The sequence below is a fragment of the Tripterygium wilfordii genome, chromosome 13 (genome assembly GCF_013401445.1).
Source record: "Tripterygium wilfordii isolate XIE 37 chromosome 13, ASM1340144v1, whole genome shotgun sequence".
NCBI classification, from domain to species: domain Eukaryota; kingdom Viridiplantae; phylum Streptophyta; class Magnoliopsida; order Celastrales; family Celastraceae; genus Tripterygium; species Tripterygium wilfordii.
In genome coordinates this window covers 15,750,503-16,026,447 of record NC_052244.1, presented here as the reverse complement: position 1 = coordinate 16,026,447, position 275,945 = coordinate 15,750,503, and the positions used below count along the sequence as shown (strand labels likewise).

General features: G+C 38.0%; 46 protein-coding genes, 1 long non-coding RNA gene, 2 other non-coding genes and 4 pseudogenes across 71 annotated transcripts in view; 22 read left to right on the top strand and 31 right to left on the bottom strand.

Annotated features, from left to right (window-relative positions):
• LOC120013495 (uncharacterized N-acetyltransferase p20-like) overlaps positions 1 to 1,205 on the top strand; it is a 5,266-nt gene extending 4,061 nt beyond the window's left edge. The window contains exon 2 of the mRNA XM_038865328.1: positions 865 to 1,205. Within this exon, the coding sequence (XP_038721256.1) occupies positions 865 to 950 (86 nt within the window). The 3' untranslated portion in view covers positions 951 to 1,205. The remainder of the gene's footprint in view (positions 1 to 864) is intronic.
• A 3,526-nt stretch (positions 1,206 to 4,731) lies between these two features.
• LOC120013611 (FCS-Like Zinc finger 8-like) lies at positions 4,732 to 7,554 on the top strand. 2 transcript variants are annotated; one of them, XM_038865484.1, is made up of 3 exons: positions 4,732 to 5,780; positions 5,861 to 6,704; positions 6,869 to 7,554. In XM_038865484.1, exons 2-3 carry the CDS (start codon positions 5,911 to 5,913, stop codon positions 6,972 to 6,974), a joined length of 900 nt encoding a protein of 299 aa, XP_038721412.1. In that variant the 5' UTR covers positions 4,732 to 5,780; positions 5,861 to 5,910; the 3' UTR covers positions 6,975 to 7,554. The 2 variants fall into 2 exon arrangements, with proteins under 2 accessions (XP_038721412.1, XP_038721411.1); XM_038865483.1 differs by having other exon boundaries at positions 4,734 to 5,783; positions 5,868 to 6,704.
• A 2,224-nt stretch (positions 7,555 to 9,778) lies between these two features.
• On the top strand, positions 9,779 to 10,399 carry LOC120011749. Its single transcript, XM_038862859.1, has one exon. The coding sequence runs from the start codon at positions 9,864 to 9,866 to the stop codon at positions 10,236 to 10,238; it is 375 nt and encodes a 124-aa protein (XP_038718787.1). The 5' UTR covers positions 9,779 to 9,863; the 3' UTR covers positions 10,239 to 10,399.
• A 2,108-nt stretch (positions 10,400 to 12,507) lies between these two features.
• Positions 12,508 to 14,326, top strand: LOC120013023. The gene is made up of 3 exons (XM_038864629.1): positions 12,508 to 13,235; positions 13,322 to 13,471; positions 13,828 to 14,326. Exons 1-3 carry the CDS (start codon positions 12,600 to 12,602, stop codon positions 14,119 to 14,121), a joined length of 1,080 nt encoding a protein of 359 aa, XP_038720557.1. The 5' UTR covers positions 12,508 to 12,599; the 3' UTR covers positions 14,122 to 14,326.
• A 59-nt stretch (positions 14,327 to 14,385) lies between these two features.
• On the bottom strand, positions 14,386 to 19,302 carry LOC120013022 (protein OBERON 1-like). Of its 2 annotated transcripts, none has more exons than XM_038864627.1 (6): positions 19,075 to 19,302; positions 18,929 to 18,993; positions 17,946 to 18,370; positions 16,701 to 17,263; positions 16,515 to 16,581; positions 14,386 to 16,022 (listed from the first exon to the last, which is right to left on the bottom strand). In XM_038864627.1, the coding sequence occupies exons 3-6, from the start codon at positions 18,298 to 18,300 to the stop codon at positions 15,580 to 15,582; spliced, it is 1,428 nt and encodes a 475-aa protein (XP_038720555.1). In that variant the 5' UTR covers positions 18,301 to 18,370; positions 18,929 to 18,993; positions 19,075 to 19,302; the 3' UTR covers positions 14,386 to 15,579. The 2 variants fall into 2 exon arrangements, with proteins under 2 accessions (XP_038720555.1, XP_038720556.1); XM_038864628.1 differs by having other exon boundaries at positions 19,136 to 19,301.
• A 415-nt stretch (positions 19,303 to 19,717) lies between these two features.
• Positions 19,718 to 20,749, top strand: LOC120012070 (preprotein translocase subunit SECE1). 2 transcript variants are annotated; one of them, XR_005471209.1, is made up of 2 exons: positions 19,718 to 20,536; positions 20,617 to 20,749. XR_005471209.1 is itself a non-coding variant. In XM_038863316.1 (1 exon), the coding sequence occupies exon 1, from the start codon at positions 19,986 to 19,988 to the stop codon at positions 20,481 to 20,483; it is 498 nt and encodes a 165-aa protein (XP_038719244.1). In that variant the 5' UTR covers positions 19,719 to 19,985; the 3' UTR covers positions 20,484 to 20,601. The 2 variants fall into 2 exon arrangements, 1 of the variants encoding a protein (XP_038719244.1); XM_038863316.1 differs by lacking the exon at positions 20,617 to 20,749 and having other exon boundaries at positions 19,719 to 20,601.
• LOC120012071 (probable prefoldin subunit 2) lies at positions 20,747 to 22,850 on the bottom strand. Its single transcript, XM_038863318.1, has 2 exons — positions 22,718 to 22,850; positions 20,747 to 21,406 (listed from the first exon to the last, which is right to left on the bottom strand). Exon 2 carries the CDS (start codon positions 21,399 to 21,401, stop codon positions 20,958 to 20,960), a length of 444 nt encoding a protein of 147 aa, XP_038719246.1. The 5' UTR covers positions 21,402 to 21,406; positions 22,718 to 22,850; the 3' UTR covers positions 20,747 to 20,957.
• Positions 22,851 to 23,328: 478 nt separating this feature from the next.
• Positions 23,329 to 27,763, bottom strand: LOC120012069 (cysteine synthase-like). Of its 3 annotated transcripts, none has more exons than XM_038863313.1 (11): positions 27,588 to 27,763; positions 26,955 to 27,008; positions 26,742 to 26,851; positions 26,500 to 26,557; positions 26,000 to 26,263; positions 25,777 to 25,914; positions 25,557 to 25,608; positions 24,863 to 24,942; positions 24,662 to 24,721; positions 24,426 to 24,506; positions 23,329 to 23,716 (listed from the first exon to the last, which is right to left on the bottom strand). In XM_038863313.1, exons 2-11 carry the CDS (start codon positions 26,994 to 26,996, stop codon positions 23,624 to 23,626), a joined length of 978 nt encoding a protein of 325 aa, XP_038719241.1. In that variant the 5' UTR covers positions 26,997 to 27,008; positions 27,588 to 27,763; the 3' UTR covers positions 23,329 to 23,623. The 3 variants fall into 3 exon arrangements, with proteins under 3 accessions (XP_038719241.1, XP_038719242.1, XP_038719243.1); XM_038863314.1 differs by having other exon boundaries at positions 27,557 to 27,747; XM_038863315.1 differs by having other exon boundaries at positions 27,580 to 27,747.
• A 160-nt stretch (positions 27,764 to 27,923) lies between these two features.
• LOC120012072 lies at positions 27,924 to 28,773 on the top strand (annotated as a pseudogene).
• Positions 28,774 to 28,860: 87 nt separating this feature from the next.
• On the bottom strand, positions 28,861 to 30,803 carry LOC120012067. Its single transcript, XM_038863312.1, has one exon. It carries the CDS (start codon positions 30,374 to 30,376, stop codon positions 29,288 to 29,290), a length of 1,089 nt encoding a protein of 362 aa, XP_038719240.1. The 5' UTR covers positions 30,377 to 30,803; the 3' UTR covers positions 28,861 to 29,287.
• A 1,493-nt stretch (positions 30,804 to 32,296) lies between these two features.
• On the bottom strand, positions 32,297 to 35,527 carry LOC120013177 (FRIGIDA-like protein 4a). Its single transcript, XM_038864906.1, has 3 exons — positions 34,502 to 35,527; positions 33,739 to 33,914; positions 32,297 to 33,080 (listed from the first exon to the last, which is right to left on the bottom strand). Exons 1-3 carry the CDS (start codon positions 35,406 to 35,408, stop codon positions 32,601 to 32,603), a joined length of 1,563 nt encoding a protein of 520 aa, XP_038720834.1. The 5' UTR covers positions 35,409 to 35,527; the 3' UTR covers positions 32,297 to 32,600.
• A 9,412-nt stretch (positions 35,528 to 44,939) lies between these two features.
• On the bottom strand, positions 44,940 to 52,964 carry LOC120011897. Of its 2 annotated transcripts, XM_038863063.1 has the most exons (10): positions 52,823 to 52,964; positions 50,081 to 52,605; positions 49,445 to 49,577; positions 49,237 to 49,322; positions 48,814 to 49,046; positions 47,567 to 47,653; positions 46,929 to 47,028; positions 46,568 to 46,769; positions 45,476 to 46,450; positions 44,940 to 45,354 (listed from the first exon to the last, which is right to left on the bottom strand). In XM_038863063.1, exons 2-10 carry the CDS (start codon positions 52,592 to 52,594, stop codon positions 45,314 to 45,316), a joined length of 4,371 nt encoding a protein of 1,456 aa, XP_038718991.1. In that variant the 5' UTR covers positions 52,595 to 52,605; positions 52,823 to 52,964; the 3' UTR covers positions 44,940 to 45,313. The 2 variants fall into 2 exon arrangements, with proteins under 2 accessions (XP_038718991.1, XP_038718990.1); XM_038863062.1 differs by having other exon boundaries at positions 50,081 to 52,964.
• A 3,029-nt stretch (positions 52,965 to 55,993) lies between these two features.
• LOC120013613 (thermospermine synthase ACAULIS5-like) lies at positions 55,994 to 58,498 on the top strand. Its single transcript, XM_038865486.1, has 10 exons — positions 55,994 to 56,319; positions 56,821 to 56,887; positions 56,979 to 57,073; positions 57,163 to 57,265; positions 57,364 to 57,452; positions 57,544 to 57,700; positions 57,784 to 57,859; positions 57,948 to 58,006; positions 58,096 to 58,232; positions 58,372 to 58,498. The coding sequence occupies exons 1-10, from the start codon at positions 56,171 to 56,173 to the stop codon at positions 58,463 to 58,465; spliced, it is 1,026 nt and encodes a 341-aa protein (XP_038721414.1). The 5' UTR covers positions 55,994 to 56,170; the 3' UTR covers positions 58,466 to 58,498.
• An 814-nt stretch (positions 58,499 to 59,312) lies between these two features.
• Positions 59,313 to 60,179, bottom strand: LOC120013469 (photosystem I reaction center subunit II, chloroplastic-like). The gene has a single exon (XM_038865294.1). It carries the CDS (start codon positions 60,060 to 60,062, stop codon positions 59,421 to 59,423), a length of 642 nt encoding a protein of 213 aa, XP_038721222.1. The 5' UTR covers positions 60,063 to 60,179; the 3' UTR covers positions 59,313 to 59,420.
• Positions 60,180 to 60,517: 338 nt separating this feature from the next.
• Positions 60,518 to 64,651, bottom strand: LOC120013468 (probable linoleate 9S-lipoxygenase 5). Of its 3 annotated transcripts, none has more exons than XM_038865292.1 (10): positions 64,543 to 64,651; positions 64,129 to 64,350; positions 63,576 to 63,865; positions 63,134 to 63,374; positions 62,615 to 62,953; positions 62,433 to 62,518; positions 62,246 to 62,353; positions 61,844 to 62,148; positions 61,502 to 61,765; positions 60,518 to 61,418 (listed from the first exon to the last, which is right to left on the bottom strand). In XM_038865292.1, the coding sequence occupies exons 2-10, from the start codon at positions 64,346 to 64,348 to the stop codon at positions 60,650 to 60,652; spliced, it is 2,622 nt and encodes an 873-aa protein (XP_038721220.1). In that variant the 5' UTR covers positions 64,349 to 64,350; positions 64,543 to 64,651; the 3' UTR covers positions 60,518 to 60,649. The 3 variants fall into 3 exon arrangements, with proteins under 3 accessions (XP_038721220.1, XP_038721221.1, XP_038721219.1); XM_038865293.1 differs by lacking the exon at positions 64,543 to 64,651 and adding an exon at positions 64,450 to 64,524; XM_038865291.1 differs by lacking the exon at positions 64,543 to 64,651 and having other exon boundaries at positions 64,129 to 64,536.
• Positions 64,652 to 68,829: 4,178 nt separating this feature from the next.
• On the top strand, positions 68,830 to 74,159 carry LOC120013916 (vacuole membrane protein KMS1-like). Of its 2 annotated transcripts, none has more exons than XM_038865899.1 (8): positions 68,830 to 69,276; positions 70,332 to 70,543; positions 70,968 to 71,046; positions 71,770 to 72,069; positions 72,607 to 72,764; positions 73,086 to 73,202; positions 73,348 to 73,527; positions 73,687 to 74,159. In XM_038865899.1, exons 1-8 carry the CDS (start codon positions 69,222 to 69,224, stop codon positions 73,870 to 73,872), a joined length of 1,287 nt encoding a protein of 428 aa, XP_038721827.1. In that variant the 5' UTR covers positions 68,830 to 69,221; the 3' UTR covers positions 73,873 to 74,159. The 2 variants fall into 2 exon arrangements, with proteins under 2 accessions (XP_038721827.1, XP_038721825.1); XM_038865897.1 differs by having other exon boundaries at positions 68,853 to 69,276; positions 73,690 to 74,159.
• A 4,043-nt stretch (positions 74,160 to 78,202) lies between these two features.
• LOC120013719 (protein TIME FOR COFFEE-like) lies at positions 78,203 to 84,938 on the bottom strand. Of its 3 annotated transcripts, none has more exons than XM_038865622.1 (12): positions 84,545 to 84,641; positions 83,983 to 84,453; positions 83,687 to 83,862; positions 83,266 to 83,575; positions 82,736 to 83,156; positions 82,579 to 82,636; positions 82,383 to 82,469; positions 82,005 to 82,272; positions 81,841 to 81,907; positions 81,670 to 81,736; positions 81,216 to 81,584; positions 78,203 to 81,117 (listed from the first exon to the last, which is right to left on the bottom strand). In XM_038865622.1, exons 1-12 carry the CDS (start codon positions 84,639 to 84,641, stop codon positions 78,697 to 78,699), a joined length of 4,812 nt encoding a protein of 1,603 aa, XP_038721550.1. In that variant the 3' UTR covers positions 78,203 to 78,696. The 3 variants fall into 3 exon arrangements, with proteins under 3 accessions (XP_038721550.1, XP_038721551.1, XP_038721552.1); XM_038865623.1 differs by having other exon boundaries at positions 78,697 to 81,117; positions 83,266 to 83,572; positions 84,545 to 84,938; XM_038865624.1 differs by lacking the exon at positions 84,545 to 84,641 and having other exon boundaries at positions 78,697 to 81,117; positions 83,975 to 84,115.
• A 13,650-nt stretch (positions 84,939 to 98,588) lies between these two features.
• On the top strand, positions 98,589 to 102,499 carry LOC120013905 (sugar transport protein 13-like). Its single transcript, XM_038865880.1, has 5 exons — positions 98,589 to 98,845; positions 99,596 to 99,918; positions 100,799 to 100,923; positions 101,207 to 101,498; positions 101,626 to 102,499. Exons 1-5 carry the CDS (start codon positions 98,710 to 98,712, stop codon positions 102,337 to 102,339), a joined length of 1,590 nt encoding a protein of 529 aa, XP_038721808.1. The 5' UTR covers positions 98,589 to 98,709; the 3' UTR covers positions 102,340 to 102,499.
• A 4,311-nt stretch (positions 102,500 to 106,810) lies between these two features.
• Positions 106,811 to 124,446, bottom strand: LOC120013903. The gene is made up of 13 exons (XM_038865878.1): positions 124,067 to 124,446; positions 122,530 to 122,592; positions 122,362 to 122,429; positions 109,549 to 109,708; positions 109,168 to 109,441; positions 108,980 to 109,076; positions 108,727 to 108,857; positions 108,562 to 108,643; positions 108,336 to 108,456; positions 108,095 to 108,252; positions 107,543 to 108,004; positions 107,386 to 107,460; positions 106,811 to 107,203 (listed from the first exon to the last, which is right to left on the bottom strand). The coding sequence occupies exons 4-13, from the start codon at positions 109,699 to 109,701 to the stop codon at positions 107,149 to 107,151; spliced, it is 1,608 nt and encodes a 535-aa protein (XP_038721806.1). The 5' UTR covers positions 109,702 to 109,708; positions 122,362 to 122,429; positions 122,530 to 122,592; positions 124,067 to 124,446; the 3' UTR covers positions 106,811 to 107,148.
• Positions 109,724 to 114,242, bottom strand: LOC120012664. The gene has a single exon (XM_038864101.1). It carries the CDS (start codon positions 114,240 to 114,242, stop codon positions 109,800 to 109,802), a length of 4,443 nt encoding a protein of 1,480 aa, XP_038720029.1. The 3' UTR covers positions 109,724 to 109,799.
• Positions 116,721 to 116,827, bottom strand: LOC120013977. The gene has a single exon (XR_005471515.1). It is a non-coding gene; the product is annotated as a small nucleolar RNA R71 (small nucleolar RNA).
• Positions 124,447 to 124,985: 539 nt separating the features above from the next.
• Positions 124,986 to 126,902, top strand: LOC120013904 (probable E3 ubiquitin-protein ligase ARI7). Its single transcript, XM_038865879.1, has one exon. The coding sequence runs from the start codon at positions 125,134 to 125,136 to the stop codon at positions 126,733 to 126,735; it is 1,602 nt and encodes a 533-aa protein (XP_038721807.1). The 5' UTR covers positions 124,986 to 125,133; the 3' UTR covers positions 126,736 to 126,902.
• Positions 126,903 to 127,429: 527 nt separating this feature from the next.
• Positions 127,430 to 138,042, bottom strand: LOC120013190 (long chain acyl-CoA synthetase 6, peroxisomal-like). The gene is made up of 23 exons (XM_038864922.1): positions 137,708 to 138,042; positions 135,703 to 135,763; positions 135,547 to 135,624; positions 135,319 to 135,390; positions 135,156 to 135,237; positions 134,884 to 134,989; positions 134,712 to 134,788; positions 133,046 to 133,090; positions 132,804 to 132,890; positions 131,760 to 131,849; positions 131,568 to 131,647; positions 131,364 to 131,457; positions 130,958 to 131,046; positions 130,778 to 130,866; positions 129,957 to 130,086; positions 129,744 to 129,862; positions 129,521 to 129,644; positions 129,354 to 129,440; positions 128,742 to 128,845; positions 128,572 to 128,657; positions 128,049 to 128,135; positions 127,874 to 127,960; positions 127,430 to 127,797 (listed from the first exon to the last, which is right to left on the bottom strand). The coding sequence occupies exons 1-23, from the start codon at positions 137,856 to 137,858 to the stop codon at positions 127,699 to 127,701; spliced, it is 2,124 nt and encodes a 707-aa protein (XP_038720850.1). The 5' UTR covers positions 137,859 to 138,042; the 3' UTR covers positions 127,430 to 127,698.
• Positions 138,043 to 138,928: 886 nt separating this feature from the next.
• On the bottom strand, positions 138,929 to 145,354 carry LOC120013926 (cyclin-T1-5-like). 4 transcript variants are annotated; one of them, XR_005471498.1, is made up of 8 exons: positions 145,138 to 145,354; positions 143,934 to 144,499; positions 143,645 to 143,726; positions 143,012 to 143,146; positions 142,716 to 142,891; positions 140,020 to 142,198; positions 139,594 to 139,927; positions 138,929 to 139,218 (listed from the first exon to the last, which is right to left on the bottom strand). XR_005471498.1 is itself a non-coding variant. In XM_038865911.1 (7 exons), the coding sequence occupies exons 2-7, from the start codon at positions 144,491 to 144,493 to the stop codon at positions 139,187 to 139,189; spliced, it is 1,131 nt and encodes a 376-aa protein (XP_038721839.1). In that variant the 5' UTR covers positions 144,494 to 144,499; positions 145,138 to 145,353; the 3' UTR covers positions 138,929 to 139,186. The 4 variants fall into 4 exon arrangements, 1 of the variants encoding a protein (XP_038721839.1); XR_005471499.1 differs by having other exon boundaries at positions 139,594 to 139,916; XR_005471497.1 differs by having other exon boundaries at positions 139,594 to 142,198.
• A 2,644-nt stretch (positions 145,355 to 147,998) lies between these two features.
• On the top strand, positions 147,999 to 149,559 carry LOC120012095 (probable membrane-associated kinase regulator 1). The gene has a single exon (XM_038863355.1). The coding sequence runs from the start codon at positions 148,401 to 148,403 to the stop codon at positions 149,403 to 149,405; it is 1,005 nt and encodes a 334-aa protein (XP_038719283.1). The 5' UTR covers positions 147,999 to 148,400; the 3' UTR covers positions 149,406 to 149,559.
• A 3,630-nt stretch (positions 149,560 to 153,189) lies between these two features.
• On the bottom strand, positions 153,190 to 162,834 carry LOC120013620 (probable LRR receptor-like serine/threonine-protein kinase At4g29180). The gene is made up of 10 exons (XM_038865496.1): positions 162,552 to 162,834; positions 161,937 to 162,483; positions 160,504 to 160,967; positions 160,107 to 160,242; positions 159,933 to 160,004; positions 159,782 to 159,850; positions 159,347 to 159,418; positions 157,772 to 157,843; positions 157,582 to 157,662; positions 153,190 to 153,449 (listed from the first exon to the last, which is right to left on the bottom strand). Exons 1-9 carry the CDS (start codon positions 162,625 to 162,627, stop codon positions 157,620 to 157,622), a joined length of 1,551 nt encoding a protein of 516 aa, XP_038721424.1. The 5' UTR covers positions 162,628 to 162,834; the 3' UTR covers positions 153,190 to 153,449; positions 157,582 to 157,619.
• Positions 155,436 to 157,619, top strand: LOC120013621. The gene has a single exon (XM_038865497.1). The coding sequence runs from the start codon at positions 155,850 to 155,852 to the stop codon at positions 156,594 to 156,596; it is 747 nt and encodes a 248-aa protein (XP_038721425.1). The 5' UTR covers positions 155,436 to 155,849; the 3' UTR covers positions 156,597 to 157,619.
• Positions 162,835 to 164,607: 1,773 nt separating the features above from the next.
• Positions 164,608 to 165,882, top strand: LOC120013441 (2-hydroxyisoflavanone dehydratase-like). Its single transcript, XM_038865246.1, has one exon. It carries the CDS (start codon positions 164,768 to 164,770, stop codon positions 165,746 to 165,748), a length of 981 nt encoding a protein of 326 aa, XP_038721174.1. The 5' UTR covers positions 164,608 to 164,767; the 3' UTR covers positions 165,749 to 165,882.
• Positions 165,883 to 165,976: 94 nt separating this feature from the next.
• On the top strand, positions 165,977 to 169,367 carry LOC120013442 (annotated as a pseudogene).
• A 1,668-nt stretch (positions 169,368 to 171,035) lies between these two features.
• LOC120012306 (2-hydroxyisoflavanone dehydratase-like) lies at positions 171,036 to 172,497 on the bottom strand. The gene has a single exon (XM_038863664.1). It carries the CDS (start codon positions 172,231 to 172,233, stop codon positions 171,202 to 171,204), a length of 1,032 nt encoding a protein of 343 aa, XP_038719592.1. The 5' UTR covers positions 172,234 to 172,497; the 3' UTR covers positions 171,036 to 171,201.
• Positions 172,498 to 175,604: 3,107 nt separating this feature from the next.
• On the top strand, positions 175,605 to 176,504 carry LOC120012663. Its single transcript, XM_038864100.1, has one exon. It carries the CDS (start codon positions 175,605 to 175,607, stop codon positions 176,502 to 176,504), a length of 900 nt encoding a protein of 299 aa, XP_038720028.1.
• Positions 176,505 to 177,060: 556 nt separating this feature from the next.
• On the bottom strand, positions 177,061 to 179,278 carry LOC120012350 (2-hydroxyisoflavanone dehydratase-like). The gene has a single exon (XM_038863738.1). The coding sequence runs from the start codon at positions 178,431 to 178,433 to the stop codon at positions 177,402 to 177,404; it is 1,032 nt and encodes a 343-aa protein (XP_038719666.1). The 5' UTR covers positions 178,434 to 179,278; the 3' UTR covers positions 177,061 to 177,401.
• A 670-nt stretch (positions 179,279 to 179,948) lies between these two features.
• On the bottom strand, positions 179,949 to 181,519 carry LOC120012349 (2-hydroxyisoflavanone dehydratase-like). Its single transcript, XM_038863737.1, has one exon. The coding sequence runs from the start codon at positions 181,142 to 181,144 to the stop codon at positions 180,113 to 180,115; it is 1,032 nt and encodes a 343-aa protein (XP_038719665.1). The 5' UTR covers positions 181,145 to 181,519; the 3' UTR covers positions 179,949 to 180,112.
• Positions 181,520 to 183,555: 2,036 nt separating this feature from the next.
• Positions 183,556 to 183,688, bottom strand: LOC120014007. Its single transcript, XR_005471538.1, has one exon. It is a non-coding gene; the product is annotated as a small nucleolar RNA snoR77 (small nucleolar RNA).
• A 539-nt stretch (positions 183,689 to 184,227) lies between these two features.
• LOC120012351 (40S ribosomal protein S16) lies at positions 184,228 to 184,947 on the top strand. Its single transcript, XM_038863739.1, has one exon. The coding sequence runs from the start codon at positions 184,294 to 184,296 to the stop codon at positions 184,726 to 184,728; it is 435 nt and encodes a 144-aa protein (XP_038719667.1). The 5' UTR covers positions 184,228 to 184,293; the 3' UTR covers positions 184,729 to 184,947.
• A 2,329-nt stretch (positions 184,948 to 187,276) lies between these two features.
• LOC120012886 (RAN GTPase-activating protein 2-like) lies at positions 187,277 to 190,704 on the top strand. Its single transcript, XM_038864436.1, has 2 exons — positions 187,277 to 187,477; positions 188,767 to 190,704. The coding sequence occupies exon 2, from the start codon at positions 188,778 to 188,780 to the stop codon at positions 190,392 to 190,394; it is 1,617 nt and encodes a 538-aa protein (XP_038720364.1). The 5' UTR covers positions 187,277 to 187,477; positions 188,767 to 188,777; the 3' UTR covers positions 190,395 to 190,704.
• A 314-nt stretch (positions 190,705 to 191,018) lies between these two features.
• Positions 191,019 to 192,935, bottom strand: LOC120012887 (uncharacterized GPI-anchored protein At3g06035-like). Its single transcript, XM_038864437.1, has 2 exons — positions 192,781 to 192,935; positions 191,019 to 191,648 (listed from the first exon to the last, which is right to left on the bottom strand). Exons 1-2 carry the CDS (start codon positions 192,860 to 192,862, stop codon positions 191,143 to 191,145), a joined length of 588 nt encoding a protein of 195 aa, XP_038720365.1. The 5' UTR covers positions 192,863 to 192,935; the 3' UTR covers positions 191,019 to 191,142.
• Positions 192,936 to 193,549: 614 nt separating this feature from the next.
• Positions 193,550 to 198,129, bottom strand: LOC120012239 (DEAD-box ATP-dependent RNA helicase 58, chloroplastic). Of its 2 annotated transcripts, none has more exons than XM_038863565.1 (10): positions 197,811 to 198,129; positions 197,509 to 197,602; positions 197,187 to 197,300; positions 196,936 to 197,058; positions 195,940 to 196,044; positions 195,517 to 195,675; positions 195,351 to 195,419; positions 195,019 to 195,108; positions 194,299 to 194,439; positions 193,550 to 193,842 (listed from the first exon to the last, which is right to left on the bottom strand). In XM_038863565.1, exons 1-10 carry the CDS (start codon positions 198,080 to 198,082, stop codon positions 193,573 to 193,575), a joined length of 1,437 nt encoding a protein of 478 aa, XP_038719493.1. In that variant the 5' UTR covers positions 198,083 to 198,129; the 3' UTR covers positions 193,550 to 193,572. The 2 variants fall into 2 exon arrangements, with proteins under 2 accessions (XP_038719493.1, XP_038719495.1); XM_038863567.1 differs by having other exon boundaries at positions 197,187 to 197,296; positions 197,811 to 197,852.
• Positions 198,130 to 204,152: 6,023 nt separating this feature from the next.
• LOC120012661 (E3 ubiquitin-protein ligase RHF1A-like) lies at positions 204,153 to 206,261 on the top strand. The gene is made up of 7 exons (XM_038864099.1): positions 204,153 to 204,187; positions 204,284 to 204,374; positions 204,888 to 204,934; positions 205,046 to 205,108; positions 205,256 to 205,367; positions 205,471 to 205,811; positions 206,091 to 206,261. The coding sequence occupies exons 1-7, from the start codon at positions 204,153 to 204,155 to the stop codon at positions 206,179 to 206,181; spliced, it is 780 nt and encodes a 259-aa protein (XP_038720027.1). The 3' UTR covers positions 206,182 to 206,261.
• A 16-nt stretch (positions 206,262 to 206,277) lies between these two features.
• On the top strand, positions 206,278 to 207,226 carry LOC120012936. The gene is made up of 2 exons (XR_005471312.1): positions 206,278 to 206,630; positions 206,811 to 207,226. It is a non-coding gene; the product is annotated as an uncharacterized LOC120012936 (long non-coding RNA).
• On the bottom strand, positions 207,036 to 209,385 carry LOC120012935 (peroxiredoxin-2F, mitochondrial). The gene is made up of 5 exons (XM_038864502.1): positions 209,034 to 209,385; positions 208,870 to 208,899; positions 208,262 to 208,420; positions 207,641 to 207,735; positions 207,036 to 207,386 (listed from the first exon to the last, which is right to left on the bottom strand). Exons 1-5 carry the CDS (start codon positions 209,247 to 209,249, stop codon positions 207,281 to 207,283), a joined length of 606 nt encoding a protein of 201 aa, XP_038720430.1. The 5' UTR covers positions 209,250 to 209,385; the 3' UTR covers positions 207,036 to 207,280.
• A 660-nt stretch (positions 209,386 to 210,045) lies between these two features.
• On the top strand, positions 210,046 to 212,059 carry LOC120012933 (F-box protein CPR1-like). The gene has a single exon (XM_038864500.1). It carries the CDS (start codon positions 210,266 to 210,268, stop codon positions 211,616 to 211,618), a length of 1,353 nt encoding a protein of 450 aa, XP_038720428.1. The 5' UTR covers positions 210,046 to 210,265; the 3' UTR covers positions 211,619 to 212,059.
• LOC120012934 (3-dehydrosphinganine reductase TSC10A-like) lies at positions 211,902 to 215,488 on the bottom strand. The gene is made up of 4 exons (XM_038864501.1): positions 214,805 to 215,488; positions 214,478 to 214,625; positions 213,260 to 213,554; positions 211,902 to 212,329 (listed from the first exon to the last, which is right to left on the bottom strand). Coding segments are annotated over exons 1-4 (981 nt in total). The 5' UTR covers positions 215,342 to 215,488; the 3' UTR covers positions 211,902 to 212,328.
• Positions 215,489 to 216,882: 1,394 nt separating this feature from the next.
• On the bottom strand, positions 216,883 to 219,636 carry LOC120013702 (stem-specific protein TSJT1-like). The gene is made up of 5 exons (XM_038865594.1): positions 219,314 to 219,636; positions 217,960 to 218,200; positions 217,746 to 217,866; positions 217,421 to 217,530; positions 216,883 to 217,245 (listed from the first exon to the last, which is right to left on the bottom strand). Exons 1-5 carry the CDS (start codon positions 219,514 to 219,516, stop codon positions 217,204 to 217,206), a joined length of 717 nt encoding a protein of 238 aa, XP_038721522.1. The 5' UTR covers positions 219,517 to 219,636; the 3' UTR covers positions 216,883 to 217,203.
• A 3,664-nt stretch (positions 219,637 to 223,300) lies between these two features.
• Positions 223,301 to 224,922, bottom strand: LOC120012269 (annotated as a pseudogene).
• A 1,202-nt stretch (positions 224,923 to 226,124) lies between these two features.
• Positions 226,125 to 227,780, top strand: LOC120012660 (transcription factor MUTE). Its single transcript, XM_038864098.1, has 3 exons — positions 226,125 to 226,223; positions 226,753 to 227,169; positions 227,703 to 227,780. Exons 1-3 carry the CDS (start codon positions 226,128 to 226,130, stop codon positions 227,778 to 227,780), a joined length of 591 nt encoding a protein of 196 aa, XP_038720026.1. The 5' UTR covers positions 226,125 to 226,127.
• Positions 227,781 to 235,454: 7,674 nt separating this feature from the next.
• On the bottom strand, positions 235,455 to 238,017 carry LOC120011835 (heavy metal-associated isoprenylated plant protein 32-like). The gene is given in 4 exon segments (XM_038862964.1): positions 235,455 to 236,283; positions 236,286 to 237,233; positions 237,315 to 237,390; positions 237,631 to 238,017. Coding segments are annotated over 4 exon segments (1,437 nt in total). The 5' UTR covers positions 237,661 to 238,017; the 3' UTR covers positions 235,455 to 235,900.
• A 4,001-nt stretch (positions 238,018 to 242,018) lies between these two features.
• On the bottom strand, positions 242,019 to 242,919 carry LOC120012659 (annotated as a pseudogene).
• An 844-nt stretch (positions 242,920 to 243,763) lies between these two features.
• LOC120012417 (TVP38/TMEM64 family membrane protein slr0305-like) lies at positions 243,764 to 249,070 on the bottom strand. The gene is made up of 9 exons (XM_038863842.1): positions 248,625 to 249,070; positions 247,933 to 247,994; positions 247,577 to 247,631; positions 247,244 to 247,342; positions 246,937 to 247,023; positions 246,321 to 246,437; positions 245,773 to 245,865; positions 244,806 to 244,836; positions 243,764 to 244,183 (listed from the first exon to the last, which is right to left on the bottom strand). Exons 1-9 carry the CDS (start codon positions 248,718 to 248,720, stop codon positions 243,990 to 243,992), a joined length of 834 nt encoding a protein of 277 aa, XP_038719770.1. The 5' UTR covers positions 248,721 to 249,070; the 3' UTR covers positions 243,764 to 243,989.
• Positions 249,071 to 249,863: 793 nt separating this feature from the next.
• Positions 249,864 to 255,566, bottom strand: LOC120012415 (UPF0613 protein PB24D3.06c-like). 2 transcript variants are annotated; one of them, XM_038863840.1, is made up of 9 exons: positions 254,407 to 255,563; positions 253,763 to 253,839; positions 253,423 to 253,528; positions 252,242 to 252,334; positions 252,069 to 252,134; positions 251,365 to 251,510; positions 250,832 to 250,940; positions 250,487 to 250,551; positions 249,864 to 250,270 (listed from the first exon to the last, which is right to left on the bottom strand). In XM_038863840.1, the coding sequence occupies exons 1-9, from the start codon at positions 254,623 to 254,625 to the stop codon at positions 250,123 to 250,125; spliced, it is 1,029 nt and encodes a 342-aa protein (XP_038719768.1). In that variant the 5' UTR covers positions 254,626 to 255,563; the 3' UTR covers positions 249,864 to 250,122. The 2 variants fall into 2 exon arrangements, with proteins under 2 accessions (XP_038719768.1, XP_038719769.1); XM_038863841.1 differs by lacking the exon at positions 250,487 to 250,551 and having other exon boundaries at positions 254,407 to 255,566.
• Positions 255,567 to 261,640: 6,074 nt separating this feature from the next.
• On the bottom strand, positions 261,641 to 266,015 carry LOC120011772. Of its 7 annotated transcripts, none has more exons than XR_005471120.1 (5): positions 265,874 to 266,015; positions 265,561 to 265,771; positions 265,257 to 265,446; positions 264,978 to 265,138; positions 261,641 to 264,892 (listed from the first exon to the last, which is right to left on the bottom strand). XR_005471120.1 is itself a non-coding variant. In XM_038862886.1 (2 exons), exons 1-2 carry the CDS (start codon positions 265,010 to 265,012, stop codon positions 261,740 to 261,742), a joined length of 330 nt encoding a protein of 109 aa, XP_038718814.1. In that variant the 5' UTR covers positions 265,013 to 265,096; the 3' UTR covers positions 261,641 to 261,739. The 7 variants fall into 7 exon arrangements, 1 of the variants encoding a protein (XP_038718814.1); XR_005471116.1 differs by having other exon boundaries at positions 261,641 to 262,047; XR_005471121.1 differs by having other exon boundaries at positions 264,978 to 265,070.
• On the top strand, positions 265,003 to 266,534 carry LOC120011771 (adenylate isopentenyltransferase 5, chloroplastic-like). The gene is made up of 2 exons (XM_038862885.1): positions 265,003 to 265,135; positions 265,286 to 266,534. Exon 2 carries the CDS (start codon positions 265,294 to 265,296, stop codon positions 266,266 to 266,268), a length of 975 nt encoding a protein of 324 aa, XP_038718813.1. The 5' UTR covers positions 265,003 to 265,135; positions 265,286 to 265,293; the 3' UTR covers positions 266,269 to 266,534.
• A 5,262-nt stretch (positions 266,535 to 271,796) lies between these two features.
• On the bottom strand, positions 271,797 to 273,086 carry LOC120013751. Its single transcript, XM_038865681.1, has 2 exons — positions 272,177 to 273,086; positions 271,797 to 271,868 (listed from the first exon to the last, which is right to left on the bottom strand). The coding sequence occupies exons 1-2, from the start codon at positions 272,919 to 272,921 to the stop codon at positions 271,825 to 271,827; spliced, it is 789 nt and encodes a 262-aa protein (XP_038721609.1). The 5' UTR covers positions 272,922 to 273,086; the 3' UTR covers positions 271,797 to 271,824.
• Positions 273,087 to 275,945: the final 2,859 nt, after the last annotated feature.

Below are 275,945 nucleotides of genomic sequence, written 5' to 3'. Positions count from 1 at the left end.
TCATTTGCATATCATTCACTTCAAATTTGCATTGCTTCCTCGTGGATCGATACCGGACTCACCGGTTTATTACTTGACGATACCCTACACTTGGGGTAAGTACACACACACACTTTGGTGTCGGTCAATTGCGCTTTGATCAACTCGATAATTCGACGGAGTCGAATTTTTGTGAGTCGGCGGGAATTGGTGCGAGTGATAGATCTGGTCTGGCATTGTTAGAAGGGTCATGGGCCTGCACAAAGAATAAAGAAGAAAGGGAGACAATAATTCAGCATGGAATGAGGAAGGGTGGAGATCATGGTTTAACTGCAGCACAATCAAAGGGAAAGAACATTGGTAATTATGAGGAGGGATCACTGCATGATTAAGGGAGAAATTGAAGGAGGCGGACAAGTACCATGATTAGCGGACATAATGGAAAGTAGTTGCCAAAGAAAGACAGTTTCAATTCTATTTATAGCTAAGTCCTTTATTGAGATAATCAGCATATTTTGTAATGAGAAAATTCGGTTATTCAATGGAGTGATTCCTTGTGAGAGTGATTCTCATCTTTGTATTCAGAGAGTGATTCTCTATCCTTGTGTTTATCTTACCATTATTCCTAGCAAATTAATCCAGTTGTGATAGCGGGGTTCCATTTGCATCAACTTGGAATGATGCAGTGATCTGGAGCTTTCCCTTATCCCACATCGGAAGAGTGGGAGCGAGCTTTGCGCCATATATGCGCGAGGCTTGCCTTAACCCATCAGCCAAGGTTTTCGGGCCAGCCTAGAGATTGGGCTTGGTTGTGGGCCTAGGTTACAGCCGGCCCATGCATATATGGGTGCGGGTTGGGCCTTGGATGCTGGTTTGCAAAGGAAGGCTTGTTGAGGAGTTATGGGTATTGCAAAGGCAAAATCAGAGACGTGTTTATCTACAGTCTCTTGGCAACTGATCAGGTTAATTAACTTGTTGTGCAACTGATGATTAGTTGAATCAATGTCATGGTGTTTTATTCCCTAATTAAATTATAATTATTGATATTAATCCCGTTGTGAAAATCCACCTCTGTGTTGTCTCTTGGTGGTCCTTCTTCTTCTGTGAACTGTATTGAAACTTCTGTTTTGGTGCAAAAGGTTGAAGAAGTATCGTAGATTCGTGTAGAAAGTGGAAGACGTTGTCTCAGTCTTTAGTCAACTTAAATAAAATGCATTGTTTATATATATTAAAAACTAGTAGAGCCTGAACAGGCCCCTCAAGTCTATTGCCATATTGCTAAGCCCTTTATTGGGCCCATATTGGTGTGGGTATCAGAAATTGGGCCTTGAAAAATGAGTCAGTGAGTATCATGGGCCCATGATTCGAGGCCCATAATGTTTATCATATTCTTTTGAGGGTCCTATATTTTTTTTCCCTGTGTAGTACCCATCACATAAGAGGGTCCTTTAGTTAATGGATGCATATAAGTAATGCGTATGTGGTCCCTTTGTACTCAATTGCACCAAATAAAAAAATGGAGAAACACTAGTACATGGAGGCCTGTGTCAAATGTAGCTAAAGGAGTGTTTTGTGATGATCTATGTGTGTGTACTACCTCTGACAACAATCTCTGAATTCCATTTAATTGCACACAAACACTTAGATCTGCCAAAAAAGAGAGGATAGTTTGTGATTATTGAAAAAGGTCGGACCACTCAAAAACTATGGAACATAAACATCTATATAATATTTTTTTTTAATCGATAATAATATCATATAATTTTACCATTTCAATTTTCGATATAAACTTAAACTCGGATTATTTAGATATGTGCGTATAAAAATTTCTCATTTGATGATAAAGTAAGTTAGATCAAAATACAGTGTATGAACACAAAGATATTACTCAAAATGGGAATTAAATTCAGAACCTCTCAAATCCATATAATTTGAACCCAGAAAAATTCATCAACTATACTATCTCACACTTGTCACTAGTGCTACCTCATTTTTTGGGTTTCAGACTAAGACTATGGATTTTTTTTATTTGTATAATTCAGTGGGGGGGAGAGGGACTGAAATTAGGGATTTTGTTGCATAAAACCCAATCTTACTTTCTACCGAATACGTTGTATTATTCATGGAAAGGAAGAAAAAAAAATGCCGACAAATGTGACTTGGTGGCAAATGGCATATTTGGGTTTCAATTTCTCACCCTTTTGAGTTTCGTCAAAGGCCTATCATTGTATGGGCCAAACTCGTCCTCACCCAAATGTCTACTTAACAGTCCCACGAGAGCCTCTGTCAAGCTCAATAAGTCCACGACCTAGACTATCTACTTAACAAGCGCACAAGAGCCTCGCGATAAATTTACGACCCACATGCCATGGCCTGAGAATCTCCCTTTTACAATCCCAAATACGACGGGTCTAGTGTTTGCCAGCTCATAGGTCATGTGATCATCAAGCCTATAAATATTGGAGGTCCCTGTCACATTTGGGGGATCTATTTTTACTTCTCTCACTACAAATCCAATCACTATCAACTAATTTCACAGTTGGAGTTTTCCTGACCAACACCACATTGGTGTAAGCTTCAAGATTGACCTAGTGTTAATTTTAGAAGATTGCCAAATGTGTCAATTGACATCTACTACTTCATTGTGAATTTTTGGGTCTATAATCATCGAATTATTTCATCGTCATCAAATGTTGATATGGACCCAATCCAAACAAGGACGAGACCAAGTCAATATGGGTCCCACATTGCAATTTTATTTTGGCAAACAACACACACATTGCGAATCTTGTCTCTTTGAGGTTTAGAGGACATCAATGCATCTTAGAAATTTCACTATGTTATTATAATTAATTATTAATGAGGGTATAGTTCTCGTTTTAAAATATTCCTTCATATGGGTTTGGATATTGTATCAACATACCTCATAAAATTAAAATTGGCCTTTCTTTACATTCTTAAGATGAAGGGTTTTTGAGTTTAATCGTACATCATTATGCTTAATTATTGCAAACACTTTTGTATAGAGAAATTTAATATGTAAATTAAACGAAGATTATCTTTCACAAAAACCTAGTGAATTAATTTGCTTAATATGATAATTATTCACTCAATGTATATATATTTCTTACATGTATTGTGTGAGAGCTTCTTTTTTTTTTTTTTTAAACTAAAGAACTACCCAATCCAACATATCTTTTGACAATTAGGTGGACGTAAATTTTGAATTATCAAAACAACTGTACCACACTAGTGAATAACATTGGGTAGAAGCACATGGGGTTAGAGCCTATAAGTGGGATAAATCCACAGAACTAAGATTTCACAAGAAAATATATTGATTGGTTGATTCGAACTTTTGATTCCGGATATCATACGCTCTAAGTTAAAAGAATAACCAACTAAATTATCGTCAAGTGATTTGAGAGTATTTTTTTGTCAAATATCATACGCTTTTAATCCATAACTTTACAAGTACATTAAGAATCAATGCTTATAAAATAGGATAATATTTGAGACTCTCAAAAGACCTTATTTAATGTGGAGTATTGAATGTGAAATGAACTCTACATATTTGTTTTTAATTAATGATTATTTAAATATCAAATAGATTTGAGAGATTTTTGAATTCATATTTGTATGGTATCTACCATTGTCGTATAAAACAAACCCAAATTGGAATTATTGTTATGGCCATGATGAGGCCATGGTCAGAGGTGACAGCCTGACGTGGCGGTTCTGGGTGTAGCAACGGTGACCTGACCCATCATAGCTTGTAGGATGGGCCCCCACTGTTCCCTGAACAGTGGGCCCTGTGCGAACCAGGAATCCAGTATCTTAAACTGTGAGTAAAGTGGGACCCAATTGAGGTTTCTAATTTCTATGCAGCCCAGGATCCCGGTGTTTTGGTGACGATGATGACGACTGCTCAATCCAACGGTGTCAACATGCTCAAAAATAGCTTAATGTGTGCCCTCTTTTGTGGGACTATTTAATTGTTGTTTGATTTGGCATGTGTAGAAGGGATAGAGGCTACAATTCTTGATCGAATTTTTAACTCAAATTATCTATTAAAATCATATTAAATCATGAATTAAAATGTGTGATTAAGTATTTTGATATTCATAATATTATAATATAATAAATTTTTTTAAAAAAATTCTAAGAACTAAATTTCAAACTATAAATCTTAAATCATATACTCTAAACCCAAAAAATTTAAAAATTAAGCTCTAAACCCTAAACATTAATTGCTAACTCTTAAACTCTAATATGTCATTTTCAAAAAGAAAATTCATGATCTAGACATGAGTTTTGGGAGGGAATTGGAGTTAAGAATTGGAGCCCCCTCCCATCCCTTGTTAGAAAATCAATTCAAACACTAACACTTAATTATCCTATTTGGGTCAAATATCTGTATGACTTTCTTCTTCATAAATTGTTGCTGACGAAACGGACATTCATATATTGGCTTATATATTACTCGATTGAGTTATGATAATCCGATGCAAATTTGCTTACATGATCTCTACACTTGTGAGTTGAGTTTTGTCAGACCCAACAAAGTAGACGTAGAGATCATGTCTAAATGGATCAAGTATTTACTCTTAATATTCTTTCATATAGTTTTGTTTTTCTTGGACAGTCGTTATTAGTTATTAGGCCTAGAAGATGTGTTAGATTGCTTGAGAAGGACTTATCATTTGTTTATATATCTAGAACCAAACAGTGGGCTTAATAATCAAAACAAAACAAGCAAGAGCTGTTAATTAGGCAAGTGAAGAAAGCTGAGCCAGGTACAGGTGGTGGTGGCCTGGTGGGGTCTCGTCAGCCTTCAAGTTTGTGCTTTTATAATCGCATCTGAGTGGAAGCAGAGAAACGCTCAGGCTCCCATCAAAATCTCTACAGAGAAGTCATAAAACCATCTGCAGAGAAGAGTTGGAGAGAGAGAGAGAGAGAGAGAGAGAGAGAGAGAGAGATTGATGAAGTGTTTAGAATAGAAGATGGCAGTTCTTGGCAAAAAAACGACGTGAATAAACTGCCAATTCTGGCCACCGAATAGTCGTTTTTGTCAACAAACCCACTGATTCTCATGCACACAGCTGCACACTCACCCACCCAACAACCCCCCTCAATCTCACGTCCTCTCCCTTACTTTCTGTGTGAAAACCATCACAGTGGGTTTTAGCTTTTAATTTAATTTAAAAAGCTCAGCAGAGCAAAAAATAAGCTAAAACCCACTACATATATAGTAGAGGGTAGAGAAGAAAAACTGTTGATTGATTCATTCACGATTTGTTTGTTTCATCTTGGTCTTTAAATTTCTTCGGGAGTAGGTTTGCTTTGTTTCTTTTAATTGGGTTTGTGTTAAAGCCTTTTGTCTGCTTGTAAGGCTTGAATCACAAAAAAAAATAATAATGATAGAGGCCTGTGTCTGCTTGTTTTGTTTGAAAAAACCAGTAAAAGACGGAGAAAAGTAAAGGCCTTTTTTTTCCTTCCCTTTTGTTACTTGTGCCTAGTGCATGCACGTCTCTGGTCATTTTATAGTGACTGTTAAGAGTCCTCTTTGGATGTCTGTTTTGAGCATAGAGTGATTCTTTCTGAGAGTTTGAGCGAGAAAATTATTGGGGAAAAAGTTATTCCTTTTCTTGGTTTTGGCTTCGTGCTTGGAAATGGAGGTAGTAGAGTTGTAGTTGAGAGTGATTCCATGAATAATTCTTGGCTTCCTTATTTGTTAAAGAATGATGGGTTTTGAGTATATTGGCTGTACTATCAGTACAATCCGTGGCAATTTTTTTTTTGAGGTAAATCTCAACGCCTCTCCTTCAGTCTCTCATTGAATGAACTCAATTTTTCAGTTTTCTGACCTGCTATGTTTTCGTTTGCAGTAAGTAGAGATTCAGAGCAGTATCGACGAAAAACCAGACATTAATGGCAGACCAAGGTTCAATTCCTTCTCCTACAGGAAAAAACAGAAAACCCACTTCATTTCCTAAGCTATTCACTGCTTTAGCCTTCAAGAACCTCTGTGAAACTGATGCTGTCATGAGCCCAACTTCCATTCTTGATACCAAATCCTTCTCTGGATTGAAAAACCATCCATGGCGGCCTGAACAAGTCAGTACACCTAAAACACCCGAGCCACGACACAAGCTTGACCCAAAAGGGGTTGGACTTGCCATAGTAGAAGCTCTCAAGGATGAAGACCCTAGTGACCCAAAATTGTCAAAATCCGAATCAAGAATGGTTCTTTTCGGATCACTGTTGAAGATCCAAATACCTCCTCTGTTTCCCTCTGTTTCTTCATTGACAGAATCTCCAAAATCCCCTACCGACTTCGGTATAAAAACAAAGAATTCCCAAATGGGTTCCTTCTCCTCCGGGTTATCTCAATCTCCACAAAAGAAAATCCAATTCGGGTCGGAGGGTTCTGGTATGAACACTCCCGTTTCTTCCCGGGTCTTCACTGGGTCTCTTTGTGCAAGCGAGATGGAGCTCTCTGAGGACTACACTTGCGTGATAGCGCACGGGCCTGTCCCAAGAACCACCCATATTTTCGACGATTGCGTAGTTGAGAGCTCTTATGGTGTCGTTGGCTTCCCTGCTTCCAGGAAAGAAAATGGGTTTTTGGGTGATCCATCAAGTTATCCATTTCAGAATTTCTTGAGCTCCTGCTATGCTTGCAAGAAGAATCTTGGCCTGGGAAAAGACATTTACATGTACAGGTTAGTCAAGTTTCAATCTTTTGACATGGGTTTGCGTTCATTTGGCATGATTTAGGAGAAATTGTGAACCCACTTATTTTGTGTAAATTGTTTGTCAATTGAAGTATATTTGAATTTGCTTAGCTGTTGTGGATTGAATGTAATTGTTCAATTTTCTGTTGCAGAGGTGAGAAAGCCTTCTGCAGCCTCGAATGCCGGTACCAGGAGATGATGTTAGAGGAGGGACTTGATAAATTAGCAGATGATGATGGCTATGAGACTTGTTCATGATAGCTTTCTTCTTGTTAATTAAGTATTCGCTTCCTTTTCTTTCTTTTTTTTTTACTGATCACAAGCTCTTACAAATCAAAAAACATTGCATGAGTATCATGAGAAGCCTTTTGTGATAGTCTGGTTGTTTATCGCTCTCTACTTAAAGAGTCTACACTCTACGGTGTCCGACATCTAGAGTTTGAACCAATATATATTTCTTTGTGAAACCCTCGTTGTTTTCTCTCAACAACTCACTTCGGCCATCTACCCGCATGCATTTCGACCGAGTAATATATATTGTCAAGCGTGGTGCAGAATGTTCTGGTGGGAGAAGGTTTATACCTTGTAGAGATGTTTTCTCCTTGCTCCTTTGGCTGGAATGTTTGTAGAGTAGTTCTTCAATAAATGAATTATTAGGTGATTACTAATGTATTATGTGTCTTCATTTTCTGGCACCAATCAAAGGGTTGGTGTGTAATGATGTTGATGTAAGACATTGTTTTAATTATTGCTTTATCTTTAGCATTTAATATATACTAGTAATCCACTCATGATTAAGCACACAAATGACAGAACCAATGACATCAATTGAAAATGATTCCTTTCTTTTCTTTTCTTATTTATGTTTTGTCGTCTTCTTCCTTTTCTTCACCATACTTGATTTGTGAAGACTTCTTTGGCATATAATAAAGGAAACTTGATATTTTCAATGCTATATGGTGTGAGCCATGATTATTGTTAAGGAACATTGCTAAATATGATACTCAAATGAAGATTGTACGTGCATTGTTTATTTGATTATGATAAGGCAACTACTACACTATTTAATTTTAAAAGGAATCTAGTTCTCTATACACAAGCCTATGAACAAACAAGTAGGCTTGAATAACGGATAAAAATGGTAAATTTTATCGCAAACGCGGGAGATTTGTTTCTATTATCATAATTCAAACGTCTTTTAAAAGGCAATTCTTTTCTTTGTTAAATGACTATTTTTGCTCTTTTTTTTTTAGCTTATTTTCGGAGGGTATATCACTTCTCTATCCAGTGATTTTTTTAAACATTATCTTTTATTAATGGAGATTTGCCTTTTAAAAAAGGTTTGAATTGTTTTTGAGTGTGTTTGGTTGGTCTCATTTGATATCTAACGTCGTCATAGTGGGATGGTGAAAAGGTGTCTGAGAATATATATATGTGTTAAAAGTGAGCCTCCACATTGAACAAAAAGGCAGGGAATGGGGGTCCTAGCCAAACGAGTCATGATGCCTTGGACCAGTGACTTAGGTGAAGCTCCTTTAGCCAATGATGGTGTGGCCTAATGACAAGAAGTCTTGTGTTACCGGGGTTCAAATCCCATCTGAGGCATGAATCCACGCATAGATTTTTCATGTCATTGTTTGATTTGCCTGGTTTGTGGGTTAGTGCGTAAGCCAGATATAAAGAAAGAAAAAGTGGAGGTCCTTTAAATAGAATTGTGAAGGGTGTCTATGATGTCGACTTAAGACCATAATTTACTTTACCTTTTCTCACCAATATAAAGTAAAAGACAGACCCTTATCTTTAGATTGTACGCACCAAGTCCTTAATATGGGGATCGCTATGCCCTTTTACATTCTTCTTTGGAATTACTCTAACGCTCCTTTTTTTTTTTTTTTTTTTTATGACATTATACAAATTTACTGCTCTACCATTGGATAAAGCAGCAACTAATGACAAGGATCTCAAGCTCTTAGCAATTGGTATTTTAGTTGTTGAGTAGTGCGTATAAGATTTTTTATGTATCATGTGAAACATGTGGAGCGCATAAATTCACTCAGATCCTATATGTCCAACTTAACAACTGGGATAACTGTGATCCAAATTATTGAGATTTTTATTGTTTTTGGTCATGTAATATGGAACTATAATTCAAATTCTCTATGGGTAAGCCTATCAAAGAGAAGTCGGTTTGTGGCATAATTTGAAGTCAGAATTGTCAAATTCTACAATAGGGAGGCGCAAAGTACGGAAAAGGGGGCCCGGCCCCTGGCTGATGTTTAGGCCCGCTAGGGGAGGGACCATGCATGGGCTTGGGCATTTGTGATCCTACTACTTTCAGTGGGCCTTTGACCCAATATCTTTTCAGTTGGGTCTTAACTGTGTTTCCCAACTATAAAGATATAGATGAGTCGTGGAAGCTGGGGGAGGAACGTGGTGGGATTGAAGCGATAATCAAAGACCATAAAGGAACGTGTTCTGGTGGCTGGTATGATGCAGTTATATTCTGTTGGCGGTCCAGCAACGGTGGAGGCTGTGGCATTCAGGTTTGGGATCACGTTAGCACAAGATTTTGAATTCAGAAATCCTGGAAGGAGATGCTCTAGAGACAGTCCAAGCTGTTAACGACAATAGAACCTCTCTATCACCATATATGACTTTATAATAGACGAGATTCGTTTCCAACTGTCGAGTACACTACACACCAAGAAATGACAATAAATTGGCCGATACTTTAGCCTCTCTTGGTGTAAATTATGAGTAAGTATATGTCATTTTGGAGGAGGTTTCGTCATCCATCCACTCCCTTCATTTGACTGAATGTACCCTTATTAAATCAATGAAGTTCTCTTTCAAAAAATTAACAGTATGAAAATGAATTAACCATATACATCAACAATTCACAGCCGTCGGATGATGATTCAATGGCTGTTGAGCCACCACAAGGGCAATTGATGGTGATGTCGACCACCCTATATATTTTGTATAGTATTTGATTCATCACTATATCAAAGTCAATAAGCACAGAACACAAATCCATAGAATCAGAATAACAAAGACAAAACACAAATCAAGCCCATGCCCCCTCAAGCTCCAGCCACTTGAGAGTCTTTTTATGGTCAAGAAAGACTCTCTGTGATTTGAGGAAAAATGGAGATTGAGTCAGTTCAATGTGAGTGTTGTGGGTTGAAAGAGGATTGCACCCAAGAGTATATTAGCCAAGTGAAGGACAATTTTGATGGGAAATGGCTTTGTGGGTTGTGTTCAGAGGCTGTGAGGGATGAAGTCAGTAGAGGCAAAAATAATAAGACATTTGGGATGGAAGAAGCAGTGAAGGCTCACATGTCATTTTGTGGGAAATTCAAATCAAATCCTGCAGTGAGAGTCGCTGATGGTATGAGGCAGATGCTCAGGAGGAGATCAGCTGATTTGGCTGCTTCTTCTCCTTCTTCTTCTTCTTCTTCTTCTTCTTCTTCTTCTTCTTCTAAGAAATACAGCAGATCAGCCAGAACTAAGCTGTACTGATCATCATCATCTTCAATGGAAGAACAAAGAAAAAAAACAGAGATGAAGAAACAGAGAGAGGGCTTGTTTGTATTAATAAGACTGTCAAACTTTGCCTTGTATAGAGAGGATGCTAATTACTTCGTTAGTCTTTCACTTGATATGGGTATTGCTTTTACTCTTCCTTTTTCTTGCCAAACGAGACAAATTTTCCAGGAAAATAAAATTCTTAACCATATGTGCATTATGCAAGAACAAAAGGTTTCCTTTTCCTTTTTCTTTCTTTCTGCAAAACAGAGACATTTCAACTAGAACCAGTTTTAACAGGCATTTTTGATTGATTCTGTGCTTGTTTTCTATTCTTCTCTATCAACCATTTTCTTCTAATTGTTTATATTCATAATGTTCTTGTTTCAGCTAAGGGTCAACCCAGGAAAACCTAATGCATGAAATCGCGAATTATTTGAGTTTTATATCGTATATTTTATATTTTATTTCGTACTTCACACTTTCTTGGTAGAAATGGTGAGTGTTTTTTAGTAACTAAGAATTCTCCGATCCAACATGCTATCCAGTTATAAACTCGAGCCACTAGTCCAGTTTAGTCCACACTGGTGACATTTAAGAGTAAGCTGAAACTCTCGTGAAATAACGTCAAAACTGTTAGGTGTGAGAGTTGAACAGATAGTGAATTTGTTATTTGATCAAACATGTTAATGCCATTTTATTGTAAATTGTAGAAGACTCAAATTCAGGTCCAATAAAATGTCACTCACAGGAACCACATTACAAGGGCATTGAATCTCTGGACAGCCAGGATCGGCTACATCTGATTTTCTGGTCCACCAAATATCCTCTGCTGCCTAACTAAACTATTAGTTCATGGATCAAAAGACTACATCTTTAATTAATGACACCAGACCAGAAAAACAGAGCAATTAAGAAGAGTGATATGGGTAGGTCCCCCACACCAAATTCTGTACAACCCATATAGACTAAATGTCACTCCAACGATCCAAAATTGTTAGCGAAAGTCTAACAATTCTAAAAACATGTTTTCGTTGTCCATTTGACCATATTTTACCTGGCTCTCCAAGAGTCCAAGGTGTTCCTTCTGTCGGCAGAGACAAGGAATAAGGTTACTCAACATACACGACTCAGGTAATAATAAAAAGGACGGACAGAAACGCTGCCAAGGGTCCTTCTTGCTAATTGCTATAATGAAAATACCTATGAGACTTAAACTAATTTACCTCCCGCTTAAACTAAGAGATATAATAATTAAATTCACCATCTCAATCAATAATCCGTTTTTATATTCCCAACCCACTAATGCAAGTATAGAAATAGACCATTTGCTTCATTAATTATGTGGGACTAATCGAAGATCCATCTTGGACTCTATGGGTGGGAGATATTAACATATGCAAGTCCCATTCTTTGAACAGCATATATTGTCAAATCTTTGTGACAAGTTTTTGACTTGGATGACAATGTTTTTAATGACAAAAACAATCCACTTCACACGTGGGAACTTATTCTTCACTCTTATAAATGACAACCACCACTTAAATGCAATGCACCCCACATATGTTTTGTTTGGTCATGTGTGTATTAATTAAGGGAAATAGTATATAGATCCAAAATGAATCAAATCTTATAGTAATAAAATAAAATAAATGAATCACATCTAATTAATATTGATTTTGGCCATTATAATAAGATTTGACGTTGTAAAAAACACTTGGCATCAGTGTATATGTAAATTGATGCAAGTAGCTAAAATAAATATCTATAACATCAAATTTTGTGAAATAATATTCCACATCAGAATTTACTATGGATATGAAATATAAATAATTTGTCAAGATAATCTCTACTACAATATATTCCTTATCCAATTCTAAACATATAATATAATATAATTTTAGAATATAATTTCTCTTATCAGTTATCTCTGAGAAATGATGGAGATGGACAAGTAATTTTAAATTTTTTTATGAATAATATGTTAATGTTGTAGACGTTTATGATGGAGATATTGATGTGGAGAAATATATTTCTCATTGAAATAGAATTTTAGACACACATATACCTAATTCAATCGATTATCAACTGAATTACCTCTCGTTGGTGTTAAAAAGAGACTCTTTGTGAGTTGTCTAACTTGAAAAAATAATAATAACTAATGATAAATAACGTAAAAGAAAACAGGGGCACTCCTGTCTTTTCACGTCCATTATTAACACCTGTTCTGACACAAGATGACCGTTAGTTATTCAAATTTCAAAATCCGGTCTCGCAACGGATATCATCCGGTGCTCGCACACGCTCAAAAGATTCGAAAGACAACGGAGTTTGAGAAGAAAGAAAGAAGAAGCCATGAAATCGCACTTCACAGCATCGTCATCTTCATCAGGCACCACAAGTACAACCACTACCGCCATGGAAGAGAGAGACAGCTGCTATTTCCCTGGTTGCAGAAAAGATGCCAATTGCGACTGCGACATTTGTTTGGCGAGCATCAATGCCACTCTCGACCTTATGCCAATCAGTATCAAAAAATCTTCCCTCACCAAGTTCTCCGGGCCTGGCTCCTGTGTAGAGCGAACTCCGATTTCGTTTGATCCCTCAATTATGTCCACACCCAGATCGAATACTACCCAGAATTTGGAGCCCCCTGCTCTCAAATCGACTGCCAGAGTGAGATTCAATGAGAAATCGGAGAACAGAGGGAGCAACAACTTGGGTTTCAGAGCTGGAACTAGAAGTTTCTTAAGGAGATTAATTTTGTGTTTCAGCTTGATTTTGGTCGTGGAAATTGGATTTTCTTGGATGGTTTCGGGGATTTTCAGGCCTGTGTTGTCACCAGAGGTAGTGACGTCTATCGGTCACAAATCTTCCGTTACACGAGATTTGAATGGCAGGTTAAGATTTTTACAGAATGAGTTGAAGATTCTTGTTGATGGAAAGGTTTCGAATTGCAGCTATGCGAATTCAGCATGGAAAATCCATCAGGTTATTTACAGTTAATTGAATCTTAGCTTAAATACTTCCATTTTCATCAATTAATGACAATTCTTTTCTAAAACATCGAATTGCAGAACAATTTGTTCTTGAATTCTCGCTGCACACTCTACAAATCAGCAATAGAGGAAGTCAGCGTTTGGGGATGGCCTTTGCAGACCTCAGGATTGGTTCCAACTGGATTTTCTAGCCGTTCGTTCACTACCTTATCAGGCAGAGTGACAGAGGTATCATAAAAGCTGTATTTTACTTAGTTTCAAGTACTAGTGGTGGAACTAATCGAGGTAATACAATTTTTAATCATTGAAAGAGTTGACCAAGTTCAACTTGGTCACCGAATATTCAAACCTTTCAACTTGAGCATGCAAAGTAGAAAATTGTTCCAATATGCACACTCGGTCGGATTTTCGACTATTCGGGCATATTGAAATCAACTTTGGGTTCCCAAGTTGAAACTTGCGAATATTCGGTGATTGAGTTGGAAATTGACAACTTTTCGGCGACCAAAATTGCATAACCCCAAAACTAATGTCTCTATTTATCATTTGAGTTGATGACACTCCTGTTTTTGTTGATATAAAAGTGGCCGGAAGGGAATGCTCATTTCCTACTTCATAAGGCAAACACTTCATGGGTGCAGAAGAAATGGAGTACTTCTGTGGTGCAATTAGATCCTAATACATGGGTTCTTGACTATCAACTGAGTTCGGTCATGAATCATAACTCAAGATTGGTCTCAGCAGCAATGGAGTTGTTGAAATATAAGATCTCAAGCATAGTTGAAAAGATGAAGCAAGAGCTCTGGCTACTCTCCACCGCATTTGAAAATCAGTACATTCAATTCACTGCAAAAGAACAAGTGAAGATCCCAACATGAAAGAATCCTTAGATATCAGATGTTGCATACCTGATTAGACACTCCTCATATCTAGTCAGAAACTTTTGCTTGTGTTTGTTTCTTAGTCTTTTGTTCTATATTCTGGCACCGTAGCTTCCTTTGAATATAATCATTTTGCCCAACATGCTATGGTGCATTCATCACAGGGAAATTCAAGAGAAAGTAGCCATACTGAATTCTCATTGTTGCACTTTGTAACAGTGTGTGACAAACATTAGAAGGATAAACGAGGGAATATATACATGCATAAGCATCAGCATGTTTCTTTCCAATTATCAAAGCAGCATCATTAGAAAAGTTTCCATACTACTGGTTTTTAGTGTTGGTAAATACAAAATTGCAGAGGAAAGTTCAAACAAGAAGATCTACTACATGTAACCAGCATCCCGCTGAGACATTTTATCGAACACCAACCGCGCGTCCATTATTCTTCCACAAGCGCAATACATCCCCATCAAACCCGTCTTCACAAACGCGTCCAAGTCAAAACCCATTTTCTCTGCCAACCGATATATCTCCTTCTCCTCATTTAGCATCGACACCTTCCCTGCCGCCTTCAGCAGCAGCGGAAACCTAAACCTGTCCACACCCAACCCTTATCCTCTTATTTCCGCATAAGAAAAAAAAGAGAGGGTAATCTTGAGATTTGGCGCTACGAGACGAGCGCGCAAGAATTTGTTGGAGAGAGGAGGCGAGGGAGTGGGGAAATGAGAGAAGACGGAGAGAGCATAGTTGAGGCTGGACAGAGAGCAGGAGGTGAGGAGGAGGTTAAGAAGGAGTGAGTGGGAATGTGAGAGGTTGTAGCGGAGAATTAGGGCATGGACTTGCTTGAGGTGGGAGAGGGAGGTGGAGGAGGAGAGGGCGGTGAGGAGGGTCGTGTGTTTGGTGGTGGCAACTGCTGACATTTCAGTCTTGGGTTGGTGGTTTGGAACGAGTAGTGGAGGGAATGGCAGGTATGGAACGATGGAAGGTGTTTGGGCCTTTGGGCTTCTTAGAATGCCCCCAACCCAAGTTACGAAAAGAACCAGGCCCAAGTTACAAATGGATAAAGCCGAAAATGGATTCTTATTGGGTCAAGGCCCGGTACTCAGCCCAGTGATCCCAGATGACCCAACAAAACAAAAACAGTTGAACTGCCTTGGATTTTCAGACCCACAACTCCATTGCTCTTATCTAACTGATCCATTCGGATTATGGCAGCTTCAAGGCAATTATACTACTGAACTTGCATCCTGCATATTTTGCAGGGAACAAAAATTCATCCTGAGCACAAGAAGTCCTTCCTATGACATTCGCCAGGGATGTAACTTCATCACACACGACGCGGAAATAGACTAAAAAATTCACAGGTGATGATCACAGTTCGAAGAATGAAAACAGCTCCACGGGAAGATTTGATGAACATGACTGCAAACCCATCACTGGCAGGAATAAACTTCATTTCTCAATTTCCATACCAAAGTGTTCCCTCAAAATACGGTTAGGGGTCTTTCCAAATCCTTCAGCCACCTCTTCCATCTCCTTGAGTTTCACGATTTCTCTGTTTACCTGATCCAATCTGTTTGAGATGGCAGCATGTAAGCTACCAGGTTCAATGCGTGATGTTCGATGTGCTAGTGCTGACCTCTCTTTATCCAATTGCTGATATAGATTACGAAGATAATTCTTCTGAGCATGGAGCTGCTCCTCTGCAATTTTATACTCTAATTCCTGGGACTTACGCAGAGCTTGAAGAACCTCATCAATCTTATTTTCAAGCTTCAGAGACTCGTTCAGATAATCAGATGATTCTGTTACAACTTGCAGCGAGGTGGTTCTATCATCCACACAATCTTCGTCGTTTGTAGCTTCCAATGCGGCATTTCCTGTATCTAGTACGCCTGTACATGAACAGATGAAAAAATAAATACAAGTACCAGAGGCTGACACATCACACATGATTAACACCATTCAACAATAGGTCTGGGGATCCACCCTGATTTGCTATCAAGATAGAAAGTGCTTACAAGGGCAGCCACGGACTACGGTGTAATTACACTTACTGGTTACCATTTAACTACCAGGCCCAAAGAGCTTCATCCCACATAGGTTTCCCTAATTCTGAAACATTTTCTAGCACTGTGTGTACTAGATAACATGCAGCAAAGCTCAGTAACTTCCCAAAACCCGATAGATGTAAGCTGTTATACAATAAATAAGTATAAACCCATTTCAATAGAACAAAACAAAAGACAGTAGTCCCAAAACAAAAAGTGAGAGAGAGAGAGAGAGAGAGAGAGAACAAGTATTTCCCTTAGTGCACTGATGAAACTATATTTTCATGGGCAATGATTGATTTGACTGGAGGGAAAACTAGGCAGAGAAAAAATTACCTGTGGAAATAACTTGGGCACCATCTTCATCTTTAAAGATATCTTCAAGTGAAGAACCACATTTAAGCTGGCATAAATACAATCCAGTCATACTAATAAATTTTAGCACTCAAAAAGGAGAAGAAAAGGGCTTTTCGTAAAAACAAGGAAGTAATTATTCCTCTACCCAGAATGCATCAGCTTTACCTTAGCCATGGCCAATTCAATGCGGTTCAGTAACTCTCTTGTCCCAATTTTCTGAGATCCACGTAAAATGCACAAGCCAATGTTCAGAATTTTGTCAAGGTCATCCCGGGAATTGATGTCTTCCCAATTTTGCAAAACACCTTTTACATACGGAACTAGATCTGTCCTTGCATCACATCGCCGGCAATAGTATTCTGCATCCAAACCAATGCTTCCACCAACTGTTCCCGCCAAGTAAGATCGAAGAGCGCAATTAATGTGAGCAACATGTCCACATAAGTATCCCTCACCCACTATTGCTTGACATTTGACATAGCTGTAGTCCCTAAAATCTAAAGTTACAGTCTTGGAACAAAGAATACAACAACATTCACGGCAGAACCGAGGCTCAGCACAGCAAATATCACAAGGCATGACAGCCGAAGGTGATCCTTCTGCTGTTTCCATGAAACTGCTACACGTCTTATTCCCAGCCTTGCAACCTATGGTATCAGACTGGCAAACAGATTCAGAGTGTTCTGTGTCTGGAGGCAAAGGAACCAAACTACGCAACACTGACTTACCTATCAGAGATCGAGAACACTGAACAATGAAAATATGAAGGTAAACAGAAGATTCATGAAGTTATGAGAGGGGCGGGGAGTTTTGAGTTTTAAAACAGTAAACGGTGACATTGTTTATGCCATTATCAACGGTACTAATGCTTGTTGGGAGCATATAACAAACATATGGGCCAGTAATTTATACTTTTCCAAAACTAGAAATTTACTCATAGAAGTTGGGCGTTCGAAAATGATTTTGGAAAAAGAAACTGATTTAAAGGTAATTTCTTAGCTACAACACCAATATAGAGCATCCCACTTAGTTATTTCTACCTTCTACTTTTGGTATAATTAAAATAAAAAATTATCAACAAAAAATATAAGAAACAAGGAATCCAATGCATCCAAAAGAATAGTTTCATTTAATCTTTCTCCACTGCCCGAAACAAGTGTGGTCATCTATTCCTTCACTACCTTTCCAAATATCCAGCGAATGAGTAAAGAAATTCATTACAAAGGAAATCCTAGGACAATTTATAGATACAAGTAAGTTTGCATTTTGTTTAGGAAAATGTTTACTGCTTTCATTTTTTGATTTAGGGAATGGAAAAGAGTTCTTAGCAACCACCAAAGAGATCTTAATATGCAAGGCAGTGTTAAATAGATTGAGAGACTATAAGCAAACAATATTGTTATGACAAACCATTTGTTGATTGATTCTTTGAAGGGATCTTCCAGCTGAATGAAGCGAAAAATGCATCAATATCTGCATTAGGGAACGTTGCCTGGATGTAATGTTCAACCGAAAGCTTGCTTTTAAAACTTCGCTTCTTAGAATCTCTCGAACATAGACGACTTGGAAGATACAGATACCTATCCAAAAAGTGGCCTTGCAAGGCAACTCTTTTTCCCACTTTCCAACCCCAAATATCTCCCCGATTAGGCCAATCTACAGGAGCATATGGCAATCCTTCACCATAATCCTCAGGATCAACTGGCCTTAAAAAAAATTTATTTTCCTTCATCTCGCTCATATTGCTTTCATTGTCAGTCTCCATGGATTGGATTCTACTTCAGATTTAAAAAACCTCTGATGATGATGTGCTACACCCATTGTTGTTTGGACATCTTTTAAGTAATTAAGAATACAACAAAATACATAAATTAGAGGAATTTTTGAAAGCATTTTGAGGAATCATAAACCAATTGAATTATAAAGAGACAATTTACTGGAGATAAAATTTAAAGCATATAACAGTGCATAATTATTCAGAATATATGGCATGCAACTGGAATCATTAAAAATGAAATTCCTCTGAAAACAAAAGAGCACCAACAACGTGACAAAGGAGCCGGACAAGTTGATATTCTGTCCCCTCAGTCTTATATCCTTCAATTTAACAAAGATCAAGCCCCCCGTGAAACCATGGAGGAATCTTGTCTTGCAACTCTATAGTCTATAGTCTATACTGGAGAAAGAAAAAAAGAAAAAGAAAAAGAAAAACTTCAAATGCCTAAATAAGGTAGAAAAATAAATTAACCTTCCCGTTGAAAAAATAGAAAGTGAACACAAATCGTTTTCCAGATACAAGGAGATCGTCGAATGCAAGTTCTTCAATTTAAAATTAGCTAACATCAGTGTTTTTTCAGGTTCGAAATCATTTATTTGAACAGAATATGAATCACCTTAAAGAAGCAGACGGTGTTTTTCAAACTCACAAGCTCCGAGAAATCTTGACACACAGATTAGCCTGCAAAGAAGTCAACTTATGAGGAATCGACGATGCTGGAAACACAGAGAGAGCACCAGAAGAGAAGAATCAACAATTAACTGGCAACAGAGACAGAAGCCCTAGGCCCTGGCAAGAGAGAGAGGAGCTCCGAGCAACGTACAGTCGTTCACTGAATTATAAACAACTAGAACCACCGAGGTAGTGGAAATGACGATTATAACCCCAGAATCTTATTGCGGCGTTCTTGCCCGCCCCGGCCACCTGTAGCTTCCATGGACATATTTTAAACAGGTTTCTTACAATTGTTCACGCGCCAGGGATTCTCCGACAGTCCGACTGCGTGAAACTTGACACCCCAACCCAATTATTTTTTTAATAATAATTCCATCCTACTAATTTTATTTTTTTGAGAATTATTTTAAATTTTAGTAAATAAAATAAAATGCAAAAAAAATTATAAGTCCACCAAAGTTTAATTTCTTATTTCGAAAATTATAACTTTATTGATTATTTTGATTAGACCAACCGTTAATCAAGGGATATAGATTAGGGTATCTTCTCATAATTTTTGAGATTAGATTCATTAGCATCTAGACGAATGCCCTGCAATAAAAGTTATTGTAGTGGTCATCACAAATATCCAATCTGTTTATCAAATTCAAAAATTTATTTGGATATCTTATCATTAAATAAAATGGACGTATATGATTAAAATGAGAGAGAAATTGCAATGATTTCTAATGAAGGTTGAAGGGGGCTTAACCCCATTAATATCATACCACTGAGTCACTGACTGTAGCCTCGTGAAAAGCCCATCACAGTTCACAGATGACAGATCAAACCAAGAGTTGGGCTTTGTTTTTTACAGTACTGTAATAAAACTAGCCCAAAAAAGGTGGGCCCACAGTTTGCCAAGAATAATGGGCTCGGCCCGGAATAATGCGTATAAACGAATGGTATCAACGTCACTGTAAGCATCGACCCCAATCCACAATCACACACGAACACAAATGGCAATGGCGGTCCCAATATCTCTGAAACTCCCGGGGTTCGCTTCTTCCCCTACACGTTCAAAGACAATCACTGCATTTTCTTCTGTAAAATTCAAATCTCAATCTGTCAGTACCTTCTGTTTAGAACGAAAACACAGAGTTCTCGTCTGCAAGGCCGTTGAGGAGAGCCAAGAAGAGAGCGCGAGGCCAGAGGTCTTGACCGGAAAGAAGTCGCCGAAGAGTCAACCCGTTGAGTCGAGCGAGTTGGGAGAGGAGATCAAGAAGGCAATGAAAGAGAGGAAAGAGAAGGAAGGGGAAGGGGATTTGTGGAGCGGAGTAGCTGAGGAGATTAGGGAGATCGAGTGGCCGGCGTTTGGGAAGGTTATGGGGACCACGGGGGTTGTGTTGGGGATTATTGCGGGATCGAGTGTGGTCTTGCTCACTGTAAATGCTGTCTTGGCCGAGCTCTCCGATAGGGTTTTCGCTGGTAAGGGCGTTCAGGACTTCTTTGGCTAATGGATGCACCAAGCTTATCATCAAAGCAATGTCAGATTGTCATTTTCTTGTATCGTCAATGGCAGTTGAGAATTTCAATTAGCAAATACAGTGTTAGAATATCTATTATTTTCAGAAATCCAAGCTTACTCACATCAACGATATTGTCCGCTTTGAGTTCCAAGAACACTTTGAATTTACCGATTCCCGTAACAATATTGTCTCCGTAAATAGATTAGATCCACACAACTTTGTTCTTCCTGCGTCTTGCCACTTGATGGTACTTAGAGCTGAGGAGAAAGCCTCATTTAGTAGTAGGGCAAACCCACATTCCAGTTGGTACAAGAAAGAGTAAACATAAAATCACATCTAGCAATTTTAGCTTATAATCTGCTTCTGCTGCTAAACCAAACATCCAATTACAAGCCATACCATACGCAGAGCAGAATAGCAGATGGGAATTTAATCCAAGAGGCAAAAGAAATAAAGAACTCATCATTCAATTGAAGCTGCTGGACCTACAAGGACTCCTTGCGCGGAACCTTCTTTCCGGGCACCCTCACCTTTCACCTCATCATCGGACCTTGTAATCCTAATCTTGTATTTGGCCTCAAAATCAGTAATTTCCTTTTTCTTCCTCTGTAAGGCCTCATTGAGCCTGGTAATCACCTCCTCGATCCCCTCTTTGTTGCGCTGGACAGCAGGAAGCACTTCTTTGATGGTTCTCTCAACCAGGACTCCCCCAATCATCCGGTAGCACCGTCTGGAAGGATCAAGCGGCTGGATAGCATTGATGACCAATGAGTGCTCACTCACTTCCATCTCCAGTTCAGTGATCTTTGAGTATATTTGATTCATTTCAGATCTCATTGTGGTGTACATGTTTGCAACTACTTGCTCATTTATAGGCGCCTTGCCACCTTCAGCTCCGCTAGCCATGATTTCTGCAAATCACAACAAATGATTACAGATTCCTTTCCTCAATGGAAAAGATTACCCCAAGTAGTTCATCATGGCTGATAATCAACATATACAACCATAACTAATACAAGTCACTTAAACCAGGAAAATTTTTGTTACCAATTTAGAGGACATATTGCTAAGCAAACAAACTAACATTGTCCAAAAAAGAAAAGAGAGGGGGGATGGGGGGGGGGATAACATTGTCCAGAAGACAATTCAGAATATTTAGGCGTGGAGGCCACTACATTTTTTGAGCCCCTGAATTTATGTTTAATCAGAATGATTCACCACAACTCATACACCAGCTACTTGATCATCTATGTTGTACTACCAATCAGACAAACTATGGTGGATTTGTGACTATACACACTCGAGAAGTTTTTCACGATAAAATAATCTTATTGATGGTATTCTATAACATTGCAATAACTCACACACATATCAATCTCAATGTAGCTCAGCACCATCAAAGTTAATGATGACAAATAAAAATTGGTTTGAAGGAGGAAATACAGATATCAACCCTAAACTATATGGAAGATCTTGAGAAACAATTTTATTATTAAAACAGCATTTCACAATGCTAAATCAAATACACAATGCTTTTTTTAATTCACCTTAGAACGGGCATCACAAACACTTTACCACACAGCTGCAAGTGATCACTTTTAGCAGTCTCATGACTCCCATGAAGCAAATCAACATATTTCAAAAATCATATTAGTCACTGCATTGGCACCCACGATCGGTAAGATGCAGCTGTTTATGGCTACAAATCAAATACCTTCTAAATGTAAAAACACATGGCACATCTGCAGAAAATATATTTGTGCTAGAAACAAGGTCCATAGCCTTTGAAGGAAAGCGTCTCCTACGTTATAACTTAGCATCCTTCGAAAAAAGGTTCCGCGACTAAGTAAATTTAAACCACAAGTAATAACAGTATAAGCTAGAGCAAATAACAATCCATCATGATCAAAACAAAAAGACGTGCATCAGCATCTAAAAGCTACAGAAGATAATCAAACATAAATCAAAATAGCAACAAATCAGGCCAATCAAACAAGAAACTCAAAAAAATAGTACAATCCATAGAAGTATTGAACGCCAAAATCAATCATAAAAAGAAAGAACAGACGCCCGATCCCAAACCCGAAACTAGGCCTTCCATCTAACTGAACTCCAAATCAAGGACCGAATCCGAAAGAACCAAAGGAGTAATCTAAGTCCGCAAGCTACCGAGAGAGGATCAAATTGACTCGGAAAATAAGCAAGCAGAGTCTCTTCTTTACCTTCGAAGCCACAAGAAAGGCTCAATTTTGCTGTCTAGATTTGTTATCTTGCGTGTTATCAATCGAACCCTAGCAAGCAGATGTGAGACTTCGGTCCTGTGAGAGCTCGAGATTTCAATTTGGCAGAATTTTTTTTATTTTTTTTAATTGTATATAAAAGGACTAGATTTCGGTTTAAAACAAGAGCCCAGCCCATAATACAGGGCTGATTAAGCTGGCCGAGCGTGATGGCTTACAGCAAGCCCAACCCATTGACGATTCAAATTACTAGGAGGATACACCGGGCCAATTTCTGGGTTATCGGACTGGGTTTAATCCGACACAATGATTTTTTAAGAGGAGAGGAACCCGATCCAATAACCCTGTTAAGAATCATTGGATTACTGGGTAAACATTCATTAAGACATCCAAATGCCTGTTAACGCTGGACAGCAGTCGTGTACTAATCCTCCGACCAATTTGAACCCATGAAAAACGTTTATTATTAATTTCGAAATTTAACTTATTATATTCACACTACAGAGGTTTAGTCCCACCCACTCGAGCTGGGTGTTATAACACAACCCATCAATTCTGGACAATAAAGAAAAGTACCAGCAAACAACATAAAATCAACCAAGGTGAGAAATTGCTTCTTTTCTTTTAAGATAAAAATCCACATTCGTTGAAGGAAAAAGCTTCTACAGCAGTAGAGGAAGCAAACATGCAAAGCAAACTCAAGCACAGTAGCTGACAGAAAGATGAAATCCACAACAATGCCATACATATTGAATCAGCAGTCGAATTATAAAAGACTGCTGTTATTTGAATAACTCCCAACTTCAAGAAACCAAAACGACTTTCCAGCCATGTCCACTTGATTCAAACAAACTTTTGCAACCAAAACTCATTAAAACCATGACGGATTCAGGTCTCGAATGTCATGCTTTCTGCCTCCTTCCTCACCGACTCAAACAGCACAGATGAGAGATACCTCTCACCAAAGCTTGGAAAAATCACCTGCACAAGAGTCCATACATAAAAAAAGTAATCAATGAAAGAAGCCAGCTGTTAATGCAATTGGAAAGCATGAAACCTATCCACAATGGAATTGACAAGACACGGAATCGAGATCCATCTGAACTAAAGCCTTAATCCCAAATCGATTTAGCTAGAGTGTTTTTAACTCTTGGACACAGACAGAAGATGTAATATTGGCTTCGCCAGTAAAAGGGTGAAGCCAAACTCATGAAACAGCCTCATTCTCGTCCTTTTTCTACCGAGCAAAGAATGGATAATTTTAAACTGTCACTTGCTGCGGTGGGGTTGGTTGGGGGGAAAGGGAGGGGAACAATTTTGAGAGAGACGACTGCTTCCAGTTGTTCCTGGTGAAAGCAGGACCAAAGTGGGAGTGGAGCTCTCAACACCTTTGAAGCTCTCACTTCTAAGATATCCTTTACAAGTGTTCACTCCCATAGACACATAAACGTGGAATCTGGAAACATCGCATTCCAGGTTAATAAATATGGAATCCCAAACCAGAGGGATTCAGCCTATGATGATAATTAACCAGTTCTCCCCAATAAGATTAGTACCTAAGACTTCAGGAATCCTGTACTGAGGAAGTTAAATTGTAGAGCTTGAGATAAGTCAAAAAACATTACGAATCACTAATATGCTTTGCAGAATGCAAAAGAAAACTACAATCTGTAGATGATGATGAACTTACAACAATGAGTTTTCCAGCATTCTCCGGTCTCTTTGCAATCTCGATTGCTGCTGCTGTTGCAGCTCCAGATGATATTCCAACCTGCAGCAAAGATTCCCACAAATCTGAAGGTTAACGACAATGCATAGTGGATGCAGAACTATTCATTTGCATAGGATTTGATGTAGATTCTTTGAGATATCTAAAAAGACATCATAAATCGCAAGATGAAAGTTTCTGAAAGTTTGAGAAGCTACAAGCAATCCTTCTTTCAGTGCGAGAAGCTTTGCAGTTTCAATTGCTTCCTCACTTGATACCTGCAGCAGAATTGTAAGTCTGTCATTTTTCGACTGACAACATAAAATTCTGAAAAATCTACTAATATAACAAGGAGTAATGTCAAATAAAATTGTGAAAAATCTACTAATATGATAAAAAGCAATCTCAATCAATCTTACTTGAACAACTTCATCAATTATGGGGACTTCTAGAACACCTGGGATAAAACCAGCTCCAATTCCTTGGATCTTATGAGGGCCTAACATTCATAATTGCATAGATCATCAAGTTGGAGAAATTATCCATGAAATTCCTCTTGCATGATAATACAGTATCAAGTAAACAGATAAGCACATGCAATCTTGCTCCAAGCAGGCTAACAGAGTTAAGCATTTTCCATCGATTTTACAGGTTTGACCAACTCAGTAACTCACACATTATTATTATGGATTTTGAGTCCCATGTGCTTGAAGCATAGAAAGGCAAACACAAGTCTAATTATCCATGTTCCATGCTATTATCTAACAAACTCAACATAAAACTTAAGGGAAATACTCAAAAACTGAAGCTAGAATTATGATTTTAATTTCATGTCCCTTTCTCCATATGATATTACAGCTATATCTTAAAGCCAAGATTAAATTTTATTTTGTAAAGGGAATCAGAACAACCATATCCACTGAAAAAACCCAAAGGAAGTTCACTTAAGGTAGGCTTGTTGTGAAAATTCTACAGCCTTACTAGATAAGAATTAGATCTTCCAGTAATACATAACTTTTTGTTCCAATTACTGGTTCTGCAGGAACATGTATTCAGTATGCTGCAGCACCAGAAAATGAAAGGAGAAAATAATCACCAATGAGGAAAATTTACCAGGTTTTCCTCCAGATAGAACAGCACTTTCAACTGGTTCAACACCATAAAGCTGCAAAAAAAAAAAAGACGAACAATAGTAACAAAGGAAGAGAACTATCAAGGGAAAGAGGAAAGACACAAATTGTTAATATCAAGATAAGCTAAACTAAAATTTATCAAAAAAGAGTTCTAAGTAAATTGGGCTTCAGATTAATTTATGTTTGTAAAATAAAGTTACCTTTATGTTGGGGTTTTGTTCTTTAAGAAATCTACCAGCCCCTGTTATGGTCCCACCAGTCCCAATCCCAGAAACAAGGGCATCTATTTTCCCTCCTGAGCCTTTCCATATTTCAGGTCCAGTAGTTTCATAATGTATCTGCACCAACATGAGATACAAGTATACAACACGTTTACTTTTTCAACTACATATTCCACAAGTTAAGGCAAGACTGAGTTAGTACCTTCGGGTTGGCAGGGTTTTCAAACTGCTGTAGTATGTAAGCATTGGGAGTCTTTGCCAATATCTCCTCTGCCTTCTGAACTGCACCTTTCATGCCCTTAGTAGGATCCGTCAGAACCAACTCAGCTCCAAAGGCGAGGAGAATGATTCTTCTCTCAAGACTCATTGATGCAGGCATTGTAATGATAAGCCTGTAGCGTTTAGCTGCTGCCATGAATGCTAAACCTATGCCAGTATTTCCACTCGTAGGCTCAATAAGTACACTCTTCAATCACCATTTAAGAAATGTAGTCAGAACGAGCAAAATTCAAATGCTTATGGTACTGCAAAATACCATAGTATTATATTCTCTTTTACGTGATGCTAAATTCAAAACCTTCAATTATCCAGAACAAAATGTCAAACAAAGAGATGATATTTGTTACATACAGATATCAATACCATATAACTTGGTGCCTAACATCATTGTGTTAGCGTTTTAATAAAATAAAAGTAACTAACCTGGCCTGGAGTGATAAGGCCTTTAGCCTCTGCATCAGCAATCATACTATAACCAATCCTGCATGTTAGGATGCAACAGTTAAGACCCAATACAAGTTTGACTTCAAACAATAGTTCAAGCAAAATACTCAGCATTTCCCAGAATATTGATAGCTCCAACTCCCCAGCAACAATGGGCCTAATCGCAACATATTTTTAAGATAGTAATCACATAAATGCATCAAGAGAATATAAAGCAATACCTGTCCTTGACACTAGAGCAAGGCTCCATCATCTCAAGCTTAGCAGCAATACGGGCAACACAACCATCAACAATATTGTTGAGATATACTAACGGAGTATTTCCAATTAACTGTATCCAAATTCCAAAGAAATGAATAGAGGATATAGTAAGCAAACAACATTATCAGTAGCAAGAAAGAATTTATCAATCACCAACCAATAGTGCACTTTACCTCCGTAACATCTTTGGCAATTTCACACTTCTCAAATGCCATTTTTTCAGATTACTGCAATGCAAACAAAATCATAATCACTTTACCAAATTATCTGAGACAGAAAATTTTGAACTTTCAACAACTGGGATTAATGGAATAGACCAAATGAATATCTCAAACAATGACATTATAAACCTGCCTATCTGGAAGAAAAAAAAAGGAGTAGGTTTTAAGCTTTCAGAAATGAACGGAAGAACAATAAGATGAAAAACGCTTCACTCCATCCACTTGATAGGAATACTATGCAGAAATAGCACACAAAAGGTACCAGTTTTTACTACAGTTATCGACAACCAAGACAATATACGTGGCCTATGAAATCTGGATTCACGAAGCTTATGTCACTGAATTTTCTTGGCAACCAAACAGAGATCATAATCTCACAGCTTCAGAAAACCCATACGAGCACAAATCTTTTCAACAAATTCGAGAAACCCGTTACAGATGCACAATAACGAAATCACAGATTCAGAAAACCCACACAAGCACAAATCTTTTCGACAAATTTGACAAACCCACAACAGATGCACAATAACAAAATCACAAGGAGCAAGACTGACCCTTGGAAATGTTAAGGAATGACCTCCTTACCTCCTTGACGCTGACGGCCTTTGTTGAAAACCCCCAGTACTATACTCAATTGAGGATTAAATGGGGAGTCCTTTGTGAATATAACCTGATTCGAGGCAAAATTAACGATAGAGTCAACGGGGTTGCGTTGATGTGTTTCCAACGTTTTATGTCCTTTACTATACTGATGTTTCCGCCACAGAACAAGAACAAGAAATAGAAATATTTTTGCCTTTTGTGAATAAGGATAAGAATGGTAGGGTTTTTTTTTTTTAATAAAATGACCAAAAAATTAATTTATGATAAAAATCCTTTTTTGGTAACGGAGAACAAGAAGTTTACTCTTTAAATAGCTTATCATAATTCAAAATCATCTCTATATGTATGTATCAATTTTAGTACCCTTTTAACGCAAGAATGCCATAGGCTCTCCCAATAATTTGATTAAATTATATTTTCTTGCCCACCCTAATCCCAACAATACCATAATCTCTACAAACAAATTTCAAATTCCCCAACAAGAAAGAAATCTTATCCTGTCAGAACCCCACAAATATTCTCCACAGACTCCTCCCATTCCCTTATCCCAAAAGGGCAAAAACATGGCAACCCTTCACCTCACTCGATGTCCTTCATTCACTCTCAGTCTCACCAAACAAAAACGCCCCAGCAAGCTCCTTGCCTTGCAACTCAACCCTCGTAGATTCTTGTCAACAATGGTGAGGTCATACAAAGTTGTGATTAAACATGAAGGTCAAACCACAGAGCTGGAAGTTGAGCCTGATCCCTGATGAGAACATACTAGCCAAGGCATTCGACAGTGGTTTGTCTGTGCCCCATGACTGCAAGCTTGGTGTGTGCATGACTTGTCCTGCAAAGCTAGTGAGTGGCACGGTTGACCAGAGTGAAGGTATGCTCAGTGATATGCTGTAGAGAGTGGCTATGCACTGCTTTGTGTTTCTTATCCGCGGTCTGATTGCCACATCAAGACCATTCCTGAGGAGGAGCTGCTGTCTCTACAACTGGCAACTGCCAATGACTGAACCATGGGTTTGCTTGTTTTGGTTTTTGGGTATTTTTTTACATGCTTGTATTGTCACTGGAATGTTCACAATGCAGCAGATATGATGCTTATAGTACGCGGTGAGGTATAAAAGGCAATATAATCTTGGCTTGGAGATGAAACCCAGAGGATGCAAAATTATGTCAGGAGTGATATAAATGACAGAATGGACAAAGAAAATAACATAAATAGCGGTATCGTAGATCTTCCAGTGAATAATACCATAAAGAGTTGCACAAAGGGGTTTTATTGCATTAATACACTACAGAGGTTTTCTGCAATAAACATTTAAGACAGAAACTGTTCTACCCAACATACAATAAGAACCAAACATGTCTAGTGAAAACTGTGAACCAAGTTATTTCTCTCATTCACATAGAAATTGTCCACAATATGGGAGAGAACGCACAAAGACTGATTCTAAAAGACCAGAGGAAGAAGAGATCATATTTGTATAGCACCTATGCGTATCAATTCTTCGATTTGGACATAAGACAAATTCCTGTCGATTGTAGTAGCTATCTCGGTAAAAGATGAATCTGCAGCTTTGATTTCCAGGCAAGTGATGCATCAGAAGACCTTCAGCTCTTCAAACTGATGCATGGATTTCCTAAAAACAGCTGAACCCTGCTTGATGATTGTTGATCAAACAGCCATATTAGCAACAATACTGCTTAGCAACAGAAGGAAGACTGGTCTTCTTAAATTTTCTCTGCTTTAGCTTCACTTTCAAATTAATTCCACCATCAATAATTGCCTGGAGCACAATCTGAAGCTTGCCCTCAAGTTTCTCTCCTTTTCTTGGTGTGTAAACCACGTCATGAATATCATCCTCCAATGCTCTTTGAGCTAGAATCCCTCCCACAGCAGCACAAGCACTTGCATTCCTAGTAGAATCCAGGTCAAATTTCATATCCTTTGATATTGAATGTGCCACAGCAACAACTTTACTAGTAACCCGATGAATAATGCAGGCACGCACAGAGGCTTTTGATATGTAAATGTCCAAGCAAAATGGCTCATGGTAAGGACCCGTAAGCTGATTGAATGTGGGCGTCCTGACTCTCTTTTTCTCAGCACATGAACTATCAATTTCACCAATCAAAGAATAAACACTTTTGTCCTTTGCAACTTCAGGAAGCCTTTCAACTTTTAAGGGAGAATCACGAATTGGCTTATCCTTCTGATCATCTTTTCTCTTTGACATCTCTTTGTTTTCACTTGCCTTAGGAGCATCCTTATTCCAAGATTTCCTCCTGTGGAAATCAAAACTATACTCTTCAAACTCTTTGGAGCCTCTGTCAAGTTTATAAAAAAGATTACCTCGAATTCTCATGTTATCAATTTCATCTAAATCTGTGTCACCCTCAAAAGATGTCAAGTTAGCGTCAACCCTTCCATCCTCCCCTTCTTCCATAACAGTTTTCATTTGCATTTCTTCACCCAATCCTCGCCATGCGTGCGCCAAGCCTGAGGAAATCTGCCAAGCAGCTTGGTCTACGAGCTCGATATTATAGCCACCCGAACTAGGCATTTGATCAGACAATAAAGGAGAAAGATGGAATCTACTAGAGTAACTTGGCTGTGTACTTGCTATGTTATCCACCGGCACGGGTTGAATATTTAAATCTTCCTTATCAAGAGCATTCGAGGAGGGCCTCGAACACAAACCGCGTATCTTTGAGAGGACACCACGGTTTGCAAAAGATGCAAGTTTTGTGGATCTCTTCAGCAACATTAAGGCCATTTGATCAGTGTTTTTGCAGGAAGTTTGTTTCGTCAAAGAGCTACAAAGGGATGAATTTCACAAGGAATGTAGAAGAAAAACGAAAGACGATGTTGGATTCAATTGAAACTGGCATTCTGCAGAGAGGTTTCATTGGGGCAAATCATCAAACAACTCGTAGGCCACAAGTTCAAATTGTTTCCAGCGGACCAAATCTGACCCAGGAAATAAAAAATAGTTGCAAACATTAGCAAATCACTCCATTGTAGACTACTTGAGTGCTTTTGTCTCTACTATTTGTTCCAAATCCGATAGACGCAACTGCGTCACCGTTGATTCTTCATAAGATGGCTCGTCCGTGGAACATGAACATGACCACCGGACTAATTAGATGTAGTTTGACGTCGAAGGCAGGCATGGGCCGGGTCCCGTTCCTTGCCATCCCATTCGTAGTGGGCCGACGTTGGGTTTATAGACGCAAAAAAAAACCTTCAAACTTTTTCTCAATTTTTATTGGGACTTTTGGAGGCCGGTACACCAGATTATACTTAATTGTAAAAAAGTACAGTCACTAAAACATCCTTTTAAAAAAGTACACTGGGATCATCTTTTACCAAAATAACCTCAAATTTGATTTTCTCTCTCCACGAATTGTGATACAATAGTGATACTTTTAAATAGAAGATCAAATTTAGTGTTCAATTTATATCTTTTGCTTATAAAATGATGATATAAATGTTAGAATGTAAATTTGATTGCATTACATGTCTTTCTAGTTCAATTATGTCATTTTAGTGGATTTTTGGTGTTGGTGATACTATAGTGATACATCTCTGCAGCTGTAAATGTTTTTCCAAAACGAGCAAGAGATGTACAAACCAAGAAAAGAAAACCAAGAAAGGAAAAGTGATTAGGAAGAAGAAGTATGCATATTGGTTCAATTACATCATTTTAATGAATTTTTGGTGTTGGTGATACTATAGTGATACATCTCTGCACTTGTAAATGTTTTTCCAAAACGAATAAGAGAGGTAACCAAGAAAAGAAAATCAAGAAAGGAAAAGTAATTAGGAAGATAAAGTATGCATACTAGTTTCATTGTATCATTTTAGTGATTTTTTGGTGTTGGTGATACTATGGTGATACTATAGTGATACATCTCTGCAAAAAACGAACCAGAGTTCAGATCTGCAAAAAAACAAAGCACAACCCAGATTGAACAACGAAGCATCGTCCAGATCTGTCAAAAACAAGGCAGAGCAACTCGACGCAGTCCAGATTGAGCAACGACGAAGAAGGCGATGAAGAGATGAGAAACTCGACCAAAAACGGAGAAGAAGGCAACGAAGAACAAATTCAGATCGAGAACAAGAAGAAGAAGAAGAAGAAGAAGAAGAAGAGAAAGAAGGAGATAACTTTTAGTAGAGAAGAAGGAGAGAAATAGAGGAAGTTGGATAGTTGGAGGGAGAAGAAGAAGAAGAAGGAGGAGGAGGGTATTGTAGGTATAAACTAAAAAATATCTTAAGTCAGATGACCAAATTACCCTTAAATTGTACTTTTTTACAATTTTAAAAATGTTCATGACCTTTTTACAATTAAGTTGTCTAAAGTGCTTTTATTGCCAATTGTCCGATTTTTATTTCCTGGAGTTAATATGCTATATTTACTGATTTTCCATTTGAATTTCAAAATTGATAGGTGATAGCAAAATATTTTTTTAGGTAACTTTGATTTTCATTATAACGGATGTTGCCTATATAATAACTCGCCCACCTCCTCGCCCTTATGCCTCACCTCCGCTCAGGATTAAAGGGGTGGGATGAGATGGGATAGGATTTGGAACGGATGTGGTGGAACAGTCCCGCGTACACATCCTGAAATGCAGTCCATCTTGTGACCCTCGTCAGGTGATTGGTGAAACTTATAAAATAGAATTGCATCAAAAGAACAAACAGCAAGAAAGTCTTTACTAAAACTAATTCCACAACAAGGGATGATACTTCTTAACATTGTTACAGTTCCATCATATGATCACTTTCCACAGTCACCTACAACTAAAGTTTCATCAACATTAGAAAAGCAACTTCTTACCATGGCAAAGCAAGAAGTAGGACAGTAGTGATAAGTCACACACACAAGTTGCTACCATTAAAACAATTAGTGATTACAATCAAAGCACGTAGAAAGCAAACGAGACTGGGGGGTCATCATATCAGTAGTTACCATCTTGGAAAAGTAGTCAAGTCTACCGGTAGTAAGCTTGCTGATAAGCTGGTGCCAAACCATTTCCATAGCCCCCGTATGCAGGGTAACCAATGGGAGCAGCAGCATATGGTGGAGGTACTGCTTCCGGTGAGTAAGCATAAGGATTGGATGGAGGGCTTCTGTTGCCATAAATGGCAGGTGGGGAAGGATATGTTGGGATCCCAACATGGTATTGAGTGTGGGAGGGAGACCTGACAAAAGCTGGAGGAGCTGGAAATGATGAAACATATGCATTTGTCAAACGACCAGCCTTAGCTGGAGGCATTGGGCCACCATTGCTGGCTCGTGTTCGTTTGTTGGCAGGCACTGCAGCAGGCCTTTTCTTCTCAGTCTTGGTCTTCTCTAGCTGTTCAAGTCGTTTCTTGAGATTTTCTACAGGGAACTCAGCTTCAAGTTTGTATTCCTCAATGCACTTGATGACTGTCTGGAGTGCTGACTGCTCTTTGCGTGCAGCAAGGTGCTGAAAAAAAATGATAAACCAAAGTAACAATCAATCAAAACTAAAGAAATAGTCACCGAGGATACGACAGAAATTAGAAGTACCCATGGACAGTGTCTTCATCTTCCAGTTAGTTACTCAACAAGAGCTAGATGCAATGGAAACTGCAGTTACCTCAATGGAATTCTATTTGATGTTAATAATATGCATTATGCAGTGATGAACATTATATGTGCAGTAAACTACAGCTAACTTTGATTAAGATTGAGGCTGTAAAAAGAACAAATGGCTTTTATGTTTCTTCTCTCCACTGAACCACTGAATGTGCAAATGCACATAAATATTACCTCCGCACCAGAGCCCACGCACAATTGCACAGACGACAACTCATCTTGATTTGTTTTTCCATTTTTCTGGGAATTATAACGAATAGACATGTAATATAGCCCTAGCAAAAAAAACCTACGGTTGAACTTCTGAATAGAATAGCTCAATGATCTTAGCAACACCAAGCAGATACGATTCAGACAAAGCAAGATAATACTGCAACTATAATGAATACATCCATGGGATATATAAATCTAGTCAAGAGAGAGGTCCAGCTCCATAACACATACTGTAACTAAGGAGTTAAACAGCATTAATAAAAAATTCTGCCAAAACAAATTGAGTAATGTACCGCAGCTCGGTTGGTGTTGTTGGGGTCCTCAATAATAGAGGCAGCAGCTTTCTTCGCATCTCTCAAATAGGCTTTCAGTAGGGGAACAGGGGGGAACTTATCCACAAGGCCAAATTCATGAGTGAAATGCACTGCATCTAGCTGCTGTCCCCTGCTGATTAATTCTTGAATCATTTCTGCAATTAAGAGTGGCTCAAAAGTGTTAAATAGCTCAAAGTCTTTGGTTACATATTTAACAATTTAAAACAAAATATTCATCAACTCTACGAGAAACAATTTGCCCTCACTCCTGATGGTAATACTAACTATACCACCTCTCTTCCCTCTGCTGCTCAATATTTGACGGCTATTTGCTACAATGCTACAGCTTTACAGAAAATATCTTTCTAATAACCAACTCTCTTCCCTCTGCAGCTTAATCTTTGTTGCCTACTTGCTACTATGCTACAGCTTTACAAACTCACGATGCTACAGCTTTACAGAAACATCCTTCTAATAACCAACTCTCTTCACCATGCTGCTTAATATTTGTTGCCTTCTTGCTACTATGCTACAGCTTTACAAGCTCAGGGGACTAGGCACCCCACATTAAAGGTGTTAAATGAGATCATTCAACTCCTACGCTAAAGGTTTTTAAAGATATTTACGTCCATCTAATAGAGTAAAGTATACTTTAAAAAATAGGCAATTTCCGGGGCCAATTAGCAATCTTGAAAGAACTGCATATAAAATTAGCTCAATGAGAGTGGTTCAGTAAATATACCAGGCATCTTGTCACCCAAACCGAGGGAGATTGCAAGCCTGGGCATCTGCTTGCGCCAGGCAGACCCAACCACAAGCTTTCTGTACAAATCCAGATCCTCACTCTTCACAATACCAAAAGTAACCAAATGTTGCAAGAAAGTATGCACATCAGGCGTCTTCACGTTCTCTATTCCGCCACGCTCCTCCAAGCTGGCCTTCCATGCATCAGCAATCTTCTTGGCCCTTTCCTTGACACTGGGAGTCACCAGCAACCTAGACTTCCCAATCAAAGGGTCCACCATCACCGGAATCAGGCTCTCCAGCACAACCACACACGCCCACCCCAAGTCGTTTCCATTGTCGCTGCTCTTCTTCGCCCTCCTATCCACTGGAAACACCTCAGACATGGCTTCCAGAACAAACCTAGGAGGATCCACACACTCTGCTAATGCAACCGGAACTTGGCTTCTCAGCGTGTCGAGCTCTTTCTTTTTAGTGATCAGAAACTTCCAGAATCCTTTCGAGTCCATTTTCAAGCAGAAATCTTTCAGCACCATCATCATGCCGTCCCCATCATCAACCTCACCATCCGGATTAAACGAATCTTGATCAGTTCCTAGGGATTTGAGGGCATCCTCTTTGTGCTCATCAACACGGTCGAGTACAATTTCGACACTGCCATCAATGGTGACCTCGCGCTTCTTGAGATAGTCAAGAGATGCCTTTGTCTCGCAATCAAGAGTTCGAATTTTACGCCTCAAGGCTTCCGACTTCTTCTGCAGATTCTGTTCCAAGGAGGTGAAGTGATCCGAGAGCTCCTTCCAAAGAAGAGTACAGCTAGTCATGAGCGAAGTCTGCCTCTGAAATTCGTCAAAGCTCGGCCGAGTCAACTCAGTTAACTCCCCAGGATCGGGGATCGACCCCATCGTCGGTGATTTGCAGCAGTCGTACGATGATTCAGTGGCAAATATCGACAAGCAAAGAATTGTAGAAACAAAGAAGAAAGAGTAGTGAAATGGAAACCCTAGAACCGGAAAGAGAGGAGTAGATAAAAAGCGAGGACAAGACAGAACAGACGATGCTGATGTGGACGACCATTAAAGCGCCACGTGCTGTGGCGACTATGAAAAGTAGAGAAGGAGAATTCTACGATGCGCCGGGGGTGCCAACAAGAACGTTGAACCGGAAAAACTAACATCGAAGCGCGACATACCGGAATTATACCGCTCAAGTTAAAAACAGTGGTTTTAATATCGTACCGGAATTATACGGATCGAGAGATTGGAATGCGATATTAAAATATTGCAGATAATAGAAGTAACAAAAATTATGTTTTTGTATAGTTAAAACATACGATTTTCCTACTTAAGTATCTAAGTTCAATTCTCAATAATTTTTTAGTTCATAAAACAAATTTCACGGATAGAAAGATTGAAAGAATTTTATAATCATGATTATTATAAATAAAATATTAGATTCTTATGAAAATCATTATTAAAAAATAAAAATATTTTTGAAAACTCCTATTGGACATTTGGGATATTAGTTAAGTTTTTAATTTATTTATCTATAAATTAAAAGGTTCACTTTATTTTAAAAAAAACTTATAATTTTGTTTAAAAAAATACGTGTAAAATAGTTTTAACACCGATTCAATACCAATAAAATCGATTAGTTCAATCGGTTTTTGACATGCACGAAACAATATGATATTTAAGATTGATTCATACGGTATTTAAAACATTGGTAAAATGTCGTGTGGGTGACGTAAGACAATGGCTCATGGGGGAATATTTGGAGTGGGGTACTTTCCCGGAAACCGAAGGCAGATTAATGAAAAAGCAGAGGAGGGAAGGGAGAGGTGAAAGAAATGAAGAGGGCGAATGGGGTTGGGTGTGGATGTGGGGCAGCCTCACTGACCACCACATGGGTGGATTCTGATAAAGTAAAGACAATGTTTCGACTAAAACAAAAGAGATAACACCAACTCTGTTCAAATCTACAGTATATGAGTGTAGTGCGTGGACAGTGTGTGTCAGCATGTTGAAATCCAAGGCACAGAATGAATCAGGCATGCGCATCACTATTTCTTCTCTCTTCTCACAGTATTTGTAATTTAAAGCTATGAATATGGGAATGAATGGGAGCTGGCTCCTAACTGGCCGTCTATCATCAGCATTCAAGTGCATTCTCCATGTAAAGAATCTAACCCAAGGTTGAGAGTTCGATACTACTGTAATTATTTTCAAGTGATTTACGTTAAATATCGACCCCCGATCAAGTAAACCCGCATACCTAGTCCGGCCAAATTTAGGCTTAGTGGGCGGTCTAAAAAGAGGGGACTAGGGAAGTAAGTGTTGCCAGAATTTCCTTCTCGTTAAATGGGGTTAAGACTTAAGACCACCTATATCAAGGCGATAAGCAGATTAACATGGCCCATAATGAAACTACATCGGATGAATTATCTACAAAGGCATAAATTAATCATCAAGAGCACAAAAGAGTAAAAGCAAGAACCCTGCTTTCTTCAGCCTCATCCATCAGCCTTCATATTAAAACACTTCAAACAAGATCCTGAGGGTTACCAACAGCACAGACAGTAAGTAGATAACAAAATCTATACGCCAATGTTCTTGAGAACCATCAAGTAGCCATTGGTTGCTCCAACAAAAATAAGCAGTCAGACTACACTGTGAAAAGCAACTTCATGCATTGTTTATGTCACGGCGCGCAAAGGAAATGACAGGTATAATTACAAAAAAGAAGCTGCTAAAAATGCATTAATGATGAAACATGTCAATGCGATGAGCATGCATGTATTATACGTAGAGCAAATTGTTACGAGAAAAGAAGTTATTTGTTAGGTGTAAAATACACCTAGTTTTATGGGCTTAAAAGTATTATTTTTCTATGTTGATTAGTGCAAAATACTGCCCATATTGGTATTTTTATGAACAGGTACTGCTGGAGAATAAATTCATTACTGGATAGAATTTGTAACATGTTCGCAACCTGTGCGGCCGCAGATCGCGGGAATCAGACTTGTGTGATTGAGTTGCTGACGTGGCAAGAATAGATGGGCCAGTTTAGGGCTTGCTAAAGACTATATAAAGAGTGTTAAGCTGAGACAAAGAGGGGACTTTACTTTGCGCAGCCGAAGACCAAATATTGAAGAGAGGGTGTCGGCAGGAAGGAGGAGAAGCAACATCAAAGCTGGGCATATCAATTCTTCAGCAAATCTCTACTCTTCCATTGATTTGAACATTGTTGATGAGTATCTTTATGATTTTTATTATGATTATGTGTAGCTAAACTCTTTTCTAGCTAGGGTTTGGTGATTCTTCTACCATAAACCTTGTGCACAGATTTGATTGACAATCAGACTAAGTTTAATTCTTTGTTCTCTGGATTGATTGCTTATTTCCTATTTTTATGCGTGCCTGATCAACATCATAATTTTAGGAATTGTTAGTTAAACATATTCGGCTGACCATGACCCGGTGTTTGACGAAGTAACAAGAACTTGCGTAAGATCCAAGTTTTGGGAACATAGGACATAATTGATTGGGTAATAGACCATTATCCTAGATTGTGCAACTGTCGATTTCCTAGTGCTTATGCTTGTCTTAGGAAACTCTTAGGATAGACCAACCAAAACTCCTTTGATAAGAAAAGATCTTGCAACTGGACCAAAGTCAGGATCGTTGTTTAGGGAAATCTAATTGACTGCAGCTGGACCAAGGCCTTTCAATTGACATTGTTAAACTTTTAAATTGTGTGATTGCGTATTAATCTGTGTGCACAGGTGGAGGTAGTTGGCAAACCAAACCCAAGCTAGTTTTTCATCCATTGATATTTAGCTTAATTTTATTGCTAGATTAATATTAGAAGCGTCTGAATTTAATTTACACTATTGTTGGTAGTTATAGCTGGTAATTAATACAGTCCTCGTGGATTCGACCCCTTTCACTATTATACTGTCAGTTGGCACGTACACTTGCGATTGGGATAAACCCGTCGGTATTGAGTTGCAAGTATTTCTTGCAATAAAAAGTATCGAACAAGTTTTTGGCGCCGTTGCCGGGGACTGTTAAGTTTATTATCGGTTGTTTCTTAAGGCAATAGTGTGTATTTATTTATTTCTTTAGTTTCTTTTTACTACTGAAACTTACCTCAAAAAAAAAAAAAAAAAAAAAATTCGTGTGCAGATACAAAATTGTCTCTTAAGAGAAGCATGGCTGAAGATCCACTTAATCGGGCAATTCAAATTGCTAATTGTGCTGGGAATGTTGAGGGTAATGTGCGTATACCCATGATGAACAGATATATCCCGCAGAACATTGCCCAGCCATCATGTATTACATATCAACCTACAGGAGCAGCTAATATCAGCTTATCACCTCAATTGCTGAACTCTGTACCACATTATGAGGGGCGATTTGATGAAGATCCACATCAACATCTGAAGGATTTTACCGATCTTTGTCGAACTCAACACATGACAGGGATGTCTACTGATAATCTGAAACTGGTACTCTTCCCCTTCACTCTTAGAGGAGGAGCCAAGATGTGGTACAACTCTATTGCAGCAGGTACTATTGGCACATGGGAGCAGATGGCAACTAAGTTCTTAAGGGAATTTTTTCCAGCTCATAGAACCAAGCAGCTGGTGCGAGAAATTCAAAATTTTCAGCAAAAAGATGGTGATTTATTCTATGAGGCTTGGAAAGATTTCAAGAGCCGCCTAACTCGTTGCCCAACTCATAATCTACATAAGGATGATGTTGTGTTGCACTTCTATGAAGGGTTGAATGAAATTAATAGGATGAAGGTTGATTCAGCTTGTAACGGAGTGTTGATGCGGAAAAGTAGTGAGGAAGCGATGGAGCTATTCGAAGAATTGAGTGAAGACTCGCAACAATTTTCTACACGGTGTAGAAGCTCAATAAGGAAGCAAGGCATGTACGAAGTAAGTGCTGACACTATAGTACAAGCTGAGATGGGAAACATCAATCGAAAAATTGACATGATAGTTGAAGCCATGAAGGGAATGAACGTGAAAGCTTCGATGCCAACAAAGCCAGTTATTGTATGTGCTATTTGTTCAAATAATGACCATGTGACTGAAGCCTGTCCATTGATTTCTATGACGGACCAAGAACAAGCCAATTACTTGGGGCAAGGAAATTTTAACATGAGGAATCAAGCTTACCCATGGCGTAATCACCCAAATTTCTCATGGAGGAATGAACAAAATTTGACTGAACCAGCAGCTCCTGCACAGCAACCAGCAAAGAGGAGTGACTTGGAGACCACAATGATGCAATTCATGCAGCAAACAACTCAAGCCATTCAAAAGTTGGAGACCCAAGTGGGACAAATGGCTAAGGAGATGAGTGAAAGAAAGAAGGGAGAGTTACCTTCACAGCCCTTGAATAACCCAGCTGGGCAACTAGAACAATTGAAAGCTGTCACTACTCTCAGAAGTGGCAAGCAAATCAACAAGACAGAGCAACTGCAAACAGAGTCTACAAACTGCAGTAAAGCTACAGACAGGGTACAAACGGGCCGCAAAACTGCACCAGTGGCGATACAAGAATGGGAAAGAGATCCTCCACCTTTCCCGCAAAGGTTTGCCAAAAAGAAAACTGATTCTAAGGCAATAGATATTTTTGAGAATTTGCGTAAGGTTGAAATTAATATTCCATTGCTTGATGCTATTAAACAAATTCCATCTTATGCTAAATTTCTTAAAGAATGTTGTACTCAAAAGAGAAAATTTGCTGCACATGAAAAAATTGCTTTGAAAGAAGAAGTTAGTGTTGTGCTGTTAAATAAACTCCCACCAAAGCTTAAAGATCCTGGTAATTTTACCATACCATGTAAAGTGGGAAATCAATTTTTTGAAAAGGCATTGCTGGACCTAGGGGCCAGCATTAATTTGTTACCTTACTCTGTTTATGAAAAACTTGGGTTAGGAGAGCTTCAAGAGACTTCTATAACACTGCAACTAGCTGACCGTAGTGTCAAAATACCCAAGGGGATTTTAGAGGATGTCTTGGTAACTGTGAATGACTTGATCTTGCCTGCTGATTTTGTTGTGTTGGATATGGAGGATAGTCCTAGATCCTCATCTTTACCTATTATTCTTGGACGACCTTTTATGGTTACCGCTGACATGAATATTAGTGTGAGAAAGGGGACTGTAACTATGCAGGTGAATGACAAAGAATTGGAATTTCGTGTGTTTGATGCTCTCAAATCTCATGATGATCATAGTGATTGTTTAATAGTGATACTATACATGATCTTGAGAGTGAGGTGTTTCAGGTTACTAGTATTGATCCAGTTGAAGCAGTGGTGGCGTCTGGTTTGAATGAGAAAACAATTTCTGAAGGAATTTTGGAGAATGATGACCATATAGAGGAGGCCTTCCAAGCATTCCAGTTGGACCGACCTTATGGTGGTAAGACTACTCCTCCTTTTGAGCAACTGACGCTTACTAATACATCTTTTGTTCCCTCAACAGTTAAAGCTCTTGATTTGGAGCTGAAGGAGTTGTCTAGTCACTTGAAATACATCTATTTGGGTGAGAACAACACTGTACCGGTGATAGTAGCTGCGAATCTAAGTTTGGGGGAGGAAGAAAAGTTGATCCAAATTTTGAGGAAGCATAAGACAGTTCTTGGGTGGACCATCGCTGACATAAAGGGGATTAACACATCTAGGTGTATGCACCCGATTTTATTGGAGAATGATGCAAAGCCCACTGGAGGAGCACAAAGGCGATCGAATCTGCATCTGAAAGATGTTATCAAAGCTGGAGATAAGCGTCGCTTGCAACTAAACGAGCTTGAAGAATTGCAGCATGAAGCCTATGAGAATGCAAAGTTATATAAGGAGAGAGCCAAGAGGCACTCTGACAAGAAGCTTGTGCGGAAAAAATTTTCTGTTGGGCAGAAGGTGCTGGTGTACAACTCTCAGTTGAAACTTTTTCCGGGAAAGCCCAAATCAAAATGGCATGGCCCGTATGTGATACAAGCTGTGTTCCCTCGTGGTGCATTAGAGTTAAAACATCAAGATTCTGATCACACATTCAAGGTTAATGACCATCGAGTGAAGCCTTATTGGGAAAATGTACAAAGTATCGTGGATGAAGTGGTATATCTCCACTCAACTGATCTCTGACAGCGTTCAAGACTATGTCCGGCTGAAGACAATAAATTTAGCACTTCATGGGAGGTAACCCATGTGGAAGGGAAGCATAATTTTGACAACTTGAATCAGCTAAGTCTCTCTTCCTTTTCCTTCACTTAATTGTGTTAGTTGGTTTCGTCATTGTAAATTTTCTTTTTGTTCTTTCTTTTTAAACATTGAGGACAATGTCAAATCTGAGTTTGGGGGAGAGGGAATTTGCTTTTGCCGAAAATTTTTGAAAAAAAAAAAATTTTGAAATTGTTTTGAGAAGAGAATTGGCATACTTGTGCTTAATTGTTATGAAGTGCTTTTGAGACTGATGGTGTGATTATTTGCATGACCTTTTGCAATGAATGTCTGCTGAGTTTACATATTATTTGCAACACCACTTAGCTTGTGAGGAGCCTGCAGAAATTTTGTGTGCTATGAATTTGATGATTGTGTATAGCTAGAACTTGCATTAGACCATCTGAAGTACATACTATGTTTTTGTTCTTTGGAAGTGATGGAGGCATTCTTTGTAAATTTTGGCCTACCTTGAACCTTACTTTTACTCCCAGTCCTTTGATTGCATATTCTTCTCTTGTGATAAACTTTCCCATCTTTTTGATGTATTATGTCTGTGTCATATAAGTCACGAAAATAGAATTCCATCATGAGGCTATGGTTGAGGTGTTTTGAAGGTTATTGACAAGATGATGAGGAGTTTAAGTGTGGTGTTTGAAAGAAGCAGTTCTGAATATTAAAAGATGCGTATAATTGAGTTCTGGGGAATTTGCAACCTATTTGCGACCTAAGTGCTACCTGAAGCTCACACAAAAATTGGCGACTCAAATCTGAAGCAGCCAGTTAAAAAAAAAAAAAAAAAAAAAGGAGAGAGAGAGAGAGAAAAAGAGAGAGAAGCTGAAGTCTCTCAAGAAAACAAAATTCTAATAAGGTTTGCACGTGACTCAAGATCTATCTATGGATACTAGAAGTTGAAAGAGGAACAAGGAGGCAAAGCAGAGATTTGAGGCTCAACAGAGGGAGATGTTTGATTTGATTTGTGACGGGACCTTGCCCTGATTTTATTTGGTTGATATGATGATAATCTAACTAGTTTTGGTGATACTTTGACTTGTTAGTTTGGAGGAGTGGAAGCTCTTGTTATTCTATTATGTGGGTTGGGTAGATGGAGTTAGGATTAGTCTTATGATGGATGCCTATTTTTGAGACTTTGTGATATATGGCATGATCATCACATGTTTTGTTTGTTTGAACCATACCTTTATCTAGCCTATGCCATTCCTTGAAGCTTATCCTTGTTGCATTAAACTTAATTGTGATTGGATTATGATGACTTTAGTTTGAATCCAATTTATATTGATTTTGTGCATTTTTGAGCCTTCCTTAGCCAAGTTTCGTGCTCCCAATAAAGTCCTTCTGATTCAATGAATGAGAATTTTAGTGTGAAGTAAGGTTGGTGGACATGCAAACATATGGCTACAGGGTATGAATTCATAAGAGAGTAAACACCACCCTTATACACTAGAGTGAAAATTTTCTTCTACATATTATGTGTGTACCTTGGTGAGGGTGTGTGAGAATAATTGTGTAAACTAAAGTGGTTGTGAGCAGAGTTAGGGCTGCGCAGTTTTCTACTAGATGTCAATATTGCATTGCAATAATGAGAGAGTACTTGTAGTGTCAATTCTTGATTGAAGTTTTTCAACTGATGCTTAAATGATTTAAACTTTCTCGTGATTGATTGCTTGCTTGAGGACAAGCAAAGTTGAAGTTTGGGGGATTTTGTTAGGTGTAAAATACACCTAGTTTTATGGGCTTAAAAGTATTATTTTTCTATGTTGATTAGTGCAAAATACTACCCATATTGGTATTTTTATGAACAGGTACTGCTGGAGAATAAATTCATTACTGGATAGAATTTGTAACCTGTTCGCAACCTGTGCGGCCGCAGATCGCGGGAATCAGACTTGTGTGATTGAGTTGCTGACGTGGCAAGAATAGATGGGCCAGTTTAGGGCTTGCTAAAGACTATATAAAGAGTGTTAAGCTGAGACAAAGAGGGGATTTTACTTTGCGCAGCCGAAGACCAAATATTGAAGAGAGGGTGTCGGCAGGAAGGAGGAGAAGCAACATCAAAGCTGGGCATATCAATTCTTCAGCAAATCTCTACTCTTCCATTGATTTGAACATTGTTGATGAGTATCTTTATGATTTTTATTATGATTATGTGTAGCTAAACTCTTTTCTAGCTAGGGTTTGGTGATTCTTCTACCATAAACCTTGTGCACAGATTTGATTGACAATCAGACTAAGTTTAATTCTTTGTTCTCTGGATTGATTGCTTATTTCCTATTTTTATGCATGCCTGATCAACATCATAATTTTAGGAATTGTTAGTTAAACATATTCGGCTGACCATGACCCGGTGTTTGACGAAGTAACAAGAACTTGCGTAAGATCCAAGTTTTGGGAACATAGGACATAATTGATTGGGTAATAGACCATTATCCTAGATTGTGCAACTGTCGATTTCCTAGTGCTTATGCTTGTCTTAGGAAACTCTTAGGATAGACCAACCAAGACTCCTTTGATAAGAAAAGATCTTGCAACTGGACCAAAGTCAGGATCGTTGTTTAGGGAAATCTAATTGACTGCAGCTGGACCAAGACCTTTCAATTGACATTGTTAAACTTTTAAATTGTGTGATTGCGTATTAATCTGTGTGCACAGGTGGAGGTAGTTGGCAAACCAAACCCAAGTTAATTTTTCATCCATTGATATTTAGCTTAATTTTATTGCTAGATTAATATTAGAAGCGTCTGAATTTAATTTACACTATTGTTGATAGTTATAGCTGGTAATTAATACAGTACTCGTGGATTCGACCCCTTTCACTATTATACTGTCAGTTGGCACGTACACTTGCGATTGGGATAAACCCGTCGGTATTGAGTTGCAAGTATTTCTTGCAATAAAAAGTATCGAACATTATATACAGGACAATGCGATGAATTCCAATTTTGTACATTCGTCGGAGGCAGCTATTTACACTGATTGGAGTACCAAGTAGCTTACCTGGCAGCATAAAAAGATCCGCCCAACGTCTGGGCAATGTGATTGAAAACATAAGCTTTACTTTCATAACTTACAATGATAACCTTATTTGAAGCTTCCATGAGAAAAATTGATTTCACCATGAAAAGGGGTAAGAAACATCCGCAAATCAGAGTTATGAGCAGATCCATTTTCCAGGGTATTGCAGCAGATTACTTTCGAATCAAGAGTCAAGACAATAAATCAGCACCGGAGCCTGAAAAAAGTCATTTACCAGCCAGACACACTCATATTTGCCAACACAAACACCAGTTCTGAAGCTATCATCAGGTGTATGAAGCCATATGTAACTTGCTCCCTTTCTCACAGTTAATCTGCATGGACATATCTTCCGCCACACTTAGAGTAGAAACAGATACATGAAGAATTCCATCATTCTGCAAATTGGTGCTCTCTGCAACCATCTCGTCCATAGAAGAAGCTGGTTTAAGATTTTCCAACTTAAAATTTAATGAATTGGCATTGACAACAACACCGTTATTACAAGGCCGAGTTTCATTCTCAACAGAAGAATTTAAAGTTGACGAATTTCCAGTCTCTGCTGTGCTGTGAATCCTGTTAGAGAAAATATGGCCATTCTTGTCAGAAGCAAATCTGTTCCCCAGTTGAGAATCAGCAGGCAAAATACACTCAACTAATACTCAGATTCTAAGTTCCTGAGGAGTAGCAACATTACCATTTAATTCAGGTTCATCATCCATGTTGCCTTCATTACAATCCTGAGCATCATCTTCGACAGAAGAATTCAATGCTGGCTCGTTTTTCATCTCCAGAGCATGGGGACTCATATCTGAGAAAGTTTTATCTTCCGTGCTGGATGCATATATAGATGATTTGTCTCCTGATTTGGAATCAGCACATAAAGTCTCGTCAAGCAAAACTGGTATTGTTAGTTCATGAGATTTGGCAACATTAGCATGCAGTGCATGGCCATCCTCCGCATTATCTTTTTCACACGACTGAGCATTCTCTCCGTTGTGAGGAAGCAATACTTGCTGCCCTTTTATCTCTAGTGCACCAGGCCTGGGACTTGCATCAGAGATGACACCTTCCTTGTTGGAAGCAGATTCCGCCAACTTGTCTCCTGATTCAGAATCAGCACTTACAGCACCCTCTAGTGAAACTGGAATTCCACCTTCATAGGAAGCATCCATTGAACTACTTACCAAAGGAGTATCACTCAAGGAAACACTTTGACACTGCGAATCAGAGACCATAACAGTTGCACCACTCTCTTTAGAGGAGGGAGTACCAAATTTAATAGAAGAATTCAATATGGATTTATTTTCCATCTCTTCCATGTTGTAACTCATAACAGATATTGGGTGGCATTTCCCATCCAAAACAGATTCGGCTACCTTATCTCCTGATTCAGAATCAGTAAATGTCCCTTCAAGTGAAACTGGAATTTTAGGTTCATGAGAAGCATCCAGGGAATTACTCTTCTCAGAAGCATTGCTTAAGGAAACACCTGGGCCTTGAGAATCAGAATATGCAGCAGTCACTCTATCATTGATCACTTTGGCATCTCGCAAGTGACCATCGTCGCACTCAAGACTATCATGCCCAACAGAGGCATCCACATCAGATTTATTGTCAACAACAAACGGAATAAAATGCTTGCCTATGATCTCCATTTGCTTTGCACTTACTGAAAAAAGAATAGTGTCAAAAAACAGCTGATAAACATCTCTGAAAAAAAAAAGAGGAATTTGGGGGGGGGGGGGGGTTGGGGGTGAGGCGTGGGGTGCATATAATAAACCCGTACTTGAAACATCCTCTTCACTATTCTCTCGCTGGAGGAGCTTCTGCAACATGTCTATACCAGGGAAAACCAGCACATTCATGGACCTCAATTCTTGCTTAAGTGAGTCCTCAAGAGGAGTAAAACCAAAAACTCCCGTCCATGTATGTGTAAGCTCCGAAATTGCAGGGATAATCATTTTCTCAACTTTGAGAGAACGGAGAGCCTTGAAGTGGGAAGGACACAACAGAAACCCAAGGCCACATACAGTAAAAAAAAAAGGTCAATCAGAATTGACAGAAAAAATAGACACAAAACCCAACCTCGTAACTAGTTTCCCAATGACAATTCAAACAACTAAAAGACAAACGTTCTCAAATCTTACCGCTTCAATGGCGCAAAATAGGCGACGGCACATCCCTTGACGCCTATATATATGGCGTGTTCCAATAAATGGCATCTCCGTCAACTGAGTGCCGTGGAACCTAAACGAATAGTCAGAGGAAATTGTAAGAAGAATGTAATCAATGGCCAGGCTCAATCCACAAATGTGTGGACACAAACTCCGATATTAACCTCTCTCTAAAAGGAACTCCATGTTGGAACCTAAACAGTATTGAACATCATAAAACAAGAAATTTTGCTTGACCAACAGCATTCTGCTTCCATCAATTACAAACACAATTTTCAAGACACAAGGAAGTAATTGAACAAACTAAAGACTAAAGCAGCAAAAGGATAATCAAGGAATAAACAAAGAAAAATAGCTACTTATAACAATTAACAAGTACAATGTATAGCGGTACAGAGCTATCCCACCTTATGCAGGAAACATAATGTATCCACATTAAAAGCATATTTCCACACTCTGAAATACTTCACTTCTTACACCATTTCATGCTGATTGATAACCTTACGTGTTTTATTTGTTCCTTTTCTTCATACTTCAATTCCCTCCTTCAGAAACTCCATTCTAAACCATTTCAATGTGTAAATATATGACTGAAATTATTAGCATTATACCTGATAGTTGCAGCAGATATAATTTCATCACCCCTCTCCAGAATTGCAGTGTAGAATCCACCATAGTTCAGCCGGTTGAAATTCGACCTGTAAACAACAGAAAAAGCTGTCCAAATTACCAAAAAACGCAAGATTCTGGCACATAAAAAGTATAAAAATAATAGGGTTTCCACATTCATAATCAGAAGAGGAAACAGATAATTGCCGAAAAAGCAATAACATCTCTCTCCCAGACGCACACAATTGGAGAAGAACAAGTACATTTTACACATATCAATACTATTACAAGAGATTAATGTAGATCAATCCACACATATAAAAAAAAAACAGACCGCAAAATTCTCAAAAATTCAAGTACACCTACCTGTTAAATTAATTACATGTAGGAGAGCAGCGAGTGATAAGCTACTTGCAATGAGCAAGCCAAAACCTTGTCTTTGTTTCCAGCAATGATAACAAGGAACAAATATTTGATGTTTAATCTTAAAAGTAATTTTAGTTACCATTTTAAACTATTGAAATTTAGAACTAATGTTTAAACTATTAAATTTTTGAAACTTATTTTTACACTACTAAAATTTTGAAACTTAATAGTAATTGTAACTAAAATTTTGAAACTTATTAGTAATTGAATCATAGTTTACTTCATAAACTAACTATATTTAGTAATAACTAGTTGTACAAAAATCAAAACTATCAATTATCAGTTAACCACCAAGGCAGGGCCAGAAAGACACCCGCATGGTGTCCTCCATCTGAATAGCTGCGTGAGCCCTAGCAACTTTAAAGTATATGAGAACTAAATCGCAACTTTACTTTGCCCAACTTCCACTTGTGCCATAAATTATGAGAAATAATGACAAGCGTCAGATCAATGCATGTTAAGCGTAGGATTAAACAAAATAAATTTCTGATATAGACCAAGACAAAAAGATTATCACTTCATCACTCTGACAAAAGTGTAAGCTTCCTCCACCTAAGCTCAAGCCCCAGTAAATGCATGTTATATGCAAAACGCTACAGGAAAAGAAAAACATAAATAATGGGGAAAATTTTCATCAACGTATTAGTATGGGACTCACATAACCAATTCAAGCATGATATTCCCTTAGCTTCATGCATCTAAGGAACAGAACCAATTAACAAGGCTGGTCTTAAGACCACAGCCCATAATTGACAACCATGCAGTTAAAAATAATACCCCAAAATTTCCATACTGTTTCAACCACACACAAAAAAATCCTTACCCGCAGTTATAAAGAACATTATGCAGTAAATTGATTCCACTTCTCCGGTCAATAATGGGCAAAAAACATTCTTCCATAACTGTCAGTGCAACAGCTAGCTTGGAATTGCATTCCACTCTTTGAGGAAGCTCACGGGATGATGCATCTGAACCTGTATCCATTCTATGAATGAGTGACCATGAATATCCTTCTTCCAGTTCAACCCCAAGATACTTCTGGATCTGCTCAGAGAGCTGTAGAAGTGACAAGAATAGCAGTAATCACATTTCAGTATCACCACATGAAAGTTAGCTGGGAGAAAAAGGGGCGGGGAGTGAAAGTCTCAACAGATTGCAATCATCTGACAAGGCTGCACACAACCATAAAGCAGTCAAAAGAAGGAAAAAAATGAAATCTATTGAGATCCTTGGAAACAGTAAATACCTCTATGCATTTCTGCCCGCAAAAATAAGTAAACGAACTATTGGAATCGACAGAAAGAGGGATATCCAGTGTGCATGATTGGTGATCTACAAAAGACAAATCGTTTGATTTCAAACAAAATTCATCACAAGATTACAAGATATAAGAGAATGATAGTGTAAGAGCACATATAGCAAAATATAAATCTCAGGAAGAAAAAGAACAATACACTTCTTCTCGCAAAGAGTGCAGCTGAGAAGTGCATGAACACTTGAATCATTTTCTTGACCAATATCATCACTGCCTTTCCCACAAAATTTGCATGCACAATATGGACAGTACCAATCACCTGGGGGAAGCATCTGCAATGAGAATAAACAAACTAAACTGCGTGAACAAATTCTACATATGCATGGAGGTACTAAGAACCATTCAAAAGATTAAAACGGTCACCAATAAATCACATCATGACATTTTTTCTATTAATGGAATGAATGAAATATGAGGCACATTGAAAATGAGGGTCATAAATGATGATGGTCTATTAAATAGCAACAGACCAACCATTTTAGTATGCAAATCCATACATCAAATACAATGAATAGCCTTATTCACGAAAATCATTTGTACAAGGACCAAGTCAGTAAAAAGTCTTGTAAGGAGATTTGTATCAGTTGCGCTATCAAAGATTGTGTTAAGCATCTCCAACTTCTAAACAGTGTGATATTTAGCTAAGTTCAATGAACAATTTTCAATGTCTAACCATTGGTGTTTGAGGCACAAAGTTGACAAAACTTATAAGTTCAACTGGTCTGAATACATGCAAGGAGCAAAATTTCATGAGGCTATAATAATGTAAACTTACCTGAATATCTAAGCAGATCTGGTGAAATGTTGAAGGGCAGCCATCACAACAGATCAGATCCCCACCATCTCCGCAGAGGCCACAAGTATCATCATTTGGGTCATCACCATCAATGTCTACAGGGTTGAACCCAATCCGCTCAGACTTCTCTTGCTTAACCCATGCATCAATCTGACACTGCAGTAAGGACATTCCTGAGTCCAAGTATATGTTCTGAAATGGCTGGCGTAATTTGCTTCCAGCATGTATCTCAAACTTTGATACTGTGAGGATCTTACTACAACAACCACAATGGATACCATCTCTCGTAATCCACCCCTCCAGCATCACTTTTGTCCTTCTGCGGTTCTTATACTGTACCTTCTGGCTCAACTGCACACTTCCAATATCAATCAGCCAGGAAAGTAGTGTACGTTTTCCACTATATGGAATAAAACCATCAGTTTCTGAATTAAGCCCCTTGTTAGAATTTCTAATTCGCAAAGTGCATCTGCCAAGTTTTCTACTTTTTTGTCCTTGCAACTGATGAGAACTGGACTCAATGAATGGTATTTCAGCACCATCACAGAAGTGATGGCTTGAGGTTCGACCATTTTCACTCACTCTACTCTTTGAAGACTTACCACCGTGCTTTATAAAGGAGTTTAGTTTCTCTTCTTGGCTACCACTGTCCATGCTTTCCCCCTTGTGCCTGGCGCTTGCAGACTTTTTCACACAAACATCCTCTGCATTCTCGCTCTCGCTGCTTTCTTGTTGCTTCTTTTTCATTTCTTTCTCAATCTTCTTTCGAGTCTTCCTTGTCAATTGGCTGAGCACCTCTTCTGACAATGGGGTGAAAGAGGAACCATCACCAGTAGGTTTGGCCTCTTCGTCATCTTCGTTTAATTGATTTTGAAGTGCATCGTAAGCCTTGATAATGGACCAGTAAGCAGTTCCACTGGGATTAATATAAACTGCATCTAGGTAGTCTCTGTTCCTTCTAGGTCGATAATCTATCGTCCATCCAGCATTCAGAAGCATCGCCCTTATCTGTTCACGCAATTTTTGCTTTTCTGTCCCACTTCCACGCCTAACCTTTCCTGCTTCAACTTTTGAAGGAACGAGCTTACTGCATGGTGTTTTTTCACCTCCAGAAGTCAACCTCCTTGTAGAATAATGAGCTTCAACGCTTTTTGGTCCCATCTTCGGAGATGTATCACTGTCCTCCGAATCTGTGTCAGCACCCTTGTTGTATTTAGTCATTGCCGATTTCTTCATATTACAATATTCCACCTTCTTCGATCCCACCTTCAGGGACATATTGCTGGCTTCTGATTCTAAATGGGCACCTCTATCATTTTTAGTTGATAGTCTCCTTTTATAATTACGAGATTCAACATTCTTTGATACCAGCATTGGTGTCATATCATCATCCTTTAAATCCTGATGAATGACCCCATTCTTTGCTGCTAAAAATCTCTTCGTAGAATTACGAGCCTGCACATTCTTTGAGCTGGGCTTCAACGAGGTATCACTGTCCTCTGAACTTGAGTCATGTTCCTCAGTCTTTCTAGTTGAAAATGATTTTCGTGAATTTAACTGATTTTCTTGAGTCCTAATGAATGAACCAGGTTTCTCACGACTTCTCGATTCACTAGAATATGAGGGATGCGTCATAACATTCCTGTTTACGGTATCATTCGTCTTCGAACCCCTCCAGTTTCCCTCAGCTTCAAGTTGATCATAATTGCTCAGGGACCTACCAACCTTCTTGTTCTTGTTTACCATCACCTTCAAAACACCATTTTTTCCCTGGACCCTGATGGGTTCATCTGAATCACCCAAGTACTTATCATGTAATAAGGATGTAGGTCGCCGAGCTTCTTCCCTATCCATGGACAACCTAATCCTATCAACACGATCTCCTTGACTAAAGCCACTTGTCCTCTCATAATAACAATTTTTCCTCTTCTCAGAATATTGCCCGCTGGAACCTGTCATATATTCCCTCTGAATGCCACTTCGACCTATAGGCATTGACTCCAAAAACTTTCTGCCCCCAACTTCTGCTCCAACATCATTGAAACACTTCCTCCTCACACTCTCCACATCAATCCCATCATATTCATCAAACTCAAATACATCTAACCTATCATTCTTCCTTTCACTCTGCCCCTCACCATTCGTACCAATCTCGTTAAGCCTAGAATACTCCTCCCTGTCCCTCTTTCTACCAATTTGACTCTCCTCCAAAATACCTTTCTCAGAAACACTCAAACCATTACAGACCCGAATTGTTTCAGGGGCAACCCTTCTACGAGGAGGCACTAAAAGCTCATCACTAGACCCAGAACCGCTCAAAACCAACCTAGGCCTCTTCTTCTCCTTCTTCAACTGTAAACTCCTCCTGGAACCCGAGGCAACAGCACCGCCCACTCCATCACTACCCTTCTTTCTCACGATCAAACAACCGGAGGAGTTCCTATTCTTAACCACAATTCCCGGAGGATCGCCAGATCTCATACGCTCGTCCATGTACGCCAACACTACAACAAAAACCCCCAAATTTCCGAAATTCCTTTCAAATACATCACAAATTCACCAATAGAATCAAAAAGGAAGAAACAGAGTTTGAAAACTCAAAATCTCTCCCTCCCGACCTATCTAACCAAAAATTACCAGATCTCGTGCCACAGCTATTAAAAAAAAACCTCGACAGATACCAAAAGGTGTCGTATCGGTAAAATCCAGTAAAGAATATACCTGGCCGGGTAGCCCGTGACTTCTTGAAAGGCAATTCACCGGTTGTACAAATCACCGACCGACGCCGCAATTTCCCGGCGAAGAAACCAACAGACAGCGGCGATTATGGTATTGGACTGTATATAAACAAGAAAACCATTGTGCTCTGTTTTTATTATTTCCTTTAATTAATATTACCCTTTTTTTTTATTTTTTCTTCCTCCGTTAGTCCGTTTTACGTTTCTTTCCGTTAATTGGTTTTTTCCCCTCCAAATCGCAGTCCCGCGGTGGATTGGAAGAACGGTGGTAATGAAGCCATTTGGACTGGGTCCCAAGAGTCCATTGAACATGCTTGACGTGGCAAGATCAGACATGCAGGAAGCAGATTGGTCGCTTCTGTTATGGTTTTTACTGGGATATTGAGTTTCTAGGCCCAGTCCAAGAAGATAGCCCATGAAACATGGTCAAACACTCAAAACTTTTGCACTCCCAAAGCTCTTTGCCCAAATGAAATTTGAATGTCGGATATGCCAACATTGGATAGGCCCAATACAGCAAATTAGGAGCCCAAATACAGTGGTAACATTATTTAATTTATTTTAATAGCAACTGGTATAATGGGCCCAATCCATGAAGATAGCCCATCATTTGTACGCTGGCTCGAAAGGCCCAATTATCCATTGTCTTGCAGGTGCATCATTCGACATTTGTTCTGTGTCTAGATAGAATAGAATTGTTCTCTTTCTCGACTCGCTCTTAGACCTGCATTCTTTCTGATGAGGGCTCACAATTTAACATTGATTTTAGTTGAGGGCTTGAGCAAATTGATATGCAAAGTAAAAGGATTTATTCTGTCCGAAATATGATACATGGACTTGTTTGACACTTACTTTAAATAAATGGGTTTCTCAGACCTTATATATATCATGCCAATTGCCAAGTAAATATCACGTCATATATTTTTCCGTCACATGAACAATGATTTTAACGAAAACCTAATATAAGGGCTTACCATAACTCGATGAGTAACATAGAGAGACTTGTTTATATAGCTCGAAATATATATATATAGTACAAGTGTTTATTTGACGTTTTATTCGAAGTATAGAGGTTTTTTTAATTCTTATCTCATGTCACGTAATACCACACGTCCTTCTCATTTTATTAAAACGGAAGTCATGTCATAGATTCTTCGCCACATTAGCACGGATTTAACGAAAATTTGATATAAGTATATATGTAAATAATCAATACGCAAAGTAGACGAGTTTGTTTAGCGCAATATGTAATAGAGGGACTTGTTTTTTTTTTTTAAAAAAAACTATACCAACTTTTTCTGATCTTATCAGGACGTAATGAAGCAATATAAAAACGAGTACCCCAAATAGAGACTAGATGAACAGAATCAAGAAATTGGGGTTTGGACATATTGGGACCATCATCATTAACTTCCCAAGAACAAGGGGATGGGTGAAAATCCATCATCAACCCCCCCCCCCCCCCCAACAAGCACTTCGGACACTCACATTGTGTCTTCATAGCAACTCTTGCATGAGCAACAACACAATCTTTCCATTGTGACCCCAATGTCCCCCAATATTGAAAAACCACTATCACCTCACAAATATTCCACTAGACGAATGAATCCAAGCCTTTTGGATAATCTCCAAATTTGCTCAACACAAGGCTCACACCCTTTGGGAATCTCACAAGAAATCACACCCTTGTTCACTCAAGAATGATTTCACCAAACTCTCCTCACTATGTTTTTCGTCTCTCTAAAATCCTAAAAAGAAGCCCCAAACAAGTGTTTAGAATTAATAGAAAATCTGTTCCGATAACAACTTTAAGGGTATAACTCGGCCTACTGTCCGGACAGATGTTAGAAGATGTCCGGATGAATTCTCGACGAAGGCTGAGCTGTCCGGACAGATATGAAATCCTGTCGGGACAGCTTGTTGCAGACAGCTGTTTATCAGCACTCAGCATTTCCAAAACTACAGTTGGGTCCCACTGCCCACTGAATCCCCACCAAGATGTCCAAGATGGCATCAGAATTTGACACGTGGCAAAAGAAGCCAAAAACAGACATTAATGGCAGATAAAAGGAAGTCTTATTGCTACACCCTTGTTGTGGTTTTTATTATGGTGGGGTTGAAAGCACGTAATTTTTTAAATTTGTTTTTGTTGTTGGGAGAAGAGAGAGTGCATGTTGTGTGGGATATGCTGTGATAGGTGATTATTATGATGAGTGCGCCTGAGGCATATATATTGCACGCCCTCCATCTTTAACAAGCAAAAGAGACAATATATATACATATATATATATATATATGTATATGTATATATATATAGACACATATATATATATATCATATATATGTGTGTGTTTGTGTGTATATGATGATGATGGTTCCCACTGCACGCCTCTCCAACCCAGATTTGGTACTCGAAAACAATAAACCACAATTTTCGGCATCTGTCGATCACCCTCACAATATATGAAATAATCTGTTTTTTTTATAACCGATGAACCATTTAGTCCAGCATGATCTTCATGTGCATGCACGTCACATGACCCAAAACATATCTGCCATGCGTAAAATACAAATGTCAACTTTAATTTCAATTATTTAGTCATATCCAAGAACTTAACAAGAAGAGATACTTATATCAGGTGTAGTTTGTGAGAGATTCCGAATTGAAGTATCTCAAAGATTAGCAGGCATCAAAACGCTTGGGCGGATGGTCTCGCCAAATGGGCTGCGGCTAAGAATCTTTTCGACAGCATTCCCAGTCATTTTCTTCCGAGGTTGTAGTTATGGTTAAATACCAAAAATGACCCTCCTAACCATTGTTTTGGTCTATTTTCTTCTTTTGGTTAGTTATGTTTGTGTCTGACAAAAAAAGAGAGATATTTATATAAACTCAATAAAAATATTAGGACCTATATATATACACTATTTATATTCTTCGGCATGCACATGGAAAAGATTGTCACGTATGTGCATGGACATATACGATATATATATATATATATATTTTAAAAGAACTTATAGAAGACGACACACCGCTAAAACTACGCAACCTTTTTCCTTTTTTATTGAGTTGGGAAAATCGATGAGGATATTTGAGCTCTCATTTTCATATATAGCACACCCACTGCACATCGATAGATTTCCTCCAAACCTCCTTCCATACCTAAACCAAATCATAGTCCTTTTCGGTTCCTCTGCCACCCACTATATATATATATAGATAGATAGATAGATATTGGTGCAGTCACTACAATCTCTCCACATCTCTCTGCATTTGTGTACTTTTTCCCCCCTCTCTATAGCTCTATTGGGTTTGAAGTGTTTAGGAGAAATGGGTGAGATTTCTTGCACTAATGGGGTCAACAATTGGAGTGAAGCAAATGGCAAGGGCCATAGTAGTACACTAAATGGTTACAGGAAGAGTTGCTGGTATGAGGAAGAGATTGAAGAGAACTTGAGATGGTCTTTTGCTCTCAATAGGTATATATAATTCAATCTCACATGCCTCTATATTATATGATCTTTAATTTGTCCAAAATTAAATTGTGTTTTATTATTCTTTTAGACTAATAAGTGAAAAATACTTAGTAGTACTCCATTTTCTTTCTTTCCTTTATACATATATACTTTCCATATATTAAGTATATATGTATATGAATAGCCAAATAGGACAAATCTTGATGTACAAACTAGATATTACAGGATCAATCTGCAGAAACATTTCATACATAAAAAAAATAACAAAGTAATGTAGTTAGAGATCTAGGACGACGACCCGGTGTCGGACACTGTTAGGACGTATGCGGACACGGACCGACACGTGTCGAATTATTAAACAGGAAATCTTGGTCATAGAAAAGGTAGACAAGGTTTAATAAAATATCTTGCAGGTTCTAAGTATTTTATTACCAGAGGTCCAGAAGTTCAGCAACTTCATCATTTGATATAGTTTTGAGTCCACTTTTATGTCTTGGGTTGCAGTATATTGCATACAGGAGCTACAAGGTATCAGGACATTGCACTGTTGGATACAAAGCCCTTTGGAAAGGTATCTAATATTTAAAAATTTTGGGCATATTCAATTATATTTTGGAGTCCAAAAAAAAAAATTTGTAAGCATGTCAATGTCTTTCTGATAGGCTCTAGTCATTGATGGGAAGCTTCAAAGTGCTGAGTTTGATGAGTTTATCTACCATGAATCTCTGGTTCATCCAGCACTTCTTCATCATTCAAAGTACATTTCAGTTCACTATATATAATTCCCTTGTTATTTATCATTACCATGCCTGTCTTCGACTAACTTAGTTTTTTCATTTCTTTTAGTCCAAAAACCATATTTATAATGGGAGGAGGAGAAGGTTCCACTGCAAGAGAAATACTCAGACATAAGACAGTAGACAAGGTTGTCATGTGTGACATAGATGAGGTAGATTAATCTATATATATATATTCTTCTTCATTCAAAATAATTATAAAAAGAAGAAGGGAGGAACTCTAATAGTGAACAAATGTTTATATGAGCAGGAGGTGGTGGACTTCTGCAGGTCATACTTGGTTGTGAACAGAGAAGCTTTCTTTGACCCAAGACTACAACTTGTCATCAATGATGCCAGGTTCAATAAGATATCAATCCACAATCCTTACTATTATATAAATCGTCGTTGTTGTTGTTTTCATGATGGTGGTGGTTGAATTTGTCTGCAGGGCTGAACTAGAAAACAGAGAAGAATACTATGATGTGATAATAGGTGATCTTGCAGACCCAATAGAGGGAGGTCCATGCTACAAACTCTACACCAAATCATTCTATGAGTCCACCGTTAAGCCTAGACTCAGCCCAGGTGGCATCTTTGTTACACAGGTATCTCTCTCTGCTTGTACAGTCTTAATTTGTAGCACCCGACTCGAGAATTCATCAATTAATGTTATTTTCCAAATTTATAGGCAGGACCAGCTGGGATTTTCAGCCATACTGAGGTGTTTTCTTGCATCAACAATACTCTTAGGCAGGTTTTCAAATGTAAGTAAAGCTCTTTAGTTTGCTTTTATCAACTTCTTTGTCTTGGTGGGTTCTGGTTTTTCCTCTCATTCACTATGTTTTGGTGCAGATGTTGTGCCTTACTCAGCTCATATTCCTTCCTTTGCTGATACTTGGGGATGGGTCATGGTATATACATACAATATGACCATATCACAACTTCTTTTGGAGTTTATTTAGATATTGGTTTGCATGTAATGTTGTGTAAAAAATGACAGGCCTCAGACACCCCATTCACATCCAGTGCTGATGAATTAGACCTCAGAATGAAGAGAAGAGTCATGGGTGAGAACAAGTACTTTGATGGGAAGACTTTTACATCAGCCTCTACCTTGAGCAAAGCCGTTCGGAGCTCGTAAGGACAACCCCAATCAGTTCTCTAACTTTTTTTTTTTAGTAACCGAGAACAACTCAACAAACGTGTCCTTTGGATAGCCTACTAAGCCTATACTCGGGCTACTTCTCTAACTCATTAACTATTGGTGTCTTTGCAGATTGGAGAATGAGACTCATGTGTACACAGAGGGGACAGCTAAGTTCATATATGGATATGGGCATGCCAGTGCTTACAAACACAATCAAGCTTGATGCTGGAAAATAAGAAAGGAAAGCCCCTACCTCCAAAAAGGAAAAAAGGACCTCCTATGAAAGAAAATGAAACAGAATCTTGAAAAATTTTCTTCTGTTTTTTCAATGACCTTTTATGTATCAGATAGGCTTTTGTATTCAGTATTCTCTTCTCTCTTTGCTTGTGTAGTTTCCTGAGTGGTACAATATAATGCAAAATGTATTGGCCTGGGCCTTGGTTATGGTTTTACCAACTTTTACGTCTTAACACAAGAAAACTTTCATTACTGTAAATCTGTCATGACTGTATTTTGGACACTATCTAAGGCTCTAAGCATGGGTCCTTGGATCCGCCACGGCCCATTGTGCAATCGCGTAGCAAATGGACCATTTGCATGATAATGGGCTTTCTTAGCAGTACAATTTGTTAAACTACTCTGGCCCACTCGAAAAGGCCCATAAGAAGGCAGTGATTCGACCATTGCTATAGATCGCAATGATAAAATGAAGGGTAATCCAATTTTTGGTTAACGAAAAAGTTTATCAGATCTAACTCGATCATCGAATGTTCAAATATTTTAATTTGAAAATCTAAAGTTGAATATTGTTTTAACATATACACTCGGACAAAAGTTGAAATTGAATATTGTTTTAATATGTATACTCGGAAAATTGTCGAGATTCGGGAAAATCATTATAAGAAATGTGCTTGAACAATGAGAAATATGTCCGCCTATACATATTAGAATAATTTTCAACTTTTAATTCTCAAATTAGAATGTGTGATCATTCGATGACTGAGTTGGAAATTAAAAACTATTTCTCCGACTAAAAATTACATTAGCCGAGATAATGATAGGCACGGCCATATAAACAGAGTTTTTAACAATTTCTGATATAGCTTGTTTGAAAAAGAATTGAAAAGTACGACATAAACTTCAATAAATACTGACATACAAATTATATAAAGCATCACTCACAAGTCATAGACTTGTTTGCCAGTGAATTTAACCTCAATTGGGTTAATATTCTTTCCAATGGACCTCAAATTCAGACCCACACCTTCACGTCCAGGGTTCACCTTCTCTGGGTACACCCCATCTTTTGGGTGCAAGTACTGAACCTCTCCATTAGGGAAAACCCTATAAAACTGGTAATTAATCTTGTACTTAGACCTAAGCCTAGTACCCAAAGCCAAGCACTGCTCTTTCCTAGCCAATTTCAGCAGGTTCGGACCCTCCCTCATGATGGCTGCACCCCCGGTTGGCATTTCAAAGATCTGTTCTTTTGGTGACTCCCATGTGATCACATAAAACTCCTCCACTTGGGCTTTTCTCAAAAGCCCACCAGTGCTGCCAGCAAATATTGGGGATGGGGTGGTCGGGTCGAGTTCGGGTGGGGTGAACCCGACTGGAGCCTCTGCGGTTGGTGAATCGGTTTTCCCACCTGCTGCTGCTGCCCTGATTGTTGCGCGTTGTGGTGCGGCGAGCTTGAGAGTTTTGGGAGTAAAGGGTGTTGAAATTGAGGGTTGTTTCCATGGAAAGACTGATGGGGTGTTGTGGTTTGGGGTGGTGAAGGTTGTGGAGGTGAAGAGAGTGGCTTGGGTTGCCATGGCCATGGCTGCTTGATTGAGTTTGTGTGATCTGATGAGAATGTGTAATAGAGAAAGATGGTTCGGTTGGGAGTATGTGGTTTTGGAGGGGTGTGGTTGTGGATAAGGTGATATGGGTTGGACCAATTAGAATGTGTGACTTTGATACACATGCAAGACACATCAATCATAAATATACACAAATATACTCACTGCAGGATTCGAATCCCGCACATAAAAATCCATGAATAATTAGCTAGCTGAGTTGAACACCAGGTTTCACCCCTCTAAACCTTGACCACACGAGAACCCTTGATGCCAACAGAGACCCCTGAATTATTTTCTATGATGCTTGCTTCCACTCTTCCACCATGAAACCATTTTTAAACCCCAAGAAAAGTAATCTGTGAGTATATGAATTTCAAGTGTCAACATGCTTGGAATGGATGCAATGCTGTGATGTAAAATGTGGAAATCATAACTAGAAACACTAACATATATATATATATAGAGAGAGAGAGACTAGAAGAAAGTTGACAATCTGCACTGCATTTGCCTCAACATTTTAAGAGATGGAGAAAGAAAACTCTGGAATACTAGGATCTAAAACATTTTTAGATCGAGACACTATTAGGAATCCCCTTGCCAGTCAGTCCACCCTCTCCAGAGAAATCTGAAGTGTTAGGATAGAGCAAGGTGTAAGGCAACTTCACCGGTCCAACTCGGTTCTTCCATCTCTCTTCATTGTTCTTATCTGTAATTTTCTTCTCAATTTCTATCAGCTTCTCTCCAAATCTCTCAAATGCTGCTAATGGCTCACTGTCACAAGTCCACTCAGGAGTATCTCTCTGCCCAAGATACACTTCATCAGTCGAATGCCGGGACAAAACCTCAATCAAGGATACACCAATCAGGGTCTGGAGCTGGGCTGTTATTGTTTTCAGGTACGCCAAATCAGGATTCGTCTCGAGCTCTGCATACTCAGGAGTGCCTGGCTCAGGCATGAATCGCCTGCTAACGGTGGGGCGGTTAGGGAGGTAGCCAGCATAAGAGTATTGTCCAAAGTTGACAGCTGCATGGAGAGCAGAAGCCACCCATATGATAATGGTGCAAGTGTGTACCAACTCAGCTTGTGTTTGCATCTCAGGCCACCATGGCTCATCCTTCTTATCGCCATGGCCTGCATAGCGGAGTTCTGTCCACCATGCCTGGAGTTCATCATCACTTCGAACCATGTCATCAGTGGGGTAATAAAATGTACAATATTCTTCAACCCAAGTTTCAATTGCTGACCAGATTTCTAGGCCATCAACAGCATATGGATAATCCTCTATCAGAAGTCTGAGGCCATGAGGGCAGCTTGAGTCTGGGACAGCCATGCCCCTGGAATGCAGCAGAAGTTTGTCGGCGTTTGTCTTGATAAGAGTTCTATAAAACCATTTCAAGTTTGAGATCACAAGGCTTACCTCTTGAGAAGATCAGCCGGGAGAGCGTGCTCAGTGAAAATCCAGTTCTTGTAAATAGCAGAAGACATTTCCATGGCATATTTGGCAGGGAACACGGTATGCTCAAGTACTCCGCCAGCGTTGATGAGGATTTGGCGAGCCAAGGCATTAATATTCATTGTATCACGGAAATGAGGATGCAAAAGTTTATAGATCGGATGAAGAATGCTTAACTGCCTGTTTGTTGCAATTACAAATGGTTCAATCACAGCATGGGTGTTCAACCTGCAGAAATAATCCAAAACATATAGGTTAAACCCACAATCAAGAATACAAAGCCCACATTTGCATTCAACATCTCACCAGTGGCTAATGAGTTGATGGTATCCAGAATCATTTACAGCAGCATAAGCTTTCCCCAATTGCCAAATTGAACCCTCAACCCCATCTTCAGCTGGAGTAAGAACCTTACTAACAGCACCATGATGGTCCCCCTGTGGATGTGGTAAGCTTAACTCAATTGCCAACGGCTTCAGTGTTCCATCATCTTGCAGTAACAGGAGTGTCCTCGTGGCATAAGTCTTTGTGTTGGTAGAGTTTATTCGCCTCAGGTATGGCATCAGTGCATCATGATGGTCTAATATAAACAGTTTGTTTTCTTTGATTGCCTGTGCAAATCCCAGTAAAGTAGATCTAGGGAAAACAATCACTAATGCAGAAAGAGATATAATCAGCATATTTGATATTGGGTTAGTTTGCATGTACCTCATGCACACTGAGGCCATTCATGTACTTTTCTATGTGCTCTTCTGTTATGAAGCTGTTTTGATTCCCATAGATCTTTGGGTCTAGGTTGCTCATCGGGGGAAACTCCTGCAGGCACATTATCAATAATTGCATGAAGATACTATTAAATGCAAACATACAGCTTATATTACGGAAGCTAGGTTACTTCGAGGCGGCTGATGATAACGGGATTGATTCCAGCAATCATTTCTCTTGCAAATTCGTCATCTGTCCTCCAAGCAGTCTTATCCGCTACAATGCAAACAGCATAGTTATATGCAAAGAGCTTGTTTTTAAGATAATAGTTGGTTCAGACCAAGTTAGCCATTGAAAGGGTTTAACATATACCTTTGATCACATCAGGCATTGGAAACTTGAGGAATCGCTCACCATCATTACGAACAAGTTCCTTGAGCATCTCCAATGGGATACGATTTCTAATTTTGCTCAAGGTGGATCCTTTAGGTAATTTAATCCCCCCTTCATAGAGATTCAGGACATCTTCAAAGGAGTCAAATTCATTAATAGTTTTGTCGCATAGAGATCTGATCTCTGGGAGCAATACCTGCACCAGCGATTTCAAAGCATAGGCTAGAAAATCTGAAAACTTCAAATGACCAAACCGTTCATCTCTAGGAACATAAATGTCTAGGCTCAGAAGGGGCAATCTGCTCTCAGAATTTGGATCTGTTGCAAAAGGCAGATTGATTAAAGATAGGTCTGTCAATGATCTTAACATACTTGATTGAACTAAATCACCAAGCGACAGATTCACATGCCATACTTTGTTATCAATCATTAACCGCTCATGTAGACTTTACAGAAATTTATATGTAATTAACAAATTGATTCAGTTTAAGTTCTGACCATTCTTTGTTGGTTTTCGTCCTGTTCTTCCTCTTCGGGGATATGGATACTTCTGCGTTCCGCCAAGAACCGGGCGTGCATGTTCTTCACCTTTGTCGGGACTTCCCAGATCATTGTAATAAGCATAGTCATAAACTCTGTCCCACTCCTTGAGCTTGCCTTTCCCTCTTCCTTGGAGATTAACAAGTTCCACTTCTCTATATTTGCGCAATGGCTCAGGTGTTTGGCAAGGAAGGTAAGTCTAAGACACAATAAGATTGTTATCAGAGAATTTACAATAAAAGAATTAGAAATCAGGTCCAAGATATCGGTCAATATATTTCTTTTGATTAGTACATTGCAATCTTTTATTGAACAGTAACGAAGCATCACCCCTGGCTCTTGATGATCTACAAAATTAGACAGTGGAGGATTACTGCTATGTGAAACTTAATCAAAATACCTTGTTTGAAAAGAATACGCGGTTGTACTTGTAGCGATGCATTGGATATACCCAGGAATTGCAAACAAAATGTATTCGACCGTGCCCCGGAACATCTTCTAAAGTGACAGTCTTGAGGAAGAACTGGCTGTGGTGATTATTTCTGACAATGATAGCCCCAGGTTCACCAATAGACTCATCCCATTCAAATGTAACAGAGAAGACAGTTTCTCCAGCTGTTAACGGAGTAATTGTTGTAATCCATTTCTCTAGGTATGCCACTTTTCCTAGTTTGCCTCGCATAGGATTCCCTTCAAAAGAAACAAAAATCCGGACACAAGTTTTAGCATAATTGATATTGATAGCCATCCTTGTATTATCTTGATCAATTGAATTGTATTGGACATAGCCCCATAAAATTTAAAACATAATGCAGGACAGTTGATTGACATAATGTCTGACTCAAAAGAATTCATCTTTATCTTTTCAAGAACCAATATAGAAAACCCAATTGCAGTTACTTCTCTGCAATATCATACCAATCCAGGAAACAAGAAGAGAAAGAAAAGTTCACCTGGGTCAACTTGGTTTGCACTGATGAGCTGCATAGACACGCCTTTACCCAACAACTCATGAACGCGATCAAACAGTGAGGCTTTAACGTCGTTGAAATCCAGAACATTCTTCTTCATCAACACCACTGTCCCTCTGATCTTCTTCTTGGTCTCGTTCACCTCGCCTTTCACCATGGTTTTCGGGTTTGCACAAAACGTTTTCAGTACCTTCGGAATCATCTCTGTAACAGGACAAAACCCCATTTGAGAAATCAACTCTGTGAAATCGATAAGAAAAGAAAATTTCTAGGGAGTAAGTAATTAATGAAGGCAGTGAATACGGTGATGAAAACAACAAAGAATAACAAAAGACTGTAGAGATGTGTAGGCAATTTAGAGCGAGAAATGGGCACAAGAGAGTCCTCAAGACTCACTCTGTTACTTGCTGTGTGGGTTTTGCTTTGTTCTTGGGTTTCTTGACTTCGTTTTTTTTAATCTTTTTCAAGATCCCTCGCTTGTTGACTTGTTGAAGACTGATAGATAGGTCCCTCTCTCTTCTGGCCTTTTATTTATGGAAAATGATAATGGATGTTGGTAGTGCACTAGATAAGGATGAAAAAGATGCGTGCATTTTACATAGGACACAGTGTGATATAATTGCTCTGACATTCGTTATCAATACCGTTTTATATATCTTTTATTATTCAATAATGATAAGAATTTCAGTATTTGGTATCCCAGTTCAGTATTTAATATCTCAATTATTCCAACGCTATTTTTTTTTTTTTTTTTTGAGTACAAGTACAAATACAATATACGACACACCACCAGATCAAGCCTATGAAAGTACAGGTGTCAACAGGCCCCACGCAGGAGGCACAAATCAAGCCCACGCAGGGGCAGACTAAGCTCACACACCTCCTTATAAATATTCGGAGGAGGTGAGACTAGAACCCATGACCTCAGTCAGGGACATGCAAAGTCATTGTCACTCAACCAATAGCTCATTTGCAATTATTCCAACGCTATTGAATTGTACGTATAAAATTTCGCGCATATCATATAAGATATGGTCATGTCCGGCCCGGCTTTGTTGGTTCTTGATGCCAACTACTGCACTGAACAGACTAAGGAAGCCTCAACAGAGGCCGCCAAGGCCAGCTATTTATAGACGATTTTTTAAGCATAAATAAAGGGAGGTTCTGGTCTGAGGGACAAGGATATATGATTGACCCATCATCCTAAGCTCAACTCTCAAATTCAGTTAGATACCGTGTTTACGACTATCAATTAGAATAATTGATATTACAACTACTCGGATCCTATCATTTTCGTTTATTACTAGCTGTCTGCCTGCCCATGGCAAGTTATCTTGGTGAGGGGCCGGTGACGAATTTTATTCTTCATCTCTTTGTCTAGTGTTATGATCAAAGTATCATATTCTATCATTTTCTCTGCACCTTCCTTGCACTTCCAATTAAAAAAAACAGAAAAAACAAAAGTATCCCTGTCACATGTTTTTGTGTAAATTAATGCTAAGTATGGGTTTATGTGTATATTAATTATACTTAATCAGTGTCTGTCACATGTTTTTGTGTAAATTAGTGCTAAGTATGGGTTTATGTGTATATTAATTATACTTAATCAGTGTTCACACTGTTATAGATCTGATTTAATTAACATTTGATTCTTTCATGGCAGCCTTGTTTGGTGACCTTTATTAATATAATACCCACTTTGATCGCCCGTTGATTTCATGATTAACTTAATTGTTTCACTAATCGTTGGATCGGTCCGACAATTATATTACGAGGTTTTAATCTTCAAGAGATTATAATATTAATTATTGTTAATCAGTTTTTTATATGATGTGAGCATGGAGAAAGCAGGTAAAGAAGAAGAAATAAGCTTTATCAAGTTGCACTCTGAGTTTGACTAATTTTTATACCAAATTTTTTTTTTTAAATATTAAATACTATTGAAAAAAAAATTTTCATTAGAATCGAACATCAGATACACATGTCTAACACAACCAATTTTTAACCGAGTCATCTCTCAATGAAAGTAGGAGGATTTCTTTATGGATGATAAATAAAATTATTATCGGAATCATTGGCTTGCTAGTTGCTTCTTTGAGTTTATATACTCGATACCCCACTTTCCTTGTTTGCTATGCAAAGAATCAAAGCAAAGAATGCCCTTAACACTAATTAAAATCAATTTTACAGAATAAATTCACTACATTTTCCCCATATAAAAGTTTTATCCCCACGACCGAAAGAGAAAAGATGGTACAAATTGCATCTAATTCTCTTTTTCTATTAATTTTTAGTAACCGATAACGATATCATATAAGTTTAACTTTAAACATTCGATGTAAACTTAAACTTAGGTTGTCAGGTCTTCAAGCTCATGACATTATGAATACATACGGTTTGGTCTTAGAGAAATTCACCATTAGAACATCACTCAAGTGACTAATAAACTCCGGATCACATGGACAACTGACTGATAAACTCAGGGTGGCATTAGTGCAGGCTTAGCTGAGTAATGGCTCATATCATAAATTGTGATAATGGAAACAACCATGAAACTTAATCTCACAATCTCTCACGTGTACTAAAAATTATCGATAAAGTTCGCCATCTCAGTCAACCACCTTGTCAAATAATAAAGTTAACTAAATTAAGATCGAATGGATTGAGAGATGTTCCATTGAACATATAATAACATGATTGGTGGATGAAAGAAAAGAAAATAATTTTGTCCCCCCATTATGCGTTGTGAGATTATGTTTAATTGTTCATTTATGTAATTATGTTAACCCTTCATGCATGAATCAGGCTTTCCAACTAAAACTAGGCCCCAACCTTGCCAGACCAGCATGATTTGAGTGTTAACACTGTCGTATAGAAGGAGTTAGGTAAGCCCATGGGCCACAGTAACGTAATGGGCCTAACAATCAGGGTCATTGACTGGTCTCTGTTGGGTTTATTCAAAGTTGAAAGTTGGGCTACCCAATCAAAAGTCAAAGCCCATGTTTTGGCGATCATGTTCTTTTCCAGCCTCGCGCTGTCAACTTCTTTCTCTTACATATATCAAACAAGCGACAAGCTGCAATATATTCCACTGACTTATCCGCATATTCCTACGTACCTGCTATTTATTTTTTATAATTTTCATTTATCTCTAGCTATAGATACCTCGTCCCTTACAAATTATAATTATATAATTCTCCAATAAATAAGTTTTTATTGATATTTATATAAAGGACGTCTAATTTTAAGCTTCTAGATCTTATTAAATTATGAGATTAATTGATTTATAATTTAGGGTTACAATTTAGGGTTTAATGATTTGCAGTTTAGATTTTAAGATTTGGGGTTTAGAGTTTTAGATTTAGGGTTTGGTTTAATATTGTTTGATCAACTTTAATCTCGAATATTATAGGGTTTGGGAACTTAAAAGTTAAAAGTAGATATACATATATATAATATATTCCAATAAAAAAAGGTTCTTTCTGGGAAAACTGTATATATACATGTATAATTTGTATATAAGATAGTTTTCTGATTGGCTTAAATATTGGTCAGTTCATGACAGATTTTGGTTTGCCAAGAAACGTAGGTTTGATGTGATGCTTTACTTATTTATTGCTGTACCAATATTTTAAAGGTATCATATAATGATTAAGTGGTGTGTTTTGGTGCAAGATGCAGCATGATTTCCGGCACATGCACCTTCATTACAACTGCTGCAACCGATTTGGGAAGAACACCAACTAATATTAATACATAAATATGTTTTTCTTCAACTGAATATTATGGTTGTGTTATAATTTGAATAATTTGAGATGAATGAGAAGAAGGTGGGAGAGGTATGATCCTATCCAATTGAAGTATATTGTCCACGCTATAAGTTAGAGGTTTACGTGGTTTTGTCTTTCGAAAGACGTCTCAAGTGTTTAGAGTTTAACTCCAATTTCTAAATCACGCTGTTCACTTATACTAATTCGACGTGGGACTTTTTATAAGTTTAACAGGCCTTCAATCGGGTTTTAATGATAGTATGGCATGCATCTAAAAGATACTTGATTTCGTGCTAGACTAAACAACTGATGTGCTTGTATTGCACGCGCGGTTTGCATGTTATGATATGTGTAATAGCCTGACCATATTCCTTTTGGTTACATGAGACATGAGATTTAGTTCCATCCACTCGATAACTCAGGTGATGTGGGACAAGTTTGACGTGGATGAAAGACCATTCAAGGCGGGTGTATTTTACCAACTACACATGAATGATGAAAGGCCATGGATGCGATTTCTCTGTCATAGGAAAAAAAACAACCAATGGCGATGGAGTTGATGGATTTGAAAAGCTGTCATGTCCTTAAGTCTTAACGACTTAAACTTGCACGCTGAGCTAACATTAATTTGGACTTTGTAGTTTCCCATGTTTTGGGGCTTCCTTCATGTGCTTCGATTATTTTTATGTTTTTTTTAATATATTAAATAAAAGCTGTAAATTATTTATTATTATTTAGATTATGATTTATTCGTCGACTTGTTCTAGGATTTCAACATTTAAGGAGCCATAATATTTATCTGTAAAATTACCAAAATGCATATTCAAAGGTAGGGGGAAGAACTTAGTTAAAAGGTCGCCTAAGGGCACTAACGTAATTTAAAGTTTCAATCTTTTTTCATGTCCGAATTAATTCGCAATACATATCCTTATCGCAGAATCACAGAATGTCAGGAAGAAAACTTTAAAAATTAAGAAGGAGAAGAAATCTAATTTGGGTCGTATTGGGTTGCGAGAAAGGATCAGACGACTTGCGAGAGCCCAAAGAAAGAGATCGACGGGAGTTCCACTTGGAGATATTAGCGCAAGCTCGTTGATTCTTCTCGCCAGTTTCGTTTCGTTTCTTTTTTCTGTAGATCTGAATCGCCTAAATCGAGGCGAAAAGTTGTTGGTTCAATTTCGAAGAATCGATTCCTGTCGATCTCCTCATTCGCTTCTGCCCATTATCGCTGAAGACATAATTATACAAAGTTTAAGCTTTTATTCAGAAAAGAGAGAGACTTTGGCCGTAGTATGTTTTGAGGTAATGGGTTTAGGGAGCGAAGAAACTTCTTCTCAACAAATGGACTTGTCAATCGCAGGCAAGTGATTTCAATTTGAGAAGATGTACTATCGTAATTTCAGTATGAATTATTGTTATTGTTTTATTGTTTATTTAATGCTTGTGAATCCGAAGCTCCTTTGGTGTTTATGCTCTTGCTGTTTAGTTTTTTTTTAATGGGATTCCGTTGAATCGGTTTATAATCATGGTCGGGAAAATTTATTGTTCCGGTATTCAGATCTGTTGAAAGAGCAGTCTCTCTCCTTTTCTTTTCCTTTTTCCGTAGTTCGTTAGTTTACAGGTTGGGGGTTGGTGATAAACTGATAACTAATTTTGGATGTTTGTTCTTTGTTTATTGTGGTACTGAAGTGGAATTAATGGTTCTTTGATCCTATTAATTGGAGAATCTTGAATTGGGTGGGGTTGGTTAGTTGTTCCTCAATTGCAATACTGTTGAAGGAGGTCTCCTGTGTATTTGGGCTCTCTCTGAGCAACTTTGCGTTGGATGCTGCGAAAAAGAAGGGACTTGAAATTTAAAACTTGCTTTGAACTTTGAGTTATTTCCATGTCGAGATTATTTGTGATGACCATAATATGTCAGAGTTGATACATCTACTTTCCTATGCCCTCAGACATTTTTTTCAAGTATATCAGCAGATGTCTTATTGCATTTTAGTTTATTGATTTTCTAGGGTAAGAGATAGAAAGAAGGCAATATAAAAATTTCCAGTTATATGGTCGATCCCAGTGCATGCCACCAGGAATTATTGGATATATCCAGCTTGTGTGCTTCGGAATAATTTTGATGTCGATGACTAATTCATCAAAGGCCAAGCATATTTCCTTTTTTTTCTTTCTTTTTTGTCATTTCTGCAAGGCTGCATTATGAAGAACTCAAAGTGTGCCCTCTGGGTAGACTTTACTGCTTACTTTTTGCAGGTGCCTTAAGGATGCGTATGCAGTAATACATAATACACGTACGCATTCATAGACATGTATATCTGTATTGGTTCGTGTGGTTATTTGTCAAGAGAGGAAGTGATGTTCTGGTATTTCCCCGATTGTGGAACCTTATACTATTGTTTACTGCTGCAGGTCTACATGAGAAGCATCGTCATGAATTGGATAATTTATCTCTAATGACGCAGCCCTTCAAAACATTCAAGTTTTTTGTTCTGGCTGTTGCTCAATATCTGAAGCGCTCAATATTATATCTTTTGGGAAAGGGTGGCTGGCTTCTGCTTTTAGGTACTGTGGCAGTGGCCCTTGGAGTTCTGCTTATAACCGTTGATGGTCCTCATGAGAAGGTAAGGGGCTTAGTATATTATCTTAGTAGCGTGGCATTTTGTTCACTAATGTTCTTGTGGATGGATAAGTTGTCCCTCATTATCGGGGTTAGATGCTTAGATTTTTTCCTATCCATGCTTACCACTAGGCTGTGGCGTACAGTACCTCTTTCTAGGAAGTAGATACATTTATAGTGCATGTCATAAGATATGTTTATACCTCATTACTAGTCTTCAGGTTCAGTTTGAGGTAAGTTTTGCAATGACATTTAACTGTGTTATCATCCATTTTGAACCAACTTGTGGTTTGAAGGCTGCACTTATTGTATGGTGTTAAGTTTTACAGAATTAGCACCCTAATTTCATTTTTAACTTGGTATTCATTTTGTATTGACAAATTCCTTTTTTGAATAATAAATGATTTTTGCCTTCCTGTTCCTTGCAGCATGTTGAGGAACTTTCTCATTACTTACGTTTTGGACTTTGGTGGGTTGCCCTTGGCGTTGCATCTTCAATTGGTCTTGGTAAGAAAAAGTTTTGTACGTGAGGATACGCACTTTATTGCCTGGACGAGTTCCGTTGGTTATGAAAAGTCTAGTAATTACGCATATGGCTTTTGGCTATGAATTCACCTATAATCTGCTGAAAGACTGAATGTATAGTTTCATGGAAAGTATGATATGTTTGTTCCATCAAAACATTGATGTACTTTCTGAACCTCTTTTGATGATGTTGATTTTTAATCTAAATAATCACTGCATTAACTATTGATCTACCAAGCTTAAACATAGTTTGATATTTTTTCCAGATGAATACTATATTTTGTACCTTTTAATCTTCAATATAAGGTGTTTTTTTTTTCAATTTACAATGCACTTTAGTTGAAGTGTAAGCATGGAACTTACAAAATGTACCTCTGTGTCATCTGTGCTGTGAGCTTTAAATTATGCTGAACAATTTTGTCAAGACAACAAAATTCTTATGGTGATACCTGAATTGCAAGTTCATTTCTGTTCAATTTCTTCAAAATGTGAAGTTTATCTCTAGTTCGATGCATGACTATTTTAGCTATTGTGTTTAGCTTCAGTGCCAAAAAACTTTTGCCTTTTGTAATAAATTATTGTTTCTAAAGGCACTATATTGATGTTTAATTTACAATATGTTTAAACTGACCTCTAAGTCGATAGTTTTGTTAGGTTTTCACTTGATATCTTTTTCTTCCTTTTTTTTTTCCTTCTCCATCCCAGGATCTGGTTTGCACACTTTCGTCCTGTATCTCGGTCCTCATATTGCCCTGTTTACTATAAAAGCAATGCAATGTGGTCGAGTTGATCTAAAAAGTGCTCCATACGACACAATACAGTTGAAGAGGGGTCCATCATGGCTTGATAAAGATTGTGATGCGTTTGGGCCCCCATTGTTTACATCATCACACGGGACACAGGTTCCTCTCAGTAGCATATTGCCTCAGATTCAGATTGAGGCTATCCTTTGGGGTCTTGGGACTGCTCTTGGGGAACTTCCTCCTTATTTTATCTCAAGGGCAGGTACACACCTGGTTTTAAGTTTATTGTTTGTATTGTGGGTAGGATTTGACACCAACATTATCTTTTATAAAGGTCACAAAACTTGCTATTGCTTAGTGGAATACAATAAACAAAGAAGAAAAACCGTTAGTTCTCTAAATGTTATAGTCATGGATTGTGATGTGGTGCATGTAGGGAGAGACTTAGTTCATTGTATTCATGTAAATTGTGCATGTACGCTACTTAGCCTCTAACTTTGGTTTTCTACAATAGGATGCTGTAGTCTTGCAGTCTTTTGAAACCTAAACAGTGGTGATTTTTTATTTTTTACCATCCATATGTAGTATAATTATCAGCTTGTGTAGGCTTTTGGATTGTCCATGCTAATGATTGTTCATGCTGTCCCCCCCTCCCCTCCTCTTCCTCTTTCATAATAGCTCGCCCCTTTCTGTTTCAACTATTTGCAAGATACACTTCATCATTATTAGTTCTCACTTTTGAGGTTCTTGCTAAAGCGTTTTAAATTTGATTTGTATGTGAATTATTTACTTTATGCAGCACGGCTCTCTGGTAGCAAAGTGGATGCCATGGAAGAACTGGATGATCCCTCAAGTGAAGATAATGGAGTCATAGCCACTCACCTAAAACAAATTAAGCGGTGGCTCCTATCACACTCACAACATATGAACTTCTTCACAATCTTAGTACTTGCTTCGGTTAGTATGGATTTAAACCTACGTGAACTTTTCACAGCTATTTTTTTTACTTCAACTCAGTTTTGTGATGTCAAATTATTTTCTTGTGTGGAGATATAAAAAAAATATAACATTAATTATCCTTGATCCCACGGCATGTGGTTAATAAGAATTGACTTTTTCGTTGTGAAAATATAACATGGAAAGCTTTCACTGGTGTTTGAAATTCAAAGTTCAACCTTTGACTGTCATAGAGGTTCATGAAGGTTGGACATGGTTTATAAGGTTGTTGTAAGTTCATTCTTTATTTACTGTGTTGATTAACTTAAGTAATGTTCTTAGGTGCCAAATCCTCTGTTTGATCTTGCTGGCATCATGTGTGGACAATTCGGGATTCCCTTTTGGAAGTTTTTCCTTGCGACATCTATCGGAAAGGCGATTATCAAAACTCACATACAGGTTAGTGATAAAGTGGGCTGAACAAAAGTGGATTCAAGGTCCTAAAGTTTATGACTTTTGGATTGTGTTTTTGTCCTTCCTTTAAAGCATTGATACCTTAACAAGATTGGCTTCTGATTACTCTTTGTTTGGTTCCTTTCTGCAGACGGTTTTCATCATCTCTGTTTGTAATAATCAACTTCTTGACTTGATAGAGAATGAGTTGATCTGGGTCCTAGGGTTTATACCTGGTTTTTCTACTGTATTGCCTGACCTCACAGTTAAACTCCATGCAGTCAGAGATAAGTATTTAACTACAACAGCTCCTGTGGCCTCAAATATCAAGGTACTCAATCTAGATCGGGGTTCCTACCATTTTTTGTGATTGCAGTGATCCCCATTTTTGATCTTGCATCTAAGATATCTACCTAGTATTAATTATTACTAGATTTGGTTATAGTTCGTAGTTTCACTGATTTTCACTTTATTTTGTTTTTGTCCTTAGAAGGTGAAGAAGTGGGATTTCTCATTTTCTGCAATCTGGAACACTGTAGTATGGCTCATGCTTATGAACTTCTTTGTAAAGATTGTTAATGACACTGCTCAGAGGTATCTGAAAAAGCAGCAGGAGAGCGAGCTAGCTGCTGCACTAACAACAAGCCAGTCGTCGGCTTCAACACATTCAGATTAGGATTCTGACTAATAAATAGGTGTTTTTATATCCCTTACATTTCTTGTTATAAGTAAACGCAAGTGAAATTGGCACCTCTATCCTAAGATGATACCGACGAATCCTCAGCATAAAAGTCCCTCATAGAATTCTGTATAGAAATAGGAACACCATGGGTAAACAGCAATTCTGGGAGCATTTTTTTTGGGTGGTTTTATGCCCTATGGTTAAGCATTGTTTAAATTATTAGGGAACTGGAACCTTTGACTATTCTTTTGCAAATGCAATGCAAGGATTACGTTTATCTATACCGTATTATCTTTTGGTAAAGCAAAATTCAATGTGGAATGAGTATATGGAAAGTGATTTTGTGCATGGACAACCTTTCATATACTGGGTTGGATTACTGACTTCACTAGTCTCTGACCCTGTTGTCCCCTTGAGAGACTAATTTAGCTTCCCTTATGAAAGATACAAGGTGGTTCTGAAAGTCTTGTGAAGCCACGTCTACTATATAAATTGTGTATTGGCCTCAAGTTTAGTTGGTTATCTCTATTGGCTTAGTCCGTGTGGTGCAACAGGTCGGGAGTTCGAACCCACTAGTTAGTCAAGACATTTATTCATAGAATCTTGATTCTGAGAGAGCCAAAGATTACATGACACATTTACTTGTTTGTTCCCAGAGCTTTGAGTGGCCATTTTAATACTCATAAGATAAGGAGCTCAAAAAAAAGTTTAATGAAGAACAGCATTATTACCACTAAATTGTGATTCTGATCGTGAGCAGATATGGAACTGAATGATATATATGAGGATGAGGATGGAACTATGTGACTACCCAGTCATGAAGCATTACATGTATTTATTATGCGACAGATCCGAGGTTTGTGCCCCTAGACAAATTAATTATTAGCCAAACCTCTTTTTTTTTAACAATCGAGAAACTGGGACTCAAGAGCACATAAATTTCATATTTAACGATATGATAAATTGAATTAAAACCCAACACATGTTTACAATAATATTATTTTTAGTGAGAATCGAATTTAGTATTTTCTGAACCCATACGATTTGATCAACAAAAATTCACTACTAGTACTAGATGAACTCGGTATCTTCGATAATCAACTTTGACCGAAATTTGTGAAATGTTGACTGATTAACAATTCAGTTGCTTTGACCGATATTAATCAACATTATCCATGCTTTAAAATATAGCTCTTAAGGGAATCTTTCACTAAAATATGAAAACCTCAATAAATTAAATATGTTAGGGTTCCTAAAACAAACAAAATAAAATGCCTTGAAGTGTGTGATTTTATCCATACAAAATATCGTATTTGATTTTCATGTTCTTTCAAAATAATATTAATTGAAACTTGAACAATCATATTATATGTAAACATATTTAAAATCTTAGATTCAAAAGGTTTAAAAGAAAAAGAGTGAGTGGATGGACTCAAAGTTGTCCTATGACTTGATAAGAAAACAAACTAACTTTAATACTCTTTTTTTTTAGGTAAGTCGGAGTGAGTGGCTCAAATTGGGAACATCCAATTAGTCAATTCGAATATATGTTTTAACCGTCCACAAAAGTGATTTCTTACAACGAATTTCAGCACTACTTCTAAGCTATATTGTCACATCATTATAAACATATAAAACAAAATTGAAAAATGCTTAAGACTATTATTTTACCCCTAATTGGAGGATCGAAAGTTTAAATGCACTCTAGATGTGTATTTATAAAATAATAATTATTATACATGCTACATATAATTGAGGATAAAATGAAGTCATAAATTGAGTCTCATTCTCAACAAAAATTTGTTGTTAAAAAATTGAGATAAAAAAATAAAATTTTATGTTTGCGTTGCAACTCAACAATTGATAAAAAAAACCATATTTAATTATGAAAAATATTTCATAAACAAATTCTTTTAGTTCTTTTTTAAAAAAAAATAGAATAAAGCATTTAATTGCAATCGCAATGCAAGCGTGGGAACAAAACTTGGAATTGCGAATTGCGGGGTCCACCACTGAAACCGGCTCCAGTATTTGTGACCCACCCACCGTTGAATGGGGGATATGGAGCGATAGATTGGGCCCACACGGTTTGCACTTTCTCCTTGATTGGACACCGGATATCAGCATTGGGCTCTGGGCCCTCGACCTCAAGGCGACAGTTTTTTTTTTTTTTTTTTTATTACTAAAATGCTATTATAATTAAAATAAAATACCTGACTTTATCACTCAAAAATAATTAGTTATTGTAATTCGATTTTAAACCGGTATTTAATTTTAAATAAAATATTATTTTTGTCAAAAAACTCTTTCAGCCTCGATAGTGGACACACTACTCTTCATTTTCTTTGTATTTTTTCTTATTCACCCCGATTAAGCAATTGAGCTTTAAGCCCTATTAGTGTGTTACGATAAAATTCTCACATCGAAAAATTAAGGGAAAGAAAAATATTTTATAAGTTCTTTTCAATTATAGAAGACCCGTTTAATGATAAAATTATGGGACTTTGAGGCATAAAACGAACAATATCAATACAAGTTGTTTGGATTGGACTTTCTAACTCGGGGAGTGTTTTGGTGACAGTTTATGTTGGTAGATATTGTTTTCACTATAAGACGATAACTACACACATGATTTTCTCCCTTCAACTGCATAAGCTTAATTCATCAATTGCACAGAAGAAATTGTGAATTAGTCTAATCAAAGCTAGATAGAAGGAGGAGGAGCCTGATTTGGTGAGAATCAACGAACAGTGTGAGTGGATTACACCCAACAAACAAACAGATGAGGACAGGAAGAGAGGGAAATCAAGTTGATGACAAACTGAGGAGATCAGGTTGTCCAAGAGAGAGTGAATTGGCAAAAACAAGTTACAAAATTTTGAAGAGAAAAGAATTACAAACCTTAATCAAGTGATCATCACTTCCCAGATTGAGAGCCACAACAGACATCACAGATATATATATATATATATATATGATATGACTAGAGGAGGAGGATCTACATACATACATATATGTATATATTCTAGAAGAATAAGAGGCTGGTGAAGAAGAGCATAATGAATATATATATATAAGCGCATATCACTTTCACACAATTGGCCCATCATAGCTGGCAAGAGCTTTATCCTTTGCTTTGTTTTTTCTTATCCAATTGAGATCAATGATGATCCCTTCCCTCCCCCCACCACTATAGAGAATTGCCCTCCAATCATGCAATGTGGTGGGTCTCACAAACTGTTGAATGGGAATGGGTGTCCCCTTCATTTAGGTCACCTACTTTTATGATGCTTCCTCTATATATATATATATATATATATAATTTTTGAAATTTTCACTCACTCAACACAAAATCTTTAATTTATTTCATTTGATTTTTAGCTAATTTATTTCCTTATTTATTTCATTTGTTTTCTAGACCATGATTTGACCATACACAATTGCTTCCAAGTTCCATCTGTCTATTTAGAGTGAGTTGGATTTTCTACACTTTTTAATAGTTTATTCGTTGACAGCTAAAAAGTTATCTTATCCTAAGATTGTCTTGCATTTGCAGAATATATTATCAAATATTCTGGTACATGTATTTGCTTTTCTTTTTAAAAAAATAAATTCATATTTTCTCACCTCATTTACTTTTTCTCTTCCAGCTTTAATGCTTTATGCATGAATGAATGAATCCTGTTTTCCTTTTTCTTTCTCTTTCTGGGAAAAATCTAACCTGGATTTTTAGTTACAAAAATTCTCAGTCTCTGTCTTACAGTTACACCCCACAAAAGGACTAAAGCGAGTGAATTTATTGTCTTATTTTGCAATAAAAATCATATACACTTTTAGGTGGAACCGTGGGACAAAGCAAAACATCGAGGGCCCACTTAAGCAACTTCTTCCATAAAATCAAAAGAGACAGTCAGACACTGTAATGGAGGTGGGAACACGTGTGTGTAGTTCAGAATAAATATCATACTTGTGGGGCCAGGTAGAGAGGGTAAATTTGGTAAGAACCTCACCATCATTAGCAATTGTTTATTTAAGAAAAAGAATCCAAGATTAAAGCTACGATACCTTCAAAAATAGACTGAATGACATAACATACCCTCTACAACAACCCAGCCTTTTTTTTTAATTAAACGGTTTGACAAAGAATTTTGTACTCTAATATAGAAAGATATAAATACATACATTATTTATATAAGTGGACAAGCACTGACCCCACACCACACCTCACCTCAGCACTCATAAAAAACAAACAATTGGAGCTTTCCCCACACTTCATATATCCATCACCATAGGACAAGACGAGAGAAGGGAGGCCCCAAAGATTAAATAGAAAAATTAGGAGGGTTGCTATTATATATATATATGCCAGACATATACATTTACACCCTCCAATTCATGTTATATATTGAAGAAAGATTTCACTGCCGATTCTAGGATCTAATCTTAACAAGGAAGAGAACAACAAATATGGAAGAAGAAAAAAAAAACCTCATTGCAGAACCAAAAGGGAAGGTTGTTATCTCACCTTCACCCTCCTATTCAGCCACTTTCCCAGCACTACCCAGTGCCCATCCTTGCCATAAAACCAATTGAATTTAAGTTAGAACCTCCACCATCTAACCCTCTCAGATTATAAACACAGAGTACATTGATGAATACACATTGCCAACCCCATTTCCACAGCTAAGAAAAAATACTCCCAACTACTCCTGCTTCCTTCCCATTCCCAAAATTGTGGGTGCTAATGGTGTGCCTGCTTTGGTGCTTATCCTTCCTCAGGATGCATGCTTGGCATGTAGCCCACGGAGGGGCACTACTCTACTCACCGGCTGGTTGTTTCTGCTCTGTCGGTTTCACCTGAACTGGGGGGGAAACAGGATGTACATATGAGAAGCCGGTAGGGACAAGTTGATGGGGCTTAGCAGAAGACTGTGTTGCCACAAATGGAGCATGCATAAGACCCTGGGAAGTTAGAATGCCACCTTTCATGTTGCTAGCAGCAGTAGCAATTGCCTTTGTGGGATCAGAAGTGCTGGTGTTAGATGTGACAGGAGGGCACAACGACAACATCCCAGAGGAGGACGTTGCTGAAGAGCTGCTTTGCAACTGCTGTTGTTGCTCATTGCGGTGTCTTTGGAGATAGTACCCACTTGAAGCTGATGTGGCATTTGTTGTACTTGCTGCATGCTGACCTTGAACTTGCATATAAGCATTAGAGAACAACATTTGGGCTTGCTGCACTGCATGCTTTTGCAACTGCTGCTGTTGCTGTTGCTGCTGCTGTGGCAGTTGAGACTTGGTTCCCGTGCTTGAAGATGAAATGTGGGGATTGCCAAGAATGGATGGAACACTCCTCCCACTCACAGGGGATGATTTACGGGCAGGCAATGATGGTGAGCTCTTGGCTGGCTGAGATGATAAGGCAGAAGCTTGTCCACCTTTGTTGCCTGTGGAGGTTGAAGCGGTTGTCCTGGGGCTTCCACCAGCACTCTTGGAAATGGATGTTGTGGGCGAGCCAACCACCATCGGCGGAGATGGAGATTGGCTGCTAACAGACGGTATATGCACCTGTCCTGCCATCGACGTTTTTGGGTTAGATGCAAATGATATATGTGTTTGGCATTGCTGCGATCTGCCTTGCTGTTGGGGTAGAGTTTTAAGGGAGGGAGAAGTTGATGAAGCCATAGTTGGAGAAGGAACTTGGGATGCCGCCCTCACAGAATTTTTCCACTGTGGAGACTGCCCAGGACTACTGCTGCTCTGGACAAGACTTTGCGGAAATGCAGACATATTAGGAAACTTGCCAGTGATAGAGGATGAAGTGACTTGGTCAGGGTAAATGCTTCCATTACTTGTTGCTGATGTTTTGCTTCGACCTGCAACAGCAGCTGCTTGTGGTTGCTGCTGGATCCTGTGAACCATCATCAATTGCTGATGCTGAAACCTTTGATAATGTAACTGTTGTTGAGCACTGGAAGAATCAACAGTGTTGACAGCAGTTGCTGTTGTAGAATTTGAAGCAAGTCCAGAAGCTGAACCAAGGTTAATTGCTCGTGCAGAATTATCACTTCCCGGTATTGTTGAGACCGAATTACCTGTTGCATCCGACCTAAAGAAAGCAATAGACTGCCCAACTGTCGCAGGAACCTTTCCAGCCATGGCTTTTCTTTCTTCATCCACGTTCAAGGCACCACCACCACCAGTCTTTCCTTCTTCAGACGCATGATAATTCTTCTTATGGTAGGGTGCTTGAGCAGCGGTCGTAACATGATAGCCATGCCTTGTAGACTCAGGGAGGCTCTGGCGAAGCGCATGATTCTGAGCCAATGATGAAATATCAAGGCTTGATGCAGTTGCAGCACCATTCATTGATGCAAATGACATCGCAAAAGCTGGAGATGGAAGAGATTCAACCCCAGCCTTCGAGCCCAGCTGTTGGTGTTGCTGTTTCTTCTCAACGTGGTTGCCATTTGCATCAGTGGCAGTACTCACAGCTGCAGGAGTCATCAAAGCAAAATTTGGGGGTGGGAATGGCATTGTAAAGCTTTGTCCATAAATATTCATATTCGCGCGAGAAACCCTACTGTCTCCAGTTGAAGGGCTATCTTCACTACCTGCCTCACTCTCAAGTTGGCGAACTTGATGAGAAACAATTTGATTCTGTGGTTGGTGCCTCTGCTGAAGCTGTAAAGACTGAGAGGTCTGGTTCTTTTGACCAGCAAAGCCTAACAAATTTCCATTGCCACCACTGACGCCACTGCTGGGAGGCATCTGCTGATGATTTTGCAAATGCTTCTGGGATGATGACGAACCACTGGAAATGCTTGGATTTTGGTGACCATGTTGTTGTTGACCCAGATGTGACTGAGTGGCTGGGATTTGCTGCTGCTGAAGTTGTGAAGACTGATGAAGCATTTGAGAAGAATAGAATGACCCGTTAAAGAAAGGCATTGCCTGAGCATGGGCTCCTCTGTAAGCTGGAGGTGCTCCAACATGTGCAGGAATCGGAATTGGATAGGCACCGTTTTGCAAAAATGCCAAGTATTGGGTTTCATTGCCAGGAATAGTTGGGTAGCTGAAGCTCATTGCTGAGGCAGCAGCCGCTGTTGCAGTACTAGACGTACTAGATGAAGCTCCATGGCCAGTAGCAGCAGGAGAAGACTTTACAGAACCAGGTCGGACAGAAGCAGCAGCCGCTGCCTGTTGCTGGTTTAAAGGGAATATAAAAGCAGGGCCATGCTGAATAACACAAGAAATAACAAGTAACTTTAAAAGACCAATCCTTTAAAACTTAGGAGGAATAAGCAAAAGATCAAATTGGATGACAAGAATCATACCAAGAGATTACTACTTGGTGCTCCGGCGGGTAATGCTTGCTGAAGTAAAATTTGCTTTCTCTGGGCACCATCCACCATGTTGACAGCTGGGGAGGAGCCTTTGTCTTTCCCAGTATTACCGGGAAATATTGCCAGCCCCTGCCCCTTATCTTGTGCAGCTCCCCTACCAGGAATATTTCCAAGCAATTCTGTAGAGGGCATAACACCAACATTGCAGGGCTTAGCCCCATACGATAAAGCAGATCCAGCGGCAGCAGGCCAGAATGGGTTCATCCTTGAAAACTGCTGGTGGTAATGTATATTCAGAGCAATGTAACAATGGGTAGCACACCTCTTTGGCCGGGGATGACTAAAAACCAAATGTGGAGGCTACACAAAAAACAAAATTTTATTTCAGTAGAAAGGATTATAGCAAAAAACCAATTGTAGTGGTTAATGTAAATCATAGACCTACCTGCATTGCTGCAGACGACACAGAGCTCCCATCCACGGATACAACGCCTTGTAGAGGTGGCATGCATCTGATGATCAAAGTGTGTCAAATTCCACGAAGAACAGCATGGAAAGCACTGATTGATAGTGCCAAATACCAGAGGATAAACACAACAAATCAAGCAAACCATACCCCATGGGAGGAAGCCCACCAGGCCAGCTAGCCATAGACATTGGCAGAGGTAAAGAATTTGATTGAGCTGAAAATAATGAATAGAAATGTCATTAACTTGAATAAGCCAAACCAAAACTTATGAGAACCTGCCACAGAGAGAGATAAAAAGGGTGAGAACTAACCATTTTTTTCTGCGCTGTGTAATTGCTGTTGCTTTTGGCCATTCTGGTGAGGTTTGCTACCACTCACGCTAGCGGCGCGGCTCTCTCTCTCACACCTTTCCAAATCTAGCTGGAGATCAATATTTCTTTCTTTGCTAACGACCCGCTTCTGAGATTCAACCTCTGCCGCCACTTTCACTTTCGCCTTGTTCTCCTCAACTTCTGCATTCACATCTCCGTTACTACTTTTCAATGTCCTAACATCTTCCTTTCCATTTGCTTTCGGTTCCTGAACGTAAAAAACCAAAAAAAGAAAAAGTAAATCAAATCTTCACAGCATAAGGACCAAACAGAGAGCAGAGAATAATAAATAAAGATTGAGATGGGTGGCCCACTCACCGTTTCTACATCCGTGACCATAGCTTTAGCATCCACCAAATCAATCTCACCGTCCCTTTCCGGGGATGATCTAAGTGGAGGAGGAGCCTGTACCCAAAGAAAAATTAATTAATTAATTAATATTATTAATAAATCACATCTTTCCACAGTTGAACTCTTTGAAAAACTGGTCTTCTTTGTAGAATAAGACCCTCACCATCAGATCTATCTGGAACTTCTCCCGCTGGCTCTCAGTCTGAGAAACTGTCGAATTCCTGAATAATCGATCAAGAAAGATCAAAATTTTAAAAGTATGCCCTTCCACGAAAGTAACAAAAAAAAAAAGGAAAAAATAATCGAAGTTAGATGCTCACGCTTTTGTCGCTTTCAGATTTTCACGATCAACATCTAACCCTAACGTAGAAGGAGATTCCTTCGTTAGGGACTCAGGCTCCTTTTTGGTCTCACCCAGATCTCTAATCTCCGATTCTCCAGTTGAAGGCTTAGAATCGGATATCAAGTTAGCATCTGATTTCCCCGACGCCTCCGATTGCAGCTCTGCCTGAGCCGATGCTCCCCGACCAGCCATCAAATCATACGAAATTCCGCCATTCTCAGCAGAAGAACCAAAGCCCTTTTCTAAATTTTGAGAGAAAGTTTCGGCCTTTGCTGGCTGTTCGAACGGCTCAATCTCAACCTTGGTTGCAGTCGTAATCGGACCACCACTTCTAACTGTGAAAGCCGATGGATTCTCATCCTCATAGTTCACCGGTCGAGGACGTTTCCTCTTTGGTGCTGCAATTTCCGTTCAAACAAAACATAGAACGCATCAGCTGAGTGGAAAACATGTAGAAACGAAAATTGAGAGTCTTCTACTGAATCTTTACAGCTGCAGTAAACTCACCGACTGCGGACATGTGAGGCGGTGCTGAGCTAGGATTTCTATGCAGAATTAGAGATGACTGCAGTGCAGTGGGTGGAGAGTTGGAGATGGGAGAGGATACCCTTGATTTGGCATCCCCGGAAGACTTATTACTAACTTCTCTGGTATCGAACTTGACAGAATCATTTCCGATGGCTTCTTGTTTTGAGGGTACCTGTGGCTGCCTCATTCCGTACAACACTTCTGCAATCTCGATCTCAATCTCGTCCTGAGCTGACGAGGACTTGGAACTCGACTTCGGTGGCCGTTGTTGCTTAGATCCATTAGGCTTCTACGGCACAGAAAAAACTTGTTATTCATTGAACCAATCACCACTTGTCAAAGGGACGAATGGTCAAAGACCAAGAAACAACAACACAGAAAACTGAAACTACGGACTGACCATCTTCTTTTTCAGAGAAGCGTTAGAAGAAGATGGTGAGACCGGGGCTGTAGATGAAAGCATGGCCGGGACATTTGGTCCATTGGATCTTGCCGGAGATGTCGATGCCTGCCGGTGAATTTGGTCTCCACCGACTCCGCAACTTGAGACCCAATCGTGAGACCTCTTAGTGCAGACTGCACAAAAAACAAACATTCGATTAAGAACACTCCAAATCCCAAATGCCCTGATCCAAAAAAAAAAACGATAGAAAAATCAAGAAATCAAGTGACATCGTATCACTTCCACCTCGCTACCTGACCGAGCTTTTCTAGGCACCGTCACTCCAATCATCTCATCGGTGGGTCTCCACGGTGAGGTCGTCGCAGTCTTGAAAATTTTGGACGGTGGCGGAAAGCTCTTTCGATGAAGATGATTTGCCATCGATAGAGAAGATAAAGAAGAAGGATTTGGCGGAAGCGGTCTCATGGATGTTCCAACTCTTTCCGTCGCTCCTCCACCACCACCACCATCGTCATCGTCTTCTTCCTCTTCTTCATCCACACTTTCCTCGGTGCTCTCATCATCGCCGTTTTCCCTGTTGTTCCCGTGCATCAGCCTCTCAGCTCTCCTTCTCTTGCTCCTGTTCAACCTATCTCTGTCACGGTCTCGGTCATGCTCTCGCTCGCGGTCACGTTCTCTATCCCGTTCACGATCTCGATCTTTCTTAACGCCGCCTCGATCTCGTAACCTCGCAGTTTCCAGCAATTCCACCGGGCCATCCTCCTCTGCCAACAAAAAACCAAAAAAACCTTCAAATTTCTGAAACCAAATCAATTATCTAAAAACAGAAACAGATCCGAAGGAGAAAAATGAAACCTGGTGAATCTCTGAGGCTGCTAGTTCTGTGTCTTCTTCTCGACAAACCATTCGATGCCGCCATATTAACTCGTCTTCCTTCTCTGTTTCTGTCCATTCGTTTTGTGATCTTCGCTTGACGAATCTGATATCATGCAAAAGCAGTAAATCCAGCGCCTCATCACCGGAAAACTGCCATGAATCGCCTTAACCGGAATCTAAGCCACCGTAGCTCGACGATTCAAAGCTATTTGGAGTAAAAATTAACTATTCAATCCAAGATCTTCAGGATTGAAATCTCTCAGTGTTGAAAGATCTTCGCTTTCGCTTATCTTCTCTGTATCTCTTCTAAATGCTCCCCCACTCCTTTCCCTTCTCTCTCTTTATCTTTCTCTCTCCACTCGTTTCTGGTCAAATCTCATCATCCCCTCGCTATTTTACTCACACTTAAACCCACTGCAAGGCGCCGTGGACGGATAGGATTAATAGCTGACATACACTATCAGATCCAAGCCGTTGGTCCATCCATCTATCTGACGACTGTGGTAGGCCTAAACCAACATGGCAAAATCTGGACCATACAATCTTTTCTGCACAAGTACTGCCACGTGTCAGCTACTTCCTTCCCCTTCAAGTTTCCATGTTTACTCATCGCCGATTTGGTAATAAATTCCAACAAATAATAATAAATTCAATGTTTTTAAATTTTTTAAAAAATACTAAAGTTGTATTGATGCCCACGAATCACGATCGAATGACCTTGAACTTCCCAAAGTGATGTCGTGACCGGCTATAACCGGTTACTGCTGTGACCTAGATAGAAGCAACATGACGATTACAAGGAATCTAACTGACCGCAGAAAATATCGTCCTAACCGGTCAAATTCATAATTTCGGTCCCACGTTTCTTATTTAAGATTATTTAATACTTTAATAATTATGGGATGATAAAAAATTTATTTTATTTCCATAATAGACACGTAGGCCCCATGCTGAAGACAACGCATTATTGATTCAACGCACTCGATGCCCCACGAACATTAAAAGAAATTTTACCCGCCGTTCGATCTTTTCTGACGTGGCTTTTTTCCTATCGAAACAAATCATGAACCGAGATTCCTATTAAAGAACAAATCCGATCTGGCACCGAACCAAGAGGCTCGTGTGTGTCGAGCAGAGCGTCAGATCTGGACCCTCCGTTATCTTTGATCCAACGGTATATGTCCAAATGGAAGCTTGGCGGTAACTGAAGTCACGGTCGCTGAAGTTGAGAGAGGTATGGGCCCTACAAATTAGGTGCCGATCTATAAATTATTTCCTCGCGTTGCCCTATTGTCACGTTCGCGAGATGGGGCTGCTTCTGCTGACGTGTTCATGGTCCCACCCAGTAAAAGGCGAACCCTACTCGCTCGGTCAAATTTTCACCGCAGTTAAAAGAATCGTGGCCCAAAAAGCCGTCCGATTTTCTGGTTTTACATCCACGCGCTTATGGCGCACTTCCCTATTTGAGTTACACCAGATACGTAACAAAAGCAATCCAGCGTGGCAGCGTCTTTTTCCTAATGTGGCATCCCACAGTACGAACACATGTTTATAATCTCTGTCTATTGGTTGGTATTGACTGCTCTCCCACCTTCCGTGCCCCCACAAAATACGGTGCCCTCTTCTGCTTGGCAATGTTATTACTTTCCTTCTTTGCACCGAATACTTGGGTCATTTCTAAATTTCGGCCGAATCCAGTCTATTCTACATTGATGATACCTAAGATCAGGTCGAAATTCATATGGGGAGAATGAGACATAAATCCAAATGGAGAGTTAACGTTGAAACTACTTATCGCAATAACTAAACCTGCGACCTCTCGTATTTGTAAGAAATTATCAAAATCAATTTTATCGCAACTATTTTTCATGAGAATTATTTTTTTTTTTGTTTGTTAATGAATTACAACAGACCTTACAATTTTGTTTTAATTATGAATGCGTTTTAAATAGATTTATGAATCTTAATGATATTTTTTGTCTTAATAAAAATCAATTTCATCGCATTATAATAATAGAATAATTCGAATTTGCATTTAACGATCCAAAAGTTTAATCTTCATTTCATATTTAATTTAATTTTTACTTAATATATTTATACATAAATTCATAAAACTAATTTTTTTAAAAAATTATAGCGGCTCTAAAGCCATTAAGCCACTAAGCAATAGGCCCCAGCCACTCCACAAAATACCAGTAAAATATCTCAACTAGACAACTACGAAGAGGAAAGATAACGTTACACGATGGTCGCATTGGCAAAACGTAAGAGCAATCACAATGGTGCCAACAAAATGTATTGGGAGATGTGGTTGGCTATTTTGATAATGTGGCTAGACCAACGAAATGTATTGGTACTATAATGTAAATTTACTTGCTTTGTTTTTGATGTAATAGAGGTGGGACCTATGATAGATTTGTGCGTGGTTGTGAGTGTGATAGTTGATGTGGGCCCCAAATGAAGCCAATAGTGGGCAACCAAAGGTCATGCCCTTATACTTGACCCAATAAAATTAAGGGTCCATTTGATAAACAATTTTGACAGTAACATATATATGGTAGCATATATTACAAATAATAAATAGTGATAACAAATGATAGTATATATGGTTCCTAAAATACTAGTACGTGTTTGATTATACTTTTACTGATAATATATATGATGTTAAAATTGTTGGACAAATTATGTGTAGGGGTATCATGCATTAAAGTTGTTATTTATGCAAATAAATAGTAAAATAAATAAGAAACAATTTCTTAAATATTAATAATTATTTAAAGCATTTTAATGGACAAAATAATTACAAATGTCTTAAATGAATTATTTATAATTAAAAAAAAGTAAAGAGTTTTGCAGAGAGGAGGACGAGTCCTGAAGCATCTCATCAAGTTCACAATCGAGTATTGCTAGAAGGACTCAAGTTCACAATCAAGTTCGCGCGGCTCGAGTCCATTGGAGGAGGAAGACTCGAGAAATTGATCTGCGACGATGGAGTTATCGTTGAGGATTGGAGTTTCTTGGTTACCGTAGAGGAGGATGGGAGGGGGTCAATGGAGGAGATGAGTGGTGAGGATGAGATAGGCGTTTCTAGATTATCGTAGAGGAGGATGGGAGGGGGTTAATGGATGAGATGAGTTATGAGGATGAGAGAGATGAGAGAGGCGCATAAACAAATGAGAGAGGTGAAGAAGATGGGGGCATGATCGTCAATATAGTTAAAATCAATGATATAATTGAAAAATGATGTCTAAAGTGTTTTAAAATTATTGAAAATGAGAAAATTTAAAAAGGAGCAATATATGGTGTTCAAAGTATCTCGCTTTTTATGTTCAAAAATTATCGTTATCTCGTTTTTTATGTTCAAAAATTATCGTTTGATTGTGTTTTATAATATATTATCAAACTATCATATATGGTGTACCAAACGCAACCTAAGTCATCGTATTGGCATTGTTGTGTAGCCACCTTTACACTCGTGACCCAGCAAAATTTTATAAAGTACGAAATTTCTATTGGTCAAGTGGTGATACTAGTAAAACCCCGTGAGAAAAGAATTAATTTAAGAGACCGATGTGGCCATGTCACACTGGACCCACTCAGGATTGGTTGGCCCACCAAATGATCTCTTTCTCTACCTTTTGTCGCTTTGGTGAGAGTATTTTTTTTTTCAGTTTCTGCGAAGTCCCAAACAATGCCACGTGTACAATCACGTGCTACGTTATGACGCCTCCGTGGCAGTATTTGAAACCGTACATATAAACCAAACTATCATCAACAGTACTAACACATTAATTATTTTGATAATTCCGTATTTAAGCACATAAATCTAGTCACTCTAGTGTATAAGATTACTTTGCTGGTATAAATACAAAATTTGTCATTTTTTGGGGGCTGTAATTTGCCTTGCATGCTCTATTTTTCTTAATTTAACACACAACTCTATCAAATACTTTTTTATCCATATCGATATGTTTGACCAGTACTAACACACCGTCAAACGTATTAATTCTGAATACTTTTTTTTATATATAAAATAATACCCGAGTCCATTCACTTGTCACTTTTATTTGATTTATATGACGATGTGGTTTATAGAAAAATAAGGTGGTCATGAACCATTAGGAACAATTGGTTGTGATCCTTTTTTATATTTTATTAATTAATTATTGATGCCGCCCATTATTTAATTAAGAAACTAGAAAATATTGGAAGCACCCAAAACACATCGCAAGTGGTGTAAAAAGCCACTGTATGAAACTACAAGCTCTGTCCCACTTTGTGGACTTCTCGTGGTCTCCTCGATATTTAAAAAAAAAAAAACCATATGACAAGAGTCTAACGATAAGGATGATGTGCATTATTATGATAATTAGGGTTCGAATCATATTTCACTATTTTATTTTTGTAATAATACTGATTTACCTAAGAAAAAAAAACAAATGACAAATATCAAAATTTTGTTTTATCTAAGATCTTCGTCTTGTTGGACTCTTGTAGTTAAGAATGGTTTTAAAACAAACCAAAACTTTGTCCAAATCGATCTAATTTTATCTTCGTGGATTTTATTTGTTTATCTTATAATAATTTTTTTGTAAATTGGGTTCTTACTACGCAACATTCGAAATGTCAAGTTTACTAATAAAGGATAAATAATTACACTATAATTACCCTATACTTTATTAAAATTTTAGAGGAGTGAACTAATTATATTTTTTTACAATGATAAACCCTAATGGTTAATTTTATTTGACGCAACCAAAATAAAAAATTCTCGCCGTAGCATTTATATTGAAATTGGGCTTGAGAATGAAGCCACACATAACTTTACACGTTAATAAGTAAGAGATTGTCCGCTTTGCCCGACCCAAACCAACATAGGCTAGCTCACATGCATGTAACTGCAAGTTCAAACACGACAAGTTGGGTTGCTCACACAAAATTCAAGTCCACACATGATTTGTAGGCTTGACGGCTTTCAAATGCCTCTTATTTAATAATGTTACTCTTTTTACATATACTGCCTATTACTTTGGGTTATTCGAGCAATGTGAGATTTTTTGCCTTAATATATAACCATACAAAAACTAATTATATATACCTTTTTATAACGGATGTTGAATAAACTGGATTTGCAAGAATCACGAGTAACTCATATGACACTCGATCATGTGTAGGGTATTTCAAGAGGTCTCGAATTTAAGCCTCTCCATCCCCTTCCCCTGTATTAAAAAATAATAATAAACTGAATTTGCTTCGTCAGTATCAATGAAAGCAAACAAAGAACAGAATACTTGGGCTATACTTTGTTATTATGCTGAGACTAATTAAGGTCCACGTAGCTTAGCTTGCCAACTTGCCATTTCTTGGTTTTTTATGTGAGTAAAAATCCTAAAATTATGCGGTATTATAATAATGTCTTACATGGCTTTTTTTAAAAAATTTATACATAAGCTAGATTAAGGATGATTATATATAATAATGTTGATTAGCTGTTAACAAATATCCCTATAAAGAAACAATTGTTCTTTTTAATAAAATATATATAATTTTTTAATATAATATTGTGATCTTATCTTATGCACCAAAGCTTGTAATGTAGCCCTAGTAAAAGATGTCATACCACAATTTTAAATAATATTCAAAAAATTATAAAACTACTTGTTAGGTTTTCTTTATTTTATTTTAGTAATTGGATTGTTTTGACTTAACCTAGCCATTAATATTTCATATGTATTTATATAAAATATTCATTAGTTATGTTAATGGCACACGTCATGTTCTCTAATTTGCCCCTAAAATAGGGAAAAGAAAAAACAAAAAATATAATATTTGTTCATAATATTCAAATCACAAGATCCAAGTTCTTGCTATGGACAAAAACATCAAATGTTTTTTCAAGTGCGATGTGCCACGTGTCATGATCAATAAATCTGAAGATGGTGAAATTAGGGTTAGTTATATTATTGTAGTGGTCATATAGCATAGTGGTGAATCTATTTGGGGCTAAACTATATAGACTCGAAAGGTTATGAGTTTAATACTTTTATGGTCACGTGTTGGGGTTTAGCCCAATTTACTCTATTATCATATGAAAAATTTATGTGCGTCAAAATCTGATGACTTGAGTTTAGACCTATATCGAATGTTGAAATGGTAGATTTATATTTTGTCATTATCTGTTATAAAAAAAAAAAAGATTGTAGAGATCCATGGTATCTCTTGATTGCTATTTACTTTATTAGAATATTGTGAAGTTTTTATCCTATTATTAATTGTTGGTGAATAGAATAAACAATGAGTGTGTGTGCCCAAGGAAGGGCAGTTTAGAGGCTAAGAAACTCCATTAGCTTGTAAAATACAATAATGGCATCGTCGTAGCGACCAACTATAATTAAATAAATCAAAACATTAAAAAAATATGAATATAAAATCAATTAACTTGTTAGTGAATCATCTCAATTCTCAACACATATTATTAATTAATAATTTAATACCCATAGTTTTTTTCAAAAAATAAATTAAAGGAAAAGGTGAAGACGTGGAAATAGATGCTAGTGGGCTGGACAGATTTATGGGCCCCCATTAAAAGTGGCAAGCAAGTCTAAATGTGCTCATGCAAGCCCATCTCCCACTTAGCACAGTCCAAGGTGTCCATCTGAAAGTGAACAACTTAATTAATTTGTTGTCCCCAAAAACAATCACAGTGTAATAATTATATGTTGAATCGAGTGAATATTTGTAGAGTATTCTTTAGAATATTGTTTATTCTTTGAGTCAAAGATTTACCCAAGATTTACTTTCCTTGATATATGTAATTGAGGGAAGTAAAGTCATCCTTGATATATGTAATTGAGGGAAGTAAAGTCAAAGATTGAGGGAAGAAAAATAATCTTTTTCTTGTTTTAAGAGATATGTACATATTATATATACCTCCGATTGAGAGAAGAATAATATTGCTATATTCATTCTCCTAAAATTAAGTTGGTATCGGAGCAGGTTCTCTTAACATACAACCTCACCATCACCGTAGCTACTAGGGGCCGACTGCTCCAGCCAGGTCTGACTATCCGACAGAAGCCGATTGCTTCTTCCATAACAGGTGCCGATTGCACCATTGAACCAGAATCTCATCCAGAAATTACAAACAACTTATGGCTGAATCCGGTGCTCTTATAGTTCCACCTGTGGTGACGCCAACTCAAGAACCAACCTCTATTCCTTATGGGATCAAACTGAATGGTTCAAATTTCACTCTTTGGTCTCAGGTGGTTACTATGTTCGTTGCTGGACGGGGAAAGATGGAATATCTCAAAGGTACGACCTCGAAACCTACTGTTAGTGACTCTACATATAACAAGTGGATGATGGAGGATGCTACTGTAAAAGGCTGGCTTATTGGCTCTATGGAAGCCGATATAATGAATCTTTTTATTCGTTTACCCACTGCGAATGATGTTTGGGATGCTGTGTCTCAAACATATTTTGAGGGTGCTGATAAATCTATTTTGTATGATCTGTCTCGAAAAGCTATGGCAACTAAGCAGGCAGGGCGACCTGTGACTGCATACTATTTCGATCTTAAGGTTATTTGGCAGGAGCTTGATCATCGTCGTCCAATTACCTTTACTCAGCCAGATGTGATTAAGACTCGAATGGCTGAAATTGATGAAGATCGAGTCTATTCTTTTTTGGCTGGGCTTGATGATATATATGATTCTGTTCGAGGAGATATTCTTCGTACTAATCCTCTACCTGGACCTGATAATGCTTTCTCAACTGTGAGACGTGAAGAACTTCGTCGGAATACAATGATGTCTTCAGAAGTTCCTCAGATGGCTATGGCAGTTCGAAAATATGGAACTCCAACAAGTTCTTTGTCACTTTCAGTACCTACTAGCTGTAAATGTACTCATTGCGGCAGCACCAAACATACTGTAGATACTTGCTTCAAAAAACATGGATATCCCGAGTGGTGGCAGGCTCACAAAGAGCGATTACAGGCTCAAAAAGGCGGTAAAGTTGCGCTATGCACCTCACTGTCTCCCATAACTATTTCATCCTTATCTACAGTCCCAGTGGCACCGACTCCTTCTTCAATGGATACCATGGCTTCCACTACCCCAGTTGATATCACTCACTCTGTGGTAGATCCTACTCTTCTCCAACAGTCAGGTAGTGTTGGTCTAGCCCTTCTTGCAACAAATTCTGAAAAAGATCCCGGTTGGATTCTTGACTCTGGTGCGACTAATCATATGACCTTTGATGCGTCCTTATTACATGATACTTGTTTACCAAATTGCTCTACTGTCACCAATGCCAATGGTGTCTCATATCCGGTTACGGGCGCTGGAAGGGTTAACTTAACTCCTTCATTATCCTTGGAGCACACTTTATTGATTCCTGCTCTTTCCAATAATCTTTTATCTGTGCCACAAGTTATTACACAACTAAATTGTTTAGTATTAATATATCATACTTTTTGTTTCCTTCAGGATCTCTGCAGCGGGGAGATAATTGGGCGTGGTACTAAGAGAGAGGGATTATCTTATGTCGAAGATGTTAGTATGGGACGATCTCTATCAGCAAAAGGGTCATCTCGGGCATCAGAAGATCAGATTCGGTTATGGCATCATCGTTTGGGTCATGTCTCCTTTGGTTACTTGAAATATTTATTTCCTACTTTATTTTCTACATGTGAACCTTCCAATTTTCAGTGTGATACATGTGTTTTGGCCAAGAGTCATCGTGCTACTTATTCTGATAGTTCTAATAAAAGGGTTGTGCCTTTTGCGTTGGTTCATTCGGATGTTTGGGGACCTGCCCCTGTTACTACTTCTACTGGCTTTAGATGGTTTGTATTATTTATTGATGATTGCACTCGTATGACTTGGCTTTACCTTATGCGTCATAAGAGTGATGTGGCTGCTTGCTTCCGCACGTTTCATACCATGATCAAAACACAATTCTCTGCTAATTTACAAGTCCTTCGATCTGATAATGATGGTGAATTTGTAAATCAGGAGTTACAAGCTTATTTTCAGACTCATGGAATTTTGCATGAAACCACTTGTCCTTATACACCACAACAGAATGGTGTTGCTGAGTGCCGAAACAGACAAATTTTGGAGATCACACCTGCTGCCCTTATTGGAGCCCACATGGCACCACATTTTTGGGAAGAAGCTGTTACAACAGCTGTATATCTTTTGAATAGGGTACCGACTCGTGTTCTACAATTTCAGACACCACTTGATAAATTGACATCCTATGTAACACTGCCATCGCACCTCACACTTCCTCCCCGGGTGTTTGGTTGTGTTGTGTTTGTACATTTACAGAAACATCTCCGCACGAAACTTGATCCTTGTGCCCTCAAGTGTGTATTTGTCGGTTATCATCCTTCACAAAAGGGTTACCGGTGTTTTCATCCTCCTACAAGTAAGTTCTATGTTACTATGGATGTCACATTTTCTGAAAATGAAATGTTTTTCTCTTCACCCAATTCCACGCTTCCGGGCCAGAGTGGTGATACTGTTGCTGAAGCTTCGAATTGGATGGAGTTGTTTCCCGATCCACTGTGTGTTGAAGTTCCTAATTCTGAAATTCCTCAGTCCGCCAAAATTAGTGATGTTGCCGAAGCTCCCTCTCTCTCATCTTCGCTAGTACCCACTCCCGATACTCCTCGTACAGATCCTCCTGAGGTAAGCATTGAGTCTGATGTGTTAACCAAGGCAGTGTCAAATTCAGTGTTTGCCGATTCACTTGTCAAGCTGGGCATGTACGATGTCTATGCACCACCTTGAGGGGGAGTGTTGAATCGAGTGAATATTTGTAGAGTATTCTTTAGAATATTGTTTATTCTTTGAGTCAAAGATTTACCCAAGATTTACTTTCCTTGATATATGTAATTGAGGGAAGTAAAATCATCCTTGATATATGTAATTGAGGGAAGTAAAGTCAAAGATTGAGGGAAGAAAAATAATCTTTTTCTTGTTTTAAGAGATATGTACATATTATATATACCTCCGATTGAGAGAAGAATAATATTGCTATATTCATTCTCCTAAAATTAAGTTTATATACATACATACATATGTATATGTATATATTTCGTACAATAATAATTGAAAGTGTTTCGATAATTAAGAGCGAATCTGGCTCTGATTTTGGCAAATCCCACCGTTTCCAACAAGACCTTAACTTTAGTATGATACATGGAACCCATGTCATGCTGAATAGTGTCAAAAAAAATTTTTTTTAAAAAAATTAAACAAATAGTGTGAATAATAAAAGCTATTGAAATTTGAAATAGAAAATACTTAAGACAAATAAGTCAAGTGTATAATCATCTAATCAAATGCCCTGCTACTTGAGCGGAATTTGTTCAATGCGCATAGGGATGTCAACGGGTAGGCGGGATAGGTTTGGGTAGGGTACCCTCACCCTTTCCTACCCTTATGGATACAAAAATTTTCTAAAGTATCATCGCCCTATGGATAATGGTTATACCCGCATTTTTATCTCCAATTTGTCATATTCCACTCGTCATATTTGTCCTTATTGTACTAAAACATATCCATAAAATTGTAAGTCAATTGTGGGTAACAACCTAACGAGGTTATCCGTTTATTAACTTCAATCATAATTCTGAAAGTTAGTATTAACATTTTCAATGAATTTTAAGGAAAAGAAAAATCAGATTGAGAAAATCATCCTGCATGCAAAATTACGGATAGGGTTTGCGGATACCCTCCAGTTGAGAAGAGAATTGTCATCCTTAGATGTGTACCACCTAACACACAGTGTTTTATATTTAATTTGTCTTATAAGGGAAATTCTTTAACGTCCATATGCATACCTAATTTAGATTAGTCCATCCTTATCCTATTTGTACCTAATTTTTGTAGTCTCTTTTTCTTTAAGTGGACTACTAGCTAGCTAACGCATGCGCCATTAGGGCTGATATGGCAACATAGCTCTCATACATACATACATGTATATAGATGCTTCTAGAAGCCTCAAACAGGGTAAACATTTCGGTTATATCCTGCCTCAAATCGGGGCCCAACCCAGTCCAAAATCAATGTTGACACTTCACACTTGACACCGGATCCTCTGACTGCATTTTGGGCTTTAATGGGCCAACCTATGATGATACTACAAGTGGTCACTCTTTGGGCCACACCTTCCCATGATCAGACACAATCGGGCCCAGAATTATAAGATATTCCGAGAAGATGAGAGAATCCACAAAAAGGAGGCAAAAGTTTCCAAGTTGGCATGTTTGATTGGCACTAAGATTATATGTATACATAGATAGATCAAAGTTGATCCACTATCGAACATTCCTTCATTTTTGGAAGTCACTTTTTTAACTCCCATTAACTATCCGATGAGACAACGTACAAAGACATCATTAAGAAGAAGAAAAAGAAGAAGTTCCAAGTTGGAAAATCACTAAACTCTTAATGATTATGTTCACATCTTGAAATTATATAGCATGATTAAAGTTAGGTGTGTTGAGAGTTCACAAGTGATGGGTTGGAGTCCCACATCAAATAAGTATAAGAAAATTAAGTGATTAATATACTTGGGTGGGCCCAAAACCTAGTAAAGGTGTATCGGAACCTATGGTGATCATGAGCGCAAAAATTCATTTGGGTGAACTTAAAAAGGAGCAAGTATATACCAACTCTTGATGAAATGTGTAGCTAGCTAGGCGATATGTTAAATGCGGAAATCACATGTGAGAGAAGATTGTTGAGAATTCACAAGTGATTGGAGTCCCACATGAGATAATTATAAGAAAGTTAATGATTAATACACATGTATCAATCAACCCAAAATCTAATAGCTTAAGCTTTTGGGTCTATATGAATTCTATGTATGGTCATCTGTAAACAGACATGGTTGCGTATGGACACTTCTCTGTACGTAAACTCTATATTTTCTCCCAACAAGTTGTGCATTTCTGAATAGGATAACTCAGAATCTTTTTGTTTGTGGTTGAATTATTAATCCATTTGTTCAATCACAATTACTTTTCCAGCCAAATTTGAGTGATAGTTTCGTAATATTCGGATAGTGTTAGATTAAAAAAGATTAAATTGCTTTCTCGTGAGTACGTACCAATAGATATTTTCAATCTTTATCCAGGTTCGGGGCTTCTTTCAGACTTCCTGGAAAATTGGTCAAATTTGACGCCTCTCGTATGATTGCGTGCTTTTCTCTCTTTTTCTTTACATGATACGTCAACATTGTTTTTGTTTTTTATTTAAATTTAAATTTATTGAAGCACTCTTTGTCAAGAGGGAATCTAATCTTGAGTTTTAAATATTAGAATTATAATTCAAAAAATAAAAAATCTTCTGATGATGTATTCTATAATCATTTTAATTACTATTCAATCACGAGAGGTGTACACCAAGCCAAGTTCGGGTTATCGGACCGGGTCGGACGGCCGGGCTTATATAATGTTGTAATGTATGTTGTTGAACAAGTAGTTGGTGATCAATCATGGTACCCGACTATACATCATGTGGTGCTACATTTGATGATAATTATTCGCATAAAAAACTATAAGGAAATAATTCAGATCGCAATTGATTTGATGACTACTTCTATTGAATTATTTTGGGAACAATATTTGGTTGCTTTTTAGAAAAGCTGGCATAAAGTTGGTTTTTATTACAAGCTATAGAGTTCAAGTGGATCATTGCCTCTCCATTTATTGGAAGACTCATGTTATGGGTTCCACTTACTTCCAAGTTGTCGTGTTCTCAAGCTGCTTATTCGAGCCAAGTCGTCATGGAGCATCAAGATTTATAATCACACATCAGATTGATACATGAATGGTGTATAAGTAAAGGTCCAGTTTCTCGCACACATGTGATGCATTTTCTCGGTCTATGTACATACTTTGAAGACGACCCATGAGAACAAAATCCATGTAGACTTCTGATTTAGAGCGGACAATATCATTTAAATTTGTTTGGGTTAAATGCATCTCTCACAATCACGACAAGAATGGAATAGTAAGTCCAAACTATATATGCACAACAAAAAAAATCGCTCACGACTTGTACATGTCAAAGATACTATTGATAGTCAAGTTATTGGCATTCATAACATATATGGTATTACGTAAATAGTGTGCTTGAATCCATCATGTCAAAGGACCATAAATAATTAAGCTACTTCCGCCACTTTTATCTCATGAAAATTGAATCCTTTAATCATAATTAGTTCTAAATATTAAAAATACAAAATATCCGATATCGAGATGAGAGTCAACGGTGTCGTTTATAAATTTGATCTCAAATCCTTTTAAAGACAAAACCTCGAGGATCATAAGTGGAATTGGGCCAAAACTCTCACTTATCTTCTTACTTGCTTCTTCTCATCTCTATCAAATAATTCAAATTATAACGCTAAATAAATTAAAATTAGATGGATAATGTGTATCATTATATATATATATACAAATTGGCCAATGTTTTTGACTCTCAAGTTGTAGTCAAATAAGAAATTCAAAATCCCAAGATATTACTATGGATGTCGATCCGCACGTTTATTGAGCACACAATAGTCTCTATTTTTTTTTAAAAAATAAGATCAAGTTGACGAAACCTAATACGTGGCAGCATCTCACTGCCTCCCATTTACATCACCATCGGTTCATCACGCATAGTAAGCCACTCCGTCTCAAGCTTCTTCGTTTCACACTCGTAGAAGCTAGTTTTAGCTTCAAGCCTGCCTTCAACAGCTAATAGAGCCGTTCATTGACTAGCCAGCCGCCAGTTGTCGAAGAGGAAAGAGTAGAAAAAAGTTACAGTAAGTCATTAGCGTGAACCCATTTTACAATCGACACGTGGTTGGATATTGCGGTGGTTCCCACTCGCAGACATCATCCATGATCCCAAATAGAAATAATAGGTATCCCAATAAAATATATCCCAGTAGTTTCGTAATCTCTCCTCCCTCCTCTGCTCGCCTATATATATACTTCTACACTTGTTCGTAATCCATTTCATTTTTATTTCATTCCACAACACTCCTCATTTTTTCTGTTAATTCAACAGATAAGAGAAGATATTGAGAGAGAGAAAGGTTGATTAGGTGATACTTGATCTTGATCAACAACCATGCCTGCTGGGGGTTTCGCGTCCGTGCGACCGGCCGGAGTGGAGTTTGAGGCGAAGATCACTCCGATAGTCATAATTTCCTGCATAATGGCGGCCACAGGCGGCCTCATGTTTGGCTACGATGTCGGTATCTCAGGTAGAGCTTTTGGATCTGTTTTGAGTGCTTAGTTGCTTGTTTGTTTTGAATTTTGAATGACGAATCTTGGATATCAGTTTCTTAGCATGCATTTGCGGTGAGTTTTGGATCAAAATTAGTCAGTCTTCTTTTTGCTGTTAGAAGCAATAACAATCGTTCTTCTATGTGCTTTGATGTGTGAATAACTGTGAAAACATGTTATATGGCTTTCTCTGAAACTCAAATTCTCGAATGAGTCCCAATATTCTTGAGAATTCTTGGCAAAATTTTTCATGTTTTCTTAATTTGTTAAGAATCCGAGAATTTCTGAATAAGTTTTTCGGTTCTTAATTTAGAGAGAAGAAAACAGTGGGAAAGTTTTGCTTTCTCCCGCCAAAGTGGGCCCTTAAAGGAGAACTGAGATTTCTGCAGTTGGGCGAGGGTAGTTTTGGAAATTAAGATTCTGTTGCCTCTCAAGTCTCATCACATGGTTGACCGGTGTTTGTTACGTTTGTGAGTGGGGCTAGGTTGTTGATTTGGCCATTCAGAATCTTCATGAAATAAAATCTTGCTAACCACCATGATCATGTGCTTAGTTTTCTGTATTGTTTGTACAGTTACTTTTTTTCCAGGCCCATATAATCTCTGTTATAATTCTTGAATATAAAATTTTATATAACCAAGTTCTGTTGTTGCTATTAATTTCCTGTATTTTTGTTCAGATTTTACCATAGCAATAAAATTTTAATTTATTGGTTAATGACGATGCAGGTGGAGTTACATCCATGCCCGATTTCTTGAAAAAGTTCTTCCCAGTTGTTTATGAGAAAACCAATGATCCAACAATTAATAGCAACTATTGCAAATATGATAATCAAGGACTACAACTGTTCACATCGTCACTGTACCTTGCTGGACTAATAGCTACTTTCTTTGCCTCATACACCACTAGAAACTTTGGCCGGAGGCCAACCATGCTTATTGCTGGGGTTTTCTTCATTGTGGGTGTCGTGCTTAATGCCGCTGCTGAAAACCTTGCCATGCTCATCATTGGCAGGATTTTATTGGGTTGCGGTGTTGGCTTTGCTAATCAGGTTTGTTATACAGATACACATATTCCTGAATTTTCATTTTGTGCCGTGTTTAATTTGTTGTTGTCTCCTGTTATGGTTGCGTGATTCAACATCATAGCCTTTCTAAGATAGTTAATTAGTTAATCCCCGTGTTCGTTAATTGTAAGTTAAAGAATCTGCTTCGATGATCAGATGATGATATCAGCTAGCACCTTAGCTTGCTTGCCATATGTAACAATCTGATGAATCTAGTTTCTCAGAAGGAATATTTAATTCTGATGCTTACGTCTACTTGCACTAATGAGTTTCTGTGGTCTCTGTTTTGGTTCCATGTTTTCTTCCTTTAAATTAAAAATAATGCACAATCTCATTAAGATATTATGCTTGGATTTTCCGGAAAAAGTGGACATACCGAGTTGCATTGTATCTTCCTTTGTAATCATATTTGCTTTTGAAAAGTCAGTCTTACCTTTTTGTGTTTTAAAGTCACCGACGTTTCTTTTCTTGTGGGTCATATTTTCGGATTATTTATGTCATCCTTTAGTCATTACAAGGACCTTAAATTCAACCACCAACCCAACCCTGTGAGCAAACACAGTTCCTCATGATGTAATAAAAAGGAACACATAATTGGGGAAAAAATAGAAATATAATTTATTTTTATAGGTGTTTGATGTAGAAGTACCTTGTTTATAGTTCTAAACGTCCATTTCCAAATGCAAAGTTGCAGCCTACATTAAGAAACTCAAAATGTAGATTTAGTTATATTTGAAAAGATGTTGGCATATTTGGTCACATCACATAATTAGTTTGCGTAGTCAACTTGAATGCAATAATTTTAAAGAGATTTTATTTGTTAATTTGTTTATTTAACTCAATCACAATTTTGAATGTGCAACAGGCTGTGCCTCTTTTCTTGTCCGAGATAGCACCCACAAGAATCCGTGGTGGACTTAACATCCTGTTCCAGCTTAATGTCACCATTGGCATACTTCTTGCTAACCTAATCAACTATGGCACCGCTAAGTAAGCTTTTTTTCCTCGCTACACTTGCAGTCATGCTTTCTTTTGAAGAAAAAACTTGATTTAAAAAATGGAAGAAGAGAGCATAGGAATACTGGCCTCGATTTCGACCAATTGATAATTATATATTTATATGAAAGATTAAGTATTTTGGAATCCTATTTAATTGTTCATGAATATGTCAATTTGAAAGTAGTGATTCTAATAACCAATTCTAGCTTTGCTGTTAAAAATTCTGAAGATCTTGCTGATGATCATTGATATTATTTATGCCTTGCAACAACAGAATCAAAGCAGGATGGGGTTGGAGGCTATCATTAGGATTGGCTGGCATTCCCGCTGGTCTCCTTACTCTTGGGGCGCTCCTGGTGGTGGAAACACCTAACAGCCTCATTGAGCGAGGTCTCTTGGAAGAAGGAAAAGCTGTGCTCAGAAAGATTCGAGGCACCGACAAGATCGAACCTGAGTTCCTAGAACTTGCCGAGGCAAGTCGAATTGCAAAAGAAGTAAAGCACCCTTTCAGAAATCTTCTCAAGAGGAGGAATCGACCTCAACTGGTCATTGCAGTTGCCTTGCAGGTTAGAATTATTTCCCATTTAGAACTATGATCACAATCCAAAAATTCTAAGTCACTTTGCTAGTAACTTTGGACGTAGAATTCTAATTGTAGTTGTGTGCTCTTCCTTTTGTTTTTGTTTCAAACAGATATTCCAGCAATTCACAGGCATCAATGCAATCATGTTTTATGCTCCAGTGCTATTTGATACTGTTGGATTTGGCAGTGATGCTTCCCTCTACTCAGCTGTCATTACTGGTGCTGTCAACGTGATCTCCACTCTTGTGTCTGTATACTCTGTCGACAAATTGGGTCGTCGAAAGCTCCTGCTCGAGGCTGGTGTCCAAATGTTCATCTCTCAAGTGGTAGTGGCAATTGTTCTAGGTATCAAGGTTAAAGACCACTCTGAAGACCTTCAAAAAGGTTTCGCAATCCTTGTGGTTGTCATGGTATGTGTTTTCGTTTCTGGGTTTGCTTGGTCTTGGGGGCCTCTTGGTTGGCTAATCCCCAGTGAGATCTTCCCATTAGAAACCCGCTCGGCTGGGCAGAGTGTGACCGTTTGTGTCAACTTGCTCTTCACTTTTGTAATAGCACAAGCTTTCCTCTCCATGCTTTGCCATTTCAAGTGGGGGATTTTCTTGTTCTTCTCTGGCTGGGTTTTGATCATGTCAATCTTTGTGCTATTTCTGGTTCCGGAGACCAAAAACATACCTATTGAAGAGATGACTGAGAGAGTATGGAAGAAACATTGGTTTTGGAAGAGATTTATTGATGACAATGAAGATGAAGAAGTAGGCACCAATGGAAAAGACTCGAAGAAGAGTGGCCATTCTAATGGATTTGATCCTGCTTCCCAGTTGTAAATTGGAGGGCTTTTACGAAACATTGTTACACATCCATATATACACACACATATATATGGATTGAATATGCACGAGATAGTGAATAGCACAAAATCTTTTTTTATAGTATATTCTTAGTTTTATGAGAGAGGGAGGGAATCCCACTTTACACTTTGTGCAATATGACTTTTACTAGCTGACAGCCCGCGCTTTGCTGCGGGTAAATTATGGTTTGTTGGGCGTGGATTGAGGCTGAATAATCATATTGTTTATCCAAATTTTCAAAGAAATTTTGTTATTGACACATAATATTGATGGATGAAGAGAGAATGGTATCCAGGTAATCATAGAATGTAGGGAGGAAATTGTGCAAAAAAGATAAACAAAGATATATAACACCTAATGAACACTGACAGTCAGGAAATTGAAAATATAGAAAATACAAAATGCTGTGCATAGAGACGTTGGTGCACGAACAGTAAGATCAAACAACCACTCTGGTATACAAAATGCAAAATAAACCAAGGAACATTTAAAAAGTAAGAGTTTTTATTTTGTTGTATTGTGTTCTTCATGGCTTGGTGGCATGACTTGAATCTTTATCTTTAATTCTTCTTCATGTTTGACTTCCCAAAAACGCATCATCATCCATGACTTTAACCTTTGTCTACCATATGAAAGCAGAAGTGATTTGCAGAAGTCTTCTCATTTTTCTCCTTAGGCTGTGCAATGTGTCCATTAATTGCACAATATCTGATTTGATGCTCCTATTTTCAGCTCTTACTTCCTCTGCCTCATTTATTGCATCCTCCTTCTCTAAGTTAATGACCTCGATGTTATAGTTGAGTTGTTGTATTTTGTCAGCGTCTTGCTTCTTTTCTTCTCTCATGGCATTCATGAGGTTGATGAGTTCAGTAATTTTCTCCTCTTGGTTGTTCGATCTCAATTCACATGTGTTGAGAGTGTCTTGATAATACATAATCTGATTGAAGTTGAGATCGTCTATCTGAAGACCAAGTCTGTTTTTCATGAGCCCAAACATTAATTCTGAGGCCAATTCTTCTGCCTTGTCTATGCCATCTGTTATGATGGCCTCTGTTTTGTACTGGTTTCCTGTGGCAAAGTCATAAACATCAAGGGTGAGGACAACTCTGCCACCCTCATTCGCTCCTTGAATAACCATATATGTTGGATTAGGGAAATGGAATGTTTCTGTCATTTGTTGAAGCAGCTGCTTTCTTGATGGACGGAAGATGACCATTTTTTTGTTGAGAGTGGAGATTGTGTTGGAGGTCAAGAAGAGGAGCAATTTGCGTTATATAGAGAGTTTTTTAATATTAAATAATATATCATTCATGGTATCATGTATGGGAATGGGTTTGGTTTGCGTGTGTTTGTGGTTTTGTGGATAGCTTCTTCCCAAAGCTTTTACAGGATTCTTCCTCTTTGTGCGTTTGTTCTCTTGTGTCATAGTTGGTGAAAGTGGCAGGAATGATTATATTTTGATCTTGTTTAGTTGTGCACGAAATTGTTTTGTGGCTCAATTGTTATTTCAATTACATTGACCTTTCTCTGATTGTTGCACAATGTTTCTGTGCAGTGCAGTGCACTGTTGGGTGTAAGATGAGTTGTAATTTTTCCTGCGTTGTCAGTGTTTTAGGACATCCATAGACAGTAATGAGGGTACACGCAAGATTTTTTATAAATGGGTTTTACTCCCCCAAAAAAACGTGTTCGAATGTTTGGAATGTGATTTTGTGTTGTCTATTTGCCATCAATGTGTTTTTAACCGTGGTTGATCAAACAATTATCTTGGCACACATGCATAAAAATTTGTTTCCAGAACAGGTAATTTTAAAGGAAAAAGACCGAAGAGGATAAATTAATTGAAAATTGTTGATGAAAATGAAGGAGGGTTGTTGCCAAGGGAGATTGGCAGTTTTTGATAATGCATGCATTCAAGGGATTTTGATATCTTTTTAGGAACGTAGGAATGAAGAGGTGCAAAGATGGAAGACAAAAGAGACGATGGTGTTATGTAATTATTTTTCGAGGAGTGAAATGAAACTTGTCATTGCAATACTTTCATCTCTTGCATTTTAAAGATAACAAAAAGATATATGTACATTACAGTGTCTCAATGATTCAGCAAACATGAAGTTAATATAAGACCCAGCAACAAAAAGAGATACTTGACATTGATCAAGTATTCTAACGAAGCACTTATATTTTTGTTAGATACTGCTTGCGTGATCGGACACATTGGTTGCTTGTCCACTGACGTCAGAGGTGTCCCTGATTCTCTTTTCCCTCTCCCTTCTTGCCAAAATTTTCCATTTCTTTGCTTTATTTTTTTGCTTTCTGTAGTTTTTCTTCATTTGGATTGCCGTACTTCTGTAGTAAGCAGCGGCATTATAATTGAAGTCATCCACGTCGATTTGTCGGAGGTATGTTAAGTAATTCAACATATCTTGTGCTGCTACTTCCTCAGTCTCTTTGATGGTATATGTTTTGGCCCCAGAAGTGTTGATGTGATCTTTTTTGGTGCTGTCATATTGTGGCAAATTGATTCTGGATTTGTACCTCCCATCATCCAGTATCTCGATGGTATAGACAGGTGCAGGCAATCCAATTTGTCTGAGTAATTCTTCCAAGATTACTTTTCTTGACAATTTGACCTCCGGCATTCTACAGGATGAATAAAAAAAAAGGTGGTGATGACAACAAATTATAAAATTTTGATTTATTGGCAGACGAATGAAACCTAAGAAATTATTGGCATCTTCATACAAATAATCATTAAAGAATGAACTGTAGGAACATAGTTGTGATGCGTGAAATTTGAAGGTCAGTTAGTTTAGAATTATATGTTTGTCTAGGATTGATGAAATGGTTTTTGATTCGAAAGGTATTCTTGAATTGAAACTTCAAATCTATCAGAGCTTGGTGTCGAGGCATGCATAAAGCAATTCCTCTCAGCTGTTAAGATTCCTTGGATTGAGACAGGGTTGAAAAGTCGCACTGAGATAATGACATGCAAGAACCACTGAAGTAGGGGTTGAATTTGAGAAATGTAAATTGAATAAAGGAAACGGTGGAAGAGTATATTCAGTTTCATGAGTCATCCACAAATCATCTGGAACAGTAGAATACAGGATAGGTTTAGCATTACCTTATTTTCTTTGAGAGTTGTTGGTTTCAATTTTCGTTGTGCTTCATCGACCGTCGTTGTCAGTATGTCTTCGTCGTTGCAGAATGAAGGAAAAAGACGATGCTTCTGAGTTTTGAACTTTCGTGTTTTTGCTTGGCGTATGGAACACTCTTCAACTTCCTTTTTGGGTATGTTGGAAATCGTGTATTGTATTTATCTTTTTAATTAATTTTTATTACCAATGAATGGTAATAAGATAAATAAAATCTGAACAATAAATTGTTAAGGTGATCCTGTTGAAGCAGAGAAGCCAGCATACATAAACTCCTGAATAATAGGTGAGAGATCTACTGGAAATGGTAGGATTGGTGATTTGGGTTTTGATGAAAAAATTTTGTTGGAATTCAGGCTGTTGATGTCTATTCCGATGTGGTTGTCATTGATGTCTCCAAAGTCAAAATCTTGAACTGTGTCGAATTCAACGGCGAGAAGATGATTTGTAGAGTTTCCAAGATCACTTGCGTTTAATAGCCCAAGATACTGACTTGGAAGAGCGCCTTTAAGTTCCTTAGAAGTGGCCATCGTGAAAGCGAGGCCATGGCCACCGAGTCTGGGGTACTCGGGTACTATAGCGAAAGCGAAAGAAGCAGAAAAGGAGAAAGCTTTGCCACTGCTGGAGTTGTTGAACTGAAATGGAGAAGCATAAAAGGCATGACCCATTAACCTGCTTGTCTCGTTTGTTAGCCTTAGAATGCCATTTTTCTCAATCTATGCAATACCATTCAAAGTTATGTTGGAACCCGCATGTTGAAATCCTGCGTAGATGAGCTGGTGTTGCTGCGATGAGACTGGGATTGGAAGCAAAATGAAAAAACACTGAGGAGATATACACAAATGCAAGACGCGAGAGGACGAAAAAATAAAATAACTCGGTATGAGGAGGCATCAATTTATGTTTATGATCGACATTGGAATCTCAGTCTATATTGTGCTTAGAGTACATGGTGTTCATTTGATATCTTTTAGGAGAACCCACAGCATATCCATGCTACACCAGTTTTTGTAGTGAGGCAAATGTTTTAAGAGTTGCCATTGAACTTCTTGTTTGAAGCCAGTGATTTAAATGGATAGAATGAATGTAAGTTGAATCAAGAGACAATACATATTGGGTCTATGCATGGGGCATAATATATAATATCATGTTTTTTTGTTATCCTGTAATTAAATTTGCATTGTTTTTTAGGGTCTTCTAAAGAACCGATCAAATGACTAAACAGAATAGAGAAAACAGGAGGTGTAACTCCATAGATGCAAGTTCTATTACTTCCAAACAAAAAAATATTTTAAAGTCACACATATCTTCATTATTTAAGATGCATGAACACCAAAAACTGAGTTTAACATATCCAGAAGAATATGGTAAATACAAAATTGTGCAAAATATAATTGACAAACGATCTAGCAGCAAAATATATTACCAAAATTAATGTTTTAGTCAAAATATAGTTTGTCATGATTTTTTTTGGTGTGTTTCCTCAAAAACGATGGATCATCTTGCACTCATCTATCCATTCCCAAACAAAATCTTCAAGGAGGAAGCCATATAAGATTTTTTGAGCGTGAGCCGTTCTTTAATTCATGGTAGGAAAATGAACACACTCATCTTAAATGGAATACCATCAGGTATCAACTTGATCTTGCGTAATTCCAAAGCCCTTTTTGTTTCTGGAAGTACTGAAATAAGTTACATATGATGAACTGTGTTAGAGACAATAGTTGTATACAATAGAAACAGACAAATGAGAAATCAGTCAGTTCATTAAGTAATGCATGGAATATTTAAAAATTTAGCTCATAGAGGGACAATCCTCATCTATATCACTGACTTATCAATAATTTTCTTCAATAGACATTACCTGGATCTCATTTTCTTCAGTGATGCACTAAGAGAAAGGTCATCATCTATTGGATCTGGACATGCGTTATTTGATCTGCAAATGATAATTTGATATCAGCCCCTATCTATCTTTATCTTAATAAAATTCAAGTAATGTGGTTTTGGAATTGCATTACCTTGACCTGGATTTGTCCTTTTTCAGTTCTCCAAGATGTCTCTCCTTATTCTTCAAGGGACTTGGGGTTGATGGACAGATCTCCTGTACTGGTAGATGTCTTTTTAGCGTAGATTCTTTAATTTTTCCCATAGAAAGAGATAAATCCTGTTCTTTTGATTTACCGGCCTCACGTTCATAACCTCCAAAAAAATATGGGACAGAGTCATCTTTGGAACCACGCATGATATGTAATATCTTAAAACATGGCATATTTCCAGATAAGGGCCTAACACAAATGACCTGGAAAATATGCTCTGTTCCACAGACTCTCATGATACTGGCAGGTGGTGGTGAACTCTTCTCATCGGACACATTTATAACTGTCTTTGCAGGGATCTGGATGAATGCATCAGCCTGATCACCAAGCAAACTGAATATGGTATTGCCAGTTTCATCCTCAACAACAAAGAAGAGCTTGTAACTGCAGTCATTGCAATCATGATCGAAAAATGTCAGAGGGAAGAAGTAAAAGTAACGAAGTAGTAGATAAAAAATTGAAGGAAGTATATACCATGGAATTGGAGACTCTCTAAGGATTCCACATTGCTCACACCAAACCTGTGATCCATTGTAATTCACGCCAATCTGGCATTTGGGACAGCCATTGTACCACCAACCATCATTGGTGTGTATTCCATTAATTTTGGCTTTACATGAGTACTTGCCTCCCTTGATATGAAAAGAAGGGATAAAAGTGAATATGTATTTTTTGCAGCCGAGGATTTAGATCAGTAAATGAATAATTGGGATACCTGTTTCTGACGATGATTGTACACTGCCAACAATTCCTTGATGGTAACCTTATGAATCACGGGCGATGAAGAAGCTCGCATTGAAGAGGGATGGATGATCACTTCAAATGGTGGAGCAGAACTATGAAGCACAAACGTTGCAAAAAAGGGGTTATTTCATGTGGAGCACTCATAGTTGGTGCAGTTGATAAATTAATGACAACAACCATTGTTTGGAAATTCTGACCTGTTTCTGAACAACAACACCTCTGGTATGTTAAGATTGACATATATCTTTGTTGCAGACGTGCTTGAAAGGGAAGGTTTTCCTGATTGTGAGCAAGCAACGTAGTTAACATGGTCAAAAAGGTTAAAAGTATGGAAGGTCAAAATAGTAGTTGGTGAAAAATACCTTCATATCGTCTAACTGTCATGGATGTTAGAATCATAATAATAGCTCCTTCCTTTGATTCTTCTTTAACTCTTTGTTCGTCGAGTCCATACGCTATATCACCCCAGATTGTTACATTCACCTCATTCATCCTGCATGGGAAAAGCATAAAGAATATAGGTTGAACAGTGGTGTTTATATATGTATCACCAGGGCATTTATTAGAATAGAAGAAGACGTAGCAGGACAAAATACATGAACCAGAGAAACCCACTCTTTATCCTGGATGATGAGATTTTTTTTCTCTGACACTCTTCCATTGATTGGGATCTTGCTAAGCTCTGTCACTGAAACTAACTTCCCGATAAAATCTGTGAGGAAAGCAAGGGAGGAATTATTAGATAGTGTGATTTAACATGATCATGGAAATCAACGGAATAAATTTGAAGAATATAAAAAAACCTGTCAATGATGTATCATCATTAACCCTGTCCATAAGAAGGCCATGTTCTATGAATTTGAAGGCATCAACAGGTATAAGATGCTGTGCCAACGTAAGTTGTTGAACCCTAGTCCACTTTCCAAGGCGTATCATCTGTTCCGATTCACATATGCGATATTTTTTATTACTTTGCACAACGACAAAGTTCATAATGCAGTAAATATCTCCCTCAATGAGCTGTGCACGCAAATCTGATGCGGTGTTCTTTTTAATGGTTGCTTGCATTGTCATTCCCTGAAAGATTTTAGAAACGATATTATTGGTCATGTTCTACAAAAATGAATAATAACGAACGTGTATGAGAATGTGGATTTTATTTAAGTAAATAGGTAAATGTTTACCTCCTCATCAGTGAAGAGGTAATCATGGCTCAACAAAAGATCATTTGCTGTGGGGACTATGGTGTTCCAAACCCTGCTGATACGAACCCTGATCCTCCAATCTTTATCATCCATTGTTAAATCTGACAAAAAATGGTACTTTTCATTGTCCATTTTTCTCCTGCAAACTTAAAAAGGTGGCATCAGTGATTGCATAACAAAGACGTGATTGAATGAAATAGCATGAGTAAATAAATTAGGAACTAACTATATCATAAATCATCAAAGATCTCAGAGTAGACAACATTTCTTGTCTCTCGTTCTGATGCATGATTATCCTTTCCAAGGAGGATTTTTAGTCCTTCAAATGATGTTACCCTTGACAATGCAACATACAATTGACCGTGTGAAAACACAGGTGCTGGCAAGTACAGACCCATCTCCTTCAATGTCTGACCTTGGCTCTTATTGATAGTCATTGCGTAGCATAATCTCACAGGAAACTGCCTCCTCTTTAGTGTAAAAGGCCATTTTCCATCAGAGGCAGACATAACTATCCGAGGTATGTAAACTCTGGAATTTTCATTGGTCCCTCCGATTATGGTTGCTTCAATAACTCGTCCACCTAGTCTATTAACCAAGAGCCTTGTTCCATTACACAGACCTGACGTTTGGTTTAAATTACGTAATAACATAATTGGTGTGTTCACCCTCAACTTCAATTCATGATCTGGAAGACCATTGAATTTAATTGAGTTTAGAAATTCAGTTGGATAAAGAAGGTCGTCATCATGAATAGCTCCCGAAGAGCGACATATTGAATCAAAGCTATAATAAACTATCTCCTTGGTTGGAACACGTAAGAGCAAGTGTTCATTTATTGCATCCACTGTATCATTAGTGGGCGTCACTATTGCTCGCTCCTTAAGATATTGGATATCAGAATATTTTATTTGTAGGTCGCCATAAATTGCGTCGCTTATGCAATGAATGTGATTATCTAGACTCTCCAAGAGGAGATGTTGTGGCAAATTAATCCACATCTCATCATCTCTGGAAGCCTTTGAACTGGAGCATTCAATTGTTCCATTACCAATACCTAATATCCAAGAAGAGAAGTCTTTCATGAGTTGTTGTGTTGAAGGGTCGAGACCAGTCAATGAAAGCCTCATATTAATTGTCAGAAGATGAATGTCACAGTGTTTCCAAAGATAGGATCTACTTATACATGCATTAACAGTGTCTGATCTTGTTCCTTTTGCAACAACTGGGAGTATTTGCCTAAAATCACCTCCCAATAAAATTGTTTTTCCTCCAAATAGTCGTTCGCTATCTCGTCCATCATTATCACATAGGATATCCCTCATAGTTCTATCAAGTGCCTCAAAACAATACCTATGTACCATTGGTGCCTCATCCCACACAATCAAGGAAGATTCCTGAATCAGCCTGGCGAGCTGCGTACCTTTCTTTATATCACAGGTTGAATGTTCTGAGATTTGAATAGGTATCTTAAATCTTGAATGAGCAGTTCTTCCCCCGGGTAGCAATAATGATGCAATACCAGATGATGCAACTGCCAATACTATTTTTGCCTCGCTTCTGATCTTAGTAATTATTGTTTGATAGAGGAAAGTTTTACCTGTGCCACCGTGACCATAAACAAAGAATAAACGGCCCAAATTACCGTCAACAGACTCTATGACAGAATCATACACTTTTTTTTGATCACCATTCAAATGGTGTACCATATCTGAGTGGACATTTGTAAGATGTCCATAGTCATAACTCATCTCTTCTCGTACAAATCTATTATCAAAACCACGTGAAGAAGAACTGGTTGGGAGAGGCAATCTATGGTCTGATAGTGATGTGGAATTCGCATTAAACAGTGTCTCTAATTGAAGTAGAAGTTGATTTTTAATTGACAGTGTTGTGGTCTCTAACGCCCCAAGATGATGAAAGTCATTTGCTTTGTACACAAGGTCATCTGACAAAGATTCAATAAATTTTTCAAGCAAGATAGATGGATTAACAACCTCGCAAAACACAACTATTGTCATAAATAACTGCCTCAGCTGCGTAGCCGACGCCCAACACTCGGCCTCTCTTAATGCCTCTTCCCATTCTTTATCATCACCCAAAAAACCATGAGCGGCACATGCCTCCTTAAAACTGGGATACAGTACATTATTAACAGTCCTAATATCTTCATAATTGCATGGCCCCTTTACAACATTCAATAGAATTCTAAGGTAATATAGCTCACCCAAACTTGGATGCACATAAACTATTCTCCCAATAGACATCCCTCTTTTTCTTTTTGTCCACGTTCGCTTGTTCTGATTCCAAACCCACTGTGTAGGAAATAGAACGTACGTCAATTCACGCGCATCGACATTGTTGGAATTTGTGGTCATCCATTGAGTGAACATTGTCCTAGAAATACTGTCTTCATATCCAATTTCTCGTAAGTCCTGATCATTGCCTAGCAAAACTGAATTCATCCCTGGGAGATGAATTGCAAGACGCTCAACTGCTGGATACCTATAATGTATCTTAAACTCAAATAATCTCCAAACAGCCTCATATGCGCTGAGGTACCTACAGTCTAAATATAGCTTGACCTCATCAACTGGTGCAGATGTAATTTGTTGACCACCAACAGCAGTGATAGGTTGCAAACCACGTTCAATAACAGCCCTTGCCCTATCAGGACCCTTGTTTATATACTTAAAAAGATACTTTATCGACCGTGATCTATTGCACCACTCAACATTAATATGGGCCTGGTATTTAACAATAAGGTTTACATTATGAGGAACAACATGTTTGTTGTCTAAAGGGACATGGTTCTTAATGATACATGATTTATCGTCTCTCCTTCTATAAACTGGAGCATTGTTCTCTCCAATAACAGTATTCGGAACAAATTCTTTAGGGTAGTGCTTAGAACACTTACCATTTATCATACATGGTGATCGATGATTATCCACACCACAAGGTCCATGCATCATAAATCTAGAAACTGTCTCATAGGCCACTGGATAAATAATTTTATTTGGAATCTCAGCTGATATAATAAGGTCTATATCAAGCGCACTCGGATTTTGATGAGACAGAGATAACCACACAAGAATGTGGACATGAGGCAACCCTCTTTTTTGGAACTCAACTGTGTGGATACATGCCACGGCATGACCAAAAATCTTTTTTTTCTTGATATCATCCATAAGCTCATTAACTTTCATCTTAAAAACACGGCTAACAATATCAGGTCTATCTTCTGGCCGCTGGCCAGGGATCAACTTCAATGCATCTATTATCTCAGGCCATTGGGCATTACATGTGAATGTAATAAAAAGATTAGGATGACCATAGACCTTACAAATTGCAATTGCATCATGGTAATTTTGAATCATATACCTAGGACCAGCAGTAAAACTCGACGGCAAGATAACACGTTTACCCACATCATTTGTGTTTGTGTCACCCCTAAGCAATGCATCTTGTATCCCCTTGTACATTTCAACCCTGAATTGTTTCTGATTATCTACTACATACCGTAAACGGACCTCCTCAACTGAACAAAAAGCATCAACAATATATTGTTGGAGGAGACGGCCTCCCCTAAGCAATGTCGATCCTTCACCATGCCGATATTGCAACCTAAACGCATAATATTCTCTCATTGTTATACGCTCTCTTTTAGAATCCAAATGACAACGTGCAATATTCCTCTTAAGATCAATTCTATACCCATCCTCTCCAAATGGGAACAAAATGGGATATTGCATAGCCATGAAGCTAGGATGTAGCTCGCTAACACGCTGCAATCCACTAACCCTATGTTCAACTATAATGTCCCTACCACAAGAATGCTGTCCAAAATCACCTAAAATCAGTGCAGCAAGTTCTGAGGAGCTAGGAAGGTTATATTGGATTCCATCTCGAACACGACTCTCAAGCAACCTCAAACGTAGGGGAATAACGTCATCAGCACTGAACCTATCCCTAATCATCCTAAAAGCCTTTGCAATTTCATTATATTCATCAAAAAATTTTACTAATTCAGAAACAATGAACTTATCTATGTGCCGAGCATCTGTAGAAGATCCAAACAAAGACACTCGATTATCAATCTCATTATCGGTATCAAACACATATAGCTGAGCAAAAGACGGCCTTCTACCGGGCTCAGGGAGGAGGGACCCTATCCTATGGTGGTTTTGCCCATTAATTCTATAAACATAAGTGCCTGATCCATTATTAATGCTAGCATCGACCCTAGCACCACTTGAAGTAAAAGCAAACATGGAATTGTATATTCTGATGTTCTCACGAAATGCCCTACAAAAACCAAGATGGCTATAATCCAGGAGATGGTAGAGAAAAGGAGGGGTTGATTTCAAAAAAGGAAGGACAACCTGACCTCCACCACAACAAACAGTATATGTTGGATTGGCCTTAGGAGCAGCCTTCACACGCTCCTCATACCAAAAAACAGCACCACAAAAATGACAACTATAAATCGGAGAACCAAGATCCAATGGCACAACTAAATTGTAATTATAGTCCGAGTGAGCAAAAGATGGCAGTAATGTAGAACCAAAATAGCCAGAGCAGGAACCCATTGGCCTCCCATCTCCAACATGTCCCATAGAAATTCCACTTATGTCATTTTCGGACTTTCTTTTTCTCTTCACATGGATCATGAGATGTTTTCTTTTAAGCCTTTTTAATTTAGACTCCAACAAACAGCCACCCGACATAACCAAAAAAACCAGTGCGAGATTCCACACAAAAAGCGACCAAGTAAGGTTAACCAACAATCAAGGTAAATTAAATAACAGTATAACACTGCGTAATCATTGATGCAACAACAGCGATGGAAAAATAGCAAAACACCCAAATAACATGTATATGAGGGTGATAGGTATGATAATACCTATTGTTTTTGGTAGAAATATCCCCCTCTTAAGCTTTCTTTTGATAAATAATGAGTGTATTTATGTGTTGATTTGTATTTTGATAGGTAGATTGCGGTTTGGATGAAAAGCGACGGAAAAAGGGCTGAATTGAAGAAAATGTCCACCGACCTTCATGTGTTCAAATAGCCATAACTTTCTGTCACATTATTGTAATCGAGCGCAACAAAAGGCATTGGAAACTAGACATCTCAAGCTTTCCGTAGAATCTAAAATCATGCAAATCGGAGGTCATCTGGAGAAGTTATGGTCATTTGAATCATATGCCTTGGGGTAACGCGCCTAGGCGTGGCACGCCTAGGCGCACAAATTGTGCACGCCCAGGATCACTTCTGCACGCCCAGTCCAGAGAGTTTGACTTGAATTTGAAGTTGTGCACGCCTAGGATTGCGCCTAGGCGTGCGCCTAGGCGTGTGCCTAGGCGTGGTGCGCCTAGGCGTGAAAACAACGCGCCTAGGCGCAAAAAGCAATTTTCTGGGATGTTTTAAGTCGCGATTTGTCCGAGCTGCGGGGACTTCTAGACTTCGAACAGATTTTCTGGAGAGCGAAACCAGAGGGGGAAGGTGATTCTTGGAGCTTGGAGGAGGAATTCTTCAACCCAACTTGGATTATCTCAATATTTGGGGTTTATTCATGCCACTCTCTTCTCTTTTTGTGTTTTTCTCTCATTATGTGTAACTAAATCTCTTGTGCCAAGGCTAGGATGAAGCCTTGGGTTTGATGACTTTGTTTATGACTTGATTTACATATATATGAGTTGATTTGGGTATAAATCTTGTGTTTCTATGTTTGATTGCAATTTCTTCATGCTTGTGGTGTTTGGCCAACACTTTAGGTTTTTGGATGAAATTGTTTGGAGAATTTGCTTAGACAATAATATGTCAAGTAGATTATGCTTCTTGAAACACTTGATTATGAATGTGTCTCCCTTTAATTAGGTGACAATTTTGTATGAATCCTAATCTCCATAGAACTCCATAAATTCCTATGCATGTTTAGACCAATAAGATGGCTAGAATGTATTTAGGAATATCCGACCTAGACCAATAAGATGGCTAGTAATCGATTTTAGGGAGATTTGGCTTAAGTGCGCTAAAACCGACTTAGGTACGGATTCGTTATGCCCGAATTAGCAAATATGTGTGTGAATTTATGTCATTCCAAGTCATTTCCCAAGGGGGATTCCGAAGCCTTGGTGTTCATCTCATATTTGTTAAATCATCTCATTTGCATTAGTTGCATCCTAATTCTAAGAAAATACCAAAAACACTTTGCTCTTTGCTTGTTTTAGTTTAATTACCAAACCAAACAATCTTGAGTTGAATTTTACTTTTGATTGCATTGTCCATATATACATACAAATAGACATTTGGATTAAACATAACACCGTCCCTGTGGATTCGACCCTTGCTTATCATTGTGCTGTAGTCGCCGACTAGTACACTTGCTAGTAAGGTTAATTTAGACCCAACAAGTTTATGGCGCCGTTGCCGGGGAGGGTTGCTTATATTTGATCCATTCTTGTTTATATACATAGATACTTACATACTTAGTTTAGCTCTTTCTTTCTTGATAATTAGTGATCTTTATACTTTTCTTTCTTGTTTGTAGTTCATGCAAGGAAGGCGTTCTCAAGATACAGAAATTCTTCCTGTTGATCTAGACTTGGAACGTGCACGAAGGAACAAGAGAGACAAGGATCTTCTTGAGGAGAAATCTTCCACTCGTTCTATTTCTCCTACATCCAGCTCTAGTTCGTCTAGTGACAAAATTTTGGGAGAACATTCTGAACAAGCAAGCATGGCTGAAAATCGTGAAGAAGTTGGCAACAATGCAAATGCTCCTGTTACTATCATGGACTACTCTATGCCACAATTCTCTACTAGACAATCTTGCATCATATTACCAACCATTCCGCCAAATCTATCTTATGAGCTTAAATGTCATGTGATTAACATGCTCCCATCATTCTCAGGAGCGGAAAATCAAGATGCTAGTGATCACATTGATAATTTTCTGGAGATTTGTGGCACTCAAAAAATTCAAGGCATATCTGAAGAGTTCATACGGTTGAAGCTATTTCCTTTTTCTCTTAAGGAAAGTGCTAAGATCTGGTTCAAGACTCTGCCACCAAATTCTATCACTTCTTGGGAACAACTTTCTGCTAAGTTTATTCAGAAGTTCTATACTCAGTCAAGGACACAGAGGCTTAGGGATCAGATTTTCCATTTCAGGCAGAACAAGGGAGAACCACTTTTTAAGGCTTGGGAGCGATATAAAACTTTATTGATTGGTTGCCCACATCATCAATTCTTGCCATGGCAGATTATATCATACTTTTACCAACATCTGGCTGATGAATGCCGCCATAGGTTAGATGCAGCTGCTGGAGGAAATATTATGGCTAAGGAACCAACTGAAGCCAATGAAATTATTGAGACTGTGGTGGCAAATTCCTCACAATGGGATAATCGTGATCTTGATGCTCCTAGACACATGGTTTATGAGGCTAGTGGTTCAAATACAGAGATGGCATCTGTGGCTAGGAAATTGGATGCGGTAGTGACTTTGCTGAGCAGAAATTTGGATCCTTGCGGCATTTGTGGAGGCACCGATCATCCTACTCATGTATGTTCTAGAAGTGGGACATTTCCTGAAGCGGAAGTTAATGCAGTTCAACCTTTTCATAGGCAGCAGAATGATCCCTTTTCTCACACATATAACCCAGGATGGAAGAATCATCCCAATTTCTCCTATGCTTCACCCCAGAATTTCAATCAAGGGCCCAGACCTTGGCAAGCTCCACGACAAGAAGCACCTTCTCAAGATGCAAGGAAGTTTACTATGGAGGACCTTATTTCCCAGCTTGCTCAATCACAAGTCACAATGCAACATTCCCAAGCAGAGATGAGCAAGTCAATGACTCAGTTGCAACAAACTGTTTCCAGTAATACTCAATCTATCGCAAAGCTTGAAATGCAAGTAGGACAACTTGCTCATGCCTTGAGTGAAAGACAGCCAGGAAAGCTGCCGAGTCAACCTGAGGTAAATCCTAAGCAGTATGAGGATGCTAATGCTATTACTGTTTTGCGAAGTGGGAAAAATGTGGATAACAAAATTGAGTATAAAAAGCTTGAAGGTGAGAATCATGATGAGCCTATAGTGGTGGAGCCAAGTGCTTCCAAAATACCTCATGTTGAGAAGGAAAAGCCGGAAGTAGAAGAGTATGTTCCAAAAGTGCCTTTTCCATCTCGTCTTGCCCCAGCTAAGAAAAGCAAGTATAATCGGGATATTTTTGAAGTTTTGAAGAAAGTGGAGATTAATATTCCACTCATTGAGGCAATTAAGTCTATTCCCGCATATGCAAAATTTTTGAAGGAGTTGTGCACTAACAAAAGGAAGATAGGTGATCATGAAGAAGTATTTCTCTCCGAAGAAACGAGTGCTATTTTACAAAAGAAGCTCCCGCCCAAATTAAAAGATCCGGGTAGCTTTACCATTCCTTGTATTATTGGAGAGAAAGAAATTGAAAAGGCCTTGATGGATCTTGGTGCAAGTGTAAATATCATGCCTTATTCTGTTTACACTACTTTGAAGATAGGTGAGTTGAAACCAACTTCAGTCACTCTCCAACTAGCTGATCGCTCTTTAGTGCATCCTTTTGGGTTAGTTGAAGATGTTTTAGTAAAGGTGGGTGATTTTGTTATTCCGGTGGATTTTCTGGTGCTTGATATGGAGGGTGAACCTAATCCGACAAGAGATGTACCACTCATTCTAGGCCGTGGTTTTATGGCTACCACAAAGACCATTATAGATGTGGAAAAGGGCATGCTCACAATGACAGTCTTTGACAAGACCATTGAGTTCAAAATTTTTAAGGCTATGAAGAGTCCGGATGTCATTAGAGAATGCCTTCATGTTGATATGGTAGGCCATGAGAGAGTGAATTTATTGACAAAAACGGCTTCAAGTGATGAGGTTGTTGAATATGTGGATGGTGATAGCAATGAAGGCAAAAAGACCCCATCATCACCAATATCCAACGAGCTCATGGCTACTTCCCTTGTTACTAGCAAGCTATCTCCAACTTTGAAAGGCATGCGGACAAGAGCAAGGAAGTTGAAAAAGGCACGGTCCAAAACAATGTTGAGAGGTAAAGTGTGTGCTCCTTTTGAGACATTGAAATTGTCTATCCATGGTACTTTCACGATAACGAATTCTAAGATAGAAAAAGGGTGGAAATTTGTGGCTCGTCAATTTCAATTCTGTGGGCCAAATGTTTCGGGGATTCTGAATGGAAAGTATCCTGTGCACCATCCTCCTTGATTTGTTTCCCAAGAATTGTTGTGAAGGTGTTGAGGCTTGTGGTGATTTCTCCAAATCAGGTTGTCTCTCTCCTTATCTAAAACGAGTGTTGTGTTTAAGCTTTCTCCCTCCCTTTATTTATTTGTATGGATGACCATGCATGTTCTTAAAGTTTGGGGTGAGAGTTTGCTTAAATTATTAAGTGTTGATGCATACATGGTTGATTTTGTAGGTACAACTACGTCTGGCTGAAGACATTAAACTTAGCGCTACTTGGGAGGCAACCCAATGAAGTATATCCTTTTGTGTATCCTTTTGTTCTTCATTATTCCATTTTTATTGACAAAATCTTGTGTGGATGTTAGTTTGAATGTGTTGGAATCTGGCTGCAGGAAAGTTTAAATTTCTGGGCATTATGTTTACAGCCAGACCACGCCTAGGCGCGTATTGTGAACGCCTAGGCGCGTATTGTGCACGCCTAGGCGCACCTTATACACGCCTAGGCGTGTGTGTTTACAAAAAAAAAAAAAAAAAAAAAAAAAAAAAAAAAAAAAAAAAAGGTCATATGCAAGAAAGGGTTCATGAAGACATTGAAGAATTGTGGCTAGGCCAGTACCCCAATCCACTCGATGCATGACTCCAACCCCCAGGTTGTATTGTTTCAACTTGTCCTCTTTTTAGTGCATTATTACATTGTTATGTTTTGCATTGAGGACAATGCATTCTTTAAAGTGTGGGGTGGTGGACTGCATATGGATTATCTTGTGCAAAATTTCACATGATTTTTGTAGTAGCTGAATTTAAAAAAAAAAAAAAAAAAAAACAAAGAAATTGAAAATTTAAAAAAAAAAAAAAAATTTAGTGCTTGAATCTTGCATATTTATGGGAATTTTCTGTTGAATTGAGTGCTATATTGAAATGCAGCTAATCTTGGTTTGTGGAACCCATCATATCCTTCTATATGCTTGACATCTACTCTATTGCACAATCACCGTAATCACCTGCACGAGAATGTGTGCTTGTGGGGTATGACTTGGGTGAATAGATGTTGGATGTGGACTTTCTCTAAGATGATCTAGAACACCGTGTTAGTTATATTCTTGGCACTAGTTAATTACATGCATGTTAAAAAAAAAAAATGAAAAAAAATAAATTTGATGATGATTAAAAGCATGTTCCGCTCTTGTGATCTTGCCGAGTAACCGGGGCTCTTGTCTAACCAACTCGAGTTTCGCGTAAAAAGGTAAGACAATCTTGATGAACATACTAGGCTAGCTTAACTTCGAAGCCTTTTCAACTCGAGTGATTGATCCGAGGCGTGCTTTATCACATAATGCCCTAAACCAACTGGTTGGGAGTCATTGGTTGAGAACTCGTTACATGGGTTGACTAGAAAGCTTAAAGGAGTGAGCATTGCACGGGCCTAGTAAAAAAAAAAATAATAAATAAATAAAATAAATAAATAAATAAAAATAATAAGAAAAAAAGAAGAGAAGTATGTATATAAATAAAAGTGCCTTGGTATTACTACTTGACTGTTCTTGGAATTCTTGGAATGTGACTATGTTTGGCGCCTATGAACTCTTGGAAGCCAAATAATTATACATTTCTTCTTTGCACGCACTTAATGTAGACGAAGTGATTGAGTAGACGGATAATCTTCACTGAGTATATGTTTGGATGAAGTGTGGGGTCTCCACATCTTTTTGATTGCATGGCATTGATGTATATTGTTTCGATTCTAGCAATTTCCCTCACATATGTTTGATTTGAGTTATCTTGAAACGTTTGTGGGTGTCGTTCTTGTAAGCCCTCAGGAGACAAAACTCCTCCACTAGGGACACCTAGGGGTTTAACGGCTTGTTGCATATGCTAAATGCAATCGCGATTCCTGCGTTAGTGAGTTAGGATGTTAGTTGGTAGATGTACTTTGTTTAGTTTTACTTGAGGACAAGTAAGGTTTAAGTGTGGGGTGTTTGATAGGTATGATAATACCTATTGTTTTTGGTAGAAATATCCCCCTCTTAAGCTTTCTTTTGATAAATAATGAGTGTATTTATGTGTTGATTTGTATTTTGATAGGTAGATTGCGGTTTGGATGAAAAGCGACGGAAAAAGGGCTGAATTGAAGAAAATGTCCACCGACCTTCATGTGTTCAAATAGCCATAACTTTCTGTCACATTATTGTAATCGAGCGCAACAAAAGGCATTGGAAACTAGACATCTCAAGCTTTCCGTAGAATCTAAAATCATGCAAATCGGAGGTCATCTGGAGAAGTTATGGTCATTTGAATCATATGCCTTGGGGTAACGCGCCTAGGCGTGGCACGCCTAGGCGCACAAATTGTGCACGCCCAGGATCACTTCTGCACGCCCAGTCCAGAGAGTTTGACTTGAATTTGAAGTTGTGCACGCCTAGGATTGCGCCTAGGCGTGCGCCTAGGCGTGTGCCTAGGCGTGGTGCGCCTAGGCGTGAAAACAACGCGCCTAGGCGCAAAAAGCAATTTTCTGGGATGTTTTAAGTCGCGATTTGTCCGAGCTGCGGGGACTTCTAGACTTCGAACAGATTTTCTGGAGAGCGAAACCAGAGGGGGAAGGTGATTCTTGGAGCTTGGAGGAGGAATTCTTCAACCCAACTTGGATTATCTCAATATTTGGGGTTTATTCATGCCACTCTCTTCTCTTTTTGTGTTTTTCTCTCATTATGTGTAACTAAATCTCTTGTGCCAAGGCTAGGATGAAGCCTTGGGTTTGATGACTTTGTTTATGACTTGATTTACATATATATGAGTTGATTTGGGTATAAATCTTGTGTTTCTATGTTTGATTGCAATTTCTTCATGCTTGTGGTGTTTGGCCAACACTTTAGGTTTTTGGATGAAATTGTTTGGAGAATTTGCTTAGACAATAATATGTCAAGTAGATTATGCTTCTTGAAACACTTGATTATGAATGTGTCTCCCTTTAATTAGGTGACAATTTTGTATGAATCCTAATCTCCATAGAACTCCATAAATTCCTATGCATGTTTAGACCAATAAGATGGCTAGAATGTATTTAGGAATATCCGACCTAGACCAATAAGATGGCTAGTAATCGATTTTAGGGAGATTTGGCTTAAGTGCGCTAAAACCGACTTAGGTACGGATTCGTTATGCCCGAATTAGCAAATATGTGTGTGAATTTATGTCATTCCAAGTCATTTCCCAAGGGGGATTCCGAAGCCTTGGTGTTCATCTCATATTTGTTAAATCATCTCATTTGCATTAGTTGCATCCTAATTCTAAGAAAATACCAAAAACACTTTGCTCTTTGCTTGTTTTAGTTTAATTACCAAACCAAACAATCTTGAGTTGAATTTTACTTTTGATTGCATTGTCCATATATACATACAAATAGACATTTGGATTAAACATAACACCGTCCCTGTGGATTCGACCCTTGCTTATCATTGTGCTGTAGTCGCCGACTAGTACACTTGCTAGTAAGGTTAATTTAGACCCAACAAGAGGGCACAAGTGAAGGTAAAAGGAAACTAACCTCACTGAAAATCACAGAAACCCAGACGCAAAGCTCCCAAAAAACGCAAAGAAAGACGATACCCACACCTAAAAACACCCAATATCCATAAGCCGAAAGCATCTATTGTTAAATCAGTTAAACTGTAAACAGAAGATCGAAAACAAATGAAAGACACGAAGGGCGAACCTATAAGGAAACCAACAGAACCACGGGAACCAATCCAAATTTCAGCACCACCAAAGACAATAGCTGCATCGAAGTAGAAAAAATATAAGTACAAACGAAATACACCAAGATAATCAATAACATCAACAATGAATAGCAAGATAAAATCCACCAGGATGCAACCTCTTATTCCTCGGGAAACCAACTAACAAAATCACGGAAGAAACAATATCTAAAGACAAAAATGGAACTTAACCCAAATAATCAAGGACACCAACACAATCAATAAATCACTGTATATCAATCCACAAAGTGAAGAAGACACGAAACGGTTGAAGATAAGCAAAATAAAGTAATTACTAAAAATGATGAAAGCAATGTAATTATGAAGAGAAACAACAAACAAACTGGAAAAAAAATAAAATAAAACCTGGATATTAAAAAAGTAAAAAAAAATGAGATGCAACTTACATAAACACCATCATCAATAACCAAAGGCACGAAATCTATATACGGAAACGGTCCGTCAAAGAAAGCACCCCATCAAAACAGACATAAACAGGGTAAAAAAAACCTCGACGGGGGAAAAAAATAAGAAAAATAAACTCATAATAACTATGAAGAGAAACAATAAAGGAACTGGAGGTAAAAAATACAATTAAAACCTGGATATTAAAAAACGCACAAAAAATATGAGATGCAACTTACATAAACACCATCACCAATAACCAAAGGCACGAAATCTATATACGGAAACGGCCCGTCAAAGAAAACACCACATTAAAACAGACATATAGACGGTAAAAAAACCTGGATGAAAAAATAAAAATAAGAGAAATCAACTAATAATCTAAAATCATGAAAGCAATGTCAGTATGAAGGAAGGATACCCTTCACAGTACTCTGGTCCACAAAGAATGCGACACGGTATTCTGTACTACAGAGAGCACAAAACAATAAATAACCATCACAATCAAGGAGATGTAAATTCTGTATGCATACGAGGAATTCCACAGTAGTTGTTACATAGACCCAAAACATTTTATGGAAGAAGTAAAATTAATCAATATGAGTTCATAATCAGACAAATAATTAGATGGGAAATTGACACCAACAACACATACATAAAAAAATTTAGAAAACCACAAGTACTTGTAAAGTTGCAGCACCAATAGCATTAGTGTAAAAGTGAAATCATGATTTTTATCATCCGTATTCAATGGCATGAATTGTTTAATTATGAATCACATAGAACAAATCAAAACACATGGAACACAATCCCTAGAAACAACCAAACAGAGAAGAAATACATATGCGTCCCACACCCAACAATGAAAATCGGGCAACATAACATTCAAAATAATACCATGAAAAATAATTGCGGGGGAAAGAAATCGAACACATTCAAGACAGAAAATACAGCTGAGAATAAGACGAACAACACGGAGAAGAAAGACGATGAAAAAAGTTAGCTGCGCGAGAAAGAAATTTAACAGATCAAAACACATGGAATGCAACCCAAACAACGAAACGCAGAATCAATAAACAGAGGACTCACCAATAACAGGAAGAGCGAACGCGAAACAAATAACAAACAAAGATGAACGAACACCACAAAGAGGATCCCATAAATACGGCATCGCGCAGAGAACAAATACGGTCGGAAGACGTCAGCAGACAACCCAAAAGGCCGATAAACAGAGAAACACTGACAAACTGGAAGACGCGCAATGATGACCCACGATCGACGACAATGAGAAGCAAAGGAAAACCCAGAGAGAACTTAGCCACAGTAAAAAGGGAGGAAAATAATCATGGTGAAGGTCAAAGTTCCAGTGGAAACGTGCGAAATGATGCCTGCACGCAAGACTGCTCTACACAGCATTTACTCTCTCCAAAATATCCTTCCTGATCAAACGGTCCACATCTCATTTCCACATCTTATGGCCACAATTTATTTTGTCTCTCTCATTACCGGACGAAACGCGCGAGTATGAAAAACGAAACTAACTCGCCACGAGGTGGCTCGAAAACCACGGGCTTTTATATATAGATAGATAAGAGAGACGAATCTTTATATTGTATATTATTCTGAAAAGCAATTCAATGGCACAGCTTCATTGCTGCTTTAGAGAGGGAAAGTTTCTACAAGTGTGTGTGAGAGAAAATCCATGTGTGTTGCTTTTGTTCAGTGTATCCAGGGACATTGGATGTCATCTGGTGTTAGTTCAACGTTTGTTTTTCAGCTTTGTAATTTTTTGGTAAGATTTGTAAATTGTTAGATTGTTAACATAACGCTAACAATAAAAAAAGTAAGTGGAATTTGAAAATATTGTTTTTTTTTTAAATCTTATAAACTTTTAATTAAATTAAGAAAAATAAATGAGTGTTAAGATAATTGATAAAAAAATAAATTAGTTTAATTTCGTCTCCTAGTCCGTTTAGAAATATGATTGGCGGCTAATCCTATCTCATAATACTTATAAATCCCAGTACGAAGGAAACAAACACACACCAACAGAATCGAAGCGATTCTTCTGCACAATCCCTAAAACCCTAGATTCGTACCTCTCGGCTCTCTCTATCTCCTGCCCTTTAAACTATTAGCTAGGGCTTTTTGATGTTATGGAATCAGGCGAGGACGTGCTCGACAGCAACGATTGCGACTCCCTTGATGACGATTTCTACGTTGACGAGATGGAGGAGGACGACGAGTACTACCACGGAGACGACGGAGCTGGCGATGCCGATGACACCGAACCTGACTGCGAGGCCGATGATGACACCGACCATACGTGTTTGCACAATTATACAGTGTTGAATGAAACAGAGATACAAAATCGTCTGGAGGATGATATTGCGAAAGTGTTGCAAGTCCTCTCCATATGGACCTTCTCAAGGTTTGAAGTAATCATTCTACTACGTCAATTTAATTGGAGTGTCAGCAAATTGTTCGAAGAATGGTTTGCCGATGAAGAAAAAGTTAGGAAGTCTGTCGGTTTATTCCACAATCCCGATGTTGTAGAGTTTCCTAAGGTGTGTGGAATCTGTTTTGATTCGTTTCCGCTTGATCAGATTGCTTCAACTTCTTATTGTGTTCATCCATTCTGTGAATTTTGCTGGTCAAGATACATCGGCACGAGCATAGGCGAAGGGCCTGGATGTTTGAATTTAAGATGTCCTGATCCGTCATGTCACTCTGCAATTGATCAAGATATGGTCAATAGATGGGCATCTGATGAAGATAAGGAGAAGTATCATCGATACCTTGTAAGGTCTTACATTGAAGACAATAGAAAGATCAAGTGGTGCCCTGCACCAGGTTGTGAGTATGCGATTGATTTTGATGATCGTGGGAGTAATTTTGACGTTTCCTGCTTATGCTCGTATGATTTTTGCTGGAACTGTACTGAGGAAGCTCATCGTCCTGTCGATTGTGGCACTGTGGGAAAGTGGATTCTCAAGAACAGTTCTGAATCCGAGAACACGAATTGGATCTTAGCTAATTCGAAGCCTTGCCCAAAATGTAAGCGGCCTATTGAAAAGAACCATGGGTGTATGCACATGACCTGCAGACCGCCTTGTACATTTCAGTTTTGCTGGCTATGCCTTGGTTCGTGGTCTGCACACGGTGAGCTAAGTGGTGGTTACTATGCTTGTAATCGCTACACAGCAGCCAAGCAAGAGGGAGCTTATGATGAGGCTGAGAAAAGACGAGAAATGGCGAAGAATTCATTAGTGAGATACACTCATTATTATGAACGTTGGGCTAGCAATCACTCGTCGTGGAGGAAAGCTCTCGAGGATTTAGGTCGGGTGCAAACTGTCCACCTTGAGAACCTCGGATACATACAAGCCACATCTCAGTCTCAGCTCAAGTTCATAGAAGAGGCCTGGCTGCAGATAGTTGAGTGTAGGCGGGTTATCAAGTGGACGTACGCTTATGGGTATTACCTTCCCAAACATGAGGTTGCTAAACGAAATCTTTTTGAGTACTTGCAAGGCGAGGCAGAGTCTGGTTTAGAGAGACTTCATCAATGCGCGGAGAAGGAGATTCAACAGTTTCTAAATGATGAAAGCCCTTCAAAAGAATTTGGTGAATTCCGAACAAAGTTAGCTGGGTTGACCAGTGTCACAAAACATTACTTTGAGAACCTGGTCAGGGCATTGGAGAATGGCTTAGCAGATGTGGACTCTCCCCATACAGGAGGCTCAAATTGCAGGTAGGAGCAGCAGATGATAGTTTAAGGAATTCTTTAATTATATAAATGACCTTTCAATTTGTTGACATATTAGTGTTCTTGATGATTTTCTTTCATTGCTTAAGGTATATTTTGCACATTTGCTAGTAAATAATGCATAAGTAGTCATTCGTGTTTAAAAGAATTTTACCATGTATATTCCGAATCAGATCCTAAACCATAAAATTGAGATTCAAATTTGAATGAGCTACAACTTCATGTAAACCGAAGTATACAAGAGTTGTTATAATTTGAAGGAGGTCAGTAGTAGATAAACGAGTTGAGAAAGTTTGACCTAATCCACTTGAGGTATTGTCCTACACTATTTATTTGTTATTTGTATGATTTTGTTTGTCATTAAAAGATTCTCAAGTGTTAAGATGGACAATGTTTAACACATGGTTTGCTTCTATCAAATCCTAAACCTTAAACCCTAAAATCTTAAACCCCAAACCCTAAAATTGAAATCATAAAACCCAAATATTAAAATCTAAATTCTAAATCTTAAACTCCTATATCCTAAATCGACTTTAATCTTAGTCAAGGGGCTTAAACGTACATGTACTTCTATTAACTCCAATAAGAACGTCGATACTGAGAATTCCTTATATAAATAAGTATTATTTGTTATGATGATTTGACGTAAAGTCACTACAAACGATCAAACTACGAACAAGCTATAACAGAAGGCAATGGTTATGCAATTTATTAACACCTTGGCAGTCCTAACAAGACTTAACATTTTCTTCTTCTTAGTTGATAACAATACATGCATGATTCTCGGAGGATCAATAACTTCCAATAATCAAAATTATTATGAGTTTATTCCCGAAGAAATAAACCGCGGCTGCAAGCCTTGAACTATATGTCAAATCCAGTGATATCATTACCAGTAGAAAGATGCTGAATACAAGCATCAGAATGCTTTCCTGAATCCCAAAACTTGATTTCACAGTGCCTTCTGAGCAGAAGGATCTGATGTTGGCAGCTCGGCATACATATCCGATATGGCTTTTGCAAAGTATTCCTTTGCTTGAGGTCTCTTAACCTGCAAGCAATTGACACAACAAGAATCAGAAATGTCAACTCTCTGTAGTTCTGTTCCACTCTCAGATCACAATTACCTTAAATGTTGGGGTGAGGAGACCATTTTCCAGAGTAAAGGGCTCTGGCACCAAAGTAACGGCTTTTGCAAATTCAAAGCCTCGCAGCTGCAGCAAAATCAATCAATGGTTTGAGCTAAAAGTAAAGTTCATCTACAAAGTATGGACCATATGGAAAGTTTATCAGATGCATTGCCTGCGCTTCTCGTCCAACAGCATCCATGTCGGCAAGGACAGCAGCCCTTGCTCTTGGATCACTGCAAAGTTGTTCCAAATTTGTGTTCTGTACACACACGTTACAGAGAATGATTAATATATAATGATGGGACCTTGATTATCGTATCGTATCTTATCCACCTAGATGCATGCGTAACACAAAATTGGAGACAGCTTAAATTCTCAAGTGTCTATTCCAAAAGATTTAGTGCCTCGCAGCCCAACACAAGGATACCACATGAAGCAACTAGACTGGAACAAATCAACCTTTGTATTAAGAACTTTGAATTTGATGAGGAGAATTCTGAGGACATAGCCAAATTGCAAGATACACATGATGTTATTTAAGCACATCATGACTCCATAACTTCAGTAGTACATTAAATAAAAGCAACCAAAGATTGGTAAAAAACGTCCCCTTTCCCCCCCACTCGAATGCAACAACAGTACAAAGCCAATAAATTTGTTTCTGCATGAGTGACAGAAGCCAAACCAGATACTACCTTGATACCTTCTGACACAGCCCAGGCTTGCAGCACATCATGGTCCACTGAAACTATAGCTACCAAAGAAGAATTGAGGCTGTCACCTAGCAATGTGAAGTCAAGAGTCAGCCGGTCCGGGGGGGGGGGGGGAGGCAGAATCATAAACACAAAAAACGCAATTACGTTACCATATATGAAGCACTGGGCAATAAATTTGCATTTAGCATAAACATTCTCAATTTTCTCTGGAGCTATGTACTCCCCTTGCGCCAACTTGAAAATGTTCTTCTTTCTGTGACAACATATGAATTTTTGGTTAATATGCTGAAGATATGTATATCCAAAGTGAATTGGAGGCACTCCAACTATGACATCATGAAAATGAGGTATCTTTTGTCCGCAAGTTCCATGGTCGATTCACACAGTATAGAACAGCTGAACACCACTCACATAAGTAGAATTTTAAAAATAACTACCCATTGATCCAACATAATGATTAAGCCAAAACAAACCCAGAAGTTGGCTGCATAACCTCCCGATAGGACACTCCTATTTTCATCTCGCACATAAAGCCTAGAAATGCAGAAAAGTCAACTTTCATCATCTCCATGGGCACATAAGTATACTGATGACTCAGACTGGATATACCAATTATATCTAACCAACAACTCCCAAACATGAGACAGTTATAAAAGTCTAGGGAGATGCAAAATGTGCCAACGATTTACCAATTTTGGTGAGTCCAACCACAATCAATTCAATTCAATTCAGGAACATAACCTAGGAGGGTATGATCTCACCTATCAATAATCTTCAGACGACCTCCAGGTAGCCACAGCCCTATGTCTCCGGTATGAAGCCATCCATCTTGATCAATTACTTCTCTCCTGTCCATACCATTATATCATCAGATGAATTCCATATTATGCACAACCAAAATGAGCTAGTCAATAGGTAAGGTGAGTACGTCTGTGCTTCATCTTTATAATATCCTTGGAAAACAATGGGACCCCTAACACAGATTTCGCCACGAGGATATGGCTTATCCTCAGATGTATAGTTCATTTCTGTTACATCTACAAGCTTTATTTCTGAAACAGAACGACAAACAATGAACTCAACCTAAGGAATAGACAAAACAAGTGAAGAAAGACTCTATAACATGTCTAAAATTATTGTCAACAACTCACCACAAGCAGGATTAGGAGAGCCCACATGACCAGATAGGTTGTCACCCTCATCAAGAGCACTTATAACACATGATGTCTCTGTCATCCCATATCCTTCCGTTACTATCCCACCAAAGCAACTGCATGGTAATTCCAATGTAGCAATCAAACAAACATCAGAAAAGAACACAATGTCTGCCTAGCCATTCAAATTGCTAAGTACAACTGACTTACATCTTCAAAAAGTCCATCACATCAGGAGACAAGGGTGAAGCACCTGAAGCAACGAAACGAACGCGTCCTCCAAGTTTTGCCTTTATTTTGTTGAACACCAATCTGTCCCACATTGGGGATGGATTCTTACCTGCAGCAAAAGGTCAGAAAAGATGTCTTGAGTTGAAAAATGCTGGACAAATTAACATTGGGTTTCATCCCCCAAGAGTAGAACTTAAAAAAGGACTCTTAGTAAGAACCTCAAACTCTTCAGTTAAGAACTATAATATCACTCAACCACCAAAAGCATAAAGGAACTACTTTCTTCAAGAGCCCTCACGATGCAGACGCCTACATTAGTATTACTGCACAGATTTGATGCAAAACAAAATTTCTGCACTTCTAAACCCTCATGATTAAGACATACAACGAGAGATATTTATATAGAATGTTACTAGTACAATAAATAAATATATCACTGCCCCAATTCCTTCGTCTCTTTTCTTGAAGTTTTAAAATCAAATTGACACAGAACCACCTACTTTCCCACACTTCCACACATCCAACCCCAGACTTTTTGAAAATAAGTATGGTTCATTATTCTTCACACTCGGATCTTGATACACATTTAAAAATTGCCATCAGAATGAGAATGAAAGAGAGAAGTCTGTTTCCAAAGAACCAGAAGTTTGTGCTTCCCAGTTTTTGCTATTAGAGGTTATAAATTATGAAATATTAATATATTTGTAATATGGAAATTTCACATGCAGAGCACAGTATCAAAAAATAGAAAAAATTATTTCATGCTACATTTCAATAGAAACCACAATAGGATTTTTTACCATTCAACATAGCATTCTTCTTAGCATTGTAAGCTGAATTAAATAACCTCTCTCGTAGTCCACCAGAAGTCTTTACAGCATTCATAATGCTGCCAAACAAAATATTTGAACAATGAGTGCATAATCATTTTAGCCATTAGTGAGTAAAATCATTTCAAGAAACAATGGACGAGATTTTACCCTGCATATATTCTATTATATAGTCTAGGTACACTGCAGAATATAGTCGGTCTCAGAGCAGCCATATCATCCATTAGCTTCAAATTATCCTGTTGGCAAAGATTGGAAAATAGGGCCAGTCAATTAAACATGGAATACATTATCCCAAAAGCTTAAACATGGAATACATTAAACCAGCTCCCTTCTCCTGCTTTCCCAATATGGTGCTCAATTATGCAAGGCTCATTCTAAGAACAATAATTAGTTAAAAATGCTAAAACACTAAGTCTATCAACTATATTACCACAGATTTTGGGATCTATTCACCTAGTAAGAATATCGGCAACGCTATCAAAAGTACAAGATATTCACTCAGGCTACCAACAATTATTTAAGGGTACAAGAAATGATTGGAGCAGTCTCATACCCCTTGGTAGAAACCAACAGCAACTCCAAAATATACTGTCATGACCTGATTCGCCCTTTCGTAAATGTGTGCCAAAGGAAGATAGGAGATATAACTGAAAAAAAATACTGGTAATTTAAGTACAGCATAGAACTTCCAAGTAAGCTGACATAACGCAGCAACACCCAAGTATGTCATGCCATAGCTCAGATTATGAATACTTACACATCTGATGAGTTGAATTTCATAGAAAAAGTGGCCCCAGCGACATTTGCAATCAAGTTCTCGTGGGACAAAACAGCTCCCTTCACAGAGTTACTGAACATTAAATCTTCATTCTGTTGCTATAGTCAAACCATTTCCAGAAATACCATAACCCTTAAAATGAAATTGATAGTGAATGGGAAGAAGTTATACTTTAGGAGTCCCAGTTGTACCACTTGTGTAGCAAATGGTAGCAACATCATCAGGTTTTGGTGGGCAAAAGGGCTGAACATTGCTACGGCCCTAAAAGGAAATCATTGAATAAACAAGTATGTTAACAACATAGCAAAATCAGAATAATATAGTATAATATGACCACGAAATCTTTGAAGCTACACCATGATGAAATTTGCAGCTATAAGAATCCTGAAAAGCATACATTACAAGAAAAAAGTATCAAGCTTTTAATGACGGACAAAATTAAAGTAAAACGCTTTTGATGATTGACAAGATCATTTGCACATAGCATTATTCTCTCAAGCGAACCTGTGGCCAATGGTAGAGTTGCAAGGGTGCAACCTAAAGGTCACACGTTCAATTCCAGAAACACCCTCTCCACATATTATGTTGGGTGGAGAACTAAGTTGACTAGGGAGGCTCATTAGTAGCCTCTCGATTCATATTCGGAAAGGGTGGCCTTCCTGCCAGCATCACATAACGTCTAAGGTTGGAATGGAACCGGGATTAGTTTCTGGCACGATAAGTGGATCAATGATGTTCCCCCTTCAAGTTCAATTCCCCGTCCCATTTAGGTTAGGGTGTAGTAAAGATGTTATGGTTAGCGACCTCAATGATGGTGTCTCCTGGTCCTTGTGTTTTTCTAGGGAGGCCCAAGATTGACAAATTGACCTCTTCATGACCTTTTGGCAGACTACGATCAGTTGACAAGTCGTGTATATGAGGATGACCAGATGTGTTGTTTACTCTATGCTGACTCAATCTTCTCAGTCAAGTCCTGATACACTTATCTTATGATGATGACATATATGTAATTGCAAAGAACCCTCAGCAGAAAGATTCAAGAAAAATAAGTAGACCAAACATTATTGGCTCACACGAAATAAATTACAACAGTCACTGTTAAGAAGGGGAAATAAATAACTCGGGTTGCTTCAATTTTAATTACCCTGAGCATAAGTTGATTTATGTTGCTAGATACCAGGCAGAACACAACAATGAAAAACTGTAAACAATTACCTGATTAAGTAATTTCGAATACGCTACAACCTGAACTCCAGTTGATGATGGAAGGGATGGCATTTGTTCATCAATCCCTCCTACAACCTGTTTTAGAGGAAAAGCAAATGAAATACTTAAGTGGACAACAGTTTAATATCCTTCCTTTCTTGCTGATACGAAAGAATACAGTATTTCATCAAGAAAGATCAGGTTGGAATCAGAGACCAACATAAACAGAGAAGTTGGGAGAGTTTGCATACCACAATTAGACGTACAGTAGGAATCTCAGACAAGAAACTCAGCAACTGCCAATTAAAAGCAAGAGAAGTACATGAGAAAACCAAGCACCGCAGAGAAAAATAAAAATAAAAAGTCTACATGGATGAGATAATCCAACGAAAATAACAAATAAAATGCAAAAAGTTAATTGGTTACTGCAGTAGTGCAGTTTAATTTCTTAAATTGTTCTGAGTAAGAAGGCATAGATTGCATGAAGCAAACACAGTTCTAATTCTCACAATAATTACATGGGTGTTGGTTACCGTAGCATTTTTTGCTTTTGAAGAATGTTATTGTAGCAGGTACCTGCTAAAAGTGTATACATATGACAGCATAACACCTTGATCCAAATGCAAAAACTTACCCATCATTTCTGTTCAAATACGTCAACGCAGTCATTTAACAATGGCTTGTGGCCGAAGATAAGATTTTTACTCCAGTTAAACAAGCCAGACGTTGAGGAAACAGCAAGAAATAAAAATGTTATTGAATGTCACTCCAAATAAAGTCAATGAAAAAAATCGCAAAATCTAATCCCGTTTTCAGGATTAAGATGTTGACGTAGGATGAGTTTAAGTTATTCATTTTTTTTTTTTGAACCTAGAGTTTAAGTTATTCATGGATTACTAAGAACCATGTGTGTCCTCTGTGTTTGGCTCTCATCCAATAACAAGTATGTAATTACTAATTAATGACTTAAAGGGGGTAAAAAAACTCTACACAACAGCCATACGCGTATTCCAAAACAATATGACAATCCTTTTATATAAGCTCCCATCAATTATGTAAAAGCCTATTCAAACTTCCTTGAGAGAAGAACTTATTATCACTTTCACAATGATGACCATGCGGGCACTGGATAACATAAGCTAAACTTCGTGAACAACCGCCAGTCAATTCCATCAAATTCATAATCACAAAACTTGTTCATTAAGCATGGCAGCAACTGAAGGATCTTTATAAATTTCCAGTATCATACATGGTTTGAGACTAGAAATATAATCATCTCCCAAGCTTGATACTACATTCGTGCAACTGATAGGAGTAGGACTGATGTGGTTTTTAAGCTACTGGTGTAGATTTTAACTAGGATTGAGCAAAACCAGAAACCCTAACCCCCAAATCAGTCCCAATTGAAGAACCCTGGGACAAAAATTCCTAATTCGTATATTTCTTAAAACTGAAATAGAGCATCGAGCAAACAAGAAAATTTGCTGAATATTTAAATTAAAACAGTATTTCCCTCAATCTCTTAGGGTAGGGTAGGATCGGATAGATCACATTCCCCTCTCAATCTCTCACCGAGCTTGTAAAGGAATTTCTCATATTGCAAACTATTGCTGTAAAAATTTATCTCTCCCATTACTGAGGCAAGCAAGCCTTTAAATAGAAGTTACAACGAAATCCTAGCAATATAGGAAAACCTAGAAGGACATAGGCTGCATGGGCTACAGCTCCTTTATTAGACAAACGTAATTAAAAGGAACCCCCTTCTAAAAGGATTCCTGATCGTTAACAAAGTGTAATTAAAAGGAAATCCTCTCCGAAAAAGGATTCATGACCCTTAACAAAAATATTTAAAAAAATATAAGACCGGCTACTGTCCTGCATCAAGGTCAACCCAAAGATAGAATTATTTGAACTTACAGAATTCAGTGTCTGGGGAACACAAAATATTGCTTGAACAACCGCATGATTTGAAATATACTTCACAGCTTCTGGACCTGAAGAGAATAACAAAAAATAGTTTCAACATCAGCACTGCATACCAAGCAAGCTAGAAATCATATTTGAACTCCATATTTGACAGGTCAAGCACCAAGAGTGTCATATAAAGGAACAGATATATATGAATACGCTGAGCAGGCATGATCAACAATGAGCCACTCTGGTCTGTTGATAAAATACAATCCAACAGAAGACCCCTGTTATAAATAAACCAGCTACAATCAGATATTAAGCAAGAAAAGATTAACCCACTAGATGCTTATTTATAAATACAACTACTTATTAATAATTGAGCAAACTAAATGAAAAATAATAAGTTGAACCCGAAACAATTAATCATCTAAGTACTCTATGCATGTCCACCTTAGGTATTCCATAGTAAATTAGACCGGAACCTATTGCTGTCCGAGCAGTGCCTGCTTCTCCATATGTCATCCATTTATACCTGAAGGAATACACGTCAATGGCAGACTCAACTTCAACAAAAATAACGTGCAGACTACATTCAAGAGGAACAGAAACTCACTCTCCAACAGTTCCGTCAACCCTGATTCGCGTGCCTAGATATTTGTAATCTCGAAAAGTATCAACAGCACGACTATAAAAAAGGATGGGAAAAAGCATATTAGACTACATTTAATTGAAATAAAATAGATAAAGGTATAAAATTTTCAAATGGACGGAACAGCTGAAAAAAGAGAAACTTAAATGTAATTAAGCCAGCTTAAAGGGGAAAAAAGCATGTTTAACTCACACAAAATTATCATGTAGTGTACCAATTTCTGGATGATCAGGAAATCTACTCACAAGCTTCAAAGGGGAATGAGTTGACCTGCAAATAAATTATCTTGAGCTTTAGGAAAGGAAGGGGAAAAATAAAGAAAACTGAAAAAATTTCAGTAAATGTTACCGGTATACATTCCACTTTCCCGTCTGCAGTTTTTCTGGAAGGACAACACTGTACCCCTGCTCTGCTCAGAAACCAACACGACATTGGCAGCATTAATGCATACATGTACAATGAAAACATTACGAAAAAAGAAGAGGAATGTAACAGTAGGTAAAAGGGCAGTTAGTGATGCCGAATGCAACTATAGGTAAATTTAAAACGACACCGAGTGATTATAAGAGGCATTTTCACCCAAAAAATAGCACGGTCCCGTAGCTCACTATCACTATTGAGAACATATAGAATTTACGAATACAATATCATGCATGTTGAATGCATATAAATGATAATAGAATTCACCAGAGATAGCCATCAAATGCTTCAAGACAATGATGACTTCGATATTTTCCACTGCGTATTAATAAGTAAAGCCTATAATAAAGCGCAACTATTCAAAAATAGCAACAATTGGGCTTTACACGTTATAATCTAAACCAAATGTAGTATATTACAGTTTTTACTCTTACACTCCCCCCTATGTATAGGTTAGACTAACTTTTTAATTGGAGAGGTTCAAAACACAGAACATTTAACTTTTTAGGTGGGGATGATTCTTGAATGAAGGATCTACACTTGCGAAAGGCACTGATTCTATGTTGAATCATAATTTCATCCCAATGGCTTAACATGTTCAGTGAACAATCCAACAATACAAAAAAGAACTTGGTTTATATGACTCCTCCTAGAATACGTCATCAATACTAATCTCCTAAATTTAGAACCAGATGAGAAGGTTTAGCTGGCTTGATTTTAGATATTCAAAACTTGTTAAAGGCTTACAGTAATGCCCATAGCAAAATCTTAATTGGACTCTGTGATTAGCTTTGTCTCATTTTGGTGGAGTTACTTGAATTTTAGTGCATTGCACAATCACTGGGGGCTTCAAATCCAGTTCCACAGACAGGACAGGGGAGCTGAAATCCCCTTAATTCAAAAAAAACGTAAAGGAATAAAATTCCAGCAATCAAGAAAGGCTGAATAGATCTTGAACTTCATGTGGGAGAAAACAAAATGCAAAACATGATTCTTGTTTTAGCTGACATGGCAACACCCAAAGGAGCTTTATAATGTTGCAATTCATTCCAACCCAACACCAACATCATGACATCATATGAGTTTCTAATGAGAATTACATGGACAAAATCGATATACGGGCATTTCACAGAGAGAGAAAAAGAAAACAAATGAAAACCAAGCGCCCTTATTGATTACAAGCAATAATCAATTTAGAAAATTTTAATTCGGTGGCACACAAGTATTTCAGTTAATTCAAGAAAAAGTATTGCAGTACTGGGCTCCGCACCACCATACCATACGTATACCAACAAGGAATAAAGCGATGTTGCCTAGTGGTAGCAAACTCCCTACTTATTCAAAAAAGTAAGATATCCCTTCACTCATAAAGGTAAAGTTAAACAACTCTCATGCACAAAACTCTTGTGGTCAACGAGGTAGGGGAGATGCACGATGTCCGCAGAAGTTACCCCACATAACAAGTGGAGAGGCGATTTGTGATATCTAGTTTATACTACTGCAACTCTGCCACTAAGTCACGCACCCGTATGTTCCCTTTTGACTTAACAAAAAAAATCCAGGAATCTTTGCTTTCCAACAACAGTTCGCACCAAAGTAAAATGAAACCAAAAGTGAAATATCTTTAACAGGATTGTTCAAACAGGAACGCAAGGCCACTAGGGCACGTACTCGAGAGAATGCCCAGATTAAGAGAATTAAATTACTAAAGCCATCATAACGAACTAGAGTAAAACGAACAAATCCACACAACAACGATACGTTTATCCATTACACTGAATAACACAAAGTCAAAACAGGACAAAAACCGATAACAACATGTTTTCACTTCTCAAACAATCATTAACTCTCGAGATTTCAAAGACGAACAGATACAATTACAAATCAATACTTAAATTTATCGATCATACATGTAGTAGATATAGAGTTTTACCGGAGAAGAACTCGCCGGAGGTGGCGTTAGTACGGAGCTGGGAGGGAGAATCGCCGGATGAGACGAGGTGACCGTGGATGGCTTGAATGCGTCGTTGGGCTGAGGTCGTAGCCATGGCTTGGTCTTTCAATTCGCTGTTAGGTTTCGTCATCGAGATCGGAGGACAGAATGATAGGGAGACAGTAAATGCGTTTTGTGTGTTGGGATTGGGCACGCGTTCCTATGAAGACGATGGGGGATGATGAACTCTGTGGAATGGAACGATACGGTTGCATATGGTCGTAGACTCGGATTTTCCTTGCTTCAAAAGGAAACCATTATTTTACTATTAAGGAAAAAAAGTTTAATATGGTCCTAGTTGTTCGGGTTTCCTTACTTTAAGAGGGAAAACCATTACAACGTACAAAAATACCAAAAACAAAAAGAAAGATCATTAATTAAAGCCAAAATAATGACCCACCGAATCACATATTATTAATAATTAATAAATAAAAGAATGCCGGTGTGATCACTCTGCCCGGAATTTGACTACAGAAGTGTTTGAAATGCAATTAATCCTCTTTATGTGACAATTGGACTTCCTTACTTATTTTGGGTTAACAAGAATGTTAATTGGATTGCAGCTATCTCAATTATTAAGTTATATGTACATAATTTAATGTGCATGTGGAGTCAATAATTGGGATTATAGACGTCATTGCCTGACGTGTATACCATTAGACTGATGTGTATCCACATGATGCCATGATGGTAAGGTGTTTCTTGTCCTTAAAAAGAATTGGATAAGGTCACTTGGTTGAAGATATCTGCGTGACGCCATATTCCAAATATAACCTCAATCCCTATCGCGTACGGTGTTTAAACGGTGCAAGAAATTCTGAACACTTTTGAGAAACAAAAACATCGCTTCACATTTTAATATACTACTTCTTAAGAAAATCTCCAATTTACCATTTAATAAAGTGTTACTTTTTTTTTTCTTTTTTATTGGATTAGTGAATTCGTACCGTGACAAATGAACGTGCGTTGCCATCTGTTCATCAGTAGTTCATTCATGGAAACCAGTTCCTCTTAAATTATGCATAGAAGTTGAAGGTGGTGTCACAACTCAGAACTGGAATAAACGTAAGAACCAGCCTACTGCCTACCTTGGCGTGGTGGTGGGTCAACTGGTCAAGGGCTGGTACGAGGGAGGAGAAGAATATAGGAAACAGAAATAAATGTAAAATAACAGAGGAATTCTTCTCATTCCATTAACTTAAGGCTCCAACAAAAACAGAAATCCCTCCAAGTCTCCGACCTTGAAACTCGAAGGCCAACTTGTATCAAAGCATTATCAACAATCTTTACGATCCTCGTTACCACCATCACCTCAAAGCACACAAATTCCGATAGATGGACCTATAACTATACACCAATCAGGCCTAACTAAAGTGTAACAAGTAAGCTGAAAGCCAATTATTGTATTTTACTATTATCTCAGAAGAGCTCCATTAACTGCTGCGCTACATCTGCACCAACCAAACATGCAGATAGATTAGCAAAATTGTAACAGAAAAACATAAAAGATATAAATCCCCATGGTAAGGTGAACCCTTTCTCCAGTGTAAAGCTGACATACAGTCATGGGTTCAAGTTTCTGGAAATATTCTCTATGCCGTGCAAGGGTAAGGCTGCATACCACTTGCACTTCCCCGACCCCACATCCACTAGAGGAGACCCCACTATAGGGGAGTTATTTACCATATGCTTCCAGTATTCCCGAAGAAAATGAAGGAAAAAGACTTATAAAAGAGCGAAGCTGCTCAGTACGCTATAATATAACATATCTGTCCCACACCCACCATAATTATGATTTTCTACAGGAACAATAATGTAAAGGTTACCTTGGATAATAGCTTGCGCCGTCTGGAACTCTGGCCAGATATGCTGATAAGAAGCAAGATTCCAATTCAAAATTTTGGCAGCAAGGTAAACAGCACCAGCAGCGATATGGTGTGGTTTAAACTGAAGCCACAATGAGCTCCGAAGCCTGCAGAATAATATAAAGAACTACTTATGCATTCAAAAACATGGAAAACCATGAACTTTACTAATACAAATGGAAAATGGAAGCAAAGTCAAACAAACCATCTTGAGTAACACTTGACTGAACAGGCAGTGTGTTGTACTAAGTGCAAGTATTTCCACATTGGCATAACGACATTAACTACAAGAATACTTGAGATAAAGCATAAAACTTTATAGTCACGAGCTAGAGGACAACATAGCCACATAGTTTTAATTTGAAAGAGCTAGTCATTATTTCTTACCAACTACAAGAGCAGCAACACAGGTAGAATATTCATCTACAGAACACATCAACTCCCAGGCTCAATGGTGCTGCAAGGACTTTTTTAACTCCAGAAACATATGTAATCCCAATAAGTAAACATAACAAAAGAACCATCACATATTGCAAATAATCAAAATTCCTCATAGGAAATGTCTGCATCTTCAGCTCAACAGTCCAATCGTGAAAGGCTTGCGAACATGCATGCCTAAAAAAGCTCATGGAACATGCTGCATGCATGTCCGCTCAACTACAGAATACCACGATCTCACATCCTCGCATGAGAAGAGGGCATGGCAAACTTGTCAATTGCCACCAATTCGTGTAATGCACGTAGTTAAACTTAATGGGAACAAAATTGAAAGTTATAACAAAACTGCGTAAGGCATTAAGTAGAATAGATGCAGCAGGATAATGAACAATCAATCAAAAGGAGAAAAGGATGAGAAGAAGGGTAAAAGTATTCGAGAGAGAGAGAGTCATTGATCAAACCCCAAGGATAACTATATAGTATCAACCAGAAGCTTGCATCAAGGCTTTTTAATGCAACAAGTAATGAGCAAACCTAATAACCTAGGTCATTCTAAGCAACCATCTCTATCTTAATCTTAAATAAACCAAAGGCTTCAGGCTACTAGACCAGCCACCAAACAGGATTACAAAAGAAAGGGGAAAAAAAAGAAAGAAAGGTAAGAAATTGCTAACGCTCTAAATAATACATGAATTCTCATGGGAATCGCTATGAAATGAACCTATGCAATAACAATCTCGGAAATATATGAGAACAGCAGAGGAAAAATCCATATCGAAGAAATATGATTTCTCAGAAAAGAAGCAATAACTAGAACAAGTGGGACTGGGGAAAAAATAGAAGTGGAAGGAATGATATGAGGAAAAAAAATAGTAACATAATAAAATAATATGACATTAAGTATGTTTGTACATATATATAGAATAACTTCAAATACCAAACTGGCCAAAGTCATCATTCAATATTTTTTTATAATTGAAAAGGAAAGGTATTAAGGGGCACCAAGGGGGTGCAAACCATGTACAATCAATAAAGGATAATAGGGCCTTACGCTTACCCTTCTAGAGTAACTCATTGGTTTTCAATATTATTAATAAGCATCCAATTAATCTTTATGTTTTCCTGAAGGGTGTCTCATCTTTCTCATTCATTTTCTGCCCTTCATGTCAAAGATATTTCGTCCCGATGCATATACTTTTCCAATAGCTCCAGTGAGGGAAAACTTTTAATCAGAAAGGCAATCGTATATAAAAGAAAAGACAGAAGAACATATAGCTGTCTTACAAAAAAAAGGATAGAAACAAAATAATAATATATCCTGGGGTACTTGTGTTTGAGGTATATATATGGAGGTACAAAATATCTTTATAAACTTATATATAAAAAGCTCTGTATACCCAAGTATAATATGATTCTTCTTTGATAACAAACAAAAGATTTAGCAACATCATCACGCCCAGGTGAAACTTGCACATCAATAGTAAGCTCCCTTGAAAAAAAAGAAGAGAGACCCTAAGTCATAGTTCATGCTAAATTGTGCATGCATTAATAATATATACTAAATTGAAAATCTAAATATTTTAAAATATTTGATATAGAGAAATAGCAGCAAAGTGACTTAATGCCCATTTAAAAATTTGGCAATAAATCAAACTGGTTTTAAGTGGGGGGGAGGAAAGATTAAATTTAAATAAGAAAAGAAAATAATTTATCAAATGCCCCAAACCTTCTTTTTCCCAAAAAGAGGGGTGGAAAGACCACACCCTATGATGCCCTATACGACATATTGATCCCCGCCAAAAATCACTGATTTCCTCAACACAGCTTGAAGGGGCACCGAGCACATAGGAAGCAAGGCCACATAACTCAATGCTGGCAGAACTCTATAGGGATCATTTCAAATACTATGGACGGTCAGAGAGGGACTATATTCCCAAAATTGGTTCTGGGTGCAGTTATATTGGTTTACAGCAAGTGAACAAGTTGGACACTTGATATATCATAACAAAGTGATCCACAACATATCTGCAATTCAACTTCAGATGTAAAACAAAACTTTCCATGCACAGCATATCAATCCGCCAGATAATACTATGAAATAGGGCAGCACGCTAATCTTGTGAAGATCCTGCAATTATATGGCACCCCAAAAAAAATCAATATCCACACCATAATAATTTGGCAGAGTTGTTTCAGTATAAAAAGAAATTGTATGGACACAAAATCAAGTAGTTAAATAAAAAGAAGAAAACCAGTATATCGTCCCCCTCAGCCTTCGTTACCAAGAGAGTTCAACAAATCAGCATTTCAAACAAGCTACAAGCCAAAAATTCATGAGGTAGATAAACCATAAAAGAACAAGCCAATCTAATACGAGACACCATGTTTCTAGTTGATGTACTTCGAGGAAAGGCATGTACCCAGACCTTACGCATACTATCGAGGCTCTTTCCAAGAATTGAACCTGTGACCTCTAGGTTGCACCCCTGCAACTCTACCATTGGTCACATGTTCGCCTGTGAGTATTTACAATTCAAAAAGGACTATGTCACTCTTACAAAAATACTGGCCATGTAAGTATTTATCATCCAAAAAGGAATCCTTAAAAAAGAAAGCTTAAAATCCATTGAAATGAACAAACTTACCCTTCACTGATCAAGCGCAACGCCAAATTCACCAGAACTGTCTGTGAAAGACCTAATTTGTTTAGAATAGATGTAAGAGGAGCATATGGATGTTGAACATTAAGTTCAAAATTCAGAGTGGTAAGTATCATCTGCTCAGCCTCAATCACACGTTCACGATACTGTTCAAACCAGTCCTGTTGGGCACAAAATCCACTTCAAATTAGCAAGTATGTTCACATCAATGCATGAACAGCATTAAACTTCGTATTTTTTGCAGGGACATTAATACAGGGAGAAGGCCAAGAATTACTCACAACCGGAAGAATATAGGACAAGAAAGATATATCCTGCTTATGGAAAACTTCACAAGATGCTCTCAGTACGTTATTCAGAGGGCGTGCTGTCTCCTCAGACTTTGCAGCAAGAAAAAGGGCAGCAGTAGCAATTAACTGCACAAGAACCAGAATAAGAATAATGAGCACTCCCTAATGTTCAGGGTACATACCTACTACAATAAAATGTAACATAAACGCACATATATAGGGAAAAAGGATGGAACGCTTCAAAATACGAAGATCTTTTTTTATGGTTCAAAATATGCAGATAAATGGTTAACACATTTGGTATGGTTCAGAATATGTATAACACATTTCTTAAAATCTAAAATTCAACTACTAATCAAGTCTTACATTTCCTTTTGTTAATTCTTTCCTGAATCCAATATCTTTCTTAAATCCAAGAGCACGTTTGAAAATATTACATATCACCCAGTTATTCCCAATAAGAGAATAACAGCCCAACTTAATGAGAAGCATCAGTTGAACATTTTGAAACATTTGCTCTAGAAGGTTACACTTTTTTTGGAAGTACAGGAGCGATTCAAAAAAAAAAAGAGATTATTAAGCCCCTCAAAAAACAAAAAAGGTGTTGAGGAAATCAGAACTCACAAATCTATCATGGCAAGCATGCGAACGTCGAGCAAAAAACCTGTGGCACAGAACCATGGTGGTGCCGATGGTGGTTTGTGGCCTGCAAGATAAATGGTACATTTGATCAACCATACATCAAAAATCCAAAGAAAAAGGAAAAGGAGCATTAACTATTAGCTCATCAAAAAAACTTCACAATACTGGAGCTAATGATAACTAGTTAATTTCCATATCTTTTTAACTAAAATAGATCAGCGAAATGCTGTAACAAGAACAAAATTCAGAAACACAGGGGATGAGAGCTCACAACTCGAGCCGCAATCCGAGATTCTGAATGAAAGCACAATATGAATATCGCAAATGAGTTTCACGAAATGCATCAATTCCATCTCTCCTTGATGGGGAGTGTCTCTCAATCTCATCCCTAGACATAAAGACTTGCTCATCTTCTTCCAATTTTGAACGGTCTCGTTTGCCACAGCCAGATGTCGAGGTATCAACATTGCTTCTAGCAAGAGAGACCTGAATTGTACTGTTGTTGCACATAGATGGAGCAGCAGCTTCATAAGTGCCGCAAGATGGCAAATAGTGTCCACCTGCAGCACCATCTCCCCAAGTAGAAGCTGAAAATTTTCTCCTTTTCGAAGATGGCATGGCATTCGGAGGCTGAACATGGTTAACATGATTGACATGCTCCCTGCCATTCAAAAAAAAGTCCTGATAATCATCGTAGCTCCTATAATCATTGCAATGGTTATTCCTGCTCCAATTCCCAATGTTGTTGCTGTGGCTATTTATATTGAAAGAAGACCAGTGATGATCATGGATGGTTCCTCCTTGTGAACGGTAATTCCGCGCAAGAGACATTGCTTCCTGAAAGTTTACACCAAAAAGTAAAAAATAAAAAACAAACTAAGTCAATAAGACATTACCTCGAAACATCATAGATATTGTCATATGATTTGAGAGCTGTATCACCTAATGATGTTTTAAAAACTTTGCGGTGATCTTCTCAAACACTTTGTGATGTACCTTTGCTTTTCAATTTATATAGAACATCTTCTACAACAAAAACAAGTAGTTCCTAGATTTTACTATATGTCTGCTTCAGTTCGTGTTGTATGTTAAAATACCACAATAAAACTGCCAATGACCAACCAGTGAAGACTGCAAATTCAAATTTCCGGCTAATTTGAAGACTATCAAACAAAATCACCAAGATTATCCAAGGCTGATCATTCATAATCAACAACAAAAACTTTACAAACTCTGTGTTTACACCAGGGGAAAAAGCGAGAAGAGACGGACAAGCAAAGCAGCAGATCTAGTACCTCCATAAAATAAAATTCGATAAACAACAACAAATTAAGAAAATTCACCCAAACAAACGCGAAAATTAACGATCAATTATCACTTGCTCGCATAACAATCCAATTGAACAATCGAAACCCTTGCAAAAATGATCAGCAACATGTTTAACAACAATCAGAGAATTCCACATCAATTTTCACCTGGTTAGAGAAGAACACGAGATGCAGAAACCGCCGTGGCCGAGATCGAGTTTCAGATCGAAAGTGAGACGAGGTTAGGGTTCGCGAGAGGATAAAAGGCGTAAAAAAGAGCCAATGAAAAGAGAGGAAAGAAAAGAAAGGAAACCGAGAGAGAGAGAGAGAGGAGTCAGGAGGATAAAAGTAAAACCAAAGAGAAACTGGTGCCCGATGGAGCGGAGGCTTGCCTTTTTATGTGGCGATGCCTAAGCTAATAGAGTCGTAAGCCGAGTTAGCCAAAACCGGGGGGTTCTTTTGGGTGTTTGGACAAGTAATTAGATTAGGTCAGCTCATCTGCTCGTGTTAGGCGAGCCTGTCCAACTCAACTCAATCTACTTCGAATTAAAATTGCTTTAATATTACGCCACCTACTTTTCGTCCAATACTAGATTTGGGTTTGGATATGGGCCATCCAAGCTGTACTTGGACCAGGTCCACTAATCTACTAGGCCGGCTGCTACAGAGCCCAATTGGTCAAGTAATTTGTGGGTTCAGTCTAGTAATTAGAGTTGTAGCGGCTGTTACTTGCCTACAAATGGAAGTAATTAGAGTTTTAACATTTTAAATTTGTTGTCTTGGGCTGATCACATTTCAAAGACAATGGATGCTGTCGCGTTTCAGTTCAATGTGGACTGAGATTGCAAATAAGACAAGTCCACTCGAGCGAAGGGTATTGTGCTCGAGCTAAACGACGTCCAGAATGTGGGCACTCGAGGAACTGGGCAAGACGCGTGAGCGAACATGTGTGCTAAAGCAACTCGTGTGTCTGTGCTCAAGTGGAATTCAAGGAAACTTCAAATTGCGTGTGTTTTGGAAATTTCTGTTTACGTATTTTTTTTAAAAATATGAGTCCAATTAAGATTGTGAATTCTAATTAGAGAGTAATTTTTGTTAATTAATCAAATCATATAATTTTCTATAATCTTATTTTTGTTCAATTCTTGGTGGATTGGACTACTAGAAATTGTGCATATTTGTATTATTTTTTAAATCATGCACTTCTTCAATTTGTGATTTGCAGATCCACTTTCAAGATGGTAATTATTGTATTTAAGTGCTGCAAGTGCCAATTTGCAACTGGATCTCCGTACCATTCAGGATGAATAAAATTAATTAATAATGGTTAAACCGTGTTTTGGAAAATGGGATTATCTTTAATTAGTTGTTTGCTTTTCCCAATCATGTGATATCTGTCAAGCCTCTTTCATTGCATCATTTAATATTCATTAAATTAATTAATGCAATAAATCAGGTTTCACAGAAAATAAAATTAATTAAAAATTCCACAGAGATTTGCAGATGGAAATATCTCCATCCATGTATGACCATCCAAAACAAGGAATCTTAAATCTCAAATTTTTTTGGGTAATCCAGGAATCAACCAGCCTAGTATATCAACCTAACACCTTCATGAAAGTGGGTTTAAATCCCAGGAGATCATAAAATCCCAGGAAGATAGTCGTAGTTGATTTATATTCGAGACCTTAGTAACCAAAGTTTAGATATATAACAAATTGAGTAACTCCGTGACTATCTAAACTGCAAACACTAATTCGTAACTCTTACGGGACATTTGGTTGCTAATTCAATGAGTCTGAGTGTGAGGCGAGCTTGAGGCGAGTGTGAGGTGAGTATGAGATTAGTGTCACATGAACATTACCATGTTTTGTATGAAATGAAGAGTGAGCATGAGTGTTAGAATTTTAATAGCACAATTTTCATACTACCCAATTTTTTGTATATAAAAATAATAATAGATTAATTTAATGGTTGTGATTAATTATTAATAAGGGGTATTAGTTTAGGGGTATCAAACTCATTCTCCATTGTGAATATTAGTCAATCTCATCATTTTAATGAAATTGGCTAGTCTCCATAAGTAGGGAATGAGAGTGGGATGAATTTGTAATTTCATCATCACAAACTCAATCAAACGAAAGAATAAGTGATTCTTACCCTTGATTCGTCTCATTCTCTCTTTTAAAATGTCAATCAAATGCCCAATTAATTTTTTTTGATATATATCCACCATCGGATAATTGAGTCACCTCTAGACTGGTACCAACAATCTAGCCATTTAGAAAAGAGGGAAAAAAAAAACGCTCATGATGATGTCGAGCCTTTATAACTATATTAACTTTTTATATGGTGGTCCAATCACCAATGTCAAGTCTATCAATGTATCAAACAATTAACAGCTGCATAACAGGTCAAAAAAAACTACATCCAACCAAAAGAGCATAGTTTTTTTTTTTAATACAATTACAAATATAACATACGACACACCATCAGATCAAGCCTATCAAAATATAGATGTCTACAGGCCCCGTGCATCAGATCAAACCTATCAAGGTACAGATGTCTACAAGCCCCACGCAGGAGACACAAATCAAGCCAGCGCAGGGACACACTTAGCCCACACACCTTCTTATTAAGCATATGAAAGTACAGGTGTCCACAGACCTCACGCCCATGCACCATATCAACCCTATCAAAGTATAGATGCCTATAGGCCTCAAGCAAAAGACACAAATCAAGCCCACGCAGGGACAAACTATCAAGCCCACACAGGGGCATACTTAACCCACACACTTCCTTATCAAGCCTATGAAAGTATAGGTGTCAACAGGCCCCACGCAGAAGGCACAAATCAAGCCCACGTAGGGGCAGACTATCAAGCCCACGTAGGGGCATACTTAACCCACACACCTTCTTATAAATATTCGGAAGAAGTGAGACTAGAATTCGTGATCTGAAATCAAAGACATACAAAATCATTGTTACTCAATCAATGACTCATTTGCCGAAAAGAGCATAGTTGATAACTGAAAACAATAATTACTGGAAAACAATAATCGCAAATCACAACAATTTATCATAAATTTAAATTATTTAATATTGACTTTGCACCATTTTCTATCCCACGATCCTTCCCCACCTTTCACGTTCAACGCACGTGATCACCCCGGCTGCAACCCCAAACAAGCGACTGATGTGATCACTTCAGCCACGTTTCACGCTCCCATGGACCTTTCCTCCGCCATTACATTACAGTATTTACACCGCGAGTCATGGCGGTTGGGAGGAGGCGCGTGTATAGGAAAAAAGAATAGGCGCGTGATTTAGTTCTGTAGTTCCCCGTTATAAAATGTCCCATCGAATCTCTCTCTGATCAGTTTCGCTTTCAAATCTCTATTTGTAGTACTGTTGATGATGTAGAGAGAAAGATGGGGAGGAGAAGAGATAAGGATCGTTCGCGATCACAGACGCTTCCTTCATCGCCGTCTCACTCTTTCTCTTCTTCTTCGTCGTCGGATTTTGAGTTCACTATCTCACTCTCTCCACGAAAAACTTCTTCCACGCTCTGTCCGGCTGACGAGCTCTTCTACAAGGGCCAGCTCTTGCCTCTCCATCTCTCTCCACGCATTTCCATGGTCCGAACGCTCCTCTTGGCGTCTTCAAGCACGTCCTCCTCCTCTGACACCACCACCACCGCCTCACGCGACAGCGCTAGCTCGAATGACTCCAACTCGTCCTCCTTCACCAGTGACCTCACTATGCTCGCTGCAGAGTGCGACTCCTCCCGGCCAAGCTCCGTCACCGAGGAAGACGAGTTCAAGCGATTAAACAACAGTAACCAGATCAAGAAGAGCAAGTACTTTTCATTGGCGAGATTCTCTTCCGTGTTCAAGAAGGATCCGAAGACCCGAGATCCGACAGACAATGTATCCGGATCCTCGGTTAGAAGAATGAGCGCGACGGCTAAAGAGGTCATAAGGAAGTATATGAAGAAGGTGAAGCCGTTATACGAAAAGTTATCACAGAAACAGCAGCAAAAAATGGGAGGAACCATAGATGCCACGTCAGCAACAGCTCACACAGTCTGTTTGTCTATGAAGCTGGAGAGATCCGATAAGGATCCGGATTTATCAATCAACAATCCGAGAAAAGAAAGCAGTAGTAGTGTGTTTTCCCACTCTTTTTCCGGGAATTTATGGTATCCAAGGAGGAGAAGCTGCGTGTCGAGCTGTCCGTCTTCGATGCGGTCATCACCGAGTCACTCGGGCGTGCTCTGTCGAACCGGGTATTCGGGTACGGGCAAGGGGCAAGTTGCCAGTATTTACAACGTGGATTCGTCGTCTATGGAGGAATTGCAGAGTGCGATTCAAGGAGCAATTGCTCATTGCAAGAACTCCATGGTGAACAAGAACATGGTCAGTAATGAAATTTAAGAGAATGATTAGCATTAGTTCTAATCTTAATTTTATTTGTTTTGTAACTGTAATTGTGAAACGCTGATGATTTGAGTTTTTCCATCCGTTATTTTGGCATGAAAATTGAGGTTGGTAGCCTAGTTAATGATTTTCTTCAGTCAAACCATATGAATTCAAGGGTCTTAAGTTTTTTGTGGCACGCACGGAATTTTGATCCAAATTATCTTTTTGTTAGATGAAATTTTTCAATATCTGGTGGTTTGAAAGTCGGAGTTTAAATTTATATTGAATATTCAAATAACAAGTTTATATAATATTTTAGCTAGTTTAAAAAAAAATGAGAATTGAGGTTGGTTAAGGTGTTATTAGAAATTGCGTAGTAGGTTTTCGCTTTGTCTGTTGTGTCATTCACTGTTAAGTAACGACCCTTGTTGATTAACTCCCTCAACTTTTACGCTCTACTTTTTGTCCATTTGTGGTCATGTTTTTGTCAGCTTTTGCACTCCAATTGAATTGATTCAGCGACTCTCCTTTTATTCAGTGTTGTTTATACTAAATGCCATATTGCAAAATGTAAGAGTAACGAAAATTATATATTGTTTTGATGGTTAAGACTTAAGATTTACTATTTGAGAGTACCCAAGTAAATTACAATCATGACTTATAAATATTTTATCGGCATAACACAAACTCGATATTTATGTGTAATCATACTAGGGGATCGAACATTACCTTATTCAACCGGCTCAATTCGGTATTTAAAACACTGATTTTATTATAGTACTAGAAAGAGTTGATGAACTGAACAATCTCCATTCAATTTTACTTATTTATATATTTTTTTTGAAAAAAGGCCAATGACCTCCTCGTATTAGAATACAATCAAATACAGAAATCACTTGCCGTGATTACTTTCTCTGCCCACTGGGCAGACGAAAACCAAACACCTAAAACCAAACAAAGCAAAACAAAATATAGCCATAAAAAACCACACTACACTAGACCATTAGACAAGACAACTGCTTGAAGCTCTTGTGGAAGTTCTTCAATACAAGCTTGGAACGAAGAAGAAGATAGACCTCCTTTAGCAAGCAAATGGGCAGCAACATTCGAATCCCGTCGCACATGCGTAGCCTGCCAACTACAAAAATTATTCAACACCATGAATATCTCTTGAACAATTGAACCCCAATCCGACAAATTGACATGGAGATCCCTCACATTAAGCGCATTCATAAGAGTTAAGGAATCACCCTCCAAATGAACTTCACTAAAACCCAAGTCTTGTGCAAATAACACAGCAGAGAGTGCAGATACGGCTTCTTCGGCCAAAAGAGGATTAAAAGCCACAGGTCTACTATTTGTACAGGCTGCCATAGGAAAGCCTTGACTATCCCTAATAATACATCCAAAACCAGTAATATTCTGATTGGAATTCACAGCAGCATCAAAATTAATTTTAACCAAACCCAGCTGAGGAGGACTCCAAGAAGAAGCAGGAGGAATAGTTAACAGAGAAGACCTGCCCCTTGTAGCTTGAACATCAATCAGCAGACTACGGATAGATTCAACAGCCAGATTAAAAACTCCATGGGGAAGAGGGAGCTTACCCCCGTGCACAAGAGAATCTCGTCGATGTCAAACCATCCGAAGCATCACAACTAGTTCAGCCAAAGCCGAAGGACCGAGCTTCTCATGGTAGTAACACCAAGCTTCTCTAAATGAGGACCCCACCAAAGGAAGTTTTTGAAGCGGCTTGGAACTAAAAGTAAAAACCTCAGAGGCCTTGGAACACAAAAACAAGGCATGCATAATGGATTTAGAATACAAATTACAAACTGGGCAAACATCAAGCAAAACAATCTTCCTAGAACAAAGATTTGGTTGTTGGATTTTGAATTTTGACTTCCTTATGCACTTCGTTATTTTTGTGTTTGGTTCCTTTATAGTGTGTTTTGATTGAGGAATTTGAAAGGAAAGAGAAATGAAACTTTTTTCCAATTCATTTTTTTGGATAGTTAAGAAAAAAATTAAGGGGAGTGATTTGGAAGGAATTGGAGAGAAGATTTCATTAAATTTTTGTCAAAATACTTACTCCTCAAAATGGAGGGCGTCATTTTGGAGGGAATGTATTATTAATTAAGTCATTTATAAGTTAAATACCTATTTTATCCTTGTACATAATATTTTCCCCTTCCCCTTCCTCTTCCTCTCTTCCTTTCCCCCCAAATCCCTCAATCCAAACACACTCTAAAACATCCATGTGGCAAGTTCAGCCTGCTTGGACAAGACGGTGCCATAATGCTTGATCAATGCATGCATTGACTTCGATTAACATGTTTAATCGATTTATAGTGTATTAGTCAGCATGGAACAGGAAGCGTCATTGTCACTACATATATATATACACACACATAAATGTTATATGTACATATATAATGCAAGTGTATAGTACAAGTACGGCAACTTAATGATTTGTATGACTGAGGTATAGAGAGGTAGCTTTCTATATGTATTAGTTTTGAAATCAGAAGGGGATACAATGAACATCATCTATTGAGATATTTCGAATCTAATCATGTTCGAAAGGAGGTCCCATATATATTTACAGCTGTATTTGTATGTATATATGTATCGGACCACACAATACACTATGGATGCATGACAATTGGCAACGTTTACAGCTATCTACAAGTGAAATCTAGTTGGGCCATCCATGAAAGATGACTGGACATCAAGTTAACCAAAATGGATTCGCGGATTAAGGCTTGAATGGAGTGGGATTGTGATGTAGATTGAGACCCAAGTCCAGCAACAAACAGGCCTAACTAGTCACTAGAAAATCAATTGACTAATGTTAGGTTTACCCGACTCATATACTGTAACTCAGGCCCTCAATCCACCGATGTGGGATTCACCTTCGATGTTTACATTAGATTAAGTAGCTCAATATTAGGATATGGGGCTCTCGAATTCTCATAGGAATTGTAGTCTCAAATTATCATCGAAAGATACATAAAATCTCAATTCTTGAAATGCAATGATCATTAGGTCGTGAATCTATAAATAAACTACAAAGGGAAAAAAATCAAATTGAACTATTCGACCAAAACTTGAGTTTATAATACAGTTCATTCCAATAACACAACCTTTAATTAATTAATTAATTTATTGAGTGGAAATAAAGAAACAAATTTTTGGGGCCGGTCTTATGAGTTATGGGCATTTATTACTTTCGTTTTGATGGTTGTGATATAAAATGATAATGTATGTATATGTCGACAGAGAGCAACAGAAACGTCTATTTTTCCAGAGGTAAATACAATAATGCCAAACAATCCTTTTGTTTGCAAAAATATATAACAAGGGAAAGAGATAGGACATGTGGGTTTTGGACCTCCTTTCCATCTCAAGTCAACGTCAATCTTTAGGTGAGCGCAAGAGACATATATATTAATTTTGGCTTATATATATATATATAAAAAAAAGGTTTTTCTTTTTTTAAAAATAAAGGATATTCAATAATCAAACAAATGGTATGGGGATTAGAAGATTGAGCCTTCAGCCTTGCTTGACTATTTTGTTTCAATGGTTTCCTCAGTAGTCAAATCAAGCAATTAGTTATTAGAATATTAACTTGGACATGCATATGTAAAATCTAGGCACTCGGGTCTACAATCGAATAGTTAAGGTGGACCAAGAAGATGGGCCGTAGGCCTGGTGGAATGGGCCAAGAAGATCTTTTGCCACTACATGTAATTAGTTTATATATTTTATGCATAGTTCCTGAAGCAACTTAATCTTTCCTCTCTCAAAACACCAGATTCTGATATTATAATCAAAAGATAGTGAATAGGTGAAGTTGTATCAACCATATTGCTTGCCTTAACGATCATACTGTGTGCAAGTCAAAGATCAAGGCTAAATGATTTATATAGCTCTTTGACCGGCCAACACTCTAATTATTGATACATAATCAACTCTCCGCCATTGGAAATTTCTGTCTGTATAGTAAAGCCCAAGCTGAAGTGCATAAGCACACAATACAATTATGGTACATACCTACACATATAACAAAAAAACACAATCATTATCAATAATGAAGCTCACGCCAGTACTGTTGTATATTATCCCCCACACAAAAAAACAACACTACATTAATGGGGAAAAAAAACTGAGGTTAATCAATCCGAGTATCAGAAGATACTGAAGATAAATTCAGTCTCTTGGATTTCATCGTTAATCACTTGAGGTATGGGGAAAAGGGTCCATGGAAGGAGATATTAGAAGTGACAGAATTATGATTTAGGACCCCATGGGAAGGAGATTCACATCTGAGACAACATGCCTAGTTGAAAATGGCCTTGGCCAACTACTCATAATTAATACAAAATCCAACTTTGGTCAGAGTCAAATATTGTTGGGCTCACTTATATTAATCAAACAGCTACAAGACATGAGAAAAATTAAAGAATGATTGATAGCATTTAAAATACCCAAGTTGTTCATGTAGCAAGTTAAACACCAGCTCCACACACACACACAAAAATAAAAATAAAAAATAAAAAATAAATAAACAAAAGCTATGCTTTGCATGAAACCAGGCTTAAATCACTGTTTATTTTACTACAAAATGTGAATGAAATCATGAATGGTCCCCCCCCACTATTTGGGTCTACCCACATTTGCTGTATTAGAGTCTTTTCCATGTCGGAGGCTTAGAGCAATACTCTTGTGACCATGCATTGAGTTTTGACTGAACTTGCCATGTCATCTAATCAGATGGAGAATTTCTATGCACACAGGTGGGAGTGTGACACAACCAAAGTTTAAACTCATATACGATGTCTAAAGGATAAGCTTCTATGGATGATGTCGTTCTCAGTAAAAAAAAAAAACACCTTTTCTGGGTCAGTCGCTCTATCCTCTTAAATTGTGCACAAAAGCCACTATAGCACATAATATCCACCTTGTTTTAAAGTCTCACAAACTCAAAAGGACCCAAACTTAGCGGTCCTTCTTTTTTCCTAAAACTATTAACAATCAATCAAATGGTCCATACAACTAAGTACGAGCTTCTTGTCCCTCAAATCATTACTCTAGCTTGTCTGTAATGGATGCAACTATTCCTTCATGGGAGAGTCGCAAATTTTAAAGGACCCACATAACTGATTTAGTCATGGAGAACTTGGGGGGTTTTTTCTTCTTCTTTTTCTTCACTTTGCGAGGGTGGAGATGGAATCTTGGGGATTAAGATTTGAAATACAGACAGAATACACAACAGACAGAAGCAAACATATAAGCAAGAGTGCAAGACCAAACTCAGAGCTTCTATCAAGGTCTAAAACTTTGTGAAGAATCATGAAAAACCCAATTTATAAACATCCATTCTAGAGCACACATGTCATTTTGCATGAATAACAATCACTGAATGTGGAATCATAGATGCAGACCCCAGAAAACAACCTTACAGAGCAAGATGATTCATGTGCATTTGGTTTGTCTCTATATGTGCTTGTGATTTTTATTGTTTCTGCCAAGTTCAATAAAAGCTTTTATCACTGTTTAGAGAAGGACCACAAAATATTACGCCTAAGATAACTAGCGTGCTCATGAATAATAGAGCCTCCCAAGTCGTAGGCATCAGTATATAATACTCAAAAGATGACTAACTATGTTTATTAGCTGTCTGGGTATAATTAAAGCCTGTCCAAATCTCAACTTAAAGCTTTTCAAGTATTGTGCATGATTATCTACCACTTGATTAGTTTTTCTCTCACTGACAAGAAAACCCATCCCCCAGACAGGAAAATTACGAAGTGTACCAGTAAAGTCCAATCTCTTTCAAAGGGTATCTTGGTCAGGAGAAGGTAACATATCTATCTTTGATTCAGATGTCACATGGAAAGAAATTACTCTCATGTGACCACATGCTGTGATCCCCGCAATTACAAGACTGAACCCAACAAAGCTTCTCTCCCCCCTTAACTAATCCACTTTTATAATCAACAATCACCAAGCTTAAAGTCTTAAACACTATAGAAATCTCTCTTTCTATTTAATTTTTATTTTCTTTTCAAAAAAAGTAGAAGAAAATATACGTTAAAGGTCAAATCTAGTGTATAGAACTACTAGAGGTTAGAGTTATAGAACTACAGGCAAAACAATGGTGAAACCTTTCTGTCTATAAGTTTTGAAAGTGTGCATGTGCTGTTTCCATATTCTAAACACTACTTTACTTCACTTGTTTGGGTTTCACCAGACCACCTAGTTATTATATCAGTCTCACCGTCCAAACACCAACTAAACAACAACAAGACATAAGGATTAGAAATTAAGATGAAGCAGTAAAAGTGGCATCTTTTTCCTTTTTTCCCTTTATAAATCACAAATCTCATGCACCTTCCTCATACATACAACTTCACTAGCTAACTCCACAAAACCGTCCCCTCTTTTTTTCTTATGAAACCCAAAATCACAAACAAAATGGTTTCTCTAGAAACAGTTCAAGCAGCCTCCATATCTATTGAGCCTACCTCAAGTCCCCGGATTTCTTTCTCTGCAGATTTTCTCGATGAAAAGAATTTTATTTCTATTACCCCAAACACCCAGAGTGAAAAGAATCGAGAAATAGAGAGAGAGAAAGCAAGAAATCCAGAATTTGAGTTCCTCTCAAGCAATATGAATGGGAATAACATGATAACAGCAGATGAGCTTTTCTTTGAAGGGAAGCTGCTCCCCTTCTGGCAACTTCAGCATTCTGAGAAGCTCAATAAGATCAGTTTGAGTAAGAAGGACAATGAGCAAGAAGAGGGAGTAGAGAAGGCCAACAAGGAGGAGCCAAAGGTGAGTTGGTTTATTGATGATGACCCATCTCCAAGGCCACCAAAATGCACTGTTCTTTGGAAAGAGTTGCTGAGGTTGAAGAAGCAACGTGCTTCTTCTTTGTCCCCATCATCTTCTTCTTCTTCAACATCAACTTCTTCAAGCTCACTAGCTGATGTTGTTATTAAAGAAGAAAAGAAAGAAGGCTCTGCATGGAACACAGAGAAGCATGTGAAGAGGATAAAGAAAGGGCTGGAGAGAACAAGATCGGCCAGTATCAGAATTCGACCAATGATAAATGTGCCCATTTGCACACAAGTGAAGAGCAACACATTACCACCTTTGTTTCCACTCAAGAAAGGAAGATTGGATAGGTTCAGATGAGAAACTGGCCGGATCTGTAGGTTTTTGTCTAATATGTTCATTTCTGCTAGTGCTATCTATTTCATTGTACTAAATCCTTTTTTTTTTTTGGTGCTTTTCTTGTGCTTAGATCAATGTTGAATGTGGCAAATATGATGATTTACGATGTAAATGCTGACTTATATTTGTTGAATTCCATTAGCATAATAAGTTTTTTTTTTCTCATTCCTAGATGAACTAGTAGACTGTTCTAGTTTTGTTTGGATAGAAACTAGAAAAAGTAGCACATGCAAGATGCAGGGACTGAGGATCAAGGGTCCCATGTTGCAGGATTGGATGAAGGAATCTGATCAATGTCCAAACACTATTGAACTGTTAATAATTTCTGGAAAAAGAAAAGAAAAGAAGTCTGCAGACCCTATGGCTCTGACTCCATTTATGAATGAGAAATGAAGGTGAGAGAGCTGTTATGCACAGCGCTTTGTATCTTTCATGGGACCAGTGTTCGTGCGGTTAAATATCAACAAGATGTACCAAATGGAGCCTCAGAATATTCAATACTCATAGGAAAAGCACTTTGTATACAAACTAATTTGCTCAAGAAGGTGACAATTTAAATAATCAGAGACCACATCACATAACAAAACACATAGCAACCACAAATTCACAGTCTGCACAAACAAGGAGATATGGAAATTATTATACAAGTTAATTTTAATTATATATCAATAATTGACATACAATGGGGTATACAAATCAATGCAGTTGAGAAATGAAAATTAGATTATGGACAACCACTTACAAAACTACAATTGTGCACACCAAATGCAACAGAAGCTTTTGTCAGGCCATATCAAAGCACACTTGGCAAGTTAATTTCCACGAGTAGAGATAGCAGAACAAAAATTATAGTAGAAACAACTCTAAAACAAGAGTGGTATTGAGCACTTCAAGGTATGAGTCAGGGAAAAAAAATTGTGGCAATCAAGGTTCATGAGAAGTGGACCTTGTGAATTATGCCTTAGGATGCAGCGACCAATTTGCTCAAGCTGACGGTGACGGGGTCAAAAAATCATTTCCAGAAGTCCTAGAAAGATAATTAAAGAAATTAGTTTAAAACTTGCAATCCAAAGATTAATTAAAAAAACCGGTGAAATATCTGAAATTTTTTCCGTTTTGGAAATATATGAACTTACTGGAGGTTCAAGCCAGCTTTTCCAATAAGGTTACTTGGAATTTGGCCAGTGAAGTTATTGTTTTGCAAGAACCTGAAAGGCAAAGGTAAAGGGTTAGGCTAATCTAAGACCAACATCAAACAAAAACTGCTTTTAACAAATTAAGAAAGCAAGCAGCATGAAATGCATAAAATGAAGTTTTCCCGCCATCAAATAAAACATCTCAAATGGTGACCCTTCAGCATTTGCTATCATCTTCTTGATCTGAATGAGCACGCTTCTGATGTTATTTTTCATTTGCCATTTGTACGAAATCATGTGCAATAGCTAAGGACACAATAATGCCCTCCAAGTATCTCCCAACCATGGAAAGCAAGGCAGGCAGTACCAGTAAGGACCAATCATATTATATATTCTGCAAGTGCCTTCAAATTCTCAAAATATCCACCAGAAATTCCATCTAGAATGTCAGAGAAAGTTTTGTATGGTACAAACAGTCTCATTTTAGATTCCAAACTTATGTATGGTTCACAGAGTTGGGGCGAAAGCATACTGCCAAAAGCAGGATTCCTTTTATCCCATTCCTGCAAGAGACCTACAACTTATTGAAAATATAAGTATTTTGCGAAGATCCAGCCTAAGACAACTTGTGATACCAGAAATGTTTGCAGAATCAGTTATCCCTGGAGATGGTGCCTTTTGGAACAGTATTTTACAGAACACTTCCTCGGGTCATCAAAAACCCAAAATACTTGCCTTCCTGTTATCTGAAGGTTCAACCCTGTCATTCTACCCAAAAGGAGGCACCCTACTAATTCAATTTGTAGAAATACTAACACAAATGCTCCTTCATAGCATTGGCTTAGCCACTGGAAAATGGTCACCTCATTCTACTGTATGTTCTTTATGCGGTGACAACCAATCCAGTGATAAAACATTTAAAAACAGAATAGAAGAAATGCAATTCAATTGGACATGAGTGGTTTTCAGCTTTTCTTTAATCCACCAGAGTCCCAGACAAAACCAAAGAACCATTCAATCCAACTTTGGAGTTGGAGTTAACAAGATGGGTTTTCCCTATCGCTTCCAACCTAAGTCAAATGAAACCATTAAGGGGAATCTATGAAGACCACCAGCACAGAGGAGGGTTTTAATCCACTATCAATTGTGCATGACTTGGCAGATAAATGTTACAAAAATATTTATATAACAAAAATTATTTTTAGGAACTATGTCATCCTACATATTGTAATTTGATTTGCTGATGCATTTCACCCTTTTTAAGGATTCTTCAGTCTGAAAAAACATGGTTAAGCACTTAAGCACACAACGGCAGGCACAAGGCGTCAGTTTTAAAGCAATGAATGATGAATGGAAGAATTCCCAAAAAGTTGATACTCAAAGCAATCTACAAGGATTTTATTTATCTTACACACAAGTTTCACTTACAAAACAAATATAAGCACATTTCAGGGGGAAAAAGCCCAATATATGGATGGTATAATTGTGCATAATAGTAATCTGCGACAACTTGCACAAAATGACATGGAAGAAAGTGTGCATACAGAGATGGCAGAATACAGGTAAAAGACTTACAGTTCATGCAATCTGTCAATGTCTCCAAGTGACGAGGGAATCTCTCCACTGAAATGATTGTCTTCTAAATGCCTTTCATGAAAAGAAAAGGTTTTTACAAGTCAAGACAAACCAAATTTAACATATAACAAGCACACTTATTAATATATATATATATATATATATAAGAAGCATGTCAGAAAGTGGCTGGCCTGGCTCCAACAAATTGAATAGCAAAAACAGTAAAACACGATCACTCATATAAAAGCAATCGCTAAAGAGTCACATGATAAAGCACACCATCTAACTAAATGCAATAAGAATGATGGATTTCATGTTGAAATTTATGATATTGGTGTTAATAGTAGTAGCTTGTGCAATTGACTCTATGCATATAATCAAGTGGCTTGGTGAAAGCGAATGATATAGAAAACATCAAAAGTTTTCATGACTTACAGTATCTCAAGCATCTTCAGTGAGCTAAGGTCAGGGAGTGGTCCGGACAAAGTATTGTTTCCAAGCAAGCTGTCAAAGGAAGAGATGGTCAGCAACAAAATCTTCATCCATTAAACACTCACTAATAGGAAATCTAGTAATGATGACCTACATGCCAGTCAATGCAGTCAATTTGGCTATAGTAGGTGAAAGTGATCCCCCAATTCCCATACTCGTCAGGTTCCTGGTGCAATGAAGAAAAGTAAATCGTAAGTTTGAGTAGTGATAATAAACGAGGGATCGACAATGATTCTACGAGCCTTAATCATTGCAATATCCAACTCACAGAGTAATTACGCGAATCCGAGGGCCATCAGAGCATGTTACTCCAGTCCACTGATATTCACGGGGCAAACAAGGATCGCCACTCCAATCAAGTGGAGGGTTCTGGAGACCATTTTTTATAGTTTCCAAAGCTATGACTGCAACAAGTAAATAATAACATTAAAAAAACAGCATCGTTGAGATGAAATACTGAGCAAAATGAAAGAAGCCACATACAGAAGCTCACAAAACGGGCCCAATGTCGTGAATTTTGCAGAAAAAAGGACTAGACTACCCATTATGTCTTAAAAGGGACTATTTTATCTTTCATATTTCTTTCTTATCCATAAAACATGTTTTCCTCTAGCTGCCTTATTGCAGCAAGTTGGACAAATGCTATCAGTAACCAATTATCATACCATCTCGGGTAATTGTTCTTCCTCCAAGGGCCAGAACTTCAAAAACCTCTCCAGCGTTGATCAAAGAACCACCATTTGAATTAGCAGTGGGAGACAAGGTAATCATTGTGAGACCACTAAGTGGCCACTGGGTTGCAAATACAGTAGCACCTGCTGGGGTCACATTCAAATTGCCAAAATATGTTACATGATTTATGCTTATATTAAGCACCCTTGAGCCTTCAAACAAGGAATCACGATCATCTGCAAAGTATAGCGCTATATAGTACATTGTGCTTGGAAGGGGCCACGAAGGCCATCTCAACTCCAGGGCCTCAGATTGACCAGATGAAAGCTTGGTATCAAATAATCTAGAAGGGGGAAGATTCCAGAAGCCAGAAACAGATATATTTCTGTTGCTTACTACGGTAGACTCACTTTGATTGAAAGGCTCCCAAAACCGATCAAATTGATCATCAGGATACCTGGTAATACCAAATATTCGATCTTAGAAAAATGATGGAGAACATATGCTATTTAAAAACTCTTCAACTTGGTTCAGATATAGATAAAACATAAATGCAATTTGTAAGCTGATGCAACGCTCCCTCTAGCCTACAAATTATTATCATTTCAATCTTCTCCTCAATGTTTGTTGAAGTATAACAATAAAGTATATAGACTCATCACTCATAAACTAAATATTTTACCACAGTTCAAACCGAATTAATATAAAGAAAACAAAACAAACCAATTGAGGAGCGATGTTGTAGTTCAAGGCCGCAAGAGCCATCACTCTGTTGTCCTTGTTAGGTATTTCTCTTGCTTTGAAATCAAAAGTTACATCATGTTTGGCTCTTGAAAATTCTATCAAACTGCTAAATCAATCCCCCATCATAAACAAACCGCATGTATCCTCTATCAAAACCAAGTACAGAACAATGACGCTTACGAATTACCATATAGATAGTAGCACCACAATCCATAAAATCCACAACTAGATTTTCATTTAATATTGTTACTAATTTTACTTACCGAATGATGAGACTGTATCCAAAGCAAGTGTCTACAACCAATTATGACTTTCAATTTTCTCCTCAATGTTTGTTTGACAGTTGAGAGACAAAGACAGACTCATAATTCCTCAACCAAATAGTAACAAAAATGCATGCCAAACAGAACACACCCAAACCATTGGGGAACATTGTTGAAGTTCACCGCAACAAAGGTCATCAATATGCAAAAGCCATATTCACTTGCTTTGATATTAAACCTTGACAGTTCTTTTACTCTATCAAATTCAATTAAAACGCCAAGTAAATTCCAATTGAAGACAAAGGCATGCGCTCTAATTAAAACCACATTTAGCAGAAAATTTGTTGAGGATTTCCACTTAGAATGTACACCATAACTGAAGTTCAATTTATTTAATGTTACTATTTTCAATAACTCACCTAATGAGAGGTCCACCATATCCAAAGCTGTTCCGCGCAACCAAAGTCAACCCGTATTTCCCAAAATCTGTCGAATTATACACCGAATTCCCTAAAATCACAAACTCCAAAGCCGATATGAATGGGTCCGAAGCCGTAAACCGATTTGCACCTATACACACGCTCATGGTCTTCCCTTGAGCCTCGAAAACCCCTTCATAATAAGACGACATGTTCCTGGCGTAATCTTCCGTTGTGTTGACCACGCTCCATAAGGTTCCGTCAACAATCTGATCGAAAACCGGCGGAGAATCACGGCCGTTGATCCCTCCGTAAAAGTAAGTAGTCCTAACCAAGTACTTCGCTCCCCGAAACACCTGCACCTCGTAGCAGAACTTGCGGTTGAGATTCTTCTCTAATGGAAACGATCGAACAGTCGACAAAATCGGAACAAGAACCGGCATCGTCAGGTTCCGTGGCGTCCCGGCAGACACGAAATTTCCATCCGGAAACCATTCTCGGCCGTCGATTTTGGAACCGACGGTGGCGCCGCAATCAATCAGAATACCTGAAACGCACAGCGTTAGAAAGAGAAAGTAACAAATCGAAGAATCTTGAGAGATATTTGGTTGTTACCTCTCGGTTGAGAGAGGGAAACGGAGAGGAGAGAGAGTAGCGAGAGGAAGAAGAGGAGGGGAAAGGAAGGGGACATGGTGGAGGCGGAGGAGGAGAGTTGACATGTAATGGGAGGTAGTGAAGACAGAGAGGGAGGGAGATTTGTTAGGTTTGTTGAGTTGGGTTTGAAATTGAATGAGTCTTCGGTGAGTCATGCAAGCAAGGAATAGGTGAGAGAGAGAGAGAGAGTGTGGAAGTGGAGTTGGGGGAGAGGTAAGGAATTTTGTCGTGAGGAAGTTGGGGATGACGCGGGAAAGGTTTTGGCCAAGTCAGAGGCGGCAGTTCGGTTGGCGAGGGCTTAAAACAAGCTAAGGGCCTAAGGCCCAAGGGGCCGGGGCGTCCCCAGTCCAAAACCCTTGCATGTATAACAAAACAAACTAGTACTACTGGGAATGTGGCCGGTCCATTTGACTGAGGCCCGTTATCAACATTATTAATTAATAATTATTACGTGCTAATCCATAATTGATATGTGAATTTTGGTAGCTTTCCACTAACTCAGCATTTGGAGGCCCACTTTAATACTCTAAATAACCGCATTGATTGACCAATGTTTCAACTAGCTCAGGATGATTTTGGTGCTCTATTAGTCTATTATGCTTACTTGCATCAGTATGCAAATAGTGCTGAAATTGTGGGAGTTTTTTTTGAATATAGGGAAGGGGATGGAGAAACTCGAACTCGAGACCTCTATGAATTATCACACACATGAATGTCATTTGAGTTACTTATGATTATAGAAAAATGTAGGAGTTTTTTAGGATGGGGTTATGGGTGTAATTGACCATTGAGGACTTTATGTATGAAAGAAAAATAAAAAATAAAAAACAATGAACAACAATGCAAGTAACTGGTCTGCAATAGAGAATCACGAGTAGTTCAGATGACATTTATGCGTGTTGAGTTTTTGAATTCGAATCTCCCCATCTCCTTCCTCTGTATTAAAATTTTTTTCGTCTTTGTGGTACTGTTGTGGGCCGATCTTCCTTGGTGTGACCCAGATGCGCACGTTAGGTTCTATTATCCTGGGTTACTATATTGTATCTTGTATTTGATTCAAATGGTATATTGACGATTAAAAGAAACATAATTGAACAATATTTCAGTTAATTATACAATTTTATTTGAGAAAGTGACGGGTTTGTGTCATTTTTTAGGTGGGGTAAAGAGAAATGGTTGGAAAATAGGACTGAAGATGAAGCATTAAGGTCCATAACTAAATTGGGAAAAAAGATTGTTCTTATCTTGGACATATCATTGTCATAACTTCTAATCGAAGACTTTTTTGTGTTGCTATATTGTCATACTCGGAATAAACAACAAAATGCTACTACTTTTCATGTGAGGACAGTAATGCAATAATGGACACCTTTATTCGATGTGATAATAATTTTTTTCCCGTCATTGTACAAGTTGAGCATATAAAAAATTTTAAGGGTCTGTTTAAAAACAGTTTTTTTTTTTACAAAAATTATTTTGACTTTTAAAATTGGTTTGGATGAGTGTTTTCTGAAATTATTTTATATAATTGAAAACTGTTTTTGATTTTTAAAAACTAAAAAATCAAAACTATTTTTTGATGTCTTGTAAAATTATTTTATGTTTTCTCTTTCACCTGTTATCTTTTTCTGCGCAAAATCCTCTGTTAAATGAATTTTGTTTTTAATTTTGTTATTTAAAATTGTTTTCAAAATCTAATCTTAAAATCAGTTTTTGAAAATAAAAAACCAAAATCATTTCCAAATACATCAAATGTTTCAATTTAAGAACTCAAAATTAAAAATTATTTCAATATAGATAAATAAATAGATTTTTTAATTTACCTTTTATATCACATTAGCGAGTTTAATTGTTCAAATAGTGAAAAATCTATGATCTATTCATGTCTGCAAATTAAAATAATTTTTATATTTTAATTTCTAAGTTAGAATATTTAAAAATTCGATAACCAAATTGGACTTATCAATTATTTTGGCGATAAAAAATTACATAATCTCTATATTCGATAGACAACTTCAAGGAAGGCCCATCCATCTAAGCTCCTTTTAAATTGAGTCTTTGCAGCCTCATCAAAATCAAAATCTCAGTGACTTCAGTGGGTGTATTACCTTTTTATCCTTGTTTCATTCCCTCCTCAATTTCCCGAGAACCAAACAGGACAATTTTCTTTTTTGCCAATGGCATCTCCAAGCAAAGAAGTGGCAAAGGAGATCCCTACTTATATTCGTCTCTACACGGATGGATCAGTGGAACGTCCCAGAGAATCACCATACGTTCCACCATCACCAACCCCAGATCCAGTCACCGGTGTGACATCAAAGGACATAACCATCTCTGAAAACCCCAAAATCTCTGCCCGTCTCTTCCTCCCAAAGCTCGAACAACAATCCCAGAAACTCCCCATCTTAGTCCACTTTCACGGTGGTGGGTTTTTCTTCGAATCGGCGTTTTCATTCCTGTACAATCGGTTCCTCAATCTCCTAGTCTCTGAAGCCAAGGTTGTTGCGGTCTCTGTGGAGTACAGACTAGCACCGGAGCACCCACTACCGGCAGCATATGACGACTGCTGGGCTGCTCTTAATTGGGTCGCCTCTCACTCTTCAACAACAGAAGCCGACCCAAATAGAGATTCATGGTTGTTGGATTATGGTGATTTTGATAAGATTTACATTGGAGGTGATAGTGCTGGTGCCAATTTAACATATAACATAGCTATGAGAGCAGGATCTGAGAATCTGGAAAACAATGTCAAAATCTTGGGTGCTTTTATTGTTCATCCTTATTTTTGGAGCTCAAAACCAATTGGGTCGGAACCAAAACCAATGGTTGGTCATGATAAGGCCCTGGCTGAATTGGTTTGGGACTTTATATACCCATCAGCAGCTGGAGGTATTGATAATCCGATGATTAATCCGGTGGGTCCTGGGGGGCCGAGCTTGGCCACGCTTGGGTGTGGAAGGCTGCTTGTCTGTGTTGCTGAGAAAGATAAGTTGAAAGAAAGAGGTGTTTGGTTCTGTGTTTTGGTGAAGGAGAGTGGGTGGAGAGGCGAATTGGAATTGTATGAATCTGAAGGAGAGGAACATGTCTTTCATATATTGACTTCTGGAACCACAAGCGTGAAGGATATGATCAAACGCTTGGCTTCTTTTCTCAAGTAGGATTTTTTTTTTTGTTTGAATCAAAACAGGAGCTCCACCAATAATAAAATTTTCTTTTTGTTGTTCCATATTTTATCTTGTCATGAATGATTGCTTTTGGTGATTTTGAGATGCAATTATGTTTCCTATGCTTATGCTCATTTTTCTACTTTCAAGAGGTCAATGAGATAACGCAAACTACATAAGATATTTCGTAAAAAAATTCAAACTTTCTCGATCACTCATGAATTGTTAAACATTAAATCATAGTTTGTGTCATATTTTAATGCGATAGTCAGAAGAAAATTGTGGCCGGTCAGAAGAAAAAAAATCCACCTTGCTGCCCTGTCCGTCTATTTAAGCGTTCCTGAATTGCAAGCCTTCACAGAAAAAAAAAATGGCGTCGCAAGCCAAAGAAGTGGCCGTACAACTCCCCAATTTCATTCGGGTCTACACTGATGGCTCTGTGGAACGCTTCGGCTCGCCGTACGTCCCACCATCACCAAACCCAGATCCAGAGACTGGTGTTTCATCGAAAGACATAACCATCTCTGAAAACCCCAAAATCTCTGCTCGTCTATACCTCCCAAAACTGCAAGAACCGTGTTACACAACCCGTGTAACTTAGCCAATCCACAAGAACAATATAGTTGCTACAACCGATAACCAGTGACAATAACCAAAGATATTGATATAATTCAAGGAAATATAGGGATATACTCCTTAACACAGCAACAAGACAGATAGCACCTATTCGAGAGAGGCCGCTCTCCACAGTCCTCAACAACAACAACAATATTCATCAACAACCAGACCCTAGAAATAATCTGCTATATATATCCTATGCACTTACACGGTGGGCCTAATTAGACATGCTCAAACATTAGTCCATCCCACTAGACTAGGCCCAAGCCTATTAGGTGAGACGCAAGTCAACTCAGCCCATCAACCAGGGTTGGTGACAATTCCTCCCCCCTCAAAAACACCTTGTCCACAAGGTGAGAATCCCACACGATGAAACTCTTGAAGCCACCAGGATCAAATGGAAAATGATTGGCATCAATAACAATGAACACTAGTGCCTCTCGTGATGTTTGTGAATTTGTTGAACCATTTCCTTCATTCTCAACCTCCACACTTTCTATTGTACTCCAGCTCATGAACTGATCAAGAATAGCTGTAGCTATAGAAGTTGTGCCACCCGTTGAGACACTAGATTGTTTCCTAGGCACGTTCAAATTAGATTGTTCCACTGGAAGCGCACCTTGTGTCATCGAATGAGTTTCCAAATGCAAGAAACCCACTTCACCTTTCACCAACTCAGTCTCTTCTTTCCAACCGTCAAACAATCTACCCAATACTTGATAACCATTAATATTGCAATCAGCCATGGTGAACATATGTTCTCCCTTCAAATACTGATGTTCTAAATTCTTTTCTCTACTGGTTCCTTTTGGAAGCAATTGATCAAACACCTTATAAGCATTCCAAGTCTCCTCTTGTAGTTCCAAAATTATGGTCAATATTTCCTTTCCATTATCAAACTCTGTCACATCTTTCGTTTTGTCAAGCTTATTCAACACTACAATTACAGAATTATTCATCGCAGGACCACCCGGATCATAAACCCTTCCAATCACAATTTTCAATCGAAGTCGCTCTTCACAAAACCCCCTACTTAAAACTGCATCTACCACAAGAGTCCAAGAGCACAGTTCTTGTTGAAGCATTTTCACATACAAATCGTGTGCATAAGCCAATAATCCAGGTGTGGCACTAACATCCTGCAATCCAGCAACCAACCCCACAGCCAAATGTAAATCAAAAGTTTCGATTACCTTTTGCTTCAAGTCAAGGAGGGGACAATCGTGTACAACATCAGCTCCACGGCTCTCGGCCGCAACCGGTAACTCAACATCAACCACGGTGGTTGGGTCACCAACTCTACCGTTCGTTAACTCTTCGTCTCCAGTCGATACCATCGGTTCGTCCATCACTAACCCTTCATCTTCATTCAGTACTACCGATTCTTCAAATAATGGCCTGTACCCAAAGCAACGATGAATGGCTTCTTTGAAGAGTGCCTAGTCGTTCAAGACACGGTGACAATGATATTTTTCCAACACTTTGAACCATTCTAAGGCTTCACCCTCGAAGACTCGTCGTGCCGCAATTGGTCTATCATTCAAGGGCACGTGCTGTTCTTCAAAGAATAACTCGGCAGTGCAAAGCCAGGCTAGGGGATCTGGTCCATTGAATTTAGGCAACTCCAACTGAACTTGAGAGATGGAATTCGACCTCAGACAAGCATAGCGATCTGGAAACAAGGCGCTGAAAGCTAAATATGCCATAGAGCTAGGCTAGAATCGTGAGCCTATGATACCAATTGTTACACAACAACCCGTGTAACTTAGCCAATCCACAAGAACAATACAGTTGCTACAACCGATAACCAGTGACAATAACCAAAGATATTGATATAATTCAAGGAAATATAGGGATATACTCCTTAACACAGTAACAAGACAAATAGCGCCCATTCGTGAGAGGCGGCTCTCCACAGTCCTCAACAACAACAACAATATTCATCAACAACCAGACCCTAGAAATAATTTGCTATATAAATCCTATGCACTTACACGGTGGGCCTAATTAGACATGCTCAAACATCCGTCCATCCCACTAGACTAGGCCCAAGCCTATTAGGTGAGACGCAAGTCAACTCAGCCCATCAACCAGGGTTGGTGACAAACCGGACCAAAAACTCCCGATCTTGGTCCACTTTCACGGCGGTGGATTTTGCGTTGGATCTGCCTTTTCATTTCTTAGCCATCGTCACATCAGTCTACTAGCCTCGCGGGCACATATTGTTACAGCCTCTGTCGAGTACAGGCTAGCCCCAGAGAACCTTCTCCCTGCAGCATATGAGGATTCTTGGGCTGCTCTCAATTGGGTCGCATCTCACTCCAGACCCCAAAACGAGCTCAATAAAGATCCATGGTTGTTGAATTATGGTGACTTTGAGAGGGTTTACATTGGAGGTGACAGTGCCGGTGGTAATATAGCTCATAACATCACCATGAGAGCAGGATCCGAGAATCTAGAAGCTAATGTGAAAATTTTGGGTGCTTTTCTTGGGCATGGTTACTTTTGGGGCTCGAAACCATTTGGGTCGGGAACTGTTGATGATCATGATAAGACCGTGTTATCATTGGTATGGAACTTGGCATACCCATCGGCTCCTGGAAGTCTTGATAACCCCATGCTTAATCCAGAGGGTCCTGCCGCTCCGAGCTTGGCGAAGCTCGGGTGTTCGAGGTTGCTGGTTTGTGTGGCTGAGAAGGATGAATTGAGAGACTGGGGTGTTCGGTAGTGTGATTTGGTGAAGGAGAGTGGTTGGAGTGGTGAATTGGAGTTGTGTGAAGTGAAGGGAGAAGGTCATTGTTTTTACATACGTAATATTGAAACTACCAATGCCAAGAACATGATCAAACGCTTTGCTTCATTCCTCAATTAGACTTTCCTTCAATTAGCTAATGGAAATCAGACTTCCAAACTGAGAATAGTTGCTTGATTTTCCCTTTAGATATCTCGTGGTTTTCTCAGTTCTTAGTATTTGTAATGAAAATAATACTCAGCCAATTAGAATGATCCTTGATCCTTCATAAGAGGAGTCTTGATCCTCCAACATAAATCCTGCCGAAATTAACGTACTTCATCAGCCAAGAGTCATTGTTGGAGTTGTTTTGTCTCGCTATAACAAAAATCTAATGGACATATTACAAGCCAATATGTTTCTTTAATTTAGAAAGACGCGTTTTCTAATAACTTCCAATGAGAGGAAGTGACGTCGTTTTGATATCTCATGTGTGCTTCGTTAGCGTGTGTAATATAGAATAGTAGAAGGGGTTTGTCAAGAGAAATATCTAAGTTCGATGAGCGTTTTTTTATTTTTATTTTTTTTATTTCGATGGGTGTTCTTAAAACGATTCGAAGCACAAAAGATAATCTCAAAATTACATAAACCACAAGATCTCTAAGAGAACTTGTATCAGTTTCCTTAAAATACAAACAAAATGTCATTTTTCTATATTTTACAGATTTTCTATTCAACCAACACTGTATCAGATTACCTATAATATTCTCTACTACATTAAAATAATATTTATTTATCTTTTATTCTATTCATATAAATCACTTCTATTTAAAATAATAAATTAATTCCACTTAACACAATTGATTAATTATATTTAATATTAATCAATTAATGTTATTTAAAATAATAAATTAATGTTATTAAAAATTAGAGAATAATTTTTTTTTTTTGCTTGATTTCATGATCCGAAAAGAAGAGATGTGGCCAGAGAGAGAGAAGTGAGGAGAGAGAAAGATGATTGAGGAGAGAGAGAGAGGAGAGAGGATTGAGGAGATAGAAAGAGAGAGGAGAGAGAGTGAGAAAAAGTGAGGAGAGAGAAAGAGAGGAGTGTGGAGTGAGGAGAAATAGGGGTCACTATTTGGCCCGTGGGCCTAGGCTCGGCCCCCTCTTTGGGTCAGCTTGGACTCCATTTTTGGGGCTGGACTCGACCTGAAGCCCGACATCTCTGGCCAATTTTGGTCAGACCCGAGCCCGATATTATTTATATATGTATATATATATATATATATATATATATACACACACATATTATATATATATGTATATATTACATTTACATATACATATACATGTGTGTGTATATATATATATATATATATTATTGCAATGTATGTGTATATATATATACATAATACATATATATTACACATATACATATATATAATACATTTTCCTCAAATAATACATATATAAATATTATAGAGTCAAAAATTTGGGTCCAGCCCGAAGCCCGAGCCTTAAGGGCCCGAGCCTCATTTTGAGAGCCAAGCCCGGCCTGGGGCAGAAGCCAGATCCTCAAAGTAGGGCCCGAGCCTCATATTTCTGGATAAGCCCGATGCCGAGCCTTAAGGAGAAAGAAAGAGGAGAGAGATGAGGGAAAAAAATGAGGAGAGATAATAAATTAATAAAAAATATTATTTTATTTTATTTTTAAGGAAGTAAATAATGATTCTCTAGAGGTAAAAAATCATTGTTCAATGTTTTGTAAAATATAGAACCCTTAGTAATCTAATATAGAGATCTATTTTGATAAATTCTTTATAATTTTTCTTTATTTTATAGATCGCATGTTGAAGTAATTTGATTTGAATCATTGGATGTTATAAGACTTTTGAGTTTTGACCACAAAAGACTTTTAATAGTAGAAGGTAAAAAAGGAAAAAAAAACATTTATTACTAGCAAAGACAAAGATTTTCTCTAATGCGGGACATGTTTACTGCCACTGGTGCCATTCTCAAACATGGTGGTCTATTCAATGGTGGACTCCCAATCCAGTATCAGTGGCGTAACCGGACTAAAAAGTCCTCCAAACACTAATCACTTGAGAAAAGCAGCGAAGCGTTTGATCAAGTTCTTAGCTTTCTCAGTATCAGGATTTAGAATGTAAAAGCCATGAATTTCTCCCTCGTCTTCATGGAACTCCAATTCACCTCTCCAACCACTCTCTTTCACCAATTCATGGTAACGAACACCTCTGTCTCTCAGTTCATCTTCCCCGGCCACAACGATCAACAACCTTGAACACATGAGCCCTGCCAAGCTCGGCGCCCCAGGACCCTCCGGATTGAGCATCGGATTATCAAGGCCTCCAGGCGCAGATGGGTACACAAAGCTCCAAACCAAAGATGGGAAGGACTTCTCATGACCCAAAACAGGATCTGAAGCAAATGATTTTGATTTCGAAGTCACATAAAACTTTGGCTTACTAGGATCATTTTCAGATCCAATAGGTTTTGAGCCCCAAAAGTAAGAATGAGAAACAAAAGCACCCAAGATTTTGACATTTCGTTCCAGATTATCAGATCCTGCTCTGATTGCGATGTTATGAACTATATTACCTCCGGCACTCTCGCCTCCTATGTAAAGCCTGTCAAAGTCTCCATGATTCCGCAACCATGGATCCTTATCGGGCTCGTTTTGGGTTGTTGAGTGAGATGCGGCCCAATTGAGAGCGGCCCAGCAGTCCTCATATGCTGCAGGCAGAGGGTGCTCGGGAGCCAGCCTGTATTCGACAGAGACCGCAACCACTTTGGCCTGAGAGACCAGAAGATTCAAGTAACGGTCGTGAAGAAATGAGAAGGCAGATTCAACGCAAAATGCACTGCCATGGAAATAGACCAAGATGGGGAGTTTTTGGTCATGCTGTTCAATTTTGGGGAGGTAGAGACGAACAGAGATTTTGGGGTTTTGGGAGATGGTTATGTCCTTTGATGAAACACCAGTTTGTGGATCTGGGTTTGGTGATGGTGGCACGTAGGGCGAGGATTGCGGGCGTTCGACTGAGCCGTCCGTGTAGACGCGAACTAAGGGAAAGAGCTCTCTGGCTATTTCTTTGGCTGGGGATGCCATTTCAAAAAGAAGAAGAAAAAAATCTGTTTGGCTACCGGGAAACTGACGAAGTAGAGAGTGAAACAGTTGATGCGCATTGCAATTGAAGAGCTAGTTAAATAAACTATGAGTCAGGTGAGTTTATTTGACTGGGATTAGCTGGTCTTTGAGTTTTGCACATGGAAAACAACTTAAATAAACTATTAAGTCTTCCCCACCAACAAATCCTTGGAGCTTCAAGTCACAACTGACAAGCTCACTTGGGCAAATGGCAAGTTGATGATTCAGACCATATATGGTTCAAAACAGAATAAGTATGCAGAAGAAAAGCACCCAAAATTTTCACATTGCCTTGAAATATCTCTGATCCTGCTTTCATGGCAAAATTGTGAGTTATATTGGCTCCGGCACCATCACCATTACCATCACCTCTAACATAAATCCTGCCTAAATCACCATACTTCATCAACGAGTTCATCTAAATGCACCCTGATTTTTACTCTATACACCCCCCTTTCTTTTTTTTTTCTTCTTTTTTCTCTATACACCCCCTTGGTCTCACCATTGACCCCACCTCTTTTATATTTTTATAATTTTAAATTTATTTGGTTAAAATACAATATTATTAAAATAAAATAATTATTAAAAAGTAATATTATTAAAAAATAATACTATTGAAATATAATATTAGAATTTGATTTTAATACTTTGTGTTATGATGTGAATTTTTTTTAATTTGATTTTTTATGATGTGAAATTTTTTTGTATATTAATAATGATTTTAGTTTGAATTTTTAATTGTGAATTTTTTTTATGTGTTTGTAATTATTTTAGTTTGAATTTTTATGATGTGAATTTTTTTGTATGTTTGTAATTATTTTACATTGAATTTTTATGATGTGAAATTTTTTTGTAGGTTTGTAATCATTTCAGTATGAATTATAATTTTTATGATGTGAATTATTTTGTATGTTTGTAATTATTTTACTTTGAATTTTTATGATGAGAAATTTTTTTGTAGGTTTGTAATCATTTCAGTATGAATTAGAATTTTTATGATGTGAATTATTTTGTATGTTTGTAATTATTTTACTTTGAATTTTTATGATGGGAAATTTTTTTGTAGCTTTGTAATCATTTTACATTGAATTTTTATGATGTGAAATTTAGGGTTTAGGTTTGTAATCATTTCAGTATGAATTATAATTTTTATGATGTGAATTCTTTTGTATATTTGTAATTATTTTAGTTTGTATGTTAAATTACTGTAATACCCTTTTCGAGTATTATAAATACATGTGTTTAGTATCATTTTCTCTACATCTTTCTTTTGGTATATTCTACTCTACATTTGGTTGTATATTAAGTTATTCATCCACTATAATTTAAGTAACTTATCTACAATATTTTTCTAACATTATGGATGATTATATAAGTTTATGGGCCGATGACTTAAGATTATCTAGTGGAGGATCAAGTGAGGTATTTTCATACATTATTGTTTGTACAATTTTTTTTAAAATTCATGCACACACACATATATATGCATATACATATTACTAATGTTCATATTGCTTCATTTCTAAGCATGATAATCCAAGCCAAGAAGAAGTTGGATCAACATCCGAGCAAGTTGGATCAACGTTCGATCAAGTTGAGCAAGATTTTACTGATGAATTTACAACAGATACGGTATGTTTATATGTAAATGGTATAGTTACAAACACTATAATGCAAAATTCTAATTATTTTATAATATGTGTAGATATTCCAGTCTCGAGAAGAATTAATCCAATGGGCACGTCATACTAGACGAAATCTTGGGTTCATTGTGATCTTACGATCGGAAATTGAAGGTCCTGGAAAGCGTCACAAATTGTTAATGACATGCGAGCGTAGTGGAAATTATAGATCCTTGAAGAACTCGACAAAACTTACAGGGTCTAAGAAATGCAATTGCCCATTTCGATTGAAAGGAATAAAATTGGAAACCGATGATGATTGGATGATCAGGGTCCTTAGTGGATTTCATAATCATTCAGCAACAGTTTACATGGAAGGACATTCGTTTGCTGGTAGACTCTCAACTGAGGAAAACAATATTATGATTGATATGTCAACGAATTTGGTGAAGGCACGCAACATATTGTCTACACTAAAGAGCAAAGATCCAGAGAATGTCTCCACTATAAAAACAATCTACAATGCTCGCCAAAAGTATCGAGTTGCAGAAAAGGCGGGTAAGTCTCAAAATGCAACAACTTCTCCATAAATTGAGCGAGCACGAGTACATATATTTCTATCGGGCTAATGATGAGACTAACGAGCTCCAAGATTTATTTTTTGCTCATCCACGCTCATTAGACATATTGCGTGCCTTTCCATTTGTTTTGTTCATGGATTCCACTTATAAGACAAACAGGTTTCGTATGCCACTTTTTGAGATTGTTGGTGTAACATCAACCGAGAAGACATTTTCTGTAGCATTTGTCTTGCTCCAATCAGAGAAGGAAGATAATTACACTTGGGCACTGAGTTGTTTGCGCTCCACGATAGATCAATGTCTATTGCCAAAGGTTATTCTCACCGATAGAGAATTAGCTTTAATGAAGGCAATTGCATATGTCTTCCCTGAGGCTACTGCGCTCCTTTGTCGATGGCATATTGAGAGAAATATTTTTACCCATTGCAAGAAAAGGTTTTGGGACAAAAAAACATGGGGCACATTCAACCAAATGTGGTCAGCTTTGGTCATGTCAGAATCAGAGTATGAATATGAATTTCATCTTACAGAAATTGAGTTAGAATTTTATAATTATCCTATGATTCTTACTTACCTAAAGGATGTTTGGCTAACTCCTTACAAAGAGAAGTTTGTATCTTCGTGGACAAACAGGTGCATGCATTTTGGAAATACAACAACAAACAGGGCAGAGAGTCAACATGCAAATTTGAAACTCCAGCTTCGTACATCTCAAGGTAATTTTGAGTCGATATGGTCCACCATTCATAATTTGCTTGAATGTCAATCTACAGCAATAAAGAGTACCTTGGAGAAAAGCTTAAATGTTGTTCAACATAGATTTCGAACATCATATTTCGAAGAGCTTAGAGGATTTGTGTCTGAACAAGCTTTACAAAAAATCTTAGAAGAGATGGATCGGGCAAAAATTGTTGGACTCGACATCCAAGCATGTAGATGTATTGTTCGGTTAGTTTATGGACTTCCTTGTGCACATGAGATATCATTATATGCACACGAAAAATGACCAATTCCTTTATCTTCTGTTGATCGTTTTTGGAAAAAACTTGACTTCAAGCCAAGCGAGTTATTAGAAGATGATGGTCTCAACTGTACGATTGAGATAGAGCAAATTGTGGATCAGTTTCAAATGAAGCCACGGTCTGGTAAAATTGGACTATTGAGGAAGCTACGAGAGATAATCAAACCGTCCACTACCTCACTTTTGGAACCAAAAGTAATACAAAATACATGTGGTCGACCCTCATTGAGAAAGAAGGATAAATCGACTCGTAGAGATCCCTCTGCATTTGATTATGTGGAAGCTTCTTTGAAGACTTCATATGTACCTCATCGTCATAGTTGTTCATCAATTGGCATTGGATCATCAACTATATCAAGAAGAGGACGACCAGTTCCATCACCAATTTATGTCAACCAATTTCCTCTAATATTGAGAAGATACGTCGTGAATGTCATCGATGTAACAGCTGACGGTAATTGTGGGTTTAGAGCTATTGCTGGCTTGTTAGGTCTTGAAGGAGGTGAATTTGCTTGGTCTTCTGTTAGGTGTGATTTAATGGAAGAGGTAAGGACATTTTGGGAAGAGTACGTATCTTTGTTTGGCAGTTATGAGCGGGCATGCTATATTCACAACGCGCTTGTATTTTTCGAGACAAATAAACCAGCACCAATGGACTGTTGGATGAATATGCCTGATATGGGACACCTTATCGCATCAAGGTACAACATCATCTTGCATCTCATAAGCGATGTACAATCTTTAACTTTTTTACCATTGCGATCAATCCCACCTCCACATGCAGAACATAGGGCCATCACTATTGGATATGTGAATGGTAACCACTTTGTTCAGGTATTTATGAGTGGAAATTATCCGATGCCCCCTATTATGATCCAGTGGTTTTCATACAAGTATGATTGTGCAACAGCATGGGCGACACCATATAAGAAACAACTCCGTGATTATGAGAAACTTGTTCATTCGATAAATGTACCTCAATCCATTGTAGACATAACATCTGATTAATGTACTTGTATTCATAACAATATTATTTTTTAGTAATATTGTTTTTTAATAATTTTTTTCCCAAATAAATTAAAAGTTATAACCAAATAAATTAAAAATTAAAAATATATACAAATATAAATTATACAAATATATAAATATAATTTATAAAAATATAAATATAAATTATAAAAATATATAAATTTAATTATAAAAATATAAAATATATATTTAAAAATTAAAAATATAAATTATACAAATATAAAAATATAAATTATATAAATAAATTGAGGTGGGGTTGGGGGTGTATAGAGAAAAAAAATAAAAAAAAGTTGAGGGGGTGTATAGAGTAAAAATATGGGTGCATATAGACTTTGGCTTCATCAACCATGAGTATTCGTTGGAGTTCTCACATAATTAAAATATAGATTTGATAGACATGTCATAAGCCTAAATATTTCATTGACCTAGTAAGAAAAGTTTTCTAATTAAGCCCAATCAAAAGAAGCGACGTCGTTTTGATGTCTCATGTGTGCTTCGCTAGTGTGCTTAATAGAGAATAGCAAAAGGGGGTTTGACAAGAGAAATACATAAGTTCGAGGGGTTCTTATAACCATTTGCAGTACAGGAGATACTAATAAATTACATAAACCACAAGATACTTTTGGCCATAAAAGACTTAATAATAAAAGCCAAAAAAAAAATTTATTACTAGCATGGAGTGCTGGACATAGTTTTTTTCTAATGCGGGACATGTTTTGTCGTGCCATTCTCATCCATAGGGGATGGGTGTGGCTGGAATCATTCCAGCCCCTCCCATCCCCACCCATAGTGGTCCATTCAATGGACTCCCAATCTAATATCTGTGGCGTAACCGCAACGACATCCGACAAAAAATCCTCCAATACTAATCAATAATCACTTGAGAAAATCAGCGAAGCGTTTGATCAGGTTCTTAGCTTTCCCAGTATCAGGATTTACAATGTAAAAACCATGATGTTCTTCCTCGTCTTCATGGAACTCCAATTCACCTCTCCAACCACTCTCTTTCACCAATTCATGGTAACGAACACCTCTGTCTCTCAGTTCATCTTCCCCGGCCACAACAATCAACAACCTCGAACACCCAAGCCCTGCCAAGCTCGGCGCCCCAGGACCTTCCGGGTTGAGCATCGGATTATCAAGGCCTCCAGGAGCAGATGGGTACACAAAGCTCCAAACCAAAGCTGGGAAGGACTTATCATGACCTAAACTAGGATCTGAAGCAAATGATATTGAATTCGAACCCACATAAGGCTTGGGCTTACTAGGATCATTTTCAGACCCAATTGGTTTTGAGCCCCAAAAGTAAGAATGAGAAATAAAGGCACCCAAGATTTTGACATTTCCTTCCAGATTCTCAGATCCTGCTCTGATTGCGATGTTATGAACTATATTACCCCCAGCACTCTCACCTCCTATGTAAAGCCTGTCAAAGTCTCCATGATTCAACAGCCATGGATCCTTATCGAGCTCGTTTTGGGTTGTTGAGTGAGATGCGACCCAATTGAGAGCGGCCCAGCTGTCCTCATATGCTGCAGGAAGACGGTGCTCTGGAGCCAGCCTGTACTCAACAGAGACCGCAACCACTTTGGCCTGAGAGACCTGAAGATTCAAGTAAGGATCGTGAGCGGATTGAAAGGCAGATGCAACGCAAAATGCACTGCCATGGAAATAGACCAATATAGGGAGTTTTTGGTCTTGTTGTTCGATTTTTGGGAGGTAGAGACGAGCAGAGATTTTGGGGTTTTCGGAGATTGTTATGTCCTTTGATGACACACCAGTTTGTGGATCTGGGTTTGGTGATGGTGGCACATAGTGCAAGCCGTCGAATCGTTCGACTGAGCCGTCCGTGTAGACGCGAACTAAGGGAACGAGCTCATTGGCTATTTCTTTGGCTGGGGATGCCATTCAAAAATAAAAATCTGTTTGGTTACTGGGAAAATGACCAAGTAGAGAGTGAAACAGTTGATGCGAATTGCAATTGAAGAGCTACTACTTAAATAAGCTATGAGTCAGGTGAGTTTATTTCTCTGGGATTAGCTGGTCTTTTAGTTTTACCAACTTAAATAAACTATCAAGTCAGTCTTCCCAAGTCCTTGGAGTTTCGTGTGACAACTGACAAGCTCACTTGGGCAAAAAAATATCTTTGAATCTAAAGATCTTTTTATATGGGGCTCTCACATTCGCTTTCTTCCAGCTCTTTTCTCAGTCGTCTTATAGTATGTATGTTAGTATAAAAGAGAATGGATGAAGAGGTCTCACAAGGGATAAAACTAAATATAGAAGGTGCTTGTTAAACTCCTAAAAGTATAGGGAATGTACCTATAAACAGGGGTGGAGTAAGGATTTGATTTTGGGGGACTACAAAAAATTGATTGGGGGTTCGGAGACATCATCCATGGATTTTTTTTAAAGGTTATTTATAACATTACACCTATTTAATTGATAGCACAGGTTATTAAGATTAGCTGATTAGACATTTAGGTTTATCGAGAATTGAGTGTCTTGAGACAAACTTATGAAGCAACATGAATACGGTTACACACTTGTACTAACGAATGAGAGTAGGAGATGAAGCGGTTCATCAATCAGGCAAGCAGAGTCTGCGCTCGCATAAGAAGACAGTGAAGGCTTACCTGACGACTTAGCCAATTAGGACGTACAATTAGTTCTTAGCCACTTAGGGCCTTAGATAGTTAGGTATGAACTTATATATAAAGTGTATTTTTTTTAATTAAAGTGACTAAGTGTATTTATTATTTAGGGATGTGCATGAATATAAGTATATTATTTATGTATAAATGTAGTTTTTTTATCAAAAATTTGGGGAAAGACAACCTAGTCTACTCCCCATATCCGTCCCTACATATAAATGACGTAGATTACAGGGGATGTTGATAACATTTAGCAAATTTATTTCAAACCATCTCTATCACTCATGCATTGCTAAACATTAAATCATAGTTCGTGTGATTATAATCCTGACTTTGTGTCATTTTTTAATGCAGTAATAATAGAGGGAAATCATTGGTTGAAAAAGCTTTTAGATTACGGAAAAAATAATTTTTCTATGGACATATCATATCAATTTGACCATCATTTGAGAGACAAGTTTCTAACTTGTAGCAGATGTAACTCATCATTGTTTTTTAATTAATGCATTATTAGGACCTTGTTTTCCTACAAAATTTTAGAGATTCTAATAATAATCATTTTAAAAAATATCTTAATAATATGTGACATGTATTTATTGGGTATGATGACATCATAGCAAGGGAATCATTGAAAACCACACTCAATCAAGACATGCCACACACTTTTAGGGATGTTTCTGGCATCATTATTATTGGGAACTACTGGGATGCTTCTAGTAATGTTATTACTGAGATCGTTAGTATTATTGTTTTTGCAATCTATTATGACTTTTAGGCATAATAAATTTTTAATTAAAGAAAAAAACACATTTATTAATAGTGCCATTCTCATGCCATCCCTGATGGTGGTCCATTAACGGAATTTCAATCCAATATCAGTGGCGTAACCGCACCTTAAGAACGAAATCCAACTAAAAAGTCCGCGAACACTAATCACTTGAGAAAATCAGCGAAGCGTTTGATCAGGTTGTTAACTTTCCCATTATCTGGATTTATAATGTAAAAACCATGAATTTCTCCCTCGTCTTCATGGAACTCCAATTCACCTTTCCAACCACTCTCTTTCACCAATTCATGGTAACGAACGCTTCTGTCTCTCAGTTCATCTTCCCCCGCCACAACAATCAACAACCTCGAACACCCAAGCCCTGCCAAGCTCGGCGCTCCAGGACCTTCCGGATTGAGCATCGGATTATCAAGGCCTCCAGGCGCAGATGGGTACACAAAGCTCCAAACCAAAGATGGGAAGGACTTCTCGTGACCCAAACTAGGATCTGAAGCAAATGATTTTGAATCCGAACCCACATAATGCTTCGGCTTATTCGGATCATTTTCAGACCCAATTGGTTTTGAGCCCCAAAAAAAAGCATGAGAAACAAAAGCACCCAAGATTTTCACATTTTCTTGCAGATTCTCAGATCCTGCTCTCATCGCCATGTTATGAACTATATTACCTCCAGTACTATCACCTCCTATGTAAAGCCTGTCAAAGTCTCCATGATTCAACAGCCATGGATCCTTATCGGGATCATTTTGGGTTGTTGAGTGAGATGCGACCCAATTGAGAGCCGCCCAGCTGTCCTCGTATGCTGCGGGGAGAGGGTGCTCTGGAGCCAGCCTATACTCAACAGAGACCGCAACCACTTTGGCCTGAGAGACCTGAAGATTCAAGTAACGATCGTAAGCGGGTTGAAAGGCAGATGCAACGCAAAATCCACTGCCATGGAAATAGACCAATATAGGGAGTTTTTGGTCTTGCTGTTCGATTTTTGGGAGGAAGAGACGAGCAGAGATTTTGGGGTTTTGGGAGATGGTTATGTCCTTTGATGACACACCAGTTTGTGGATCTGGGTTCGGTGATGGTGGCACATAGAGCGAGCCCTCGAAGCGTTCGACTGAGCCGTCCGTGTAGACGCGAACTAAGGGAAGGAGCTCTCTGGCTATTTCTTTGGCTGGGGATGCCATTTCAAAAAGAAGGAAACAATCTGTTTTGGTTACTGGGAAACTGACGAAGTAGAGAGGGAAACAGCTGATGCGAATTGCAATTGAAGAGCTACTTCTTAAATAAACTGTGAGTCAGGGTGAGTTTATTCGACTGGGATTAGCTGGTCTTTGAGTTTTTGCAGATGGAAACCAACAAATCCTTGGAGCTTCATGTGACCACTGACGAGCTCATTTGGGGACAGTATCTTTGAATCTAGATACTGTATGTTCTTTTGTGGGGCCCCCACATTCAAAGGATACCCAACAATATCTAGGCTGCATCTTTGGGCAACGTATAGGCCTATGAAGTGCACTCACATTAATTTTTATTAATGATATTTAAGGGGGAAAAAGAAAAACTCTTGTAGCTGTGCCTCTACTAAATAATAGTAATTTATCCGGTAATAAAATTTGTTTTGTCCCAACATTATTGTAATGAAGAGATTCTATTGTGTGTGTGTGTATATATTATGTAGCAATAATTTTATTTGGTTTTGGCGATGGGTTGTGTAGTTCGAATATCTTTCACGTTTGATTGGAGGGTAGTATTTTATGTATTTCATCCTTAATTATGGAGGAAACTTTTTTTCTCATTTGGTTTAAAATGAAATACTTTGATTATCATAAAATATGGAGAATTGAATTTGGCTTCTCAACCAACAAAATTTAGCTAAATCCTACCGCCACTCTTTGTGATTTAGACCATTTTTAAAATTTTTTGATAAACACCCCTATGCTTAGATTTATTTCTTGTGGGGGGTACTGTTGTTTATTTATTGTTAAACTAATTAATGTGATGTTTGAGAAGTTTGTTTTATTGCATGGTTTGAAGAAGATAGACGAAGAGAGAAGTGTGATTAGCAATTAAATTTTAGTTTCTTATAGCTAGAAATGTATAACATTATAACATTAGCTAAGTAGAAGAATGGATGAAGAAATCTCATTAACTAAGTACAGGAATGGATGAAGAAATCTCACAAGAGATAAAACTAAGTAGAGAAGACATCTGTCAAACTCCTAGAAGTACAGGGAATGCACCTATAAACAGGGATGGAGCCACGATTTGATGTTGGACGGGAGTATTAAAAGTAGGGTTTATAATGGGTCGGTTTTACCGATCATTACTGATTAACCAACCCATTACCGGCCATCCGACAATCAACGATCAGTCGACTCACACACCATCAACCATCAACCATCAAGGCTCAAGCCTACCACTATCAGTGTGCCCTAGACTGAATCAAATCACGAAATCGACACTGGACAGTGAACGGTCGTTGTCGCCAACTCTCATGCTGAAATTTTTAAAAAGAGAGACAATGGCAAATTAAAACGTGATGCGAACTGCAATGGAAGAGCTAGTTAAATAAACTATCAATCAGGTGGCTTTATTTGACTGGGGAAGAGAGAAGTATAAGTACAGGTGACATTATTTGACTGGGATTACTGCCAGTTCATCCAATATAATTGAAAGACAGACGTGAAGGGTCCCATGAGAACCAAAAGTTTTTCAAGCAGGCAGCAAGCCCACTCTTTTTGACTTTTTTTTCCCCTTTCCTTTTCAACGAAGAATCATGCTAGGACTTGGGATATAGCACCATACATGAAACAACAGGGCTCGGCTTGTGGATTATTATTATCATTACTCCGATTCGGTTTTTCTATGTGAATTCTTCTCATTGACTGCCAATATTTTGATAATACAAAACTCCCACGCCTGGCTTAAAAAGGACTCGAAAGTGGGCTCTAAATTGGACTTCAAGAGTCATAGGCCCATTAAAATTCCCAAGCCTGGCTTAAAAAGGACTCTGAAGTGGGCTCTAAATTGGACTTCAAGAATCATAGGCCCATTAAAACTCCCAAACCTGGCTTAAAAAGGACTCGGAAGTGGACTCTAAATTGGACTTCAAGAATCAGAGGCCCATTAAAACTCCCACGCCTGGCTTAAAAAGGACTCGAAAGTGGGCTCTAAATTGGACTTCAAGAATCAGAGGCCCATTAAAACTCCCACGCCTCCCTTAAAAAGGACTCGGAAGTGGGCTCTAAATTGGACTTCAAGAATCTTAGGCCCATTAAAATTCCCAAGCCTGGCTTAAAAATGACTCTGAGGTGGGCTCTAAATTGGACTTCAAGAATCAAAGGCCCATTAAAACTCCTACGCCTCCCTTAAAAAGGACTCGGAAGTGGGCTCTAAATTGGACTTCAAGAATCATAAGCCCATTAAAACAAATAAAAAGCGAGAAGCCTTTAAGTGAGCTCTAAGTTGGGCTTGAATAAGCCCTGCAGATGCTGCATGGAGGACTGGAGGAGGAGATTACCAGAAACTCATGAACAAGCAAATATAAACCAATATTATTATTTCGATTTTCAAAGGAATAAGATAGGGAAAGCGAAATGTACTTGGGGCTTACTAGACCAGCTTCAAGGAAATCTCTTTCTCAGCAAATCTGAAGATCCCAAGTAAATTCAATATACGAGCAGTATAACACCTCATTTGCCCCAATATATAACGCAAAGTGGCTGATTGAATTACCACTCGACACGACAATCAAACATGGATTTTACCAGACAAACATATATAATTATAAGCAAGAGATTTCAAAATATGTATCAGCCTTCTACAAAAGAATCCGCTACAAGGTTGAAGCAGATTCTGGGTTAGAAAGGCTGGTGCTAGTATCGGGTACTGCATTCATCTCTATGGCACGTTTGAATCAGCCAAAGAGCCAAACTCCAGCCCCTAATCATTGATTCAACAACTATTCGATCTACCTTAAGCCCTATAATATGGCAGCCTCTGCGATTAGGCCTTCCCCTTGAAACCCTAGTTTTCTTTACCAGACGGCGGCCTACGTTTCAGCCTAATGTGAAGATGATATATATATAGAGACTGGAGAAAATAAAATACCCTTTTATTGCAATGTGGTTTCCTAATTTACCCTTATGGTCTTTTCTTTTCTTTTCATTTTTTTGCATATTAAAATTGTTAATAAAAAAATCAGATTCAATCTTAACCGTCGATCGCGAGCGCCTTTCTCAAAACCCTAAATAGCGGGTTTATACTATAGTTAATAGTCCCTCGCCATCTCTAGGGTTTTAAATCACAGGTCACCAACAAACTGAACCCAACCATGGCGGCTGCAGTAGAGTCCGTGCAGTGCTTTGGCAGGAAGAAGACCGCTGTCGCAGTGACCCACTGCAAGCGAGGCCGCGGCCTTATCAAGATCAATGGATGTCCGATCGAGCTGGTGGAGCCGGAGATCCTCCGCTTCAAGGCCTATGAGCCGATTCTACTACTGGGACGGCACCGTTTTGCCGGAGTAGACATGCGGATCCGTGTCAACGGAGGTGGTCAAACCTCTCAGATCTACGCGATCCGGCAGAGCATCGCAAGGGCTTTGGTGGCCTTCTATCAGAAGTACGTGGACGAGCAGAGCAAGAAGGAAATCAAGGACATATTGGGCAGGTATGACAGGACTCTACTCGCCTCTGACCCAAGGCGCTGCGAGCCCAAGAAGTTCGGAGGCCGTGGCGCCAGGGCCAGGTTCCAGAAGTCTTACCGTTAGAGATGGACTTGATAGAGGTTACATTATTTTCACTTGCGACTTTGTTTGGACGGAATTTGAATGCTTTTGTTTGTTTGCATAAGATCTTATGATCAAGATTTTGGTTAACCATGATAGTAGTTTGTTTTTGTTGTATTTCTAAAAAAATCTGTTATGGGATTATGTTTCAAGTGAATTTTCCTAAGGTTATTTGATGTTGATGCTTGAAGGTAGCTAGGATGTCTATGTCTCCTGGTCGTTTGTTACTTGGTGTGTTTTATTAGGGAATATTGTATAAGGTGTTACTTTGTGTGTGGTGCTGCTTGATTTTTTTGCGCTGTCTGTCGTGGTTAAGTTTGTGTGTGAGTGATTAGTTGCCTAGCTTTTGGTTTCATTTTGTTAGCCTTCGTGAATGATAATTCTGTTAGCTAGTTTTTGTATTGCTGGGACATTATAGTAGATATAGGTTTATACTGGTAGTTTTTGCAATAAATCAGATGCTTTGTGTAATTGATCTAGTATGCTCTGAGGTGCATAACTGGCTTTCTCATAGTTGTAGGTTGTTTGTGTGTGTGCCTAAAAAATACACGCTCGCAAACTGAGTTTTTTTTTATAACCGGCCTCTTTTATTTTCTCTCCCTACTTCTCTTGCTACAGCTCGCATCTTCTCGATCCTGTCGTCTACGCTCGCGTCTTTTCAAAAGCCTCTTCTTTTCATCCTCAGTTGAGTCAACAGAAACACTTGTCACAAAACAGTTTACTTCTTGCTCCTGCAGTGGTACCTTCTGGTTCTTTGTATCACGAGGGTTTTCTTTCGTTGGCGATGAAACATGGGTTCTCTATATAAACCCACTAAAACCTCAAATCTGTACAAACCCAAAATTCCCCATTTTGAGATAAAAAAATCCCGAAGGAGGAAGGGTCAGTATGTCCTCATCTGGCCCCAACTCCGTTGAACTTCACACCCAAAGGTGAATCAATTTCTTTCCCCATTTTATGATTTTGTTTATTGTAGTACCTTTTTGTCCTGGATCAACCTGGGTTTCTGTAAATGTTGTGAAATTGTTAGTGGGTCTATGTGATTGTTTTTGGGGTCTTTGAGATCAGTGATATTGAGAGATAGTGGAGCTGCTAATGCTAATTGTTGTAGTAAAACACCTCTGGTGTTGTTTTGATTATATATGTGATTAATGTTTAAAGACCCTTGTATTCTCTGGAAAGGTGAGCTTCTGATGAATAAGTTCATGGACAACGTATACTATATCAAATGGACCCCTAGTTTTCTTCTGATTGTTTACAGAGATGTTTATACTGTGGTGTGTGTGTATATATATATATATAACACGAGTTATTTAAATATTTAGTGGATACAATACGAGATATGTATTCATTTATTATTGTAATTTTGTTTGTATCAATAGTGTGAAATGTGGGTTTGGTTGTAATGCAACTGCTGTAAGGTTTTAGAAATCTTTCAAAATGTCCTCTTGGTTGCAAGTTGTTCATCTCTGATGAAGTTCAGATATTTGCTTATCCGTCAAACCAAAGGAAAGGTAAGCAAGTATAGGGCAATACCTAATTGCATTGTATTATCTTTTATGTATAACTAGTCGAAAACTTAAATGATGCCAACACACAAAATGTATCAAATGCAAAAACATTGGTATTTATATTTATAACAGCGAAAAAAGAAGCTTGAGCTATTGTTTGGATGACAATAATTACACCTAAATTCGAATATTGTTTTTGATTGAAGGCGGTATCATATAAATTCTTCATTTAGACATCCGATATAAGTTTAAACACAAATCATTATAAGTTTAAACACAAATCATTAGGTTCGTGTGTATGGAAATTTTTATGAGTTTAAACACAGGTCATTAGGCTCGTGTGTACATAAATTTGTTACCTGATGACATGTACGTGGGTAGAAATTTAATTGTCTGGTAAAGAAGGTTAACCTATACAAAATACTTCATAAATTGGCAATATTCATATTAATTATGGTATTATACATTACGTCATCGTATGTGTATGGGCATGTTACAATAGTGTTAGGTAGTCCATGGGAGTTGGAGTCTTTTAAATTAAATTTTAAAATGTTTTAATCCTCAAAATACATGTTAGATTTAAAAAAAATTTCATATTCACAATCAATACATAAAATTCTTTTTAAAAAGATTCATTGTCGATGACTTTTATTAAGTAAATCTTAATTCCACATTTTTTTAATGGAATTTCTTAATTCCATTATTTTTTTCAATGTAATTTTTAAAAATAATGAATTTAGAACTAAAACAATAAATTATAGACGGTGCTTTTAAAAAACAATAGAATCTATATTAAAATAATAAAATTTGGCTAATGAATTTTGAGATAAAAAAGTGGTAATAAAACTATTCCATTGATTAAATCAATTGACTAAACCTGATGAACTCTTATAGACTATCAAACTGATGAATTACATGTCATTTTCGGGTATGTTATGATGACCGTTGAACATCTTCCACCGAAGTTCCCAACTCAAAACAAAATACAGATATTGTCATTGTTGCACTATCTTAATTTCGTTGCCAAACGGTCCCCTTCCACTTTCCCAAAACCCAAGTACACAAAAACCTAAGTAGCATTTCGCTCCTAGGTTTCAGTTGAGCGGCCTTTTCCCTCTCATTCTCACTCCTTCACTGCCTGCCTGAGCTGAGACTAGTTCTGATTCTCTCGTTGGACGGTAACGCGAAGCGTAAACAATTGGAATCGGAGAGCTAGGAAGGTATCAATCTTCCCTACTTTTTTCTCCCTCTCTCTCTCCTCTTCGTGTTGTATGTATGTAGGTCAACTTCGAATTTTCAATCTTTAATCTCTAGCTTTTTGGTTGTTTAGATCCTTCAATTTTTGAGTGAAAGTTTGAATCTCTGGTTACGAATTGTTGTGCTATTGCTTCTCGCTGTCCAGATATTTCATATTCAATTATTTAGCGTAGATTTTATGTGGGTTCTACCAGGAGCTGCCCTTATGTGTTTTTCTTGATGGTTTAGAGGCCTGATGATGAATCGGATGGCCTGAAGTGAAATAATGGAGCTTGCGCAGAACTATATTCATAGGAAAAATTACTTGAAGGATGGAATTATGAGTTAATGCTGCCTTCTCTTGTTTTAATCTCTCCTTTGACATGGATTTATGGTTTAGAAGCTACAGAGGAAATGTATCATTATATTTATTTTATTTTTTTTGTTATAATTGATGTGGTATAGTAAAGTTATTAATGGTTAATGGGAAGGAACCCGTTTATAATATTACTCTAATTCAATATTTATATGCTCTTTGATTCTGTGAAAGAGTTTTAATGTCCCTGACTTTCTCTACAATCCTTGATCCTTTTTATTTGTCCCTTTTCATATTTGTGTCCGTGAACAAAATTGATTGCGTAGTAGGAAATGACTGGGATTGAAAGTCAGCTAATCCAATTTTGAGTTAACTACTTTTTTTTAAAAATTTCCTTTGCAACAATTCTAGAACCAAATCAAGTCTTTGAGTGTTTCATCTTAGCATCTTTATACCAACCATTATTATGTAGTTTTTTTCTTTGATTACCTATATTTAATTGTGGCCTCTTCCTTTTTGGTTAATGGCATTTCCAGCTCTTTTTTCATATGCTTGGTTGTTTAAATAAAGAACTTAGTAGGGGGAAACTAACTGAATTTTAGTAGACATATTGTACTTTCTGCAAGTTCTTTTTTGAAGAAAATGGAAGTCGTCCTTTGCTTGTTCTATCTATATGATTTTTTCCGCTTCAATCAAAGGTCTCTCACTTTCTGCTGCCATCAAAAGCTTATCGTATTAGTTGCATGTTGGTGATTTTGCCTGTCAAGGACTTGCAATGTTTTACTAGTACTAGTGTAAGTTTATATCTGTGTGATATTATCTGCTAGATGTGTAAGGCATCGGTATTCCTAAGTTTTGCCAACACAAAAAATGGAAGCTCCAATTTAAGTTATGCACTTATGCAAAGTATTTTCTGTTCATATTAACTTTTTAATTGTTCGTACCCACATTTTTTAGGTTCTGTTGCAATGGACTCCGCAGAATTGAAGTCACAACGCCGACAGTTTGCAATTAAACTGTGGCCTCCTAGTCAGAACACCAGGCAGATGCTTGTGGAACGTATCACAGGGAATCTCACTTCTAATTCTATTTTTACTCAGAAGTATGGTAGTCTTAATGTCAACGAGGCCAAGGATCATGCAATACGAATTGAGGATGTGGCTTTTGACACAGCAAATAAACACTATGAAATGGAGCCTGATGGTGACGGAAGTTCTGCAGTGCAGCTTTATGCCAAGGAATGCAGCAAGCTCATTTTGGAAGTTCTCAAAAGAGGCCCTAGAACTGAGGAAGACAGAGAGCCTGCATCTGAGAAAGTCAATGCATTCCAAGAAACCTTTTTTGATATATCAAAGGGTCCTAGAGCATTTATTGAGGCAGACGAAGCTGAGGAGCTTCTGAAGCCATTAAAGGAGCCGGAAAATTCTTACACGAAAATATGCTTTAGCAATAGAAGCTTTGGATTAGGAGCTGCTCGTGTTGCCGAGCCCATTTTGCTCTCCATCAAGGACCAGCTGAAGGAAGTTGACCTATCTGATTTTATTGCTGGACGACCTGAGACCGAAGCTCTAGAAGTTATGAATATATTCTCAGCGGCTCTTGAAGGTAGCATATTGAAATCTCTGAACCTATCAAACAATGCTTTGGGTGAGAAGGGTGTTAGGGCATTTGGGGCACTCTTTAGATCGCAGCATGCCCTAGAGGAGCTATATCTGATGAATGATGGCATCTCTGAGGAAGCTGCAAGAGCAGTTTGCGATTTGATTCCATCGACAGAGAAGCTTAGGATCCTCCAGTTTCATAATAATATGACAGGAGATGAAGGGGCGCTTGCTATCTCTGAGGTTGTTAAACGCTCTCCTTTGGTAGTGGATTTTCGGTGCTCCTCTACAAGGATTGGTTCAGAAGGAGGAGTTGCATTATCTGAATCACTTGAGACTTGTACCCAACTGAAGAAGCTTGACATTCGTGATAACATGTTTGGTGTAGAGGCTGGAGTTGCTCTGGGCAAAGCTTTCTCAAAGCTCACAGATCTAAAAGAGGTGTATTTGAGCTACTTGAACTTAGAAGATGAGGGTGCGATTGCTATAATAAATGCTCTAAAGGAGTCTGCTCCTCTGCTTGAAGTTCTGGAGATGGCTGGAAATGACATTACAGCTGAAGCTGCTCCTACTATAGCTTCTGCTTTAGCAGTAATGCAGCATCTTACGAAGTTGAATTTGGCTGAAAATGAACTCAAAGATGAAGGTGCTATCCAGATTGGTAAGGCCTTGGATGAAGGTCATCTCCAGTTGGTGGAAGTTGATATGAGTGCCACCTCTATTAGGAGGGCCGGGGCACGGCTCTTGGCTCAGGTTGTGGTTCAGAAGCCTAGCTTTAAGTTACTGAACATTGATGGGAATTTTATTTCTGATGAAGGCATTGACGAGGTAAAAGAGATGTTCAAGAAATGCCCTAATGCACTCGGATCGTTGGATGAGAATGATCCTGAAGGGGGAGATGGTGATGACGGATCTGGAGATGATGTAGACAATGACGATGAACTGGAATCAAAACTGAAGAATCTTGAAGTTGGGCAGGAGTAGATTTCTTCAATGGCATTTTTTTTTCTTCTTTTTCTGCCGGAGTGGCATTCGGAATCCTTGGAGGCAACCACAGAACTTCAGTTAGACTAGTTCATTAAACCTTTTACTCTGTATTGTTAGGGCAGAGAACAACAGCGTTTCCTCCTTTATATCATCATTTCCAGCCTAGAAACCCCAGATTTAACATATGTTGTAATGCAAAAACTTGTAGCAGAGACGGCTCTGTGCATTTGACATTTCGTGCCATTTTTGCAGTCTAACAACAGTTTCAGTTGCAGGTTAAAATTTTGACATAAAGAATTTTGCTCTATACTTTCGCTCACAAGTGGGAATTTCTGTGCGTGTAGGTTTGAAAGCCTGAGTTTAGGTCCATGTTGGATTTCTATAGAGCCAACTTGTATGGACTTGTATGATGTCATTCACCCTTTTTTTAAGGTGTTTTGAGTAGAAGGTTTAAGTTGTTTTGAGTAGAAGGGGTAAATCATGTCCGAATTGTTTATTATAAAAATAAAATAAATTTAATATAAATTGTGATTCACAATTCACTTACCAACAAATGTGATCAAGAGACATTTAATGGCATTGGACTCGAAGACATTTTATGCAATCCAATACAAAAGAAGATGAGACATATTGTCAAAAACTAAGCGGTTGTATTGTTTAACTTCATTTCTCTCTTATCACTCTTAAAGAAACATTAATTGGCATGCACCCCACTAATACCAAATAATTAAGAGAAATTCAAGGCTTACAACAATAAGAAAGAACTTACAAGTAAAAAGACCAACTGGTATAATAACACACCAGTCATGCTCATGAAACTGGCTGCATTGTATGTCACAAAGCTCCCCTCAGATGTGTTTGTGGTGAGAACAACAACTATCCAGTTACCTTCAGAACCAATCCCAATTCCTGTATACTTAGTATCGTTCAGACTACCTGAGTACAGAGACTGCGTGAAGTTGGATAGAACAAGAGTTGGAACCAGGTTGGGAACACAAGCAGGCATCACATTGCCATCCCTTGTATTGGAGACATTCAAATTGCATTTGGCTAGAAGGGTTGGGTAGTTAGGAAGCTGAGTCTCGGTGCCCGGTACTGTGTTAGCACCTGTTGTGTTTGTGCAAGGTTGGTTCTTGAATTGATCAGCAACTTCATCAGCAAGACACTCTGCATTGTCGTTCTTCGTTAGTGCTGTCAAGTTCAGGGATGCCCGGTAGGTGTTAATGCCTTGAAGAAGAGCATCATCTTCATCTGCAAATTGAAGAAGTAAACGAATGTTAATTGTTAAGATATTCACACAGCTTTTCCAATAAGGGTCTTGTGCCAACAACACATTTATATGACCGGCATTAGCCATTAGGCAAGCTCAACCATTCCTAGGTTTATTTGGCAACAATATGAGTTTGATTCAAACATTCAACCACCTTGGGTTCTCAGATTTAGCCTCAGCTGTCCTGGATTTAAGAACAACCATTTTAAGGAGGACATCTTCAATTGAGGTGGGCTGACGTAAGAAATTTCAGAAGTAATAGAAATGAACTCATCTCTAATCAAAGGGACTCATTATTAAAGTTTGGTAGATTTGGTCATTCGATAGGAAAAATTGACCAATAATCAGGCTAAACTTAAGAATTTCTTGCAAGGCTCTATCAGACAAGTCAGCTTGGACAAATAGGACACACAAATTATCTGATTTCTAGCAACTATAAAAGATTAGATGAGGTATCTTAAAAGCATGAAGCAAAGATCATGGTTGGTAAAATTTCCATTCAAAGCCTCCTCTTTCCGGTTCTCCCCCCAATCCGGAAAGTACAAAGGGTAGGAACAACAGGTGAAAGAGGAAAGGGTACCAAGTTCATTAATAGAAGCATGAACTTGTTTCCTGTTTTTCCTACCCTTTGTACCAAGTTTTGGATTTCCATGTTCTAGTGCAATCCATCCCAAATATTATTAGATCTATACAAGAAATGGGTATAAGGAAACAAATCATAGATCTCAGATACCGTTATGTGCAGATAATGCTTTCATTAATAGAAGCATTAGTGATATGAAAAACCACAATAATCATCAAATCAATGCTGCTACCAAATCAACAGATCACCTATTAATGGACAAAAGAAATCCACCAGATCAAATCTAAAAATGCACCGTATTCAAACAGAACAAACGATACCCAGATTCAAAAAAAGCTCAGTTGATAAACCAAGTCCCAAGAACTAAAAAGTACCAGATGTACAGTTCAACTAAGATGCTGAAGATGCAACGATACAAAGAGAGAAAGACAAAAGAATGAAACCCAAAAGCTGAAAAATCTGAGCGAAAGAAGTAAATCCCGACAACCAGTTCAAAGGAATGGGTGATAACAAAAAAAGCAGATTCTTACCATCACATCTGACTAGATTGTTTGTGGAGAGAATGGAGAAGAGGAACAATGGAAGGAGAAAGAAGAGCTGCCAAGCTGCCATTGTTGCACTTGCTGCAGGCTGCAGCTGATACCGGTCCTTAAAAAAAGAGAATGCAGAGAAGTTCGGACTGTCGTAGTCTTCACTCTCTATTCATTCAAACGTCGTCGTTGACGCTCAACCGACACGCTTAGAAGTCACGTAACACCTTACGAATAATCTTTTGCAACCACCCACGTTCATTCGGACCAAGATAGACAACTACCATATATTCCCGCAAATAATCAAATATGATAATAACCCATCATCAGTTTATGCTATGAATTCTATTGGATTAAGCAGCAGTAATGGACTTTAATCGAACAAAATCAATAGGATGCCAAACACAAGGAATCTTATGTATATGCGGACATGATGACATGAGCTTAGGTCAATTTCAAAAGACAAATTTTTATAATATTATCCTCTATTTATGATACGTCCCATTTAGTAAATGACTGTACGATAACTTGGATTGTTCATGACGACATAAGCTTAGGTTAATTTTAAAAGACAAACTTTTATAATATTATTCTCGATTAAAAAAAAAGAATTGGTTCTTTGATACGACCCATTTAGTAAATGGGTTGTATGATAGCTTGGATCGTTTGCAAACTTTGTGAAGCAGGTGAAGCACATGATGAATTGTGTTTTTTCCATTACTAGTGCGTCTCTAGATGAAATGAAAAACGGGAAAGGAGAAACAAGAACTGAAACAAACATGTTCGCATAAATCAGACTTGCACCGTAATCATTTCACAATTGAACATCAATTCATTCTCATATCTTTCCATAACAAACTGCTCCTCTGATGAAATAATAGTTGTAACAGTACATTTTTTGTCCGAAAATGGCTTCCTTCCTGTTCTTCCAGCTCGGTGAAGGTAATCTACTGCAGCTCTTGGCAAATCAAAATTGTATATATGAGTTGTTTCAGGTAGATCAACTCCTCTGGCAGCTATATCTGTCGCTATGAGAAGATATCCCCCTCTTTTTCTCACTTCCTGCACTCACAAAGCAAATAAATATGGGCATGGGTAGCAGAGTAACCGAGTTGAAGACATCAGAATCTCAGATAGCTATAAATAAACGTTCCATTAGAAGTTAGAACTTTCGCTTACTTTAGAATCTTAGATAGCTACAAATGTGAGTATGAAATAAATTAATTAGCAGAAACAGAAGTTTTTCTAAATCCATAAAACTTCATGAAACTTGATCCCTGCCCGAGTTTATTTCTTCCATTTTTATGCACTTTTGACACCAGGTAACCATTCCAATTCTTGAAAATTATTTCCTCAATTCTACACTCCAGAACAAAAGCAAGAATGCATCTGACAATCCAGAACTCAAAATGATGACTTCCTCTAAAGTAACCTACATAATCCATGGTCAAGCGTGGGGGCAAAGCAAAGAAAAAATTCCAACTATTGTTTATCTCTGAGGAATTAAACAGCACTTACTGATAGAGATGCTGCACGTGAATTGAAATTCATGTCTTCCTCTAGAAGAACAATGTCTAAACAACCTTCATAAGACGTTTCCAAGAAATTAATCAAAAGAGTAGTTGGTGGAGCATTGCCTGCCTTTTTTGATTTTTCAGACTGCATGGAAATAAAACAACTAACATCAATTCACTGGAGAAACTTTTCCTCAAAGAAATACAAACAAGCACAATATTTCCAATAAACATACACTTGTGAATGCAGGTTACTAGCTCCGAATAGCTATTTTCTAATTGTTCATGCCTTATGAATCCTAAAGCCTTACTAGATAGCCAGAAGACAAAAAAGGAATTTATCTATCCCCACTAAACTTTGACTGTAAGCCTGCTCCTACACCCATATGGGATCAAACCACAAACCCTTTATAAGGAAAGGAAACCCGTAGCCATTGGCAAATCTATTAAGTGTTATTGAATCAAGCTGAACTAATCCAAAAATAGTTCATGACACCTGCTGAGTGTTATGAAATCTAAAAGATGTTGCAAGTCTGGTGAGTGTTCAAGTAGATAATCTTGAAAAACGGTGAAATTCAGGTAAAGCATATGAAAGTTCAAATTTCGATCAGAAGTCAATCCCTCCACAGTACAACATTCGATGATTGTATTTTCGTAACAAGTCTCTAAGGATATGCTTGATCAGGTATCGTTTAAAACTTTACTAAGAAAATGCTTGACAAACCTGTTCTCCAACAAATATTATGGCAGACTCCGGTGTGTCAGACTGTATCAAAGATAGCAGTGTTTGATGCCTCCTGCTTTTACTACATATCTGGTAAGCACCACAGAGGGTTCCAAATCAAATCTTTGAAGATTGAGGGAATAGACTACTAAAAAGATGTCACCGAAAAAAGACTAAAAAAAACATGTTGCTGACAAAATATACCAACTTCGTAAAATTAATCGCAACAAATACAAATACAATGAACATTCGTTAACACATAAAATGTGACTATGCATAGTCATCAAGCGAGCGGCACATGGATGCAAGCCTTTTTGTCACAAATATCTTACCACAAATCTATGTTGCAGGCATGATGGCATGGGTGCAATTGAATTGACGTGGACATGGACTGCATCACTCTGTAAGCGATACATTGACCACAAAATGAGGTGATCAGTGACAGCATTGGATCAAATCAAAATAAAGTTTTCATAGAAACAAAACCCACTACCAAACCTTGGTCCACTTTTGCTGTATGCAGTCATGCAAAAATCTTCTATGCTGGGGAATGGAAGCACTGGCGAAAACAGTCTGACGATTGCTGCATGAGGAGTAAGTTGTCAATAGCTTCCGAAGATAGCTGACTTGCTTTGAGGCATTGAACATAAAATCAACCTAAATAAAGAATGAAAAAAAAAATGTAATTCCGAAAAGATAATAGCCAAAACAGTAGCATGACTCATGGATATTCTCTATATGACATTATAGCCAACAGATAATAATTTGCAACAAAGAATCACTGGAGCAAAAAAAATGCACATTTTTCCCATTACAAAAAAAAAATGCATATTTTTGTGTGCAAAAGAGACAGTTGTAAAATGCATAAAAAAGCAGTATCCATTCAATTCAACGGTTAAAAAAAACTGGTATTTCACTTACCTCATCAATAACCAGCACCTGCATTGATTCAAGCTTGAGTATCCGCTTCTCAAGCATTTGACACACACTTGCTATTGTTGCTACCACTATGACAGGAGGCTCTGCCTACAAAATTGTAACACCCATAAATTTTCTCTTACTCGTAGTATCCAAATAAAAAGACATAAGTTCCTCATTATCTCACACAGCAGTCAGGAAATAGCAAACATTGACCACTGCAAAAATCACTGGTAAACCCACTATCACATCAATTTTCCTATTTATTTATTTTTCATTTTGAAGTGTAATAGACACCCTAAGATGATATTTCAACTCACTGCTTGCAATCAACACCATGATCAAATATTCAAATTCAAAGTCAGATAAAAATCATTTTGAATTTTTTTTTTCTACCACCACATATATAATCAGCCACCCAACAATTTCTAGAAACTAAACAAAGTATCATACCCAATTCTTAAATGAAAAGTAGAGGAAGTAGAAGCTGTCCAAAAAAAAGACAACGAAAAAAAAAACACCAGGAAAATTTTGGAAGACAAGCAACTCCATCTATGACCAAGCAAAGCATTCTTAAAATCAAGAGTCGTCATCATCATCAAAGCCTTTATCCCAAAAGTTTGGGGGTTGGCTTCTTCAAATCAAGAGTACAACCCTTAAAAGATGTTTTCACATAAATTGCAAAATTTCCTTTTGTTAGAGTCAAGGACCAAACATTTTATTATGCTGCCCTCATGGGGACAAAATGAAAAGACAAATATATGACAAAGATACATCAACAGACACAATGCCAAAAATGTTATCAGAAAGACAAGAAGATAGCAAGGTAAAGATAATCAGAGAAAAGAAGCAAGCTGCATAACTTGATATTATATTGGCATACTATTTCTCATGAGAGAAAGACTTCATATCACAATGTGAACAGCTCCTTTAAAATGCCAATCCAATAATAATGCTCTATATGGGGGGCCAGAGAGTCACAGAACAGATGGAAGGAACCTTTAGCCAAGTCTTATGCCTTTTTAGCATTCCTCCATCAAGAAGAGCCATGACACTACATGACTTTTGCACCAGTTCGTTATCCACCGGGCTAGCTGCCAGCATCCGAGCAACTTTTGTTACCTAGTCCATAAAAAAATAACAACCTTCTCACGAATGGAATTCATCATTCGCAATAATGTGCATTTTTCTGACAAAAATTAGAGGAAAGATAAAAGATTTAGATAACCAAAGTTCAGGAATATTCTTACTTGCATCCCCAGTTCTCGGGTGGGCACCACTATTAGTGCTTGCACGGCAGATCTCTGTGGGTTAATAAGCGAGAGAATCAGCAGTAGGTATGTCAGTGTCTTCCCAGAACCTGTCTAGAGGACCAGAAAGATGCGAAATATGTTAGCCTCGAACTGAAAAATAGTCGCTTCTCTTTATTTTCTACATATCCTTTCCAGTAAATATACAACTCAGAGTCTCAGACCAAGCATGAAGCATCCATATCATGCACAATTGAACTCACACACACGCACAAAAACGATCAAGTATTCATATTCGAATCAGTTCACAGCACGAATTGACCTGAGCATGAAGTATGCAATCGCGTCCAGAAAACAGGAGAGGCAGACCTTGCTGTTGCACATCTGTAGCTACTCTGAATCCCACCTCTTCTATCCTGCAACACAAAACACCAATCCTCAACTTCAGAAATCAAAGCAGCCCACAACACTCAACATTGTATACCATAAACCACCAATACGCTTGACTTGCAAGATTAGCACACTACAAGCGCCTTTTTCTCCAATGAATTTCACAAATTGAAAAACAACTTTACCAACAAAGAGGAGCAAAAATTCAAACGAAACGAAAAGCTTTGAACTTGCCTCCGGAGCACATGCTCGGGGACGTGGCCATGGCAGATTTCTCGAAGTGTCAAAGCGCTCTCTTCGGTGACTGTTACATCGGAGGGGTTGTCGATTACTGCTTGTACGGGCATAGAATCAGACGTAGAGCATAGAGGTCGATTTATGAAATTAACGCCTGAAGAGAGCCTAGGGTTCAGGTTTTTTGATTGAGTGATAAAAGGAGGATAGCGAGCAGCAGAATTTGAAGAGAAAACAAACTGTAAATGACGATAAGCTGAAGTGGAAGCCATTATCAACTCACTGAAGCAGTGACTGGAGAGAGGAGACGCGGGCAGGAGAGGGTGGTTATATATGAGATTAACCGTGCATGATCAAAGCTTCAAATTGGGCCACTCAAGGCCCGGATAATGCTGGGCTGTCTAGACAATCCAATCCATCGCTTCTTTCTTGGGCCCATATACGTTTATCACTTGACATTGGTATGGGCTTAAACTCAAATCTACGCGTATAGAAATTTTACACATGACAACAAAGTGATAGTCTATTGTTGAAACTTCATGGTCAAATCATATCAATTCAGAAGGTTTTCAAAACACCCATGGCGAAAACATTATACTGGAGTGACATCGACACTTTAGGGTTTACCCGTTTAGGGTGTTGGGAGGCGTTGGGTTGGGAGGTGTTGGGTTGGGAGGGGTTGGGAAGTGTTTGTACCAACGATTCCGAACGCCTCAAACAATCAAGGGTTGGGAAGTGTTCGGGACGAACCCAACCCTCCCCAACACCTCCCAACACCCTAAACAGGCAAGCCTTAACACTAACATTGGGAACGATAAGCTTGTGGCCACACATGAGTTCACTTTTAACATAACAACTCATCAATGTTTTTTTGTTTTAATTATTAATAATGTTGCCTATTCTTTTTTTTTTTTTTGTTTTATAAATAAAATATTTTGGCATTTATTTAAGAGCAGTTTCAATAAAAAAAAGAAAATAAAAAAGAGATTGATTTCATCAAATCAAACCGTCTGAATCGGAATTTTCCCTTCGTTTTCTGGATTTCCTCCTGTCTATAATTCTTTTCTTTGACCGTTTACACGCTTTCACTCTCACTCTGATCTCTACGAATATTCTTCCACGTTCCTCTTCTCTTCTCTCTCTATCTTCCTTCGACAGTCAGTCTATCAATGGAGAGTTTGCTTTCTTTGGCTTCTGTGTCGTTCGATGATCCGATCAAAGTAGCTGCTTCATCGTCAACTGGACTTGTTGACGATTCTGTCGATTATGCTTGCAGTATCTGTCACGTGCCTTCCAAGTACACTCATTTTGGTGTCTTTGTGCTAGCCGTTGGATAGTGAAGTTCGGTGGATGGTCAAGATTGTTTTGTTTGGGCTACTATTTATAGTATGGGTTGCTGTTAGGGTTGTTGATTTTGGATGTTTAAGACAATTCTGAATCCATGGAGAGCCGCCTCTCTCGAATAGGCACCTCATTGTTGTCCTAGTTATTTACTTCGTGTTCTACTGCTGTAATATCTCTGTTGAAGACTTGTTTACACTTCCATATATATCTATATATATTCCTCCACAGTTGTTTGATATATCTATTGCTTGTGTGGTTTCCACCTGGGTTGCATAACAAATTGGTATCAGAGGCGTATCGATTCTCCGCTCATGGTTAAAACTAGAGCAATGGCAGAAGAGGAGCCACCCTTAGATGCACCTATTCTTGCTACTCATCTGGAGGCATTAACTGCGGCGATTCAAGCCATTAACACTCGCCTTGACCGTTTGGACCATGCTCCAGCTCCCCCACCAGCTCCTCCACAGGTGGTTCCGGGTCTTGAGCGCGGGAGGGATCGTCAGGCCGAAAATGGGGCTTGGCAGAACAGAAATCCTCGCTTGGATTTTCCAAAGTATTCCGGGGATGATCCGACAATCTGGGTACAACGTGCTAACCAGTATTTCACTTACTACCAGACTCCAGACACTCAAAAGGTCTTAATTGCTTCGTATTACATGGAAGGTCGGGCCGCTATATGGTCTCGAGATTTTCAGGCATCGGGTCAACTTCCATCCTGGCCTGAGTTCATGGCAGCGCTCCAAACACCTTTTGGACCAAGTATCTTTGAGGATCCTCTAGAAGAGCTGATGCGCCTCCGGCAGACCGGCACAGTCGAAGAGTATAAAATAAAGTTCGAAGACCTAGTTGTGAGGGTTCAAGGACTGTCTGAAGCTCATAAGCTGAGTTGTTTTTTAGGAGGGCTGAAAGAGGAAATCATATTACCGGTGAAGATGTTGATGCCACAGACTATAATGGCAGCCCATGCTATGGCTAAGATGCAGGAGGCAGCCTTGTTAGCCACTCGGAAACAATTTCGTAACCCTCATTTGGGAACTCTTCCCCATCATATGGAGCACTCTGGTGTGACTCAAACCCCAAGTTACTCCGCCCCAGCTTTACCGGCCCCACCACCGGTTCTCTCTCTTCCATACCCAGGCTATGGAATGTCGAACTCCAGTGTGTCCACCCATCTACGACATCGTCAGATTCTGCAAGACATAGTTCAAAGGGTTTTTCAGTTCAACGCATCACAGATCAACAGATGCGGGAGAAAAGAATGAAGGGGCTATGCTATAGTTGCGATGCAAAATGGGCTCCAGGCCATAGATGCCCAAATCCAAAACTTTTTCTAATTGACACTCAGGAGGACACGGGCTCATCTGAAGGGATAATCTCCACTGCAGGACAGGTATCCGAAGAAGAAACCAGAGTAGATCCTCTTGTTTCCCCAACTAGCTCTTCGTCATCTAATCCGGAAATCACCATGCATGCCCTTTCGGGATCTCCTGCGCCAAGAACCATGAGATTGGTAGGCAAAATTGGCAAACACCAGTTTGTGGTCTTAATAGATACCGGGTCCACTCACAATTTTATTGATCCAGCGATATCTCAGAAGGCCCAGTTAGTGTTTGATCAGCATCTTCCAATCCCAATCAAAATTGCCAACGGAGACGTGCTCAAGAGTCAGGGGAAACATAAGGGGGTAGTCTTCACTCTACAGAAACTACAATTTTGTGCAGATTTTCTAGTCCTTCCCCTCGGTGGTTGTGATATGGTGCTCGGAATGCAATGGCTCAGGAATTTTGAAGTGATCCAGTGGAATTTTAGAACCCTCACAATGGAGTTTGTTCATCAGGACCAGAATTGCAAATTGATTGGACTTCAACCTTCATCGAACTCCTTAGTTTCCACAGTGAATTCTGATAAATTTCATGCGCTTGAGAGGCATGGGGTGCTGCTTCACTTGATTGATTCAGAGTGGTCTCCTACCCGACAAGACATAGACAGTGGTATTGCACAGCTGTTGAAAACTTATGCAGGAGTTTTTGCTGAACCTACGGGATTGCCTCCTAGTCGGGTCCAGGATCATCGAATTCTTCTAACAGAGGGCACTGCACCCATCAATGTCCGCCCATATCGATATCCACACTATCAAAAGGCGGAGATCGAAAAAATCATTCAGGAATTACTAAAGTCTGGTGTGATCCGAGACAGTACCAGCCCATTCTCTTCACCGGTTCTGTTGGTACGCAAGGCCGATGGTACTTGGCGTATGTGTGTCGACTATCGAGCCCTTAACAAGGAGACTATTAAGGATCGATTTCCTATGCCACTCATTGATGAATTGTTAGATGAATTACATGGGGCCAGGATTTTCTCTAAGCTGGATTTACGCTCGGGCTATCATCAAATCCGGGTAGTTGAAGAGGATATTCCGAAGACTGCATTTCGTACGCACGAAGGCCACTACGAATTTTTAGTTATGCCATTCGGGCTAACAAATGCGCCTTCCACCTTCCAAAGTTTGATGAATACAGTCTTCAAGCCTTATCTCAGGCGGTTTGTATTGGTTTTTTTTGATGACATTTTGGTTTATAGTAAATCTCGGGAGGAACATTTGCAACATCTTATTATTGTCCTTGATTTACTTCAACAACATCAGTTGTTTGCTAAACTTTCAAAGTGCAGTTTTGGCGTCTCGGAAGTCACTTATTTGGGGCATGTCATTGATGGCCTTGGAGTTCACACCGACCCAACGAAAATTCAGGCAATGCGGGATTGGCCTGTTCCCAAATCAGTGAGAGCTTTGCGGGGTTTCCTTGGCCTAACAGGATACTATAGGAAATTCATTAAGGGGTATGGGTCCCTTGCGGCACCACTTTATCAATTGTTGGGTAAGGATGCTTTTGTGTGGAACGAGTCTGCAGCTGCTGCCTTCACTGCTTTACGTGAGACAGTATCCACGCCTCCAGTTTTGGCTTTACCAGATTTCAGCCAGCCATTTATGATAGAATGTGATGCGTCAGGAGGAGGAATTGGTGCTGTTTTGATGCAAAAAGGGAGACCAATCGCGTATTTCAGCACTGTATTGAAGGGGAGAGCACTAAATTTATCCACTTATGAAAAGGAGCTTTTAGCTCTAGTATCGGCTGTGAAGCGATGGCGGGCTTATCTATTGGGTCATACGTTCCAGGTAAAGACCGATCACCATAGCTTGAAGTTTCTTCTCGAGCAGCAAGTGGGTACACCAACTCAACAGAAGTGGGTGAGTAAATTGTTGGGATATGATTTTACCATTGAATACAAGCAAGGGAAGGAAAACTTGGTGGCAGATGCCTTGTCGCGCCAACAAGAGGGTACCGCTCCATTCCAGGCCGCTATATATGCTATCACCATCCCTACCTTGAATTTACTGGCTGAGATCAAATTATCGTATGTAGGGGATAACTGGGTGCAGGGCATTCTTGCGGACATACAAACTGATCCAGGATCTGTTCTGCAGTTCACATTGAGAGAGGATGTGCTATTGTATAAAAACAGATTGGTGGTGGGAGATCAAGCCGGTATTAGACACAAGGTGCTCGAACAAATACATAGTTCACCATTGGCGGGACATCCTGGTTATAATAAAACTCTGAAGCGTGCTCAAAGGGATTTTTATTGGCCGGGGATGAAGAATTCCATTAAGTCCTTTGTCAAATCTTGTGAACAATGTCAAACTACAAAGTACCTCAATGCTCAACCGTATGGACTTTTGCAGCCTCTCCCCATTCCATCAAAAATCTGGGCAGATATTAGCCTTGATTTTATAGAAGGCTTACCTACATCTTCAGGGAAATCTGTGCTGCTGGTTGTGGTGGATCGGCTATCCAAATACGCTCATTTCTTGGCACTATCTCACCCTTACACGGCTGCTTCAGTGGCTCAAATTTTTTTGGATAATATTTTCCGCCTTCATGGCATTCCAGAGTCTATGGTTACGGACCGTGACTCCGTCTTTACTAGCTCTTTTTGGAAGAAGTTCTTTGATCTGCAGGGTACTCGGTTGCAGTTTTCGACCAGCTACCACCCCCAAAGCGATGGGCAGACGGAAGCAGTCAACAAGGCTCTTGAACAATATTTACGGTGCTTTGCAGGGACTCAACCCAAGTCCTGGCTGAAGTGGCTTCCCTTGGCTGAATACTGTTATAATACTACGCCACATACAAGCACGAAATTAACTCCGTTCGAAGTAGTGTATGGCAGAGCTGCCCCTCGCCTATGTGATTACATTCCTGGCACCACTGCCATTGCTGCGGTCGATTCTTATCTCCACTCTAGAGATGAAATCATGAGTATCCTGCGTCACAATCTTACAAAAAGCCAAAACAGTATGAAGCGGTTTGCGGATAACAAGAGAACACCCATCTCTTTTGAACTCGGTGATTTGGTTTATTTGAAGTTACAGCCTTATAGGCAACTCTCGGTGGCCCAACGACAGAATCTCAAACTTGCACCTCGGTACTATGGCCCTTATGCTATCCTCCAAAAGATGGGCACAGTTGCTTATAAACTAGACTTGCCTCCAGGTTCTCTCATTCATCCTGTCTTCCATGTTTCACAGTTGAAGAAGTATATTGGGAACACTCCGGTACTCTCTGCCACTCTCCCTCCCATCAATGCTGAAGGACAACCATTACCTACACCAGAATTAGTACTGGACAGACGTTTGGTTAAGAGAGGAACTGCCCCCACAGCTGAATTACTGATCAAATGGCATGGCCAAGATGCCTCCGAAGCCACTTGGGTTCTGTATAGCTCCTTGGCAGACCAGTTTCCTGACCTTGTGGGCAAGGTCTTTTGATGGGGAGGGTATTGTCACGTGCCTTCCAAGTACACTCATTTTGGTGTCTTTGTGCTAGCCGTTGGATAGTGAAGTTCGGTGGATGGTCAAGATTGTTTTGTTTGGGCTACTATTTATAGTATGGGTTGTTGTTAGGGTTGTTGATTTTGGATGTTTAAGACTATTCTGAATCCATGGAGAGCCGCCTCTCTCGAATAGGCACCTCATTGTTGTCCTAGTTATTTACTTCGTGTTCTACTGCTGTAATATCTCTGTTGAAGACTTGTTTACACTTCCATATATATCTATATATATTCCTCCACAGTTGTTTGATATATCTATTGCTTGTGTGGTTTCCACCTGGGTTGCATAACAGTATCTGTCTCGATCCTTTCACTGATCAGGACCCCGCTACTGTATGATCCTCACTCTGTCTACTTCAGTGTTGTTCTTCTTTTCACGTCTTGAATGATGAGATAGTCTTTGCCGTGTTCGATACATTATTGGTAGTTTGGATGGATTTAGACTAGAAAACGAGAAATTCGGTTGACTGGCCTCTTGATTTTGTATGCGAAGGTAGTGTTTGGTTTGTATTTCGTGAGGTTGGAGTATTTGAAAGGCTACTACGAAGTTATCTGCGCTTAAAATACCCTTCTGAATGATTATTTTCTATGTTCGGTTCGCCTCAGGGCTTATGCATTGCTCCAAATTAGATTACTGATTGATTACACTATTACTCTATGGTGCCTAAACAAAAATAATCTTCGTCGGTAATGTTGCTTATGTCTGAGTACAATCACTGTTTGGTTACGTTTGCTGATGGTCATATGTGCGTCCTATGACTCACAATTGGTAATTTATGCATTTTGATGTTGTGTATGTTACCAGCCCAACCAGTTTTCAAAATTTTGAATTTTTTTACGTTGCAGGTTACCAGCTGCAAACATGAGTACCACCTTCAGTGTATTCTCGAATGGTATGTTCTTCCATTGTTTCTGGGGACAAGAAATCCAGTATCTATTTATGCCTGTATCTTGAATGGCCATCTGCTTTCATTTCCTTAAGTAATTTATTTATTGTCTTATAGGTCACAAAGGAGCAGAGAGTGCCCAAATTGTTGGCAGTTATTTTTCTTAAAAGATCCGGCCAGGTACCAAACTAAACTACTCTCTCTTTATGCAACCAGATACCGGCACACATATACGTCATGCCGTGTTGATGAAAAGAATTATTTTGTGCTTATCGTAGCCTGTATTGTTTATGCTTTCCTTGTTCTCCTTGAATTTGACTTCTCTAGCCAAGAACTTCTAGCTGCGGTTGAAAGTGAAAGGCACTGTAGGTCAAGGAATGTATCTCATTCTACTTTAACAACTCATCATCAATTTCATGAGGATGCAGATGTCGAGCGGGTGATCTATTTATTCAGTTTGAGACTATATTTGTTACATTTTTGCTGCATAATCATTTAAGTGATGAGGGTTTTCTACTAATGCAAAAACAAATTTTTTGTAGGATGGCTGTTACTCTGATGACTCTGATTTTGATGAGCATATTATGCAGCATTTTGCTGCTGCTGCTGCTAGCAGAGCACATAATATTGACAGAAGAGTAAGGAAGATATATTCTGTTGGCAGTCCTCTCCAAGTTCTTGTTTCCAGTTCTCCTGTAAATCTACCTAGTGTGAGGCAAAGCTACCCAGTTTCTCTAGGAGAATTTCAGAGCATGAGTGAGTTATCATGCGAGAGTTCACACGTTTCTTGTTCATCATCACCTGTTAATATTCAACCTTTGTCTTCTGTTGAGAACACGGTCTCCAGCGATGCTGGGAACAGAGTTGGCCCTGTGAAACCCAGGTAGTTCAGCTGTACCAATAGTCCTGAAGTGAGTATTTATTTTATGCACCTTCATCCTAGATTCTTATGAGATGCCATGCTGAGTACTATGCCTGGAATTTGATTTCGTAATCACAGTGATTGATACAGATCAACTCTTAATCTTCACACCTGTTAGTTTTGGATTAGGGAATATTATGTTTTCATACGTGTATCTTCTACATATTTCTTATTTGAACTTCGTCTTGGCATCATCTGGTCTTATATTTTTGTTGGGTCATTGTGTGCGGTTATGTATAGACAGCCACCGCCCGAAAATCCACAGCGAACTATTCCAACCTCGTTCTCTGATGCTGTGAAATCCAAGTGGTCTGCTGCTTCAGCCAGGTAAATGAGTTGTGGCTTGGTACCCCTTTGGATTGATCTTTTCTTGACTAAGCTGGCCTAATTTTAAAATGTTTGGATGTTGCCTGATAGTGATAGATACAAGGATTCAATCTCAAAAGGTACTCAAGGTATTAAGGAGAAGCTACTTGCACGTAATAATTCAGTTAAGGACTTGAGCAAAGGAGTTCAGCGCGAGATGAGTGCTGGAATTGCACGAATGATTGAACGGTTAGATCTCACATCAAAACGTACTGGAGCATCGGATATGGATGGTTTCACAACAAAGGAGGGACATCGAATAATTTCTCCTCGAAAGGAAAGGATGTGCTGGAAGACATGATTGCTCAGACACCTAATGAAACAACAGAAGACGTTGAAAATGTTTTGACCTCAGGCTCACCTTCACATATGTCTGGCACTTTAGGTAACCACCTGCAAGTTTCTAATGCGTAGGTGAGCTTCGGAAATTCCTCAGAGGTCCCTTTTACTTTTATAGCTGCCATTACTTTATCTGTGGTTCAGTTTCCGGTACCACCACCTACTCAATTACTTAATTTTCGTAAGAGATGCCTTTTCGAATTGCGGCTCAAGCTTATTCATCTTTTTTCTTTTTTTTTTTCTTTCGTTTGGTAGGGAGGCCATTGCTGCTGTGTTAGATCTGCAGTTACTTGGGTAACTCTGTGTATTGCGCAAGTGACGTGCTGGAAAACACCAATGTCAGTTGGTTTGCGTCCTGCATCATAGCGTGATGGTATGCCAATCAAGGAAGGGTTGTCACTATAAATTACTGGAAAATATTGGGGGCAGATCCTGAAGGAAAAGAAGGCCAAATTATCAGTACGGCTGCAACCTTGAGGGGGAAATTCAACACAATGACTATATCTTAACTTATTCGTAAAAATATATCAATAAAATTTATTCCGTCTGAAGAGAGAAAAAAAAAACTTTGGGATGACATCGCCAGGGAATCACAGTATTAGCATATGAAACGCTGGAGACACTCTTCATTCATCTCTTATTCAGCTAGATAGCTTTGTGGTTTGACAAAAGACTAACTAATCACTTGTCTAGATTGTCATCGCTTAAACAGAACCAAAGCAGCTTTAGATCTGTCCCAGAATAACCTCGCCACCTGAAACCTTGAAGTCAGAAGGCACTTCCTCCACATTAAGGACCTTAACCTTCCCATCATCCACATATGCTGACCACCTATATAGGAAATTAAAACGACTGTCAGTGAAATCCTCATAATGAAATGCATATAGACCATTATGGTCCAAGTCGAATACAAACTAGTGACTAACAGTAAGTGAGGCATTGGATGATCAATATACCCAACATTTAAAGGAGAAGACCTTAGAAGTTTGAAGTCCATTTTGCAATATAAAGCCATATGACGTCTGTTAAATAAATCAAGCTACTTGATCAAGCAGACTTAACGACTAAAGAGATCGCAACTGTACCTTTGAGAGCGATGTCCTAGCAAACCAACAGAAAGATCTTTATCCAACTCCAAGCTCTTGTGGAATTTCCCATCAAAGTCCCCATAAAATTCAATCTGCCAAAGACAACAAGAATGTTGACAATAAAAATTAAAACAGAAAGTAATTTCTAAACCTGATGGAAGCTAACATTGTGCAAGCCTAAGAGGCCTCCATGTGGCTCATCATTTGTACAGATAAAAGAACAATGTTGCTTCATTCATGCAGTTTGTCGCCCAATCCTTATTTCCCATTTTTCTACTAAGCAATGTTCGCAATATCTCTATACATTCAATTATCAAAGTTGCTCCTATAAAAGCTATAGAAAATGAAAGCTTGAAACTAGCTGGTAACTCAATGGTTAGCAAGAGCTAATTTGAAACTATCGTATATATAATGGTAATCATTACATCCTTTAAATATGTAAGAATCCTAAGACAGAAAATTTTTTTTGAGACGGATAATACTAGTTATAAAGGAACAGCCGAACACGTGGCCAAGTGATACAGATGCAATGGTGCAACCAAGAGGTCACAAGTTTAATTCTTGGAAATATATCAAAGGTAAGAGGATAAGAGGCAAAGAGCCAAGAGAATCACTTACAACATCTTTTGCTTGAAGTCTCTCTGCCCACCCATTCATAACATAAGGATCATTAACAGCCACGCATATCACAGAATCGATTCCCTTAGCTTTGAACTTATCAATGTTGTTCTTGTAACTAGGCACATGTTGCGCTGAACAAACTCCAGTGTGTGCACCCTGAAGATGATGAATGCAACATTACATAAGATATCAGCCAACTAAATTACTGGAAGAAGAGATTTCTCTGGTTTATTAGTAAATGAAAATTCCAAAACAAATTGCATTCATTAACATTTTTTACTAGATTCACATGATTGCAAAACAGCACTAGTTAATAATGCTAGTCAGACCAAGCGGCCGACTTTCTTGCTTGCCTAAGATCTTCGATAAATATGTTTCCTGATTAAATGATAAAAAGTTATAAGCCGGGAACTTTGCTGTTATTTACAGCACTCAACAGTCATTTGTCAATTTGCATTCATTGTCCCTCAATATTTAAACAGATTGAGATTCCAACAGGAATCTCAATTACAGATTACAAAAGCATCACAATTTCAAAGGAAATGAAGAAAACCCTAAAAAAAAAGTCAATCTAACAAAACGAGAGAAATGAAGGAGTCACTTACAGGGAGGCCAAATATGACGACTTTCTTGCCCTGGAAAAGAAAATTGACATCAACATTAATGTAATAATCAATCAGAAACTACCTTCAGTTAGATAATCAGCCCAAATTGAAAGAAACACTAACAACTAAGAAGACGAATGAAATGATGCTCGAGTTTAAGGAACCTTGAATATGTCCTTCAATGGCGTGGTAGAGAATTCCGAGGAGACACCTTCGTCCCAGGTCCGAGCCTTCTGGAGCGAGACATCAGGTGCGGCCGAGACTATGTCGTTCCCAACTGCAAGCTTCGCGTAGCCCCTATACGATGCCCCGATTCGAAAACCATCCACCATTGACTTCAGAACAGAGGAGCTTGTACGTTTCAGAATCACAGATGCCATGGCTCTTACGCTGCACAGCTTCTACTTGCTCTGACTTGATTACTGTCTCTCTCGTCTTCCTGGTCTACGCTGATTCCAGAAATCCGAGAACGCGAATCGTATTGGTTGGTAATGGTATGGCGGCGATTGGAGAGTATTTAACTATTTATCTATAAACTTTCGTCTGGACCTTAAGAAGGGTTTATCTAAGGATTATGGACTCATCCAAGTTGGACTGGACTGAGAGTTTCTGGTACGTTTTAAATTGGGTCAATAGGCCCAAGATGTTGAGGTTGGAAACATGGGCTCTAGAGCCCATATAGGCTTGAATTAATATTCGGCAGGCCGGAGATGTGCTTGCAGGCCTAGGGCCTAGTTTGGTAAGACATTTTGAAAATAGCAGATATACTGGTGGAAATGGTGGTAGCAGAAATGTTGGAGAATTTTAGTAGTAGAAATGCTGCTCGAATGTTGTGTGATGTTTGGTTGAACTTTTACTGGTAACATTTTTCCTGAGTAGCATATATTAAATGATAAATATTTTATAATATCAATAAATTTATTTATTTATAATAACACATGAAGTGAGGGTATAAATGGAATAAAAAAATTAATGGAGATAATATTGACTTTTGACGGTGAAATGCTATTAAAATGTTTCATACACAAATAGTATGTCAAAAGTAGCATAAAATGCTGAGTAAAAATGTCTCGGATTACCTGCCAAAAAAACTCGTTTGGTAAGGCAGTAGCATTTATATTAGCAAATAATATAAATGCTACAAAAAATACTCCTCCAAACGGGGCCCTTGAGAAGGGAAGCATACACTTTTGATTCAGGGACACAATACCGTTTCCTACCGAGGAGACGAAACAACGGATTTAAGTAACCTTAATCGTGGTATTCCATTCTTGAGTAGAATCAAAAGGTTCAAACAGAGCTTTTCTTCACGCTGGCTTACATCAAAATTTTAGTCCAAATCGCTTTTGATTGAATTGTGCCCTTCGAAAACAAGAAGAGGATTAAGAGAGCTGTGATGGCGGCGGCGATAAACAGTTATATCACCGACGATTTGGTAACGGCGATTCTCACTTGCCTTCCAGTAAAGTCGCTGCTGCGATTCAGGTGCGTCTGCAAATCATGGAGTGTTCTGACTGAAAACCCAGATTTCATAACCAAACACCATCTCAAACGTAATATTATCGACAACAATACTGTTAATGCGTTTGTGAAGCGTAATGGCGAACCATTCGGTAAACCCATGATGTCTACTCTTAAAGGTGTTGATAATGAAGAAATATTGACTGTAGTAGAATCCAATTTTGTACCATCCTGCGATCAATTAATAATCTGTGGTTCTCGTAATGGCATACTCTGTCTCCATAACCCTGACTTGTATTCGGATGTTATTGTTCTATGGAACCCTTCTACCAGAGATTTGAAAACTTTACCTGAGTCGCCATTGGAGCCCCCGGATACACGTGAAACTCTGTTTGGCGATATTGGGTTTGGTTTTGATCGCAGAACTAATGATTACAAGGTGATACGGTTTGTTCTTTATCGTTGCGATGATGATGACGACAAGGAGGAGGAGGAGGAGGAGCACGATGATGACGACCATGATGAGGAGGAGGAGGACGATGATGATGAGGATGACGACGACGACGACGACGAGGAGGAAGACGATGATGATGAGGAAGAGGAGGAGGATGATGATTATTTTGTTGGACAAGTAGAGTTATACTCTTTAAAGAGTGATTCTTGGAGAGTGATTCCTCGAATGAACGCAGACATTTTTCCATGTTGCTATTACTGCAACACCTACAAGGATGGAGTTAAATATTGGTGGGGAAGGAAATCAACTGATGATTCTCAATGGCTCATGTCCTTCGACATGGTAGAAGAAGTGTTTGAGACAGTGGAGCTGCCCTCTGATTTTGGGGATTTTCGCAATCCTGTATTTTCAGTCTTCAATGGACAACTTTGTATGGTTCTTTACATAGATGACAAAATGGAGTCATTGTTTGAGATATGGGTAATGACTGACAATGGAGTTAGGAAGACATGGGTCGAACAAATGACTATTCAGGTTTCAGGAGTTTTAAGGCCCTTAGAATTTTGGAAGGATAGGGGATTGTTTTTGGAAGATGACCAGGGGCAACTAGTCTTGTACGACATTCGTACCAAAGAGATGAAGAACCTTCAACTCCGTGGGAAGAGATATACATTTCAAGTTGTAAACTATGAGGAGAGTCTTGTTCCAATCAATAGCAGACGAGCTCAAAACAATAATACTGAGGTTGAGGAGCAACAAGGACTTGCATCTCAGATGATGGTTCTTCATGACCTTTCAGAGAAATGTTCCTTTAATGTGAGAATGCAATTTTGAATGTTTATGGGTTTTTATAGTTATATTATTTTGATGATTTCTTCAATCCGAACTTGAAACTTCTTGGTTGGCTAATCTCCTCAAGATGTGAAGTTTTCTTTACATGATTTTTAGCCTCTATGAACACTTTCAATTCTTCTCTGCTAATGCTCCATTCTGTGATTTTGTATGAGAAATCATTCTTGCAGTTTAATACATTTTCTAGCTTGTCTTAAAAGCTGCTTTTTCAACCATATGATTATGAAGATGCATCTTTTATCATGTACAAAAGATATGAAGGAAATTAATGAAGAGTTTGTGGTTTTGGAGTGGCATTCAAAGTAGCACAGATGGTTTACAGTTTAAATGAGAAGTTCTCTTTCTGTTTGGTGGACTGCCAAATCAGAAAGGAAAGAAAAAAAAACTGGCTGCTCGTTAGATTGAAAAAAAATAAAAAAGAAATCAACTAGAGTTTGATCCACGTCTGCAGAACTAATATCAGTCCTCAAATTCCCTTCTTGATGCATCTTTACTAATGGTTAAAATGCAAAGCCATGAAAACTGTGTGAGAGAACTCCAGTTTGTGCAACATCAGTTAGAGAACTCGATTTGAAGTCCAATACTCTCCTTACAGCAGCACGAGGAGACGAGAATCCAGAGTATTGCCAAAAAACAACAGCTTCTATCAGGAAACTTGCCACACCAATAACCAGCACAAGGAGTGCTAGGATCCTACGATAAAGAAACCATATTGAATGTTCAATCTCCAAATTTGCAGAAAGAAGTCATTCAATTTCAGGCATAACAATAGATAATCATATATTACAACTTGAGTTTGATCATTAAGCAGGAAGCAGAAATATGTGGTTTAGTATTAATTTCTCTAGTAAGGTTGTTCCTAACACTTGTAGAATCACGAAAAGTGTGGGAATCTATGTGATAACTCCGTAACATATAAGATCTTTAAAATCATAAGTGAGCTAGACTGAATAGAAAAGGCATAATAAGACTGAATGCTTTACAAAACATCAGAGAGTTTAGAACAACATTATTAAATGAGAGAACTCAATTGTGAACTATCTTCCCGAAATTCCAAAAAGTTTATGCAATATAAAGAAGAAATGGAAGAAGAACCAAACAATATAAATCATTGTGATTTAATCCCAGGAAAATATCACGGGAAGACAAAGTTTAACAATTCTGGACCACTTCACCAACAAAGCAGCCCTCCAAAGTTTTCACAATTTGGAAGGGTGACAAAGTGCAATAGAAAGATGACCCTATTAAGAAAACCCTGTTAGAATAATGTATAAAAGATGTGAAATGTCACAACCCAACAAGGTAGCTTATTAATTTATCACTTCTTAGATTGAATGACAAAGTAACAAATCTTAACACATCTCCATATAATCCAAGCGCTTCATCAATTCTTGAGTTAGGAAATTAACCAATCATCTCATGTCATGAAAGTTAATAGGCTAGATTGGGGAGCCACAAATATTGTGTTCTTGGCCATATTTAATGATATCCCATCACATAACCACCAGTTACACCATAGCCATGTCGCAGGAGAGTGCTTTCCCACATATAAAACAAACATTGAATAAGGTGACGCCATGCAGCAAATAAGTACGAAACTAAATCAGTTTCTGAGATACTCACTACTCTGTGCATGCCACTTGCCACTTCTCTATAATTCCATACCAATTCCATTGGAAACATAGAGCTGCAATGCGTAATACACCAGCAGCGACCACCTCAATATATGCCATCAAGAATGATCTCTGAGGTGATAAACCGGCAGTTGCTATAGACAGTAAGAATCCTTCAAAGTTGCAAGAGACAATGAAACTAGCAGATTTTATGCCGTTTAAGGCTTTCTTGGCAACTTCGTCAGCTTTCATTGCACCAGAAGAGCTGGCTATCGTACTAGTGAGTGGTGGCTTTCGCCTGTTTTCTGCAATGATGAGCAACCCATCAGTATATTGACTCTATTGACTTACATAGGACATTCAAACAAAGGTCCTTCAAAATTGAAAATGGAAATGCTTGATAGGCATCAAGAGAAACAGACTACTCTCTAAAGTCACGTATTGAAGTACTGCAATATTCTTTTCTGGTGACATAGTAAGCATGTCTTGCCATACATATATTATTGCAATCTATGCATGAAGAAGGATCCAAGCTTTTTCTATCAAAATAGTATCAAGAATAAAATTAGAAAAAGTACCAATGAAAGGTCAATTTGGAAGCAGTTTATCTGTCTTCATCATCGAAGTCTATTAATAACATTCCAAAGTTATAAACTCTCACAACCAAGCGAAGAAATATAAATTACTAATTTATTATGAGAAGATTAACTCCATCAGCCTTGCATCCGTCCTAAGCTTGAATAAAAGAGAAGGGTCGCGCTAGGCTGACAGCACACGTAAAACTTTGTCAAACCTATGAATATGAGTCAAAATGGAAATTTTGTTGGAGAGTTCCATGCACGCAACACGTTGCATTGGAACCCGGGTGCATCTTATGGGTGGAATGAAAATTGAGATCGGTATTTACAATATCCAGAAACCAATTTGATTTTCTATCGGGCTAATCCACAATGGAAGACAATGTTTTTATTAAACGAGTTAAAATTGTGCAAAGCCTTTCTCACCCAAGCTGCTTAAACTTCAGGGACTTTCAGTCCAACAGAGGGAACATACAACGTAGCAACCCTCAGTCATGAAACATACAAATAAAATTCACAAAGAAAAACCTTTATACTTAACTCACTCAGGCTGCTGACTTATTGTAATCTTCTCACTTGCAATATACATATTAATGAACTACAAAGCAGTCAAGCAGTGAAGGGAGCTAGGTAACAATTAAGTTTCATACCTTCCTCTAGACCAGGAGTTTCAGTATCTGGAGGGAATATAAGAGAAACATGAATATTATCCACAATGACCTCCTGCTGCAGTGCTTCTGCTAAACCACGAAGCCCAAATTTACTAGCTGAGTAAGCTGAGTATCCATAGATACCAACCTACAACAAAAATAATTCAAAATAAATATAAAGGCCAACAAAATCACTAAATATTTCTAGCTCCGACAGCACTAATTGAATATATGCTCGGATTAACACTAGCTTAGTTCTATAAAATACCTCAAGGAACAAAAGTAAAAGAAATAGGATTTCAGCTTAAGATCAAGAACTTATGGTACCTGACCGGCCTGTGATGACATGAGCGCGATGGAGGCAGGCCCACGGTCCTTCCTGGCTTCCTTCATGGAAGGCAATGCAGCCTTGATCATGTTAAAGCTCCCCATCAGATTGACGTCCAACATGAACCTCACCTCATCCACATCCTGCTTCTCAAGCTCCTGAGGCACGAAAACCCCCTGATTCACAATCAACACATCAATAGGCCCCGCCTCTTCCACCGCTTTCTTCACCGCTTCGTAGTCCCTCACATCGGCAGCGAAAATCTCGACCTCTTTGCCTGTGGCAAGACGGACGGCCTCCCTCGCTTCCTCTAGCTTATTGCGAGACCTGGCCAGAATGGAGACGCTTGCCCCTTCAGAAGCGGCCTGGTGGGCCAGGGAGAGGCCGATGCCGCTGGAACCGCCAGTGATGAACACGTGACGGTCCTTGATTGAGATTTTAACAGGGCGGGGTCGTACGACGACGTAAAGAAATAAGAGCAGGGGGAGAGGAAGGAGTAGTAGAAGGAAGAGGTAGTAGAGGTACTGGTCGGCCATTGATGGAGCAACTTCTTCTACTGGCGAGGAACACAAAGGCTGAGTCTCTGAATTGAAATGTAATTGAACAAAACAATGGACATTTTCGAATAGCAAGCAAGACAGAGTGGCGGACGATCTTGGCTTGTGCGTAGGGCGTAGACTACGAAGTACGAACTATGAAGCACGTCTGTCGCGACGTGACCATGGGCTTATTAGGCCTTTTAAGTTCAGCCCAAATAGATTGGAATTGGAGTGTAGGGTTGGCCCAGTTCAAAAATTTAAAATGGCCTGGCTGTGGGAGCCCAAAAAAGAAAAGACGGCTTTTACGGGGTATTTGGTTCATAATTATGTGATGTGAGGATGACATGAGTATGAGGCGATTGTGGGGTGATCATTGTCATATTTGATATAAAATAAATAGTGAATATGAGTGTCAGAATTTTAATACTACAATTTTCATGTTGCATTTTTTAAAGAAAAATTAAAAACAATATTTTATAATAAATATAAAATAGTCTTTTATACATTAAGGGTTAGTTTGGTAAAGTATTTGTAAAGTAGCAGATATGCCAACAGAAATTGTGGTAGCAGAAATGCTTGACAATTTTAGTAGCAGATATGCTGCTTGAATGTTGTGTGATGTTTGGTTGAACTTTTGCTGGTAACATTTTTGTTGTGTAGCATACTATAATAAATTACGTGCAGGGGTATTATTCATATTAGTTGTAATTATCCAATTGTAAAAATTAATATATATAATTTATATATATTAATTTTAACAAATTAAATATACGTAGTTAATTATCAATTAATAAATGAATTAAAGTTTTAATTAAATTAAATTTATTTTTTTATTAAATGAGAAATATTTTATAATATGTGGAACTACTTCACTTGAAGATTTTTGTTGTCTTACAATTACACAAAAATATATCCATATAAGTTTAACACATATGAGGGTAAAATTGGAATAAGCATATTATGATGGGGATAACATGGAGAAAAGCTGGTCAAATGTGGTGAAATTGTATCAAGTAGTAGCATTTTTAAAAGTAGTATAAATGGTCTCTCAAAATCTCTGGGAATATGTGCTCATATTATGGTGTTTGGATGACCACCAACATTTATAGTTGCAGGTAGTATAAATGCTAATAGAAATTGTTATCCAAACGGGGCCTAAAACTCATTATCCCTCGTGGAATATAACCACTCTCACCATTTTGATACTTACCAAGCCGACATGTGACATTTTATGGTCTGAGAGGAAGGAAATATGGAAGGTCCAGGTCGTTATAGGCAACTGTGATTTTGTTTTCCAATCTGAGCTGGTCTCCATGTGCCTACTTATCAAACTTGAGTTTGTGTTTGAAAATAAATTTGTTGCTGAGGTGGCTGGCTAGTATACAACCACAAGATTCATCCAACTGAGCTCTCCAACTTGTGACTGTAGGATTAGACTATTGGTTCAAAAACTCCGATCTTATACCAATTCAACTAGGGATTTCTCTTTGTAAATTAAATTAATACAAATGGATCCTAGGTAGTAATCAAATAGAAACTGCAGAAGGAAGACAGATGCCATTAATGTGGTTTTAAAACATTCAAACAAACTTTTATTGAAACAGAAAACCAACTATACATAAGTAGCTTGAGCAAGGGGCTAACTAGAAAGCAAAGCACCCAAGAAGATAAAAAGCTACTACCTACAAAGAAGTTGCTACTAAAGCATGGCGTTTTAGCAGCCCATTCTACGGATCGATAGTTAACACTGTTTATGAACCTCCTTAAGCACCACTCACATTTACAACCACTCGAAATACCTTTTTTTTCTCTACCGGATGGACACATGGATATGAACACTCATAGATAAGAACTGGCCTCTAGCTACTCTGTGGCTGCAACAACTGAGATGGCTCTTCCACCTGTAATTTCAACCCACCAACTCGACGAGTCAGTTGAATTCCAACCGACATAATATTGTTATTGGGTCATGGTCGAAATGAAGAATTGGTGGACCAACGCCACTATAATATTGAAGAGAGATCTCAATCAAATTGCAAAATGCTGAACCGGTGAAAGAAACAACCATCGTTTTACCTTGAAGGTAGCACCCCAGATCTCTTCTTCCCTAGCAGGAACTGCGGTGATCCTGTTCTTAGGATTCTCATAGCTTCTCAGTTCTCCCACTGCAGTGGAGAAGAAACATCCTGCAATATCAAAGCGCATTAATTGTCAAAAAAACCCTTAACAAGTAGAGAAATTTAGAAGAAAAATGAAATGTTTTCGGCAATAATAGTAATCACTAATCACTTGTCAATATGCTTGACATAATTGATAAGAAAAGATACAATATTTCATATATAGAGCAGTTCTGTGGACCAATAATTTATTCCTAATATGCAAAATATTTTGGTTAACCCACCTTGAGGAAAAGAAGCAAGTGACTTGCCACAAGCACCCTTAAGTAATTCAGCATCATTTGCGAAGGCCACATATCCATCAGCGGTGATTCCCCAATAGAGAGGGACCTTTCCAAATTGATCCTGTCATAATAAAAACCCAACCCAATCATTATCAGAGACGAACTAGGCTATTTCCTTTACCAATACATTTTATAGGTGGTCGGAATAGCTTACAGAAGCCACAAACAAGGTGGAGGTGGACTTGTCAAAGACGATGAAAGCAAAATTCCCACTGAGGTGGCCAACAACATGATTAGCAGGGTAGGGAGCCCGATCACGAAGAGTCTTGTAAGCCTCAATGACCAAAATCACCTCATTTGCCGACTTCGAAAGTCCATATTGCTGCCTCAAACTTCCCAAGTTGTCAAGCACTCCCTCGAACAAGCAAAAGATCTCATCCTTTACAGCAAATGATCTGCAAGACCCAGTACCAGAAAACTTGAGCAATCTCATAACATTCGAACCATATGGGATAGGTTGAATGAATATCTGCTTAAATAATGCAATCACATTTGAATCCAGCAGAAAATGGTTGAAGTCCCATTTCTATATTAAAGGTCATTAGACTTTTCCATCACACCAATACTTTTTTTAGATAAGAGGGGAAGAAAAATACCAACACAACACATCAGTAAAGCTCCACACAGATAGCTCAATAGAAGAATACAACACCACATCAGGCTGGCTGACCACTCAATCCCCATGGGAAAAAAAAGAGGACCAGTACTCGATCCCCATAAAATAAAAGTAGGCAGGCAGGCAGGTAGATCAAGCCCATAAATATCCTATCTTGCTCAGAAAAAATTAATTAATTAAGCTTAAACAGAGCCTTTTACTTCACTCTAGGCCCAGCCACATTGGTTTCGACTTTCAGAGGACGGCAGTGACCAAACGTCCACGTTGTCCAAGATATCATCACGACCATTCACGTGGTTTGTTATTCACGTTGACTCTAGTATGACTATATGTAACAGTACACAGATGGCGTGTGATTAGTAAATAGTCGCTTCAAGACAAATTTGCAAAAGCGGGATGATGCCATGTGGCAGTCAAGAAGTTGCATGACCCCTCCGGTATGGTATATTGGAATGGCCTCCGTAGGCCACCCCCAACACCACCTTTATCGTATCAGGCATGGCCCAACACCAACATGATTCATTCATTATCCTATCCAAATCTCTCTGTTCTGGTTTATTATTTTTATTTCTCTATACGCTTTTAGCCGGAGAATTAAAGCGAATATAGATCTACGCAGAAGGCCAGATCTCCGGTAACTATAAGTTATCAGTCCAAAACAAGATCAAGCGTTCTTAACCAGTCTGATCACACGACTGTTTATCTCACTTTTATAGCCAAATAGAGGACCTAAGCACCGGATGATCAAGAAACTTGGATTTTACTGGACAGTTAACCACATATCAATCATTTCTCAATTGAGGCGCTAAAAAGAGTAAAATTATAGAAATAAAGCAATATTACGGTTAGTAGGGTCGATTATCACGAGGTCGTCGTGTTCTGCTGGAATTACCTGGGCTGCAGAGGGGATTCGTTCTTGTGAGTATACGCCAGTTGGACATGGTCTCCGATCTGCAAGGACACGGCTGAGTCATTGCTCCCAAGGAAGCGGTTCACCAGCGCTGACGCCGTGATTTTTGGGGACGGAGTACGGCAACCGGCGGCCACAAGCTCTTCCGGTGGAGAAACGATCGTGCTGCTGAACACTCCCAACATTCTCACACAACAAAAGAACTCTCTCCCTCTCCCTCTCCCTCTCCTAAAACAATCAAAAAACAAAAAAACTCCCTCGCTCTAGCAAGAGAGTTGAGAGCACGGACATGGAGTTGTTGCAGAGGATAGGCCTTTCCATTTATAGGGAAGTCGAGGTCCTCGAGGAGGATATTTTGGACATTTTATTTATTTTTTAAAATTCTGATTTTATTATAAAATCCAATGAAAAACGAGGAGGCACGTGTAGTGGGCTCACACGGCGACTATTTTATTTGTCCATGTGTAGTGGATAATAGTAGTGGGCCCGACTCGATGGCATTCATTTGTCAGCCGTTGATGTTCATGTGTCAATCCACCGATGAGAGATTCCAAGATGGGTCTAATCTGAAGTGGACAAGAACAGGTGTACGGGAGTAAGAATTCCTTAATTTGGTTGCAGTATTGCACATAAACGATCGGTTTTTGACACTAAGTGCATCGGTTGTTCGGTTATCGTCAGTTTCGATTGCTTATGAATCGGTTCTCACTAAACTTTTTTCAAATAACCATCGTTCGGCCGGTTAATTGTTCGATTCGGTTGTTTGGATAATTGCACAGTTCCCTATATATAAAATGTCAAATTGTATGATAAATCGTTGGCCATGACGTAGAAGAGTATGATATTTGTCTAGTAACCAAAAGTTAATATAGACGGGTCCAAGCTTGTTACACCAAAAACCATGGATGGACCTCTAAGTTTCCCGTTGTCTATAGCAACTACGGCCCATAAAAAAATGAATTTTGAGAACATTTTTTAATGGGTAAAGAAGAAGATAAAATACCTAATTTGCTAATGAATCAACACAACACACATTGATATTTGCTTGTGGGTTTGAGGACATGCAAACCACAAAATTGGTCGAGAATTAATCATTACAATGCATCTTACCAAATTATTTGTCCCACGACGTTTGACAAAGTCAAGTGATGTAGGATTATAAGAGTAAGCCTCATTTCATATCCGTGAGTCATTTTTTCCTTTCAGGTTTAAGTGTGTATCATTAAGTGAGACGATCAAAGAATAAACAAAATTGTGTAGATTAGATGTATCTATAGAAATCAATAAATTTAAAAACCGACAATATAGATGTGTGAGTAGGGGGTGAAATTTTCAGGAAGGCATCTAACGATTTCAATTGGATTGGTTCATTCTTCCTACACACTTTGATACGTACGTAAACTATTCAAATTAAGATACACATAGTGGAAATCAAAAGGGGTGAAAGTGTACAGCAAAAAATTGCTGACGTGTAATGATTCTTTTTGGATAAATATCGAAGAACTATCATGCGCCCATGGTTTTCTACGTGTGGATCAAGGGGTCCCAAGGTTTTGTGTGGTTGGTATTGACTATTGAGTATTATCCGCATTGGACTTTCCTAAGACTGGGCCGTGATGGGCCAAGAAAAATTAAATGATTAAGCAAAATGATAAATTAAATTATTATCTGTAAAGAAGAAAAAAAAAAGAGTTAAATAAATATTTTTCTATTGAGGAATTCAAAAGAAAAAAGAAAAAAAAAATTTAAATGAGTTAGCAGTAATTACTAATTTCCATAAATAACAGTGAATCGTAAAAAGATTAAAGAAGATAGACACAAAAACATAGTAATATTTAATATGGTTCACGATAATCGTCAAATTTTTAATTTGTCAAAAAATATGTACAACATGAACATGCTCAATTTCCCGAGGCCTGTTGGCCCCTGCCTCGTTAATTCATGATCAGACTCCACAAAACCTATTAGATTCAATTTGAATCTATCAAGATTTGAGACGTGCGAAAATATGAGTAGTTCTATATATATGTTTATTTTCAATATGTCAATAGTCAATAAGAACGACATTTAATCAACCATAGAACGTCCTAATAAAAAGAAACCATAAATATTTTAGATGAACATTATTTGCACCATATTTTTTATTAAATACATTTCAATCTAATGTGTTTTCAAATGTTGAATAGAGTGTACTTAACAAAAAAAAAATATAAATAATGTTCATCAACATTTTATGAAGACACAATAATTTGCTTTGCCACTGTCAATCACGTCACTATATATATATATCCATTAAGATAAAGTCCTAGTTCCATCAACGAATGCACAACAAAAAAGTCCAAATCCAATCATGAAAAAACAGGAGCATGTCCTAATTACGTGTTTGCAGAAGAGTAATAATACAACAATCATGGACCACATAGTCAAGTCTAAGATAAGATGGCACCATAAATTTTTTTCCTTTCCTCTCCATGATTTATGTTCCAATTGCCATATATTTGTATTATTCTCTCATGAATAAAAGGTCACTTCTCTTTTTTCTTTTTTTTTTCCATCTCATGTAAGATGGAGACAACCTCTAATTGAATTGGTGGAGACAAACTCCTCCAATTCAATTGGGGAAGGTTACATGGGTCGGGTCAAGCCTATCATGGGCGATCCAAATTCCATATCCGAATTTCCAACCGGCATTATGAAAATAGTTTGTGAAATGATTTTTTTTAAATAAAAATATAATAAAAATCATAATATAATATCATGAAGAAAAAAATCAGGACATAGTAATTATTGGTGGTGATGTTCTGTTGAGACCATATATCCCACATTTCGTTGGGTAAGTCCCAACCAAGTGATATATAGGTGAACTCCATTCTTTATAACTATAAGATTTTTTTTCTGAGTCTAGTGAGTTGAGCTTTTAACTCGTAGTAGGTGGGTTTGCTCAATGAGTTGGGTTTCAACGTGTAATAGTTGGGCTCAGGAGAAAAAAAGTCATGTAGGCCCGACGTACTCACGAGAATTAAATAATTCAAAACGGATAATATTGTTTGCGTGTATGAGGGTGTAAATTTATGATAAATTCAATTATGGGAGTAATTGGAATCTAAACAAATTAAAGAGAAATAGTCTCTTATGAAAGGGAAAGATCGATTACAACAAATAAATCACAGCCACTTATACAAAGACCAACAAATAAAGTGACACCACATATATGATATATGTCTCGTTCCATTCCATAGGATTGTAACAACTCTTAGGATAGCTTGATATTAAACCTCCTTGGCCAATACGTTTTGATAAAGTTAGCATAAAAAATATTCACATAATGTATGCATGCCCCACTTTGGAATATCAAATAAGTTGCATCATGGCAACTCCTTTAATTTTTATCTACCATTCATAGCTCTCATATTTATTTATTTGTCATTTATTTTTCTTGGCAATCACTTTCATTTCATTGTGCAAAAGCTTTAAAAATATATTTCTGTTTTTACGTAGTTTTCGTCAAGAAAAAAAAAAACAATTTTTGTGACGTGTTGTAATGAAATTACTTTACCAACTATAGTATTATGCACAAATCCAGCCCAATGGCACACGGGCAAACAATTAGGATAGCTTTAGTCACATTCCGATTTTTTCTAAAGACATCCCCATCAACTAATTTTTATAAAGGGTGATAAACTTAGATTGGGGTATCTTTAGAAGAAGCCGAGATGTGACTAAAGCAAACCAAACAATTTTAAGCGTAAGGTGTCGTGGGACAAAGAGGTGCACATATCCAATTACGTTACGGAAGGCCAAGGCCCAAATCTGCGTTCAAAAGACGTTTGGACCAACCAAGATATCGTGGAATGACTCAAACCCAGATGTCAATAGGCTCACAGGATTCGTTGGGCTCAACAGGCACAAAGGCTTGGCTCAGTACCAAGCCCACTACCTCGAACAAATTCTACACTCCAGTAAACCCAGTCACCAAATCATGTGCCTTAGCCAAACTGACCACCAAAAGGTCTTATATTTATAAGGTATTTGAGGACTAATACAAGCACAGAGTAACTAAACAACAATACTTAGTCATAATTGGCAAAGCATAAATACTTTTTTTAAAAAAAGTAATTCTGATAGTACTACTTTCACTTTCCTCAAAGCCAGAGGGTTCAATATATCATCATGGCCAACTTCACAACCTGAAATGTAGCAATGGAGAGGTGCCATCGAGCCCTTTTGAGAAATAGACGTTAAAGTAGTCTCTTGCATCGATTTCTTTGTAAATTGGGGGATTTTCTTCAGATAACAATTGCTTTATTGGCTTGCAAACCATAGAGTTATTCCCTGGTGAAATTGGGGGCCTGAAGAAACTTACCACTGAGATTCTTGGACCTACTTGGTTTGCCAGTACTCTGTGAGTGGCACTAATGAATCTGTCATTGGTGATGAGCTGCACAAGCAAAGACATATTATGAAAGCATAAAATCTCTTTTACAAGAAAAATATGATGCCTTATCCAGTTCTCAATCCAAGATATAGAATACTTCAAATGAAAGCACAACTAATTTCAAGTACTCAAAAACGTAACATAAAATGCATCAAAATTAACCTTAACATAACAACTTGCCTGAAGAAGATCACCAATGTTTACTACCAGAGCACCATGTATGGGATGGACATCAATCCATTGATTCTCTTGGAAAACTTGAAGACCATCCAATTGATCCTGTAAAAGTACTGTGAAAAATGAACCATCAGTGTGTTTGGTGGTTCCCATGGTCAGTTTTGGTTCAGGACAGGCTGGATAGTAGTGACCAAGAAAAAGAATTCCCTCAGCACAACCGAAGTCTTTCAAATGGCTTGGATTAAGTCCAAGAGCCTCAGTAGTAATTCAAACAGAGTAATTCCAAGATTCATCACTTGCTCCTTGTACTGAATCACTATCTCCCTGCAATTCCGTAAATTCATCAAACACATGCCGTGCATAAAGCAATGGCTAGTATTTCGTACCACCAGTAACCTGCAGGCGTCGGGCAATTCTTCTGGGTTAGGCGGATTCGGAGCCAGAAAGCAAGAAAACGTGTCTCTCCAATTAGCTGTTGATGATTGGTACAGATCAAAATTGGACATGTAGAAAACCCTTTTCGAGAAATCGCGACAGTAAAATTCTTTCTTGACCTCGGAATCTTGTTCGTGAAATCTGCGTATGCCATCAATCATCTCATCCAGAACACTAGTAGGGATTCCATGATTGACCAACTGAAAGAAACCCCATTTCTCGCTTGCTTCATTAATTTTTTCAACGATCTTGTTCCGTGAGTCTGCGCCTTCATGGATGTCTTGGAGGTCTATGATGGGAACACTGAATTGGGAACTAGACCCAGAAGAGAAGTCCTCATGAAAGCTTGGTTCTTCACACCTGAATATATGGGGTACCTCTGCCACTCCAGCATCTACTAGTCCCTTAACACCTGCTTTTGTATCATCAAAAAGCTGCAGTTCTCTTTTTCTGTCACAGTTTAACCCATTTTCTGCAGAGGCGCCATCACCATTTGTAACCACCATAGTTGCAGTGGAAATGTTGAAATGTCACGTTACGTAGAAGTTTGACGGAGAAGATATAGGAGATGTTTATTTGACCGGACAACGTCCGCATTCTTGCCGGTATGGAGTGGGCCCAAAGATAGGGTTTGGGCCCAAGCTATTTGTTCAGGTTTAGCCCAGGACAATAATTGGGTCTAACAACCTAATCAAAAGACCGGGCCACCACAATTTATTGACAGGCGTGATTGAGAATAAACCGAAAACTGAAAGGGTCCTATGGAAAATAAGTTCAAAGGGGATAGTCTTGATTTTTAACATCGTGTCGGAGTGGAGTCTCGATCCTATAAAGACTTCCATCCATTTGACTCACCTGTTGGGCCTTTCGAATATTCTTATGGATAGACCACCCAAAAGGTGAGATGTATCATATGAAACCTAACCGGTATAATTCACTTGTTGAGTCTCGCAAAACTAAGCACGCAAGTGCAGAAAAAGTGTTTAGAAGTACAAAATGTCACACATCGGTTAGGTGAGAGCCAACTATGTGATTTATAAGTTTAAGTCCAAATCCTCTCAATCAAAGACGACTCTTTTATGAGTAGAATTGTGTGGGTCTTAAGGGCAAAAGCAGAAAATACCTCTATAAGTGTATTGGGCCAAACCTTTTCACCCCTTTCTCATCCTTTCAAATTCTCTAAATTATAACATGATAGGCTAATGATTAAAACACTTTATCTCTTGTGTTCTCTATTTTATTGTTTATTATTCATTTATATCAATTATGTTACAATCACAATGTATATACTTTCTCTTCTAGATCAACATTGCCAAACACAAGTGGTGGGTTATTTGGTAGTCATTAAGTAGTCAATATGACTCATCAAACACAAAATGTGCATTCAATTTCAAGATATGTAATATGACAACTCTAGGTGGATATATATATATATATATTGAAATAGATGTAAATATACAAGTCACATTAACCCTCCAATGTTTTTAACTCACGCGGGGAATGTAATTGTTCCAAGATCATAAACGTGAGACGTAATATATAGGACACATACATTGAGAGACTCTCTAACAATAACCTCACGAGACTACAACATTTTGCATTTAATATCAACAACCCAAGTGGAAATAGTTCCCCTTGCTTAGCCTATAAATAATCAACACTTCGAATCTATGTCAAAACACAAACAAACCCCCCACTACACATATAGCATCCTTCTTTGGTTTTTTTTTTTTTCTTGAGAACAAAAGTATGTCTCACATAACTGTGGAGAGGAACCGAAGAAGACAAATGAATGAGCATCTCAAAGTCCTACGATCCTTGACCCCTTGTTTCTATATCAAAAGGGTATGTATATTATATGTTCATTAGAGCATAATGGTTTCTACTTTCTCTTCTTTGTTATCATGTTAAATACTGTTTTTGTGAAGAAGTGGTTCAAGTTGAAGAAGATTGAAACTGATGGAATTTGGTCATATTAGGGTTGATATAAAAAAGAAAAAATTTATTGTTTTGTAATCTACTCTAGAGAGAGTGAAAGAGGCGGTTGAGAGAGAGAGCACCAGAAGGGGTGAGAAAAATCTTAGAGACTTGTGAGGGTTGTTTATTGTACTCTTGATCTTGTAAACTCTCTAAAAATCATAGTAGATTGAAAACAAGGATCACGTATTGAGTCCGAAAAAGGGTAAAATTATGTATTGTTCTTCTTTCTCTCATCTCTTTATTTTGCTGCTATTCTTGCTTTGGTTCTTGTGATTTCTTGATCTGGTTCGATGAATTTCGCTACGGTTTATCTTAAAAATTGTTTAAGCTGATAGAAAGGTGATACTCGTACTCAATATTTTCACTTTGTGATATATGTTTTGTGTTTAATTAGGGAGACCAAGCATCTATAATAGGGGGAGTAATAGAATTCATCAAGGAGTTACACCAAGTTCTACATGCATTGGAGGCCAAGAAGCAAAGGAAGAGTAGTCTAAGCCCTAGCCCAAATGGTACTCCTACTACTCCAAAGCCAATACTGCTAACACAGCCAACCATAACTCCTCATGAACATCATACTCCATCTGGGTTTGATCTGAATGCTAAGGAACTGGTTGCATGCTGCAACTCTCCGGTGGCCGGCGTGGAAGCGAAAATCGCGGGTTCCAACGTGATCTTGAAAGTGGTGTCCCGAAGAATTCCAGGACAGATTGTGAGGGTAATCAGTATGTTGGAGAGATTTTGCTTTGAGGTGCTTCATATCAACATTAGTAGCATGGAAGACACTGTTCTATACTCTTTTGTCATTAAGGTATTTATTTATCATGATCACTCGTATATACGTACCCAAGATGTATGTGTGTGTGTGTATATATTGCAAAGCTTATAAGGATACGGGTATATAGGTATATTGATTGCGTATGAAACCCTAGCTAGCTAAGGGGACCATTTATGCATGCCTTGGACATCTAAACACTCGAGAGCTGCTGCTGCTAAAGCATTATTAGAACACTTCTGAACCCTCCCCTATCCAGTGCCTACGAACGCCCTATTAAGTATAGACCTTAAAGGGGAAAACTTACCCGTCAAAGCTTCTGTACGTGTGGGTCTGACGGTCTGAATTTAGACTCATATCGAATGTTCAATGAACAATATATCTTGTATGACCTTATTCTCGGTTACCCAAAAGAGGTCACGAGTTCAAATCCCCCACCTCCACTCGCTTATAATAAAAAATATTTAACCCTTTAAGCATTAGCTTATTTTATGTTTTATAAATTATTCATATATTAGAGTAGCTATTGAAACTGGTGTTTGGTTCTTGATTATTTCTTGTTGTTGCAGATAGGAGTGGAGTGTCAGCTGAGTGTGGAGGAACTTGTGGTTGAAGTTCAACAAAGCTTCTTTGCAGAAACAATTTAATTCTGCAGACCATATATACATACATGGTCTCTTAAATATTATGAGCACTGAAAATCAATAGTTTTATTCACGTATTATTTCTTTCATATGCATAAGAAAGATAGACATGCATATAAATATATATATAGTTGCTTAATGTTTCTTATCAAAAAAATACTTATATATTTAGGCCCATTTGGTTCATTGTATTGCGATGATAATAGGATTGTTTTGCGATGAGGCTGTTTGTGTCTACAATTCCCATCTTGTAAAATCTGTCTCTAGTGTTTAGTTTACCACATATGATCAGCCATAAAAAGAACTCAACCTTGGGAGGAGCCCAACCCTTCCACACACGACTAGTATATGCCATTAGGTGCGGACTCTCCGCCAAGATAGGATCCATCTCCAATTAGAGCAATCCCAGATGCCATAGTGACCACATATCCACTTGAGGAGGAGAGCCTTATTCTTATCACAGATGGATCCTATACCAGTGGAGCTTCTCAATCTTTCTAGTCACCCATTTTGGAAGTTTTGATCATGGATAACCTCCCCCCCCCCGCCCCTAGACGGGGTATTTTTGACACGTGATTCCAAAGCATGGGCCTGGGCTAGGATTCTTTCAGATACTTACTTTTGTATGTGGGTGGGCTCAATTGAGCATGTAGTGATGGACTGATTGGGTTAGATTATGTGGGCTGACATTCGGCCCCATCTTTTGAAAGGCCTACACCGTGAAAAACTAATGTCGACCAGGCTTTGATCCACAAGGCCCAAACATTAGTCCAGACTAAAAAACATGCATGGGCCCTGATTTGGGCTTGTGAGTTAAAACATGCATTTAACCCTTGCAACGACTGATTGAAAGGGATATTTTACTGAATCAATTTTTAAGCAAAAAAGAAAAATAATAATCAAGAGTATTTATTATAAAATGTAGCCCAAACACATAAAAAATGATACTGTCCGCTTCAGGCCAAAACTTGCACGGATTTGTTTTCCTAAACCATCTATGCTGTACTTAAGCCGAGAAAATGTGTCATTTGTGTAAGAGAAACTGAACCTTTACTTAGATACGACTCAGTTGGATTCTGTCAATATGATCTGTCATTACACATCTTGACAGCCTTATCATTATTATTTTTATTGGATATAATTGAAGTAATGGGCCCATATATGGTTGGGTTGGGTTGGCTATTTGACTGATCCAGATCCATGAATCTTTATACATCCATAATTGCTAATATAATGTACAACATGTACAGCAAGTCTTACAGTGACCACTGACCACCCTCCACATGGAATTGTCATTAATTCAAACAACAAATATCCAAAAACACACACATAATTATTCAATAATTGAATTTCCAAGTATCAAACAAATTCAACTATGTCAATCGGGCCGTGTTGGCCCCACGGGCTCTCGGCCCGAATTACACATCTCTTTTGCAGGCCCACTGATAATTATAGCCGTTAATATGCTTCCGTCATCTTTTGACCCTCACCGCTTTCTCGTTTTACTTTCTTTAACCCGGTTTTCATTTTTTAACCGTGCCACTTTCTCGCGCGCGGCTCGGCTTGACGAGCCTGTTTGCTTGAAACTCCCTTGCATATGAATATTTTATTAATTATTTATATGCAGAGAATATTTTATTAACCAATACCTCCATGTCAGAGATTTATTTAGGCCATTAATTCCCCACCTATGACCTAAACCCTCCATAGATAATGTCTCTTTTTTTGGCCTTTTTCAAAAAAAATAAAATAAATAAATCAGACCCTGTGAAATTCTGTCCCATGAAAGAGACAGTAACAATTAACAAAGAGCCTAGCTAGCAGTCTAGCGCGCACACACTCTTGGAAATGTTAACACACACAAATGGGGATTTTTGGGGTTTAAAGAATGAACCCTCTCCCCAAGGCCCAAGTAGAGTCCATTGTCAACCAAAATTAAAGGACCGAAACCCAAGAGAGTCCTGGGATTGGGTGCAGCAGTATTACCCAAAAACATGGCTCCCATGTGATTTACTGCTCTTAATTCCTTCAACTTTGAATTCCTCACTTTGACTTTTGTAATTCTCTCTATTTATTTATCTATCAATAATGATGAGAGTACGGGTGATAAAAAATTGCTTTCAGGTCAGATGAGAGTATATGTTTATGAAATATTTATACGTTCACATTTTAATTTTTATTGGATTTTAGACATACTGAATTAATCAAATCTGAATTGGTTTAAATCTGGATAAATAAATCAGATAATAATTTAATTTAAGTTTGGATTTAGATAAATAAATCGGATAAGGTTTATGTGTTTGGACCTGGATTCATTTTAAATCGGATAAAATTTTTGTGTTTTCATCCAAATTTTGGAGATATAATTTATGTCAAAATTTTGTTTAATTTGAGTATAATAAAATTGATTATGTGGATTGGATAGAGTTTTGTCACCTGTAAGTGAGAGTCGTGAGACTGTCAGAGTCAGTAATCAGTATTGGTGGGTCTGAAACTCTGAATACCCCCATTTGGATGCTGGTATGGTCGCAGCATCTTCACTGACAGTCATGTCTCCTGTGAGTTGTTAGCTGCCTACTCTTCCTCCTTCCCTGCCTGGGCTAGGCATGTTCACATGCACAGCCAAAACAAGATTTTGAGTTATGGGCCCTCAGTCACAAATCACTTGGATTATTGGGCCAAGATGGGCCCAAATTAGGTGTAAGGCTCTGTTAGGGTCAGCATGGCAATGTACTATGGGTTGAAATAAACATTTGTCGTCATTAATTGTGATTAAGATTGGTGAATAATTAGTGCACAGTGATCAATCACCATCAATGCACAGACGGCGCACTTAATCGCTTTTTTATGTAAAATAATTGCTTACTACACCACACAACCTTTTTTAAACGCAGATACCACTTAGTCCTACATGTAATTATGACAATTGGATGAACTAACATTGAGCCGAAACTCATGTGGATAGGATCCTGAAAGTGGGCAAACCCATGTAATCACAATTCCCTAAAAAATAGTTCAATTGATTAGTTCAAACTTTCAATCTCGGACATTATAGTCTCGTAGACCCTAAACCATATATATACTTTCTTATATATTCAAAGAAAGTTGAAATCCATATTCATAAAAAAAAAAATGAATGCTCTCAAGTTCTTTTTTCCAAGTATGAGAAAGTTGATCCAAATCCACTTCATGTAGATATATAATTGAAATAAACAATATAACGTAAAATTAAAAAAGACTAAGAATAATGGACATTGGAGATCTATACATGGATATATATATATATATATAGTTGTTTAATTTGTGAACTACTTAGAAAGTTCATATATTGTGAAAAATCGATAGGTGGAGGCATATATAATAATCATCAAAGTGGGATGTGGTGTCCTAATTCCTATGTTTTTCGTTTATAATATCCCATGTTTGACCTAGCACAGGCAGGAGCACTTGATTGGAGCTAGCTTATCTGAAACTTCGATTTTTATATTTGTAAAAAAGAAATATATCATATAACTTATGTGCAAAAGATATGATTTGGACAATAATAATAGTTTGTACAAGAATAATAGAATATATTATTATAAATAAAGAACAAAAGCAAGGTATTCTGGTGGAGTATGATTTAATCTGGAATAATTTGATATTTGTAATTTCTTAGTATAGTCCAATATTGCTTGACGTTTATAAATTCTTAAGATACTTTCGTCGTGATAGATTTAACGTTTATTATTTTAAATGAAATGCAGGGTTTCAACCCTTTAAAAAAAAGTTGGTGTGTGAAGCACTAAAGCCACTAACTAAACCATGCAGACCATGGTTGTGTCAATCATGCATTATAAGAATAATGATAAGAATAGGAGTGGCTAGCGAGTCTTCTCGTCTTGTGCATTATTAGTCTTCCACTCCCACCGTGTCCACCATTATATATATCTACTACTGTTTCTCTACATGTTGGCCGCCTCCCCACCCAACCTAACTCAATCTTCCGTGCTCCACTACATTTCCACAAAAATTAAGTTAATTGTTGATACATACATATATATGTGTGTGTGAGAATTATATTATATGGACACTTGTAAACCTTAAAATTTTACGAGCATCTCATCATAGTCGTTAGATTTGAGATTAAATTTAATAAAAAAATTATAACACGAAGTTTGACTAGTTCGAGTTGTACACAAAACATTATATTCTAGACGGAAAATGATTGGGGAAGGCGCGCCTTGTCACGACGAGTCGAATGGTACCGTAGGAGGTACCAAAGGGGAATAGAAGTTGGATGGATTGATGACGGGGAAGAGGCGTTGGTGCCGCAACTTTAAACTCAATTTCCAGCCAATTTACTCTGTGATTCAAGTTGTGACATGTCGAAAAAAGTTTGTCGCGGTCGAAAGCTTCATTTCGATAGATTGTTCATCAGAAACGGTGGTTCAATGCTAAGGGTGATCATTATAATCAATGTCTCTCATGGTTTCTCTTGAAAATCAAACAATCCCTAGCTGGCTATCTACATAACATAACATACCCATACCCATACCCATACCCATACCCATACCCATACCCATACCCACCTGAAGCTGATATTAGGAAAAGTCACCGACTGAACAGTTGATTGTGACGCAACATATTATGATGAAACGGATGCAAATCATCAAAAAGATTGGAATCCTCTGATTCGTGTTTTCATAACTTTGTTTTCACTATAACGACAAAACAATATTATTACTCACATAGTGAATTGTTGGACCTTTTGGCTCCATTCGTTAAAGTCATTTTGGTGTTTCTTGAATTTGGTCATATAATTGATCATTCGACCAACTTCTATAGGACTCAACTCTTTCAATCCACCCACAGTTTATACCAAATTATTTGCCACTTATTATTCACTTCAACTGTGTCTCAGCTGCCCCACCGTGAACTTGCCCACTCCCTTTAATTTCCAAAATCCAATCATACTAAATATTTAATCAAAGCTCTAGTCTGTGTATAAATGTATTGGTCACCAACAGTATATACCTAATTATTTATTTGTCACTTACACCCGAGTCACTAATTCAAGGGGATGAGAACAGAAGTGATAGGGATCCTAGTAATCCCAACAGTGAATGTTTTATTCTCTGGTTCAATCATTAGGTTTTGTGAGCCTTTATACTTACATCAATCAATGGACAAGATTCATATATTATTTGAATAATTGAAATTCCATTTATTGAGATCCTCAACAGTTTTTATGATAAAAATGATGTGTATCACACTGATGATCAGGGTTCAAATATCCCGACCTTATTAGTGATTTTACTCATGAGTCGACTTTCTTCCACTCATCCATAGTTTTAAGTACTGAAACGAAAGTTGACCCGTCCCTGATAGTAAACGAATGAGATCATCGAATCCAACGTTGTATATTCCTCGAACTTTTTCCGGGTTGATGTGGCAAGAATATTAACCAATTGTTTCAAACAGGGGACCGAAAAAAAAGGGAAAAAAAAAAAACAAGTGAATAAAATAAACTTCTTCATGTCATCTTTCTCGTGATTACTAAAACCCTTTTTCCTTTTTTTATTTCCATCTCTCTTTTGTCTTCTAATAGACTGTTCCAAAAACCTCCATAAATCTCTGCTTTTCTGCCCAAATTATGCTTAAATGTACATACAAAAGAAAACAACCCAGAAAATGAAGTCTAGAACCATAACAATTACCGTTAACATACTGAAAATTTAAGCCCTACTCATATCAATAATATTGTCCACTTTAGATTTATAAATTCCTGTAAATACATTGAACACGCACGAATTTATTTTTCTCGAGCTGTCTCACTTAACGACATTTAGGCTTAAGAAGAGGCCTCATTCAAGTGAGGGGTATAGCTTTTTTTTTCTTATAAACTCACATCACTTGGATGATCCAAGCAATATGGATCATTATGTTTGTCAACATCTGGCTCAAGTGAAACAATGAATTTCTTACTTTTTTTTGTAACGTGGAACCCACACAGCTATCTATTGGACAATTAATTGGTAAGTCCTGCGCTACATAGAAGACGTCGTAGGTCGCAACTCCAATGAACCAGTTAAAACCTGGGTCAAGGTTCAGTCAAGAAGATAAAACAAGGTGACATTTTCATACGATGATAATGAAAACACTCATGAAATGCAAACGACGGATTGTTGGGTACTTGGGTCATAACACAACCCTTAATGATCTTCCATTAAAACACATGTAAAATTGCTACATATTTTAACTTCTAACTTGGTTGTTTGGTTTTGATCTCACACGCACACATAGATTGATAGATAGATACATCCAAACAAACCTCTCGTGCCTCCTTCACCACCCTCATTCCCATGTGAATGTGATTCCAACCCTCACCCTCAAGAACCTTCATTTGGTCCAGGTCTCATCTCATCCCTCCACTTGTTGTATCATGACTATTATCTGTCGACCATATGAAATGAAACCACAACAAATGAATCCGAGACAAGGAAGACAATAATAATCCGGAGCAGGAATGTGTTTATCTTTGAAACCAAACACGTTGACTAAATTTAGGATCTCGAGCTATCCAACATTAAATGCTCACTCTGGCCACTGCACCCGTTCATTGCCAATACAACACATTGGCGTAAGAGCATCCACAGTAGTATAATATAATACAGCACTTCAAAATTATTCTCTCTCTTCTCCTCTCTCCTATGTGGCACAATTTAATTGGATGAGTGGGTCCCATAATAATACTATTCATCAACACTCCATAAATTCCAAGACTCTATATTCATTTTCTCTATTTTCTCTCTCTTCCTTTTCATCATCTCTCTCTTCCTTTTCATCTTCTCTCTCTTTCTTTTCATCACCTCTCTCTTCCTTTTAATATTCTCTTTCTTCATTTTCATCACATTTCTCTTCATTTTCATCATCTCTCTCTTCACTATTCATCAAGTATATATATATACTCCAACTCTCAAGTATTATTTTTCCACAACTAAATTTTCAAGTGTTATTTTTCACCCATTGTGTGCATGTAGCGCTATATTTATCAAAAAATTAACATTTCAAGTACTTGAAATACACTCCATTATATCCATTGTGAGAGTATAGCACTATATTTATCCAAAAAGTATTGTTAACAATGTTAAATATAACACCATTGTGGATGCTCTAAGCAATTACATAAAAACTTGTCCGCATAAGTCTTCGCAGGCCAAGCACCAACCATTGTAAACACGAAAATGCTGCAAACACACAACCTGAAATTCCTGCTAAACCAGTTGAAACCCAAAAGTATAGAGTCTACACAATCTAGTGATACTTATCATGTCCAATTAGCTTTTCATGGATGGATGGATTTTGTTGTATTTAATTTGTAAGCTCAAGAAAACAGAGAAGTACTTTTGCTAGGAGACCCACATCCATCACTCTCTGTGATTAGACAGTTTTCTTTTAGAGTTTTTTATGAACCCCTTCAATTATCATCGCTCTTTCTATTGACAAGACTAGATTTTTATGAGAGAAAAAAATTCGTGGCAAATGTCAATACCTTAGATTGTCCATGTCAACAAATTCTACTATTTGCTTTAGACTCTATTGTAAGATAGTATGGATTGTCAAGTACGTGAACTCGCATACCCAACAATTATGCTTTCTCTTCATTCATTTGCGCATTTTATCGAACACATGGTGGACTCCGCGATTTGGCTTATATTAGTGTGAGCCCTACCTCCCACAAGGAAAATACATAATGGGTACATGATTTTACTCGCATCGAAACGGAAGAAAATACATAATTGGTACTCCACACATTGTAAGAATAATACAACCCCTAGCTTGTTCTTCATGAACTATCATCCTCTGCACTTAACAAACAACAAACAACTTTTAACATTCTATAAACAGTTATGATAGGAATCATAGCAGTTGATATCCCACTATCCTATTTATCGTAGCTGCTAATTAGTTGTACGCATAGGACATAATGTGTATCAAGTGAGGCATGTGCAGTTTACGAATTCACTTGAACTAAATTGAAACCCAATTCCATGTATTTTGATAATTTGATGGCCTTGATCAACGGCTTTCTCCAAGCTCTTTGCAAGACCGTAGATCTCAAACCTAGTATCAAACATTCTTCACATCACATTGCAGCTTGATGGATTTTCATCACTGAAGAAGTTGTATGGGTCTGAATGTGGGGGCGGGTATGGGTATGGGTATGGGTACGTGTATGGCGGATATGGTTGTGGTTGTGGCATGTAATTGACAGCGGGTGGGGGTCTGGCATACATCATGGGTTGGAACCTCTCGTTACCCATTGCCCGTTGTTGGTTCATCATAGCCATATATTGCTGCTCTTGTTGCTGCTGCTGGTGGTACGGGTTGCCGGGCATAAGACCCGGTCCGGCCCCTTGGAAATAACCACCAGGAGCGCCACCACCACCGCCGTTCATGGGCAGTCCTTGAACAGCTGGGATGTTACCCATTTGACCCATGGGCATTTTCATGTTACCCATCTGGGCCCACCCATAGCAGGGAACCCATCATTCATTCCACCACTACCGCCGCTGCCGCCTCCATTTCCCTTTTTACCCCCGGCGATGGCAGCACCACCACCGTTATTGCCATTCTTGTTATTATTACCCCCACCACCATTGTTCCCATTTTTGCCTCCTTGATTTTGGTGGTTATTGTTATTTCCTCCACCTCCATCGCCTGCTTTTTTACTCCCATTTCCATTTTTGCCCTCATTTCCACCCATATTTACATGAACAGGCACGGCAGCACCACCACCATTTGCAGCAGCGGCAGCAGCCTTCATGAGCTGGGGATTATTCCCATTCATCATCATCATCATATTAGGACCTAAAGGACCGTTTTTACCCATCATGGGGTGTGCCTTGTTCAGTATCGGATGACGAGGATCATCCATTTCATCATCAAACTCATCATCTTCAAAATCGTCATCATCATAATCGTCATCATCGTCGTCATCATCATCATTCAAGTCATCTTCCTCGGGCAGGTTGAACTTCGCAGCCTTCTGGTTGTTGTTATTGTTGTTCTGATTTGGTGGCAATTTCTGCAAGTCCTTCAATGGTGGCAGCTTCAGATCTGGGAACCCTTTCATTTGTTGAAGCTGTTGTAGCTGCTGCAGCTGCTGAGGGGTTAATTGACCCCCAACCAATTGGCCCCCTTTGAGCTGCTGCTGGTGGTGGTTGTTGTTATTTCCACCCTTTTGACATCCTATGTTGTTGTTGTTGTTGTTGCCACCTCCTTGGCCATTGTCCATTGGCATGTTCTTGAGCTGGTTAGGGAGGTTGTTTTGGTTGTTATTGGGCTTTTGAGCACCCCATAGCTCTGCGTGCTTCCCTGATTTTGAGAGCTTCTTAATGAGTACAGATGGGTCTACATTCCCTGAGATTGTCACCCTCCCTTGCTCTGAATCAATTTTGGTTGTGTAAACCCCTGTTCAGAGAAAATCAAGAGATAAAATTTTGGGGGAAATTTGAGAGGTAAATAGTAATTTTAAGTGGTAAGTAAGATTACCATCAATCTTCTGCAAGATTTTCTTGACTTTCTGTTTACACCCATCACAGTGTATGTTCACTTTCAGAACACAAGTCTGCATGCACAAGAAAACGAAAAACAGACAACGATATGAATAATGAATGTCACCGAACAAACAGAGAAAATTCATTTACCAGTTTCTAACATGAAAAGAGCATATAACTGGTGAAATTAGGGAACAAATTGAAGAGCATAAAGAAGATTGAGCACTCAAAGCTTGAGTTCAAGTGAAGCAAAGTAAACTGGAAGGGGAAAAACAACGACAATGGAGCAAGTGAAGGAGTGAGAAGAGTACCTGGATCTTCAAAATCTCTTCTTTACTCATCTCTACCACCGAAATGGAACAAAGGAGAAAAAGAGCAAACAACGTATCTGAGAAGACGAATTACGAGAAACTCCAAAAACGGGGTTGTTGTTCTCTGTTCCAAGCACACAAACACTCACGGAAAATGAGAGAAAACAAATGGGTCTGAGGGAGTCTCTGAGCAGAGAAAGTTGAGACACTAAACATCAAGTCTGGGCCTAGAAGAAAGAAAAGAAAAAGAGAGAGAAAGAAAGAGAAACAGAAAGATTTTCAGAGAAGGTGGTTTTTTTTTTTTTTTTTTTCAGAGAAGGTGATTGCACATTTAACTTCCTCTGTAACCTCTGTTTCAGGGTGTGAGAGAGAAGACAGAGAGAGAGAGACTACTGGTAATCGAGAGAGATGATGCAAGCTTCTTGCTTTCTTTTGGGGCTTTATTTAATGGTTTTTTCTATTCTTGTTTCTCCTTATTTTTCTTTCGAGCCAAACAGAGCCATTTGGCTTGGCTTGGCTTCATTAAGGGTCAGCGACTGTGGCTTGGCTTAGGTTAAATTTATTTATTTTTAAATATTATTATTGTCAGCAGATGTGAATGAACTCTGTCAGATATTCTCAGCCCACAAATGGTTGGTGTAATAAATATTGACATTTAATTTGGGACTAAAGTTGGAACAAAAGTTATTAAATTTCCTACTTATTTTGGCCCTCCACTACATTTTGTCTATATTTTCTTAAATTATACCTATATTACCCTCAATAAAGTAAACTTTTCTCTTTGATATGGGTTTAGCTCCCACAATACTAATTCCTTACCTAAATATCTATTATTGTGATCATACCTATTTGTTTTTTGGAAAATTTTGATTTTGGATATTTTAGGAAAGAACCCTTCCAAGATATTTTGCATATCCCTAAAGGAGATGATAGATAAGATGAAAGCAGGTGGACAAATGCACTAACTTAGATGACACTCATGTGTGTGATATTTCATAGAGATCTCGAGTTCGAGCATTCTCATCCCCTTTCCCCAGTATTAAAAAAAGAAAGAAAGTAGGTGGACAAATATTAAGTGAATTAAAATTTTGAGTCATTTTGAAGTAATTGATCCGTTAATAATATCGACATGCTACAAGTTGTCTATTATTACCAAAATAGTTTCTTCATAATTTTGTATATAACTAGTGTGAGGCCTGCGTGATTCAAGGATAATAACATTGTGGGTCAACAAGAATTAGGCAAGTAATCATGTCATTGTTGCGTTGGAGAGTTTTTGGAAAATTGTATCTTTTTTAGTTAAAATTGTCATCCATGTAGAAGATGTGAGCCTTTTTTTTCCCCTTCTATAGATAGCTTGGAAGGAAAAAGCTTAACCAATAATTAAGCTCAATATATTGCTTTTTTTAAAAAAATTAATTTAGATAATCCAAAATGTTTATGATAAAACCTTATTAGTAACTAGGAGTCCATATGCCTTAGTTAAACCTAAATTTTTGTTAAGACTTTAAAAAGTCTCACATGGTTTGATGTAAGTGAACAATGTGATTTACTCAAACACTTGAGGTATTTTTTTGAAGGACAAAGTCAAGTGGGTCTTGGATCAGAGCGTGAACAATATCTCAAGTAAATTGGGTCAAACATCTATCACCTCCTTCTTTCCAACTCTCTCAATTCTTCAAATTATAACATAGTATTGGAGTATATAATTGATCATAATGACCTCCCGTATAGTCCACTTATTGGGTATCGCATAACCGAACCTACAAATGTGGGGAGTGGTAAGTCTTATAAAAAGTCTCACATAAGTTTGGTGTAAACCAATGATGTGATTTATAAGGACAAAATCACGCGGCATTTGGCTTAGAGCATTGACAATACCTCATGTGAATTGGACAAAACCTATCTCACCTCATTCTTTTACTTCTCACCTTTTTTTTTTCTTAATTTCTTCAAATTATAACAATTCTCAAATGAAATGATTCATTTCAAGCCAACTTGAACACACCCAATAGGCTTTTTGGGTAGGAAAGTATTTCTAGGAGAGTAAAGCTTGAGAAAAATCTAGTTTTAACAAAATCAAAGTTGGTTAGGTAAATTAATTGGTTGTCAAGATACAGCAATCCTTCTTTTTCTATTAAGCGTTACAGCCGTTGTATAGATATTAAAGCACCATAGGAATAATAATTCATCTTTGATTTTACAGATATTGTCTTCATGTCACCATGTATAGATGGATGGAAGTGAATGTTTGGAATTAACCTCTCTAAATAACAACGAATAACATAAAAGATTAAAGAGATAGACAACAGAAACACATTATTTCTACGTGATTCACTCAATAGAGGTTACATCTATGAGAGTCACCACAGTTTTTCACTATGTTAAAAAAAAAGAAATACAATGATATTTTAGGTACGGAATACATATTCCTTAGGGCAACATTATGTACATGCTACAATAGTGAAACTACCGCCTCTATAGTCTTAAGAAAAACATAGAAATTTCATACGATCCGGGCCGGATCCAACCAGTCCATGATCAGCTCCAAAAAACCTAACAGTGAAGTCATATTCATAAAGAAAGGGAAAAGGAAAGTCCTACACAAATGTCACAACCCAAAGTTGGTCACAACTATAGTAAAGCTAGACTTCTCTTGATAGATCTAATACATTATGCCTTGAAAGTCTGCTCAATTCGGGACGTAGAATTCATGTGATCATGTTACTACAGACAACATAGGTAATACAAGAGAAGCAAACTCCAGATTCTGGAGATAATTTTTTTTCTTCCTGCAATTGGCCTTTTCTTATTCAAGTGGTGCCATGTGAGAGTCAAGTATTCTCCTTTTTCTTTTTTGTAAATGTGAAAGAAGAAAAAGGGTAATTGAAATGGGACAGAAGACCTAAGCAACATGGGTTTCTTTGCCTACAATTGATCATAGCTTATTACTTGAGTTAACTTTCATGGTATGGTAAAAACCCAAGATGAAATTTAATGGCACATGTGAAGGAAGTACAGCAACTGTTACTGTACATGTGTAATGGGTTTCTTAATGGGTGAGCTCATTCCAATTGATATTGAATGTGCATCTGTGGGAGCAAAAAAAATCATGGACTTGTTTGGGTTTGATATTACTTCCCTCTTGTCTGTTAAGTGTTTGTGGAAATGCCTGAGTGACCTTATGCACAGCCGTTTCTATTTATGCTTGGGTAATCACATGAATACCACATGGGTTTGGACAGGAATTGATGAAGAAGAGAAGAAGAAGAAGAAGAAGAGATAGATAGATAGGGGTTCCCATTTATTGTATATCTACTTGTATGTTCACATAGTCCCTACCCCAGCTCTGCCGCTGCAGCTTGTCTTATTGTAACTCTTTAGTTTTGACAAGGTTAGAAATTCTGGTTTTTTCCCTCTTTAAGTTTTCACAATGAACAAAAGTATTTGCTTTGTATGGTTGTGTATTCTTTGTGAATACTGATTCAATGGAACTTGGCAATAAGATAACAGATATACGTCCCCGTGGAGTAGTATGGGTGGCAGGGCAGATCTCGATATGTACGGATTAGGCGTATGTACCCGGGTTCCATGCTGCGCTTGAGATTATATTGGGGTTTGAAACCATATGAAGTAGCAGAGTGGAATTCACCATAAAAAATGTCCTTCCAAGGAAAATTTAGTTTGTTGAGAAAGTTAGCTGAAAACAGGGAGAAGCTGAAATGTGGTTGCTGGTAATACAAGCAGCAACAGAAAATTAGGCAGATTTTAAGGTGTTTGTCTCGTTCTTTAAGGCTGGCATTTGTCCTAAGATATTCTTCAGAATGAATGTAAATGCAACCAACAGATAAATGCAGTTATAACTGCTTTACCTAGATACTACTCTTATACAGGAAATATCACCATATCATGGACTATTTATACCACCCACTACAATCATTATCTACTAATCACAAACTGGAAACATCAAACTATTGGAGTGAAACTTCTGTTGACAGCTTACATGTAAAAGATGAGCAGGAAGAGCTCTCAATCTCCAAAACATGAAAGCACGGAGGACCTGGTGTGGGACTCCAACTAGGGGACTATGTGGGTGTACGGTTTGGTTAGGATGCCCACGTCAATGCCCACACATCATACTCTGCTTGTTAAGTAAGGCATAACCTATCGAGCGAAACTTCTGATGCCCACGTGTGGGTGGTCGATAAGGGTATTCTTGTAGAACACCCTCGTTTTAATTCCCACATTTCGAATCCGCAATGGAGAATCTTCAATGATATTTAGAAGACCCAAAATAAAAAATTCAAGAAGTCAGAGCTAAAAAAAGTTTTGATGCAACAAGCATGCATAAAAAAGAAGAACAAGGAATAAAAACCAGATATGTCAATATGAAAGTGGAGAAAGAGAGATATGGGTATCAACCCCATTGTTCAAATGTAATATCCACACTGAAGGTACATGCAAGCTTTTGAGGTAATCTTGGTTTTGTTTCCATCACTGCTAACTTGTATCTCAAACATTCTTCAGTTTCTCTTTTTGGATGTTGGCCCAAAGGAGAAAGGTACTCTCTTTCAGTGTTTCTTGCCTTTTGGTTTTGGATCCTCCATATTCACCCACTGACCCACACACAAGGACTTAAAACTGAAGATTCAGTTTCAAACCTGGCTAGAATGTACACGGATCTTACCCCAACATAATGCGGAGAGTTTGTTCTAAAGAATTGAAACCCCTGACCTCCGGTTGCACTACTACTGCAACTCTACCATTGAACGACATGTTTGTCTACTTACATGAGAATCAAATTCAACAAAATTCAGGCCTAGGTTTCTTTCTGACCAAAATATATCCGCGCTGATGATCCCTAAAGATTCTGATCTGAGAACAGTCTCTCAGGTCGTCAAGACTAAGATACTGTTGCTTCGCCATCCTAGAAGAATCACCTCCCATGTCTTGTAACCAGATATAAGGCTGGCATGTCTCATCATAGTAATAAAGCAAGCTCTTCATGCTTACTTTGCCTCCACCTCCACTCTTGTTCTTACTACCAGGCATGTAAGCCTTGTAAATGCTCTTACATTTGAGTCTCTTTGAAGAACCAGCCTTCAATGTGTGAACTTTCTTCAGTATTTATCCCACCCTTATTTGTAACTCCACCGGCCTATTGCTTAGGTTCCAGATCCTCGAGCCAAATCCCGATGGCTGAGCGTGATCCCAACACCCATCGAAGCAACTGCCGATAGGAAATCTGGTGAATTTCTTTACCTTTCCTCTTAGGGGCTCAAAATGCATCTTTTGTTGCAGATACTGCAGTTCTCTTTATCTACACTACTTGTGCTTTCTTTCTTATATATATACACAGAGAGAGAACCCTCCCATCAAGGAATTGGTAGGGTCACTCATGAACCCAAAAATTCAACACAATGAGACAGTGAAAAATGTAAAGATACATGTTGTGAACATATAAAAAATGCAGGGGAAGAGGAATTTTTTTTTTTTTCACTTTGTTCTTGTCAGGAAGTAAGAAAAGAAGGCAATGGCTCCCACAGATCATATAAAATATAATAATGATGAGGCTGCATATGATTTTGCTTCCCCTTTCATCATAGGATTTTGCCTTTTTTGGATTTCCTGCTGCACAAGTCTTGAACTAACGCTTGTACGCCATTGTTTCTTTATGACAAATGTAAATTTGGAACACCACCGTCGGGTTGGTGGACCAAGTAGCATCAGTTTGATGAATAAAGCAGAAAGCCGTGTTCTCCAATGATGGCTTAATGGACTCTATTGATGCCACTTTCAGAGAGCCAGGAATTCAGGGTTCAACAAATGCTGCAACTTCTGAGACCACCATTCACCCAGAAACCTTACCAGTGACCCACTTATCTCAGAATTTCAGATCATGCACACCCACCGTATCATTCCAACACCAAGAAAAATTGAATTCTCCAATCGAGAATTTAAAATCCACAGTTCGCAAAGTTCACGAGCAGGTGTGCCATTTGAATAGCCCACTAAGCCCAAACTCGGGCTGAACTAGGCACGCACAAACCCATCCGACAAGTAAGTTGAGCCAAAAGAAGCCAAGTAAACAGAATTTAGGGAAAAAGAGAAGAATTTAGAGACAAGCAGCAGATATAATCAAAACAATGAATCTCAGTGACTTGTATATATTTTGTTCCCAACGGAGGAGACATCCATGCTCTAATAACAACAATTAAAAAATACTAATGAATCTTTTCAGTCAAAAACTACCAAAAAAGGGTTAAGCTATACAGATCACATAAGGCTTGTCCTAAATCTGAAGTTCGAATAGTGACATTGACTCGGAAAAGATGCAGTGAAGAATTTACAGAAAAAACTTAGCTTTCATGGTTGACATCCGAGGAGTCTATTTTTATTATAAGAGGCTGGTTGAGATCCACCGTTGGTTCGGCGACAATGGGTAATTCTGGGGATGCTGAAAAGCCTGAAATGTCATCTATATCCTCGTTTTCAGCCAGAGCTTTGTCTAAAGCACTTTTTGCAACTCTCGTAACACCAAACATTATAATCACTGCATGGAGGGGGGAAAAGAGAATCAAAAGAAGACACATTAGTAATGTTAAAATCCAGCCAAGCTTATTTCAGACGCAAACAATCAAGTGAAACGAAAGCGGATATCTTATTTGTATCGATATTCAGTTTTGTGATACGCGCAACAAATAAATTGCATCCAACTACATTTTACCCAATCAACTTCTGGTAATACTACCGTGCAAACCAACATACGCAAGATCCGGGGTATGTTAAATTGTGAAAATGTAAAAAGCTTCAACAAGCAAAGAAAACACTGTAAAATACCATTATTTCCACCGAGTTAATTCTTATTACATAAACCAATTATCATAGTTACAGTTAATTCTGATCATTTGGTTTCTCAGTGTCACTTTAGGTACAAGGTTCGAGTGCTTTACGAACATCTTTCTTTAGTATCGGAGATAAAAAGAATACCGCAGTTCCTAATATGAATTCCTGGTTAAGCCCCTAAACCAAATGGTAAAGATAATGGAACTTAAAGTTATTATCATCACTAGTACTAGCAAAACAGACAATCTTTGGACTCATTTGTAGATTTCTTAATCTCTCTACAGGTGGATGGAAAAATCTACTAGTATCTGTGCAGTGTAGCAACTTACCTGAAACTACAAGACCCAACACAATAAATACCTGCATCCATCACATAAAAGAGAACATAGATCAGAACTGAAGATAAAAATGAGACATACACACCACAAAAGTAAAACAGAACATAAAATATTAAATAACAGATACCTGGCACATTTATTTTCTTTTTATTTGACTAGGTGGTTTAGGGTTCTTTGTAAGCACGATTCTGCGATTGATGCTAACCCCCAATATATTTTGGGCTTAGGGCTTAAGGTTTAGCTTCTACAATTTAGGGGTCTGAGACTCTGAGATGAAGGTCTAGGTTTCAAGAATTTGAGTTCCCTATGGTAGGGGGGTAAACTCCTGTGCACAAGACTCCCACATTGGGTAGGGTCAGAGACAGACAAGATGTGCGCAGACCTTACCTCCGCATAATACGTGGAGACTGTTTTCAAGAATTGAACATGCGACATCTAAGTTGCACCTATGCAACTCTACCACTGGTCATATGGTTGCTTGTAATTAGAGTACTCTATATCAGCAAAAATCTAAGATTGACCCTAAATCTAAATCCTAGTTTCTAAACCCAAACCCTCCTAAACCCTAAACACAAGAATGCCCAAGGCCAAAACCTGAAACCTAGAATACCTACCAAGACAATAAACCCCTTACCCTAAGAAATAAATCAAAATATATGACGAGTTAAGAAGACTAGTTGTTGGGCATATAGGGCTTTTAGGGTTTAGAGTTCCCCAACAAGAATAGTATGGAATCTTGCTATGGAGACCATACAGGGTTTAGTGTTCGGGACTTGGGTTTATGGTTGGTTAAGGATTTATGTTCCGAGGTTTAGGGTTCTCCATATCAGCAAAGATTTAAGATAGAAACTAATCCCACCAAACATTCATTTACAACCTGAAGTGATGTGTCAGAGCAGATAAGGCTTGCGGGCATATATGACAAACAGAACAAATAGAAAGATGACAGCAGTCCTACCCAGCGAGTAGTTGAGAATTCACTCCATCCATGTGTCACGTCTGAAAGATCCTTGAGAGTTGTTCCAACATAAACTAGTGCAAGGGTTATTGGCTGCAACAGAATAGCATGTTAGAATAGTCATTTTAGCACTGAAATCAATATTTCATAGATCTGAGAGCATAAATAACACTTCCCCTAAAACAAAAGGTGCCATGGAATTTGTTCACTGTGTACAACTCAACAACTGAACACCAAAGTGCTAAAATGAAAGACTGATTAAACTAGCATACTAAGAAAACAGAATCTCACGATGGATAAAATAACATAAAAAATGTAAAAAAAAACTTCCCATACACAAGGCTCCCATAGTGGGCGGGGTCGGGAACATACATGAATACATGATGTATGCAAACCTTACCCCTACATAATATTTGGAGAGGATGTTTCACGATTGACAAAAATTACATAATATACTTCAAATACATGATCATTCTAAAGAATGACTACAAAAAAATCAATTGGGATAAAATCACCGAGTAGTGAGAGATCAGGAGAGAAGAAATTACCATCATGCCTAACCAGGATGCCAGCATGTATTCTAGTATAGGAACAGGAGTGACGGAAAGTAGGTAATTCAACATATTAAAAGGGAGTAAGGGAACAAGTCGAAGCAACAAAACAATCTGCAAAAGAAAAAAAGAAACTTCGGTAATCACACATTTGATTTTGGCAGCATACAGCATCTTAAAGATCTCAAACATATGCATGAGTTTTACACCCACACATATTCTATAGTAAATAATATTGATGTTTCACCGGTCCACTACTCCACTTCTTAGGTTAATAACCTTGTCAAACAACCAACAATTTGACATTCGATTGTAATGCCAGCCCAGCACCCAAAAATCAAACACCCTCAGCAAGTAAAAACTTTTGCAACTTGAATAAATTAAGGGGCTTGGATGACTCTCTAGCACCAGATTAGTGACTCTCATTACTTCTCAGTTCCAACTACAAACTACAAAGGTTTCAACTTTATTCAGACCAAGGTGCTTTATTCCACCTTTTCAAGGAAATTATATTAAAGACGATAAACACTACGTAACCAACAAAGGGATCAACCATAGACATCCATCTAAAAATATATTCAGTTGTGACAGACCAAATATATAATAAACAAACCTTGAAGCCAGATCTTCGAATTGCAATTGCTACTGACCGAAATTTCGGATAATCCTTCAACTTTGAGACAACATATGATCTCCCAATCTGTTTAAGAATTCCAGAAGAAAAAATAAAATGAAAATTTGACATAAATACTCTAAAAAATTACAATTAATTTAAGGATGGTTGAAGAATAAAGTATCACACAGTAATCGAAGAAAATGGGCAAGAACTTAAAAAAGGGTGGCATAGATAATATAGAGCTTAAAGTAACTAAGACAGAAGTATATATCATCAATCATCATAAGATTTGCTTGAAACTTACAGTTCTGCCAAGAAGAAATGCTGCCCCGGCTCCGAGCGTAGCACCAATCGAATCAGCGATGAAGCCCACAGGCAAACCGAAAAGGTACCCACCACCAAGCTAAAAGATGATGACCAAGTTATGGGATTGTATAGGAGAATGGACATACATAACCAAGTTAGTCAATTAATCCCAGTAAAGCAGGTATGTTTCAAAATAAGAACATTTCATGGACTCAATGCAAAAGTGAACGGAAATTGACTGGAAAAAAGGGCCGAAAAAAGGAGAAAATTTTAAGTCACACTGAGACTCAAACAAGCTGGCAAAAGCATCAAATGAAAATTTAACGCTTACAGTCAGCACTGAAGCTGGAACTGCCAAGACCGTGAGAGGGATATAAGCCACAGCCCTACAAAACCAAAATAAAGTTGTGGTGAGCCATAACTCGCTTATTGCCCAGACCAACATTTGAAAACCAAAGTGTTACTGATACTATGTATATGCAATCAACTATAACAACGCAAAATTGCTCCTCGAAAGCTAGGAAGGCTATGTTACTATCTTCCAATTTCATTCACTGAAGTTCCAGTTTTTCACACTATCAACTATATCATAATTACAAGACGTTATGAAGAAGTCACTACTAAGAGTAATTTGATGCTAAATTAGTTGAGAAACCAATAAGTATAATGTCGTAGCTAGTGACTTACAGAACTAGAGGACCCCAAGGCCCCAGATCTTGTTCAACCCATAGTAAGAAGTCCTTCAAGATCTGCAGCACATAGTTTTTATCATCAGTAGACAAGTATAAGGCTATACATATAAAACAGAGCCATTCTCTAGTCTGCATTATGCCCAATGAAACCAAAGAAAAAAAACCTAAAAGAGAACGTAACTCTCTTGCTGACTGAGAAAGTAAATGCCAAGCCAAACGAAAACCAATTGTATAGATAGCTTTCTTCAAAACCAAAGATGGGAGTGGGCTTTGTAACAATACAATATTGCTGTGCCATTGCAAGAAACAATCCATTTCTCTAATGAAGTTAACTTTTTGAAGAATACAGTTGTTTTGAGCAGTTAACATTCCCAGTGAGACTTGTGCACCATGATAGCTTTACCAATGTCAAGACAAGGAGATATTTCACAAAGATGATGCCAATCCCAATAGTATCCTCAAAGCAAATTATTCACCACAATTCCCATCAAGAAGATAAGAATTAATTTAAGCTAACGAATACGATATTCACAACAGATCCAACAAAACCCAGACCCCCCCTCCCCAACCACCTTCAACACTAGACAAAAACCCATCTCGAAATAAATCGGCCAAAGAATCACTGATATAAGCAAATAAATCCATCAAAAAGCGATCTTAAGAAAGACCCAGATGGCAAAATCAAACCTTCTCGATCGGTAGAGTGAAGCAAGCAACGGCAACAGCTACAAGGAGGAGGAGGAGGAGGGTGATCCTGAGCGCAGAGCCCCATGTAAGCCCCATCGAGAGCCTGCGACGCCAAGGCCTGCACTTTTGGTCGTCAGTATCGAACTCAGACGTTGCTTGTTTCAAGGACAAGCGTGCCCTCAATCCCCCTACGTCTGCCAGATTTGGCCTCTTCAAGCCACGAATAAAAAATATATATCTTGTTGATCTTCGTCTTTTGTTTTAATCCATCAACACTCACACACACACACAATCATACTCTCTGTCTGTATGCGTTATGCCATGTGAGGGTTGAAGATTGAAAGACAAGATTGTTGATTAAGCGCAGGAGTCTGGGCTTTCCTAATCTAGTCTTGTCTTGTTTGGTTGGGTTGATTTATAGCGTTTTCGTGTGCTCCCAGCGTTGAAGCGTGTGCTATGCTATCGCGTACTCTAATCTTATCAAGTTATTAATGGGTAGAGCCGTAAAAGATAAATTTGACGCATTAATAGATACTGATTAGTTACTTCACTTTTATTCTAATTAAGCTTTTCTCGGTGATTATTATTCTAATCCAATCATGTTCTTCAGTTATTCTAATTAGTTTGGTTTAATTTTCCTTTTTTATTTTCATGATTCAAACCCTTCAAGTGGAAACCAAGGAAAGGCCGTTCTAGTTGAGATTTTCTTTTTTTTGGAGTACTAGAAAATTAGTACGCTAGAAAGAGGAACCTCACTTGTGTTGATAACTGATGAAGATTTGCATTCAAAAACGAAAAAACAACATAGATTGTCTTCATCCCAGCAACTTCGAACTACTTTACTAGTGTTAGTGTATAGCAATCACTTACCCAAAAAAAACAAAATTTAATTGCAATTCAAATGCTTTGAGCCAAAGGACTTCCAATAATTTATAGGACAATAAGGTGCAAATGGGCCTTTTTCTTCTTCTTCTCTCTCTCTCTCTTTCTTTCTTTTTTTTTCTAATTAAGGTTGATGGGAATAGCACACTGGCCACTCATGTCAGATCAGGGTATGAGCCAACAAACAAGGGACGACAAAGCCTTTAGGTAAGTTATAAACAGAACCAAGATTATTAAGCATTACCCCAAGTAAAGAAACCAAAGCAATCTTGGCGCAGTACCAAGTCCACGAACCAATTAGGGCAATAACAAAGCAATGTTCATCAGTAAATATGGACATATTGAAAGAACCTAACCTTCAGGGAAATAACATAACATTCCATTACAATCACAATTACAAAATGTAGAAAAACAGACCACAATTCACAAGATCATGTTGGATATACCTTTCATTAAATATTGTAAGAGTGAAGTAAAGAATGAAGTACACGAAGCCTCTATTTTTCTATTTTAGGGGGGAAAAATTTCAGCTGCTAAGCTGACAAAGAACAGGAATTAAATCAAGTAATGAAAGGAAGAGAAACAAAAATATATGAAGGGAACGGAGGGGATCATACTAATTCCATGGATCATCCCAGCCTTTAGGTCCCTCTCTCTTGACAAAATCGATAATGGCTTGCACAGCTTCTCCTACTCTGTTTGAAAGGCAGTGATTTCCATGCTCAATCTCAACTTTCTCTGCCCCACCCATGGCTCTGCACAATCTGCATAGGTTCGGGATTTGTTGAAATCAATATTTAATCGAATAAAGCATTAATTTCCCATAATGCATTAAACACACAAGATGACCACTACATTACAATTTCTTTATGTTAGATACCCAAGACCAACCAAATATATTTTATAGCTACTACACCACCTAACCTAAGCAAGATCTAGAAAAGGTGAATGGAGATTTTAGCTGGAATTCCATTTCTCACCTTTCAACCAATGCTTTCTTATCGACGTACTCTGGTACATTTTCGTCAGCCATGGAAAAGATAACCTTCACATCACATGCACAAGTTTTAGTGAATTACCATGCACACGGCATAGAAATAAATTCTTGCAAGAATTATCATAATGTTTGTCACTTGGACTATCGGAGATTGACCAAATTTGCTAACATATCTTAATTTGAGAGAGTGAGATATTCTTATGCAACTGCAGAAGAATTGAAATCATCAAATGCCGGTGGGCTTCTCATTTTAATTGCGAAAATTTTGAGCAGTAATTATCGGTTATTATTACAAAAAAAGAAGATTGAAAGCAAAGAGCATCCGTACCTGGCAAGGCGTGTTAGACAAATGCCCAAGCCTCATCCTCAGTTGGTCATCAGTAAGGTCAGAACTAAACATGTCATCGTCCCCCATATAGGCACAAAGCGAGTGGAACCTGCCCAATTATAGCTTGTTAGCAAGAAGGCAGAGGTATTGATAATAAGAAATATGTATTAATGTAAACAGCATTGATATAAACAGCCTTTAACTGCATCACAAGTTCTGAAATTCCAAACAAAACGAAAGTAAATAAAATTATGTCGACAAAGCTAAATATTCCTAAGTGACCATGCCATGAACTATCTTGCTTTCTAGAAATATGGAGCGATTTTTCAACCATCAGAAAATTCTAAGAAAATGAGTATTTTACTATGAATATTGATGGAAAAATTTTTGTTTCTGAGAGACAGCCATGAACATCTTATCATATTTTTCCTCAAAGGATTAAAAAAATGTGCTTACACACCTATAGGTGGGAGACAGCCATGAACATCTTATCATATTTTTCCTCACTGGATTAAAAAAATCTGCTTACACACCTATAGGCAGTTATTGGCGATGACGGATCTGCTTCCCTGGGCATCAACTCTGATCCTCGGCCTTCTGCTATGATGCTTGAAGCCAAGTCAATCATTGCAGCAGTTTCAGGAAGAGTTGCTCTGTATTCCCGATCACTAACGGGAGCCTGAACAATTCCCATTGGAATTATGACAACAGCCACAAGTGAATGCGTAATAGATAATATACATGAAAATAAAATTATCTGGGCAAAGATAACGCCACATAAAGAAAAAAAGCAATTCTAAGTCAAAAAAATATATTCAAAGTTATTGGCACTTTTTCTTGCTTTCTTTTGGGTATGTTGGCTGGGATACATATGGGAATATCAGTTCTGATGCACAATCCTAAATAATATCAATTTGAGATCATATCTGATTGTCATCACTGAAAAAGCATATCCGTCAATCTTCTTTTTAATTTCTTTGCAGCAAATACCAGGGAAATAATTTTAGTTCCCAAAGCGTGGTGGTTTTACCCAGGATTTACATGCCAAAGTCAAACTAGGTCAATAGAAGAGACATTGGTTGCTCATTGCGAACCGTTTACCAAGACATGAAACATATGCATGTATCAAGATGGAGTGCCTCATACTTTTGCTTTTCAGTAACAATGTAGGATCCATGAGTCTCTAGAATCGAAAGAAGCAAGAAAAATCACTAATAATATATGGGTGACTGAGTACCTGCAAAATGGCAGCCCTGACTGCTCGGGAGCATGCAGCATTTGTACGCATATAATGCACAATATCCTATTTTCATATGAGAGAAGAGCACGAATTTTAATTTCCCATAAAGAAATGTGATTGTTCTTGCAAACAAACTTGGGAAAAATGCGAGTTTCGTGTAATCACACTACCTGACACCCAGTACTATGCCCAAGTAGCACCACACCCTCAGAATTTTCTTTGTTGATTAGAAAACTTATCAGCTGATCAAGCTCCATAGCATCCTTCAAGATACAATAAGGGTGGCTTAATATGTTCAAGAAAAAGTGTTTTACGGTGAAAAGCACATTCAAAGACAAAAGGAGAGTGTGTGTGTGTATGTGTGCGAGTGAGAGAGAGAGAAGAAAATGGCAAGACCGAGGTTCATTTATCCTAAATATTGAAATTTTTACATTGAAGGTACAAGTATGTAGCAGAGTGAGCATATAATAAAAAGTCTGAAAACATAACATTATCAGAATTTCTCCCATTCACCTAAAACAACTGAATCGACTTTCTCCAATTGGCCACTACACAGGGAGGGAAGCACCTTGAGCATGACCCTTTGAACAAGGAATCGAATTACCTTCAAACCAATTGCCTTTCTGCTGAAACTGTCAGCCTAAAAGATAAAGGGATGGGACGCCTCTATACAGATGGAGGTCTAACTGGGAAGGTGAAGAAATATAGTTATTCATCTTGTTTGTTCATTGTTTGAGGGATAAAGATCAAAGAGACAATTAATTGCAATAGTTGTAAGAGAATAAGCTTTTTAGACAATATGCATTCATTCAATAAATTACTGATAGTTTGAGAAGAAGCAATAACATCAAAATTTGTAATCAGTCTCCCATCAAAATCTCTAAACAAGTTCACTTCTAAAGTTTGTGTATCATAAAACATCATCATCATTTTAAAAAGCTATCTTGCATTGTTTTCTCACAACATATGGCTAATTAAATGAAACTTCTTGCCAACGCATTTGGGTGAAGGCAAACATACTGACATGCAATAGGAAGTTAAGAACCACTACATGTCACAGTATCAACCTCTCAACACACTTATGCATAAAAGAACCTCTAGTCTTTCACATTTTTCTTTTTGCACCATCTTCAGAACTCAGCTCATGCACCAAAGTAGCTAACAAAACCTGTGGCTATGTTGTAATGAAAAGATTTTAATAATGTTGCCCTCAGAATGGCATACTGACTACTAATTCAATCAAACTCATGCGACACCGAATAGAAGAATGATTGAAATAAGAAAATGGAAACACTGAAATGGTTTGCTATGGTCTACAGATAGCAAACATTGGACATCAAGTATATTTTACCTCTTGCAAGGTGGAGGTGCCATACCCACTATATGATGACGAAAGAAGCAGCTGAACTAGTGACCATTTCTCTTTGTCCAGAGCAATTGCCAGTGGTTCCAAGTAGCTGCAAAGTAGACAAAAAAGGTCAGCTGTAGAATTACAAGACTCGAGACATTCTTCCAGTCATTTGGTCCATATGAAAAGATTGGGACCTCAGTGAACTAGCAAAGAGAATCAAGCTGTTAAAAACATTTTCCAGAGACAAGTCTTCTTTTCGCCACTACACAGGATAACTAAAACAATATGTTCAATAATGTTAGCAATGTTATTGAATTCTAAAAAAAAATAATGAACATACTCTGTTGCCAGAAAACCATCTGTTAGCCCACCTATAAATATGACTTGTTGTTTATAATCACCCGTTTTAAATGCAACCTGCACGAATAAGGGTATACCATTCTTACTGATGTGCCAAAGAAATATGTAAAAATGCAATATTCAATAAACACAGCAATGAGAACCGAACTATAAACAGAAAAGAAGAAATGCAGACAGGAAACAACCCCATAAACATTAGTGTTACTCATGGTCAAGATAGTGCATGGAAGTTACTTTTACAAGAAAATGATGGTGCAACATACCATGGGATACAGTCTAAACTATGGAGGACACACTGAAATGAAACATGCAAATGGATGACATCAAATCCATCTTCATTCAAACCTAATTTCGATCGTAGTAATCCCAAAGCTAGTGATACTAATTGTTTAGAATTAGAAAGTGCCAGTTTCTGCTAGTCTAACTGATAGATTACGAAGGTTATTTATTTACCTCTTTCCTATTTCGGATGAGATGAAAACATGTCCCTCCACTCCCAAGATGATAATAAATAATCAATAATAATTTGACCAACCTAAACAATAGATGATGCAACACAGAGAGCACTGAATCTTAACCCAATGCCTAATTCGTTTTCTTCAATTATTAGTTGGAGGAGATTACCTGTATTGGCTTAGGCCCGTACTTGAAGAGAACACCGCGATGTTGGTTTTTGGCCTTGATCGGGCCCGCACTCTCAACCGGCACCACGTTGTTCGACATCTTGAGACTTGAGGACCTGCGGCCGCGAACGATGCCGGAGAACCACGAGGTCGAAGAAGAAGAGGTTGCAGTTGGCGACGATGCGGATGAGGCGAGTGAACTGGAGGACGAGAGTGACATATCTGATTCACTTCATCTATGTTGCGACACCATTTCTTCCACGGCTCTTCGATTTGCTGAATCTGACGATAGAGTGAACTGAATCTGACGACAGAGACCGAATAAGTAACCAGATCGAGCCATTGGTGCAGTGAAGTGAAGTTTCTTCTCTTCCACGGGTTGGCTCACCAACTGAGCTGTTACTGGCGAGTCGCAAAGTGAAGAGTCGTTCCACGCGCACCCATCGGCGCGTACCATATTTCCTGTTTACTAACAGTGGCGAAATTGGGCTTTTCAAAATTTAAGACAAGTATCCAACTGTCAAATGTTCCACGGGGCTTTTCTATCTTGCTACTAACCTTTTACAGGTTAAAACCTACTGTGATTCTGACTCGGTAGCATGCGCAGACACAAGAGGCTCAGTAATTGAATACATAGTCAAGATTGGAGATGCTCTCATTTCTTGAAAATCAAAGAAATAGAAAACAATTTCTAGGTCCTTATCCGAAGCTGAATGCAGGGCCATGGCCGCTGCAACAAACGAACTTTCTTGGATTCACAATTTGTTCAAGGAATTACGAATTCAAGCAAACTACGCTATGGACTTGTACTTCGACAACCAGGCAGTCCTTCACATAGTAACTAACCCTGTTTTTCATGAGCGAAGGCAACATATAGAACTCGATCGACACTACACCAGAGACAAAGCTCAACAGGGAACGATTAAATTAGCCTACCTGAAATCTACTGAGCAACCCGTGGATTTACTCACAAAGTCTCTTTCCGTTCATCGCATCCAGTATCTCCTCTGGAAGCTAAACCTGATCAATAATTACGTTCAGCTTACGGGGTGTCAAGATTGAAGATAGAAAGATCGAGGAAGAAGATCGAAATCTAAGAAGTTTAGTGTCTCGGATGTTTCGCGCGTGTTCCCTGACAGTTGTGACCTAATTCGCGCATTTTGATTCTCTCTCCTTCTTAGCAACCGAGGTTACTTTACAATTGGTCATAGTCAAAGTCCTTTACTGGGTCAACCTTTTACCTTAGACAAATTCGTGTATATATGTTTAATTATTTTGTTTTTCATATTTACACGGGTCACATCTAATGCAAGTCTTATTTGTACAGAGAACTGATTTGAATAACACAAGTTCACTTCTTCAACTCTTGTCTTCTTCTCTCGACTACTTCTTCTCTCACCCATGCCTCTTCTATCTCCTTCTCATAGCCATTCTTCATTGATAATCTATGTTAACGCCTATGACTATAATTGTAAGGCTGAGTCAGGCTTCTATGGGAGAGAAGAAGAAGAAATAGAGGAGAGGAGAGGATAGACCCAAACCCCAGAAAGCCTAGGAAAAAGGTGTTAGAACAATCTGTTATATTTATCTTTTCCCGGATAAATAAGATAAATTTACAAAAATGAAACCCTGTCCAGTAATAATAGCAGTACAGCATCACATTCATAGGATAATTCTATTAGAAACAAATTGTTGATTTGTTTTAAGAAAAACCATGCAAGGAAAACCAAGCACTATTTCATTACTCCCCTTTGACTTTCATTATTTTACATGGTTTGTAAAATAACGTCTCTATATTGTTTTTGATGAATTTGCAGAAATGTCAGTAGCTATATTGTTTTTGATGAATTTGCAGAAATGTCAGTAGCTACTTTGCTTAGTAAAGTTTCTCTTCAAAGTTCAAATTCCAGCTGATGCTTCATGCTTGTGCACTGTTAAACAACTTACAAAAATGAAACAAACTTTGACCTCCCATTCCAAAACGATGCAAAAATGCTTCATCATTCTGGGGAAAAAAAAACATTTACAAACAAAAAATTGATTGCATTTTAAATATATGGTGTGATAGGACAAAACAGGTACACTATATTCATGGATAGACAATCAAGTAAAAACTATATTATTTGTACGCCACCATGTAAACACACAGCATGGCCTTCCTACCTGATGTAGGACAATTGGCTGTGGAGTTGGAGGAAGAGTTGGATAGGATATTGGTTAAAAGAGCTGGTTTGAAATATGGTCTGAAAACACAGGCATAGCTTTTAGCTGGGGTGTCCGTTTGCATATTATAATATGTTTCCAGGAATTGATTTCCATGCTCCGCTCCATATCGTACCAACCAGGGCGGGTGGTTAAGTTTTATTGTTTTATTTGTTTCCTTGTTTAAGTTACATTTGTTTAGTAAATGTCTAATTTAGTCTTTTACTTAAGTTAGGGTTTCCAGAGACTATTTAAGCATCTGGGTTATTTATTTTGTGGGAAAAAAAGTTGATAATAAAATTTTCCTTGGTTTATAACCTATTTTTTGGTGGATTCCAGATTGCGAGTTTTGGGGCTTACGTGATAAGCCCTTTTTGATTCCGTTCTGCGTCACTACCAACCAAAAAGACCTATGTAAATCTGTATCTCATTACTACTGTAATAGCAAATTTAAAATCTGTATTTCATTACTTCTGTAACAGCAATCAAATGTAAAATCTGTATCGCACTCTTCCTGTATAGTAACAGTTCCATCGATAACTGCATCTAGTCCAAAAATTCCCAAAACCCCAGTTAGAACATCCCTGCCATTTCCTGTGATGGGCTATGCTCCAAAGTCAGTGCCATAGTCCCAAATTGAGAGAGATTATGAGCCTGAGTTATTAACAAAAGAACCGAGCTGCTGATTTCCAAAATTTGATAGAGATGCCGAGCCTGATGAGTTATTAACAAAAGAACCGAGCTGCTGATTTTCCAAATTTGATAGAGAAGCTGAGCCGAGTTAGTAACAAAAGAACCGAGCTGCTGATTTCCCAAATTTGATAGAGATGTTGAGCATGAGTTATTAACAAAAGAACCGAGCAGTTGATTTTCCAAATTTGATAGAGATGTTGAGCCTGATGAGTTATTAACAAAAGAACCAAGCTGCTGATTTTTCAAATTTGATAGAGATGCTGAGGCTGAGTTATTAACAAAAGAACTGAGCTGCTGATTTCCCAAATTTGATAGAGATGTTGAGTTATTACCAAAAGTCCCGAGGATTCTGGTTGCAAAAGATGATGGCAGCAGATTTATGGTCACAACTGCGGGTTGCATTTGTGAAAAGAGAGAGGATTAATATTGGACAAATCCCCTTGTGTTGTGAAAAAGAACACACTGATGGGAGATTGAATCAAAATCCTCCCCGAACCCCACTATAACAATATGAAGCACTGGAGAGGTAATTATCTGCCAATAATCAAAACCATGTTCTACCAAGTGGGTCCATACAACAAGGGCTAGTTCAATCCTTTGGCAGACAAACATCCCGGTCATTTGTGCATCAAGGATGACACTTAGGACATATTTAATAATATACGGGTATGAAGCTGGTTTGTTGAAATGCATCCGCTCCATACATGTATATTATAAATTATGTATAAATTGTTTATAATACTTATAGTTTATTTATGTTTTCATTTTATTTATTGTTGTTATTGTAATTTCATTTAGATTGGCAAAAAAAATTGTTTAGGGCTTCAGCTTAGTAATCCATAATGCAGAGAAATGTCAAGACCATACATAAGTTTCTTTTTATTTACTCAATGTAGTTCCTTATTAATCTAGCACTTTAAAATCACAAGTTTGATTTTATGCAGCTACATTGACAACATGATCACCAGCTTCCTTAATCACAAAAGCCTTCATGTACTCTTCCCTACAAGAAATCTCTTGAAAGTCATGCCATCCATATAACATAAAACGAATCTGCAACAACAATGTTAAAAGCTATTTACCTTGTCGGCAAATGATCATGTAGTCAGTTAAAAGGAGTCCAGACTGGATCACCCACAAATAGCCTCATTGTCTAGACAACGTAAAAGTAACAAACAATCAAAACTTTTATCACACATAATTGTCGACAAAGCTGTTGGAAAAATGATGGTTAACCATAGTTTGTTAATTATTAAATAAAAGCTCAATAATATTTATTGAATGAAATTTATAAATCCTTGTTATAAGGACAATAAATTGGAGCAATTAGTGTGATCAAACCATTTTTTGGTTGAATGTAAAAAGATTCCAAAGTGACCATGATGAGCAAGGTGAACAAAATGCAATAAGTGTGTGTGTGGGAATACCACATTGGAAAAATACAATGTGTATGTGGTGTTTATAAGCTCAAGCTTTGTAGTAAGACTTTGGACCCAAGGACATCTAAGCTTTTGTAGGAGGCTCCACATTATGAGCTTGGATGAAAAACACACGCGCGCCATCTTCCATCCGGCTCGGTCGGTCGTGGTGTGCTTGGTTTAGGCTCAATCCTATTCTCATATTATATTTTGCACTTTTACAAGCCCAATCCCATAAAAGAGAAGCTCATTAACCCAAATACATTGAATTGGACAAAAGACTTATTCTTGTCAGTCATGACCCATTTTGAGCCCAAACCCATAAAAGAGAAGCTCATTAACCCAAATACATTGAATTGGACAAAAAACTTATTCTTGTCAGTCATGACCCGTTTTGAATTGGTCAATACAGTTGCAATAACACCTGTTCATAGGTTGGTGGTTACACCATTACCTGATCAAGGGTCGGTTGCAACAACCCAAGATATGGGCTGGTTGCAGGCCAAAAAATCAATGATAGTTACTGATTTTTTCGTGTTCGTGGCTTTTGGTTGCACATCTTCCTATATAAGGAGTGACTTGCAGCAAGCTCAAATACACCAAGAATCATACATTCTCTTCTTCCTCGAGTCTTGAGCTTATTCTTCTTTTTCTCCCTGTCAACTTCATCTGTTTGAGGACTGAAAGTGTTGTTCTAAATTGGTTCGTTTGTACCACCTGTTTTGGGTGTCACTAACAAGGTGGAGAAGGAGCGTTGTATCTTGGGAGGTGATTGCTCGGAGTTGTTGGACACCATGAGGCAAGGGAAAATTCACTTTAAGGAGATTCGGTGCACACCGTACCTCGCTCTTCCTTGCTGCTCTTCTCCTGTCCGGCTACTATAAATTTCGGTTTTGATATTCTTAATTCAAATAGTTTTACTTGTGTTACTGTTTCCACATTTGTGTGACTGTTCACACATTTGTTTATGCATGCTATATATCCAACAAAAGCCATTAGGAAGAAGTCTACCAAGGCAAATTCGTTGGGAATAAAAAAAAATTACATGTTAATTGAAGTGGGAACAATTTTGTTAACTATCAATGGCTACCTGAATCAGAATACTTTCTACAAGATAATCAGATGGTCGTCTCTGAGGGCTTACGGTTTTTAATAATTAGGTTACAAAGCTTATAGAAATAACTAACCAAACATGTCTCTATCTTCTATCTCTTACTTTATTCATTACGGTTGGCTAATACATATAGACAGGCACGTTGATGCATTCCTCTTGAATCCTTTTACAAGAACCAGAGTGCAACTTCCTCGAATTGGTTCTCCCTTGGAAATACCTGATCATGCTATTGCTTCTTGTGGACCTGAGCATTATTTCGGCAAATCAATACTATCGTCAGATCCATCTAACTACAGCAGACAAGGTACGTGCTTTTTTGTTATATTAATGTACCACAGCAACAATGGACGCAGCAAGCTAGCTTTTTATAAAAGTGGATGTAGTTCTTGGACTAAACTTGATGGCTGCGAGCACGGACCTTATGTTGATATCAAATTTCATGAGGAAAAGCTATATGCTTTGGGCAGAAATAATGGTTCTGTTGAGGTTTCGCACTTGCTTTAAGATTGTGTTCTTCCTGTAAAGAAAGTAGACATGAGTGAGATTGGTTTGGAGAGAACACTACATAACCACCATCTTAAAGAGATCAGAGGTTACTTGGTGGCAGATGCTGCAGCAGGGGATTTGTTATCTGTGATCAAGTATTTGCTGCACATTGACTCTTTTTTTGGTCAGGACGATCATCATAAAATGCCACAATTTCAATTTTTTAAGCTTGATCTTGAGCAAAAAGTTTGGGTGTTGATGGCTTCATTGGGTGATCGAGCTTTGTTTTTGGGTATAAATGACTCCATATCCTTCGATTCTAAGGAGGGGAAGCTGATTCAACCTGATGCTATCTACTTCACAGATGATGACTGGTATCGTGACCACAATGGCTTGTAGAACCGTTTTGTATTCCATGATGTTTATGGTAAGGCGATGTTGATGGGACAATATCCAATGCCGACTTTTCCGCGACGTACAATATGGGTTGCTCCTCATCCTTGGTAGATACAATTTAGTTTACTCTTGAATTATTTGTGTTTTTCGTTTATTTATTATTTGTGTTCTCGTTTATTTATCTGATATTATTGTAACTTTTTTCAATTAGACTATTTACTCTTGAATTATTTATTTGTGTTTTCGTGTATTTATTTGATATCATTGTAACTTATTTCAATTAGACTGGCATGGATTTGGCCTTTCAATCTGGGATTGTTTGAAATTTGTCTGTGCTTTTAGTGTTAGTAGTTATGTTGCCTGTATTAAGAAAGAGAATAGCATATGTTAGGTGTGTGTGTGTGTGTTTTTTTTTTCTCCCTTTTCGAGTAACTATTGCTCATTGAAATCTGCTAAAAGTCAGTGGAGGGCAAATTTCCCAATCATTCTGGAGTTCGTCACCAAGGCTTGTGATTTTTAAAAAATGAAGTTCAAATTAACTTGCCTTTCCCTACTATTTCAAAGCACCAGCAATGAATGCAACCATTGTGATACTTGCGAGTAATTGATCTCAGTTCTTTTAAGTGTTTTTTTTTTTTTTTGATAAGCCAGTTCTTGTAAGTATTTACGTCACTTTTCTGATGTCTCCTGGTTGATAATTTGAAGGGTACCGTTTCTTTGCTTCTTGAGGTCTTAATTCAGTAAATGACGGGAAATTTAAGGACTCTCAATTTTACCCTGTATTCCAAGAGTGCATTGTTCTCGTGGAGAAGTTGGGTAGCTGTTTTATCATTGTGTTCCCGTGGCAATGCTTTTGGCTTGATCTAGTCTGCTTGCTTTCAGCTAGTCATATTAAGGCAAATCTTATCATATACTCGCAGTAAAAATAAATAAATAAATAAACCTCATTCAATAGCTAAAAAGTTCAAAAACCGAATAAGACAAAATGCCCCCAAAAAAATTCCATATACAGAAGGTACTAACCTTCAACAAGAAAACACCAAGCAAAAAGAAAATAGAGGAATGTTCAGAGTTTTCACCGCACCTCGAATTGAATGTTCTTGTAGACAAGTTCCTCCAACATTGCTTCCAACAGTAGGGTGAGTAGTGACAACCTCTCCTAAGCGCAATTCGTATTTGTAAAGCGTCGTGGTCTTGCCCGTGTTATCCAACCCAACCACCACAATCTCGTACTCCTTCGCGGGTAACAACAATGCACCCATCTGGTAGAGGCGGAGCTGGTATAGAATCACTAGGGGGGCTGGGGCCCCCAGTGAGCTTCTGGAAAAAATTTCTTTAGGGAAACTTTAGTCAATTTTCAAGATACTTGTCTAACCTCATAAGAGCAAAATTAAATAATACGAACTAATGATGAGAATATCAGAAGAACAAATGACAAATACATCATTTAAATGTTCATAATGTCTTTCTCAATGGTGAGTTAGAGGAGGAATTTTACATGAAACTTCCTCAAGGTATGAAACTCAAAACAAAAATCAAGTTTGCAAAATAAAAAGATCCATTTATGGCTTGAAACAAGCTTCAAGACAATGGAATGAAAAGTGTAGAAAAGCTTTAATTGAGTTTGGAATCACTCAAAGTAAAGCAAATTATTCCATGTTTTACTTCAACAACAAAAACAACATAATAATTTTATTACTCTTTCTAGATGACATGGCCATAGGAGGGAATGACATTGAACTAATAAATAAGGTTAAAAGTTACATAGGTCTTGTTTTAAGATCAAGGATTTGGGTTCCCTAAAATATTTTATAGGGCTAGAGGTTCACCACAAAGACATAGGTTTAAGTATATGCCACAGAAAATATGCTCTGGATTTACTTAAGGATGCAAATCTCATAAATGTGAACCACAATAATTCACCAATAGACACCAATGTAAAATTACATTCACAACAAGGAACACCCTTAGAAGAACTAGCTCAGTACAGGAGATTGATCGGAAGATTAATGTATCTTACAATCGAAAGATCTGATATTAGTTATGCAGTAAATAATTGAGTCAATTTATGCAGCAACCTACAGACATTCATATGCATGCGGGCATGCGGCCATAAGAATCATCAGATATGTCAAAGGCACCTTTGCACATGATAAGTTTATTTGGACTCTTCTTCTTTTCTTTTCTTTTCTTTTCTTTTTTTTCAATTTATCTAATGTCTATCGGTTGAGGTCTGGCCCGACCATGGTGTTTTCTATGAGGAAATTCACCCCACCGATAACCCTGTTAAAGATTATCAGATTCCAGGTTAGCCGTACCCTTAACAGGACCCAGCCCAATGCCTACAAGCCCACAAGTACATACAGAAATAGAATTACAGATTAGTAATCTTGAAAAATGCTGTCAGTTCTTTGTGAATATGTAAATTCTAGTACAGACACATATATCCTTATATTATCATATAAATCCTCATAACATCAAAGCATTGAAGCCTGGACAGAACAAAATCCCAACATCCTATGATGAAGCAACAGTAATCAGAATTTTTTTTTTGAAACATGGGTTTGGAGAGGGGGTAGGACTCGAATCCACGCCCTAACAGGTGAGTCGGTCCCTAACATGCAACATGATTGCCGTTCAATCAACGCCTCACTTGCACAGTAATCAGAACTTGAACATGAAGATGCAGCAGTAACTAGTACTTAAAGCTACATTCCATTCGTTTCCAAATAAATTCATTAAATTCACAAGCCATACAACCGGGAAAAATTCCTCCGAGAAAAAAAGGTAAACCAAAGAAACACAATTTCTTATGCAATATATCATTCTAGACAGAAAACCCAAACTTTACTTCCCCAAACCCAATTGATAAAATCACAATCTCAAGCATATAATATTGAACTTGTCACTTCCAGGTATCACATTGATTGTTTTAACATATAGCAAACCTAAACAGTTTGGTTGAAGTAGTGAGACCATGTCAGTTTCTGGAATAAATACCGCTCGCCGAAAAGAGAAGAACCATCAGATTTGTCATATTCATTACTATTTCTAACTTATCTTTAGATTCTCAATAAAGATCCCTACCCATCTCCCTAGTTTTAAATGATATCTACCCTTTTACTTCTCATGGCTGTATGATTCCCAAAGTTTCTATTCATGGAAATCCTTCTGTAGTTTTCACTGATGGCCTTTGCTTAAATGATAGAATGAGAAAAATGATTACTCTATACTGGGATCACCTTTCTTAAATATTATAAAATGCTATCTCATTTTTTAAGAATATTCTGCAAAAAAAAGTGCTCCTTTGACATGCATGCCAAGTGTTTTTTTCCTTCTTTTTTCTAGAAGAAAAACATTGAGATACTCTACTAAACAAGAAAGAGTTAAAATACTATGTACTTATAATTTCTTACTGGCAGCCACCAATAGAATTGTAGAGCAGAACCAGAGTAGATTATCTATAAACATGAGGCTCCAAATGGGAATTATATTCCCAACCAGCACCGAATATAAGCTTAAGTCCTTTCACTACATAAAAATATTATTTTTTAGGTATCAAACCCACTAAAAAGGATGTGACCATTCATTTCTTGAAAGCAACCTGCTCATAAAATTATTTGCTTTGAGCAGAATCTATAGGCAATAAACTATTTGTTTTGACTTAATAAAGGCATTCCCGTAACTAGCTCCTACAAGATTTAATAAAATAGTTCAATTTGTATTAGATTTATGATTAAGAAATGTAGCACAAAAGTTTGTCTTTGTTATTGATATCTAAATCGAACCAAGAAAGCATGGAACTCAAGGTAGTGCCAAGATATTCTTAATTAAGAACCAAAAGCCAAGCCCTTTGAAATTTGACCTAACCCTAGACTGACCTTATAGGTCAGTATGACATCGCCAGATCACAGGCAACTCCTGCTGCAACAGTATTCAGGCACAAGGCACATATCTTGTTCGCTAAACCAGTGAGCTTAAGCCAAGTATCTTAGTGAAAGGATTGAGAACAGCCCTCCCTATTTAGTATCTCCACCCTCATTTACAAGAGGTTTAGAGTAAACATCTAAGTGATCATGTCATAATCATTCCCTCACTACCCCGTATAAAATCTATCTTCTTCACAAATGTAGCTGGTGCTTCTCCCATACTTGATTCCTTCTCAACTGTAATACTTTCTACAAAGAAAAGACATAGATTTCTCTATATATATAGCTTGTGCGGTTCTCAAAATAAAAAGATAAAAACTAGCTTTGCATATACCTTTGCAAGCAAAGCCCATCTCCGACTTTCTTCATTTCTTGAAACTTTTTCCTTCTAAACCTCAGTCTTTCTCTGTATCTCTCCCTTTCTTCCCTGCAAAAACAGAGGTTGTACGGACATTCTCCTCCACCAGTAGCCGCATTTTTATAATATTTAAGGTACTGTGGTCCATCAATATATTAGTTTCTAGTTAAGTTGTTCAAGACTTCAGAGTCTCTTCACTGAGTTTACTTTCAGTCTATAAAAAGAATACTTTCATTGTCTTACTCACAAACGTACCTCTCTTTCTTGGGTCAACCCGTAAGCAGGTACAAAGATGAGGCTTTCCCTGTCCACTACCTATAAGCAAGTACAGCCTCTAGTGAACTTCCAAGGAGGACTCAACCTGGAATCCTTCTTTCATCGGAAAGATAAGGTCGTATTTGTAATTGGAGCAACCGGCACAGGCAAGTCAAGACTCGCTATCGACCTAGCAAACCAAATTCCAGCAGAGATCGTTAACTCAGATAAAATACAAGCCTATAAAGGCCTTGACATCGTCACTAATAAGGTCACTGAAGAGGAGTGTCGCGGGGTACCTCACCATTTAATTAGCACAATAGACCAAAATTCGAACTTCACAGCCACTGATTTCCGGTCCCATGCGTCACTTGCAGTTGAATCCATCTTGGGTCGGGGGCGATTGCCAATCATTGCCGGTGGCTCCAATTCTTACATCGAAGCCTTGGTGAACGAAGACCCTGAATTCCGGTTGAGGTATGAATGTTGTTTTCTCTGGGTGGATGTGTCACTTCCTGTGCTCAATTCATTTGTGTCAGAGCGAGTTGATAAGATGGTCAAGGCTGGCTTGGTCGATGAGGTCAGAAAAATGTTCAAACCAAACGCAGATTACTCACAGGGAATTCGTCGAGCAATTGGCGTGCCTGAAATGGATGAGTACTTGCGGAATGAAACTATTGTCGATCAAGAAGCTCGTGCTAGGCTTCTTGGAGCAGCCATTGAAAATATTAAAGACAACACATGCTCGTTGGCTTATAAACAACTACAGAAGATTCATCGCCTTCACAATCAATGGCGTTGGAAAATGCATCGTATTGATGCCACCGATGTGTTCTTAAAACGCGGAGAAGAAGCCGAAGAAGCTTGGGACAAGCTGGTGGTGAGACCCAGTACCATGATCGTCGAAAAACTCCTCGATGACGAATATATGAGAAATACCGTGGCCGCCATTACGGCTGTTTCCGCCGCGAAATCGGTGCCTGTCGCGGCAGTTGCAGCGGCATCTCTATAAAGAACTATGGTCCCAAAGGATTTATTCTATACCTTGCGTACTCCTGATTATGACGCGTGGTTTCACTTCCACGTGGAACGCTGGATGTGCTCATACTTTTTTTCTCTCTCTCTTTTTTTTTAATTTTTGTTATTTTTTGAAAAAAAAAATACACATCAAGTGCTAGTGTACTACTATTTTAGTATCTTACCAGTGACTTAAGTGGGAGGTGGATTCATATTTGTAATGTATGTTTAGAGAGAAATTGGTATCAAATAAACCACATATTACCCTAATAAAGTTTTTTTTTCCCCCTTTTCATCACTCATATCAAACATTAGAGCATGAAAAAATTAAGACTTCAACAATTTGACAGCCCTAAGATTGATGAACCTTTATTTTTCTGAAAACATGTTACAAACAATCTTCATATTAATTGCTTACTAATGCATTTTTCATTCTTTAATATGTGGGCGCTATTCATTACTACAAACTTCCTTTATTTGAGTGCAAAATTGTGTAGCAATTTTTTGGTACGAGGATTGAATAAATAAATAAATCAAGGTAACCAATATCACCAAAGTTTTTTATTTGTTGTATGTCCGAAAGAATCAAACTCGCTATGTCATTGTTACAAGCCCTTCTAACTCTACATAATGGAAATCATACGTCAAAATTCATGTAACAAATACATGTTCCATTAAAGGCAAACAAAGATTCCTACAATAGAATAGCCTACAATGATAAATTCAATCAACCCTCCCGAATGAAACTACAGGGCCACTTTCATTACTTCTGCAGTGACTTCCACTGTAGAGCTCTTAACCCCTGTCAAAGGCGGATATGTAACTAACTTTTTGTTAATTAAGTACCACGGAAATCATTAGGTTCTTGTAGGGGATCAGCATAAGCCACGTGGCAAAGTTTTTACTTTCAGACAGTTTAAGTACTTCCACGTGGCGACCGTACATATGGAGGGAGGCACTTTGGGAATCCGTGCGCATTGTACTAGAAAGGAAGGTTAAACAAAGATTGTCCGTACTATATAACTCATGGTGAATGTTAATCAATCTTTGTGAAAGTTGATTTGATATTGATTTGATGTGAGAAGTAGGCATAGGGCCCCACAACTTCTCTTCTTTATGCTCCCTTTTTTTATATCTTTGACAATGACAAATGGTAAATTGGTGATGATTGGAATATATAAAAGGTTGATGGCAATTCACAAAGTTATTCTGATTCAAGATCAAAAGGGTTCCTAGCTAGAGCCAGCGATGTTTAGGGATTCCAAAACCCCTCATTTGTTGCTTTTTCGTTAATATTGATGCTTCAATTGACAATTTATGCGATGGTTAAACGTACGTTTGGGAGTGTGTTTGTGATTCGACGTATGAGGGAAGGAGGGACAAAATCGTTCTCTCACCCTTTAATCTAGTTCAATTAATTTTGTAATATTTTTTGTTTGTAAGTAATTTTCTTTTACTGTCATTATCATTAATTTGTACAGATCTTGAACGATTGATAACTTATTTTGTGGAGATTTCTCTTTGGATCTATTGAATCGATTGTTGAGCTGTTTATGTGAGTTCTTTCGATTTGAATTCGTTTCTTCTTCATATCTAGTTATTCTAGGTCTAACCTAATGAAGATTGTCGATTCAATTTCTATCTAAGCTCATTCATGAAGATGAAATTATCAAGTACTTGCATGATACACATAGTTTGCAAATTATTGCACGGACTCGTGGATTTATCCAATATACACTCAAAATGGAATAGCTGCGGGTTTTTCATGTTAAATAAAAAGATACCTAATTACTATAAAAATGCACTATAATGGGAATCATTGATAAGAGACGACAGGCAAAAAACAGTTGAAATTGGTAGGCCAATCTAGGAATTGTTGTCCTCTTTTTGCCATTTGATTCCAGCATATATAATAATATTATATTGTTGCTTTATACCCACTCACCACACTCCATAATTATTAGAAAAAGCACTTTTATTCTCAAGCTTCATGTAGAGTAAATGGTTACATATAATATATATATATATATAAATTCTCTTAAGTGGATGTCCGCAATTTAATAATTTGCACACTTCATTTTTTAAATATATTCAAAAGTGAAATGACAAGTAAGACCCATTATTTTGAGTTCCATATGTTTCAAATTAATGATGAAATTGAAGTGTCTAAGTTAATATAATCCGTATAAGAGAATTCCCGTAAACAGTCAAAATCGACTTTTGCAAAGAAGCTGAATTTTGGCTTTGCATCTAAACTTTCCTAAATATAGAAAAAGGGGCCGTTTCCTACTTTCCTCAAGCTTCCAAGGGTATCCACCTATTATTCTCTTTCTTTTGTCTCCCTACTCTCCTCTTCCTTTGTTTTCCTTTTATTTTTTGGGTTTTAAAAATCCTGTTAAAGAAAATGAAGTCCAACATGTATGTCCATCACAAATTTCAGGATTACATAAAATATATGTCAAGAGTATTATACTTTGAGAGTTCAAAGTGTTTGCGGAAGATTGAAGATCAAAAGCAAGAAGTAGAGAAGGAAGAAGTAGAGAGAAGTAAGAAATGTGCTTTCATTATCATTCAGTAAAAAGAGTTGAGTTACAAGCAACGGCTATAAGCCTTATAAATACAAATTTGAACTGCCTGCTCTTGTCAACGGTAATATTGTTGACAAGACTGTACAGCATAAAAGTGAAATAAAATAAATAACAATTGTGGACCCAAAGGCTTGGGTAGGATATCCAAGTAAAAGAAAGCCCAAAAAGTAAATAATAACAAATTCAATAACCGGCCCATGTGTGATTGAGCCCAAGGTCAGACTTAAGACTATAACCAGAAAGGGCAGGAAGAACTCGAAGAAAGCAGATGAAGTTTCAAGGGACCAGACGAACTGAATCTTGTCACCCCCCCGCAAGTTGAAGGTGGGACAAATTCAACTTGGAGAGTAGATATTGAAGTCGATGAGCAGAGAGAGCTTTGGTTAGGAGGTCTCCAGGTTGGTCCTCTGATCTGAGATGCGTGAGTTTAATCTTTCCTTGTTGTATCTTCTCTCTGATGAAGTGAAGATCCAATTCTATATGTTTAGTCCGTTCGTGAAAAACAGGGTTATGGGCGATGTGAATCGCTGCTTGGCTGTCACAGTGCAAGAACATGGGGAGAACTGGGAACAGTTTAATTTCTTTGAGTAAGTTGGATAGCCAGCTTAGCTCACTTGTAACTGAGGCTATAGCTCTGTATTCAGCTTCAGCAGAAGATCTGGATACAGTGACTTGTTTCTTGGATTTCCAGGAAATGAGTGAATCTCCAAGCATTACACAATATCATGTTACTGATCTTCTACTGTCTTTGCATGATGCCCAATCCACATCACAATAGGCTTGAATCTGCAAATTATTAGTGCTAGGATAGAAAATGCCTATGTTCATGGTTCCTCGAAGATATTTTAAGATTCTATGAGCAGCATTTAAATGTTGGTCTGTTGGGTTTTTCATAAATTGGCTAAGTGTGTTTACAGCATAACTGATATCAGGTCTTGTAATTGTTAGATACATTAGTCTCCCTATGAGTCTTCTATACTGTAAAGGATTATCTAGAATATTTCCTGTGTCCTTAGATAGTTTAGTGTTGGTGTCTGTTGGGTTATTACAAGCTTTGGCATCTATGAATCCTGTGTCTTTAATGAGATCTAATGTGTATTTTCTTTGACTTAATCTAAGACCAGATTCTATTCTTTCAATCTCTAGACCTAAGAAAAATTTTAATTTACCTAAGTCTTTTATTTTAAAACAGTTAGCTATATATGTTTTTAACTTTTTGTATAAGATTGATGTCATTGCCCCCTAATGCCATATCATCTACATATAGAAGGAGTAAAACTACACTAGTACCACTGTAGTAATAGAATAGAGAGTAATCAGCTCTACTTTGTTTAAAACCAAAGTCTAGTAAGGCTTGGCTACATTTAGTGTTCCATTGCCTAGAAGCTTGTTTAAGGCCATAGATGGATTTTTTAAGTTTGCAAACTAGTTGAGGGTTATGTTTTTCATAACCAGGAGGAATGTTCATGTAGACTTCCTCTTCTAAATCTCCATTTAAGAAAGCATTGTGCACATCTAAATGTTGGATATGCCAGTGATGCATGCTAGCTAATGCCAAAAATAACCTAACTGTGGTTATTTTAACAACAGGAGCAAAAGTCTCCTTATAGTCAAATCCTTCACTTTGATTAAAACCTTTGGCTACTAGTCTAGCTTTGTATCTCTCTATGGATCCATCAGAGTTATATTTGATTTTAAAAATCCATTTGCATCCTATAGCTCTCCTACCTTGAGGAAGAGTGGTTAATTCCCATGTTTTGTTAGCTTTTAAAGCCTTTATTTCTAAATTCATAGCATCACACCATTTTTTGTCTTTTAATGCTTCATTGTAACTTTTAGGCTCTCTGTTAATAGAAATAGCAGCAATAAAATGCTCATGAGATGGATGAGAATGTGATGTGATAGTGTTGCAATGATAATCTGTTAAGTATGCAGGAGGTCTTTTTGTTCTGGCGGATCTGCCAGTGATAGTAGTTTCTGTGTCATTTGTTTGTTCTGTAATGATGTTTGGGTTTGGATGATTAGACTCTGCTATATGTGTTTTTTTCAGAAAAGGGAATTCTGTTTCATGGAAAATAACATCTCTTGATACAAAAATTTCTTGAGTCTCTAGGTTTAATAGTTTGTAGCCTTTGGTTCCTAAGGGATAACCTAAGAATATGCAAGGTTTTGCCTTAGGTTGGAATTTTGAGCTTAAGTGTCTGTTGTCTTTAGCAAGGCAATAGCAACCAAAGACCCTTAGGTCTGTGTAAATGACAGGTTTCTTATATAGTATCTCATATGGAGATTTTTTATCTAGAGTTCTAGTTGGTAACCTATTGATGAGAGTGACAGCTATGTGAACACAGAAGGACCATAAGGTCTCAGGAACTCCACTGTGAATCCTAAGGGTCCTAGCTGTGTTAATTATGTGTCGGTGTTTCCTCTCTACAACTCCATTTTGTTGTGGAGTGTAAGGGCAACTAGTTTGATGTTGAATACCTTGTTGAAAAAAAAAATTTCCCATATTAAATTCTAGGCCATTATCTGACCTAATTGTTTTGATGTTAGTGTTAAACTGTGTTTTAACAAAATTAATAAAACCTTTGATGTAATCTCTGGTTTGACTTTTAGAATTCATTAGGTATATCCAAGTCATTCTAGAATAGTCATCCACAATGGTCAAAAAATATTTGAAACCATCTAGGGAAGTGATAGGATTAGGTCCCCATATGTCCATATGAATTAAATCAAAGGAACCAGAGGAAACAGTATTACTAATACCAAAAGGTTTTCTTTTAAATTTTCCCATAATGCAGTCTTTACAATCTGGACCAATATTGGGTACATTAGATATTAGGGAATGAATGCTCTTAGAAGGATGTCCAAGCCTTCTATGCCATGTTTCTGAACTAATAACTGCATTAACAAAAGTGGATTGTCCTAGACACTGAATGTGATCTTTGTTGAGTAGATATAATCCCTTAAGCACCATTCCCAAGCCAATCTTCTCCAAAGTGGCTATGTCCTGCATTTCACATTTTCCTTGTGTGAAAATTACAGCATATTTATTGTTTTCAGTTAATCTACTAACTGAGATAAGGTTAAAACTAAAAGAAGGAACACATAGTACATTATTGAGTGTAATTTTGTCTGATATGATGACTTTGCCTAAATGGGTAATGTTATGTCTTTGTCCATTAGGTAAGTGCACATATGCATGAGTGACAGGATGACATGTTGTATATAATGATGCATGGCAGATAATATGATCTGATGCGCCACTATCCAAAAGCCATTTATTTGAACATTTATGATCAATTGAGTTTGATATACCTGAAACTGAAGCAGCTTGAGATTGAATGCCTTGTGATCCATTAGATTGATGTCCCTGATTCTGCAGGAATTGTAAGATTTGTTGGCATTGGTCTGCAGAGAATTCCAGAGTTGGTTTATGCTCAGTTTCTGTAGTGACTTGATTTGCATGAGCTTTTCCACTCTTGTAATTTGAATTTGTATGCTTGAACTTCTTGGTGTTGCTGGTATTGTTGTTGGGTGGATTTGGATAACCATGGATCCTGAAGCATTTGTCAATTGTGTGATTTGTCATTTTACAATAGTTGCAAAATAGACCTTCCTTGGTATTTTGAGTGGATTTCTGATTTCCATCTGCATTTCTCTTAGGTGCATTGCTTTTGTTGAAGGACTTGGAAGCTCCATTATTTTGAAAAGATTGAAAATTTTGCACTGCCATGGCCATGGCTTCTTGGGAAATGCTGGGGCTCTTTTCTGTTAACTTCTGCTTTCTCTCTTCCTGTCTAACTAAGTTGAAGGCTTTATTGATGTCCGGGAAGGGATCTTGCAGAAGAATTTGACTAACAATAGCACTGTAGCTATCATTAAGCCCCATGAGAAACTGCATGACTTTTTCTTTATTTTTCTTGTCCATGATAGGCTTGAGAATATCAAGAGTGCACTGAGTACACTTGATAGTTGGTATTGCATGATACTCTTTTAATTCATCCCACAATGTCTTCATTTTTGCATAATAATCAGTCACTGACATGCCTTGTTGCTTCATATTAGAGATTTCTCTAATAACTTCATAGATCCTTGTCTCATTAACTATGGAATATCTGTGCTTCAGATCATCCCATAGTTCCTTGGCAGTAGACCATCCAGATGTGCTTTTGAGTATGTTGGAAGAAACTGAGTTGGTGATCCATGTCTTGATCAGGCCATTGGATTGCTTCCATAGTTAGTAATTGGGGTCCGTAGTGTCTGGAATGGTCAGGCTGCCATCAATGAAGCCAATATTGTTCCTTGCTTCCATTGCATTTATGAAGTTTGAGCTCCATACATAGTAGTTGTTGTCATCTAACTCCATTGAGATTAGTTTACTGATGGAAAAGTCATTTGGAAGGAGAGCATACGGGTTCTGAAAAAGGTTGGGGTTGTAATGAGTTGGTGGAATGTGTGATGGGACATTAAAAGTGGGGTGAGTGGGATTTGGGCAGTAGTGAGTTGATGGCATGGGTGGTGAAATATTAAAAATAGGGTGGGTAGAAGGTGGACATGGAATACCTGAGATAAAATTGCCAAGAATGCCTGAATTTGAATTTATATTTGAATTGTAGGTATTGTTGAACAAACCTGATGTATATGTTTCATTGTTGGCAGATGCAGCAAGAACAGGGATCTGTGGAAGCATCACTGTTGCTGGTATACCTGAAGGAAAGTGGGAACTTGTCCTCAAGTCATTTACTTCAGAGATCATGCCTGAAGTCATATTTTCCAGTGGTGGAGGTGGTGGAACAGATGGTGGAACACCAGGAGGTGTCATTCGCTTCGATACCATATTATACTTTGAGAGTTCAAAGTGTTTGCAGAAGATTGAAGATCAAAAGCAAGAAGTAGAGAAGGAAGAAGTAGAGAGAAGTAAGAAATGTGCTTTCATTATCATTCAGTAAAAAGAGTTGAGTTACAAGCAACGGCTATAAGCCTTATAAATACAAATTTGAACTGCCTGCTCTTGTCAACGGTAATATTGTTGACAAGACTGTACAGCATAAAAGTGAAATAAAATAAATAACAATTGTGGACCCAAAGGCTTGGGTAGGATATCCAAGTAAAAGAAAGCCCAAAAAGTAAATAATAACAAATTCAATAACCGGCCCATGTGTGATTGAGCCCAATGTCAGACTTAAGACTATAACCAGAAAGGGCAGGAAGAACTCGAAGAAAGCAGATGAAGTTTCAAGGGACCAGACGAACTGAATCTTGTCAAAGAGTACTAAAAATTCTCAACGTTTTACATAATTCAGCTGAGTGATTTTTATAAACAAAGTTCAATTTCACTCACATTGTAAACGAGTTTTCACGGACATAAGAATCAATGACGATAGTCCATAAATAACAAATTCTTACGGGCTCGTGATTTAGAGCGGACAATATCTTCAATGTATTTGGACGGAGAATTTAAATACATGCATATCACTTCTTAAACTAAGCCAGAGAAGATAACAACCTATTCACAGAATTCCAAAATAAAATTATGCACTGTGAACGATCTGCTCAAGAGCAACAGCATTTGCTGGAGCATCAAACTTTCTTGGAAAGATCATTTTCAAACAACCAACAAATTATTTTTCTCCATCTATAGAGGCAGCTCTCCCTATCAAATGCAGGTTTGGTGAAGGAATTTTGGATCTTTTTTTATGCTTGATCTACAGTTCAACTGATCGTATTATTCGGCAAGTTCCTGATGATAATTATATGTATCAAAAACTGGCAATGGAATTTTATTTTGTATTTTTCGAAGGAATCATATTCTAACATATATTATCCCAACTTCATCAACATACCGAAACAGAGAATAGGATTCAATTCCATTTGCAGGTGAACAAATGCAACCTCAATCCATGTAAGGGTAACCTTTTTTAATCAAAATTAGTAACACTTTTTATTGGGGCAACCGAGAACAACTCAGTAACTCGGTAGTCATGCCCTTTGGATAGTCAACTAAGTCCAAACTCGGGCCGAGCTAGTTACGCGAAAAGCGCTCGACTTTGAAGTAACCTGAGTTTGGACTTGATAGGCTGAGTCCCATCACAAACCATTTGAAAATAGTGTGTCAGTTTAGAATTGAACTCTCGATCTCGGGCAAGATCATTTACTCCTTAAGTCTGAAGAAATAAACAGCTAGACTATCGTCATGTGGTTGACGTTATGAAATGGGATACAAAAGGCCAAGGGAAAATGAAAAGGAATTATGCGCTATTCTTTCTCAAATGTCTTGCCTCTTCATGCTATGAATGATTGAGAACACAAGGTTGATAGAAATGATTGCGATGACCAAAAACATATCGAGCTACGACTAAATAATAATCTACAGCTTACATAACCAGAATCAAGTGTCAATATTGGGGATTCAGCAGTCTTTGAGCATGGAAAACCTTGGAAACAATCCCTCTACTAGCCAATTGAGAAGATGCAAGTATTACATATCATACTGATAGCACAAGTATGTATATATATATATATATGTGTGTGTGTGTGTATATATATATATATTTGTACTAGATGTCAATGATTTTTTTTAGTTCTAGTTATTAAATTTCATCAAATTGCTCCCTAGTTTTATCCCGTGTGCATCGCAGAGAGAACCTTGTATCAATTTCCCTAATGTAATGTTTCAAACTTGGATTTTGAACCAACCAAGACAACTATAGGTTCAATTAAGGAAAAAAAAAAAACATTTTCATGGAGAAACTATAGACTCTATTATTTGAAATATGCCTCATGCCCTTATCTGGCCCTTTCTGCTACTTCATTTGGCCCAGGCCCAGGCCCAGGCTTGGACGTGGGATGCACACCTACACACGTATAGATGAATTGCTTTGATGCCAAATGGAACAAGCCCGCTCCTGCACAATAGTAACATTTTATTAGTTTTGAGCCGAAACCCGCACGGTATTTTCAGGCCCAGCACTACCTCATATTTGTTTTGACCTAAGAAAATAAATTGTTGTTAGTTTGAAAATTTTGGACTCAATTATATCCTGTATCTAAGTGATGACGTGGGGGTGGGATTACCAAATGTCTA

Bases quoted from the DNA above. Each gene is read 5' to 3' on its own strand.
- LOC120013611 (XM_038865484.1), top strand. From the start codon at position 5,911: ATGGCAGACCAAGGTTCAATTCCTTCTCCTACAGGAAAAAACAGAAAA. The intron at 6,705-6,868 runs GTTAGTCAAGTT...TTTCTGTTGCAG, and splicing joins AAAGACATTTACATGTACAG to AGGTGAGAAAGCCTTCTGCA.
- LOC120011749 (XM_038862859.1), top strand. From the start codon at position 9,864: ATGGAGATTGAGTCAGTTCAATGTGAGTGTTGTGGGTTGAAAGAGGAT.
- LOC120013023 (XM_038864629.1), top strand. From the start codon at position 12,600: ATGAAATCGCACTTCACAGCATCGTCATCTTCATCAGGCACCACAAGT. The intron at 13,236-13,321 runs GTTATTTACAGT...ATCGAATTGCAG, and splicing joins CAGCATGGAAAATCCATCAG to AACAATTTGTTCTTGAATTC. The intron at 13,472-13,827 runs GTATCATAAAAG...TTGATATAAAAG, and splicing joins TATCAGGCAGAGTGACAGAG to TGGCCGGAAGGGAATGCTCA.
- LOC120013022 (XM_038864627.1), bottom strand. From the start codon at position 18,300: ATGGAGACTGACAATGAAAGCAATATGAGCGAGATGAAGGAAAATAAA. The intron at 17,264-17,945 runs GTTTGTCATAAC...GATCTCTGATAG, and splicing joins AAAGAATCAATCAACAAATG to GTAAGTCAGTGTTGCGTAGT. The intron at 16,023-16,514 runs GTAATTTTTTCT...GTTCATGTACAG, and splicing joins TGCCCAAGTTATTTCCACAG to GCGTACTAGATACAGGAAAT.
- LOC120012070 (XM_038863316.1), top strand. From the start codon at position 19,986: ATGGCAATGGCGGTCCCAATATCTCTGAAACTCCCGGGGTTCGCTTCT.
- LOC120012071 (XM_038863318.1), bottom strand. From the start codon at position 21,401: ATGGCTAGCGGAGCTGAAGGTGGCAAGGCGCCTATAAATGAGCAAGTA.
- LOC120012069 (XM_038863313.1), bottom strand. From the start codon at position 26,996: ATGGCATTTGAGAAGTGTGAAATTGCCAAAGATGTTACGGAG. The intron at 26,852-26,954 runs GTAAAGTGCACT...ATTTGGATACAG, and splicing joins TTGCCAAAGATGTTACGGAG to TTAATTGGAAATACTCCGTT. The intron at 26,264-26,499 runs GTTAGTTACTTT...TGGTGATTGAAG, and splicing joins GCCTTATCACTCCAGGCCAG to AGTGTACTTATTGAGCCTAC.
- LOC120012067 (XM_038863312.1), bottom strand. From the start codon at position 30,376: ATGGCCTTAATGTTGCTGAAGAGATCCACAAAACTTGCATCTTTTGCA.
- LOC120013177 (XM_038864906.1), bottom strand. From the start codon at position 35,408: ATGGGGTCGATCCCCGATCCTGGGGAGTTAACTGAGTTGACTCGGCCG. The intron at 33,915-34,501 runs GTATATTTACTG...TCTTAATTGCAG, and splicing joins TTTGGGTGACAAGATGCCTG to AAATGATTCAAGAATTAATC. The intron at 33,081-33,738 runs GTACATTACTCA...ATTTTTTTTCAG, and splicing joins ACAACACCAACCGAGCTGCG to CACCTTGCTGCACGCAAAGA.
- LOC120011897 (XM_038863062.1), bottom strand. From the start codon at position 52,594: ATGGACGAGCGTATGAGATCTGGCGATCCTCCGGGAATTGTGGTTAAG. The intron at 49,047-49,236 runs GTATTTACTGTT...TCACTTCTACAG, and splicing joins GCGGGCAGAAATGCATAGAG to CTCTCTGAGCAGATCCAGAA. The intron at 45,355-45,475 runs GTAATGTTGCTA...TTTCTCTAACAG, and splicing joins TGATGAACCTGAATTAAATG to GATTCACAGCACAGCAGAGA.
- LOC120013613 (XM_038865486.1), top strand. From the start codon at position 56,171: ATGGGTGAGATTTCTTGCACTAATGGGGTCAACAATTGGAGTGAAGCA. The intron at 57,453-57,543 runs GTTCAATAAGAT...ATTTGTCTGCAG, and splicing joins CTTGTCATCAATGATGCCAG to GGCTGAACTAGAAAACAGAG. The intron at 58,233-58,371 runs GTAAGGACAACC...GTGTCTTTGCAG, and splicing joins AGCAAAGCCGTTCGGAGCTC to ATTGGAGAATGAGACTCATG.
- LOC120013469 (XM_038865294.1), bottom strand. From the start codon at position 60,062: ATGGCCATGGCAACCCAAGCCACTCTCTTCACCTCCACAACCTTCACC.
- LOC120013468 (XM_038865291.1), bottom strand. From the start codon at position 64,372: ATGGGGTTTTGTCCTGTTACAGAGATGATTCCGAAGGTACTGAAAACG. The intron at 63,866-64,128 runs GTGAACTTTTCT...TTTCTTTTGAAG, and splicing joins TGCAAACCAAGTTGACCCAG to GGAATCCTATGCGAGGCAAA. The intron at 62,149-62,245 runs GTACATGCAAAC...GGATTTGCACAG, and splicing joins ATGGCCTCAGTGTGCATGAG to GCAATCAAAGAAAACAAACT.
- LOC120013916 (XM_038865899.1), top strand. From the start codon at position 69,222: ATGGGTTTAGGGAGCGAAGAAACTTCTTCTCAACAAATGGACTTGTCA. The intron at 70,544-70,967 runs GTAAGGGGCTTA...TGTTCCTTGCAG, and splicing joins TTGATGGTCCTCATGAGAAG to CATGTTGAGGAACTTTCTCA. The intron at 72,765-73,085 runs GTTAGTATGGAT...TAATGTTCTTAG, and splicing joins CAATCTTAGTACTTGCTTCG to GTGCCAAATCCTCTGTTTGA.
- LOC120013719 (XM_038865622.1), bottom strand. From the start codon at position 84,641: ATGGACAGAAACAGAGAAGGAAGACGAGTTAATATGGCGGCATCGAAT. The intron at 81,737-81,840 runs GTATGGTTTGCT...TTTGATCATCAG, and splicing joins GGTGGGCTTCCTCCCATGGG to ATGCATGCCACCTCTACAAG. The intron at 81,118-81,215 runs GTATGATTCTTG...TGTGTTATTCAG, and splicing joins CACCAAGTAGTAATCTCTTG to CATGGCCCTGCTTTTATATT.
- LOC120013905 (XM_038865880.1), top strand. From the start codon at position 98,710: ATGCCTGCTGGGGGTTTCGCGTCCGTGCGACCGGCCGGAGTGGAGTTT. The intron at 100,924-101,206 runs GTAAGCTTTTTT...TTGCAACAACAG, and splicing joins ATCAACTATGGCACCGCTAA to AATCAAAGCAGGATGGGGTT. The intron at 101,499-101,625 runs GTTAGAATTATT...TGTTTCAAACAG, and splicing joins TCATTGCAGTTGCCTTGCAG to ATATTCCAGCAATTCACAGG.
- LOC120013903 (XM_038865878.1), bottom strand. From the start codon at position 109,701: ATGGACAATGAAAAGTACCATTTTTTGTCAGATTTAACAATGGATGAT. The intron at 109,442-109,548 runs GTAAACATTTAC...AAAATCTTTCAG, and splicing joins ACCTCTTCACTGATGAGGAG to GGAATGACAATGCAAGCAAC. The intron at 108,858-108,979 runs GTGGGTTTCTCT...TTTCCCATGCAG, and splicing joins CTCATCATCCAGGATAAAGA to GATGAATGAGGTGAATGTAA.
- LOC120012664 (XM_038864101.1), bottom strand. From the start codon at position 114,242: ATGATCCATGTGAAGAGAAAAAGAAAGTCCGAAAATGACATAAGTGGA.
- LOC120013904 (XM_038865879.1), top strand. From the start codon at position 125,134: ATGGAATCAGGCGAGGACGTGCTCGACAGCAACGATTGCGACTCCCTT.
- LOC120013190 (XM_038864922.1), bottom strand. From the start codon at position 137,858: ATGACGAAACCTAACAGCGAATTGAAAGACCAAGCCATGGCTACGACC. The intron at 135,238-135,318 runs GTGAGTTTCTGT...GTATTCCTTCAG, and splicing joins GTTGACGGAACTGTTGGAGA to GTATAAATGGATGACATATG. The intron at 130,867-130,957 runs GTAAAATCTCGT...TTTGTTTGGCAG, and splicing joins TATAATAGAATATATGCAGG to CATTATGAATGCTGTAAAGA.
- LOC120013926 (XM_038865911.1), bottom strand. From the start codon at position 144,493: ATGTCTCTTGCGCGGAATTACCGTTCACAAGGAGGAACCATCCATGAT. The intron at 143,147-143,644 runs GTGAGTTCTGAT...GTTCTTGTGCAG, and splicing joins ATGCTTGCCATGATAGATTT to TTAATTGCTACTGCTGCCCT. The intron at 139,219-139,593 runs GTAACCTTTACA...TGGTTGGTGCAG, and splicing joins GGCGCAAGCTATTATCCAAG to ATGTAGCGCAGCAGTTAATG.
- LOC120012095 (XM_038863355.1), top strand. From the start codon at position 148,401: ATGGGGAGGAGAAGAGATAAGGATCGTTCGCGATCACAGACGCTTCCT.
- LOC120013621 (XM_038865497.1), top strand. From the start codon at position 155,850: ATGAAACCCAAAATCACAAACAAAATGGTTTCTCTAGAAACAGTTCAA.
- LOC120013620 (XM_038865496.1), bottom strand. From the start codon at position 162,627: ATGTCCCCTTCCTTTCCCCTCCTCTTCTTCCTCTCGCTACTCTCTCTC. The intron at 160,968-161,936 runs GTGAGTTATTGA...TGGTATTACCAG, and splicing joins TATGGTGGACCTCTCATTAG to GTATCCTGATGATCAATTTG. The intron at 159,419-159,781 runs GTAAGTCATGAA...TTTTCATGAAAG, and splicing joins CTGAAGATGCTTGAGATACT to GCATTTAGAAGACAATCATT.
- LOC120013441 (XM_038865246.1), top strand. From the start codon at position 164,768: ATGGCATCTCCAAGCAAAGAAGTGGCAAAGGAGATCCCTACTTATATT.
- LOC120012306 (XM_038863664.1), bottom strand. From the start codon at position 172,233: ATGGCATCCCCAGCCAAAGAAATAGCCAGAGAGCTCTTTCCCTTAGTT.
- LOC120012663 (XM_038864100.1), top strand. From the start codon at position 175,605: ATGAAGCCACGGTCTGGTAAAATTGGACTATTGAGGAAGCTACGAGAG.
- LOC120012350 (XM_038863738.1), bottom strand. From the start codon at position 178,433: ATGGCATCCCCAGCCAAAGAAATAGCCAATGAGCTCGTTCCCTTAGTT.
- LOC120012349 (XM_038863737.1), bottom strand. From the start codon at position 181,144: ATGGCATCCCCAGCCAAAGAAATAGCCAGAGAGCTCCTTCCCTTAGTT.
- LOC120012351 (XM_038863739.1), top strand. From the start codon at position 184,294: ATGGCGGCTGCAGTAGAGTCCGTGCAGTGCTTTGGCAGGAAGAAGACC.
- LOC120012886 (XM_038864436.1), top strand. From the start codon at position 188,778: ATGGACTCCGCAGAATTGAAGTCACAACGCCGACAGTTTGCAATTAAA.
- LOC120012887 (XM_038864437.1), bottom strand. From the start codon at position 192,862: ATGGCAGCTTGGCAGCTCTTCTTTCTCCTTCCATTGTTCCTCTTCTCC. The intron at 191,649-192,780 runs GTAAGAATCTGC...TTCAATTTGCAG, and splicing joins CAATCTAGTCAGATGTGATG to ATGAAGATGATGCTCTTCTT.
- LOC120012239 (XM_038863565.1), bottom strand. From the start codon at position 198,082: ATGGCTTCCACTTCAGCTTATCGTCATTTACAGTTTGTTTTCTCTTCA. The intron at 197,059-197,186 runs GTAAGAATATTC...TTTATGGACTAG, and splicing joins CCCGAGAACTGGGGATGCAA to GTAACAAAAGTTGCTCGGAT. The intron at 193,843-194,298 runs GTAAGTGCTGTT...TTGTGAGTGCAG, and splicing joins CACGTGCAGCATCTCTATCA to GAAGTGAGAAAAAGAGGGGG.
- LOC120012661 (XM_038864099.1), top strand. From the start codon at position 204,153: ATGGAGAGCCGCCTCTCTCGAATAGGCACCTCATT. The intron at 204,188-204,283 runs GTTGTCCTAGTT...ATTCCTCCACAG, and splicing joins TCTCGAATAGGCACCTCATT to TTGTTTGATATATCTATTGC. The intron at 204,375-204,887 runs GTATGATCCTCA...TTTACGTTGCAG, and splicing joins CTGATCAGGACCCCGCTACT to GTTACCAGCTGCAAACATGA.
- LOC120012935 (XM_038864502.1), bottom strand. From the start codon at position 209,249: ATGGCATCTGTGATTCTGAAACGTACAAGCTCCTCTGTTCTGAAGTCA. The intron at 208,421-208,869 runs GTAAGTGACTCC...CATCATCTTCAG, and splicing joins TCGTCATATTTGGCCTCCCT to GGTGCACACACTGGAGTTTG. The intron at 207,387-207,640 runs GTACAGTTGCGA...TTTCCTATATAG, and splicing joins CTAGGACATCGCTCTCAAAG to GTGGTCAGCATATGTGGATG.
- LOC120012933 (XM_038864500.1), top strand. From the start codon at position 210,266: ATGGCGGCGGCGATAAACAGTTATATCACCGACGATTTGGTAACGGCG.
- LOC120012934 (XM_038864501.1), bottom strand. From the start codon at position 215,341: ATGGCCGACCAGTACCTCTACTACCTCTTCCTTCTACTACTCCTTCCT. The intron at 214,626-214,804 runs GTACCATAAGTT...TTTTTGTTGTAG, and splicing joins TGTCATCACAGGCCGGTCAG to GTTGGTATCTATGGATACTC. The intron at 213,555-214,477 runs GTATGAAACTTA...TCATCATTGCAG, and splicing joins AACTCCTGGTCTAGAGGAAG to AAAACAGGCGAAAGCCACCA.
- LOC120013702 (XM_038865594.1), bottom strand. From the start codon at position 219,516: ATGTTGGGAGTGTTCAGCAGCACGATCGTTTCTCCACCGGAAGAGCTT. The intron at 218,201-219,313 runs GTAATTCCAGCA...TGGGTCTTGCAG, and splicing joins GAATCCCCTCTGCAGCCCAG to ATCATTTGCTGTAAAGGATG. The intron at 217,867-217,959 runs GTAAGCTATTCC...TTATTATGACAG, and splicing joins CCACCTTGTTTGTGGCTTCT to GATCAATTTGGAAAGGTCCC.
- LOC120012660 (XM_038864098.1), top strand. From the start codon at position 226,128: ATGTCTCACATAACTGTGGAGAGGAACCGAAGAAGACAAATGAATGAG. The intron at 226,224-226,752 runs GTATGTATATTA...GTGTTTAATTAG, and splicing joins CTTGTTTCTATATCAAAAGG to GGAGACCAAGCATCTATAAT. The intron at 227,170-227,702 runs GTATTTATTTAT...TTGTTGTTGCAG, and splicing joins TATACTCTTTTGTCATTAAG to ATAGGAGTGGAGTGTCAGCT.
- LOC120012417 (XM_038863842.1), bottom strand. From the start codon at position 248,720: ATGGGGCTTACATGGGGCTCTGCGCTCAGGATCACCCTCCTCCTCCTC. The intron at 247,024-247,243 runs GTAAGTTTCAAG...ATTCTTAAACAG, and splicing joins CATTTCTTCTTGGCAGAACT to ATTGGGAGATCATATGTTGT. The intron at 244,184-244,805 runs GTAAGTTGCTAC...CCCTCCATGCAG, and splicing joins GTTGGGTCTTGTAGTTTCAG to TGATTATAATGTTTGGTGTT.
- LOC120012415 (XM_038863840.1), bottom strand. From the start codon at position 254,625: ATGTCACTCTCGTCCTCCAGTTCACTCGCCTCATCCGCATCGTCGCCA. The intron at 252,335-253,422 runs GTAAAATATACT...TGTATCTTGAAG, and splicing joins GCACCTCCACCTTGCAAGAG to GATGCTATGGAGCTTGATCA. The intron at 250,271-250,486 runs GTGAGAAATGGA...GAACCTATGCAG, and splicing joins AAGAAAGCATTGGTTGAAAG to ATTGTGCAGAGCCATGGGTG.
- LOC120011772 (XM_038862886.1), bottom strand. From the start codon at position 265,012: ATGAAGAAAGTCGGAGATGGGCTTTGCTTGCAAAG. The intron at 262,035-264,977 runs GTATATGCAAAG...AATTTTTTCCAG, and splicing joins GATGGGCTTTGCTTGCAAAG to AAGCTCACTGGGGGCCCCAG.
- LOC120011771 (XM_038862885.1), top strand. From the start codon at position 265,294: ATGAGGCTTTCCCTGTCCACTACCTATAAGCAAGTACAGCCTCTAGTG.
- LOC120013751 (XM_038865681.1), bottom strand. From the start codon at position 272,921: ATGAAGCAACAAGGCATGTCAGTGACTGATTATTATGCAAAAATGAAG. The intron at 271,869-272,176 runs GTATATCAAACT...TGTGAAATGCAG, and splicing joins TCAAGCTGCTTCAGTTTCAG to GACATAGCCACTTTGGAGAA.